Here is a 243,793-nt window from a genome sequence, read left to right as displayed (position 1 = left end):
GCAGAGATGCCTGGGGTGTGTGTGGGGTGTGTGTTTTGTGGGTGGGTGTGTTGTGTACGTGGGTGTCGGGTGTGTGCTGGGTATGCACCATAGACATCTTGTGTGTGTGATGAGCACTGTGTGTGTGTGTGTCCGGGTCTGGACCAGGCACGTGAGTGTGGTATGTACGTGTGTGGGACGTGTGGCGCGAGCGCCGTGTGTCTGTCCTGTGCGTGTGTCATGTGTGTATGCTCTGACACATGATCTCCACTGACCATGAAAACAACCTCATGGGGTAGCTACTCTTATTATTCCCGACTGGACAGGAGGAAACGGAGGGACAGAGAGATGAACAAAGCGATGGGCCTGAAGGCAGGCAGCTCACAAGGACCCGAGTCCACTCAGGTCTACTTAACTCTGTGACTCTCGTCTCTACACCAGTGGCTCTCAGATGAGTGTTTGCATCAGAATTCCCTGGAGGATGCATGCAAACACAGATGCCTGAGCCTCACTCCTGTGGTTTCTGATTCAGTCGGTCTGGGTGGGAGCCAAGAATTTGTTTTCATAGCAAAGAGACGCTGGTGCTGGTGGCCTGGGGACCACACCTGTAAACAAGCCCTGTCATGGCGCTCTCTCGTCCTCAGAAAATCGGGGAGAGGGTTAGGACCAGAGCCAGTGATTTTTTTTTTTTAACTTTTTATTTTATATTGGAGTATAGCCGATTAACAGTGCTGTGATAGTTCAGGTTCACAGCGAAGCGACTCAGCCATACGTACACACGTATCCATTCTCCCCCAGACTCCCCTCCCATCCAGGCTGCCACGTAACATTGAGCAGAGTTCCTTGTGCTGTAAAGCCAGTGGTTTTGGATTCCTACAGATTCCTGCACCTGCTACAAAGTGGACCTAGTACAGTTACCAGCAAAATCAATGTGGAGTTTTAAAACTGATATTTTAAATGTGAGCCTATCGTCCTCATTGAATTAGTGGGTGTTCAGTTATAACGAATCATGTGGTGTTAAAAAGGAAAAAGCAGCTTCTCCACCAAGAAGCTGCGTTTGCATCTACACGTCCCAGGATTCCATACTATTAGTCCTGAACAGTAGCAGGGGAGGGTGCATCTCCCCAGGAGAAAATATTCTGTATGGTATTCTCTATGTATTAAATATTTGTTTCTTCTAAACATTAATTCCTTCCCCCAAACCCGCCCTCCCCCCCAAAAAAATACCACTGTCTCAACCGTTCTGCAAGTAAGGCCTGTTGCTAGAAAACCGAAGCTGTGGGCGCCCGGGTCAGGGTTCTTCCCCGCTCTGTGGCCAGGATGCTCCCCTGTGTAAATCGGGGTTAGTACTACCTGTCTCAGAGAGGTTTCGAGGAGGGTGTGAAATAATGAATGGAAATCCCCCAGACAGTGCTTAGCCGGTGGATGTTGGGGTGTCCTGCTCCTGCTCTCCCTCTGATCTTCCTTAACCTCCCCCCCGGGAGCAGAGATCCTGCAGGGTCCAGGCATTACTGGAACAGATAACCACAAGCAACGTGTCAGACGCCTTTGCCAGCTCTGCAGTGTTTTGAGGATTGAGACTGAGTGGGGTGATGAGAAAGAGGGGAAGACGCAGGGGCTGCTGTTTAACATGATAACAAAGTGAAGCTCGGAGTGGCTGTATTTGCTGGCCCCTCCACTGGGCTTTTACTGGATATGCCTTGAAATTGAAATTGAATGGCAGTTCCGACCTTGACTGGCTCCGATACATTTGGCAGGACCGGGGCGGGGGGCTCCATGGCTCATCCATTAGGGAAATAAGTTTTCAGCACATCCTCTGAGTCTGGCCTTGGCAGGCTCACCAGCTTGAAATTCCATCCTGCAGGATTTATAGAGGTTGGGTCCTAGGATCTGCTGCATTTTAATGCAGTATGCGGAATCCTGCGTCTTCAGAATTGTTGCCCCCAGATGGTCCCCTTGCCGGAGCTGAGACTCTACTAAAGCCTAGTTAATCCCGTGTGCTCTTATTCTTGAGAGCTGGCCGAGCATGGCCCCATTAGCTGCAGTGAGGTTGGGCTCTGAACCCAAGCAATGGTGATCTGGTCCTCGAGGCATCTTGGGGGCAGAAAGAAGAAGGGCTTTGAAAGGAAACTCAGGTGCCAATCACCACTTGCCAGCTAGGAGAGACTAAATCTCCTGTTTCTCCCCTGCCTCTTATTCTCTCCCTTCCCCAAGATCGTGCCAGCTACTACCTATTTAGAACCTTCTAGTTATCCCAGAACCTGCTCAAGTGCAAGGAACTGCAAGTAATTACCTCCCATCTTTCTTCTAGGTAGCTTGTATCGTCCCATTACACATGGGAGTAAACTGAGGCTGCTTACCAAAGTACACACCACTAGAACATTCTAGAGTCACAAAGGGGCTCCAGGCTAGAGACTTTCTGATCCTTTTCCTTGTCTGCCTTGTGGGCCAGAACTTTTATCACAACATGCTTCTTGGACAGAGTCAGACGACTTACATAAAATATGTAGCACCTAGAATATAGTAAATGCTCAGTAAAATTCAGGTGCTTTTCCTTCCTCCAAATCTCTGATGTCTAGATGATTTCAAATCCTCGGAAAACTCAGCCTTCCTTGAGTCTCCTTGTCAGTTCATTTCTCATCCTAGACTGGGAATATTTTAACTTTGTACCTTCTCATCTTTCCTGTCCAACCATCTTATTATTGGCCCAGGGTCTCCTGGCTTGGAAAATTAACAACCTGTCACGTTGGATCCAGTGTCTGCTTGACAGCAGCATCCACTCCCTCTGCTTCCCCTGCTCAGTAGAAAACACATTTGTCCTTGCACTCCAGGCACCTTAGCTCTTTAGAGGCTACATTTATACTAACAGTGACAGAACCATCTTTATTAATTATTATTATTAATCATTATTAATGGTCTCTACCATTTACGAACTGTTTGTTACAAGTTAGGAACTGTGCAAAGTGCTCTATGTGGCAGATTTATTTAATCTCCCCACCATCTATCAGAGTCATATGCTATTACCAGTCCTCCTGTTACAGATGAGGAAGCTGAGGCTGGGAGAGGTTCAGTAACTTGCTCAACGTCACACAGGTAGGACGTAGAGGAAGAGATTCTTGCTCTGTTGGCCCTGAAATGTGCTCGTAGCTGAGATGCTACTGCCTCCAGGTGCTGACAGGTAAGGAAGGGCAGGGGACTAGCCCAGCTTTAGAATTAGGGTATCTGGGTCGAGTCCCAGTTCTTGGAGATGTGGGCTGTGTGACATCGTGTAAGTCACTTCATCTCTCTGTGTCTTTCCTATAAAAGGAACCTGTGCGTGATGACATCCAGTGGACACGTCATGGCCGCATTGATCAGATACTCTTGTCCATCTAAGTAGGTGCTGTTTGGGTTCCAGTAGTAGAAACCCAGGCTCCCTGTGTTTGGCTGATGTGATCTCAAGCTGTTCATTTCCCTTTTGTTTTTTAGGTAATGAACCAAAAAGATCATGTCTGAAGTACAAGGAACGGTTGAGTTTTCTGTGGAGCTACATAAATTTTACAATGTGGATCTCTTTCAGAGCGGGTGAGTATGCTTTCACTTCTTGTATTTGTTTATATGTTTGTTTTGTTTTTTTCTCTGGCAGGAGATGATGGTGGTGAGGACAGGTCGTAGAAAATTTTGGATTAATGAGGAAAGAATTTGTAATATTTTTCCTGCCAAGTGGAAAATCCAAACTTAGTGCATTTGAAAATAAGCCACAAATTGACAAAGGCCAGAAAATGCTAATTTCTCTCTTCCTCCTGCACCTCTTCCTACTCGCTCTTCCCATTAAATCTGTCAGTCAGTGTTAAAGGAAAGTGAATTTATTGGAAATGAAGCTTGCCTGTGTAGCTCTGATAAAAAGGTGTCTGTAGGATCAATATTTGTAGGGGCCATCTCCCCAAACCACATGTCATAAAACCTGTACCCAGATCATTCAAACACTGAGAATTTACAATGTCTTTTTAAAACACGCAATTGACATACAGCTGCTCCTCCTTTTTGAGGCTGTACTCTGAATTTGGCATTTTATGTGCATGATCTCCCTAAGTCCCACACTGGGATGGAATGACCAGTTCCTCAGAGCCACCACTAAGTAGACTGGGACGTGTGAACCTACGTTTGGATTTGTGACCATTATTAATAACGCACCTCATCTGAAGTATATATTGACCTTCAGATATTGACTAAAGCTTGTACGGTGTCATCACCGTTAGCAAGACATTTCAAAACGGCACATCCAGAACACAAAGAGAGCCCTGCACAGGCGGTAGAGGAGGTCAGACATGAAGATGGAAACCATGAGCTACTCAGTAAGCCTGTGGTGCTCTTCTCTGCTTTGCAGATCTTTCCTTTGTGGTTTGGGGAGGCATCATGTTTAGCCGTGTTCACCGCTCAAGTCTGATATTGAATTAGGCTGAATTAAAATCAGAATTTTGAGTCACTGTTCTAGAGATATATATGTATGTATTTTAATATATGTAATATATTGTATATAATGTTTATTATTGTATATAACTGTATATATATTACCAGTGTGTAAATAACATATTATATATATAATTTTATTACTGTGTAGGTGTATATTACAAAAAGTTATGTGTTCCATGAATACATAAAATAATTGTTTTTAAAATGTGAATTTTCATATTTCTTCTCTCCTTTTAAAATACCTTTCCTTATATTTATAATGCATACTGTGTACGTGAAGAACTGTACATGCATATGATTTATAAATGAATGTACATTTATTGGGGTTGCATGCCCAAAAATGTTTTTACTGGTAGATGTGCAGGTCATTAACTGCTGGAGACCACTGGTTTATCTAGCAGAGCCAGGAGGACTCACAACTTTTTTTCTACCTCTTAATGTTTCCATTTCATGGTGTCAAGGAGTGTGGATGTCTAGGCACACACTTTGATACGGATGAGGGTATAACCGTATGATCAGACTTGCTCGAGAGTGGGTCTGCTTTTAGCTACATCCATGAACAGGCCAGGGCATCTTTTGGAAGAAGGCGGTTAGACCTCTTAGTGGGGATTGAGGGAGTGTTAGGACCTCTAAAGACCCATCTGCAATAAAACCTTGACGTGAATGGTCCCTAGACCCCTGGATTCTGCCTATAGGGAGCTGTGGACAGGCCAGGCGTGATGCCAGCCAGGATTCTGCATCTGCCAGGAGGCTTCTGACAGGCGTGATCCCTGAGGCTCAAGGGCTAAGGAATTTTCCACTCTGAATCCCACAGGAGCCATGCGGATGGTGAAATGTAATTACTTTCCCAACAAGCTTTCCATGGGGATGTGATGGCTGCAGTCCAGACCTAGTAGGCAAGGTGGGGGCCTGGTTGAAAGAAAGCTGATGATCTCCTGATGTCATTAAAGAGAAGGAAGGTGGGATTTGGGGCAGCTGGCCCATTTTGGGGGGTGTGAGGCTGTATGATTAAATGTGTGCTCCATACTGTCCTTGGGATGGTACGAGGGTGAGTCAAAAGTTATCTGCACTCTGGCTGTAGAATTTATAGAAGTTTTGATATAATCAGAGTGCAGATAAGTTTTGACTCACCCTCATAGAAATTAGAGCTACGGTCTGCCAAGGAAGGAAAGCGCCCTTCCTTGGATCGCGTTTGACTGTGGTCATCCAAGTTCCACATGGTTTCTCCAGTTAATGAGAAGTGCCCCTCAGGCCCCTATCCAGATGTGGCAGCTCATTTACCCTGTCTGCCCAGATAGACACCCCTTCCTGATGTGTTGTGAGATGCTGTGTTGGAACCACATGGGTACAGAACTGAGAGTATTGAATGAGGATTTGCCCTGATCAGGGAATTACTTGCTTACAGCACATTTATGTTTGTCAATAGTTTTTCTAGTCCCAGAATGCATACTGCTTTTTGGTGATGTTTGCTTTGAACAAACAGTCAACTTGCATTTATCCAAAGTCTATGTTGACTGAGGTGAATTCTCAGATGAAAAGCATCTCCTGAAACCAGTCAAAAGCATCATGAATTGTCACCCCTGTACTTGGCAGTGAGACTGTTCCTGATAAAAAGGCAGGGACAGGGAGGCACTGGGGAGCCTGCTTTGGGGTTAGACCTGACTTTGAAGCCAGCCTCTGCCTCTTATAAGTTCTGAGAACATGAAAATGGCCCTTTAAAATCCGTTATCACTCTAAAATGGTGATGACAACGTCTATCTCGTGGGGTAATCTGAGTGGTTGTGGAACTGATTGCATTAATTAATATGTACAGAGCAGCTAGTAGGGAACCTCGAAGCTAGTAGCTGCTACCCAAATTGTCACTTCTACTAGTAAATCCTGGCCTCCAATCTGCCCTTAACACTGTTAGTGGAGTTATTACCCGAAAGGGTTAATGTGACCATCTTGTTTCCCTCTTTGAAAATCCTCCCGCTTCTCTCTCCTCAGCCCAGTGCTCAGAGCCTGCATGGTTTGACCTTAAACTTCTATCTTATTGTCTGTGCTCAGACCAATCTCGACCCTCCTCCCCCTAATACCTGCCTTGAAAATTCAACCCTCTGCAAGTTCCCACTCAAATATAACCTCCTCTGCAAACCATTTCTGTATATTGATTGATATTCACCTACTGTGCTCAGCCCAGTTTCTATGAATCCCTCATCTCCCTGTTTCTAAAGCGTATATCGTGTTTTATTCTGCCATCCACTGACATGCACATGACCGTAGACACTGTTAAGCCTACATACTGGATTAGGCTTCATAAGGATGAAGATGAAGGATACTCTACCTTCAAAGTGTTTATCAGCTAATGAGGGAGAAGGGTGCACACCTAGACAAGGACCAAGATGTGTGGTACGCTCTGTAACAAAGCTAGATCCGGGGTAATTTGATGTGCATCAGAAGTGGGGAAGCCAGTCTGTGGGCAGAGTCAGAGAAAATGTCTTGGGAGGAGATAAGCTATCATTTGAAAGATGGGTGGGAGTCGGCTGTACAGGGAACCTGGAAGGGCAGGAGCAGAAGGGCTCACCAGTGCCAGGAAGCAGAGCCCACCTGAAAGACCAAAGTGCAGTGAAGAGTGGGAATGGAGAAGTGGATCAGGGTAGGAGGATTATAGAATTTATCCCAGCCTATCTTTTACTGGACTTGTGATTATAGAGAGGTTAATGTCAACTGCCACAAACTTTCTTAGATTGCAGTGATAGGAGAGCTGGGTTGCAAAAGGGAATGATGCTGATGTCACATGAAGCTTTATTTTCTTCTCAAGTGGATTCAAGCTCCTTAAGGCTAAGGACTCCATCTTATGTGACTTCACATGGCCGGTGCCCAGCATAGAGCCTGGTGCATCCTGACAGATCGAGAACAGCTTAGGTATGGGGTTACACGGCTCTTTATTACATGACAGTCATAAAGATAAAACAGTCCCTAATTCCTAGTGTGCTGTTTAAATCTGTGCTACTCAGAGTGTGGCCCACGGACCAGCAGCAGCACGATTACCTGGGGGCAGACTCTCAGGGCCTGTCTCAGACCTGCTGGGTCAGAATCTTTGCTGGTGGAGCTCAGGAAACTATTTTTTAACATGTTCTCTGGGTGATTCTGATTGGAAAGCACAGGAAGCACCATTGAAAACGTTTTTGTGAAAATATCAACCTAGGCTGTGTACTAGGATCATCTGGAGAACTGGAAAGTCCACCCTCCAGACAAATTTATTTAAAAATAAAAAATAAATTGGGGTGGGACCCACACATTGGCATTTTCTAAAGTTCTCCAGGTAACCCCAGGGTTGAGAGTGCCTGGATTAGAACTTAGTGCATATATACATGTGCCAAGTAACCTCAGCCTGTTGTCGATAACCTCTTCATCACTAAGAAAAGGAGACATAAATCTCTTCTATCCTTCTTTTTAAAAATATTTATTTATTTATTATTTATTTATTATTTATTTAGGCTGTGTTGGGTCTTAGTCATGGCATGTGGGATCTTTAGTTGCGGCATTCGGGCTTCTTCGTTGCGGCATGCAGACATCTTAGTCGCAGCATGCAAACTCAGTTGTGGCATGCAGACTTCTTAGCTGCAGCATGCAAACTCTTAGTGGCAGCATGCATGTGGGATCTAGTTCCCCTACCAGGGGTCGAACCTGGGCCCCCTGCATTGGGAACTCGGAGTCTTACCCACTGGGCCACCAGGGAAGTCCCCTTAAATCGCTTCTTTCATAATACGATTGAGACATCTCATCTTCCCCAATAGGAGACTGGATCTTAACCCCTTTGCACACGCCTGCTGCTCAGGAGCCTGTAGAGATGCCATCTTAACTTTTTAGCATGGGTTCTGGGAGTCAGAAAGCAAAGGGGAAAATGCTATTTCATTTACAGTAATTTTCTCATAAGGAAATGCTTAAGTGAACAATTAACTATAAAACCCGTTGCCTGGATATGTGTAAGTGGTTAATATATTAATAACTCATACCTACTTAGGAGAGTGTGAACCTTCATTTCTAATAGTGTGAGCTGGAAGGGAACTAACACTAGGCCTTGAAAGTGAATTCAGATCTCATTTTCAATCTTAATTCAGACCAGTCTCTGAAGCGAGATGATTTTCTTTCTGAGCAAAGGTTTTCATTGTTGATGTTCAGATCCATCTCCTGTCTTTCCTCCACCCCTTCTCTAAAAGGTCATTGAGAAGATTTTTCCTGCCCAGAGGTTTTAGATGATTTTACATATACATTCTGCCCTGCTCACAGAAGAGTTGCACAAAAAAGACCTACAATCAATGTGATCGGATTTGATGTGAAAGGTCCAACGCTCGTAGAAATGTTAGGATTGAAATCCCCTTTGAACAAACTCACCTGCCTTGTCTCTACCGGAGTGAAAATGTTGGCTCTGAAGTCAAGTGATTCCTGAAGGAAAATGCCATCCTGTGTTTATGCCCTGACACCCCACCATGGCCTGATGCCCAGCGACAGCTAAGCTCCCTGTGAAACCAGCCCCGATGTGCCTTAATAGACTCAGAAATACAATTACTTTGCTTGTCAGAGAGCAATTAATTGATTTGCTTGGTTCTGTCCGAAACAATCCTTTCCTTCACTTCTCTTATTAAAATATGTTGTGATCCTTTTCATTCATTCCCACCCTCTTGGGAGGGAGTAGGGATTATACATGGTTTGGTTTGGAACTTTTATCTTCCAGCGCAAAGAGGGTAGACAAGCTCAATGATCTTTAAGAGTCTTTCTGTGAAATTCCATGGTTATTATTTTAATAAAAATTTGATCTCCCTTTTCCCATAAAATGGCATTTTTTATCATTATTCCTATGGAGACTGAGCAGACGTCAGTTACCCAAGGGCTTATGTAGATGGACTTTCTGGGTTATTTTTCTAGCAAATCCATATTCCTGTTAACAACTACCCTGTCCCATTTTTTTTGCTTTTTTTTCCCCTTTGAATCTGTGACTTCATAAGCCTGCTGCTTTAAGCCTTTTATCCTCTTAACCCTTGGCTGAGGACATGCTCAGCAGATCTGTAAAGAAAAGACCCTTCCAGGGGGCTGAAAGTTGGCCTGCAGAGATTAAACTGTCTCTGGTGAGCTCAGAACCACCCACAGGGCCTAATAACCTCCTGAGGGAATAAAAGTGGAACAAAAAGCCACTGGGGAGTGTGGTCCTTTCTAGTTTTGTGCCCACAGTGGTCCTCGCTCAGGCCTCTCAAGGAGAGCAAAAGGGCATGTGGTCATGAACGTGGTGTGGAGGGAAAAGCAGAGACACAGATCTGGTCTAAGAGACAGAGACCTCAGGGTCTGTTTCCATGTCTTCTGTTACTAGCCAGGTACCGGTGGGCGAGTTACCTTCTCCAATCTTGGTTGCTTTTACTTGTTTTGCAGGGTCTTTCTTAGAAGTCCTGAGGTGATGTTTGGAAAGCATCTAGTTAGAGAGCCAGGCGTGGCAGTGACGACAGGATGGGCTAAGCCCGCTCTAGCCTTTCTGTCCTGTTGATTACAACTCACGCTCTGCAGCCGTCTGTCCTCTGCTGGTCAGTGCCGGGGCAGGAGCAGATGGCCGACCCGGTCCGACTCTGGACTGGGTGATCCTTTTTATAGCAGGTATTTTACGCTTATCCTACTAATCTCCCAGGAAGGGGTCTCCTTGCCAGTGGAAAGCCTAATGGACTCCATACTGATTTGTATTGGCCTACCTGGGGGAAATTCTGCTTTTTGTTCTTTACTTCATATTTGGAATCTGCAGAGTAAAAATGCCACATTTCTTTTCTTCTGCCTTTATTGAGATGTAAGTGATGTATAATATTGTGTAAGTTTACTGTGTGTGTGTGGTGATTTCACAAATATATATATATTGTGAAAGGATTACAATACATTTGATTCAGATATCCCTCAGCTCAGGTGGTTACCACTGTGTGTGTGTGTGTGTGTGTGTGGTGAGAGACCATTTAAGATCTACTCTCTTCCTAGCTTTCCAGTATGCAATGCAATACTATAGTCAATAGAGACATGCTGAACTGCAGGATGTTTCTTTTCTAGAAGGGTCTTTTCTAGAAGAGTCTTTGAGTGGATCTTGAGTCAGAGTAGACGATGTAAGAGACTGAGGTCCCTTAACTGCTCTTGTTTTGTTCCTATTGGTTGTCAAATGTTGCTGAAAAGCAGTTTTACATGTATTTCATTGTTTCTCATTTTAAACTTTAGCACACACACACACACACACACAAAGTAGTTTTGCTGAGTAAAAGAATTATGGTGACATTTTCATCCTTGTACTTTTCCTTATTTTTTACAATACACATATCCCTTTTGTAACCAGAACTTTCTCTTTTTCATCACCCTGTATGTCCCACTGTGACATGTGTAATAGCTGCAAAGGATTCCATCATAGGACTCCATCGTGATTAATTTAACCAGTGCTCTATTTTTTGGACGTTTTGCCTCTTTTATTTTTTTTTTACATATTAAAATGCATTTCATTATTTAGATGTCGTCATGACATTTTTGTTCTTCAGTAATTGGGAAACACTTCACTCTTGATGATATAAACTGTACACCCTGAAAATGAAGAACACTTCCCACGTGTCTTGAGTCTAAGTCCCCGGTAATGCTGATGAAGGTGAATGCTCTGTTTGACCAGCCTCTTCTTTCATCCAACAAGGTGAGGGAGGAGGTGATTGTGAGTCTAACAGTCCTCACTTAGTCCCAGACCTCTGTTCCATCTCCTCTTAGACTTCTGTGACATCAAAGCTCAGAGGAATTAAACACTGATTAAGAATCTTCATGGCATCAGGAAGTGAATCTTCACCTTTTGAGTGGAGGAGCCTTTGTCAACAGTGGGAATCTAAAAATCTCCCGTGTTGCTGATGTCTGGGTCTCCATGGCTTCACAGATCCCAGGACTTGACACTCAGGTTACTGCAGTTACTGTTTGGGAAAAGAAAAGACATGCCTAGAAGGCTGGTCCTTTGCTGCTCTTCCTAAAAGTAGGCAGAACTTTTCTTTCATCAGTGTGCTCTGTGTTCCTGGAAAGCGTGAAATTCTGTGCTCTCTTCGAAAAAAATCTCTTCAGTTTCTTGTATGAAACTCTTATGTCTCAACCCACGAGAGTCAACCAGAATTTATTTGGAGTAGAAAGTTATAAAAAAAATTCTCTTTTATTACAGATAGGCTCATGTAACCCCACAGTTCTACAAGGGATGTAGTGTTATCCCTAAATCATAGAGGAAGAACAGGCTGACATGGGTTTCAAGTCTGGCTGTTTTGGACATTGTGCAAGTGGCTAGGTGCAGGGGTTCTTTCAGGGATGCCTGCATCTCAGAGTCCATGCATTTGTTTTCTACTCCACTAGGCATCTTTTGTTTTGCTTGGAGCAGACAAGGGTGTTCAGATGTTACAGTAACCGCTGCCCCCCCCCCCCCCGCCCCCACCACTGACTTCTTTAAACACTTGCACTTCTGCAAACAACACAACTTCAGAGCAGGACTTTCAGGGGGTACTGACTCCTACTCAAACTTTCTTTCCTGGCTGCCTGGCCCCTATCTGGATGTTTTCTTTGAATAATCAGAGGATGATGTACTGGGAATTGAATCCTTCCAGCCAATGACTGACAGACCCCAGAGGCATTTTCTTAACCAAATCTATTCACACTTCTTTGACAAAAGATCTTTCCATAAGTACAATCCTCGGAGATGATCTCTTGCCCCCTTTTTCTACCCATTAAATCTTTCTCTACTGTCATCCTTCTCAAGAAGGAATGTGTGGCATTTTCCCCATGGAACTCCTGTACAAATTGCCCTTTGTAAAACAGACCCAGGGCATCTCCTGTTCTTTTATTTACTTACTCATTGATTTACTCATTCTGGAGACTTTGAGCTTTTGCTCTCGTTGGCTCTGTCCTAGGAACTCTGGACAGAACATTGAGAAAGACAGAGCCATGAACGGAAGTTGTTTCCTTCGTGCTGTGGAGGAAGAGATGTAAGTCCATAAAGTGATGTCAGAAATGGAAGAAAAAAGCATGGACAAGGCATTCAGGTGCTGAGGGAGGACAGGAATGCCTTCCCCTCACCTGGGAGGAATCACCACAGGTTACCTAGGAGAGGGGGGTTCCACTAGTCAGGTGGAGGCTGGAGGGGAGTCTCAGGCATCGAGAGCAACATGTGCAAAGGCCTGGAGGTGACAAAGATCATGGCATCCCCTGGGGAATGCCGCACTGCTCAGGAGTGCTGCCTGGAGGTGGTGTTTTGATAGAGTGGGAGGGGTGGGATTGCATTGTGTAGATCAAGGAGGGCAATGAAACAATTTAAGGGAATTACTTGATCATTTGTGTTGTAGAAATGACACTTTGGAAGCAAAGAGGATGACAAGTGGGGTGGGGAAAATGCTGACGGTGGTGAGGATAGCTCAGAGGGAGAATAGCTGAAAAATCTTGCGGCATTGGAATGGGAAGAACTGGTGCTTTTACGTAACCTTAAGGGGGAGAGAAGTCATAGTGATCGTCAGCTGCCCCCTTGGGTGAATCTGTAGATGAAGCTGAGGGGCAGGAGGACCAGGCAGCCAGAGGAGAGGATGTGAGTCTAGAGGTCCGGAGGCAATGGGGTAACTGAGTCCAGAGGCCAGGTAGAAATCAGGGCTGGGGTTTCTCTGCTCGTGGGCATAATTGAGCCTGGCTGAAACCATTCAGTGACTTGTGATGCCTCGTGAGCTCAGACTGTGTGCCAGGACCTTTACTCTATCAACTCACTTGATGCTGTTGACAGAGCTATGAACTAGGTATCATTAAGTTCATTTTATAGATGGGGAAACTGAAGCCCTACCCCACGGCAGAATCAGGGTTGGAATTCATGGCTATCTGTCTTCAAAGCCAGTATTATCAACATTGTTTTTTTATTCTGTTGGCAAGACCAGACTCCAAGAGAAAAATCACAATTTAAGCACAGCTGAAGGTGAGAAACAGGCAAAAGTGTTGGGACGGTGCCAGAAGCATCAGAAGAGAGAGGAAATCACAGTAAGAGAAGAGATGGGAGCGCCCAAAGGGGGAGCATCCCCAGGGTCAGATGCTGCAGAGAGATCAGAGAGTATGAGGACCCCAAAAGATCTTGGGTTTGGCCTGGGGTGGGCAAGGCTAGCTTTGTCCGAGCTGTTTGTGTGTATGATCAGAACAAGGAGCCAGAGAGCCTTGTATGCGAGTTTGGATGTGAACTGGGCCCGCAGAGGGAAACCTCCCAGGTGCTGGGGAAAGCTGATGCGTAAAGCGGGTTTGCTATTCAATACAATCAAGCCAAAGTTGAGCTGATGGGCACAGTCATCTGCCACTTAATGACCTCTTCGAGCTGATGCTGCTGAGGTAGAGGAGGGATACAGAGAAGCCTCCTGGTGGTGGTGGGGGGGTGGGGGGCGGATGGTAGAAATGCAGACCAAGGCGTTTGAACTTTCTCCACTAGGGATGGTACAGGAGGGGTGAGTATGGAATGTTTTAGGTAGGGGACCGTCAGGTTTGGGTTAGAACACCCTTTGGCTGAACCGTGGAGAACGCAGCCACTGCCTGCCAGATAGTTGGCACTCACACATTTGAATTCCTAGTCCTCGGGTGAGGTTACTCGTCTGAACTGGGTCGTGATGATGAAGGAGACATTTCCTGGGCACTTTGACAAAGACGTTTTTCCTTGCACTCCAAATCCTATTGATTGGGAGTTTCTGAGGTTTGTATAAAACTCAAATCCCACTACTGATGACTTAGTGAGCTCTAGACCCTTAAGAAACTGTAATGAAATGGAACCAATGTCCTTTATTTATAGCTGGGAAAGTTCCTAACACTCTCTTAGGGCAGGGTACTGAGATAACAGATTGAGCAATAAGGATTAGGCATGGATGCCAAAATGGGATTTCTTCCTGTCTCTGTCTACCCCAACGGAGATAAATCTTTAGACTCAAGTGTTTAGCGACAGAGGAGGGAGAGGGAAGCAGAGAAGATGAATGTACCTTGGGCCCAGGAGGGGCCCAGGGTTCATAGGCTGGGCTGTGCTTACTGCATACAAAGAATAAACGGCAGATAGGAGACTGTGCATGGCTCTTGAGATTTCTTGTCTGTTATTAAAATACATCCCTTTCAATGTTTCAGGTTTTAACCAGTCAATTTGGCAGTGCTTTTCTACACTCACTTCCTGGGTCACCTGGTCCCATGGATTTAAACACCCCCTTGTGCCCCTGGCTTCCCAGTTTATGTCATCAATTTCTTCTTTCAAACTTCAGACTTGCCCAGTAGGTGTTCTCCATCCATCCTCACCCTGATGTCTAAAAGCCGTCTTAAACTTGATCTATCCGAACCCAAAACCCAAAAACCTGATCTCCTGCCCTCCCAAACCTCTGCCCTCAAACAACCCATCTCAGTCAACTCCATCCTTCTGGCCATTGAAGCCAACATATTAGAGCAATTCATGACTTCTCTCTCCCTCACACCTCGTGTCCACTTTATCCAGAAGTCCTATTTGCTCTATCTTTAAAATATACCCAGAATATGACATTTCTCACCTCCAATGCTAATACGCCGGTTCCAGCCACCATCATGTCCCATCTGGATCTGCACAATAATCTCCCCCATCTGTTCCCCTGATACCACCTGTACCCACCTCTAGCCCTCTCACCACACAGAAGCCAGATGGTCCTTGCAAAGCATGAGTCAGACCGTGATGCTTCTCTGTTCCAACTCTCCGCTTTCCAATCTACCATGAATAAAGCCAAAGTCCCTACGATGGATGGTTTACTCTTTCCCTCATTTGCCCACCTCCTGCCATAGTAGTCTCTTTGTAGTTTCTTGATGATGCCGGAATTTCCAGCTTTCTTGGAGCCTTTGTGCTGGCTGTTCCCATTGCCTGGAATGCTCTCCCATCAACTCTTTCAAGTTTTCTTACTGTGTGAATAAGGAGACTGGGTGCAGAGAAAGGGTACTTTTGCCTTGCAATAGTGAGACAGCTGGGCAGTGGAGGAATCCTCTCAGGATCTCACTTTTCCTGATTCCTAATCAAGACCTTTTTTCCCCACAACCGAAAAAAGCTCCGCACAATACCAAAGTGTATGCCATGGAAACTTAGTCCCTAGTGGCAGCCTGCCATTGTCCTCTCTTGGGATTTTCCCTGCAACAGTCTTTCTCTGCTCATCCCATCACAGGTGTGGGCACACCTGCACGCACATGTATGTGTGTGCGTGCAGATGTGCACACGTGGAGTGGGCTGTGTGGTGCTAGCGTTCCGAAGAACATGTGTTGGAGATTGCTCTTTCCCCCATGCTGTCATCCGTCAAAAGGGTAGATTTGCAAAATTGTCCACAGTTGGAGTTAATGGGGGGTGGGGGTGAATGGTGCATTGCTTTGTGTCCTTGTTGTCCAAGAGCTTCTTTGGACTAATAAGGAAATAGGATGTTGACATGGGTGAAGGAAACTGGGTAACATTTATTACCATCGATTTATCTCAAGAACATCGTGGGGGATTTTTAGTTTACATCTTTGAGATGTCAGGGGAGTGAGGAAACTTCTTAGATGAGGCCACAGGGAGAGTCACAGGGGCTTGCTCCAGTGGCTGGGATTTGGGCTCTGGTGTCAGAGTGTCTGAGTCTGGGTCCTGATTCCAAGCCGTCAGATCAAAGTGCTCCTGGACAAAGGACTTCATCTCTCCCCCACATCTGAAAAACAGATAATGACGGTATCAACCTCGTATGGTTTTTTGCGAACAAAAAGTTACATGCGTGTGGATTGGTCTCGATGATTTTGAGCTATCTAATTATTACCGGTCATCAGCATCATTGTGGTTATTACACAGTTTGCCGGAGGGAGCCCTACTGCTGGGGAGTGCCAGTCTAGGATTTAAGCCTGCCCTGGCTCTCTGCAAAGCTGGTATATTCTTGTACGTGCTCTGCATTGCTGCCTCCACTTTGCTTATCTCAGCCTGCAGAAGGGGCCACAAAACTACCTCTCTTGAGAATTTGTCCATTCATCTACCAACATAACCATCTGTTCCTTCCCCCATTCATTCTTCCTTTCATCGGGCATATATCAAATAGGTAATAGGTGGCCTAACCTATGCAACTACTGGGGAATTAAACAAACAGAATAAGAAACAAAAAATGAATCAGCCCGAGCTTAGTCCTTGTGGTGTCCTAGGGATTGAGCTAAGCATTTTATCTCCATCATTTCATCTAATTATCCTGGAGAAGCAGATATTATCTTTCCCATTTTACACATGAGCAAACAGCCTTTGACAAACTATAAAACAAAACAACTGAAGCCATGTAGGCTGCTATTGGTTCCATTCCAAGTCTGTCTCACTTCCAATCCCACGCTCTTTCTCCGAAGCCATGCTGCTTCCCTTCCAAAACCTACATCTGGGCCCCTACCTCCAAACATCTTCCTGGGGACTCAAGAGATGAGAAAACTCAGAGACACACCATTCATTTCCTTGGCAGTAATTTCACAAGTGGCATTAGTCCAGAGCAAGCTAGAGAAGGACCTGCCCCACTCAAACATCTTGACTTGCATCGTCCGGTCCTGGTGCCAGAGGCAGGCTGGGCGTTGCTTACTCCTCTCTGCTCTAGTCAGACGGCAGGGACTTTGAATTGCACTCCATGTATCAAATCCAGGACATGTGGCAGCATGTTGACAAACCTGAGTGTTCTAAGCCTGCAAACGAAGCCCCAGCTACACCCAGTAAGGAGTAGGTGAATGAATTGGAAAGGATTCAGAACTGTGTGATCACCGTTTCGGGATCACTAATGGCCTCCCAGGAAAATGAATTAGATCCATCATCAGTTTCTTCAAAGGCCAGAACTAAGACCCCGGGAGTGAAAGGAAGGCATCTTTTAAGCACCTGATGTCAGGAGGTGTTTTCTAATGGAGTGGTCCTCAAGGGGCAGGGTTGCTTTGAGTATCACGAGCGTCCTCCCTCTGCAGAAGATGGGGTTAAGAGGGTTGAGAACCTTGGAAAGCTACATAGTTGGTGAGAAGAAGGTGATGATGTATTCGATAAGAAATCCTCAAACGTTTTTTAAAAGCTTTGACTTCCTTGCCTCAGGGTGAATCTTAAAGGAAAGCCTGCTATATAAAAGGAAAAAGTGGAACTGGTTCGGTTGACATTTCACGGGGTGCAGCCTCCCAGGCTACTCGTCAGAACATGGGGGCATCATTGCATCTGCTTAAAAACCTCTGGAAAAACAACAGCAAATGTAGTCACCACTGTATTGGCCAACATTACTGAACACTGAGCCTGGAACTCTTTTAGGCTTTGTATTTATTATCTCATTCAGCTCTTCAAACAACCCCGTGAAGTCCGTGATTCTGACACTATTATGTAGATGAAAGAACGGAGGATCGCAGGTGATGGGACTCATCTGAGTTGACACTGCTGGGCTCAGGCAGGGCTGGACTGCATGTTATTACTTAGATTGGAGGGTCTCTAAGGTTGTGCCAATTCTTACTAGTCTCTGATTCTCCCAGGACTGGTGTGTCTGGGTCGGGTCCTGGCTAGTCAACCCCTGGAGACATGTAAGCAGAGCAGATGGTGTGTGACTGAGGGCTGCCACCTGGATTATCTAAAAAGCAATTAAAAAACCTCCGGAGACTCTGCAAGAGGGCTGTTCACTGCAGAAGCAGCCAGTTGTCCCTTTCTGCAGGTGCAGTGCTGACTGGGCACCATTCTTTTTTGGCTATTCTTTCTTGGGATCCTTCTGAAGATTGGGTTCCATGCACAATGCACCGGCAGAGATGACCTGTAGGACTTTTAAACCTCGGCGTGCTAGTTCCTGACATTGGTGCACAGGATTCAAGACTTCCTATAAGCGTGGTCACCCCTTTTGTCCTCTGACTTTCAGACTAAGCCAATCGTGGGCTTGCAGATCACTGATGCCACAGGAAGTGATGGTCTGTGTTTTGAAAATCTGAGGCCTGCTTCCACTCTTTTGTCTAGAAAGCACCTGGGTGGATTAGGACACGGCGTTAGTGGAGTCCTGTTCTGAAAAATTCCATCTCCCCAGCGAGCAGCCAGCTCCTCTTGGAGAAGACGTCTTCCATCACCGCCCTTCATCTCTTCTTTCTTTTGCTCGTCTATGTATTCACTGTTCAACCTGTGATCAACACCCGTGTACCAGTCACGGTGCTGGATACTAGGGATGCAGAAGTGATGAACACGAGACTTTTCCCTTGAGCTGCTGACTCCTCGTGGTAGAAACAGACACACGTTCTTGTGCAGTGTGATTGTGATGAGCATTTAGGGGCTCCTGATACCTGCCAGGCCCTCTGCTGAGCACTTTTCATGATCTTTCTTAATCTGCACAGAAACTGAGGCAAGTCCAATCCACACCCATCTTCTCAAATGGGGAAACTGAGGCCGTAGAAGTTGTGCAGTGCAATATGGGAAGTCTTCTGAGGCAGAATCTAGCTTGCCTTGGAGAATTCAGGAAAGCTGAGAGTCAAGGATTGGGGTCCCCTGTCGTTTGGAGGTGTCAGATGTTGTAGTTGATCATTGGGTAGTTTGGGGCAGGGAGGGGCTCCAGATAGGACAGGAAGCTAGGTTAATACCACCAAGTTCTCCAAAGGGGTTTGGAGCAGTACCTTAGGGGCATCACATTGTTCAACCAAGGATTCTCTTGTGATGCTGGCAGCTAACTTGCCTCCCACCCACCCTGTGCATTTAGGGATTAGCTAGGATTTGGTATATTCTGTTGCCTCCAAGCTTTGTACCCACCCCTGCGACTGTGAGGAGCATCCTTTCTGTCTGCAGTGTTCTCCCTGCTAACTCCTGCTCAGGTGTTTTGTCTCTTCTAAGATATCATCTATCTCAGGAGGCTTTCTTATGGCTTAGACTGGTCAGGAGCCTCCTCCAGGCTTTTCTTTCTCCTATCACTAGCACTAACTACCTCTCCATTACCTGCAAGGGCCTGGAATCCCAGTTCCATCCATTCCTGGTTCCCAGGCTTGCCTCTCAGGGCTGGCACAGAGTGGAACTCAATGAAAGCTTGTTGACGAGTGGATGATTTGGGTTGAAATATTTGGACCTTCCCCATCTATGTATTGAAGAATAAAACAGTATTTATTGAGGGTCGATTGTATAGTTGACACAGTTCTGGATGCCATTTTCATGGTTATGACCCAATAAAAACAGTCCCTGTTCTCATAGAACATTGGTCCAGTAGGTAAGACAGTCATTAAATCTAAACTCCCTTTCCTAAGTAGCCAATTCTCTATGAAATACATGCTATGATGTAAAGTGCAGGTGGCCATAGGAAATATGACAGGAGATGCCTCATTTAGATTGAGGACTCAGGGGAGATCTCTTAGAGGAAGGAACATTTAAAAGGAGACTTGAAAGTTAATTTAAAAAAAATAGCTAAGTTTGAGTGGGAAGAAAAAGGCTAAAGAAAGGGCAGGCATGAGGCTTCAGGAAGGAACAGCTTAGTCCAGAGGATAAAGTAAAGCCACTGTGGAAGCTAGAAAGGTGAACTGGTCCCAGATTCTCTTAGGTGTTACTGCTTTTGCTCAGCCTTTCCAATATACATTGGATTGGCCAAAAAGTTCGTTTTTGTTTTGCCGTAAGATCTTAGGGATATACAGATAATAATATATATATATAATTCTTTTTTTATAAATTGATTGATTGATTGATTGCACTGGGTCTTTGTTGCTGGGCTTGGGCTTTCTCTAGTTGCAGCCAGCGGGGGCTATTTTCCTTGTGGTGCACGGCTTCTCATTGCAGTGGCTAGTCTTGTTGTGGAGCACGGGCTCTAGGCCCACAGGCTTCAGCAGTTGTGGCACTCAGGCTCAGTAGTTGTGGCTTGCGGGCTCTAGAGCACAGCCTCAATAGCTGTGGTGCACAGGCCAAGTTACTCCGTGGCATGTGGGATCCTCCTGGACCAGGGATCAAACCTGTGTCAGCAGGCAGATTCTCAACCACTGTGCCACCAGGGAAGCCCCATATATAATTATCAATCACCTGTGTCCTCGAGCAAGTCTGGAATGAATGAAGAATGTATTCCACTGCCTTATTTGAGCGTGTATCGGCAACACTGTTTCATCAACAGAAGAAGCTAAAGCTCTGTGTATAAGTTTTTGTTACTTGTACCCCCTCTGCTGTTCTTCTAAAGCAAAGTATTCATGTGTCAATACTTAAACCATATTCTTTTTGTGTTTGATTTTAAAATATATATGTGAAACAGACTCACAGATATAGAGAACAGACTTGTGGTCACCAAGGGGGAGGGGTGTGAGGGAGGGAAGGATTGGGAGTTTGGGATTAGCAGATGCAAACTATTATATGCAGAATGGATAAACAACAAGGTCCTATTGCATAGCACAAAGAACTATAAGCAATATCCTGTGATAGACCATAGTGAAAACGAATGTGAAAAAGTTATGTATGTATAACTGAATCACTTTGCTGTACAGCAGAAATTAACACAGCACTGAAAATCAATTATACGTCAATCAAAATTTTAAAAAATAAATAAAATAAAGGGAATATAAAGATAAGAACAGGGATTAAAGTCTCTGTCACATAAAAAAATAAAATAAAATAAAATATATATGTGAATTATATTGTTAAAAAAGTACCCAATTCTGCACGGCCTCGGTGCAGCACTGAGGATCTTCCATTGTATCTCCTTGGGCATCCTGCCTTTGAGAATTATAGGCGGCCACACACAATCGAACCTCAGAGTCATTCTTTTGCCTCTGGCAATGCTTTTGACTTTCACTCACCATACCCCAGACCCAACCTATGCCTCTGTCTTCTCTCTCTGGATGCCTTCCACTGCCTCTACCTAGTCTCTGCTTCCTTCCTGTTCCCACTCTTCCCTCTGTTGTCAGCACAGCAACCCAAGGGTCCTTTTAAGATCTAAGCCAGGGAGTGTCCCTTCTCTGCTCAAAGCTAGTGACTTGATGCCCCATTTCACTCAGGACACCAGCCCAAGTTCTCATGATGGTCTATGAGGCCCTTCCTGTCACTCTGGCCACTCTGGTCACCTGTCTGTTCCTCCAGTATCCCCCACTCCTAACCTGGGGCCTTTGGGGCGTCCTCCTTCAGCTGGAACATTCTCCCTAGTATGTCTGCAAAGCACACCCTCTCACCTCCATTAAGTCTTTGCTCATGTCACCTTCTCTAATCACGCTTGAACCCTGCAGCTTCCCCCAGTCGGACCCTCTTTTCCCTCATCATCTTTCAACATACCACGGACATAACTCATCACATTTTTATTTGATTCTCCTGCTGAAATGTAAGCTGCACAGATGCAGGGATTTTTATCTGTTCCTTTCACTGATGAATCTCAGTGCTTAGGCTACTCTCTAACAGTGAATATATACTTCAACTATTCTTCATGGTGCAAACTTTTAAAGGAAGAAAAAATACAGGCATACCTTATAAGAATCAGTGCAGGTCATTGCAGCGCGGAACTTGAGGAAGAAAAGGTTACTGGTCTATGAACATTGCATTTGGTTCTGAATCTTGTGCCTGCAGGTTTGCAGGAATGCTCGGTGTGTGCACCTGTGTTTGTGGACGTATATGGTTGTGATCATGCGTGTTTCCATGTGCACATGCCCGTGGTCATGTGTGCTTACATTTGTGGTCACGCGTGGTTGCACACACATGTCTGTGGCAAGTATCGTTGTGATGCATGGTTGCATGTGTGCATGTTTGTGGGCACACGTGCACACCTGTTTAAATAAATGGACTAGCAGACATTTCTGAACCCTGTCATGCAGGACTGGGGACTCTGGACTTTGGGGAGGGACCCTGGATCTGTCGTTTCTCGTGTCCTTCCCTGGAGTCACTCTTTAATTATCCCCCTCATTGTGCTAAAAGTGACGTCTCTGCTGAGGGTCATAGTCTCCTGCTCAGCCGGCCTCTCAGACGTTCTCTCCTCTCCCAGGGGCCTGCGTGGCTGACTTCTAAGAACAGCGTGATTACCAGCGGCCCTTTAAAGTCACCTGGAGGACCCTTTGTCACAAGCACAGTTCAGAGCACCGTCTCCCTTCTCAGATCTGGAAGGAGGCGGTGCCTTTTGTGACCTTGCAGCTGGCTGCACTCAATAAGAGGTCAGAGCAGGGATGAAGGGTCCTTCTGCCCTGGAGAGGAGGAGCTGCTCTGAGGGGCCCTTCACTCCCCTGTCTCTCCATTTCCCCATCTGTCACTCACGTGTGGACCCGCCCCCTGTGGGTCTGGAAATCAGTCCTGGCTCTGCGTCTCCCCAGCTGGAGAGGGAGTGGTGCCCTCTCTCCGCGCTCAGTCTGTTTTCTCTGTATCATAAGGAGACGCCTTTGCACGGTGTTCTCATGGGAATCACATACGTGAAGACACGTGGAGATCTTAGCACCATGCTTAGCACATCGTGGGCCTTCCTAATGGTAATTAATGGCAGAGTTAAGTGACAGGCAAAGTGCTTTTCACATCTGCTGACTGGAGAACAGTAAGAACATCTTAAATAACTTTGTATGCCTGGCATGTTAAACAGCATATAGTACACAGTAAGGATTTGTTAAAAGTTCACTCTAGGACCTAATAAAAAGGTGCATGGTTAGTGCCTGGGGGCGGTTAATGTCCTCCCTGCTGAGAGAGGGCTTGAATGCTGGACTAAGACATTTACGTTTATGCTTTGGGGGCAGGAAGGGGATGATGGCAGGAGACATGGGCCCGATTTTGTCTGAGGGCAGACATCTTCAGGAGGTTATTGACGTGGCCAAATCTTCATTCACTCATTCAATTTATCAGACACCTTTTTCTCCCATTTTTTAAGTTATGGTAAATACACATGACAAAAATATATCATTGTAGCCATTTTTTAGGTGTACAGTTCTGTGGCTTTAAGTACATTCACATGGTTGTGTCCCCGTCACTGCCACCCATCTCGAGAACTGTCTCATCTCCAACTGAAACTCCTTCCCGTTAAATGCTAATGCCCCATCCCCCTCCTGCACCCCTGGGAAAATGGAGGAGATTCTCCCGTAACGGAGCAGGGAGGGACTGTCCTTAGATTTTTTTAGTGCTGTGACTATAGGAAGCTGCAGCTCTCAGCTGACGGCGTGTTCTCATCATCCTTTAGGCGCAATCCATGCCCCAGTTCTGGCAAAGGTGACTGCCGTTTCTGAGCTCCATGATCTGTTCTGACCACCCTCCCCCAGCCCCCCACCCCCGCCCCCAAGCATGGCAGACACACCAGGTGTCCCTGTTCCTGGGTCTAACCCATTCCTGGTCGGTTGCCCAGCTTCAGGGAGCAAGGAGGTGAATGGCGGGTGGCAGTGGGAGAGGGTCTACCTGGTTTATGTTTAAAATACTGGTTGAGTCAGTTTTTAAACATGATGCAACTGGCTTCTTAAATCTGAATTCACACCACATAGCCAGCTAACAGGTATATGATTGTTTGGGATTTTAAAAGTATGCACAACACCTGACACAACTTTTAAAAATTACATAAAGACAACAGTAGAAAACGGGAGGGGTCCCTGGGGTGAGCCGGCGGAGACGTCATTTACATACTGAGTGTGGCTCCCTCTTCTGTCACCACCAAGATCACAGTGTCCGCACACTGATATGCTTCCTTCCTTAGTGACCCGGATGACATGGGCGCTGTGCTGGGTGAGTGACGCGGGCCCATCTGATGTCAGTGACTTGTAAGGATGGCTCTGTGAGGGGGCATTTTCATCCGGGGAGCCTACGTGCAGATTACAAAACTGGAGCTCAGAAGACCACGCCGGACTGGGGATCCTGTCTAGTGCTTCGTGGGGAACTTCCTGAGGACTCTGTTTTTTCTGAAGCATTTATTCTACTGCACAAAAATACATATTTATTTACACAAATTAGAAAATGCAGAATAACAAAAATTCTATTTCTCGAAATCATTACTAAAATTTTAGAAAATTTGCAGACTTCTCTGCATATATATATTCTCTGCATATATTTATGTGTGTATATAGATATATAGACACACGTGCACACGCACTGACGGAAGCATTTTAAAGAAAAATAAGCTTATATTGTGCACAACGAACAGGTTTTTTCCCGACTGTTTACTTGCAGTTGAATAGATGAATATTTTCTGAGGGGCTCTACAGTCATTTGCTGCAAGTCAAAGGCTGAGCGACACAAAAATGCAAAAGTATTGCCAGAATGAGCTGGAGGTGAGGATGAAGAACTCCGTGGTCGGATTCTGGCCACCAGAGCGGGCTCAGGACTGAGTCACTCACTCATTCCCCCAAACGAAGAGGTTAGAGAAATAGGCTGGAGAAGTCAATAAGACACGTGTTTTTCTAGCAAGGAGTTCACAGTCTGGGTCTTGGGTGAAGCAGAGACAATGCAAGTGTTCATCCTTTCCTAATCCACGCCTTGAGCGGCTGCTGGGTGCCAGGCGCTGTGCTGGGGTTTTGGCCTGACAGGAAGGAGCAAGATCTTCTTGCCCCTCACAGGGCGTGGTCTCGCCAGGGAAAAGCCACCTGGAGAGCCGGCATCGGAGAGGCAATGTCACCAGCCCACCCTCTGGAGCCCCAGGCACGTAGAGAACAGGGGATGGATGAAGGGCGGTGCCCTATTCTGCCAGTGTCGGGGGCGGTGGGGGGAAGACTTTGAGTTGAGTCCTGACACGTGAGGATGATTCGGAGGTGTGTGAGGCTGTCATCCCAAGGAAGGGAGCGATATGTGCAAAGGTGTGGAAGGGTGGAAAGGGAGGAGCCATTCACAAGACAGCAGCACGTTACTCCAGGAGCAGAGGCCGACACCACAGGGATACCAAGCAGGCTCTCAAGCTGGTATCAGGGTAGAGAACAGACTTGTGATTGCCAAGGGGGAGGGGGTGCGGAGGGATGGAGTGGGAGTTCGGGGTAAGCAGATGCAAACTAGTGTATGTAGGATGGATAACAACGAGGTCCTACTGTCGAGCCCAGGGAACTATACTCAATAAGCTGAGATAAATCATAATGGAAAAGAACATGAAAAAGAATGTATATAAATGTATAAGTCAATCACTTTGCTGTACAGTAGAAATGAACACAACATGGTAAACCAACTGTACTTCACTAAAATAAATTAAAAAGAAAGATGACGTCAGGAGAGAGGAAGAGATACCCTGATGCAGGGTAAGGAGTCAGAACTTGGTAAAAGGCAGATTCTGTGCAGAGGGACCTGGTCTCAGGTTCGGGTGTCCCCAGGCAGGGGTTGGAATTGTGTTTCTTCCACAAACTGGTTTTGAGGCTAATTCCAGAAGGTCCCTGACTGTGGGATGTCCCCTTATCTCGTCACAGGTCAGTGAGACTGAGCCCCGTATCTCCTTTGATTCAATGACGTTATTTTCTTCTCAAAGTGTTTTTTAAGGTTTGTTGAAGGACTGTCATTCTAAGATAGAAATAGAAATATATACATATTTTTCCTTTCCAAATTCCAGCTGTAGAGTTATCTGTTATGGAGGGTTGGGAGGTGAGAGTCTCACCTCTCACCCTGTTTTATTTGAGGTCATCTCCCTTCCACCATTTTCCTAAAGAAGCATCACACAGATGTCCAGAAAGCAGTGCCAGCTCTGTTGTTCTGGGGTGGCTCAACAACTTTTAAGGCTTCTCCTGTCTCCTCTGGAGTGTTAGGAGTCCAGTTAAATTGGTTTGGGGTTCAGCGGGCACCTGAGTCCTGTGTGCATTCACTGTACTCAGTGTTCACACTTGTCTCCTCCCCGCCCCCGTAATAGACCACACACACCTTCACCCAGGTCTTCACATGTCAGGGTTCATGGCATCAGGATCCATCCGTTGCCTGAACTCAGGCAGGACATAGTGGGAGAGAGGATGAGTGTGCTCTTTGCAACCAGATCTGGGTCCAGATCCCAGTTCTACCATGTCCGCAGGTGGGCTGGTTTTACCTTGACTTTCAGGTTCATCTCCTGTGAATTTGGATGTGGTACCTCAACAGCATGACTGCCAGGGGTGAATGATGTAATTTATGTGACAGCATCCATCCCGGTGCCCGGCACCTGGTAGGTGCTCTCTGACACCTGGCCATCAACCCTTGGTTCTGCCCCAACACACACCCTCACCACTGCCCTGCTGCACATGTAACAACATAATCTGACCTGGCCAGGCTCATCTAGCCTCCACACCTTTGCTGATCTCTACCTGGGATGAGAGGTAGATCAGCCTCCTTTCTGTCATATGTATGTTTCTTTCGGAACTCCTACTTTCCTTTAAAACTGAATTCAAATATCCCTGGTTCCTTGAGAGGCAGGTTAAAGAAACAGATCACAGCAAATGTGAAACTATTTTTTTTTTTGCGGTCCTGAGAGTGTCCGCATCATGCCAATGCTGGAAGCAGAGAGAATTCTGGGCCATCGAGTTGGGCTCACAGAGAAGCAGGTATCCTCATGAGTCTTCCCACCCAGGCTCTGCAGAAATACAAATGTTTCGTTTCCTTGCAGACCAAGATGGTTACTCTTGGACGGAAGTAGGGGGTCACCTGGGCTGCAGGGGATGTGGCATCCCAAGCCTTGGACTTAGAGCCAGGCAGCCCAGGTGCAAATCCAAGCTTGGATGCTTCCCTCTGAGAATGTCATCAATCAAAAGACCAAGATGACACTCTTTATTTGCATCTGTCCTTTGTACTTTTTCTTGCAAATAAGCAGAGACATGGCTCACAGCACCCACCTGGAAATTGCAGGATTGTGTAGAGCACTGCAAGCGGGTCCTCCAGCAGCTTGGAACAGGATATTAGTTCTGGCTTTCAGACTTTCAATCTCCGCACTGTGAACATCTAGACAGAAAGGCCTGGAGACATTGTGTGACTTGCCTGGGGCCCATGTGAGTCGCTGGCAGCAAGGGTTCTGAGACCTTCTGACTGTTGCATAGGGCTTTCCTTTCTCTGAGGAATAACCCATCCCAACCTAAAGGGGGGCTCTGCATGCTGGTATCCATCTCAGAGTTCCCATAGGGCTTGCCCCAATTCTGTTATATTTCTTTCCTCCAACTTCAACTCAACCTGCTATAAAAGAAATGGAAAAGAAACCAAACCAACGGAACAAACAAAACCCAGGGCTTTGGGAACACAGCAGGTCACTCAAGTGTAAAGCCTTTTTTTTTTTCAAGTTTTCACTCATTCGTCATCAGTATTAGGTCGTTAGGGACTGACTGTGTCACGCTCAACTTTGGAAGACCTTTCTGTAGTGTGGAGTTATGTGGTTCAAAGAATCTGACGAACCTTGGTTTTCAATCCCAGCTCTGCTGCTTCTTTGCTGTGAGGCCTCGGGGAAGTCAGTCAACCTCTGTGAACCTCTTTCCTCATCTGTAATCTCAGATAATGCCTACTTTTATGTTGACTTTTAAAAAGAAATGAAACTATTTTCTGTCATCCTGAAGAGAGTAGGCCCGTTTTATTTCTTGAGAACTTAAATCCTAAGCTATTTGGGGTTTGCACATTGTTGATTAAAATCACCCAAAGACCCTTAATTAGTACCTTGCATACCTCAGTCAAATGACAAAATGCATGGCAAAGGAGGGATGCTGTATATATATATGTATATATGTATTACATATGTATAAATGCATTATATATGTATGTATATATGTATTACATATATATAAATGCATTATATATGTATATATGTATTACATATGTATAAATGCATTATATATGTATATATGTATTACACATGTATAAATGCATTATATATGTATATATGTATTACATATGTATAAATGCATTATATATATGTATAAATACATATATACACAAATTATACATACATTTAAATAATGCATTTATGATTTATGTCATTCATTACTCAGCCCTTTATTTTTTGGGGAACTCTGTGTTAAGTCAGCAAACATTTCCTAGTACCCACGGTGCGTGACACGCCAAGGACACAGGAGTGAAAAATGACAGATTTATTGAGAAGGGCTGACAGCGCACCCTGAAGATGATTGATTGCGTGAAACTTGGGAGCTTTCAGAATATAAGTTTTGCTAAGAAAAAATGGGGTTGGGAGAGAGCATGGGCTTTGAGGATGGACGGAGCTGTGCTCGATCCCCGCTCAGCTCGATGTGAGCAGCAGAGACTTGGGAAACCACTTAGCCTCTGTGAACCTGTTCCCTCGTTAATACAATGAAGATGACCATACTTACGTCGTTCGCCGACACCTAGAGATAAGGTGTCCTCCTGGACTGAGCAGTGGCACACGGCAGCGTCAGGGCTCGGTAGCTAGAAGTCATACTCATGTCATTTGGACAGGGCAGTGCCTTCTAAGCAGGAAAGTGTTGAGGAGACTGGGACCGTGCAGTGAGTTTTCTCCTTTGTGAACTGTGGATTCAGAGGTGCCTGGAGCTTCCCTGCTTCTTCCCTGTAGGCCCTGCCCTTGCAGATGCTCGGTGGGCATTTGCCCTGCCCAGTCCTCAAGGGCAAGGAGGACACCGGAAGTGGTGGATTGCTATCCAAAGGAGACTGACATTGCCCTGAGCTGCATACACCAGCAGCCGGAGCTTTGAACTCAAGGTGCCCTGATTATAAGAAAAGGCAACTGATAGTAAAATTAGCAGGTGACGCTTGGCTGCTGAAATAAGAGCAGATGCTGCAGCTTTTTAGGCAGAGAGGCATGTGTAGGTGGAGGGGTTGAGGGTGGTGGGGGGGAAGAGACAGAGACAAAGAAAGGTGGGGGGTGGGTAGATGGAGAGTTTGCTTAGGGAGAAATTGAGCAAACACAGCCCATCAAAGTCTATCTACCCACCAGGGTGAGGGGCACCCCAGATGGAAGCTAGAATTCCTGGGTTCCGTTCGCCACAGCTTTATTAAGCTGCCTCTGAATTCTGCTCTTAAACACTTGGGACTCTTTTTCCCTTTGGTCCTTCTGTTCAATTCACTTAGTGTTTAGATAGTGTCATCTGTCTGTTAACCTTCCTGCCCCAGGTCTTCTTACACACACTGAGCCCAGGGCTTGTCCGGATGTGCTAATCAAGTTTGCATTCACATTCACAGCTAAGACCAGACAGCAGAGCCTTGGCTGGGCGTGGGTGGGGCTGTCTTCCTCGCACCTACTGCCTCCTCTGAGCCTCGCGGCCAACCCAACAGGCAAACCTCCCGGCCCGCGTCCCCAGGTCCTTCCGACCCCAGTCCTGGCTTTCTACCCCACTCCTCACATCAGCTGGCCGGGAGTTCTCCAATGACAACTGGCCTCATAGAATGATCTTCTGCTTTCACACACCTCCCCACTGTAATTACAGAGCACATCTCTTAGTCAAATGGAGCTTAGGGACATCTTTGTTGTGCTTCTACCTGAACAGTTTTGAAGAAATAAAGACTGATGCATGAAGACATGGCCATCTTTATGCAGACAAGGAAATCCCTTGAAATCTCCAAAATGTCTTCAGACTCCTGTTAGTTTTTATATCAAAAGGCATTTAAGAGACATAGCAGCCGAGGGAAGAAAATTAACCAGGGAGGTGACAGTTTCTTTTCAAAAGAGACACGTTCTGATGGAAAGGGCTGGACACTGGTCAGGGATTCTCGTTCCGAGAGAACGGTTGGCGCGTGTGTTTATTCATCTGTCTCTGTCCATACATCCATCATTTATCGAGCTGTTTTCAATGCAGGTTTAGCACCCACTTACCCGTCGTCATAGCCCAGGCCTGATATATGACTCACACCAGATTACTTGTGTTTTTTCAGAAAGGAAGCAGGGTAGAAGGTGACATCATCCAAAAGGATGTTAGAAGCATCTTGTATTTTCTGAGTGCACTCGGTGTGCAGGCACCTTTCATACGTTATCACATTTATTTCTCCAACAGACCTACCAGAGGGGGCTTGCTATCCCTCTTTGACAAGTGAAGAAACTGAGGCTCAGAGAGGTGAAATGATTTTCCTGATGTCGCACACCTGGCAGGTGGCAGAGCCACGATTCAAACCTAGGTTGGACTCCAAAGGTTGTTCATCCCCAGTGTAGCACAATGCCTTCCACAAAATTATCTTTATTAGAGTAATAATGGTAATAATTACATTAATTCAGCTAGTAATTATTAAAGACATTTTGTGCTGCACTAAACATTTTTATGTCACCCTCAGGCAACACTATGAGTTGGGTCTAATTGTTTATCTACACGTTACAAGGGAGGAAATGGTAGCTCAGGGATGTTAAGTAACTTTCTTAAGGTCACACATCTGGGAGGTGATGAATGTGGGACTTAAACCAAGCTTTGTTCGATTTCAGAGTTGGTACCTTTAACCACGGTGCTTACACCCTCTGGTTGGTGGGGGTGGGTATCTTGGTCCATCTGTCTATATAGTAGCAGATATTAGAGTAAATATTTGGGAAATATCTATTTGTAGTTCCTCCTTCCCAATCCTGCACTCCAGCCTAACTTAGCTTCCACTATGCCTGCACACGCTCTCCAGGGACCACCCCTCTGCATGTCTCCAAGCGTTCTTCCACCTTAAAGTGTCATTCCATCTTCCCAGCATGGCCAAGACCTGCCCATTCTTCAAGGGTGAGCCAAGATGGCGCTAAGCTTCATCAGTACTAACCTATGCTTGTGAAATGGGTCACACCCTGAAGAAGTCAGGTGAACGCGTGCACAGCTATGTGCAACACGAACACAGTTCCATTGCAGAGCACCCCTGTCCACCAGGATCTCAGTCATGCTCCGAGTCGAAGCCTGCAGTCTACTGCCGGAGAAGCATGCTGCGATTCTATGGAACATGGGTCCAACCTTTTTACCCAGAGACCAGCATGATAATGAGGGCCTGCTGAAAATCGGTGATGTTCAAGATACTGCTTTTTTTTTTTTTTTTTTTGCCTGGGCCACAAGGCTTGTGGGATCTTAGTTCTTGACCATGGATTGAACCATGGGCCCATGGTGGTGGAAGTGCTGAGTCCTAACCACTGGACTGCCAGGGAATTCCCAAAGATACTGCTTTTTGTTCCAGCCACTTTGCTGTCTTCACTGGCCTTGAACTCTTGGCTCGAACTCCTGTGTCTTGACATATGTGTTCTCTCCTGTAAACTGTGCTACTTGTAAGGATGAGTTTTAACTCACTTCTGCCTTGGACGGACGCCTGCCTCCTACTGAAGGCAGCCTCTCCCACTCTGAGCTAACCTTGCCCTGTATCTCATCCTCCTGAAAACTCTGAGAACCTCCTTATGCTTAGATTGGTTATTTGGAAAATCGGCTTTCATCTCTGCTGGACTGCAGGTTCCTGGAGGGCGGGGACAGTTTTATTATCCATCTCTGGGTCCTTATCCCCTATCTTGATGCCTTGTACCTGGCACTGGTTAATTTCCATCCAACTGACCATAGCTGAGTATCAAGAACTTGAATAAAGTGGACATAAAGCTTGCTATATATATATTTTTCCATTCTCATCACTGGCATGACTTTTCATGTTTGGACTTTTCATGCTATTATGAGTCAACACTGTACTCTACTTATATTTGCTGGTGACCAGTATATATATGAGTTGACCTTAATTTGAAGGATATATGTATTTTTACCTTTGGAGTTTCATAACCATGAGCTTGCATCCCAATTCTTCTTATGAGCTATAAGTCTATGAGTATATAGTTTTATTTTTTTGAACTTCAATTTCCTCACGGGAAGAGTGGAGGCGATAGTGACCAGCTTTTATGAGTGTTGTCCAGGTAGAATATGACACTGCATGTAGAACACCTGGTATGGTGCCTGGCTAAGGCTGGCTTGTAAGAACGGGTGGCTCCTGTTATTATTACTCTGGCATTGTGGTTGTTACTGTTCATGTTTATGGAGCATCGAAAACAATGATAGGGTAATTTACTCACCTATATGTAGAAGGTCTTATTACTTAGGATCAATATATCCTAGATTTAAATGATATCCAAATATGGTTGGTATGATGGGTTGGAAAATGGGCCAGAGTGAGCAGTCTTGTGTTCTAGCATGGACTCTGCAAACTAGCTTGGTGGCCTTGGGGATCGTCTTCCCTTTTGCTGCGTCTGCTTCCCAATGGCAACATCTAGATGTCACAATTATTTTAATAATTACAATTATAGTTTTAAAAGGAATCGGTGTTTCCCACATGTCATGCGCTGTGACAGGTGCTCTCCCTGAAGGGTCCCCTTTGTTCCTCAAGACTATTGATTTTTTTTTTTTATTGGCTGCATTGGGTCTTTGTTGCTGTGCGTGGGCTTTCTCTAGTTGTGGCGAGTGGGGGCTACTCTTTGATGCAGTGCATGGGCTTCTCATTGTGGTGGCTTCTCTTGTTGTGGAGCACAGGCTCTGAGCACGTGGGCTTCAGTAGTTGTGGCATGTGGGCTCAATAGATGTGGCTTGTGGGCTCTAGAGCACAGCCTCAATAGTTGTGGCGCACGGGCTTAGCTGCTCCGAGGCATGTGGGATCTTCCCCGACCAGGGATCGAACCCGTGTCCCCTGCATTGGCAGGTGGAATCTTAACCACTGTGCCACTAGGGAAGTCCAAGACTATTGATTTTTAAGATGACGAAACCAACGCTCAAAGGAGTCAAGTTAATTGCTCAAGGTCACGCACCTCCTGAGAGGTGAGTCCAGTATTTAGCACCTGGTCTGTGTGAGGTACAAGCCAGAGCTGTGAGGTTCCACCGCGGGTTTGCATTCCATGCCTCTGATTCCCTCTACACAAAAGACCTGTGAGTTGTGTTTGTTCCCAACCCTGCCGCCACTGTCTGAGGGCTTGGACCTCATTGTTGGATCGGGTCTCACCTATTAGAAAAGTTCTCTCTGCAGACACCCTTGCCCCAGTATGACATTGCACAGCAGATTTTCTGGTCTGAGATTTTAAATCACACATGTCACTTCAAGCTGTGTGAGAAGCTTGAAAGGCTGCTTCCACTCAACTTCATTTAATCAAGTGACACAGATGCAAAGAAAATCAGATGCTGCTTCCAATCAAAAAGGAAGAGGACCTATACCTGTTGGGTGAGCACGAGGTGCCAGGCATCTTTGAAGACACCCTGTCCCACATTGGCTCTTGAGAAGGAGGCTTCATTTTACCTGCAAATGGCGCTTTTCTGGGTGACATGGAGGCGGGCACCGGCAGCACTGACACAGGTTGGAACCCCCATCTGGGTTGACTCATTAGGTAGGAACAACAGGTCCAGCAGCCAGTGTGAAGAAAAACAGCAGAGGGAGATGCCAGGGTGGGGAAGTATGTTTGTCTCAGGGTCCCAGCCGCTCTGCAACCTCATTTTTGATAGATCGCATCTCCAAATAGGCTACTTGTCTTGCAGCTTTGAGTTCCTTAAGTGGCCTGCTTTCGTGAACAGGAGCATTTGTTTGTGAACGTACTGAGTTTGACATGTAAAAATAACAATAGCAAAAATCATACCCATAGTTGATTGCTCCAGTGTTGCTCTGCATCTTGGTTTTTATTTCTATCGATATCAAGTCCAGAAGGGAACTGATAGCCTCCTTTGCAAAAGAGAAAACAAGTTCAGAGAGTTTAAATTGTCTTAAGTCACACAAAAACATCACTGTTGTTGTTATGCTGCTGTAGGTTTGTTTTGTTTTTTTATTGTGAATAAGAAGAGGTGAAAATAGGGGAGGAATTATAGATATTTTGTTCAGACTTCCAAGTCTATATTCAAAGGCCACCCGTCTTGTGAAGGTCATTCTTCTTCCAGCTGGTGGGAGAATTATCCCAGGAGCCTAATTGGTATAGCTTTATTCAAAATGAAGTGTCTCTGAGCAGATTTTTCCAGAAGGCTCAGTAGTTTGAGCCCCACCCAGCGATGACTTGCTTGGAATTTTTCCATATTGCTCGCTTATTTACTGTTTGGGTTTTCGGTTCCCTTTGGTTGAAAGAATGGAGTGGCGATGGTACTGAGAGGAGAGGCCAGCAGTGGTGTGCTGATGAATGTTTAAAACTGGCTCCAAAGGAAAAAAAGTGTCATACATTGGTCAGTTTCCATGATGCATATATGCCCATCATGACCAATTTCAAGCTACCACCTTGAAGGCAAAGAACATGAAATTTTGCACTATTGACACACCACTGCCACTTAAAAATGCAATAACTCTGTGAATGGGTTTCTCTAGACAATTTGATTGAACACATGTTTATTAAATGCCTGCAACTCAGTTTTGCCTTTACTGTTTGCGTGCGTGTGTGTGTGAGAGAGAAAGAGAGAGACGGAGGCAGAGACACAGAGAGAGACAGACACCTGCAGTTTCTGCCTTTGACCACTTATTTCCTTGAAGTTCTCAGGAGGGATAACATGCACAGAGAGTTCATCTACAAGCACTGTTCCTGTCACCTGGGGCTTTGGCCCCACACCATGTTGGAGAATGCCAGTGATTCAGGTTCAGCTACACCAAGAGGTCTCTCTTCCTTCATGAAGTAGCTTTAAACTCTGGTGGGCCAAAACTATCTGCTTTGTTTCTGCTAAAAAGTACAACCTGGAATCTTAGATTTTAATGGCTTCATGCAAGGTAAAGCTAAGATCTCCACTGCCAAGAGAAAATTTAGGGAGAAAAGTCAGATTGCTTATGCCATATCTTCTGAGATTTCCCCCACAGAAAGTGTGGGCCCATGAGGGTCTGGAATCAGATTCCATCAGGAAGGATTGTGTTTGGCTTCAGACATGTGACCAGCCCTGACTTAAGTACCACAGGGTGTCATAAGACATCCAGATGCAGACAGCATCACCATGTCACTGATGATACCAGGGACTCAGACTTTTCCTTTCTGATCTACCATCCTTTCCACACAGCTTTCATCCCCACAGCTGTAAGATGGCTGCTTTAACACCCACTATTGTTTTTCATCTGTGCCAAATCAGAAGACAAAGGAAAGGGACACACAGCCCAAGGGTCATGAAACTGAAGTTTCTCCTTCCAAAGCTCTCCTGTTTTCTCCGTCTGACAATGTATGCTTTTCTCTCCATAATCAGGAGAGGATCTTAAGATCTCTCCTAGCTGCAAAGGAGTCTGGAGAGAGGGTATTTTTGGGTAGGCACACTACTTTCCTTGAAAAGTCTGTTTTTTGTCTGTTTTCTTTTCTGTAAGGAAGGAGGGAAGGAGGGAGTTATTGATACTGAGCAGACAGTTCACAGTGTGAGTACCACTGAGACCCTTCTGGGTGAGCAAGGAGGTGGGGATACAGGAATGAGGAGGGTCATGGGTGGAATCCAACTGAATTATAATCACTATGTTTAGACCATGTCAAAGTACTCAGACAAGTCTTGCTTAAATATTAAAGTGGACTTTTCCTGAAAAAAGTATCTCCTCATTTGCTGCTGAGGCCAGTAAATCACGACCAATGGATTGTAGTCCTGTAGTGGTGGGTGGATACTGTCAGAACAGATGACACAGTCTGTGAGTGTGTAGGGTAAGTCTATTGGTCTTTTTCTGGGTCTTTTTTTTATTGTTGTTGTTAATTTTTTGGAACACCAAGCCTCTCTTACTGGCAAGACTTCCCTGGTCTCCCTGCTAGGCCAAGGAAGTTTCACCCCCAAATCAGTGGGTCTTCCACTTTCAGGCTGGGTTACACAGCCAGGAACAGGCAGAGTTTCAGAGTTCACACTCTCAACCACTATGCTTTATTGCCTAGGAGGCTCAAAGGAAGATACTTTCTTCTAGCCATATGGGCAAAGCCGTATCATACTAGAGCATTACGTCTTGTGTCCGTCATTTTGTGTTATCGTGTAGTACATGCCGCAGGCATCTCTGAACCTTGTCCCACCCAGACCCTCACCTTTCCCCCAGCTTCAGCCCAGCTGTGAGGTTGGAGGATAGATTGGAATCCTGTTTGGGGGAGGATTTCTATTTCACACACATCTTAGGTAAGAGTCACACCAGCATTTTATCTTTAATGGAATATGCGGGTTGAGAATCATACCCAGGGCTTTCCACGCACTGCCCTGTTCCCACCTTGTGACAATTCTGTGAGGTCATTATGGGTGTCATCGCCCCTGAGGAAGGAGGCTCAGAGAAGGAAAGTTATTGTCTCAAGTTTTCCTGCTTGGCTCTGGGACCTAGCCCTTCTGACTCCAGAGTCTCAGTGTTGACCTTTCCACAAACACAGCGATTTGTATTTTAGGTCATGTCAGATGTCCCTGGGTCAGAGTGGTGGTTTCATAATATGTCCAGTATGAAAATGGTTATGACGAAATGCCGTAGGTCTCTGTATTTCCATTATAGAATAGTATTGCTAGTTGTATTAATGCTAGAACAGTTGCGTGTGGATTCTGAGTCACTCACACAGTTGTATTGATAGATGTGGGAACGGGATTGTATATCCATGCGGTTTATTGAGGGGATCTTCATTCATTCACTCATACATTCCTCTTAAGGAATGTCAGCACTAAATGAATGTCAGCACCATGTTAGTTGCTGGAAACAGGAGATGAATAGGGTGTGTCTGTTCTCCTGCAGCAGCTGGTGGTAACTGTTATCTCTATAATCAACTGAGGACTAATGTTTACAAGATGCTTTTCTACCCTTCCTACAGTGCTCTTAGTAAGAGCTCTAAGGAACACAGAAGAAGTAAAAGGTAGCCTTCTTATCTTCTCTGTGTTTGTACAAAAACAGAGGGAAATACATTAGTGATCAGCATGAGTGGGGCTGGGCTTCTGGGGATAAAAGGGTGACGGGAAATTGAGGTGAGCTTATGAAGGTTAAAGCACCAGGCTTTGCCTCCCCCCAAATAAGACCTTGATTTTAGTCAAATGGCCCTACATTCTAATCCGTAAACTTCCCATTAACTAGCTTTGTGTCTATAGGAATATTAATTAAGCTTTCTGAGTTACAGTTGGTATGTTGTTAACGTAGGGGTAACTATTGCAGTCGATTTTGTCACGAGGAGGGAATGTGAAAGCCCGTATGCATTAATTTACTATTACTTCTGGAAGGCATTGCCACAAACACAGTGCCTTAACACAATGCAAATTTATTATCTAACAATTCTGGAGGTCAGAGGTCTGAAATGAGTGTCCCTGGGATAAAATGAGAGTGTTGGCAGGACTGTACTCCTTTGTGGTGGCTCTAGGGGAGATTCTGTGTCCTTATCTTTTCCAGCTTCTGTAGGCCACCCACATTCCTCGGCTCGTGGTCCCTTCCCTCTTCCCAGCCAGCAATGGATGCTAGTGTCTTTCTCAGATTGTGTTTCTCTGCCACTCTCTTTTCTGCCTCCCTCTCTCACTTAGAAGAAGCCTGGTGAATACATTGGGCACATCCGGGTAATCCAGAATAATCTGATTTCTTTTTTTTTAATTATTAAAACTTTACTGATCCACTTATTGGCATTATTTTAACTTTTAAACAACATAGCAGGAAAATCAATGATGGTATTCCCATTTAAAAATTTTCAGTTACACGTTTTTCCATTATTAAATATTCTTCAAAATCATAATTTTTATTGGCTATATCATATGTCATCATATGCATGTGCAATAATTTAACCATTTCTTTATTGCTCCAATTTTTTCGTCATTATAAAACCACACATACACACTTTTAAAGTTAGATTCCTAGACTAGAACTATTGAGTCAAGGAAAATAACCATATTTGAGATTCTTGCCAAATTGCTTTCCAGAAAGGCTGTCATAATTTTTCCTTTCTACCAAGAGTCTACAAAAGTACAGCTCTCATTGTGCTTAAAATACTTTAAAATACTTTTCTTGTTGATTATCAACTGCAATTCCATCTGCAACCTTAATTCTTTTTTGTAGGTTCCGAAGATTAGGATGTAGATGTCTTTGGAAGGGACATAATTCTACCTGCCACATTATGTAAAGGGCGTAGTTCAGTATCACTCTTACAGGTGGGAGCCAATAAAGAATGAGTATTTTATTATTTCCCAAAAGTGGTTCTGTGCAAATCTAGACTCTTCAAACATACCAGTGCATTCCTGATCTTAGCTTCTCCGTTCCTTCTGACTGGTACTCATCCCCTACCTTCTCCTACCATTGTTTTTTTTTGTTTTTTCCTACCACTGTTGATACTCCAAGGATTTGAGCCAACTGCTCCCCTCTTCATGGTGTCTTCCTTGAGTCACAGCTGGAAAAAGTTGGCTTTAACATGGTTAAAGCATATCTATTTGAAGCAGTAAGGTCATTCTAGGAGATGTGCTAACATTGTTTACAGAATGTGTGAACTTGGACAAATTCCTTCATCTCATAGGTTTAGTTTTCTAATCTTTAAGATGAAAATCACAGTAAGTGCATTAAAGATTTCTTGAAGGGATCAGTGTCATGTATGTCATATATGACATGGTTTATGAACATATAACCTGGCTGAAACTTCCTGTCAGACAAAAGAGAATTGCTAAAGGTAGTTAAATATTCTGTGTAACCAAGACAGAAGCCAAATGGGCCAATCTAATAAAACTTGGTTCTTTCAACATATGCCTGTAAAGCATCTGAAATTCAAGATAACTGGTTCCTTGACATAAGGTTCAGTTGCATCAGTGCTTTTAAGGAGCAAGAATTCAGACAGTGCTCTGGAGTTGGTTGTAAAAGTTATAATTCATGCAACAAAATATGACTGCCATAAGATGTAACAGGCAAAAACAAATTACTCTTGTTTCTGGAGTTAGAACCTCATTGCCCTTTGCTAGCTTAACAACTTTAGCTATGCAGTTAGATATCCCCATTGACCCAATGTCTTCTTTGGTTGACACTTCAGATGATTTTTTTTTTTTAATGAAAGCTTTATGGAGGATCAAATAACATTGCACACGTGGAAGTTCCTAGAACAGGTCCTAGCACAGAGAGGCTTAATAAATCTTGAGTGTAACTGTAACTGCTCTGAGCACAGTCTGATAGAAAAGGGATACAGAGCCTCTAGCAATGATTGACCTATTTTATGTTTGGAGAGGAAGCCATTAGAATATTTCAACTGCTGGCGGTGGGGTTTGTGTCTCTTCCTTTGATAATGAAATTATTGAAATGCACTGGTCTTTTATTATAGAAACACTAAAAGTGACATTTTGTATTTGAATACATCAGCATTTGCCAATTACTGGCCCATGGAGACTTAGCCTGCAAATGCATTTTATCTTGTCAACGCAGTGTTTTATGTTAGCACTGTGGTCCTGTTTGCTGCTGCTAATTGTTTTTGCTGTTGCTCTTGACATTGTTATTGATTTATGAAGCAACATTTAAAAATTTAAAGATGTTTTGTTAAAAATCCAAATTTCTGTCTTCCCTTGAAAAACAGAGAGGTCTAGTAGCATCACACAACCAACATTTCTGCACAGTGGTAATTACCTACTGCTGCGTAGCAGCTGTGCCCTATAGACAGTGTGGGAACTTTCCACTTTGCCTCAGTCTCCTGCACACAGGTGATGGTGTCCATGGTTATTTGCTATTGCGTTTCCCCTGTGGATTTCATGATGGTAGGAAACTGTCTCTGTATAACGAGACATTGCTCCTAGTAGAAATACAGGGTTATGTTCCTGGGAGCCTCTGGTCACATTTTCATCACTTGATTAATGCATAAGCTTGTTTTAGTTGTGTTTCTGTTTAAAGGCATAGATAGATAGATAGATAGATAGATAGCTAGCTAGCTAGCTGGATATAAATATAGATATATAAGGAAAAGATGGCGGCGAAGTAGAGAGACGTGGAGTGCATCCCTCCCCACAGATGCATTGGGAATGCACGGAAGGACGCAGTAATTCTCACAGAGAACCAGCTGAACACCAGCAGACGGCCTCGGACACCGGATGGGACTGCGGGGAGCCCGACATAGCCGGTAGGGAGACATCTACGAGGGCTCAAAGAGGGTGAAGCGGCGGAGCTGTGGCAGACGGGAGGGAGTGAGAAACATTCGGAGGGTCCGCAGCGCAGCTCAGCGTTCCCGGACCAAGACATCGATCCGCGGCTGAACGGAGGGTCCAGGAGCGGGAGTGTGGGAGCAGGAGAGCTGATTCAGTGTGGGAAACATTGTTGCCGGTAGGGTGACGGACCGAGAGGACAGGAGGGAGGAGGCCCGCGGAGAGGAGTGCCCGTTCCTGAGAGCTGCCCGGCCATGATGGCGGCTGGAGGCTGCAGGCTCACTGACGGCTGGGAGGAGCCACGCACATAGCCTCTCTCTCTCTTTCCGCGCCTCTGCAACAGGCAGTGGAGAGACGCCCTGCGGGCCACCTAAGGGGCTCAGGGATAACAAGTACCCTCAGGCACTCGGGTGGGGCTAGATTAAAACCCCTTGCAACGCCAGCAGCAGGGAGGCTGCCGAGAGGAAAAAAAAAAAAAAAAAGAAAAGAAAAAAACCCCCGAGAGAGGCCCAACTCTAAGACTTTCTGTTTACGCCTGAGCCACCCGCGCCCTCTGCAACAGGCACCTCCAAGCCTGACTGAGACATCAGTGTGCCACTGCTCACTCCCTCCCAGGAGAAGGAGCCACTATTGTACCCTCTCCCTCCCCACACACCGACGCTTACAGACGAACAATAAAGGAACCTCTGCTGGTCACAGAATAACGCAAAAAAACCCAAGGACAAGCAACCCCAAAAGTTTGGACAACCATGAGGAAACAAAGAAACACCATGCAGGCAAAGGAGCAGGAAAAAAACCCACAAGACCAAATAAATGAGGAGGAAATAGGAAAAATGCCTGAAAAGGAATTTAGAGTAATGATAGTAAAAATGATACAAAATCTTGATAACAAAATAGAGAAAGTACAAGAAACAGTTCATAAGAACTCAGAAAAACAAACAGCAATGGATAACAAAATAACTGAAATTAAAAATACTCTAGATGCTATAACCAGCAGAATGACTGAGGCAGAAGAATGAATAAGTGAGTTGGAAGATAGAATGGGGGAAATAACTGCCACAGAGCAGGAAAAAGAAAAAATAATAAAAAGATTAGAAGACAGTCTCAGAGACCTCACTGATAACATTAAGCGTACCAACATTCGAATTATAGGCATCCCAGAAGAAGAAGAAAACAAGAAAGGGTCTGAGAAAATATTTGAAGAGGTTATAGTGGAAAACTTCCCCAACATGGGAAAGGAAATAATTAACCAAGTCCAAGAAGCACAGAGAGTCCCATACAGAATAAACCCAAGGAGAAATACACCGAGACACATATTAATCAAACTAACGACAACTAAACACAAAGAAAAAATATTAAAAGCAGCAAGAGAAAAGCAACAAACAACATATAAGGGAAAACCCATCAGGATAACAGCTGACCTTTCCACAGAAACTCTGCAGGCCAGAAGGGAATGGCAGGATATCCTGAAAGTCCTGAAAGAGAGAAACCTACAGCCAAGAATACTCTACCCAGCAAGAATCTCATTCAGATTTGAGGGAGAAATCAAAAGCTTTCCAGACAAGCAAAAGTTAAGAGAATTCAGCACCACCAAACCAGCCTTACAACAAGTGCTAAAGGAACTTCTCTAAGTAGGAAACACAAGAAAAGGAAAACACCTACAAATACAAACCCAAAACAATTAAGAAAATGGTCATTGGAACACACATGTCAATAATCACCTTAAATGTAAATGGATTAAATGCTCCAACCAAAAGACACAGACTGGCTGAATGGATACAAAAACAAGACCCTTCTATATGCTGCCTACAAGAAACCCACTTCAGACCAAGGGATACATATAGACTGAAAGTGAAGGGATGGAAAAAGATATTCCATGCAAATGGAAGTCAAAAGAAAGCTGGAGTAGCAATACTCATATCAGACAAATTAGACTTGAAAGTAAAGACTATTAAAAGAGACAAGGAAGGACACTACATAATGATCAAGGGATCCATCCAAGAAGAACATATCACAATGGTAAATATCTATGCCCCCAATATAGGAGCACCTCAATACAGAAGGCAAATGCTAACAGCTATAAAAGGGGACATCGACAGGAACACAATAATAGTGGGAGACTTGAACACCCCACTTACATCAATGGACAGATCATCCAAACAGAAAATCAATAAAGACACACAAGCTTTAAATGACACATTAGACCATCTCGACTTCATTGATATTTATAGGACATTCCATCCAAAAACGACAGACTACACTTTCTTCTCAAGTGCACACGGAACATTTTCCAGGATAGATCACATCTTGGGTCACAAATCAAACCTCAGCAAATTCAAGAAAATTGAAATCATATCAAGCATCTTCTCAGACCACAACGCCATGAGACTAGATATCAATTACAGGAAAAAAACTGCAAAAAAGACAAACACATGGAGGCTAAACAATTCACTCCTAAACAACCAAGGAATCACTAAAGAAATCAAAGAGGAAATCAAAAAATATCTAGAAACAAATGACAACGAAAACACAACAACCCAAAACCTATGGGATGCAGCAAAAGCAGTTCTAAGGGGGAAGTTTATAGCAATACAGTCCTACCTTAAGAAACAAGAAAATGATCGAATAAACAACCTAACCTTACACCTCAAACAACTAGAGAAAGAAGAACAACGAAACCCTAAAGTGAGCAGAAGGAAAGAAATCATAAAGATCAGAGCAGAAATAAATGAAAAAGAAAGGAAAGAAACCATAAGAAAAATAAATAAAACTAAAAGCTGGTTCTTTGAGAAGATTAACAAAATTGATAAACCATTAGCCAGACTCATCAAGAAAAAAAGGGAGAAGATGCAAATCAACAGAATTAGAAATGAAAAAGGAGAAGTCACAACGGACACCTCAGAAATACAAAAGATCATGAGAGACTACTACAAGCAACTATATGCCAATCAATTGGATAACCTGGAAGAAATGGATACATTCTTAGAAAAATACAATCTTCCAAGACTGAACCAGGAAGAAATAGAAACCATGAACAGACCAATCACAAGTACAGAAATTGAGACAGTGATTAAAAATCTCCCAACACACAAAAGCCCAGGACCAGATGAGTTCACAGGCAAATTCTATCAAACATTTCGAGAAGAGTTAACACCTATCCTTCTCAAACTCTTCCAAAATATTGCAGAAGGCGGAGCACTCCCAAACTCATTCTACAAGGCTACCATCACCCTGATACCAAAAGCAGGCAAAGATGTCACAAAAAAAGAAAACTATAGACCAATATCACTGATGAATATAGATGCAAAAATCCTCAACAAAATACTAGCTAACAGACTGCAACAGCGCATTAAAAAAATCATACACCATGATCAAGTGGGGTTTATCCCTGGGATGCAAGGATTCTTCAATATACGCAAATCAATCAATGTGATACATCATATCAACAAATTGAAGGATAAAAACCATATGATCATTTCAATAGATGCAGAAAAAGCTTTTGACAAAGTTCAACATCCATGTATGATAAAAGCTCTCCAGAAAATGGGCATAGAAGGAAATTACCTCAACATAATAAAAGCCATATATGCAAAACCAAAAGCCAACATTGTTCTCAATGGAGAAAAACTGGAAGAATTCCCCCTAAAAACAGGAACAAGACAAGGGTGTCCACTCTCACCACTATTATTCAACATAGTTTTGGAAGTTTTAGCCACAGCAATCAGAGAAGAAAAAGAAATAAAAGGAATCCAAATTGGAAAAGAAGTAAAATTGTCACTCTTTGCAGATGACATGATATTATATATAGAAAACCCTAAAGACTCTACCAGAAAACTGCTAGCACTCATTGATGAGTTTAGTAAAGTAGCAGGATACAAAATTAATGCACAGAAATCTCTTGCATTCCTATACACTAACAACGGAAGAGCAGAAAGAGAAATTAAGGAAACTCTCCCATTCACCATTGCAACCAAAAGAATAAAATACCTAGGAATAAACCTGCCTAAGGAGGCAAAAGATCTGTATGCAGAAAACTTTAAGACATTGATGAAAGAAATCAAAGACGACACAAACAGATGGAGGGACCTACCATGTTCCTGGATTGGAAGAATCAACATCATGAAAATGTCTGTACTACCCAAAGCAATTTACAGATTCAATGCAATCCCGATCAAATTACCAATGGCATTTTTCACAGAACTAGAGCAAGAAATCTTACGATTTGTATGGAAACGCAAAAGACCCCGAATAGCCAAAGCAATCTTGAGAAGGAAAAATGGAGTTGGTGGAATCAGGCTTCCTGACTTCAAACTATACTACAAGGCCATAGTGATCAAGACAGTATGGTACTGGCACAAAAATAGAAAGGAAGATCAATGGAATAGAATAGAGAACTCAGAAGTAAGCCCAAACACATATGGGCACCTTATCTTTGACAAAGGAGGCAAGAATATACAATGGAAAAAAGACAGCCTCTTCCATAAGTGGTGCTGGGAGAACTGGGCAGCAACATGCAAAAGAATGAAATTAGAACACTTCCTAACACCATACACAAAAGTAAACTCCAAATGGATTAAAGACCTACATGTAAGGCCAGACACTATCAAACTCCTAGAGGAAAACATAGGCAGAACACTATATGACATCCATCAAAGCACCATCCTTTTTGACCCACCTCCTAGAATCATGGAAATAAAATCAAGAATAAATGAATGGGACCTCATGAAACTTAAAAGCTTTTGCACAGCAAAAGAAACCATAAACAAGACTAAAAGGCAACCCTCAGAGTGGGAAAAAATAATTGCCTATGAAACAACGGACAAAGGATTAACCTCCAAAATATACAAGCAGCTCATGAAGCTTAATACCAAAAAAGCAAATAACCCAATCCACAAATGGGCAGAAGACCTAAATAGACATTTCTCCAAAGAAGACATACAGATGGCCAACAAACACATGAAAAGATGCTCCACATCACTAATCATCAGAGAAATGCAAGTCAAAGCCACAATGAGGTATCACCTCACACCAATCAGAATGGCCATCATCACAAAGTCTGGAAACAACAAATGTTGGAGAGGGTGTGGAGAAAAAGGAACTCTCCTGCACTGTTGGTGGGACTGTAAATTGGTACAGCCACTATGGAAAACAATTTGGAGGTTCCTTAAAAAACTACAAATAGAACTACCATATGATCCAGTAATCCCACTACTGGGCATATACCCAAAGAAAACCATAATCCCAAAAGAAACTTGTACCATAATGTTTATTGCAGCACTATTTACAATAGCCAGGACATGGAAGCAACCTAAATGCCCATCAACAAATGAATGGATACAGAAGATGTGGCATATATATACAATGGAATATTACTCAGCTATAAAAAGGGATGAGATGGAGCTATATGTAATGAGGTGGATAGAACTACAGTCTGTCATACATAGTGAAGTAAGTCAGAAAGAGAAGGACAAATATTGTATGCTAACTCACATATACGGAATCTAAAAATGGTACTGTTGGACTCAGTGACCAGAACAAGGATGCAGATACAGAGAATGGACTGGAGAACTCGAGGTATGGGAGGGGGCGGGGGGTGAAGGGGAAACTGAGACGAAGCGAGAGAGTAACACAGACATATATATACTACCAACTGTAAAATAGTCAGTGGGAAGTTGTTGTATAACAAAGGGAGTCCAACTCGAGGATGGAAGATGCCTTTGAGGACTGGGGCGGGGAGGGTGGGGGGGGCTTGGGGGGGGAGTCAAGGAAGGGAGGGAAGATGGGGATATGTGTATAAAAACGGATGATTGAACCTGGTGTACCCCCCAAAAAAATAAATAAATAAATAAATAAAAAAATATAGATATATATGCATATGTGTATATATATATATTCATCTGGTTCATGGCTGACAGGAGTGTAAAGCATACCTGAATGAAACCTACCTAACACACTATTTTCTTTTTCTTTTTTTCACTTTAAACTTGGAATTGTCCTTTTACAAAATACTATAGATATTTATCTGTTCCTGGGTTATTTTCTTGCATTGCTTGTTGCCGGTTCATTTAGTAAGTCATTCCATAGACTTTCGTTTATCCAAATGTGATATTTTCAAACTTTTATTGGAACTTGCACCCAATTTTGAGTAAACAATGTCATTACCATTGGGAGCATACTGATAGGTGCTTGCCAACTTTTAAGAAAAATGCCCCATCATTAAAGTCAGTAAGAAATAGATGTAAACTTATCACTTCCATTTTTCCTCTACCGTAAATGTCTTGTTTCATTTTTCTGATTATTTTCTGTGTAAGGCACGTCACAGCCTGCTTGCTTTTAGGAACCCTAGACAGCACTTTAGCTCTACACTCAGAGGCCATTTTAAATATCAAGAAAACAAAACAAAACAAAACAAAAAACAAAACCACAAAAAACCTCCAACAAAAAAGCCTGCTTTCTCTAGACAAAGGACCAGGAAAGAAGCAGCCTAACAAGACAGAAAATAGTAGCTCTACCCTAGCCAAGCATCACAGGTAAAATTGTGGCTTCACCTCTACCCATACCAGCAAAAGCCAAGTGGGAGCCTAGATGTCCACTACTGCCAAGCTGTAACAAGCCCCTTCCCCAACCTGGCAAGAGAAGGTCTCGAATAGGGAGCTAGATTTTCACTACTAATGGATGGTGATGAGAACTCCACCTAGCCTGGTTTAAGTGGAGACCCTGTGGGGAACCTAGATCTCCATTCCCACACAGAAGTCACAAGGGCACAGATATGCCCAAGAGATCTTTGACAAAGTTTCAAAAGCGGTTCTATAAAGACTTTCCAATAAATGGTCCTGAAGCAACTAGATATTCATAGGCCAAAACAAAACAAAAACTCAGTTCAAATCTCACTACTCATTAAAATTAACTCAAAGTGGATCATAGACCTAAGTGCAAAATATAAAACTTTTAGGACAGAAGTAGAGGAACGCTTTGGGATCTAGAGCTAATCAGAGAGTTTTAAAACTTGACACTAAAAGCGTAATCCATAAAAATTGATGAACTCAACTTCCTCAAGGTTAAAAACTTTTGTTCTGTAAAATGTGTTACAGAGAAGATTAAAAGATGAACTGCAGGGGGAGGTATATGTGGTAAATGGGGCAAAAAGAAAATTCAGAAAACTCCCCATCACATCTTTCCTTGGACCTTGAGGTCCCTAGACTGTTTGCTTTCTTCTTCACCTTTAAGAATCTTCTTTTGTTTATTTCCTCTATACCGTCTAGAGTTTTTAGTTCTACTTAGTGGGAATAGGGAAAAGTATGTCTACTGCATCTTTCCTGGAATCAGAAGTCATGACAGGTTCCATTTTTCCTTTCTTTCATTTTTTTTTTTAACCCTCATTTTACAGATACAAAAATAAGTTCAAAGAAGTTGCGTGATGTACTCAAAGTCACGTAGCTCTGCAGTGATGTCCCCCAAGCTACATGATTGCAATGCCAGTGCTCTTTGCTCTACATCTCCTTGGTCACTATGTACACATAAACACATCAACAGAAATATTCTCCACGTCTACTCACAGTGCAGCAGAGTCAATAGCAGAATAACTCCCAGCTGTGAGTTCAATGAGCCATGGGAGACTGATGTATTCATGGTCTATTTTACTGTGTTTTATTTACATTCTAATACACAATGGGTTTGAAATCAGTGGAAGGGGAGAACAATTATGAGGCCAGAAATGTCCCCAAGTGCTTGCAAAGAAAAGGATCATTAATTGCAAGGCACGGAACTTCAAAAAGTGCTTCTGCACACGTGGCAAAGAGGACAGATGAGAGGGTTTACTGACAGCGTGAGAACCTGCATGATGTTCTGAAATGACTGAATCTGGAAATGGGGGTGACAATAAAAACAAGGGCACAGAATTACACCTGTAAGAATGTTTATCAATGGCCCCAGGATTAGCAGCTCAGCTGCTGTGTTTCTAAAGGAAGTGTTTGTCTGTGTTGCAATGTGAAAGCAATTCACTTTATGTATGGATTGCTCACCATGCATTAAACATCCTATTTTTCTGTAAAATGGACTTTTTTGACTGAAGAAAAATCATACTGCTAATGTACCTGTTCCATATGACTTATCTTTTCCTTTTTCCTACTGCCATCACTACCAACCTCTTATGTGTTTTATATGATCTCAAGTGAACTCAGCTTCCTGTCTTCAGCTTGGCCCATCCCATCCCTGCCCCACTATGCTGACAAAATAAATCTCTCTTCGATGCTAGATGATCATGCATGCTTGCCATCCAGAAGCTTTCCTGGTTCCCTGCAAACTTTAGAATGAAGTCTAGGTATTTTTAGAAGCAGCCAGCAATAAGAAATATGATATTCAGCAACCTGTCCTCTCTTCTTTTCTTAGGTATTATCAGATCCGAGTGACCTTGAAGGTGTCCTCAAGGATCCCCCACAGACTGAGCGCCTCCATCGTTGGGCAGACAGGTGAGCAGGAGGATGGCAGTGGGGCACTTGTTCCCCACTGGTAAGCCTTCATTTATTACTGTAAGCCAGGGCTGAGCTGAGTGCAAGGTACACAGAGGCACTCAGTAAATCACTGTTGAATGTTGAATGAGTGGATTTTGGAAATGGAGATCCACTGTTGCTTTGGCCATGTGTGTATGTTATTGCAAGGGGGACCTGGCTGGAGACAAAAAAAAACCCTCTCCCAGGAACAGCTGGGATCTAAGGATAAACCTGGATGCAGAGGTTGGGTAAAATCAAGTCAGGGAGGAAGAGGAAGGGAATGGCATCCAGCAGGTAGGTAGGAAGAAGCCTGTGTCAAAGAGAATTTGATAATCAACTAGGTATAGGGGACTGAGTCATCAGGCAGGTGTAGTAGCACTTTCCGTGCACATCAAGGAGTCAAATGCAACACACCTAGGGAAGAAGAATTGCCAAGAACAATCCAGGTTCTAACCTTGGAGAAGCTGGAGTATTAGTAGGTATCCAGGGCTCCCAGTCGGTTCAGTGTAATAGTGTTGAGTCAGAAATATACAACTTATTACATAAGAAATAAGGCTAGGCATCAAGATTGTATTCTAGCAGAAATAGTCACATTAGTAAATTTGGGAGAATGTATAGATCAGCCAGACCTTAAAAAGAAGGAGAAGCACTTTGGGATGGAATAGAGGAACGTAAGGAGATAAAAAGACAGAACTATGTAAAATCTGCTTAACTTTCACTGGACAAGGTGGGAGGAGTTGTGGGAGATTTGGAGCAGGGTAGGCTACTTGGACCAAATAAGGGGCAATCAGGGGAGCCTGATGGTTTATGGGCAATAGGTTGACTCGAGCCTTTGACCCAGAAAGAGAAAGATGTTGGAGACCACTGGCTCCTCCCCTGACTCTGGACAGAGTTAACCATTAAGTAGCTGTCAAGACTCCACATTTCCAAGGAGGTCCTTCTCTTCCACTCTTCACTCTCCTCTCCTCTCTCCAGGGAATAAATCAGGCATCTGATACTGGTGGTCACTCCCCACCCCCTGTGCATTCAGGACACCTGCAATTGCCCACTGTGCTACCACCTGTGTCCTGCCCCTCCCCCACCCTAAATTCTGCCAGAAGAAGGTTCATGTAGTTGATTGAGAAAGTACAAGATTTGAAGCCTGACATTGCAAGGACTAGTCATGTGATCCCAGGCTTTGATGACTTGAGCTTCATTTCCTCACCTGAAACATGAGGATAGATATCCATCCTCTGTAGGGCTTTGTCTAAGACATCATATTTCTTATTTTGTTTATTTGGATCCTCTCTCTTTTCTTCTTGGTGAGCCTGGCTAGAGGTTTGTCAGTTTTGTTTACCCTTTTAAAGAACCAGTTCTTGGTTTTATTGATTTTTTTCTGCTATTTTCTAAAAAATCTCTATTTCCTTTCTGATCTTTATTATTCCCTTCCTTCTGCTGGCTTCGGGTTTTGTTTGTTCTTCTTTTTCTAATTATTTCAGGTGGCGGGTTAGGTTGTTTATTTGAGATTTTTCTTGTTTCTTGAAAAAGGCCTATATTGCTATGAATGTCCCTTTAAGAACTGCTTTTGCTGCATCCCATAGATTTTTGTATGGTTGTATATCTTAGAGATTATAAATGAAAAGTGCATTTTGCATGTTACAGAGATTATTAAGGTAAATGCCCCAGGTCAGAAACTGGCATAAAGTTAAGCGTCCAGTCAGTCTGACCTGTGGTCACTGGATCAGGGGTTTGAGCCTGGGTCCTGTTCTCAGGGCCAAGGCTGGACCTGGAAATCGGGTGAGATTAATGTCCAGCTGACCCAGTGGAAGCCATTCCCGGGACCCTGACAAAGGACTCTGCTTCTTCTCGTGACTCTATACCTCCAGAACTCAGTCCCCATCTCTGGCTGAGCCATCTCTTGGAGCTGTGAGGACTGCTGGGCATCCAACAGCTGGCAGAGCCCAGTGAGCAACTTGGGGAGAGGAGGACTCGTGTTGGTGCTTCACAGACACAAATAGAAGAAAAATGAAATGCAATTTGGGGAAAGAAAAGGCTATTTTCTTCTTTGGTCTAGTTTGACACAGGAATAATTGTGGTCCACTTGGTAGGTCCTTGAGTTAACAGGAGTATGATATTTAGAACAGAAGCTCACATGGAGGTCAGCAGTTATTACAGTAGGGATGGCTCCATGGGTAAGGAATACATAGCATTTATGATTTCTTCCTCAAGGTGAATTTTCCAATTATAGTGTTTTCAGTTAGAGATTACAGCATTGCAAAGCACTCTGAAGCTTAGTGGTTCAAAACAACAATTTATTCTTGATGTTTTGAGTTGGCTGGGCTCAGCCAGGTCACTCATGTGCTGCTTTCAGCTGGGATCTCAATGGAGGACAGATTACCCAAGATCATGACATCAGACATGTCTTCACGCACGTCTGATCCCTCAGTTGAGGTGGCTGAACTGCCTAAGGGAATGGTCCAGCCTTCTCCAGTAGGGTGTCCACTTCTACGGTAGCTCAGGTCACCAAGGGAGAGAAAGTGGAAGATTCCAGGTCTCTTAAGGGCTAGGCTGGGAAATGGCACAGGGTCACTTCCTCCACACTTCATTGGTCAAGGCCAGTTGCAAGGCCAGCCAAGCTTCAAGGCAGGAGTGGAATACACTCCATCCTTTCCCTGTATGTGCAGCAAGGGGAGGATGTTTCAGTAGTCATGTTTGCATCCAGTCACCCAGACACATTTCCCAGTACTTGCATGGAGTTCTGAGTAAAAAAGAAGAAAATATGTATGTTTAGTTTATCGAGTATGATCTATTGAGAAAGCATCACAAAGTCAAAACACTTAGGGGCTAATGATGGCTTTGACAATTATTAGTTGAGTGACCTTGTTGGGACAAATTATTTAATCTGGCTTTTTGGTTGCATTTATCTCTAAAACAGAGATAGGAAAAACTTGTTGTGTCTGGAGAGGCCGAATGCAGGAGTGGTGCAGGCCACACATTCCGAGATTTCCAGGTGCAAATCCTGCTTCTGACACTTCTCAGCCGTGGGGATTTAGAAAAGTTATTTAGCCAATTTGGTTTTTCAGGTCCTTCACCTAGAAAATGGTGCTGGTCGGAGGTCCCTACCTCATAGGTTTGTGTTATGGTTTGAATGAATTATGCAGGGGGATGACTAGAATGGTCCTGGCACGTAGTAAGCTCACAATAACCACGAGCAAGTGTAAGTGTTGCTGTTCTGCATTCAGTAGTTGTTAATTGAACGACTGCCTGGTCCACATGCAGAACACATCCCTGGGGATGAGAAGATGCCTTCCTGCTCTGGAGGCACCCACAGTCTTCATGGGGAGACAGTGTCACATTAATAAATGCAGTAGAGGTGGAAGCTGAGATGAGGTCTCAAATGAGAGCTTGGAAGAGTGAGCAGGCAGAGGAAGGGAAGGATGTTCTGGGCAGAGGTACCAGGTCCTGATATTCCCGGGACCTGAGCAAGGGTGTTCTTGGGATGATGAGAGATCTGGTGCAGTGGGTGATAAGGACGGGGCCAAGACGAGAAGAGAAACATTGTTGGCCAGGTTCCAAGACCACATTGCGCCATATCGAGTTGATTGATTTAGTCTCAAAGGCACAGCCAGATGAGATGGAAGCACTAGGAAGACATAAACCAAATGCTGTTCAAACACAAGATGTTGGCTCATAAATTAAGGGGCAGAATTATACACTCTTGTTCTCTTTTTAAATATATCCATTCTCTGGTAGCCATCGGATATGGAAATGTGCTTCAATTGTGTAGGTGATTTCGTTTCTGCTTCTCTAGATAGGAAATACTTTCTTATTGGGTTTTCCAAGGTAGGTGTTTATGATTTGAGTCTGTGAATAAGATAAAAACAATAACTCCCCATGTGAAATGTAGCCCTAACCTGTACACTATGGTGTTTTCTTTTTTCAGTGCTTTTTAGAAAGGTGAGTTGGGAAAGGTTTTTATGTTAAATGGTGATTCTCTTTTGTCTGGGGTAGCAACATATCTTGGAGGCTAGACTAGGACAGGCTCTGAGCTTGCACCAGGTAAGAGCAATCTCCCCTGGGCATTGCAGAAAGGTCCCCACATTACAGAAGGGACACGTGTGTGAACAGGTGACTACAGCCCAACTGGGACAGTGCCTCATATCTGCTCACAGCACTGGGTGCAGGCATAAAGGAACCTACTTCTCTGTGGATGTAGAAGTGTGGGAGAGTCAGGCCTAGCGGTCAGTAAGACTCTAAAGGCAACGGGGTCTTGGTCATCACTCAAAACAGAAAAGTATAAATTGTAGATGATCCTCTAATTGAATCATTGAGGCCAGGTTATCCCTGGGCTGTTCAAAAACTTTTCAGATTCCGCCTGTAAGCCAAAGTCCTAAGCCTCGAGAGATACGGAGAAGAATGGTGGTCAATGAAAATAGGAGGTTAAGGTTTTCCAGGAAGAGAAACCAGAAGTGAGAAATTTTTTTTACTTTGTGTTTATTTTTTTAATATTTTTTTTTGGCTGGGTCGGGCCTTAGCTGCAGCATGAAGGATCTTTTCTCTAGTTGTGGCGTATGGGATCTTAGTTCCCCAAAGAGGGGTCGAACCAGCATCCCCTGCATTGCAAGATGGATTCTTAACCACTGGACCACCAGGGAAGCCCCAGAATTTTTTTTTTTTAATGAGATTCTTCTTGCTTCAAAGGCTTACATTTTGTGGGTCTCACAGATTTGTTTCCTCTTTTTTTCTGAGTTCAGGTTTACAGGTAATTGGCATGTCTGCATCTGTGAATGAATGTTACGTACACTTAGCCTTGGCTATTTCCTTCCACCCAAATGATGCTATTTAATAGATTTTACAGTCCTTCCTACCTGGAGATGTTAAAAAATATTATTTTCTCTTAGGGAGATGATCAATTAAGTCCCATGTAGGGGAGGGACACTGCTTAAGCTTATTGAGGCTGTGCTAAGTGATTCGGCACAAACAGGCATCTGCTAGTCACTGCTCATCAAAGCAGGAGAAAGGATGAGCAGTCAGTTGTGGAAACGTGTAAAAATTGCCATGATTAGTTTTAGCAATGTTTTGAGAGGTAATTTCCATTTCCATTAAATGGAAGCTTTTAAGAGTTTCACTGGGTAGGGGGTGGGGAGAGACATTTATTCTTCAAATGAATAAAACGAATTTCTTTTCAGGGCCCATTAAAGTGCCCCTAAATATCAATATGCTTGTTTTCATGAAGAATATTAAGCAGGTAAAACACTCCAGCTCCCGGGCTCTGAGTGCCCACGTGGGGCCGGAGGAGAGCACTGCTCAGGCCCGTCAGGTAGGACGTCCCTGGGTGAGCCCAGACGTGAAGGATGCACTCCCCTCTGCTCCTCACAGCAGTCAGCTCATAAACGGTGAAGCCAGGGCCCCTCACCCTGGACTCCCAGTGCAAGCGGGGAATCTGCTCTGCCAGCTGGTCCAGTGACCCAGCTCCCTGGGGGTCCAAGCCAGAATTGTTGCCTATCCTTTGCCTTTGAGATCAAGTCTGATAGTCTGTTTGGCCCCCCAGGGGTCTCCTTTCAGGAACATTCTCCAATCTCTTGTACCGTGGTTCATGCCTCTCTGCCTCTGCTTTGCTGTTCCTTCCACCTTTCATGCCTATCCCTCCCTTCACACCCTTTCACCCTGCTAGTCCGTGACACTGGCAGAGACAATTTATGCCGGTTCCCCAGGGGTGGCCCTCTGCCCCTGTCAGAATTGCTCATTCCCGGTCTAAGAATCCACCTCCTTACCTGTACACACACAGCGCATGCCCCTCCCCTATGTGTGCACTCCCCCTGCCCCTTTGCTCTCAGCACCCGCATCTGGGACTTCGTTTTGGAGGACTACCATCCCCAGGCTCCCGGAAGCACTCTGTCCAAGATCTGAACTTGCCTGGGGGTGTGAAGCCCATCGTCCCCCATCCCCACCCCCAACCCCTGCCACGAACCAATGATAATTAGTGCAGGGATATGGAAGCCCAGCTCCTGTCTCAGGATGGGACAGGCTGAGATGTAGCTCATCCTCCAGAGTCCCCTGAAGGATCAGGCTGGTGCTCCTTTCTCAGGACCTTGGCTGAAATGAGCCCTTGCCTGTCTTCCTCTCTTTCCCTGACCTGTGTCCCCACATCCTATGGGGTCTCACTGGGCACACCTGTGCTAAGTCACCTGCACACAGGTGCTCGTCTCCGGATCTGCTGTTTATCATCTGTATCCAGGAACCGTTAGAAGTCGTACCGCAGTTCGTTATCACATGGAGGTAAGGTGTGAAATTAGCCAGACCTGCATTCACCTGGGTTCCTTGTGACCCTGAGCCAGTAGCCTTTGCCCTCTATAGAAATGACCTTGCAGGGCTGTTTTGGGGATCAAAGTACTGTATATGGGTAGTTAATGGACTTCCTGCGTGTACACCCACACATCAGGGAATAACCTCTTCCATCACCCTTCCTCCGCATTTGTCGCGGAGGATGCCCTAACCCTACCCCACATTTAATGCACTTTCTGTGGAGATGCTTACACAGCATCAAACCCCAGTTCCTGAAGCCGGCTGTGCATGAGGTGCAGTTGACACAGAGCTTGAAGGCTGACCCTGCTTTCCTGGAGCTCAGAGACCGGGGTGGGGAAACGAGGGGTGAGTGACGGTCACGATGAGAAGGATGAGGGCTCAGGAGGAGGGAGGCCTGGGGGCCCAGGGCTCAGGGCAGCCTCCCCAGGAGGGCCTGACTGCTGTCTTCCTGAGCCTGTCTTCTGTGAACACACCTGACTTCCAGGTGTCCCGACTTCAGGCCCCGGTCATCAGTGCAAATCTCTCTGTGTTCAGAAAGTGAGCAGAGTCCTGCCATCAGGTCTTTGCAGCCTCAGCTCCCCTGGCATCCATACACCTGCTCTGGTGCTTCCCTGCATATTGAGCAAGGTTCCTGGGCGCCCTGCCTGCACCTCACTCAGGCAGCAGCACCACCTGCCTGCACCTGCGCGGGGGCAGCTTGTACCTGGGGAGCCCTGTTTCAGGGAAACACACCTAGGGAGAAAGGCAGGGGAGAGTGCAGGGCCCTTGAAGCACAGACTAGAGAAGATACACCCCTATCAGGGCTGCTTCCCTTGCACATGGGAGAGAACAATCTTTATCTCTAGAGCACTTCACACAGGCTCCAGAACCAGGCGGCTGAGTCCCACTCACTCTGGATGACCTTGGACTTGTTTCTGACCTCCCTGTGCCTCATCTTCCTTCTCTGTAATATGGGAATAACAATAATAGTGATAGTAATAATAATACCTTCTTCATTGGGTTGTAAGACTCTAAAACAATACAAATAAGCACTTGGAAGGGAGCCTGACATCTGAAACCCTCAATAAATGATGCTAGTTTTAGTTTTATTACAAAAGCCAGAATCAGCAGACTTGGGTGAAATTTACATGAACTGAAATGTTAGTCCCGATGGGTTCTGCTCATTCAGTACGTGTTTCTCAAGTGCTCCTGTGTGCCAGGCACTGTTTCTGGAGCTCTTCAGCCCCCAGATGCTCAACTGCTGATGTTGTCTTCAGAAACAGTGAACTTCCCATCGCTGGACCTTTATAAGCAGAGGTTTTCACATGGTAGGAGACAGTGGCCAATGAAAAGAACATTGTATAATAGTGTACACATATGCAGAGTCATTCCAGGCTTTCTTTTTTAAATGAAGAGGCATTATTATTATTATTATATACTTAGGGATATTAATGAACCCTCAGTGTGGAAGTTGATGCTTACATTTACACACCAAAGTGCTGGTACCATGTTGTTTTGTTCAGTTCTGGCCCCCTGGTGCCTAGTGGAGTGCCTAGGCACAGCTGGCATCACAAGCATGTCTATTGCCTTAGTGAATACAAGACCAGAGGGCGGAGCTTGGGCCAGATTGAAGGGAAGAGGGAGGCTGAATTCCAGGTTGAATTATTGCTATTAAAAAAAATAGAAAGCTTTTGAAGGCTCAGCGAAACAGGTTGCTTTGGGAGGAAACATTTAAACAGGAAAAGATGCTGTATTGAGTTCTCAATAGTCACACAGTTGTTTTTTTTTGAAAAAAGCTGATGATTATTTACGAAAAAACCAAAGTATCCAAAAGAGGCAAGATGACTTCTTCCTGATTTGGCCAGGTGGTCACTGAGAGTCTAAGAATGGACCACGGTGTGTGGAATTTGGAGTAACAACGTGGAAGATGTCCAGGATGGGGCGGGGAGAGGTTCAGGAGCCCCTCAAACCAGTGGTTTCTCCCAATGCTGTCCAAGGACCTCCCCTCACAGGAGACCCCAGGGACTTGCAGTTTCTTGATCCCTTCTTCCACGCCCCCTAAGTCAGACGTTCAGACTGAGGCGAGGTGATACGTGGATAAAATACTGAAGAGAAAATTCACATGGGGATGCACAAGAGCAGAACCTTGGAATTCTGTAATTGCAGCTAATAAGTTGCTGCTAATGATGGGTAATTGGATGATTTAGTCTTCTCCCCTCAGTGACTTACAGTTACAAGAAGAGATTCTGAAGTCTTAACACCTTGATGTAGAAGACAGGTCCCCGAGGATGGTCCTATGCAGCCGAGGGTCTTTATTCCCAATCTGCTGACAGGTGCATTTTTATCAGGTGCCTCTGGAAAACAGTGCAATCATGAAATGAAAAGAAATCTTTCCTTTTGAGCTGGCTGAGGTTGATACACAAGTGAATAGTAACGGCCATAAATTGCAGAAAGCTTGCTTCTGTTCGGTCCAAACTCTCCTGGGTATTTACCCCAACTCGGGCATAAGCTCTCTTTTCACCATGAGAAGGGTAAAATCTATCTTTTCCAATATTCTCACATGTAAAATGAGGGCATCTACACCCTATTTACACGTGGATTTTTTTAACTCAAGGGAGCACACAGAGGAAGGGTCAGCTGTATCAGAACCTCTGGAACAGAGGGAGGAGGAACATATTTAAGGGTAAAACTCCTGCTGACGGAGATTATGCACTCCCCACACTGGGCCCCAGAGCCATTTCAAAACCCCTATCGAGTCTCACTCTTGCCTTTTACAGGGCGCCTTTGATTCATGGTGGTATTTATATGTGCCCAGTAGAAAATGAGGAAAATGTTACTTGAGGCTTCACTCAGAGCAAAATTCCCCAACAGCTGCCCAATGATTTGAACAAGATCCATTTTAAAGCAGAGTAGGGTTGCCTTGGAGTGTGGGGAGAGTGGATCACACTTTCCCACCAATTAGCTTTCCACGTGTCTGTCAACCCTTTCTAAGGACAGCCCAAGATAAGAGGATGGATTTATCTTAAAACTACTCCTGCTGGAAAATTACAGAAAATGCCTATCTCACCTTTGCATATCTGTGGGTATTTGGACAGGTGCAGAAACAGGGTTTCCCATTTTGTCTTGGTAGCTGACTGTGAAAATCCCAAGGAGAGTCTGCGAGGAACATGTGATCTCTGAAGAGCATGGCTTTTATTCAGAATGGTCTTGAAGGAGAAGCATGAGAATTTTGTTACTCTTTATTCCATTAATTTTTTTTGGTAATAATAGATCCACTTTAAGTAGACAGTGATTTTTTAAAGACTTTACTTAGCTTGACCCAGCACGCACATATTCTCAGGGAAACTTGGAAATCTAGATGCAGAGAGCCATCCAGGCTGAGAATTTTTTTAAAAATTTATTTTACTGAAGTATAGTTGATTTACACAGTTGCTCATTTCTGCTGTTCAGCAGAGTGGTTCACTTATACATGAATATACATTCTTTTTTGTAGTCTTTTACATTGTGGTTTATCACAGGATATTGAATATAGTACCCTGTGCTGTACAGTAGGACCTTGTTGTTTATCCATTCTGAATATAATAGTTTGCATCTGCTCATCCCAAACTCCCACTCCATCTCTTCTGCATCCCTCCTCCCCCTTGGCAACTACTAATCCGTTCCCTATGTCTATGAATCTATTTCATAGTTAAGTTCCTTTGTGTTGTATTTTAGATTCCACATGTAAGTGATACCATAAGGTATTTGTCTCTCTCTGGCTGAGTTACTTCACTTAATATGATCATCTCTAGGTCCATCCATGTTGCTGCAAATCAGCCTGAAAATTTTTCTGTCCAAGTCCAGTGCACTGATCTCTCTCCTTCACTCTCAGGACTCAACTCACTTCAGTTCACCGCTGCCGAGGACTGACCTGCATCACCTTCACACAAAAGCCAGGCTTGTATCTGTCACAGATAATTCGGCCTGTGTTGGGTCCCTACTCAGAGTCTTCTAATGATGGCAGTGATGGTGAGGACGACACAGAAGGCTTCACACGCACTGGGCACGGTCCTGTGTTCTTTGCTCATAAATGTTCTCACTTCTCACACCTCTATAGGGTGGGTGCTATTCTTATCCCCACTTTGTAGATGAAGATACTGATGTGCACACCTGGGAAGAGGTGGGGTCAGAATCCCACCCAGGCAGCCTGACTCCTAACTTCTGCATCACATTGCTTCTCTCAGACCTCGGGACGAAGTACAGAGTTATGAGCAGGTCCTGCTCAGCCCTGTATGGTCTGATCCTTGACGTTCCCCTTAAACTCATCCTCTGCCCTCTTCCCCATCACTCTTATTCTTCCTTGAGTGCACCAAGCTCATTCCCAGCTCTGAGCTTCTGAACTTAGTTGCAGGGGTTGGGGGGGGGGGGGGGGTCCCTCCACCTGGAAGTTGGTTGTTCCTCTCCCAATCTTTGCCTAACTTGCTTTCTCAGTGAATTCAGGTCAGGTCTCTGCACAAATGTCACCTCCTCAGAGAGACTTTTTTGTCAATTTTTTTTTTTTAAAAACAAACTAGATTTCCTGTTGTAACTCAATTTCTTATTCTGCTTTATTTTTCTTCAGACTACTTTAGCTAGTTTTGTTACATATTTATTTATTGTCCGTGTCTCCTCTAAAATTTAATAATAATGCTACTTTCAGTAAATCATTACTGGTGTTTTCTATGTGCCAGGAAATAGAATATTTCAGATACGTTACGTATTTATGTATGGTTTGTACTTTATTATTGCTTCCCTAAGTGATAAGTTACAGGAATAGGTCCTGTTTTACAGAAGAGGAAATTTAGGCATGGGGAGCGCATGGACTTGCTCAAGGCCTCCCAGGTAGCGAGTTTGGAGCCCGGATTAAACCCAGTGAGTTGGGCTCCAGAGTCCGGCAGCTTCTGTGTGTTCCCTACTCCACTCGCCGCGCCGAGGACAGGCCGTGTGCTGAGCATCACCTGCAGGAATAAGTCGGCTGTGTTGATAAATGGCCCTGCTCCCCAGTTGGTCCAGCAGGATGGACCAGAACTACTCCTTGAGCCCCTTCCTCATCCCCACCTCCACATCGCATCAAATTTCAAGTCCTATCAGTTGGGACTTCCTCCTCCTCCTTGGGTCTCTCGGGTCCCCTCCAAGCCCACTGATAGCACTCTGGTCAGACTCAGTCTTCTTCTGGGGGCTCAGCATCCTCCCCAGCCTCGTGTCGTTCATGCTCCAGCCCTCATCACTCCCACAGACACTGTAGTAGCAAAATCAGACTTTCAGGGGCTGCCCCCTCCAGTGTCCCATGGATGTGTGTTTAAGACACTGCACGTCATCCCAATTTTACTGTTTAAATATTTTCAACCTTTTCTTAAAAGAGGCAATGAACCCAATGTTTATGTCATTATTTTAATGAGTATTTACACATGGAAGACGCATTGAAGAGCACAAAATAGCATCTACAGTCTATCTGCGTTCAAACCCTGGTTCCACCTCTTTGAAACAGTGGAACAAGTGCCTGGTGCCTCATTCCCACATACAAAAATGACAGTAAGACCAGAACATCTCTCACAGGGGCCCCTTGAAGATTAGGTTACATGACGCGAGTCCCCTACAAGCAGTAGTAGTGTTCAAATACCAGCTTCTCTCTTCCTCCTCATCCCCATCCTCAACTTGTGCAGGCGTTTCCAAGTTCTCTCTGCCCATATTTCAACTCTGCACCGTTGTGGGACTCATGTAGCAGATGCACCCATCTTTAATCCGGCCTGACAGGCACAGATCTGATCACGTGACACCGTGCCCACAGGCGCCCCCTCGTAGCACTGTTGTGAGGGGCCCGGTTGCCAGGCGTGGCTGCCACCTCGCTCAACACAGGGTTGTGCAATGATGTGAGAGCAGACCGCATCCCGGGTCGTGATAATCTGGTTGTTTCAGGACTTCCTCCAGCTCCCCATGCTTCACGGTTCACTTTAAAATACACGAGGAAGAGCATTTGCTTGATATAATTAGAGACGGAGCTTAGAAACTAAAATCAATCCCAAACTTTTCTTTTAGAATCAATCTTAGAACTCTCGAATAACATCAAGGCCAAGAGTGATCATGGGGGGATTAAAATAAAAACAGAGCCAAAGACAATGTGGGGAGGTAGGAGCAACCAAGTATGTATCACACAAATGCAAACAAATGCTTATTGGAAATGATCAGTAACTTATGCAGTCAGAAAGAAAGCTTATCTAAGGCTTTGTAGCTCTTGTTTCGGTCCTGCATGTCAATCATAGCTTCATGGGTTCATGGATTTTCTTTAGCAAACGTTACACACCGGAAATACATAAAGTGCATTATGTTAACAAAATCATGCCACATATGTTACCAACTTGCCTTCCATATAAGATCGAGTGGAGGGGATTGAGACGGGGGAAGATGGGGCGCCACTGCCTAAACATAACCCAGTGGGATAAAATGCGAACATGGCCCCGCACAGGAGACTCAGCTTGTTCCAGGGGAGGCCTGAGCCCAGTTCATTCATGCAGAGTCACCAGCCAAGGCCCAGAGATCAAATCCAGCCTCGGGGATGAGTTTACCTGTGGAGGTTCTGTGGGCTTTGAAGAGAAGGCAGTCAAGGATGGCTGGGACCACGTGAACACCCGGACTGAGCAGGTGAAAAGAAGCTCATGAAGATGGCTGAGGAGGACAGCCAGAGAACCGAGAGCAAAAACAAGGATGGGGTTGGATTTGAAAGAGGGAGTCTCGGTTCACAGTGCCAAATGTTTAGACAGATGTTTTGTTGTTGTTGTTGTTGTTGTTTAAATTGAAGTGTAGTTGATTTACAATGTTGTGTTAATTTCTGCTGTACATCAAAATGATTCTCTCTCTCTCTCTCACACACTCATATAAAATTGTAGCCCTAAAGATTCAATATCAAAGTCACTGTAAGAACCTGCATGACAGGTTCCTAGACCAATTCCCTTCCTACTAGACTAGGCTTGTTCTTACCTTGGAGCAGAGCCTGAGAAACCCATCCCCTGGGCACCTTTACTGCTTTGGGTGTGGTCTTCCTCGGGCCTGTGCATTTGAGGAGTCTGGGCAAAGGATTTTAACCAAAGGGATGCACCAGCCAGCCTGGGATTTTAGAGTTGCACCGGGAGTTGTGAGGAACTATTATGATCTAAATCTCCTTTCTGCTTAGTTCACTTTCATTGAGAAAAGACTCTGAAGATCATTGCCTTGAAGTTGTTGCAATAGGAACCAGAGAAAATAGACTTAAATGCAAAATACATCAGAGTTTTAGGGCCAAAAGGGACTTGAAAGAGTAAGTGGAAACCTTCCAGACCCAGAGTCATTAAATGAATTGACCAAGGTCACTAGTCAATGGAAAAGCTGCTATTTTAATTCAAGAACTTGAAATCTAATGCACATTTTCACCATAAACAGTTGTTTTTGCTTTGCTGCATTATGAGAAAGGCCCTCCATCTGCAGTTTGAAGAGTGAGAATTCATTTAAAATTCCTTAGTTTTAATTTCCCCTGGGGAAGAAGAGGCCTGGTTTTTGTTGTTTAATCAAACAGCTCAAACAGCACGAAGCTCCTAGCACGTCACAGGGCACTCTTGAAGCAGTTGACTTCTTGGATTCTACACTCCTTTTTTCACCCATAGTGACCTAATTTTCCTTGCGAAGCATCCTTCTTCGTGTTCTCAGTGGTGTGGCCTGCTGATTCCCAGCTCCAGGCCTGGCTCTGATTGGCTCAAGCCAATCAATGTATCCCTGGGTGCTGGTCACGGACCTCCAGGGAGGGACCTGTTTTCTCTCTGTAGCTTCCTGGTTATTGGGGTGCTAGGATGAGAGTTCTGAGACTGCTGTGCCCACGGCCCCATCGTATGAAGGGCCTTGGGATGTCCACTGAACAATCAAAGGGATCTGGAGAAAGAGAAAACAGAGAGGGATTCAAGGTTTTGAGTTTCATCCCTTGGCCAAAGAATCAAGCATATCTGAAGCTAGAGCTTCAGATTAAGGGGTTTTCTTTCTTGTTGAAGACAGTTTGAAATTTCTGTCCCTTGGGACAGCTTTCTCATGAAGACATATGTTTAACAAGAATTTCCTTAACTTCCTCTTAATTTTATTTATTTTTTATTTTTTTATAAATTTATTTATTTATTCATTGGCTGCATTGGGTCTGCATTGCTGCACACGGGCTTTCTCTAGTTGTGGCCAGCAGGGGCTACTCTTCCTTGCATTGCACTGGCTTCTCATTATGGCAGCTTCACTTGTTGTGGAACACGGGCTTCAGTAGTTGCGGCACATGGGCTCAATAGTTGTGGCACACGGGCTCTAGAGTGCAGGCTCAATAGTTGTGGCACATGGGCTTAGTTGCTCCACAGCATGTGGGATCTTCCTGGAGCGGGGATCGAACCCGTGTCTGCTGTATTGGCAGGTGGATTCTTAACCACTTACGTCCCTCTTCTTAATTTTAAAGTACATGTCTTTGAAGACTAGAGTAGGCAGTATGATGTCTCAGAGTTTACTTTACTTTGAGTCACTGATTTAGTTCCGTAAGGACCTGCCAGACACAGGTTTCTCCACGAGCAAGATCAGTTGGGGAGTTGGATGTATGTGTTGGTCACCCATATTCTCTGGCAGCACTCGGCACAAGTAGGCACCCAATAGCAGTGTGTTTAGTGGATGAATGAACAGACGAGTTGTTTCCCACAGAGGGGGACAGAGAATAATAAAGGAATCAGCATTAATTGGCCAGGTCATTAATTTTCTGCACAATTAACACAACTCTATCATTTCAAAAATTTCATTATTTTATCAATGGGATTACATAAGTGATCTATGACTGAATTCTCCTTGACCGTGTTACAAATCAGGCTGCAGACATGTGTGACCACTCTCCAAATGCAAGACCCCACCCGTCCCCAAAGAAACCGTGGCTACCTTGTGGGTACACATTCTCTGCATTTCATTCCCTGGTCTACTCACCAAGAGGTAATGTGTAGATTCTGGTTTTTTGTTACTTTGACAAAGTCTGTTCACACGTGCGGTTGGGGACCAGGGTGCGCTGTGGTCACCTCACACCTGCACCTGAGAGTTGATTGTGTTCATTCCTTCCCCGGCTTGGTGACTTCGCGTGGGTAGCTTGAAACTGGCCATGGAGGGGGTGTTGGACTGTTTGCACCAGGAAATCAGCAAACATTACAAATCAGTTGTTTGGAAGCCAGTGTTTAGATCTGTGCTGCCACGACACTGTTCGGGGGGCATTTGTGCACGATGATGCCTCAGTCAGCATTGCTGTGTGTGCTTCCTTGTGCAAGTGTGTGAGGACCTGCTCTAGATGACAAGAAGCCCTGTTGCTAAAGCATCCATAGGGTGTTCAGATTTAAATGAAAGAAAGCTGCCAGAGGCATTTCCAAGTTCCGGTTCAAACTTCCGCCAGCAGCTCATGAGGATATCTGCCTGCACAAATCTAGTATCTTGTTTTGTTTGCATTTCCCTAATCAGTATCCTTTCATGTGTTTATGAGCTATTCTTATTTCCCTTTTTATGGGTCTCCCATTTACAACCTTTGCTGCTTTTTTTGGATAACTTGCTCCTTGTTGGTGTAATTTTGTCTCCTACCTCCTGCCAAACACAGCTTTGCTCATGATTCCTCGATGTATCGTGTAGAAAATCTCTTCTCCTAGTCTGTAGCTTGTCCTTTATTTGTTCTAGACGCAAAGCCATGTTAACCCTTGGAGTGTGACGTTTCAAAGCTCTTCCTTATTAGTTTGTTTAAGTTGGGCTTTCCTGCCAATCATACAAATAGGGATTTATTCTTCCCAGCAATCTGAGATTGTAACTAACAATATTCACATCTATAGCTGGAGAAACTGAGGCCATGGTGGGATCGGGATTTGTATCTGGGTCTGTTTGGCTTCACCCTCATTTTCACGTGAGCCGGGGCTCCATGTTGCCAGTGGGGTGCAACCTCAGGAGTCCCGTGTCGGCAGCTCCGCACACCTCCCTGCCGGCTCAGCCTGCCCTGGGTCTCCATCTTGTAACTGGACGTGCTTCACACGCATACACGTTCCCTGCTGGGTCTTCTCGTCACGCCACGTGGTTCCCCTGAGCTGGCCTTAAAATGGCTCCCGGTCAGCTCATGTCTGGTCTGTAAAGAATGTCTCTGCCTCTACAAATTCTGAACGTCTAAGCTTATCCCAAGGCATTAACCTCTCTCCTGCTGCATGAAGTGGCATGAACCTTCTGAGGAGTGAAACATGCACTGGTCCTCTGGTCCCCAAACTGGGGGATCTATAGCAAGCTGTTTGAGTAGGCCCTTCGTGCTTGGTTGAAAGGAGGTGACACCGCTTTTCTCTCCTCCATTGGAGGTGGTGTAAATAAAGACTGACTTCATAGCAACAGCGTTCTCCAAACATCTGCATGTATGTTCTCTCCAAAGTCCTTTCTTCCCTCTCCACCCGATGCCATGTTACACCTCTAACCTAACCGAGGAACTTAGAGCGGTGGTTCTCATCCACTCCCCCTGTGAGCTCTGCTTTTGAGTCTAGCCCTTCGCATTGGTTTGTAAGGTTTGCTGTGGCCACTGTCAACGTTCGATTTTAATAACCCATAAGATGCCTCTTTTTACCTTTAGGTCAAGTGCTTCCCCCACCCTAAGTTAAGTGAACTATATTCCCTTCAGTTTCTATTTTTGTAGCATTTATGACATTATAACTGAATGATTGCTTGACCATTTCTTTTTTCCCTGTAACCAAAATGTGAGTCCTAGGAGGACAGAAACTTGCTTACTGTCACGACTCACGTACCTGCTATCACACTCTTGTCACGCGGTACTGATGTGTAGAGCCAATGGACTGATGGGTGGATGAAAGGATGAGTAGACGGATGAGAAGAATTTCACATCAGTTCTAGACCTCATTGAGAGATGCTTTCCCTTTCATCTAAATCTTCTTTGAAAGCTTCACCTGAGCACACGTTCTCCAGTATTGATTGCCTTGGTTTAGAGCAGTTTGGGTCGATATTGTTAAACTTTAAAGTGCGGTAAAAGTCACGACTCCTGAAAATGAACGTTTTTGTTTATCTTCACTGAAGTGACTGCACTTTGCCTCAGCCTTCTGAAATATGTGCCAGTGGGTGACCTGTATTTTCATGGGTTGGTATCAATGGTGCTAATAAATTTCTATTGATTTTGCCAGTGAATACACCAGGCACTGTGCTGGGTGTTTTGCAAATAGTATTTTATCATCCTCATAATAATCTTTGGAGAAAAGTATCTCTGCTTCCATTTTCAAAGGAGGAAACGGTCTCAGAGAGTTTATAAATCAATAGAGTCAAGGAGTTGGGTGTTTCTGAATCATTGCCAGAATCTGAGTGCTAATTTTGTTTCAAGTGGATAACTTCTGTCTATTTTTATGATTTTTTTGGTAATGGTCAAATGAAAAGGAAATGATTTTTTTAAAATATTCAAAAGCCAATAGGTTTATGTCTTTTTCAAACCTAAAAATATACGTTTTGAGATTTCACATTCAACAAACATCTACCAGGCAGATAAGTCTATCTGAGCAAAAAGAGCCCATCTTTCGCAGAAGACTCGGTGCGATGTAGACGATTATTCAAAGACCTAAAGTCACTTTTACACCAACTAATATCACAATACTCAGAGAGATGCATTGTGTTATGAGAGCTTGCAATCACAGATTTGACAATGTTTAGGGTGATTGGAGAACATTTTCTGGAAGGTGAGCCGAAGTCGGTGTGGTCTACAGGGAAGGGAGGTACCCCTTCAGGTGGAAGGAGTAGCATGGGCAAAGGTGATGCGGTGAGAAGGGGGATGGTAGCCCCTGTAGCTGCGCAAGAGTGGACCAGGGAGCCTGGGATGAGATGACGATAAACAGGGACAAATTGGCTTTGAGGACTGTATTGGGGAAAAATTTTTTCCTTTATCCTAAAAGGAGTGAAAGGATACTTAAGGGTTTTGAGTAGAGGGGCAGTTTGATTCTATTTGCATATTGAAAATATGTTTCTTTGGAAATCTGTGTAGAGGCAGACAGAGACACGTTGAGCAGAAGAAAGACCATTGAGCCATCCAGGTGAGAGGCCAGGGGAGCGTGGGCGGGCTGGTTGGTGGTTCGGGTGAAGAGATGAGGGATCACGCTTGGAAGGTGGAGGGAGACAGTGACTCTCAGATTTCTGGTCTACACGACAGGCTGGCCCATAGAGTGGTTTACTCACATAAGGAATGTTGCAAGAGAAGCCAGCATTTCAGCTTTTTTTGGAGAATTTGCTTTTACAGGTGTTAAGTATGTGGTACCTTTGAAAATCCAAACAGAAGATCTCAAACAGGCAACTGGACTTAGAGGTCTTGAACATAGGGGAGAAGTCTGGTTTAGACACCTGGGTTTCATCGGCTGGCTGTGTGCTACATTCGGTTTTTATGTCCAGGACGTGAAGAGTGCATGAAACAGGCAGATGTAGTGCTCTCATAGGGCTTACATTCTGGTTGGAAGAGAAGACAATCAGTATGCCTCCAGCGACAATGTAAACTACGGAGGAAAACAGACCACTGTGAGGAAGGTGGGGAGTGATGCTGAGGGGGACAGAGAGGTGACTCTGATAAGGAGGCAGAGGAAAGCTGCCCGAGAGTCAGGAGGAAACTAGTGGAACCTGATTTCACAGAGGCCACGGGAAGAGGATATTTCTAGGAGGAAGAGTTGACTGACATTGTAGAATGCTTCTGAGAATTCAAGCACAATGTGCGCTGAAACATTCCTGGAAATCTTAGTGACAGGTAGCACGTTCATCACCTTGATAGGAGCTCTTTGGGTGGTGATAAGGGCCCAGAAACTAGATTTTGGGTCATTAAGGCATGAGCAAAGCGATGAAGACATGGGGACAGCCAGTAGAGGCATTCTTTGGGTTAACGCCACTGCCAAGGCAAGGAGGGAGAGAAAGTGGTAGCCAGAAGGGCTGAGAGTTTTGGCTTTTGTGCGTATTTTATTTCTAATGAGAGAAAGTTGACTTTGCTTAAAAGCCATTGGGAAGGATCTAGTTCAGGATCTCTTTAAATATGTAAAATAAAGAAGGGAAAATAATTACAGTCATTAGACGTTTACGTTTTCTCAGTCCCAGTCCTAGGGCTGCTGAGTTGAGGTGCAGCATGAATAACCCCAGGAAACTCATACAGACATTAAATAATTAGGAGATGACGTGTGACTGAGACACGTAGGGCTATGGGGGCCCAGCACTGGGGGGCTGAGTCTGCCGGGATGTCCAGGAGAAGAGCTGCCCCCCTACCTCCTGACCCAAGCTCCCACCAGCTGGGTGATAGTGGCCATGGTGCACATCAGCAAGTTTGCGTGATTACCTCTGCTCCAAGGTGGAGACGGGAAGAGAAATGAGCCTGAGAGAAGAGGCCATCTGGGAACTGAATCTAAAGCTGCAACAATTGATTCTGAGGACATAGTCCTAGGCGTGCATCGATTTTGGAGCAACTGGCCAAGCCTTGGCCGACACCCAGGCAGGTGCTGCTGTGACTTTCAGATGCTGTTTATAGAATTTGCTCAGACACAAAGGCATTGAAACACCCTTGGAAATAGTCCTTCAGTGCTCCAGGGAGCACCAAGGGAGGCGTGGTGGGGCAGGAGGAAGGGCCCTGGACTTGAAGTTGGATTCTGTGTCCCACTGCTAGTTCTGCCCTCAGGCTGGGTTCTCCATCTTCTTGAGCCTCACGTTCCTTATCTGTGAAATGTGTGTAGAGAACTATGTGGTTCCCTTTTATCTCTCAGTCCCCACATTGATGTGTGGGTCCTCAGACTTAGGAGAGTGGCTTAGATGAAAAAGGGAATTTTGCCTTTCTCATTGAGGACCCAATCTGCCTTTGAGGATAACCAGGCAGGTGCTCTACCTATTACTTTGCCAGAGTCTTGTTGAGCACCTAGCTTATTCAAAGCACTCACTTAGGTCACAGGGAAGAGACCCGAATGACCATCCTATTGTCTATGCCTTCAAGTAGCTTATGGAACAGTGGAGAAGAGGAGGGGCGGGGATGTGTGTGAGGATAAGGTGCTTCCAAATTGAATAAAATAAAAGGTGGAATGTACACAACAGAAGTGTGAACATAGAAGGATACAGTGCATTTTTAATAAAAATAATGACACTGGTCACTGTCTTATCTAACTTTCACGATGACCTTTTAGAAGAAGAGGTTGTCACGGTTAGTTTACACATGAAGAACATTAGGCTTAAAAAGCACAAGTAGTTTGCTAGTGGGTATGTATCTGGAAAAATCGACAATACTAATTTGAAAAGACGCACGTACCCCAAAGTTCATAGCAGCACTATTTACGATAGCCAAGATACAGAAGCAACCTAAACCATAGACAGATGAATGGATAAAGAAATATATATAAATATATATTTACATATATATACACAATGGAATATTATTCAGCTGCAAAAAAGAATGCAACTCTGCCTTTTGCAGCGATGTGGATGGACTTAGAAAATATTACGCTTAGTGGAATGAGAGGAAGACAAATGCTAGACGATATCACTTATATGTGGGATCTAAAAAACATGCAAAAAATGTATCTGGCAAAACAGAAACCGATTCACAGATATAGAAAACAAACTAGTCATTACCAGAGGGGAGAGGGAAGGGGCAGGGGCAAGATAGGGTAATGGGATTAACAGATACAAACTACTATACATAAAATAGACAAGTAACAAAACCATACTGTGCAGCACAAAGGAATTTTACCCGTTATCCTGTAATAACCTGTAGTGGAGTATAGACTGTGTACTATACTTCAATAATTTGTTTTAGAAGACTAAATGAAAAGATGTAAAAAAAATTACAAGTGAATGGAGAGTCTGAACTTGAATGCCGTTCTGATTTCAGAGCCTGGGCTGCTTGTAATGACACTGAATGGGAAACTCTCCATGAAGAGGTGACATTTGCAAGGAGACACAGAGTTCTGAGATGAGGATGAGGCTATCAATTTATCACAAAAATATTAATTGTATTCCTTTTACGCCCGGCTCTTTGCTAGAAGCTAAGAGCGCAGTGGTGCGTGATGTATTCCGCAGGCCCAGAGGAGAGTCCCGCAGAACTGTAACTGCACCACAGGTGTTCTGAGTCAGCTGCTGCCAACTGCCCTGGGATCGGAGCAGGGAGCAGTGACCTCCACCTGGGGCGTGGAGAGAACGTGGGAAGGAGGGACAAAATAAGCAGGGTCTTGATGTACGGGAAGAAGAGAGCTTAGTGGGAAAAGGTCATAGGGAAAAGAATATTCAAAAATTATTTGTAGATTACTGACTTTGAGCAAGCACCATGCTAGGGCCTTTGAAAATTATCAGTAAATAACCAGGTCTAATCAGAAATACACCTGTATTTGACATGGTAGAAGTCACTATCAGCCAGTAATCCCCACCTCCCAAAAAAGGTAACTAAGAAAATAATTAGAACATTGAACAGTAGTGTATTTTAGCGAAACGTAGACGTTGGTTCCTATGATCTAATTTGGTACTCTTGACAATACTGTCATTAGAGATTCTAGCTCCATTTTACAGAAAGCAAAGTGATGAAAGGAACATCACATACTTGTGATAAGGGGAAATCGAGACCCTACCCCAGACCTCTTAGCATCCCGCCCCCGCCCCAAGTCCCAGTGGCCTAAAAAGTTCTCTGACATTCTTCATGCCATCTCATCATATTTCTGTAATTGGCCAAACACTCATTGATCACCTCTGATGAGTTATAAGTGTACGATTCAAAAGGTGAAACCGTTGAGGAAATCATGACATTATTCAAGGGAAGAGAGTGATAAAGGGAGCTCCACACATTCCTGGCTTGGGGAGGGGACAGTGGTGGCTTCGACCCTTGGAGAGAGGTGGGGCCTGAGGCCTGGTCGCTCCTGGCTCAACCATGGGCCTGGGGCTGATCTTCTGGAGGGACCTTCCATCTCTGCGGAAGAGAAAGGCAGAGTGATCACCCATTCTTACCTCCTCGGCAGTGCCTCTAGGGACTGCCTGATATTCTCCTAGCAAGTCACAACTGCCCTCTGTGTTCTGTGGTCTCCCATTAGGCCAAGGTCACCTTGGGCTGGAGAAGGGCTCTGTGATCCTTGGAACGTGCTACGCCCATGACTGGGCGGGGATGCTGCAGCCCTTAGAAATATTTGATTAGCTGCAATTGTGCTATAGTTAGTTCTTCTTGGGAAGCATATGGCTGAGGCAGATGGCTTGGGAAAGTCTGAGTCACATAAACAGGGCTCTTTGCCTCCCATTGGCTGGGTCTCCTAATGGCTTTTTAATAGAACAGGTTAGAATTAGAAGATGGAGGCTTGGTTATGCCCGTCTCAGAAAACCCCAGGCTGTATGTTTCAGGCATACTTAGTGTCGGCTGTTTGTAAGGGAACGAGATAGGTGTGGATGCCAGGTCATCGTGAGGACATAGCAGGAAACAGAGCCAGCCTCCGTGAGCAGCGAGCTGCTTGAGCCGAGATTCACTTCGCTCCCACAAATGTTTACTAAATATGCTGCCAAATTCTCAGTGATCAGACCACTTGGAGCCTTGGTCAGTCATGCGCTTTATAAATACTTGCCCGACCTGGACATCATGAAGAGAGCTGGCTCTGTGCTAAACCCTCACCTGGACTACAGCTTCCAAGCTGGTCATTTAGGGCCAATTCAATCATAGTAGATAATTTAGATTTTATTCTAAGTGCAGTGGGGGAGGGGTGATGAAGTCTGGTTTATCTTTTATATTAATAGGCTAAAGAGTAGTAGTAGTAGAAGTAGAAATAAAGTTTTCCATATTCTCTATTGAGAGAAAGATTCATCAGAACCACATTTTGAATGTAAACCCACAGGATTTGTGGAGGATTGGGTGAGAGGGTAAGGGGGAAAGAGGAATCAAAGATGACCAGGAAGTATTTTCCTCTTTGTGGTTAAGAGATTGGGGAAACTGAGACAAAGCGAGAGAGTAGCACAGACATATATATACTACCAACTGTAAAATAGTCAGTGGGAAGTTGTTGTATAACAAAGGGAGTCCAACTCGAGGATGGAAGATGCCTTAGAGGACTGGGGCGGGGAGGGTGGGGGGGACTCGAGGTGGGGGGAGTCAAGGAAGGGAGGGAATATGGGGATATGTGTATAAAAACAGATGATTGAACCTGGTGTACCCCCCAAAAAATAATTAAAAAAAAAAAAAAAGAGATTGGGGGAGGGACACATGGGGGAAACACAGCCAAAGGTTCTACGTTGGATAGGTAAGTTAATGGTGTGGATTTGACATCAAAGGAGTACTGTTGAGTGAGGGAGGGATCAGGCTGGCTCAGGAGAGAGATGGAGCTGAGTCAGGCATTTGAGCATTCTCAGCTTGTAAGTGGCGCCTGACGTCTTGGAGAGAGCGAGACTTGGGTGGAGGTTTACCACACAGAGGCGGGAGGGGCAGGAGGAGCCATCCCATGGAGAGCAGGGAGAGGAGAGGAAAACCTTGAACTTAGCTACTTTCCAGCAGTAGGCAGGTGGGGTAAAATAAGGAGTCCTCTAATTGCCACCCTGTTGAGCCAAACCATTATTGCCATTTTTGTCTGTGAATGAACTAAGGCTGGGAGAGTTAACTTCTCACCCAAAGATTCCCAGCTAGTAGACTGGGAGATTCCTGATGCTCTGTCTTTCCGGGCAGCACCTGCTGCCCTGGTCCAAGCCCGCTCCCTTCGCAGCAATTGAGGATTTCCTTTCCACTTCTTGCTAGTAGCTGCTAGAATTCCATTGGGTATCCAATGGATACTGTTTCCTCGTTACATCAGCTATGCACTCCTCCCATCCAGCAGTATATTCACTGCTGTTTCTCCGAGCACCTGGTAAATGTTAGACTCTGTGCCTGGTACACTCCTAGGTGATCTCATTCAACCCTCTCAGCCCTTGAACTCCCATCCCCAGGGCATGGGGGAAGAAACTGAGGTTCAGACCAGGTAAGTTTCCTTGTTCACAGGTGCGTGGTGTACAAATGGCAGAGCCTGGAGAAAATCCATGTCTTTGAACTCTAATCCATTTCTTGTCCTTACAAAAGCGCGGGGGACAAGGCCATGGACCGGACTCTGTAATTAGAATACAAATGGAAACACCTGAGACTGCACAGCGGTTAGGACCAACCGGCAGGAAGTCCAGCAGGGGAACTGTTGAGGAGATCCTTTTACTTTGGAAATTACATAGCGATGCACATTCTTGGCTAATAAAGTGTTATCAAGTGCTGGCCTTACTGGGCTCATTGTAATAGGTAGGTGACAAGGGTTTATAATTAGGTAATTAAGCCCACTCAGTGCTGATGGGAGGATGCTCACGGCTAAATTACATCAGCAGCCCTTGTTCATTTTTGGGAATTTAAAGGGTATTTTTTTCCAGCATTCTTTTTTTTTTTTTTTTTTTTTTTTTGTCGCTTATTATTTTTTTTTTTTTTTTTTTTTTTTTTTTTTTTTTTAATTTATTTTTTTTTTGGGGGGTACACCAGGTTCAATCAACTGTTTTTATACACATATCCCCATATTCCCTCCCTTTCTTGACGCCCCCCCCTCGAGTCCCCCCCACCCTCCCTGCCCCAGTCCTCTAAGGCATCTTCCATCCTCGAGTTGGACTCCCTTTGTTATACAACAACTTCCCACTGACTATTTTACAGTTGGTAGTATATATATGTCTGTGCTACTCTCTCGCTTCTTCTCAGTTTCCCCTTCACCCCCCGCCCCCTCCCATACCTCGAGTTCTCCAGTCCATTCTCTGTATCTGCTTCCTTGTTCTTGTCACTGAGTTCATCAGTACCATTTTTAGATTCCGTATATGTGAGTTAGCATACAATATTTGTCTTTCTCTTTCTGACTTACTTCACTCTGTATGACAGATTGTAGTTCTATCCACCTCATTACATATAGCTCCATCTCATCCCTTTTTATAGCTGAGTAATATTCCATTGTGTATATATGCCACATCTTCTGTATCCATTCATTTGTTGATGGGCATTTAGGTTGCTTCCATGTCCTGGCTATTGTAAAGAGTGCTGCAATAAACATTATGGTACACGTTTCTTTTGGGATTATGGTTTTCTTTGGGTATATGCCCAGGAGTGGGATGACTGGATCATATGGTAGTTCTATTTGTAGTTTTTTAAGGAACCTCCAAATTTTTTTCCATAGTGGCTGTACCAACTTACAGTCCCACCAACAGTGCAGGAGAGTTCCCTTTTCTCCACACCCTCTCCAACATTTGTTGTTTCCAGACTTTGTGATGATGGCCATTCTGATTGGTGTGAGGTGATACCTCATTGTGGCTTTGACTTGCATTTCTCTGATGATTAGTGATGTTGAGGATCTTTTCATGTGTTTGTTGGCCATCTGTATGTCTTCTTTGGAGAAATGTCTATTTAGGTCTTCTGCCCATTTGTTTTTCCAGCATTCTTTGGCTTAGTTACCCTCCTCCTGCAAGTGTGGATTTCTGCCAGGCCATGGCCTCTGCTTTGTAACTGGAGTTTTCTTGCAGACTTAGGTAGGAGTCAGACATCCTGGGAACTGGAGCTACCCCCAACGTAGGGAACCTTCGGGAAGTCATCCCCCTTCATCCCTGCCCTCATTAATAACTAATTAATTGATCGATTCAGTGCATATTTGAGTGAGTATAATACGCGAGGCCTGCTGTCCCATCATGCTAAGACTTGATTCTTTTTCAGCAAAGCAGAAGTGATGGGGTAATGTGAGTGCAGGGAGTAGAGAAAAAAATTGGGAAACATTGCACTAAACATTGCAGACTAGTCCTTGTTGTGGTACCACCACCAGTGACTGGCATTATGTTTATCATTGCCTGTGGGGTCATTTAGTTAAATGATAAATGAGTAAAACTCAGAGATGAAAGAATGAAAAGAAGCACACGATTTGGAGTCACCATTCTACCATCTACTATTGATACATTTGCTACTGAGGATGTAACCTAACCCGATGATCCTGAGTTCCCTCATGAGGGAAATGAAGACTCTCATAGCCAAGGTCAAGTGAAATAAGGAATATAAAGTGCCTGGAACTCAGACCAACTAATCCTAGGCTAACTTTTGCAGAACAACTTGAAATGAGCAGAACGGTTTTGTGTCTACTGCAACTGACAGAGAAGTGACTTTTGCAAACCATAGAGTTATAAATAACATCTGCGCTCAAACCCAGTGTGTTGTACTTAATTTGCTACCTCACTTAAAATTGTTGAAGTAGCATATATAAGATGTTTCAATAATGCAACGTACCTGGAGAGATGAGAAATTCGTTCAGTCGAGGAGAAGTCTGTGGAGGTAAACGACTAAGGGGCTATTCCTCCTTACTCTGTGGACAGATGTTCCAGACAGGACCACCCCACAAGGAGCCCTATGGTTGTTTTCTGTTTTGTTTTGTTTGGGTTTTAATTTATTTTATTGACGTGTAGTTGATTTACAATGTTGTGTTAATTTCTGCTGGGCAGCAAAGTGATTCAGTTTATGTATGTGTGTGTATATACACATACATATGTACATACGTACACACATACATTCTTTTTCATATTCTTCTCCATCATGGGTTATCACAGTATATTGGAAGTAGTCTCTGTGCTGTACACTAGGATCTTGTTTTGGATCCATTCTATATACCATAGTTTGCATCTGCTCATCCCAAACTCCCACTCCATCCCTCCCCCACGCCCCCTCCCTCTTAGCAACCACGAGTCTGTTCTCTATGAACGAACCCTATGATTGTTAATTACTGAATCTGTTTTTTTTCTTGCCTATGACTTGATGCAGAGCAGGTGATTCATAAGAATTTAATGAATTAATATATTTTACAGCAAAACCCATAGAAACATAGTAATCTGGGGTTATGGATAAGGCATACACTCATCTCCAGGTGCACTTAAACAAAGTATTCACTATTCCACGTACAGAAGAGTAAAGTAGAAAGTAAGAAAAGCATTTGACTTCTTTCAAATGGCAATAAAATTGACAACTAAAGTGAAGCCCTTTATTGATGTGTCATCCATTTGATGCGCTTCAGAACTTGAAGGTGCCAGTGTCTTCACATCTCTTTGGATGTCCCACAAAAGTGCGTGTGTCTTTAAATGCTCTGTTGGCAGAAGTGCCAATGCGCTTCTCCCATCTCATATTGTCCAAGAAGCTCTGAGATTCCACAGTGGACCGGGGTCCTTTTCTGCGTGCCAGGTTAGTAGGAAACTGGGTCGATCAGTCCCTTGCTCTGGGGCTTCTCGTGGCCCCACCGGTGCTCTATTGAAGATGATTCTCTAGAGTTCTAAGAAAGCTCGTCCTCTCAATGTGGACTTGCTTCCCCAGGCATCCCCAGGGGCCTCGGGGGCACAAGCCTTGGAACCCCAGGTTCTTACTCCTCAGGTGAAATTCACACATCCTGACATTGCTCTACAAAGCACAGCCTTTGTGCCAGGTTAGGTGGGTCCACAGAACTTCTCAGCTCACCGGGTAACCAAATCGGCCTTCCACTTATAGACGCTTGGACTGTGGGCAACATCCAGGGTCATCACCTTGGGCCCCAGCTTACTTCAAGGTCCTTCTGTTTCCAGGAACAAGGTTTCCATGTCTGATCCACCCAGTGTGTTAACACTGCCTACACCAGGAAAAGTCTGTCCCAGTGTAACAGGTCTTCCCAACTTCTGAACTCCAGAAAAAGTCAAGACCTTGTTCCCTTTGCTCCCAGAATTTCCTCCTCTCTCGATGCAGACTGTTCCACTTGTACTCCCATGACAGGGTCTCTGGGGAAGGCAGCCACCTTGCTGGAATCACAGAAGGTCACGCCACACCTCTCTGCCCTGGCAGTGAGTATCCAGTGGCCTTACCAGTCAGACAACACTTACTAGGCTGCTGAAGGTCATCTGCTCATTCTCTGGAAAAACAGTGAATATCTGCTTCAGGTGGCTTTTTTTCCTTCTGCCTATTCTTTGAAACAGATAGAAACAATAATAAAGCTTGGCTTCAAGGTGACTCTCTGTCCTTCCTCTTCCTAGAAATAGCCAGAAAATTATCCAGGGTAAAGAGTCATCTTCATCTTCATCTTACCAGGAAATCTGCCTGGATTTTGAGAATTTCACAGTTAAACACACACTTCCTTCATCCTCATCTCATCTGAGCCTGACACTCATCATGTAAAATAAACAGGACATGACTCTTGCCTCATTTAAGCTCCTATTTGGTGTCCTGCCCAAGGCCATGCAGCGAGAGTGGTGGGGCGAGTCTAGGACATCTATGTTTGCTTTTCCGAAGGAGATCCTGTTCTAAACCATGTGAAATCCAAGGTCTTGACCTTGAGTTGCTCATAATCTGACTTGGCTTTTTCAACTTCCATGGACTCCAGTGTTTTGGAAGATTCTCCCATAAGTATGTGGCCTGGGTTCGAAGAAATGCTGTGATAGTTTCTTAGACTCTTTGGTTTCAAACAGCCCAGGCCTCACCCAGCCGTCCTTAGACCTGGAGGGTTGGAAGGGGTCCCTCAGAGTTTTGACTGCTTGGCACAAACCTGCTTCTCTGGGGAGCCCTTGTGTGCAGGCAGAGCCGTGGCCACCTTCTCGGAATGGGAGTGGGATTCAGTCCGCAGGTCAGTGCCCGCGAGTGTGCCCTGGCTCGGACTCTGGGCAGAGGGTCCGTGTCAGATAAGCAGCACCTGTGCTCTGTAGTCTGTGCTCACGGAGGCCTCTGGGGCTGGACGGGGCTCTCAGTAGAGGGAAGGTCGTTGTTTGAGTTGTAAACATTTAGAGGCACATACATATGCAAAGTAGCGCCATCACTCATTTGGGGAGGGGAAGAAACAACAGGACCTAAAAGCTTTTTGCTCTTGCGTTCTGGTTTGCAGTTCCAGATTAAACTGTTTGAAATGTCCTCTTTGGACAGTGGGAGCTATTGAAGAGCTCCTCTCCCTCATCTGCTCTGCTCTCTTTTTCCTACTCCTCCCCTCTTCCTACTATTCCTTTCTCTTGCTCCTCCCACCTTCTTTTCATCAGGCTTGTTTTCCCTCAAAGTTCTAACTCTCCTTTCAGATACTCATCCATGGTATCAACCCTGACACATAAAAAAGAAGACAGATATTTGGGAAGACTCTAATCTATACCTTCTCATTGGACCACTGGTCTGCTCACCAAGCAATAATTGAAAAAAAAGACTAAAGATAATCTCTAGGTCCATGCATGTTGCTGCAAGTGGCATCATTTTGTTCTTTTTTCATGGCTGAGTAATATTTCATTGTATACATATACACCACAACTTCTTTATCCATTCCCCCGTCAATGGACACTTAGGTTGCTTCCATGACTTGGCTCTTGTACAAGGTGAAGTAAGTCAGACAGAGAAAGACAAATATCATATCACTCATATGTGGACTCTAATTAAAAATGATATAAATGAAATTATTTACGAAACAAACAGATTCACAGATTTCAAAAACAAACTACAGCTACCAAAGGGGAAACGTGGTGGGGGGGAGGGGTAAATTAGGAGCTTGGGATTAACATACATACATTACTCTACACAGAATGGATAAGCACGGGGATCTCAATGTTCTGTAATAACCTATATAGGAAAAGATTGAGTACATGTAAATGCATGGCTGAAGCACTTTGCTGTACACCTGAAACGAACACAACATTGTAAGTCAGCGATACTCTGATAACATGAAGAAGCAAAAGAGTCAGAATATTTGAAATAACACTTGGGATATACCCAGACATATTCTTTTACACCAGCGTAAACGTATAAAGGGAGAGAAAAGAAACGAAGATGAGTCTGTAATTTCAACAATAACAACAATAACGGTCAAAAGGGAAAAGTGTCTTTGTACCCCACCGCTAGGAAGGGGCCGCCTCCCAAAGTGTGAGCAGGTCTTTTCGCATAGAGCGTGTGCACAGCCCTCACCTCTGGGTGCCCAGTACCTGGTGCACAAGAGGGTGAGGTGCACAAGGGGTGCGCGAGCGCTCTCTGTCTGCCAAGGAAGGTTCTGCAAGTGAGCAGGAGAGCCAGTCAGAAGGTTCAGCAAGTGGCCTTGCGGAGGAGGAGAAAGAAGAATTTCCTTCAGAATGTCAGGAAGAGGAAGCCAGGATAATGAGGCAGGTGTCCCTGTGGGGGTTGTCACTGTCAGAGAAGGGAGAACCCCAGTGGGGACAGAGCAGGCAGGTGCTGGCCCTGTCCTGGCCACAACCCCAGAGGGTGTCTTGTGATCAGTGCACCATCCTTTGCAAGGAGCCACCTGTTTTCTGCCCCACTTACTAGTGATGAGAAAATGCCACAGAACGTCCCACAGGGCACCACAAATGCCTCATCCTGGGCTTCATGGGACACCTTGGGGTGCTGTGATCTTCTGTAAATACTGCTGAGTCCTGTGGTCTAGTTTGTCAATCTGCTCCAAATCCGGGGAGCTCGATCTCCTGTAGATGTGTAGCCAGTGGAAACGTATTCAACAGAAAGTGTTACGACCTTTCTCGAGACACAATTAAAAAGTCACCCTACTGCATTTTGCATGCCAAGTACGTGCCTAATCTTCAGATCTTGATTTATTTTATTCTCTTCTGTCTACACTGATCCCAGAAGGTCAGTGTGTACAGATGCCCATCTTTCACGTGGAAAGCTGCTGTTACAAGGGGTGATGTCACTTGCCCAAGAAGGCAAGTGATTGAACTGTTTTGCTGCCTGTCCCTCCAGGTACTAGATGGCTCCGTGTTGCTCTGACCTTCAGAGCATTTACACCATCCATCCTCTGCCACGCTGTCGGTCTGGCTTATAGATCAGCCAGGCCTTGACAGTGATAGAGAAAGGGCTGGTACAGCAAGTAAAAACAGAAAGGCATTTGCACACAAGGATCACTTCTGTTTAAAAGCCACATTAGTTTGAATCCAACAGGTCTAAATAGGGCTGCATCAGGCCAGTAATTTTATTTCCTTCATGATGAAGTGCAAATTGGAGCAGGCACATCTGAGCAGCCTTGAAAATGACCTGGGATTTTACATTTCTTTTTCCCCACTCTGGAGCTACAAGGCAGGTGCTAAGTGTCACTGTGCATGGGGAGGTGACAATGACCCTTTGTCCCTGTTTCCGAGGGACTGTTTGAGCCAGCGGGGGACATTGCACAAGGCACTCAAGCTGTTTTCCTTTGCTGGTTGGGATTATTTTTTTTTATTTTCTTTTGCTGGTTGGGCTTATTTTTTTTTATTTTCTTGCTCCCCTTTGCAATCAAACTATTTCAGTTTTCCTGTAGAGCTTTATAGAAGACCTGCCTTTTGCAAGGAAATGGGTGCACTGTATTCATTCACCCGAGGCTCCTTTTCCCAGTTGTTAAGTAGAGAAATGTGAGGATGCATCCACACAGGGCCTCCTCATAGAGCAACTAGCACGACACCTGCCTCCTCTTCTTTAGCCTTGGTCTCTTCATCTGTGGTGAGAATTTACCCTAACAATTTTCTGGAAGGAGTAAGGAAAGAAACACATTTGAAAAGCACCTTGGAAGCTGTGAAATACCACTTGGTTGGCCATTATGATGAATGAGTAATCATTGCTTTACGTTATATAAATATTAACATTATTTGTTTTAGAAGAGTTTTATATTTTTCCAACTGTGCAGTTTGTGCAGATTTGGGGGAATTCACCCATTTTCTCTCCATAGTAACCCTGGTCAGTGGATGGAGAAAGATCTCTTAACCTCATTGGGTAGCTTTATCTTCCTGAAATTCAATTTAACTCTGAGGCCATGTTTAGGATTAGGGTACATTTAGAATGCACTGGAGGACATGGAGTTGGACACGTTCCTTAAAAAGCTGCGTATCTAATATAATTAGAATCAGCACGTTTATCTAAAACTGAAGACAGAGCATCCTTCCTACCTTATGTGATGTGCAAACACTTTCAGGAGAGAGAGCTTCTGTGGGCGCTAGGATGTGCTTGTAGAAGGAAGGCCAATTTCTGTCTCTATCGCTCTGCCTTTCTCCTCATTATTTCCAGGAGAGGGGATTATGGAAGGCTTTCCAGAGGAGGTGGTGCGCGAGCAGGTATTCATTTCCAGCCAAGGGGCACTGCCCACTGCATGGCAAGGGATTTAGCCAAGATCCTAGGACTTATAAAGGATTGAACAAGGTTCTTTCTGAGATGCCGGCCCGATTCAGTGACCATAAATCTTCTGTGATGGAACTGCATTCATCTGTGGCTTTTGGTCTTTGGGGATTAGAATGCAGTTTGGGGCCACTGCTTTCCTTGAGCTGGACTGACCCCCAAGGAGGCTGCAGGTCCCGGGCAGGACAGGAGTTCATGGGCTCCTACTGGTTCTTGTTTTACAGACAGCGGCAGCCAGCACTCAGCTTGTGTCCACGAGAGCACTGTGCACAGCCGGGTCTTCCAGATCTTATACAGGAATGAAGAGGTGCCCATCAACGATGCCATGATCTTCCGAGCTCATTTGCTCTTAGATGGTGAAAGGGTAAGTCCCGGAGTCTTCCACCAGCCACAAATGGCTGGTCCCTCCTATGCCTTTTGCACCCAGTGCTAGGAGAATGGAATGTGAAGGAGACGCTGTAGATTTGCTCTGAAGTCTGACAGATTGGGACTCGTGATTTTAAAGCGTTCCTGCACATCCTGATTTATCCATTTTTGTACTCATGCTTTCGTTCATATATTTGCTCCTTTCATGTTCCAAGCGGGTCCCATTGACTAACTAGACGACTCTCTTTCTCATTCCTCCTTTACCCATTTGCTTGTCTCTCTGGGCCTCTGTCAGCAGGTCAAGCAGCAGGCATCTGCTGAGTATCTGCTTCGTGCAGGGCGGTGGGGCAGGCCCTCAGATGATGGACAAAGCTGAAGAAGGCAGCAGGACTGCTCCCTCAAAGGATGGCTGCTTCCTCAGTTAGACAGACATACAGCCAGGCACTGGTAGCTGAGATGCACTGGGTCAACTGCGGGTGCAAATGAGCACGGGGCCCCAAGGATGGGGATGAAGTCTGTGGGAGGACATCAATGGCTTCACAAAGGAGCTAGTTTTGAGATGCCGGGACTAAGAATTCATCAGACTAAGAGAAAGAGGAAGGGCATCCCATACAGGGGGGAACAGCATGAGTCAAAGCCCAGAAGCCTTGGAGAAAGTTGACTGAAATTCCCTATTTATCAGATTAACATCTGATAGTACCTCTGATATTAACATCAGACGTTTCAGAACTTATGGTTACCGGGGGGGATGGGGAGGGAGGGATAAACTGGGAGATTGGGACTGACACATACACACTACTGTATATAAAGTAGATAACTAATAAGGACCTACTGTATAGCACAGGGAATTCTAGTCAATACTCTGTAATGACCTATAAGGGAAAAAAATCTAAAAAAGAATGGCTATGTGTATATGTATAACTGATTGGCTTTGTTGTACACCTGAAACTAACACAACATTGTAAATCAACTATATTCCAGCAAAAATTTTTAAAAAATTAATAAAAAAAATCACTTGAACCTTGAAAAAAAAATCAGATGTTTCAAAAGAATATCTGAAGTCTAAACCATTTTTCTCACTCTGCCAGTCCCACCTCAAATCTTTGTTCCCACATTCCAGCTGATCATACCTGCTAGAGTATCTTTAAAGATGTGGAAATATGCATACTCCTATTTTAGGAAAGCCTAAACAGAGGCATCCCCCTACAGGCATCCCCCACAGGCATTGTAGTGTGCCTGACGACTCCTACTGGCCGTCTAGCATCTTCCTCCTCTCATATCCTATGGCTTTTTGTCCACATCTTTTACGCTTGTGATAGTGACAAGTTCCCCCGTGTGGCCACACATGAAAAGCTGTCACTCATTCTTTATTCATGAATCCATCCATTCACCAAAGACTTAGTGAGCAGCTACTATGGGCTAGAGATAAAATCATGAACAAGAAAATATCCCTGGTGTCTGAGAGTTTATGTTTTAATGTGAGGTCAAGACATTACCAGGCAATCAAATAAATGCACCCTGTGTGTTCCATCGCTGTACCTTCCCACTGCTCCGTGCTCAGCTCACTCGTCTACGAGATACCCTCACAAAGGTAATAAGAGGGGGGATTTTCGGCCCTGCTGGCGAGCCTGTGAAGCTACAGCTGGGCCCAAAGTGGAAGAGGACTCATGGCAGGCCCACTCTGCAAGACGTGCTGTTGCCTCCTGATACTCAGATTTCCAAACGCTCAGCTTCCACACAACCTTCACAAAAGATGGAGATTACTTCCTGGAGGGGAAGTAGTGGACAGGAGCACCCCCTGAGAAGCCAATACTGAGCTGAGACCGCGTGCTGTGGAGGAGCCAGGCATCCCGGGAGGAGGGCACAGCTGGGACAGAGGCCCTGAGGTGGGAATGAGCAGGTGGTGAGGAGGCCTGCAGTGACTAACCCTAAGGTACCCAACCATCATCATTGGTTGCTTTCCTTAAGTTTTCCCCACACTTCCGTAAATCAACTCTTTTTAATGAACTGAGTGCATCATCTGCTTCTTTCCTGGACTCTGGCAGAGACAGGTAGTTTAGGAAAAGATACTGGAGGTGGTTTTGAGGATTAAGAGACTCCCAGTTAGGCTGCATGCACAAGCTTGGCTTCCCTGAATTCTGCTAAGGGAAGGTCACTTAATTTCTCATGGGCCGTTGTCCTTTGGTGCATTGATCTCGAAGATCTTCCTGGGCAGAATGGCTGTGATTGGAGGCCGGGCCTTGGCCATTACTCAGGTCTCTTGGTCATTATTCCATCTTCATTTCATCAGACTCTCCCTCCTGCCCCTAACAGTTCAAAGCTTTTCAAGGTTCACATTTTCCAACACCCAAGTTTAGCCTCACATGAGGTTGCAACGAGCCATAGTTCAGAGGCTGAACAGGGAGTGTGTTTGCCAGCACGGGTTGGGCCTTGTACATATTTTGTACAAGACGCTGTTCATATTGTACATATTGTTTTCTTCTGCATATAAAATATCTTATGTCTACAAGCTAATAATTTATTATTGTGTTGGAGGTAATCCGTATGGAAGCAATATTATCGTTAATCATTACATCCAAATCAGTGAAATTAAAGTTGATTGGGTAAGTTCATAAAAGCCGTATCTCTGGAATGGATGCATTAGCTGTAGTGAGTATCCCTTTATGGCATCCAAAATACTGCCTATAGCCAGGTGGCCAGAGTTCATGGTCATGCATGCACACAGCCGTCGATGGGAGCAGCGGGCGTATACAGTGGCGACACATCAATACTCTTTCATGTGCTATGAGAAGTGCAGGCACAGAGAAGGTCAGTCCCTGTGGTGAGTGCACAGGCAAATGTAAGAGATGACCATGGACAGAACTAATCACAGCTTAAGGCACAAATGTTTTCATAAAAGTTGCAAAGAATCAGGGAGTGTGGAGTAGGATGCACATATTATTTATATACACTTTGTGTAACCCCACAGAAGATTTGGGAAAGCTGGCAAAATACATAGAATAGTAAAAGGGAAAAAATAGCAATAGCATGAGCCGAAGTAGAGGAAAAACACAAAACAGAACTAAAGCCTGAGTTAAAGGTGACAGACCAAAATGCATGAGCGGAGCTCTGGACGTTTGAGAATGGTGCTCACATGTTTGGTGCTGAGCTTCCCAGCAGAGGAGGCATAGGAGATACGGTAATTAGCAACCAGGTGCTTAAGGTCCTGAAGAGGAAGAGGAACAGGTTACATAAAATCATCTTTGTGGACAAGGTTGCATTTTTAAAATTGAGGTATTGTTGATTTACAATGTTGTGTTAGTTTCTGGTATACAGCAAAGTGATTCAGTTCTCTGTATATATATTCTTTTTCATATTCCTTTCCATTATGATTTATTACAGGTGATTGAATATAGTTCTCTGGACTATACAGTAGGACCTTGTTGTTTATCTATTTTATATGTAGTAGTTTGCATCTGCTAATCCCAAACTCCCAATTTAGCCCTCCTCCACTCCCTCTCCTCTTTGGTAACAGAAAGTTTGTTTCTATGTCTGTGAGTCTGTTTCTGGTTTGTAAGTTCACTTGTGTGGTATTTTAGATTCCACATATAAGTGATATCATACTGTATTTTGTCTTTCTCTGTCTAACTTACTTCACTTAGTGTGATAGTCTCTAGGTCCATTCATGTTGCTGTAAGTGGCAATTTTTCATTCTTTATTATGGCTGAGTAATATTCCATTATATACACCACATCTTTATCCATTCATCTGTTGATGGGCATTTAGGTTGCCTCCATGTGTTGGCTATTGTGAATGGTGCTGCTATGAACATCGGGGTGCATGTAACCACAAAGCCTGTGTTTGTGACTGGTATGCAGGACTGGGGGCAGAGCTAATGGAGGACGGGGTCCTTTAAGTGGCCAGGCCCATAGTAAGTTGGAAATAACTATAATAACGAATATTTGTTGAGAGTGGCCTTTGTTCACACACTGTGTTAACCCCTTTATGTGCATTTTCTTACATAGTCACACAATAGCAGTGATCTAAGGAGTAAGTGTAATCATCTTACCCCCATTTTACAGATGAAAAAAAAAAACCTTAGAGAAGTTGATTGGCCCAAGGTAAACACAAATATTTAATAAATGGTAGAGCCAAGATTTGCACCCATGTAGCTTGACTTCCAGGCCTGCTTTCTTATCCCTCACCCCCAGCTGTGATGCAGCTTCACATGAACTTCAGGAGAGAAGTTCAGAAAGGAGGAGAAGATACAAGAGTTACTATGTTATGAGTAGCCTTGAAATCAGCTAGTCTGAGACTGTACAACCCACAACACAGGTTCGACCATGGGAAAAGGCTGAAGAAGTGAGGAACCCCTGGCTGAATCTGGGGTTTGGACCCAATAACTAGTTAAGGCTTGGAAGTGACTTTCCTACACTGAGTCTCCATTTCTTTATTTGTAAATGGGGACAATGTTTCTTAATTCACACTTTTATCCACATTAAATAAGATAGTGTATGACAGTCGTAGCTGTCCTATGTAGTATCTGCTACATAGTAACTCTCCTGTAAATCCTAGGTGCTGTTATTATTTTCAGTACTATATGAAACTGATGCCTGGTGTTAAAAAATCTCCCACCTGGGAGGTTAGGGTTAGCAGATGTAAGCTATTGTATATAGGATGGATAAACAACAAGGTGTGTAGCACAGGGAACTATATTCAGTAACCTGGGATAAACCATAATGGAAAAGAATATGAAAAAGAATGCATAGAAATGTATAACAATCACTTTCTGTACAGCAGAAATTGATACAATGTTGTACATCAACTATACTTCAATTAAAAAAATCACCTTGAAAGGAAACAATCCTTTTGACCAAAATAAGGGCGGGCAGTGAAGGGCAGGGGTGCACGTGTGTGTGTGCATGTCAGTCTCTGCATGTGTACATGTGGATATGCGGGGGGGTGTGTGATTGTGTGTGTGTGTGTGTTTGGAGGGAGGCACAGGTAGCCAACAGCCAATGAAGAAATGAGTGTTTTCAGGTGTACAGAAAAGTGATTCAGTTATACATATACACGTATCTATACTTTTTCAAATTCTTTACCCCTCTAGGTTTTACATAATATTGAGCAGAGTTGTTAACCAGCACAACATTGTTAATCAACTATACTCCAATAGAAAATAAAAAGTTAAAAAAAAATTAAAAAATAATAAAAACAAAAAAGTCAAACTCATGAAAAAAAAAAAAAAAAAAGAAATGAGTGGTTAGAGAAACCAGTGACTGCACTGTGGAGCATCTTGCAATTAAAGATTTATTGAGACATCAGTGAAGTCATAGCCAGGATTCATCTAGCCACAGCTGATGCTGGGCCTGGATTTCTCTCTCCTTGTTCCAAAGAAATTGCAGCAAGTTTAAAACTGGAGCCCACAGTGAATTTTTGTCAAGTGGGCAAATGCATGCTTGGAGGTGGTTAGGAAGGCTAGCTCTGCCAGCCTCACTTCCCAGGAACTGGTGATAAGAGGCCGTGTTGCTTGGGTTGTGTGTATGAAGCAGGGTTCATGATTATGCAAAACAAAGAGAGGAGAGGAAGTTATTCATAGCACTCAGATTCAGCAAAATGTTAACTTTTAAATGCTTAAAAAAATTTTTTTAACAAATTTTAAAACCCTGGGGAGCTAAAGATAAATTCCAGCCATATGTCTCTGTCTGAGTAATGCTTAACCAGGAACATGTTTCCAAAGAGGGCTTGGGGTAAGAGATTTCCATCCCTACAGAATGAGGATATTCTTGCAAAGAAACAAAAACCAAGAGATGGGGGTGGAGAAGAGCTTTATTTATTCTTCAGGATATATGAATGCTTTCCATGTGGTGGGTGCTATTCCTGGAACTGGGGCTCCAGAAGGGATTAAGACTAGTCTCTCCCTTAATGATACCAGATTACAGGGGATACTAGAAAAGAAAATGGCCAGGGGGGATTTAGCCGCAGGCAGATGGATTTTGTCAGTGAGTCCCCGGAGCCCAATCCAAGTGGAGCTGCTGAATGCCAGCCCAGCATGGCCAGATCCAGGGATTGCTTTTTCAGAAGCCGGAAACCCGCAATGGAAATGTGAAACTGCCTGATTTTTAAATGTTTTCTACTTGTTCAAAACATTGTAAAAAAATATTCTGAGGACTAAACAAAATGTGTCTGCAGCTAATATCTGTCTCTTGGGCTTATAACCCAAAAGTCATAAATCTGAGACAACTTTATAGGAAGCGATGAATGCTGAGATAGAAAAGAAACAGTTTTGTGGGTCACAGAGGATAAGGGATCCATGCAGCCCAGGGGTGGGGAGGAGATGATGCCTTGTCACAGGTGTGCAGTACTTACCTGGGTTTCCTGAGTAGGGACATCAGTGAGATCTGGTATTTAGCAAATGACTCCCCTGAAGGTGGGGGTGACACATTAAGTTCAGGAAAAGAAGAGGCATGGTATACCATCTTTTAGATGTATCTGAGAAGCCAGTGGGTAGACCAAATAGACTCCCGTGTTAATTCATGAAAACTGATATTTTTTTAAAAGCTTAGAATGGAAACAGTCTTGGATAGGACATGAAATGCTAAAGTGTCTAAAAGCATAAATGGTTAAATGTAATGGATCTCAAGACAAAAATGAAGGACACGCCTTCTTGTGAAGCTGAGCTGCCTTGGGAAGTGACTTGACTTTCTGAACAGCAGCTTCCTCCTCTGTGGACCTGAACGATGGTGCCAGCCCCTCGAAGACGCCAGAAGTAATACCACCTCCAACATTTTCCCATCTCTAGCCAAGCAGGGTTTCCTCTACATAAATTCACTGCTCCAACCTTCCCAAAGCAGGTGCCACAGAACACTTCACTCCTGCTCCAGAGGATTCCAGATCAAATCTTTTTGGGAAATAAGGTTCTCAAAAGTCCTGCAGTCTAGAAAACTCACTTAACATTTATTTTCCACAAATTGGTTTTTCCCCGAATTTGACTACATAAATCCCTTCCTTCTATTTTCCACGTAATACAGACGTCCGGTTCAACCAGAATTCTGTAGAACATGCAAAGAAGTTCTGCTTTACACATAAATGACATTTATTTTGCAATGAGCTTCTTTTCCTAAACTTTGGGAAATTGACCAGCTAAATGTTTCGTTTGGACCAAATTTGACTCCTACAATCCTTAAACTTTGTTCCTCTTCTAGGTGGAAGAGGCACTAAGCGAAGTCGATTTCCAACTCAAGGTGGATTTGCACTTTACGGACAGTGAACAACAGTGAGTGTCCTCGGAATCCTTCAATCCTGATAGTACAATTTCCTTCATGCCACCCTTCTCCAGCCCTGGGATATCTTGATGGCCATGAACCTCGGAACACCCCTTAGAAACTTGGTTCCCTATCAGCTGCAGAATCATGGGCAAGGAGTACCTGTGTGGTCATTCCAAACTGCATGCATTTTAGGCAGGGAGCTCAGAGGCTGCATGCTCAGAAAACTCCTCACTTCCTGCTTTATGAAATGGGACCTTCCTATATCCGATACCCACCTCTGTACATTTGCAATGCAGTATTCATTAGGTCTTTAGATTAATGACCCCATGAGGCTGCAAACCTCAAGGCCCCTTCTGAATCAAAGGAGATGCTGCCAGGACCCTCGTCTTTACACTGAATTTCTGCTATTATGTTTCACCTCTCTGAATATCTATTGATATATAACCTGCAGACTCAATAAGCAGGAAGCCACCCTCCTCTTTCTCATAACTGCTCCCTTTAAGCTTTTTCTGTGGCCTCTTCCTCCTATCTGGGGTGAACAGTCATGTCACAGACTATTCTTTCATGTCATAAATAGATAGTCCTTTATTTCAGGTATGAAAAAGTCCAGTCGAATGTGTTACCAAAACTCCAGACTCGCATCCAGTTTATAACTTCTTTTCACTGGCACTGCCCCTTTGCTCCACTGCGCCCCTGCTCCGGGCTTTCCAGGGGTAGGGAATTCCCAGTGCAGCAGTCGGGTATGGTGAGCAGCTTTATACAGCTTCCTGCCTCCTTCCCCTTGGGGTGTGTGGGCCTCACAGGATCAGGCACGAGGAGGAGGGAGGAGATTGCAGGTGGGACAGGGAGTCGTAAGTGATGGGGTCAGTTGTGAACAGGGCTTTTCACAGGCTAGATGCTGAGTCACTGCTTGCTCTGCTCTCGGGGTGCTCTTGTGTGTTCCTTGGAACCTAACCCGTGAAGTGGTTCCCCTCTTCCCCACCCCTTGCAGTCCTTGGCGTAATGATACCTCCCGTGGTTGGGTCATTTACTCCTTGCAGGAAGCTCTTTCGGCAGAGTCTTCTCTGGGAAACGCACATCTGGCTCTCGGATAATGGACACAGCACTTTCATCCTTGTCTCACACGGGTGGGGGCCCCTGCCTCCATGCTCCTCACTCTTCTTTGGCCAATCCAGCCACCCTCAGCTTCTCTCTCAGGTCTGTTGCAGGATAAGTCAGGCACCAGGACCTGTGTTCCCCCAATTCTAGGGGACACAGAGCCTGCTCACGTGAAGACTCCCCTCATTAGGCTTAAGGTGAGAATGGAGGCATTTCTTTTCCATCTGTTCTGTTAGCCGAATCTCAGCACAGTCCGACTGCTTTCTGGAAATTAATCCTCCCTTCCAACCTCTACAACCTCCTCAGCAAATGCTTCACCTTCTCCAGTGGAGCACAGGAGATCAGGTGGCCACGGAGCTGATGCTGGCGGAATGGTTTCTCGACCCCTTCCAATTTCAGAGTCCCTGTGAGAACTTTGGTTCCCTTCTCACGGACAGTCCCATCCCTGACATGTGTCTGATGGTTACGGGAGTTTTCACAACATGGGGCATTGGATCCGAGTGCATCTGAACCACAGACGGACCTTGAGCAAGACGTTAGAAACCTGACTGTGTCTGCGCTTTGAGAGTAGACATCGGCTGATGTGCATGTCCATGGTCACGCCTCATCGCTGGGCTGGCAGCAGGATGTATCTGTAGTCCTGCCACTGTGTCTGGGCCCAACAACACAGATTCCTCACTCTTGTCTTTATCTGGACTCCCAACCCCTCCGGCCACCTGCTGCTCTCATCACTTCTGCTTACCTCGTGGTGGAATGGTGGATGCTTGAGAAATCTTATCTCCCTCACCCCATCTCCAGGACTTGTTGTTCTAGCACCATATTGAACTCAGAAGCCCCATAAGAGGCTGGCCTTCCTTCTCAGCTATAACCTCAGAAATGAAGTCCTTGCCTCTAGCGTTCTCATGTTCCCTCTCAACTATCTAGGATTTCTATCATTCACTCATTTATTAATTTTATTAACACCCCACCCTATCTTCCTCTGCCTACTTCCTTCAGAGCTGTTAATGCGTAGCTCCATGGTAGACATTTCCATTTGGTCACAGAACCCTGCCATCGATCCCAAATCCAGCCTAGAATTCATTCCCCCACCCAGCTCTCCAGGCAGCCTCCATGATAAGTGGACACAACAAATGTGACCTTCTTGCCACTAAACAGTAGTTAATGGAGAGGCTGCGTACAGGAGATTGGCTCAAAGTGTATAGAATTCAGCAACAGGCTCTGTGCTCATAGACTATGAGGCACTGGGTGCATCCCTGCACTTTTCTAAATCTCAGTAGCCTCATTTGTACAATGGACATCGTTATAGATTCTGTACCTCATAGGTCTGTTATGAAGAGTAAGAGAGGTAATATCTAAACCAGGCCAAGTGCACGGATCAATGTCTTCTTCCTCTTTGTGGCTTCTTAGATGCAGGTGGGGCCAGTTTCCATGTGTCACTTCCTGCCTCTAATACAAAGCACTTAATAACAATCAGAGCAGGGCATCTTCATGGAGTATGAGATTAGCTAACAGGAACAGGAAGCCAGAGGCTGCGGAAGAATTGAAAACACCATATTTTTTCATTTTCCTAAATTAGGTTTAAGGATGACAAGGCATCTGTAGCACATCCTGGGGGTAGACTTTAGGCTCTGAAACACGACCCAGCCAGTCAGCTTCTTTGGAAACATTTAGACCTGAGCAGAATCAAAATAGAGAAGTGTGGCATCTAATGTCAGAGGTGGAAGGGCTCTTGACATCCATCCTGTCCTGTGGCCCTCAATGTGGGTGGGACAGTTCCATCCCCTAGGGAAATTTGGCTGTTTCTGGAGACTTTTTGATTGTTACACTGCGGGGTGGGTGCTACTGGCATCTAGTGGGTAGAGTCCAGGGTTGCTGCTAAACATCCCATAATGCATAGGACTGCACCCCCTTCCCCCACAAAGCATTATTCACTCCCCAAGATCAACAGCACTGAGTATGAGAAACCCTGCTCTATTCTAACCTCATATCTGAAACTGCTACCCTGCAAAGACCCATGAGCGTGTGCTTGCACAGAGACAGGAGCTCCCTTCTCCATGCCCCATCCTGCCCCTGGACAGTTCAACCCATCAGGAAGTTCCTCTTTACCTCAAGGGACAAGTCATCCTTGTGGGTCTTCCTTGAGTTGCCCTCAAGTTCAGTCCTTGTATGCACACATCAAAATTCCCAGTCTGGATGGCGGTTCAGATACATAAGACTCTTTAAGTCATCTCTTCTGCTCCAGTTAAACACCAGGGCTCTTTCTCTGTGCTTTGCATTTTTTGTTTGTCCGATATTTTGTTGTTGTTGTTGTTGGTTTCAGTTCCTTTATAAGAGCCCAGGCATTACCCTCTCAGTGTTATCCAGTTTATCTCTATTTTATTTTTCTAATGTGAGACCCTCCCCACCTCCCCCCCCCCCCAAAATAACTGTTTTATCTCCATTAATTAGCTCTATTCATTTCAGGGCACAGGAGAGCTGTCACCTCCCTCATGCTGAATTTTTACTCCTATTAAAGTAGCTTAAATTCTTGTTAACATTTTTTACATCTTTGCTGCCCGGACACGTATTTCACCCCCTGTTGTTCAAGCCCTAAGGATAGTCCTGTGATTCTCAGAAGCCTGTGTCTGAACGGATTCAAAGCAATTACCTGCAGTAACGCAGAACAGGCTGTGGGGTCAGACAGACCTGGCCGCAGCATTTCAGTTTTGCCTTGTGACTTTGAACACGTCAATTAACTCCCGTTGGCCTTCCCTCCTCATCTGTAAATGGAATAACATCCGTTAACACCTCATACGATTGTTGTGCACATTAAGGGAAAAAACATCATGTTCGGTTCACGGCAAGGCTGAAATACCCTGCTGTCAGAGTGAAAGTGAGCATGAATGTTAATGGCTCCTGAGGCTCAGCCGAGACACTCTGTGTCCCCTGCCCTCAGGCTTCTTCCAGATAAGAGAGGAGGCCACCACCTGTGGGCTATTTATGGAGTGACCCTGGGCTCTGCTGATTGAGTCGGCTCTTTTACCTGGCATTCGTTTGCACACACGCTGTAAGTAACAAGGATTTCTAGGAAGCAAAGCCCATTGGGCAGAGTCTTGTGAGGCTGCCCCCCTCACTGTCTTCGCTCTGTGTCTCATTTCCTCACTTGCGGAGGAAGAAGTTTCTCCTCTGGGCATCCTCTGAGCTCTCTGCTCTGCTCACCAAGATGTTCCTTCCAGGGTTTCTCAAGGGCTCTGGTTCAGAGATGCCCAAAAACCTGAGTGAGTGGTGTGCCGAGCAGGAGATGAGCACTGGATGGCTTTCATTGAGAGAAAGATCAGCCCCATTTTTACAACCAAAGACTCTGTTAGGCTTTGCCTGCTGGTTGGTTTCTCTCTTGGGAATCAGACACATCCCAATTACAAACGACTAGAGAATAGGTGGGGGAATCCTGGATGAAATTCATCAGACTCTTTATTCCTCTGTGGGGGTCATTCATTTATTCGTTCAGTCAAATACCCCTTTTAAAAAGCAAATATTTGACCGATTTCTACAATGCTTGGTGTTAGGGATACAAAAATGAATTAGTTATAGTTCTTGCCCTTAAGAGGTAGAAGTCTAGTAGAAAACACAGAGGTGCAAAGGCAGTGCCCTGCTGGGCATCTGAGGGGGAAATATAAGAGCAAGTGGGGAACATGGGTCCAGGAGGGCTTTGCTGTTGAGCCTGGAAAAGTGTCTGGGCATCTTTCCATCACTGACGGATGAGCTCGGTGTTGTAATAGTAGCCTGTGAGCCCAGCTCTGCTGCCTAGCGGCTGTGTGATGTCCTGTGAGTTCTTTTCCCTCTCTGAGCCTCGGTTGCTTCGTTTGCCCACCACAGGACAAACAGTTTCTACCTAGCAGAGTATTTGCAGGGATTGGATAAGCCGACGCGTGCACAGTGCCTGTGTGTGGGCGAGGTTGACGTGTGGACCCACCCGGATGGCAGCAGGGACCACCCACCACCCCTCACGTGAGTCGCTCACTTGCCTTCCAGGCTGAGGGACGTGGCCGGGGTGCCCGTAATCAGCAGCCGTGTGCTGGGCCTGCACTTCCACCCCCGGAGAGGCCTGCACCACCAGGTCCCCGTCATGTTCGACTATTTCCACCTGTCGGTGATTTCGGTGACCGTCCACGCCGCCCTGGTGGCCCTGCAACAGCCCCTGATCAGGTATGAGTGCTCAGCCCTGCGGTGTGGCGGGGGCGGGGGATGGCCGCTTTGGGTTGCTTGTTACACTGGTCTCCTGTGTGGCTGAGATGCTGAGATTTGGCCGGGAGAGATCAGCCCAGACCAGAGGAGCGTTCCCCAGGCTGCAGGTTTAGGCTCTGAGCCTCACTGCAGGGCAGGGGAGAGGTGGGCAGGGGAGAGGTGGGCAGGGGAGAGGTGTGCAGGGATGTTGGGCTTTTTCCTAAGCGTGTCTTATTTGAAGAGTCACCTAACATTCCTGAGACACAGACACACTCATGGGTCCTGTCCATTTAAGGTTTTAGTGATTTTCACGGGAGGGCAGTGCCCGGCACATGGTTTTCTGCCTCGTCCTCCAGTAGCTGTGTGTTCAAGGGTAGGGCCTCCTGCATGGTCCTGTGCTTGCCCTTCAGTGCATTGTCCCAGAGCATCTCCATGGCCCCACAAAGCACTGAGGTCCTGTGAATAACACAAGCAGAGGGACAGAGCTGACAACAGCGAGTACATCGTACCGTGCCTGGGTGTCTTCATCCAAGCACCTGGCAGCACCAGATGTGGACACCAACTCACTTCAAATCTCCCACATGCCTGGGGGCAGGGGTTGCCCACATGTGCAAATGGATATTTGGGGATGGAACCTTGCAGCATGGAGTTTCTGGAAGGGAACTTTCCCAGTGTCCCTTTTCAGGACACCTCTCAGTGCTGGGTGTTGAAACGGGAGACTCCAGTCCCCGCTCATAGTTGGGCAGGGCTCACGGCCCTGATCCCCTGCTGGAGTCAGCGTGTAGGAAATGAGATCTCGGCCGGGCCATGTGACCAGGCCATGCCCATCTGCGGCGCTCCATCCCGGGCTCTGCTTGCTAATGGGGCTATTTCAGATACTCTGTGTAGAAAGTTTAACCTTCTGACAGAAACAGTGCTTTGCAAGTTTTTCTGCAGCCACCTTGACAGAGAGCAGCATGGATAGAAATTCAGCATCAGAGTTTAGGCTTCTCCAGGGATGGGGGGTAAAAATAGAACTGCCTTCTGTTCTCTGGATTCTGCAGGGAGGGTTACTTTGAGTTCGCTCTCGGTGGCTGGGGACACTTTAAGGTTATGGGAAATACCTGTCCAATAGGACAAGCTCCAGTTTTTCCAGAAAAGCGGTTTTAGCAGCAGCTGTGAAATCCACCCAGGAAGAAACAGGTGTGAAATGAAAATTTAGCCTCAAAAGATCCTTCACCTTCCCTGAAACAGACCGAGGTCTGTTTAACCCTGTGTTTAACCCTCAAATGGGTACAGTGGGAATTCACTCGAGGGATTCAGCTACTCAAGGCCACACTGAAGTCAAAGAGCGAGTTATTCTAGTGACTAATTGGCAGTCAGTCTCCTGAATGTGCCACGAGCATCACGGCTCATATATATAGTCTGCGTTTCTTAGGCAATGTTCCTTTTATCCATTTTCCAGCTAAACTGTAGACTTGCTTCGAATCTCAGTTCTAAACAATCAAAGAAATGATTATATTAGATTGTATTTGTGGTATTATCAGTAATAGCTACATAAATATAATGATTATGTTAGATTTTATTATTTTTGTGGCATTATCAACAGTAACTTCTAGAATTTATTGAATCATTACTATTTTCCAGACATTGTACTTAAAGGAGGACTTGGCTAAGCTCATGGAATCCTCAAACAACCCCACTCTCAAGGTGCTGGTATTAATGCTTCTGACTTACAAGGAAACAGGGGCACTGGGAGGTTTAAACCTTTCCCCACGGAGCTGACAGATGCTGCTGCTGGAATTCAAACCCTGGCAGCCCAGCTTTACCAGCTGCCTCTTAACCACTTGGCCATCCATGCTCTCCTTAAGTTATCTCTAACTGTTCATCTCTCCCACCCAGCTCGGTTTATAAACTTCTCTTCTGTTCTCACTGACCTGAGTTTACCCCCATGGTTTATATTACATCTGCCTCCCTCTCTAGACCCAAATGTCTTTACACTGAGGGCCATGGCTTCACTATCTTGCCACCTGAGCACCTCGCACACAGCCTGGCATATGGCATTAGCTCAATAAGTATTTGAAAAAATGAGGTAAACCAAAATAGAATGGTAGCTTTATTTGCCCATTAACCTTCTACTCTGGAATGTGGGTGTCTTGGATTCAATCCTTCCACAAATATTTCTTGAGCACCTAGGATGGAGATAAGACCATATGAGGCTTTTTATTATCAAGATCCTCTTGGCCATTGGAGACTTTGACTCTCCCTGGGAGAATTAGATAGGCCTATAAAAGAATGTTCACAGTATGACAAAATTAACCAGTAGGGTATTTGATAGAAGAGATCTGAAAGAAAGGGGAAAGGAATTCAAGTACACTTTACCAATAGATCAATTGCCGAAAATCAAAAAGGTTAAGAGAGAGAGAGATGGTCATAAACCCAAACAAGATGAATTCAACTCACACAGACTTTTCTAATCTCTTTTGATCCTTCAATTGATGGTTGCAAGCAAACTATTCCAGTTGATCTCGTGATGACCTGCAGAGCTGGGCAGGGTCTGTGTTTTTGTCTGTGGAACAGGTACAGTGTTTCCAACTTGCATCGACACAGTGAGAGCCTCATTGAACATGAAAGTCTTTGACAAACACAATTCTCTTAAACTCCTGCGTGGGTTGTGGAGGTGGATATTGTTTTACGTTCTTCCACAGAAGACCAGAGGTTCAGGGGGGAGACGGGGGTTGACGGATCTCACTCAAGGTTGTACCAATGAAAGGAGTAGGGGCAGGACTCAGACCAGGTCACATGGAAACTCCGCCTTGCCCTCTGGCCAGGACTCCACTCCACCTGCCCCTGTGGTTAAGTAACCTCTGCCTCAGTGAGTCTCAGCAGGCAGGTTGTGGGCATTTGGGGGGCGTTTCTTTGTACACGTAGCAGGATGTGTGTCATTCTTGGCCCCCAAGCTCACATGCCAGTTGCATCCATTTGTCATGATGGCATCCAAAAATGTCCCACCCAAGCATCCCTCGAGGGTGAGTCACTTCTCATAGATGACTTGTTTCATAGAGCCCCCCAATAACAGCGTCAAGGGGGCTGAATCAACGGCACCATCTTTCCTGTACCTCTTTTAACAAAAAGTATATAAAGTTTCAATTCTTTCAATTCCCTTCTTTTCAGTTTTACTCGTCCAGGAAGAGGCTCCTGGCTTGGGAAAGGAGGCCCAGACACAGGACCAGAACAATCTAGCCTTTCCCTGGAAAACCTGGTCTTTGGAGCTGGATATTGCAAGCCGACTTCCTCAGAGGTAATGTCTGCATGGGGGAAGCGGCCCCAAACCTCGCAAACTTCACTTTGCAGGCTACACCTGTTCTATGAGATGTTGTCTCCTTTTAAATGTCCCAGGTAGAGATTCTTTGCCCCCTGTATCCCTTCCTCTCATCGATCCATCCATCCCTTCTTTGGATGGCTGGATTTCATCAAACATATTCCCAATGCCAGGCCCCCGGAATGCCAGGCCCCCGGGTCAATGCAAGGAGTAGCGTCTTCACACGGCACCTCTTCCATATGGTCCCTCAAAGAATATGGTTCCACGGAGGTCATGGGACGTGTTGTGAAGGGCTTCCCCTGGACTGTGTGGAACCTCAAGAGCCGGTTGGCATTGAGCTCATTTCAAAACCTGGCTCTATCCTTTCTTTGCTCACTTCTGTCAGCCTCAGTTTTCCCATCTGTAGAGTGGGGTTGCTAATAGTTAATAACCTCACAGGGTTGTATATGTATTTATTGCTGTAATGGATAAAAAGTGCCTAGACCAGTACTGGGTACTCAGTAGGCACTCAGTAAGTATGCGTACCCTGTCCTTCCCCTTGGTCCTTCTTCCTAAGAAGCATCTGTTATTTCTTTTCTGTAATGCACGGGCTTTGGGCATATACAGCATTATTCTGTCCATATTTCTCTTGAGCTGATACACAATTATTATAATTAGGGGCTTGCTCAAAGATAACCAGACAGTATTTGAGTTCATCGAGAAACAGAATCAATGAGAGATAGATAGATAGATAGATAGATAGATAGATAGATAGATGTTAGATAGATGGATGGATAGGTAGATAGAAGGGTTATATATAAATAACTTTCTCTTTATAATGTCTTTTAAGATAAGTTTAAATGATTTATCTATAATAATATTTGTTACAAGAAATTGGCTTATGCAATGATGGAGGCTGAGAAGTCCCACAGTCTGACATCTGCGCCCTGGAGACTTGGGGGAGACGATGCTGTAAGTTCCACTCTGAGTCTGAGTTTTAAGGCAGGAGAAAACTGATGCTCCAGTGCAAAGACAGGCAGAGAGAGAAAACCCTCTCTCACTCAGCCTTTTTGTTGTACTCAGACTTTCAATGGATTGGATGTGGTCCACCCCCACTGGGGAGGGCAATTTGTTTTACTCGCTCTACTCTTTCAAAGGTTAATCTCATCCAGAGACACCCTCACAGACATGCCCAGAAAAATGTTTAACCAAGTATCTGGGCATCCTGTGCCCTAGTCAAGTTGACACATGCAATTAACCATCATACAGCCCATGTCCTAAGTGGGAAAGTCTGTCCATTCAGCCAGCCCCCAAAAAGAGATGCTCCATCTCCCTGTGCAGCCAAGCCCCGCCCTCAGATGGTCCAGCACGTCAGGTCCTACACTCAGCTTGCTCTCCTGTGACATCATCTTTCCCAGCTCTGAGCCCAGCCAGGAGGTCTGGCTGCAAAAGCTGCCCCATCAAGTCTCTATCTGGTCCAAGTGGCTGTGTCACATGTTCTCAGGGGAGGAGCTTAGAAGATAACTGCCAAGATCCTCCTGAGGGATAGGGGACCTGAAGCCAGAATGCGGCTCTGTGCCCAGGAAGGAACAGACTTTAGAGCCAAAGAGAACTGCTTTGCAGGTGGACTCCTGTAGATGCAGGACCTCGGGCAACTACCGACCCTTGGGAACCTGTGTCCTTAGCGTTGGCAGAGGACCTGGGGCAGCGAGCCAGCCAGCAGGGGTGGGCGTTTCCATATTACCTCGTGTGTATGGATGGCTCCAGGGCTCCAGGATGCGATGGAGGAGGGATCGAAGCCAGGGACTTCCTGCTCCCTCTGTATCCTCAAGGCCAAGCGCAGACTCTTCATCATCCGGGGATGCTGTGTGCCTCCCCGAGGTCACCCCCAACCCCTCCCTCAGCCAAGTCCTGCTTCTCATTCCTCTGTCCCCAAGAGCATCCCCAGTAGATCCACTTGAAAATCTCTAGTTCACACTCTGTTTTCAGGGAACACGGCTCGGAACATCAGGGAACGTGGCTCGGAACATCAGGGAACATTGGGAGTCGTAGATCAGTTCAAAGCATCTTTGACACTTCCATCCCAAGACAAGGGCCTTTGCTGGGGCCACAGGAGCGCATGGGATGGTGGTGATCTGGAGTCTGCCCTGAAGGAATTCTCATGTGTGCCTGTCTGTGTATCCTCTCATGCCTCACTGAGATGCCACCACCTCCGTGAAGCACTCTCTGATTTCCTAGCAAGAAATTCTCTCAAATGCTTTCACCACCACCCTAGGCATCTCTGTTTTTCCTCCATTGGGCTCTGAGCAGCTGGAGACAGAGGCTATTGCCTTCAGATGCACACCCTCAGGGCCCTGCACATAATTAGTGCTCAGGAAATGTGTGCTGGACGGATGATTGATCCAAGTCATGATGGTGTTCATACAGAACTCTGAGCAGTGAGAAGGCTTAGCTGCACGGTGTTCCTTACGTCATGTGGCGGCAGACAGAGCAGAGGGAGAGCAGGACAGTGAGGTATCGCCATGGACATGGTGCCAAGCAGGCTGCCCTTGGAGACTGTTCTGAAACCCTGGACCTGGCGTGGGGTGGCGTAGGGAACATTGTAGACCATTTCAGCCTGTCTGGCCTGGTTACATCTGAAGAGGCCAAGCATCACTGCTGTTATGTGGCAGAGAGAAGATTCTGGTTTCAGATACCTGCTCCGCTCAATGCTTTGTGACGTGGAGGACTCTCCTCACCCTGTCAAAACTCAGGTTCCTCACCTCTAAAATGGGATAGTACCTGTATTTTAGGAGGTATTTTTAGGCATTAATATGTGTAAAAACAGTACAAAAATAGACGCGCAGCAGGCACTGTACCATATAGGTTTTTTTCCCCATTCTTTTCTTGGCTATTTTTGAGGATGTGTGTCAAAGTAGACATGCCTGACTTTTACAGAGTCAGATAAAATAGCTTATCTGTGGGTGCTCAGTGGCGAACTTGCTCACAGCTCAATGGGTTATTTTCAGGACCTGATTCTCTTCCTGTGCGTTTTCCATTTGGGTCCCATCCAATTATGCGGGCTCAGAACCCCGTGCCCATCCTGTGTCTTCCCACCAGGCAAGGGCTGCCAAGCAAAGAATAAAATCCACTCCCCCGCCTCCCTCGGGGGCTGTGCCTCCAAATCCCCAAGAAGCCCAGCGCGCTGGCAAATAACATCAAAATCTGCACAGACTGCAGCATCAGCCCAGGCGATTAGAGAACAGGTGTACCCTTCAAAATAAGCCTTTCTGTGCAGAGACGTGTGCGGAAACTAGAGAGTCCCAGCGAAATGAGCTCATCGGCATGAAAAATCACAGGGAGGTGAGGGTTGCCGTGCACGCCCCTTTCCCTGTGAGCCCAGGTCCCTCTGGTCCTGCAGCCCTGCTCTTTCCTGCAGCGGAGGGTCAGGTTCAGGGTGGGAGCCAGAGTTTGCATCCTCTCCCCCCACCCCGAAAGCCAGCAGCTTTGCCCCAGGGGAATTATTTTCCCTCTCCCACTCAAGGCTTCTCTGTCAAAGAGGATACTAATGCCTGCCTTGCAGGGTTGCTGAGACGATTAAATGAAACAAGCTCATAAAAGCCTGGAGTGGGGAGCTCGGCACAAAAGTGCTGGATAAAATCCTCTGGCTGGTCTTATTTTTCTTTGAGTTTATCCCCATAATTAAATCGATGTTACTCCAAGAGCCTCAGAGTTGTGTTGTGGGAGGGATATGGAATGAAGGGTCTTAGACATTGCCTGTTCTTGGCTTCTGCTCCACCCTGCTGTGTGACCCTGAGCCAGATACCTGCCCTCTCTGGGCCTTAGTTTCTCAATGTCTAGAGAGAGGATTGGATGAGATTATGCTGGAGGCCTCCTTCAGTCCTTGCTATGCTGTTTTTACTGTGATATCCCTGACACTGCCTTCTACAACTGGGGACACGACATACGCTTGATGTATTAGTTCCGATTCTCCAGAGAAACAGGCTCAATAGGATAATAGGATCACACGTGTGCATATACACATGTATAGAGAGACTGACAGGCAGACAGGTTTATTATAAGGAATTGTCTCAAGCAAATGTGGAGGCCGACAAGCCCCAGATCTGCAGGTCAGGCCAGCTGGCTGGAGGCCCAGGGAACAGTTACAGTCTGAGTTACAGTTTGGCCGTCTGCTGACCAAATGACCAACTTCCTTCTTCTTTAGAGTAGGGAGGGCGGGTCATGCATGTGTCCGTCTTTTAATGCCTTCAACTGATTGGACGAGGCCCACCCATGTTGTGGCAGGTAATCTGCTTTACCCAGAGTCTAATGATTTAAAGGTTAATCTCCTCTGAAACATACCTGCACAGAAACGTGTAGACTAATGTCTGACTCCCTCTCTGGGTACCGTGGATGAACCCAACTGACACAAGAACTCAACCATCACCTTTAGTCAGCGCTCAGGGTCTAACAGACTCTCCTTGAAGAAGAGGAATCCAGCGATGCAAAATCAGAAGAATCCCTTTCCTTCTCCCTCAGGGAAGCTGCACACCCTTTCTTCTCACTGAAGTAAGTGGGGTCATTCCACTACCCAGCAGAGGCATGCCCACGTGGTGGAGGGATGCAGACTTTACAGCTCTGCTCATTCTCAGAGCTCTGCCTCCCCGGGCAGGGCCCTCAGTGTGTCTGTTCATTTATCCATCTACCAGTCCCTCATTCAGCCCCTACGCTGTGCTAGCATCTGTGTGCTGCAGGGGCTAAAACAAATAAAACTCCGTCCTTGCCCTCCGTGGGTCATGGGATCTAGTGTGTGAGGCCAAGGAGTAATTAAAATTTTTAAATTCCATGATCGTGTGAAAAGTGTGATGCTGATCATTTGAAATCACATTTTTGAACACCTGCTCTGCTCCAAGATACTCTGTTAAACCGCTGATGCACGTGGACTCTGTCAATTTCCACAAAATCGTTTCCTTTTTCCTTTGTCAGCTGAAGAACCTGAGACACAGAGAGGTTAAGCCACATCGGTAAGGTCACACAGCTGGGCAGGGACCAAGCTGGCATTTAACCTCTGTCAGCCCGATGCCAGCTCCCCACCCGTCATCAGCCCCTAGGTTAATGGAGTGGCTGTTACCTGGAGAAGAGGCTTTGGTTCGTCTGCTCTGCCAGGCAGGTGTATCTCCGCTTTGTTCCCCCGGGCGTGCCTGGTGCAGTGCACATGCTCAGGAAGCCGTTGTTGAAGGAATGAGGGTCTGAGATCGTGGAATCTGAAAACATCAGAATACGGGAGAACGGAAACCCTTGCACGTAGATGGTTAGGCATTTAACTTTCCGACAGATGTTTCCCGCCGGTGCTCTGAGCATCCCTGATCCTGTGCTCACCTGTGCAGATCACAGAAGCTGCGCTACCAGAGCATGTGACTGTGCCTGGGATGAATACGTTGGCCACCACAGTGAAATCCCTCCATCCTCTGCTTCCCTTAGAAGGTGGTTCTCCAGACGGGGGAAAGGGTGTCATTGAGAGGAAAGGCCCGCTCCCTTTTAAGTCAGATTGCTGAGAACTGAAGGATGGCATCTTCCTTGAAGGGAATAATGCTCACAGGGCACATGTGCACACAGTGCTTGGCTTTACAAGTCCCTCTGTGCTGAGCCTTGTAGCGTGACAGCCCCACCCTCGCTGATGCGAGGCGTGTGTCTGGCGGGGGCAAGGATGGGGAGGGAAACTGAGGCACAGACCTGCTGTCCAAGAAGAAATCTCCCCTCTTCCAGGCATGCTTTTCTTCTTTTTCCTTTTGCTCCATATTTTTAATAGATTTTTTAAAAAGTTCTCTTAATTAATTAATTGGCTGTGTTGGGTCTTTGTTGCTGCACACGGGCTTTCTCTACTTGTGCCGAGCGGGGGCTACTCTTCCTTGAGGTGCACGGGCTTCTCATTGCGGTGGCTTCTCTTGTTGCGGAGCACGGGCTCTAGGCACGTGAGGTTCAGCAGTTGTGGCACACGGGCTGTAGAGCACAGGCTCAGTGGCTGTGGCCATGGGCTCAGTTGCCGTGTGGGATCTTCCCAGCCCAGGAATCGAACTCGTGTCCCCTGCACTGGCAAGCAGATTCTTAACCACTGTGCCACCGGGAAGCCCCTCCTTTTGCTCCATTTTTATTGAGTTCTTTGCTCTTCACTCTTTGCTTTAAATATGCCCTTCCTTGTTGTCAACATTTTCAGCTTCATTTCACGAGCATCTGGAGTCATGAAGGTGAGACACAGACATTCCTTATTACTCTTAAGACATCATAGGAAGAGACCTCAGGAGAAGCCACACCTCATCACACCTTGACCTTGGCCTTCCAGCGTCCAGAGCTCTGAGAAAATAAATTTCTGTTGCTTAAGTTCTCCCACCCCCACCAGGAAGTGGGATCTGTTATGGCAGCTGCAAGAAAAGAATCCATAAGCATTATCCTGAACCTCACACTACATAGAAAAAGCTTAAAACAACATTGTTAAAGTCTTACAGGTCAAAAGATAAGAGGAGAACTACAAAGCGAGAATGTTACTTACAGTTCACGGAAGTCTGATGTTCCTAATAAATAATTACTACAAATGTATAATAGTATAAACATTGTGGCAGAAAAATTGGCAAGATACTTTTAAGTAGGAAAATTCAAATAAAAAATACAAATGGTTACTAGAAAATAGGAAAGGAAATCAACCTACCTGTATAAATTGACTGAAATATTTTTTTCTATGAAGAGAAAAGAATCTTTTAATGTAATATCTTACCTGCTAGTAAAGACCAGCTTTCATCCATGAAGAAAAAAAAAAAAGACATTATTAGGTTCCTTCTGGGCGGTTACATCACCGTAAGGAGAGACACTGCATTGGTCTGTTCGCTAATCAGATAATTATCAAGCACCCACCGTGTCTCAGGCTCTGTGCAAGGAGTAAGTGAGGCAGCACTAAAGAAAGTGGCCACCTGGGGGGAACATTATCTCTGTCACCCTTGGTGCCCATCTGTGTGGCTGGCACATCGTAGGTGCTCAGTTAATGTTGGAGACATAGATGAGGTGAGATGAGATGTCATTAGATTCTTGATTCTGTTTGAGAAGTGACCACAGCCGACTTAGCCATTGGGTACAGTAGGCCCAGTGCTGAGGGACCATAATACTTTCGGGGGCCAACAGAAATGTTTTAATTTCATTTAAAATCAGAACCAAAAAATGGATATAATCCAATATGGACTATATTAATCTTTATATCAATGCAATCATACAAATATAATTTTAAATCTATTTTTTAATGGATGAAAGTGCCTGGGGCCCACAAAAGTCGTAATTTGGCTCTGGGAGCAATGATGGTTCCTAGGTTTTTGTTTGGACATACGAAAGCAGAGCCTGGTGAACACAGATAACTTCCCTAAGACGGACAGGTGCAAACCTAGAACTCAGCTCTCTATTTGGCCCCATGCCTTGCCAAAACTCATTCACTAGCGTGATATCTACACATGGAGTGTGCTACACAAATGTTTGTATCTGAATTGAAATCGCAGAGATTTCAGAGAGTGCAGAGAACAGCTGTTTGAAATGTGTGAACACTTTGCTCTAAGGTTAACGCCCTGGGGAAGGATCAGAAGTTACCAGGAAGACAGTCGATATTTAAAGGAAAGCACGTTTTATAGTTTTTACTAAGCATGTTTTATAGCTTTTACTAAGCTTGCTTTATAGTTTTTACAAAACTGTATTGAATGCCTTCTACTGTTTTGAGAAGTAAGATGGCAAACACTGTTATGTTCTCCCTCTCCATTAAAATTAAATAATGTAAATTTCTTACTTAAATGATTTTCTCATTTACTAAAATCCCGTGGAATAAATAGCAGTTTGTTAAGTGGTGCGCAGGCTGTGCTGGGCTTTCCGTATGTGGTATATCGCATCAAACTGTGTGCAGATCCAACGTAATTATACAGGTCATTTCTAAAAGAGGATATAAATCAGTGAAAATGGGCTTTTCATGCAAAAGTCTACAGTATTGCTTATTTATGTACCACCTTTTCATTAGTGGAAAATGGCCTATTTTCCACATTGCCTGCTTTCAGATGCCTTGTCCCGCTCCAAAGAGTCTAGGCGGGATGGGAGACGTCAGGTAGCAAAGATGAGATAGGGGCATCCCTTCCCAGACTGCTCCGTGTTTCCCCACTGCATCTTCAGGGTCCAGTGCAGCATGTGCTCGATAAACACGTAGTGAGTGTGTGAATACAAGACGTGGGCACAGCAGGGCATGCAGGCAAGATGGCCAGCTTTGGAGGAAGAAACCCTGGTAGGGTTAAGGCCAGTTTCTTCCCTGATGAACTGTGAGAGCTTGGACAAGTCATTGCACCATTCTCAGCCTGTTTCTTCTTCCTGTCTTAGTGGGGAGGAAGAAACCTGCTCACTTTATAAACTTTGCCTGGGAGTCAAGATGGGATAGGTGGTTCCCCTCGGAGCATCCCTCTCTCCCGACCATCTTCACTCCCCTCCTGTTCCCCACCCCAGGGAAGGTGTGAGGGTGACACCGCAAATCACAGTTACTTTCTAACACAGTTTTATCAGCTAAATATATTGAATGCTTCCTCATGTTAGGCTCTGTGCTGGGTGTTTTTCATACGCTTTCTCTCAGCACCCTGCGTAGATTCACAGGGTAGAGCTGAGGAAACTAAAGCTCTGGTAACTTCAGCAAGTTGCTCAGCATCAGACGGCCTTTGGGACACGAGCCCAGGAACGGCTGCGTCTGACCCCTGTCTCCTGTTCATTCGGAATCACTTCTCACCTGCTTTCATCCTCCAGTAAGTGCGGGGGCCGTGTCTGCCACATGCAGCACCAAGCGTTCAGCACCCGTATCTCCTGAATCAATGATGATATCAATGTTTGCTCCTTTTTGCAAATAATAATTTTTTGGAGGAGCCCAAGTCTAAGTCATTCCTTATGCGCTTCTTCAGGCAGTGTTTCCAGTTAATGCTCAAGCACGAGGGTGGGGGAAGTCACCATGAACAAAGTACCCTCCTCCTTAGTTTCTTTTTTTTATTTTTTTAGAGCTTTTATTGAGATACAGTTAACAGACAATAAACTGCATATATTTGGAGCGTACAATTTGGTATCCCAATCTCCCAGTTCATTCCCCCCCAACCCTCCCTGCTTTCCCCACTTGGTGTCCATATGTTTGTTTTCTACATCTGTGTCTCTATTTCCACCTTGCAAACCGGTTGATTTGTACCATTTTTCTATGGTCCACATATATGTGTTAATAGATGGTATTTGTTTTTCTTAGAATTTACAATTTTGCCAGAAAAAAATATTGAAAAAGTAATTTCATGCAAGATAAACAAGAAGAAAGAATCATGTACAGTGCTGTAGCTCTCCTGGAACATGTAACAGGGAGTCTCAAGAATATTGGGGTGATGGAGGCAGGCTTTCTGTGGAGGGAATTTAAGTCGATTTTTCAGCTAGTAGGTAACAGGATGCAGGACTGAGTTTAGATCCATCTCTTGCCATGGACTAGTGGCTTCCTAAGTCCTCCGTCCTCCAAAGCTAGACGTCAGTAGGGGCCTTCAAAGTCATTTGACCCATCTTTCTTTTTTGGAGAGAATATCCTTAGCTTGAAGCTTTGATTTATTACTTTATTTAACGTGTTTCTAGAGAGCACCTATTTTCATTGCCCTAGTGATGAATTAGACAAGCACAGTCTAGAGAGAGGTGAGGACCCCACACTACAGGGGGTCGGTCTTTGGTTAGGAGTCTGCTAGTGAGGCCAAAGGACGGTCAGGTTCCCTAGAGTTGGATGCAGTCAGGAAACACTTCTCAGAGTGAAGGATCTCTAATCTGAGTCAAAAGAATGGACTGTCAGTTGTTGAGGGGAGGGGAAGGTGAGGGAGAGTAATAGCAGGGCCAAGGTCAGGGAGTGAAGGGGTGTGGCACGTTTGGGGACTGCAGGGAGGTCAGTGTGGACAGACATGGGGCTGGGAAGGTCACCAGGGGTCTGATCCTTAGGAACCCTGTGAACTAGGTAGCCACAAAAATATTGCAGACAGGGGACTGGCATGATAGGATGGGTTATAATTCCTGCTGCTATATAGAGGACTGATGGAGGGGAAAGTAGGGGTGAGGCCACAGAGGCAAGGTTGGAGGCTGTTGCAGCGGTCCAAGAAAGAGCAGAACAGTTGCCTGGGCAACGCAGAGGTGAGCTGAGCAGAGTAGAAAGATAAATGGATGTCAGAGCTGCAACTGAAGTAGAATGGAGAGACTTGCAAATTAAGTAGATGTACTAGTTGTCTGTCAAGGATCCTAATGGCTTGGCTGTGAGCTACCTTCCTAATAAAGAAAATTGTGTGGATGGCTGAAATAATCCATTTGGGGCGACCCTGATTTAGGCTCTTACATTTAGAAAATGAATGTTTAACTCACAAGAGGGAATATAGGTTATTCTCTCTGCCCAGAATATCCTTCTCTGACTCTCTCCCTTCACTCTTTCCACCCAAAGAACTCCTATTTAGCCTTCAAAACCCAATTCAGTCATTGCCTTTTTTGTAAAGCCTTCTCTGACCACCGCAGATAACCCTAAGCCACTAATCTGTCTGTCTTACGTGTGCACTTTGGGCATACTGCTCTTATTTTGCTTAAATGTAATGACTGTCTCGTGAGTCTCTTTGTCCGCCTTGAAAGCACTCTGTGAAGGCATAGTCTATACTCACAGTTCATCTCAATACTCTCAATTAAATCACTCCAAGGACATTTTACCCTCCTTTCCAAGGCTGAACCTGGGTCACATCCTTGAGGAAACAGACAGATGACAGACTTGGTCAATAATCAGAATTTTAAGCAGAAAAAGAATTAAGGGCCCTAGGAGCGAGCCGACAGTGTCCAGAGCTCTTTGCCACGTGCCTGTTTTTGCCCTCTTTGTGGATGTCACAACAGGCCACGGGGAGTCTACAGCAAGGGAATTAGGGGCCGAAAGACATCGAGGCTTCATACATGGCCTGGCAGGAAAGAGGGAGTTGGGCTCCTGGTCAGGTCCTGTGACATGATGTGTAGCACACCGCCAGCCTGCCAGGCTACTAGTTAAGAGAATCGTCTCTGTCACTCGCTTGCTCAAAAACCAGCAGTGGGATAATATTGCCAAAAGAATGAGGGTGGCAGGGGAGAAAGCCAGACACCTGCACGGGGGCTGGGTGTGCAGACTTGTATTTGATCCTTCATTTTATAAGTATTCAGTGCATATCTTAACATTGTATATATACTGCATGCTTTAGTCGGGAATGTAGGTGGAAGCAAGTTGTGTGTGTTTCCTGTTGTCAGGGAAGAAAGGAGAGAAAAAACACAAATTGTTAATAATATTGTCATGATGTAAAGAATCTGCTATTATGGGGGACCTGACCTGGTCTGAGGCACAGGGCAGCTTCCCTTAGCAAGGAGAATGTAGGCTGTGATGTGAAGGATGAGACATAGCCAGGAGAAGTGAGGTGGGGAGTAGGGCTGCCATGTAGTGGAGCAGGTGAGTTGGGGCTGAAATCCTACCTACTTTCCACTTGCCAAGCTGTGCCTCAGTAGGATTGGGACTCCCCCACGCAATTCATCTATCTAGGAGGGGGATTTCTTTCTGATAGCACAAAGTCAGCCGATGGGCTGACAGTGGCCCTGGAGGAGGAAAAATGTTTGAGCTAAAGGACTGCTGTGGCAGGGGAGTTCCCTGAAGGTCCTGTGGTTAGGATTCTGCACTTTTAGCCTTGGCCCGGGTTCAATCTCTGGTCAGGGAACTGAGATCCCACAATCCGAAAAGGACTGCTATGGCAAAGGCCCTGAGATTAGAAAAAGTGGCTTGATAAAGGATGCTGTGGCCGGTGGGGCTGGGACCTAGAGACCAAGAGGGTGAGGGGGATGAGTGAGGATGCTGGGGGGTGGGGTTGGGATCCTGCGGCTTGTGTACATAGGATAACAGGGCTGACTGCTCAGGGTGACAGCTGATCAAGCGTGGAATGGATCTGAAGTGCCCAGACGGTGCCTGGCAGGGAGCCTGGGCTCCCCGAACTGAAGCCGGTGTTGCTGTCATCACCGCAGTCTGACAGCCCATCTCCAGGACCCACGTCTCCACACGGCTTTGCTGTCTCCAGTCTCCATGTCACATGCAGTCATTCTAGAAAGGTGATTCATTGTTTAAGGAAAATGGCCTCATAAGGAAAGTCAGCTGTGGATGCCTGGAAGCAGGGGAAGCAGGCTGCCTGAGAATACAGTGGTTCTTCCCCAGAACCAGGTGTTTGGGTGATTTAAGACTAGGGTGTAGGATGGATTGTGGCTTTGATCTGCGCTGTGGGTGAGTCCGCCGTGTGTCCTAAGCAGACATGAGGGGAGAGGAAAGAATTTGGGAGGTGCTGTCCCAGATGCTTTGACCACTGCAAATATTGATGACCAAGTTAGAGAGGGGGCAGTTACAGCCACAAAGGCAGTTGGCTGGGTGTTGGTCCTAACTCTGCCAACGCTTCATTGTTGTGTTAACTTGAAAACAAGGTCTGAACATAAAGCGTTTCACTGTTAATGGATTTGTGGGACCAAACTCTCTCAGCTGGTTCTTTTATATTGTGGCTGCATATTCTTTTACTGCTTTTTTATGTGTCAACAATTTGGTAATATTTTTTAGGCTCTTTATTGGAGTATAATTGCTTTGCACTCTTGTGCCAGTTTCTACTGTACAACAAAGTGAATCAGCTGTATTTATACTTATATCCCCATATCCGCTCCCTCCCACGACTCCTTCCCACCCTCCCTATCCCACCCCTCTAAGTCATCACCCATCATCCAGTTGATCTCCCTGTGTTATGGGGCAGCTTCCCACTAGCTATCTATTTTACATTTGGTAGTGTATATATGTTAATGCTATTCTCTCACTTCGTCCCAGCTTCCCTTTCGCCCACCCTCCCACCCCATGTCCTCAAGTCTGTTGTCTACATCTGCATCTTTATTCTTGCCCTGTCACTGGGTTAATCAGTACCATTTTTTTAGATTCCATATATATGCGTTAGCATACGGTATTTGTTTTTCTCTTTCTGGCTCACTTCACTCTGTATGACAGATTCTAGGTCCATCCACATCACTACAGATAACTCAATTTCATTCCTTTTTACGGCTGAGTAATATTCCATTGTATATATATGCCACATGGCGAGAGCCTGTACTTGACTTTGCCCAGAATAATGGTAATTCATTTGGTCCCTTCTTGACATCTAGCTGGCAAATACTTCCCAGTGGAAGTCTTGACATCAGAGAGAAGGCCTTTTCTATTTACTGTGGTCTTAGTGGAAGGGACGCTGCTGTGAGAGCTGGAATTTGGAGATTCTAGAACTGATTTCCCCCAGTGTCTGTGCTGTGTGACCCCAACACAGACCACCCCACACAGATGGGCTAAATCAAGACGTGCAGGACCTTGGTGTTCGGGTGGGGTGGATGCGGAGGAGACTGCAGAAGTGCTCCCCAGTTCCCTTCATTTTTTTAGGCTCCCCTGAAGACTGTTTCCCAGACACACTTGCAATTAGGTTGAGGCCTTGAGACTAGGTTCTGGACAATTAAATGGGAACAGAAGTGATACAGGCCTTTTACCTTCCCTCTTAAAATATCTCACTTGATTCTTTGACCTTTATTTCTTTTCATTGGCGACTCTAGGGGTCATATGTTTAAGATGTCAAGAGCACAAAACAGAAGCAGCTGCATCTAGGGACAGTGTTTGGAGGAGAGCCACACAGGAGAGTCACTGACCTGCATTAGACTTTGGGAAAACAGAAAAAAAAAATGACATTAAGAAACTGAGATGTAGCAGGTGCTGTGACAGCAGTTAGTATTAATTTAGGAAAATGGTTTCTTTCTGTGGGCCAGGCACAGTGCAAACCGAAAATGTGTGGCACTGACCTTAGCAATCAGAATCTAGCAATGGAGACTTTGATGTCAGAAGATGGACACATGAGGATCTGTGTCCCAAGGTGGCAGGACATCTGGTAAACTGTCACCTCTGAGAATGTGGAAGGCAGACCACAGTCCTGCTCAGCCGTGTCTCTAAGGGGAGGGTTCTCAGATTCAGCACTGTTGACATGTTGGGACATTTGGAGACACTGTGGGGTAATTCTTTGCTGCCCTGTGCATTGCAGAGTGTTTAACTATATCCCAGGTCTCTACCCATTAGATGCCAATATCACCTGCTACTCAGTTGTGACAACCCAAAATATCTCCAGACATTGACAAATGTCCCCAGGAGACAAAATCGTCCTTGATTGAGAACCTCTTTTCTGGGGGGAGGAGGTTGAAAATCAGAACATTAGCAATGTATCTACACTAAATGTGGCTGTGTTTGGTGAGCTCAGGAAAGAATTCGCTGTCTTTCAAACAGGCATGGAAAGCAACAGAGAGTCTGTGCAGAAGTTTGGGGAATGGCAAAGTTGGAAAAGCCTGTTTCTTTTTGAACACAAATGTTAAGATCCTATTTTAAAAACCAAAAACAAAACCAAACAGACAAACAAATAAACAAACTTTGAGTGACAGAGCTCAGGAAAGCTTCTTATTTAAGCAAAGTGACAGTGACTTGGGGCAAAAATCAGATGGATGCCCCAAATTTCCTACATATCGACCCAGAAAGCTTCAAGTCAGCTTCCATTCAGTTTCTAGGAGAAACCTGAAGACAGAAAATCAAAGAAATGAGGCAGATTTAAGAGCACATAGAAGAGACTAGAAACAAATACATTGACAACCTCAGTGTTTAAGAAAGTTACATTGTTGAAGAAACCGATGTCTTGGACTACAAGGCTATTTGACTATCCAGAGGTAATCTCAACCCTTGGGCCTCCGATGCTATAAAGCAAGAGATAGACTTTGAATGCTGGGTCAGCCCCCCCCCCCCCACCGCCACCAAAGGATAATGTCCCTCTCTGCCACTTCAGCTCCCCAGAAGGCAGAGTCAGGGGCACTAGTTACATGAATCCAGGGGAATGGACCAAGGAGTTCTAACTGGTGGCAGATTTTGTGCCTCATCAAGAAGGCTTTCCCACACCCAGCCAGAAGGTCTGCCCTTTTTCTGCTTTCCTTTGTCTGCCTGGCAGGATTTCAGGATTGCTGTAGACCTATGCCTGCGTGCATCTCCTGTTCTTCTCATTCCTGGTGGGAGTGTCCATGTCTGCTACCCCCTCCTACTGTGCATCATGAAGGACAGTTAATTTATATTTTTAGCTGTTTAGTTGTTGGACCAAGAAGAGCCTCACTCAGAAGCTCAATGTCACCACCACCTCCCATCACTCAGAAAGCCTACAGGAGGAATATAATGCAGTGGCTGCATGAGATTAGGGTTGTCCTCTCACATGAAGGTGTTCTAGGTGTGGGAAGAATACGAATGACAGTGGTGGTAGAGATGGGCTGTATTGCCACCAATCTCATTTCCCCTTAATGTGCACATTGGAAGATCTCTTTCCAAGCCTCCCTTGCAGTTAGTTTGGGGCCATGTGCCTGGATTCCAGCCAGTGGAATAAGGTGCATGCCTTAAAAATATTTTTCATTGTGCTCCATGCTTTCCATTCATTTTGTGGACTTTTGGAGACTGTGTTTAAAGGTGGGAGTGTAGGAAGATGGAAGGACCCTGGATCCCAAGTCCCTGCTTTTAGGACACCTGCTCACAAAATTCTGCTTATCCACAGTAGCTTTTGCATAAGTCATAACTCAGCTTCAGTAGTGTCACACACTGAGAGTTCAGGGTTATTTGTTACTGCAGCACAGTCTGACCTACCCTGACTGTAACTATGCATTTCTGCGGGAAGGAATCTATCTGTATCAAAGACTAGAATTCTGACATGCAAAACCTATTTAGAGGCTCTATCGTGGTCTTGAGATCTAGGATGCGTGGTGGGGTGTAGGGGAAGATTGGCCAGACCATGAAAGGTCTCCAATGCCAGGACCAGGCATCATTGGCAGTAATAATTTTCAACTCAGTTTCTAGCAGTCCCCATGCCAAGGGTACCGACAAGGAAGACATAACAGATGTGACACTGGGAGAGAGCACATAGGGATGTGAACCCAGTGACCTTCCTTTAAATGGCTTCCTCCAATAATGAAAACACACAGCAGCTGGCTGATTGACTTTTTGGTGACACTGTTGCCTATGTGTGTGTGGTGCATGCACACACGCACACACACGTGAGTGCTTGCATAGGCACATGTGGTTTTGCAGGAAAGATGAAGCAACCCCCACAAAGTAGCTGTGTTCTGGTTTGAACCCAATCAGCAGACTAGCAGGGCAGTGCACACTTATTTTCCTGAAGCCGTTGCTTCTGTCTTCGGTCTAAGATGTCAGCTGGCCCAGAAAGAGCAGATGCTGTAGGCAGATGGCTGGAGAGCATCCTGGGGACCGGAGGGTGATCAAGGACCTCTTGCTGCAGTGCAGGCAGCACTTGCAAGCCTAGCTACCCTCTCCCCTCCTCCCTCTTTTTCCCAAGTCTCACCCTGGACTAAAGCTACACTTGCATTTAAAAGGAAGAAAGGGAAATTCAGATAGGTAACCTAAAGGCTGGCGTATGTGCCCTTCGCCCCAAATAAGTTGGCTCAAGAGAGTCTGTAGTTTAGCTCAGCCTGTCAAACCCACCTTGTCAAAGGCAGGTCTACCACTGCCAACATTTTCCTGTCAAGCTGCATGGCTTCTTAGCTCTCAGTATATTTGTTACCATAGGTGTAGACATCAGAAGTCCAACAAATTTGCACTTCTTAGTAGCTTATTGGCAGGAAACACTCTCAAACATGATACCAGGTCACAGGCAGAGGGAGCCTTTCCCTGGGGCTGCCTGAGCAGTTGGGGATAGTTATTAACCAGGAGTGCATGTCAGAATCTCCTGAGGAGCCTTTCTTTTTGAGATTATGCATAACTGAGCCCTATTACAGAGATTCTGATTCAGTCCAGCTAGAGTGAGCTTTAGAGAGCAGTATTTAAAATATCTCCCCACGTTGTTCCAGTGTAGCCTTGAGTTGAGATCTCCTGGAATGAACCAAAAGGTACAGACTTTGGAGTTGAACTCACTTGGATACAAACCCGGGCTGGGTCACTCTCGTCCTTGAGCTCATCACCTCTCTGATCTTGGGTAACGCACACATACAGGTGCTCAATTTGGAGGCAAAACTCAATAATATCCCTGGCTCAACGGAGGTTTGTTTTGTGTCTGTGAAGAAGGCAGGCCAAGCTTTAACATATATGATGCTGCGTATTCTAATTAGGCTTTGTTGACTGTAGCAGTTTTTCCTCCAGTTCCCACCCTCTCCTCTTACCCCACAGCTTCTCATCACTTCCCATCGTGGTTTTGTGGGTCTGGAATTTGGGCAGGAACCAGCATGTTGCATGGACTGAGTCATTCAGTGCTCAGCTGGTCTGGAGCGTCCTGGTGGGTTTTGCTTGCATGCTTGACCCCTTGATGGAAGGGTTAGGAGGCCCTTTTTGGGCCCCCAAATATCTTCTTATTCATTCTCACCATCACGTACTTTGTATTTCATTGTCCTTGCTTGTATTCTAGCCACTCGCTCACTAGACTTTGAGTTTCTAGATTGCAAATACTGGGGGCAGTAACTACTCCTCACTGTGTAGTTTCAGACCAACAGGTGCCCCCCAGCAAAGGGACCCTAGGTGAATAACCGTTGTCACATGACTCGGTGTTCTCTATGCTTTATCCTATTTAATGCCCACGATAGCTCTCTAAGCTAAACATCACCACCTGTAATTTGGACACAAGGAAACTAAAGCTCAGAGAGGTGGAACGACTTGCCTCAGGTCATACAAGTACAAAGCTGCAGAGGAGAACCCAGTGTGGCAGACTGTGTCTACACCTGTGTGCCTGACCTTGGAAGCTGCCTATGCAGGGACCTGGTCCACAGGGTGTAGAACCTCATGTTCTTGGCATGTACCCACCGACTCTGCCACACGCTGTCCATCTCATTGTTTCGCCTTCACTTGAAGCTTTATAGAATGTTTCTTTCTCCTAAATATAGCAGAAATGCTCCCTGAGCCTGTCTGTACTCATAATTGCCCATCTGAGAAAATAAAAACTATAATTTGAGGATAACTATTCGTCAAAGACTTAAAAACTTGGCAAGAATTACTGAAAAGAATCCTTTTTTTGTTCTGACTCTTAGGCATGGCCTGGACTTGGAGTAAAGGAACCCAGATTTAAATTGGACTCTGCCCTTTACTAGCTTTTATTCTTGAGTAAGTCAGTGAACTTTCTGAGACTCAGAGCCCCGGTCAGTAAAGTAACAGAAATACTTGTTCTTTTTTTTTTTTTATTTATTTTATTCATTGGCTGCATTGGGTCTTCGTTGCTGTGCGCAGGCTTTCTCTAGTTGCAGCGAGTGGGGGCTACTCCTCGTTGTGGTCAGCGGGTCTCTCATTGTAGTGGCTTCTCTTGTTGAGAAGCATAGGCTCTAGGTGTGCCGGCTTCAGTAGTTGTGGCGCATGGGCTCAGTAGTTGTGGCTCACGGGCTTAGTTGCTCCGTGGCATGTGGGATTCTCCTGGACCAGGGCTCGAACTCATGTCCCCTGCATTGGCAGGCAGATTCTTAACCACTGCGCCATCAGGGAAGTCCCAGTAACACTTACTCTTTTTCTTCTTTATTTTTTAAAGCTCTTTATTGGAATATATTTGCTTTACATTCTTGTACCAGTTTTTGAGGTACACCAAAGTGAATCAGCTGTATTTATACAAATATACCCACATCCCCTCCCTCCCGCGACTCCCTCCCACCCTCCCTGTCCTGGCCCTCTAAGGCATCACTCATCATCAAGTTGATGTCCCTTTGTTATACAGCAACTTCCCACTAGCTATCTATTTTACAGTTGTAGTGTATACATGTCTATGCTACTCTCTCACTTCATCCCAGCTTCCCCTTCGTGCCCCACCCCGACCCCTGTGTCCTCAAGTCCATTCTCTACATCTGCATCTTTATTCTTGCCCTGTCACTGGGTTCATCAGTGCCATTTTTTTAGATTCTGTGTATATGAGTTAGCATGCAGTATTTGTTTTTCTTTCTGGCTTACTTTGCTCTGTATGACAGTCTCTAGGTCTACCTACCTCATTACATATAGTTGAATTTCATTCCTTTTTATGGTTGAGTGATATTCCATTGTATATATGTGCCTTTTTCTTTAACATATTCTGTAACTTGACCCCCTTGTTATATTCCTGTATCTGTTCATCTTTGGTGAGAAAGCAGTAAGAGGACCTGTTGTCCTGCTGTCATGGACAAGCGGGATACTGCTGGGGGAATTTATTGGGGGGGTATATATATTAAATAAATAATGATGTCATTAAATCATACATTATAATTGTGATGAGTTAAAGACAAGCAGAGCCGGTAATTGCTCTTCTACGCTGTCTCTCATCACTTATTCGAGCGTATGGAAGGTCGACCTTCCATAAGTTGTGGTACATGTACTAGTTTCTACTAACAGCTTATCACCAGCACATGCATACCTGTGTCTCTGTCCCTGGTAGTTCCTAGAGGGAAGGAGGGAAGCAGGGAAACAGGCAGGGGGGGCCTTGTGGTAATCCAGGAAAGAACCCGCCCCCAGGCCATGACCGCAGGAAGTGGGAGGGGAGGGTGAAGAGTGAGAGGCATTTTGGAAGGAGAATAAATAGGTGTTGGTGGGGGAGAGAAACCTCAAGGACGACTCTGTTTTTTGTTTTTTTTGTTGTTTGTTTTGGTTTTTTGTTTGTTTATTTGTTTTTGGCTAATTGGGAACGGTACGGCCTTCCCATTTATTACCTTAGACTGTTCTTGTGATATTTTCTCAGTCTCCTTCTCAAATGTTTAACCAGACTTGGTGCTCTTTTCTACGTGATTGCTGCGTGCCTTCCCTGAGTATACGGGGCTCTGAGCGTTCACTGGGGTCTGGTGGGCTTTTGTAAGATGACTGGAGGCAGGAAGTCAACCCCGTGATGAAAGCTGCCAGGGGTGGGTTCCAGACTTCACATTTCTAGAAATTATAGGGATGCTGGAAATTGTGATCTCTCCCCCAAAATATCAGCCTGTTCTCCTGATGAGTGTCCCTTTTTCTCATTGAAAAATGAGCAGGACCAATGGACTATTCCAAAGCGCCACACTTTCTATCTCCAATGTTATGCATAATTGAATATGTTTGATAGCTTCTATCATCTTGAAAAATCATTTCTCAAATATTGAAATAATACAAGATCCATCAGAGAACAGTGGTGTGATATTACCTTCTGTTCCCATGGAGACCGAGTCAGTGGTGTTCAGCTCCGTGATTATTAATGGCACCTGTCCACAGAACGCACGCCGAGTTAGCTTGGTAAGTAAGCACGTGATGTTTATCATAGCCTACAATGTGTTCAACTCGTTTCAACTTACATTTGCCATTGGGATTTTACAAATAGTTTTATTTTCTAGTTTGGTTCAATTTAATTTTTTGAAGGGCATATTGCCAGTGTCTGGTAAGAGATTTCTTGGCTGTGTTGCTTAGTCTGATGGGACACACTTTATGTGTGTGTGTGTGTGTGTGTATGTGTGTGTGTATTTGGGGGAAGCAGATCCTTGAACAGGGTTTCTGGAGTGTGGACGCAACAGCTATAGCATGTTTTAGGAGGCAAGAAATCCAGTACCCAGAAAAACTATCGAGTGCTATTTCTTGAGCAAGTACTATGTGTTGTACACAATGTCCAGTTTCGCAAACAGGATCTCTTCTGAGCTTTTTAACATCCATGAACATTTCTTATTATGAAACCCATTCTATAGAGGAAAACGCTAAGGATCTGAGAGGCCAAGCATTTTTCCTAAAAGCACTTATTTGAACCAAAAATCTAACCCACTTCTATACAGTTCTGAAGCGGTAGCTCTCCTTTGTATATTGTACTAAACTAAATTGTGGTTCTGAGCAGAACATAATGCTAGCGCCATGGGTTGTTCTCAGGGTTAATGTATTTAAAGTGATTCGGCACAGGGTCAGTATTGAATAAATGGTAGATCTCTTTTCATTCTGTTATTTTTATTTTTCTCATTATTTTTAGTACAATTACAATTAGAAGGAATAGAAGTTGAATTATTGCTATTTTGCTCATGTGCTCTTGAATTTTATCTCAAGAGCTATACTTACATGGATTCGATTTTTCTTTTTCCCCAGAGTCTCGTTGCTCATGTATTTGAAAGGAATCTGAGTTACCATGTGTCCACCAACACTACATTTGCACCCACTAGAGTCTATCAGTTATACTTTATATAAAGGGCTGGAGGTTAAGTATGTTTTTCATTAATAGTCTGGTTATTATTTGGGAGAGAGAGATCATTTTTGTTACAGAAACAAGAATTCCCTGAACTTGAAAGCCTGTCTAGAAGGAGCCTGAGAGTTTCTCATCTTTACCTGATGGTTATTTCATAGGGACCATCTACTTCCTACGTTTTATTCCCATTCTATCCCCATCACCACAAAAGCTCTGAGGAAGCAACCGTGTCTTTCTTGAACTCTGCTGGATCGAGTGTCTCGTTAACTGTTGCTGTGTAAACAAATGATGAATGAACAGTAAATAACTCATGAGGAAGTCCAGAGGCATGCCTTGTTTCTCATATTTTATAGAGGAAGAGATTGGAGTTCCAAAATCAGTTCTTCCAATGCTGAAGCCACAAGCTCTTTCAACTATCTCATTTGGTTGTCTAGATAGGAGTCTCTGGAGATATACAGATAATTCTAGCCACAGGGACATTTTGAAATTTAGTTGTCCTTTATGTGCACATAAAGTATTGATAACTTTTCTGGACTCACGACCTAAGTGGGCATCTTTGTCCAGTGCTGGATGATGGTGATGCTTTTGATGATGCTGTTGACAGCCAGCACATATATAGATCATCTCATGTAACCCCTACAACAACTGTGAGGCCACTGTTGTTATAATTCTGCTGTGCATCAGGAAACCGAGCCACTGAGAGGTTGCGTTATTTACCCAAGTTCATACAGCTGGGAGGTAAAGAAGCTGGTAGTCTTTATAGCCGAGAGCCTGTGTAAACTTTGCAGCCTACTGGTTACAGGGTCTCATATGCCTCAGCTTCCCCCACTTTATAAAATGGTTAGTATGAAGACAGCTACATTTTCAAGTGGCATTTGTTTGCAAAGATAACAGGGAACTGAGTATTTTTTTTTTCAAATGAGTGAGAAAGGCAATACATCAGATTTTTTTTTTTTTTTTTTAGTTTTGCCCTGGCCCATCTTTCAGGGTCCAGAATGAATGTTACTTGCCCAAGGAGGGTTTGTCTGAGAACCTAGACTGGGGTGAACCTTCAGTGATCCCTTTTTTCCCCTTTGTGCAATGCCCATCTCACTGGAAACAGTTGAGTCTTCCCTACTAGATGGGAAGCCCCGTGGGGGACAGACCACAGCTTCCTTTACCCTGTAGCCCTCATCATCTGGGAGAGCACGTGGCACTCAATAAGTATCATATGCATGAATGTTATTAGAAGTTATTCTGAAAAATCCTACCCCTGAATTTATTACATAACCCCTCTTTTATTTAAGTGACTCCCCCAATAGTTGTAAATAGTTGTAAGTCTTGCTCATGATTTCATAGCAAGTTTTATTAGAGTCGTTTATGTTTTTATAGGCACTCACTCTGGACTTCCTATTCCAGGAGTAGACATGTCAGTGAAACCCTCTTGGGATGAATGATGTCTTTGGATCATCCCAGATGTAGACCAGCTCCTCACCTGCACGCCTGAACTATGTTGACTGTACCTGTCACGTGAACAGAGTCCACTCCACTAATAATTGTTGGGCCTGAATCTCATTCCTCACTGACTTTTGCTATCGTCTCTGCCTTACTGGCTTCTTTCTCTGGGTAGCACAGAGAGGGCTGTTCCGTATTGATCTCATTCTCTTTCCCAAGAGAACTTTCAGTGAAAATGATGCCTGCTTGTGGCTGCCAGAAAGTCTGCTGGGGGCTTCGGGGAGCCCTCTAACCTTCGCTCAGCCTTACCTGTAGGCTCTGAGCCATTCATGGGAGGGGCATAGGCTTGGAGTGTGGAGAGCTCCTGAAAACTTCCTAAGGTGACTTAGTGACACGTTTTTGAGACTTAGCATTGATGTTTCGAGTAATGGTGACGTGATCCCCGAGTTCCATTGTGCATCCTCTGTCCCAAAGCCCTTTCACCCTGTTTTCTTTAACAGCATAACACCCCTATGATTTGCGAACCCCTTTCACAGACGGGAATGCTGAGGCCCTGACAGCGGAAGTGACTTACCTAGGATTGTCCGTATGGTAAACTTCAGATTCCGGATTTAAGACTCTGCGGTCAGTGTTCTGTTTGCTCCCAAGTGGTCCTGGTGATCCTGGCTGTGACTTCATAGAGATAGAAGGGGTGTGGTCCGTGGCTAAGATTCAGATCAGACACCATACTTTCAATGAATTACGAGACTAATATTAACTAAAATGGTCCTTGAGTCCTTACTCTTTTCCAGCCCCTGCCTTAAGCCTTTGCACACATTTTCTGATGTACTCTTCGCTACCACCCCATGAAGAAGCTATTTGTATTTCCCTCGTTTTACAGACAAGGAAACTGAGGCATAGAGAGGTAAGTAACCGGCCCAAGACCAGGTAGACTATGAACGATTATGCTCGGATTTCAACCCAAGCTGGTGGACTCTAGAGATTTAATCTTAACCTATTAATCTATTCAGCTGGCCTCATCTTCCTGGGACCCAAACATTTTTTTGGTGTGTTGCTTATTTGAATGAGTCACCAGAAACCTCAGAATCATCTGTAATCCCTTCTCTCTTAGATCCACATCGGTGACGGATTCCTTCTAACTCTAAGTGTCTTGGGTTTGTGCCACCCGCCCCATCCCTCTTCTACCGCCTAACCAAATGCGCTTTTACCTGGAAAACGCACAGCTTCCCAATTTACCTCTCACCTTCTGACCCTCTTCCCTCCACTCCACCCCACCTGGGCTAATTTGGGATGACGGACCTTACATTTATCATCATGGCACACAAGAGAGGCCTTCATACTGCCTTGTTTTATGCCTCTAACTCATCTTCAACCTTATCCCCACATGTATGCTGTGCTAAAACCACACTCTTTTTCATTTTTCACTCCTGCAAAAGATGTTCCTTTACATGAGGCTTCATCTACATGCCTGGAATTTTCATCCTCCTTAAAAAAATCTGACTGTGTCTTTTAAATGATACGGTCACTTCCTACATGGCATCTTTCTTGACGGACCCAAGAATGATACAGATACTGTGTGCGTGTGTGTATGTGTGTGTTGCAGTAGCATTTGTGTATAAATTTGTCACAGCACTTACCAAGCTACACCAAAACCATTTATCTCTGTGCTGCCTCACACGCTGAACTACGAGGGGCTTGAACCCAGAAATCATGTACCGACAAGCTTTTAAAATTTTCTAACAGCATTCTTCTTAGGGCCTCGTCCAGAAACAACACCCGATAAATGATTCTTGAAGACGTATACCTGATTGACTTGGGCACCATGCTAAACATTTTATGTATGTATATTCTACTTCATTCTATGATGTGGCTGTTTGTAATACTATCAACCATCATTTGGGTCAAAATCACCCCAAACTCTTTTTGAAAGAAGTTTCTCTTGCCTCAGTGTAGAAGTATTACTAAAAGTAATATTTGCATAAAGGAAATGGCAGAGTGGTCCCCAAGGAGAGAAAAACTCTCATTTGCTGGGATCTCTGTTGAGAATCAGCAAGGGTTATGCCCAGGGCATCTGTGACGTGGGTTTGGTAAGGTGAAGGCGTATAGATGCTGGCAGGTGGGGGTGGGAGACTGGTTTCAGTGTCAGAACAGGCTGGTATCTGGGCAAGGAGAAACCACGGGGAGAGGGGCCAGGCTTTGGTCTCTGGATTAGAGTGGCTTTCGTAACAAGCCCATGGGGCCCTCATGTCGAGTTATCTCCAGGGCTTATGAGAAGCTCACGTCCGCCAAGCCCTCCTGCTCTGTGTGGTGCCTGCTTGGTGCAGACGTCTACGTGGGTTCCAGCCCAGTGGAGCTTCTTGCTTTCTCTCTGCTCCTCCTTGAACTCATCGAATCCTCCCTCCTTTGCGCTCCCGTTTCTTTTCACCTCTTGCATCTACCCTTCTCTTGCCTAAATCCACAAACAGCAGTTTGCAAGGGAGATAAACCTCTTCTGTATTTGATCCTGAACAAGCTAAAATCCTATTCCCCAAAGATGTTTCTGCCAGAGCAGAGAGACAAGTCTTAAAGAATCAAAGGCATCAAGTAAAACAAAAACGAATGACATCCAACTGAAAATAACGTACCGAATATAACCGACCTCTCCCATTGCTCCCTCTGGCTGTTTCCTATAACTCTCGAGTGTGATCTGATTAGGAGGAAAAATGAGATGATGTCTTATTAACACTAAATTGTTATTAATAAAAATAATAGAATTAACCATAATGATAAGAATCATCATTATTATTTTATTCACTCTATCTACTATTTATGGAATGGCCATACGAGACACTTAATATCTACCAAGCTTTTGATTTATTACATAACTAAAACCTGTCCTCAATCTTGTATTATAGACGGTATCTCATTCCAAAATTATTCTGAATAGCTAGATAGATTCAGCGATTATTATACACGTGGAGCAGAGCCCTAGAGAGGTTAAAATCCACAAAGCCAGCATTTAAATTCAGGTTGACCCTGACAATGGGGGGCATGCTTATTTCACTCAACATGTGATCTCTCGTGTTTTTGAAACATCACACATAGTGACTGTTGGGAGTTTTTAAAGAACCTTATATGCATCCGATTCAATTGACGGATAGTAATTTAGTTAAGTCAGAGCCTTCCTTCACACTAGACTTTAAAAATAAAGATATTCATCAGAAAGGTGTTTGGGGGTTTATGATGATCTGACAACTAAATTGCTTGTTCAGTTTGAGTTGTGTAATGTTGTTCTCAATTAGATTAAATATTAAGCATTCGGTTTGCCAACTGCTGACAAAATTGCTGAACATTGCACACAGTGTGGGGAATTGCTTTTAATGAAGAACAAATGGAGGTAAAATACTAGAAAATGAAAGTGTCAAAGCTATAAATGTTTTAATGGAGAGATTCAGCATTTTCCAATGTGGGATGTTTCAGTGTTTTCTACATCGTAATGATGTAGTGACTCCAGTCACCTTAATTAAAGAATCTGCTGTCTGCAGAGTCCTCTTTGGTAGACACAGCCTATTCATATCATTGGAAGGCTCTGTCTATAATACTGAAAGTCAAAGTCACCTGTATTTGGAAGACTGCAGGGAGATGGGATTCTGGTTCTCTCTTACCTCCTGTTTCTGGGCCTCCATCTCTTTAGCCCAGAGGAAATGGAGGCAGTGTCTGTACAGTGCGGTTGCCAGAATGATGGGCAACAGCATCACTTACCTGCTGGGTCCTCCCACTTGTCCTCTCTTTGCCTGTTAGAACTCAGTCATCTCTCCTGTAAAGTGGCTTGCACGCCCCTCTTCTGTGTTCCCGTAATACAAATACCGAGTCTCTGTCAGATGTTCATTCTCTGCCAGATACTCTTCTAAGCCTCCTGCTTCCATCTCCTGTCTTAGTTGCTCCCCACCATGTTTCTTGGAGGTCATTGCTCTTATTATTCTTATTTGATGGGTGAGGGGATAATCACACACTTAGGCTGGGCTGTGTGTCATAGAGAAGGTGCCCAGCGTATTCAACAGAGTACTAGAAAATAATAAGCGGCCAATAACTTCAGACCAGCATTATAAACAAGTTAAATGCCCAACCTCTGTTAAGAAGTGTTGCCATGCAGTGTTAATGCTGTTACTTTCGTGGCCTTACATTTAACAGCTTGGACTTGCACCCTGAGGAAAATGCAGCTACTTAAACTGCACAACAGTATTTGATTGCAACGAGGTCATGGACACAATCCAAATTTTACTTAAAATATGTTCATATTATTATTGGTCTATGCATTTTGATAATATTTTATAGAAAACTCTCAATTCCTGACACTTTGAGAGATTCACCACTTTGTCTCTTTATCTATAAAATGAGGATAATAATGACACATGCTTTATAGGCTTGATTTAAAATCTCTAGATACACTATGACTTTTTATGAAAATATTCTTATTTTGGTTTCTACAATTGCTATGATCATTCCAATAAAAGCCAGATGTACACTGAGCTGGTTTCTTATAGAAGTAAACATTCTAATATGACAATACAGTGCAGTGGCCTCCCATTTGCCTTAATAATCTCGCAGAACAGCCTGATCTGTTTTCTGCAGCAGCTGAGAGAGAGCCAGTGCTCACTCCGGGGAGGCAGGAATTGTTGGTGGTTGGGAGTGTGGACTCTGGGGTCAGGCACACCTGATCTAGGTCATACGCATGCCCTGTAACCCACCATCTGACATTGAGACCGTCATCCCCCACTTCACTTAGAAATGACCGAGTGCTCTGTGTGTCTCAGATAAGAAGGTCTATAAGGAGCCACTTGGGGGTTTGTATGTTTGCTATCAGAACATAGAATCTGTTTTCAATGATGCTCTGGTCTGGTCTGCTTTCCAAGTTTCCTATAGAATAAGCTACATAGAACACTCACCAGAAGTAATGGGGGAAAGATAAGGGCCGAATTCACACAAGAGACTTCAGAACTCAAAATAGGGGAGTAATTATAGATGCTGACTCGATGCCTGTCCCAGTGGCAGCTAAGGGAATTTAATATCTTTCATAATTAAAATCACAAAAGCATAAAATTTGTCATCTTTAAGAGACCATAGTGAACCTCTCCAGCATCTACAGTAGAAACATTTACCATGCATATCTCAAGGCACCGAGCCTGACAGCTCACTTATTCTGCAGATACGTCTGAGTTTATGATCTTGGAACTGGCCTCTGGGGATGGCAGTATTAATCGCTTGACCCTTCACACGCTGCATAATTAATCCAGTGTATCTGATGGCCATTTCACCTTACTCCTGCCGTTTTTATTATTCCTATTCTTGCTGTCTTATCCTCAGTTGAGAAGACATTGATTCTGGTGAATTCAGAATAGTAGCCATGGGATAACAGAGCAAGGCTGTGCTGTTTTGGAATCTTAGACTCATCTTTTAGTAATTATAGGACCACTGGCCATTTACTTAACATCTCTGGGACCATTCCACTTTTGCAAATTTATATCATGATTTCAACTTTCCTGCATGTTTGGAGGTCCAGATGCAATGATTAGTGAGAAGCCAGAGTCGTAGAAGAGGGCTCAACACCTGTCTTCGCATCCCCCACTGACGGACGCACTGTCACACATGTTGTCCATTTCCTATGTGTCTCTGGGTGCCTGGGAGTTGATTTGTGATCAACATGAGATGCCCTACCCTCCGTCCAGACTCCAGGCTGTCTATCTAGCATCACCTCCTGCTTTCCTCTCCTGGACTCATTTACCTTAGCAGCACACTACTGATTATATGTCCTGTGCTTTATTAATTTGTTCATTCATTGTCATTGTTTATGACAGTTTCAGTGCCTTCCCTCATCTGTTCTCTACCTGCCTAGTCTTTCAAGATTCAACTACCGCATCAACTCTTCTAGGAAGCCTTCCCTACCTGCACCTTTTCACACACTCATAGCATCCTAAGGTTTCCTCTGTTATGATACCTACCACATTGCACTACAATGTTGCCTTTGTGTCCCTGGTTCCTCTAACTTGAGAATATTGTCTTGCAGGTGAGGGCAGGGTATGTTCATGTCTGGAGCTCAAGTGTTTAGCACAATGACAGGCTCACAGAAAGCACCAAATATAGAGTAATTAGGATCATGAGGATGAATGGAATTGGACTGACCCTATTGACATGCAGAAGACCCCCAATGGGACGCCCGATCATGATACTTCTCATATAAACATACAGTTCTTTAAAGTCAAATGGCTCAATAGCAAAAATATATGCATTCACCCAAATTACATAATAGGCATCAAAGTAACTTAGAAGAAGTAATGAATTATTCAGATTCAATATGTCAACTTGTCTAATTACTAATGAGTTATTACTTTTTAAAGTTTTAAATAGGTCAAAATCTCTTAGTGATATAGGAATTGAACAAATTAAAGAAAATACCATCACTTAAGTACATCAGTGGAAGGATTCATACAGAGTCCTAACTGACAATAAGGCTAATGGACTATGTGTTTGTTGTGTCTTGTGGAAAGCAAAGAACATTTCGCTTTTATTCTTCTCGCCCAATGAGGACAATTAGGCCACTGTCCGAGGTGCTGAAGCTGGTGAGCAGCAAAAGCAGGACTTAACCCCTTGACCCCAGGTCATTCCTGTAATTCCAAGTCCACAGAATTTTAATGGAACTCTGTTGCTTTTCCCCACAAAATGGAAGTTAAAAAAATACCTCGCTGTCATTTTGGAGCAATTCGAATCAAAATTATCTTTTTAAAAACCACTGTTTAAAACAGGCCTATAAACAGAGGAAAGAAAACAATAATTAGGAATCAGGAAGGAAAACAATAAACAACAAGGACTGCTGAGGTCTGATTTTCAGCCACACAATTTGTACTTGTTTTCTGGACCACAATAGGACAGTTGAGCACTCAGGGGCATTCACTTTGTCCAGTAATTTTCAAATTTTATTAATTTTCTTAACCAAGGAGTTCTTTTTCAAATGAATGCCTATGTAGAACCCGTCATAAAACTGCTGTGAACAGAAAAGCTCTGATGAAGTGGGGACTTCACCCACCCTGCCCCTTTCTTGCTGCTTTTGGTACCCCCATGACTTCTCAAATAGTGATTGAAATCCACTGGTCTATCCTGACCCTCCACCCAACACAACCAGTTCTCCTTATTTGTTCCCTCAGTTCCTGAGCACAGCAGGTAGTATGACACAAGGAAGTATTAATGTCAGTGACTTCATCATCAAAGGAGATGAAATCTGCTGGGTGTGAAGGGGAACTGTTATGCAATACCTTCTTCTCCCCAACTGAGTGCTGAACCAATTGGAAAATCAGACAAAATAATAAGGCAAACCAGAATTCAAACTAAGATGTGAGATCATTTGGTTTACATCTTTGATCAAGGGGTTCCCAGACACTGAACTCCAAAATTAACTACTTAATCAGATACAGCTGTGCTAGACAAATGCAGGGCTCCCTTGAAGATCACCTCATCTACCAGGCTGCCCCCAGGGGTGAAGGTGATGGAGATAAATGCCTCCGAGGGAAGACTTGCTACCAAGAGAGGAAGACTCCAGGGAAGAACCTAGTTTCTCATCCCAAGTTCAACTTTTGCCCTATATGTGGGCAGAGAGGAGCTGGGTGTATGATGCTAGTGGATGTCCCTCCACGTTGAAAAAACATCAAGAGTGGAGAAGCAGTGTTCTCATCCACAATATGTGTCTTCCTAGAACTTCCAGCCATTGGCTCTAGCTCCGCTCAGTGGGACGTTGTGCAAGAAACTCCCCCACGATAGCCCTTCACAGAGCAGCTCTTCAGCTTCACTACAACCCTTAGTTTTTTTCTAAATATTGCTTCAGTCGACCATATGGATGGACTTCCCACTATATGAAAGTAGCTGGGAGTAGAAGATGAATAATATTCTGTTCCTGATTTCCAGGAGGGGAGGTGGGGGCACAACAAACTTATAGAAGGAGAGAAACACAAACTCGTCTACTTCTTTTATGGCTGGAGCCACGTAGCTCTCTCTGTGATGGTTCAACAGTTACTTGCACAATGCTTCAATGCTGGAAGCATGTGACGCTGGAGGGCAGGAAGCACATACATGTAGAATGGAGCAAATGCCTGGGTGGAAATGTGACCTAGACCTGGGACTGTCAGTCACCTTCCCCACCCTATGCCAACCCATCTGTCCAAGCCTGACAATTCTCACTCTCTTTTTCTCCCACTTAAGGAACCTCTGTGGGGTGTCAGGAAGAGGGCAATAGGAACAGCTTTGAGTGAAGCCATAGTAACATGAAATCGTTTGTGATTTCTATATTTTAACCATTTTTGGTAAGAAATACTTATAGTTTAACTCACAACTAGTCACCACAATCCAGTATGTTGGGACACAAAAATTGGGAACTGCTAACTAAGACAGCAGCAGTGTGTTGCTGACAATTAAAAGGATAGAAAGTTAAAATTGTTTTCCTGGAATCACAGCTAGTAGTTACAAAGCTAAGGCTAGCACAAAGGGGTTTTGATTCCCTCAGAAGTTTATAGAGCTGGTTTCCTTTTAAAATCTAGGCTTTAACATGGGTTGGAAGCTTAACTCTTCTACCTCCTGGATGTGTGAACACAGGCTGTTTAAACTTTCTGAAGCTCAATTCGAAGATTAAGTTCAGCATTATGACTAGAAGTGGGTGGTTTCCAGCGTCAGACCGTGTCTGCCTTGCTGATGCACCTCTTGCATGCCATGAGCCCTGCAAACAAGTTATTTACCACTCTGGGATTCAGTTTCCCAGTCTATAAGGTAGGGATAAATAATTGTGCTTACTTCATCGGGTTGGCATAAGAATTAAATAATTCATACATATAAAACACTTAAACAATGCCTGGCATTTAATAGAGTCAAATAATAAATGTTAGCTGTTTATAAATGCTGTTGTGGTTATTGTTATTATTTTCTTTTTTTTAAATTTATTTATTTATTTTTAAATTTATTGGCTGCATTGGGTCTTTGTTGCTACGCAAGGGCTTTCTGTAGTTGTGGAGAGTGGGGGCTATTCTTCGTTGCGGTGCACGGGCTTATCAGTGCGGTGGCTTCTCTTGTTGCGGAGCTCTGGCTTTAGGCACTTGGCTTCAGTAGTTACGGTGCATGGGCTCAGTAGTTGTGGCTCACTGGCTTAGTTGCTCCACGACATGTGGGATCTTCCTGAACCAGGGCTCGAACTCATGTCCCCTGCATTGGCAGGTGGATTCTTAACCGCTGTGCCCCCAGGGAAGCCCTTATTATTTTCTTATTGGTTAAAAACAAAAATAATAGTGAAAAGCTTGCTGAATCACCAAGAAGAGGAATTCAGGGACCAAAAAATAGTACCAGGCACACAGCAGGCATACAATGAACAGTAGATACTATTAATAGAATTCTAGATTTTGAGGTCTGATTGAGCTTGCATTCCTTTTTCAAAGAAACATCCAGAATAGTACAAACCAATTCCATTTATGCCTTCTCCCATGACTGCAACACAGAAGATGGCTGGTACTTTTATACAAAGATGTGTTTTGCTTTTATGGGTGTGTCTGAATTATCAACGTTTACCACATGCCAAATAAAAGTCAGATTGTATACATATTTCATATAAAGTGTAAGTAAGCATATTTCTATAGGATATTAGTATATATAGCATGACTATTATAGTGGTCTAGCAAGTCCAAATTCCAAAATTGTGTGAAAGCTCCATGGATCTTGTAGACAGTGGGAAGACTGTAAACCAACTCGCATACGCTAGTGCTGCAGATGAAAGGGAAGAGCCAGGCTGTGAGACCCATGAGAAGGATGTGTTTATAAAGTAAGCAATATCGAAGACTCAAACAAGGGCAGGTATATAAAGGTCTGATTTGATGGCAAGGTATCTCTGTTAGGTGATAAATAAATTAAAAAGCAAAACTTCTATCATTTAACAAGTACTTAATATAAATCAGACACTGTACTAAACACTTTATTTTTTTTAAGCTATTTATTTATTTATTTGGCTGCATTGGGTTTTCGTTGCTGCGTGCGGGCTTTCTCTAGTTGCAGCAAGCGGGGGGCTACTCTTTGTTGCAGTTCGCGGGCTTCTCGTTGCAGTGGCTTCTCTTGTTGCGGGGCATAGGCTCTAGGCTCGTGAGCTTCAGTAGTTGCGGCATGTGGGCTTAATAGTTGTGGCTCATGGGTTCTAGAGCGGAGGCTCAGTAATTGTGGCCCACGGGCTTAGTTGCTCCAAGGCATGTGGGATCTTCCTGGACCAGGGTTCGAACCCGTGTCCCCTGTATTGGCAGGTGGATTCTTAACCTCTGGGCCGCCAGGGAAGTTCCTTTAACTTTATTATTATTCCCACTTTCCAAGTTAGGAAACTGACATTTCAGGTGTTGAGGGACTGACTCAGTCACGCTGAAAGTCCACAAGCAAGGAATAGATCCAATCTGACCCCAGATTCTGTGTTCTAACCAAACCTTATCCCTGCACAGCTTGCAAAAGACTTCCATTAAGTTAAAATCCATTTGTAGGTTTCCATGTGGATGACGGTTGAGGTTTGAGCCCCATAAACCATAGACCTGTTTCCAGAGGCCATCAGTGGGTGTGTTCCAACTTCATACAGTTTCTTTTAGTGCCTCCTGACCTTACCCTGAGGCATCACGTAAGTCTGCGTTTTTACCTGAACGGTCTTGTTTAATCCTTAACAGCAACCCTAAAAGGTCGTATTATGATTATCCCCTTTTCACAGATGTTGCACAGATGATGCTGTGGGTGGGCCCTGGCCAGGAGCCTTCCACTGTGAGTTTGTACACAGCCTAATGTTCTGCTTACCCTGCATGAATCCCGTTGTATTATTCAGGGTTTCCATGCCAGACTGTTTGAAAGGACGGATGCTAAAGTGTTCTTTATTTGTGCTGGGGAGACTGGGCAGGGATTTTCAATCCACTTGATGCAATTCTAGCGGGGACTCCTTGGCTCTTCCACGCTGGCTCCGCAGGCCTGGAGGGCCAGCGAGTGGGATTTTTTCTGTGACAAATCGTTCACTTTCCGAAAGTCATGATGAGTATTTATGGAAAATGGCATTGGTTTTGTTTATGATAATCTCCATCCATAATTTTTTAGGATTTCTCTTTGGGTGAACATTTTGACTTCATATTATCTCAATAATCATATCGAATCAGCCTTATGAAGATTCTCCAACATTTTCCTTGCCTCTCTTGAAGAATCTGTATGATACTGGTGTCTAGTCTTAAAAGTGAAACTTCATAACATGCTTTATAGATCCGTTGCCCTCTTCCATGGGTCCTGGAGCACTGTCGAAAGGAGGCATTGGTGATAAGAAAATGCAGTTGTGAGCAGGTGGCAGGACTAGTAAATAGATGGGTCAGGGGTGTTTGAAGCAAGCAGGCTGGGGACTCAGGGCTAGAGCTGATGCCTTTGTTAATCCTCTATCTGCTTTCATTTCTGCTGAGTCACAGCTCATGGAGGCACTGCAGGACTTGTATTAATGCCTCTGTCAAGGTAAGCAGACCTAGGGGAGCAGCTGTGCTCTGCCAGCCATGGTTTCTAGAGGCACACGTGGCAGATGAGAAAGGACTGCCTTCACCATACACCTGAACTTGAGAATCCTTTCTGCTGCGAGCAAAGCAGAATGACCTTGTACAACTCACTAGATTCCTTGAGCCAGTCTTTGGTCTATGAAATGGGAATTGGAGTTCCTATCACTTATTTGGTCTGATAAGAAAGAACTTTAAGGCATACATGATAAAAATAAATAGGGGAGAAATGTCCAGAGCATTTTCCAATGTGTGTGTCTGTGTGTGTGTTTAGAACATATATACATATAAGTGGACATATATACACATAGGTACGTATGCATATGGAAGAAATGTAGAAGGATGTGTAAGAAAACAATTGGACTGTGAAGAATAGGGAACTTTATGTTGTGTTTCCTTTGGTAATATTGAGATTTTTACCATATCTGTATTCTATTTTGAAAATCAGAATTAGAATAACTGCCTTATAAGGTGCGTATTAAGGATCCAGTGAGATACAGTATGATGGGAATATCTAGATGTTTCACGAACAGTGGATTATTTTTTCCTCTGTGGACCTGAGGAGTCCAGCACAGCCATCCTGCTACATGAACAAGCTTTGCTGTTCTTCTTACAACTGTACTGACTTCTGATCTTAATATAATAGGAAAGATGAGAAATAGAAATATACAAATTTCCCTGATGCCTGGTGACCACAGATGTCCTGACTGAATTTTCTGTTATGAAATGGAAAAATCTTTTGATGCCAAAACTTGCTGAATGTCTCTCTTAAGTTCAAATCAGAAGGGACCTCATAACTCAGAGCCAGGTTTAATTCGAGGTGCTGGGGAGTGACGGATGCTTCTGAGAGTTTCTCTGGGCAATTCTGTGATGCCCAGTTTCCACCCTCAGGCCGGAACCACTCCTTCCTCATTCTGCTGAGGATGATGGTGGCCAACTGTGTATAGCCGAGTCCCTCTCTGGAGGTTGCCCTGTCTGAGAGAGCTGCTGACCAAGGTCACACCTCCTCCCTGGAGTAACCCACACCCAGTAATGGTCAATGCATGGGTACAAAGACCTGGCCCCTGTCTCAAGGGCAGACAGCTCTTCAGGTCCAGAGTTCCCCTCGGCTTGAGTGAGGTGTCTGTGCCTGCATGACCGTGCAGTGTGCCTCCTGCCTCTGCCCCATCCTACTCTCCCAAGGGCACTGCTCCCGAGAGCACATGCCATGACCTTCCTGCAGGCCAGTCTCTGTCTTGCAGTCTTTCTCCCAGGGAACGAATCTAAGACCGTCTCAGAGCAAGGTGACAGGAGACCTGAGACTTCCATCCAGGTCTCCTAATGTGCACCACCTTGCATTCCGTGACCCAGCTATCATGATGCAGTGATGAGAGAAAATATAATTACAGCGTCATTGTCTGCCTTCATGGCACCACTGGGAGCACAGATGGAGTTCAGGTGGCTATTGACCCCATCAGACCGGTCCTGCCCTCCCTGGACCACTCAGCCCTCCTAGATGGCAGCAAGGAAAAAGGAAACAAAGGAGGCAGGAGGCTGCCACACAGACAGCTGTGCAAGTCAACTCACAGAAGCCAAGAGGATGCAGTTCCACCAATACTCCACCTGGGGTTTCTCCCTGCAGGACAGCCTAGGAAGCACTGCATCCTGAGGAGGATGCTTGCTCTTCCCCTCTTAGCCACACGAGCCACAGATCCCTGCATCCGTGGAGTTCTCCAGCTCACGACTCAGTACCTCCCTTTTTCTGCCCAGACCCATCCCTGTGAGATTCCTTTCTCTGTTCTGAAAACAAATCCTACCTGAAATTCACCCCAAGTCATCCTTTTCTAGTGGAGTTGCAAGAAAGTCAGAACTGTCCTGGTCCTTCTTTTTTATCACGTCTGGACTTCCAAGTAAATGGCGGACTTAGGCATCAGGCATGAGACATCAGACAAATGATGTGTGTCATTCTGCTGCAGTAATATGTTCTACAGCTGCAACACAATAGAATGTACAGAGCATTCTCACACTTCATGGTCAGCCACAGCCTCTTACACTTTCACCATTGAGAAATGAAACTCACAACTTCTTCCTACTTTACAACAAGCAGGCTTTCTCCTTCTCAGCACTGTGTGCTATTCATCCATCCAATACAAAGTTCTTTCTAAAAGCCTCACCTCCCTGTGAAAAGGAGCCCACCTCAGTCTGCCCCGTGGCTTCTCCTTACAGTGGCAGGAGAAAGAGGCTTGTAAGTGGGGGACCTTCAGTTGCCCCAAACCTGTGAGGTCTCTATCCTCTTCATGTCCTCCTCATCATCTAATATTCTTATTATTTTAATTTGAATGTGATGAGAGAGAGACTTGGACAACTTCAATGGTTTTCCCACACAGAAGGATAGGGAAGAGATTCCAACTCCTCTGCTGGCATATTGAACCGCTTCCCAGTCTTTCTCAGGACCAGGCCATGTGGAATAGCCCTCAGCCTCTGTTTCTGTTCCCGCTGCAGGGGAGCTTCTACGTGCCCTCTGAGAACTGCATGCAGCACGCTTACAAGTGGCACCGGGGGCTGTGCTTCCTGCTCTTACACGCCTACTGGGGACTCCGTGCCTACTTCCTGACCATCATGAGAGACATCCCGGAGCTGCCACGCGTGGAGTTGGGTAAGGGGCCGGGCACAGGCAAGACTCACCCCAGCAGCTGACCAAACTTCCGCTTTCGGCCTGGGGCTCGAGAAAAGTCAGCATGCTTTGGTAAATGTCACAGTAGCAAGCACCATTTCAGGTAGGTTTTTTGTTTATTTGTTTTTGGTTTTTGTTTTTGTATTCTACGTCATTCTGGCAGGAGAAAATCTTGGACATGCAAATGCAAGAAAAAAAGACACAAGCACCTAGAGTCATATTCATGTACTCATTCATTCGTCCACCAAGCATTTATTAAACCCCTACTACCCACCTGGCGCTATGGATACATAAGATGGAGTTGCTTTCTAAGGGAAAATGCCTGTTTACAGCCTTTTTCTTAATTAGGCTGTAGTTACTGTATTGCAGCTTACAAGAACGTGAAACAATCCTAAGAAATATACATATACTTCATCTGGATGATTACAGCACGCTCTCAGGAGTCATCGTCTTTGGTTTGGGTTTTCCGGGGATGGATTGCCTCTTGTCCATCATCAGACACCATGATCACTGGGCTGTCTCACTCTTGATTGACAGATGGTGGGACTGAAGTTCAGAGAGGTGAAATGACTGCTCAGGGTCACACAGCAATGCATGGCAGAATAAGACAGGAGCACAGAGGTTCTTCAGTGATGCCCGGGGCAGGGTCTTTATATCAGATGATGCTCATTTACAGCAAGTGGTGGGTTGTGGTTCTGCTCAAAGTCCTCTAATGAGGCCCTTTGCCCCTAGAACAGAAGCCAGGGCCTTAGCCTGGTATTCGAGGTCAGTGACAGTCTTGCTGGGAAGGGAGCTCAGCTGCACCCTGAGACCTTCCCTGCAGAGAAGATCAAGCATTGGCGGTATTGATGGCCTTGGGCATTATTACATTGAACACACCACACAACAGTCATTTATTTGCATGTTTCTCTCCCCCGCTAGACACGGGGTCTTTGAGTGCAGCAGCCCCCAATTTCCCTCACACACAGTGCTTGGCGTGCAGGACGAAGGAGAAGGGGCAGCATTGCTGCTGTGGCATTGACTCCTGGTGCCATCTTAGCATCTGGCTTTGTCAGCTCGGACGCCCTCTTTGAAGCACGTGACCTATTTATTTATTTATTTGGCTGCATTGGGTCTTCATTGCTGCTTGTGGGCTTTCTCTAGTTGCAGCAAGTGGGGGCTACTCTTCATTGTGGTGTGTGGGCTTCTCATTGCGGTGGCTTCTCTTATTAAGGAGCGCAGGATCTCGGTGCACAGGCTTCAGTAGTTGTGGCACAGGGGCTCAGTAGTTGTGGCGCGTGGGCTTAGTTGCTCCGTGGCATGTGGAGTCTTCCCGGACCAGGGATCGAACCCGTGTCCCCTGCATTGGCAGGCGGATTCTTAACCACTGTGAAGCACGTGATCTTGAAATTTTTCAGGTCAAAGGTTGTGCACTCAGAGGAGACCCGCACAGTTCAAAACCAGCTTAGCTCAGAGGGAGAGTGGAGACAGTGTCCTGGCAGTTGGCTTCTTGCTTCTACTTGTTTTCCTACCCAAAAGGAACTGAATTTATTTGTTCATTCACTCACTCACCATACTTTTATCGAACGTTGACTGTGCCCCAGGCATTGTGCCAAATCCCAAGAGCACAGCCGTGATCAGTGACCAAAGTCCACGATGCCTCGTGGGGCTGCCAGACCTGAGGACAGCTGCCAGGCGGGCAGTGTGTGCGCATCTGTGAGGACTGCAAGGAGCTGAAGGTTTGCTCGCACGCACCTTGGCGACGATGCTTTAGTTAAAACCCACTCTGCAGCCACGCGCAAGGTCTGATCACAGCCTTATGGAACGAGGGGGGAGTTCAAACACGGGCAAATCTGCTCACGTGAAACCACAAGTGGTCAGGGTCCGCCCAGTTCCAGCTGATAAGATGGTGGGGTTGCAGACTCCTCTGTTGCCCGTGTGGAAGGTTGTGATGAGTTGGTGGCCCTGATCAGTAGGCTTAGCTCTGCTCCCCGGCTTCCCTGGACTTCTGCACATCCACCTGTGTGAAGGAGATACAGGTCCAGGTCCCAGGTGTGCGCACAGATGTGTGTGCGCACATACTCGCAAAAGCAAAACCGGATGCGGAATCGCTTTGGAACACGCACAGTGGGCACGGGGAGCCTCTGCTTCTTAGAAATGCATCCGTGGAACAATGTTGACCTTTAGCTAGTGTGAGGTCACATGGCTCCAAATTGCCCTTTTTATAAACAGGACCCTTTAGACAGAATAGACAAGGAGAGTCCCCAGAAGCTGTGTTTTGTTTTGTTTTTTTCTGTGACTTCAGTGCCGACTTGAAATCTATGCTCCTTTCATTCCATTGGCAACTGCTGCATTTCCGTGTGTGTCCATTTAATTGCGATTTTTGTTTTCTTTTTTCTTCCTAGAGTCACTTGCTGTTGAAGAAACGCTCTCTCAGCTGTGCTCAGAGCTACAGGTAATTAGGGAACTGACTCCTTGGTTCTGAACGGCGGTAGTTACATGGGGCAGACATAGTTGTTTGCTTGGGATGAAAAGACACGAGCGGTTACCTCACGTTAGATCTTAAACTGAGGAAATTCTCTTCCATCCACTGTCCTAAATCACTGTGTCTCTTAGACACCTATTGTGTGCCTGGCTGTGTGCTAGATATATTGAAAAACACCACACATGTTAACAGGTCTTGGTTTCCCTGACATTTACACTTTTTATTTGTCTATTACGCATCCCTTTAACACACATTTGTTGACTACGAGCTTTGTGCTTCTCATGAAGGGCAGTAGAAACCTTGCGCCTGTGCTCAGACAGCTCACACATGGCAAGAGGCTAGTTTCCATGATGATGGTGATGTTGAAACAGTGCTGTGCGTTTACCAGGAGCTCATCAAGCATGTATTAAGAGTATGCGCTTAACAGGTCCCTGGCCAATGCACGCCGTTGTTATTTATAATCCCCGGAGCACTCTCACTTCCCATCGTATTGGATGGTCTGGGCGAGCACTGCTATCTTCATGTAAGGAGGGTCAGATAAGATGGAAGGGAGAGTGTAGCTCAGGGTTGGTTTCACAGCTAACCCATGCTCAGAGCAGGACGTGTGAGACTGTCTCATTGCAAACCAATGTTTCTGTCTTTTAAACCAGTGTGTCTCAACCTGGCCCCTCAGTAGAAACACATTTAGACTTTAGACGCACCTTGGCCTGAGTCCCATCTACACTGGTTGAAACAGAGTAGATGGGAGTAGAGCTCAGAGATTTGCATTTGCATGAAGAGTTCTCCAGATGAATCAAACCCACAATGAGATAGCATCTCACACCTGTTAGAATAGCTCCCACCAAAAAAGACAGGGGGTAAGGGCTGGGGAGAATGCGGAGAAAAGGGGACCCTCGTGCACTGTTGGTGGGAATGTAAATTGGTGCAGCCACTGTGGAAAACAGTGTGGAGGTTCCTCAAAAAATTAGAAATAGAACTACCATACGATCCAGCAATCCCAGTTCTGGGTATTTATTTGAAGGAAATGAAATCACTATTTTGAAGAGGTATCTGCACCCCCATGTCCATTGTAGCATTATGTATAATAGCCAAGACATGGAAAAAACCTGAGTGTCCACCCGAATGGGTAAAGAAAGTGCAGTGTGTCCATAGGCAGTGAAATAGTATACAGCCATGAAGAGAAGGAAATCTTGCCATTGGTGACAACATAGATGAAGCTTGAGGGCATGCTGCTAAGTGAAATACGGCATTCAGAGAAAGACACATACTGTATTATCTCACTCATATGTGGAATCTAAAAAAAAAGCTCATAGAAACGGAGACCACATTGGCAGTGGCCGGGGGGGGGTTGGGGTGGAGGTGTGGGAAATGGGTGCAGGTGGTCAACAGGTATAAACCTGCCGTTATAAATAAGTTCTGGGGATGTAATATAGGGTATGGTGCTTACAGTTAAGAATACTGTATTATATATTTTAAATTTACCAAGAGAGTAGGTCTTAAAGGTTCTCATCACAAGAAAAAAAGATTGTAATTACGTGAGGTGATGGCTGTATTAAGTAACCTTATCATGGTAGTCGTGTCACGGTACGTACATGCGTCATTGTGCTGTACGCCTGGAACGTACAGATGCGCCAGGTGCGGCCCTCCCAGCAGCCCCGGGAGGGCAGGGGGAGACACGGATGTGTCTTCATTCATTTTGCCACAAGTGACACAGGGGAGCATGATTTCCTTAGGTCCCTGGACCGCTAAGCAGTGGGCCTGAGGCCCTCTGAGAGCCACTGCAGTACTGATGCCTCTGGTCCCTACAGTGGTTCAGGCCACAACTCAGGCTGCCAATGACTCTCAGATATATTTCATGAAAAACCGGCAGGTTGGCACCGGGCCCCCAAACTGCGGGGAAATGGCCCCTGGTTTTGAGTGACAGTGTTGCCTCGGGCTTTATTTGGTACAAAGCAACCAAATTAGCTGAGGGCTGTAGGGATGCAGCTGGGTGACAGAGAGGGAAAGGGGGGTTGCGGGGAGCACCAGCCAGCCCTGTGGTTTGCTAAAGGGCTGGCCCGGTGCTGGGAGTGAACGGAACAAAGCTTCCTCCCCAGCAGCCCCCCAGAAGGCACATTCACAGCCCAGTGCAGGTCAGAGGAAGGACATCGCCACCTAGTGGTCAACCAAGCACATGGTCAAAAAAGCATCCCTCTCAAGGATGGATTGGACGGTGGAAATGGTTTCAGGTGATTTAGGACAATTTGAAAACAAAGAGCTCTACAGTCATGGAGCAATTCATCTGCACCCTTACTCCATGTGACTCTTATACACATTTCTTAAGTACCTGCTATGTGCCAGCTACTCCACTATTTGTTGGAAATACAACAAATACAAAGGTGGCAGTGAGCTCCCCAGGACTAACAGCCTAGGATGAAAGAGATGTGTCCACACACGAGGCGGGAGTTGTCAACAGCATCAGTGCTGGACCAGGGAGTAAGATGAGGGGCCCGTGGGAGCACAGGAGGCTCTAGGTGACGTTAGGAGAGAGGCAGGGAGGGACAACCTAGCAAAGCCAGGGCGAGACTCGTCCTGACGGAAGCACCATGGTTGCTCGGGCCCCCGGACGTCTGCAGAGAGAGCCTTTGAAGCTGGTTGTGGGGGGCGGGGCTGGAAAGGGAAGTTGGAGCAGAAGATCAGGATCCCTGCTGTGTAGCCTGATTAGAAAAGGGATGAGTTGTGCTCTCCGTAATGGATGGAAAAGTTCTCATGAAACTCAGCCGCGTCCTTTGGTACAGCAAGCAGGTTCAAGTCATGCTGAGTGTCTACCAGACAGCAATGTAAAGATCCTGGTGTCTGGGTCCTACCCTCAGAGATGGGCCCAAACCTGTTATAGTCTCGCAGTGATTCAGTGTGCAGCCAGGATGGAGGCCCATGGTGAGAGAACACAGCTAGTTCAGGGGATATAAAGCAGGCTTTTCTCCAGCTGACACCTGCTTACCTTGAAGGTGCAATGCGGGCATCACCTCCTCTAGGAAGCCTTCCGTGACCCTTTTACAGCACTCAGCATCTCTTTCATAGCATTTGGTAGGTATCACTACCGAAATAAATAGCTGTAACTGGACCGCGTGCCTTTCCCAGGACTGGATGTGTTTATCTTTGGCTCCCTGCAGTTTGGCATACTCCAAGCTCAGACACCAGTAAACAGAGCAACGGGGTGAGGGGGTGGGCAGGTGAGCGAAGGAGCGTGGCTAGACCCAGGCGAAAAGCGTGGGTGGAGTGGCGAGGCAGAGTGGCTCTATGTTTCTCAGGAGCTTCACCTGAAATGGCACTGGGTCCAAATTGCCTCCTTGTGAGCATGAAGGGCTTCTCCCTGTCTTGCCAGAGAGACCCTTCCACGCCCATCATCTGTAATTGAACAAGCCCAGGCATCCATGAGAATAGGCAAGTCCTCTTGTGGCTTAATTAGAAGCTTCCCTAATCTTATCTGGAACCATGTCTATCATCAACCAGAGGAAAAAATAATTCTCCCAAAGATGCATGTAATGAATGGCTTTTCCCTTCCTCTCTGGTGGCTGAGCTCAGAATTCATGCTGCGTTTGCCAGTGTTGCCGGAGTGGAGGGTGGGGAGAGCCGTGGGTGTCAGGGTAAGAAACTCAGTAAAGGAAGTTCAGTTCCTGAGACACGGGTGCCTCTCACTGATGCATAGTCACCAATTTACTCAAAAAAGAGTTACTGAGTCCCCACCATCCATCAACCATGGTGTAGGTACCGAGAGTATTGAGAAGGCTAAAGCTTGCAGCGCAGGCAAAGGAGGGCACCCAGGAACACCTGGTGAGTGGTGGCATGAGGGTAGCCTGTGCAAGGTCAAGTAGACTGCAAGGAGAGGGAGGCTAGGCTTACACATGGGACAGGAGAAGTTTTGAAAAAATCATCAGGAACAAGGGAGACTGCACTGGCCCCTGACATAGTTACCTGTCGGAGAACAGGCAAGTCCAAAGTGGAGAAGACATACCAAGGAGAACAGGTAGCCCGATCAAGGGCCTGGTGCTTGGGAAGAGCTGTGTGTTCAGGTTGGCATGGCTGGAGCCCTGGGCAGCACTGGGCAGAGGAAATGTAGCCAGAAGTAAGGCCAGGAACGTTGTCAGGGGCAGAAAGGTGTCCAGTGCTGATGCAGGAGCTTGGTGTCTGTTAGTGCGGGGAACAGGTTGGAGAATTTCAACATAAGGCACTAATAGTCCATCTAAAAGCCTTACTCTCTAGCCTGGAGGTTTTCCAGAGGCCAACCATGTCCCCCACTCTCCCCAACCCAATCCATCCTTTTCTATCTCTTACCACTTTGGGCCATGGATTAGGGGACTGAATCAAGAGTGGACGTCCCCTGTTTGGTCCCTGCCTCCCAACAGAGCCAGTGATGGAAACAACAATTTCATCAGAAGAAAGTAAGGGCCATTCTCTAGTTTTGCAGTTTTGGAGCTTGTGTTGTCCTCAAAGACCGATCTTTCCTCTTGGAAGAAGCAGCTTAGAGATGCTATAGTCGAATGATGCCTTATATCTGGAAGCTAGTCATTAATCACAAGTCTGCAATACTCAACAATTAAAGAACCCTACATACAGAGTGTCAAATTCCTCCTTCTCTGTTTTTCTTACTCTCAGATGCTTTGCTCCACCTGACATGCCTTATAGTAGCCTCAGCCTTTTGTCCAAGATGAGTGAAGGGAACTTTCAGCATTTCAAGCTAGGCTTTGAACTTAGTCTCCCCATACATTGTTACATCCAATAAACAGTTATTTGCTTTGCACACTCCTTTTGCAGATGAAGAAACTGAGGTACACGGCAAAGAAGGAACTCAGGGACGGGTTTGAAATGCAATGGTTATGTGTCCTGCAACATTTTTCCAAGACAGACACATCCCCATCACTCTTCTTTTTTCAGTGTTCTTAAGTTTATTTTTAAACATATCTTGAGGATAGGGATAGTATAAACATATTTTTACTGAAGTATAGTTGATGTATAATATTATATTAGTTTCAATTGCACAACATAGTCTTTGATATTTTTATAGATTATACTAAATTTTTAAAGTTATAAAATATTGGCTCTACTCTCCATGGTTAACCCACCTACCTACCTCCTCCACGGAATGAGGTTCTCTGTACACAGAGACACTCTCTTATTCATCTTTGTGCTTCCGTGTATTCTAAACATGTGCCTGCAACATGGGAGGTGCACATTAAATTCTTGGTGGATAAATGATGAAACCTAGAATTCAGTGTTAGGCTTGGACCGCTGGTTCTCTGGCTGTCCTCAGAGACGTGATCGCTCTTCTTACCTCTCCAGAATGAAAGTTACCCCCAAGCAGGTGGCTCTCCTGCTTCTAAACTGAAGCTAGCCAAAGGTTTCCCCAAGAGCTCTGGACCCTCTCTAGGCTGGGTCCTTCAAACTTACATTAAGGCAACCTAGGATTCTCCTTAAGAAATTTGGACTGACGGGGGGAAGATGACTGTGGGTCTATTGAGCATGGCCATGTGGAAATCACCTAGTGAGTTAGATGCCATGAGGTTGTAAAGACTTTATCATTTCCTGGCAGATATTTTAAAACACCTACTCTGTAAAGGCAGCATAGTACCATGGCTTTGTGGTGAGGTGGTCTGATGGTTGAATCTCAGCTTTGTGTGACATTGGGTGTGCTATTTAATCCTCTCTCATTTTATTTTTGTGTAAAATGATGGTTGCAATAATTCTACCAAAGGTTAATTGCAAGGATTAAATAGGAAAGTGCATATGAAAAAAGAGCTTCATGTCCTACTTACCAACTAGCAGATATTAATAGGTGGAAACGATCGTGACTGCCGAGTGCTGAGTTCACAATGTGAAAGGATACAGAGGAGAGTCCAGAGAAAGGAGAGGAATTCATTAAAAGCAGAGAAGCCGGTAAAGACTTTAGGAGAAAAACAGTGGTAGCTTCATGGAGCAGAGGTCCTTTACTGCCACCCTCTCGCCTCCCCAGATGTTGAATAATCCAGAGAAGATAGCTGAGCAGATAAGTAAGGATCTCGCCTGGCTGGCCTCCCACCTGATGGCTCTATGGGCCCAATTCCTGGACACGGTGACCCTGCGCTCTCAAGTGACCACTTATCTCACCCAGGAGCATCACACCTTGCGGGTAAGGGATTAAATGATATAAAGTCTCTAACCAGTGATCTCTCAAGGAAGCTTTACAACAGTTGGTTCATTGAGCAGAATAAAAGTCAGGATTGACTTCTGTAGACCCAAGTGCTAGTCCTGCTCCACCAGGAACTTGCAGTGAGACTTCATGAACTTCCTTCAGCTCTCAAACCTTTGCTCTACTATTCAAAAAATACCTGTCTTGGCTACCGAGTGATAGCAAGCCAATCTCAAGGGATATGACAAAGTGCTTTGAAAGCGTTTCAAAGGAGTGTTTTCAAATGTAATCCATTGTTCTTAGTGCATTTTTTGCCACCAGCTTGAGTGCCCAGGGGTGGGTACCCATGCAGAGTAAAAGATGTTGGTCTTCTCATTTCCAGCAAGAGGACCAAATAGCTGAGCCTACAAAGCACTTAGTGGACGCACTTACAAGACTAGCTTCGCACATTCTATTTCATCTGCATTTATTTATGGCCTCTGTGTTCAAGTGTCTTATATTCTAGTAAAAGAAATAAGACCTAAATATAAAAATGACAGAAGGCAAGGCAAGAGCAGATTCATAAACATGCATTTGATTTTGTCCATAAATCAGGTTTGTGCTAAGAACCAGAAATAGAGAGGGCAGCTGGGGGAGGGTAGAAAGGCGGATGTTTCAGAACCTCTGGGTGTGGGCTCAGTTCTCCTTGTTTTTTTTTTCTAATTTTTGGCCTTGTGGCATGCCAGATCTTAGTTCCCCAACCAGGGATGGAACCCGTGCCCCCTGAAAGTGGAAGCGTGGTCTCTTAATCACTGGACCACCAGGAAAGTCCCTCTCCTCCTTTTAACATGTGTCATTTCCCTCCTTGAGCCTCTATTTCCTTTTAAAAAGTCAAGGCCTTACCCACCGCATGAATTCAGTTATTTACACTGTTTTATTCCTCAGGTCCGAAGGTTTTCTGAGGCCTTCTTTTATATGGAGCACCAAAAACTTGCAGTACTGACCTTTCAGGAAAATCTGTAAGTAACCAGCTGCATGCTGACATCACACCCTAAGCACCAAGGACATCCTTGTTCAAAGTTATTTCTTCCCTTCATCTCCAATCGTGAAGGAGCGACGTCTGCCCACCTCTGCACATTGAGGTGCATTTTCTCTGAAGGCAGAAGAGTCAGCCAGATTGCAGAGGCAGGAGCTGGCAGGTGGCAGAGAAGGTCAATAGCCAAAGTTTTTTGTTGTTTTTGGGTATGACTATGGTTCTACAGACAGAATCAAGACTTCCTAGGTCCCTGAAGACATCTGTGCTGAGTCCTCTTTGCAAAATGAATTAGAAGCAGGTGGTGTGGCCACAAGCTATGTCAGGAAAAAAAAATAATGAGAATTCACCTGAGACTTTGTAGCAGCTATGAAATGCATTTAGCATAAGAATTAAGGCTGAACTACCTAATTAGGAGGACAGATGAATATCTAAGTTTGACTTCCTCCAGAAAAAAATGTAGAAATATTCAGAAAAGCCAAAGGGTTGACAAAAGATGAGGTCACTGTCTCTCAGTGTAGATTTCCCTGGTGGGCAGAATCAGTGCGTCCTCTGAGATGTGTGGCCGTGGCTACACAAGTCCGAGAGCTTCTTTCGGTTTCTGGATAGTAGGTTCGCCTCCAGAATAAATGTGGATGGAATATGTTTGAGATGCCACGGTAAATCCAGCAGGAGAAACACTTGAAATTCATCCATCACTTAGGACAGACCGGAAGGTCTTTTCACCCTCATCTTTATAACCTTATTTCTCCCCACAATTCATTCTATTTGGAAAGTACAGCAACATTTAAAGTTTGCCTCCTGGATTCTGAGATTGAGAGGGGCACCAAGGAAAACATACCTGCATGTTAAAATGGTTTTTCTAGAAATATCTAGAGTCATTCATTCATTCAGTCCAGCCCCCTGCTAGAACTGACAGTATTTTTTAAAATTAAAATTGGGAGAGTTGATTTGGCAAATATAAACATCACTTTGAGGACCACTGAGCAAAGTACTGCAAATCAGGCCTACTGCAGCAAACCTAATTCCAGATCGTCACAGCAATAGGTAAACCTCAGACTGCTGGGCCCTGGCTGTGTTCCCAAGGAGTGTGAACACGTATGGAGGTCATAGACATATAGGCATCTTGTGTCCTGGAAGAACTTTGTTGGAATGACAACCACTTGTACAAAGGACAGATGATACAGAATTTGATGAACCTGGGTTCAAAATCCTGTTCATCAACTAACTTGTTTCAGATCCTTGAGAAAGTTGGTTTTCTGTTTGTTTGTTTTTTCCCTTAACATTAGCTAGTCTTAGTTTCCTTAAGATGAGCAGGATAACAGTTGTGAGGACCACATTCAAAAGGCCCACACTGGGCAAACCCGCAGACTCTGCTCAGAAAGTTAGGTGATGCCAGATGGCACACAAATGTTTACTGTTCACATAGACACGGGATACAGCAGGGGACAGAATGAAGATGCTCTCCCCATGGGTCACTCACTGTAGTGGAGAAACAGGTAAGTGCGTGATATCATTTCAGATAGTTATCAGTAATGAAAAACAAATCGAGGTAAGGACATAGAACATTATGAGAAGGGGTATGGCCAGTGTTGTCACAAATGTTTAACAACTAGCTCTCAGGAAAGCAAAAACAAACAAAAACCTCTAGTCTGTAGTGTTTGCCGATTTGCATGTGTCAGTGCTCCCACTGTGGTCAGTTTCAAGCTATGAATATGTTATCACTGAATTTGGATTCAGGAAGAGGTGTGTACAGCTGGCTCTTGCAAGCCAATATGAACTGGCTCCAACACAGCACTGGGTGTGGGGAGAAAGAAATGTTTTAACTGAAGTGATAAAATAAAGTCTTTCTGAGGATGTGGCATTTGAGCAGAGACTGGGGTTTTAGCAAGCCGTACACTGATATGGGAGAAGACTCTTTAGTCAGAGGGAGTAGCTGGTGTGAAGGTTCTTGTATGGGAACACAAAGTATTTGAAAGCATCAAGAAGCAAGTGTAGCTAGATTGGGGTGAGCAAGTAGGAGAAGGGGAGGAGGAGGGTAGGATGAGTGAGGACCAGGATAAAGAGTTCAGACTTTGTGCTATGATGGTTACAAAGAAAGCCTTGAAAAACTGGCAAGTGACTATGGTGGAAAGACTTTAGATTTCAAATCTCACATACATGTTTTGAAATCTTGACCCTGTAACTTATACTACTTGTGACATTACACTAGTTACTGAACCTCTCTCAGCTTGTGCTTAGATGTAAAAGGGAGATTCCTTCACTCAACAAGTGTCTATTTAGTGTTGACTGTGTGCCAGACACTATCTTAGGTATTGGATGCCCAGCAGTGAACAAAACAGACATATTTCCTATGTCATGGAAATTTCCATATTTTAGTGATGGAAAGCATATACATAAATAAATAAATATGACATGCCAAATGTAATAAGTGCTATGGAGAACTGTATCAGCATGACAGGCACAGAGGTGCTATCTCATAGAATTGTCAGAGAGGGGCTCCCTAAGGACACTCCTTAGCAGAGCTCTAAAGCAGGGGGAGGGGTTGGGCCCTGCAGATACCTAGGAGATTATAACATTTGCCCCACAGTGTAACTTCAGAGATTAGAGAAATATGCTACCATTGAATTAATAGTAGATATAACCTATAATAGAAAGCATACACTAGGATAGCAATGATGTTTTTTAGGAGGAAGTAAACTTCTAATTAGGTCATTAAGAATAAGAACTATAGACTTGAGAGGGAAATTTTATTTCAGATTGAGAAAATTACTAGAGGACAGGTCCTAAGTGCTGTGAACAGAATTAAATCTTAGGTTGAGATAGTGAACAGATGCTCTGTAGTGCTGGCAACTGTGCGTGGACACAGGTGTACCCATCTGTGCTGGAGTCCAGCTCTGGCGGGTCCAGGAGTACCCAAAGGATGAGTGGTGTCGGCGCAAGGAAGAGACGAGGAGGCCTGTGTCAGCTATGCAGGATCTCTCTTTATTGCTAGAGCTTTGTGTGTTTATATAGTAAGCATATCTCAGAAAAAATCTTTTATGACAGAGCATATCTTCCCTCAGCATCTACCAGTTTCTTTCTTTCATCAGGTTTGGCTTGCAAACCTTGTGACTCTGAGGTAAGCATATGTAAATAACTTCTTAATCTTATATCTAAGCAAACTATAGCCCTTAGCACCCATACCTATGCCTAATGTCTATGTCTATACTTATGCCTTGCTGCAATCATGAGCATTCCTGAGTTTAAAGTATATACAAAAAGAGCCACCCCTCCCTTTTCTCCAGCATTTAGTAGCCTGAGGTGCCTGCCTTTTCCACCAAGGAGTGGTGGGAGGGGACTCGGTGGGGCAGACGCGGAGAAGGAATGTGTCAAACCCTGGTTCTTTCCTGGGGACATAGAAACAGGGACGGGAAGTGGGTGGTAAGCATAGTATTACAAAGAAACAAAGAACAGAATGTAAAATGGGTGGAGATGGTCTGGGGCCTGTCCTTGCAGAGTGGTCGCCTTGCGATCCTCCTGCTCCCAAATGCCCTTCCAAGGAGTTCTCGCCTTGCGGTCCTCCTTGGAGCTTGGTGACCTTGTCACAGCATTGGCTTGTCCAGACAGCTCCCAACACATCCGGTAGTCAGAGCGGAAGGAGAGGGCTCTGCTGCAGGGTGGTCATGCTGTTTCCATAGGAGACAGAACCATCCTCCCAAATCAGGATGGACAAGTGAAACTCAGCTGTCAAGACCCATCTTGTTCAATCACAAACCAGATGGTGTTTCTCAAATAATAGGTCACAGTCATTTAGTGGACAGTGAAGTTACCTTAGTGAATTTGGAACAGCACTTTTTAAATGAAATAGGATAGGATAGGATAAGATAGGCAGTAATAGTAAGAAGTGTTTCTGAAACTTTTGTTTCAGCGTGTGTGTTTCTGGGAGTGTGTGTGATTGTACTGGGTGGCTATGTAAAATGAAGACCACTTCTTGCCATGGGGTGCATTATTTAAAAAGTGTTTAAAAATGATTTAGAACTGGTTAGTAGCAAGGGTGTGTTTTATTGTCCCTCTTTCTGTGTTTACCAATGCCAGCCAGTGATTTTCACACAGGAAGGAGGTGTTCAACGAAAGTTTATTGAATGAATGCATGTGAAAATGTTGATGCGTATGAAGACCTATAGTGATGACTTAATTTCTGTAAAATGATAATTGAGATATCACACTTTTATGTTTTCTGTAGTGATAATTGTAACACTGTCTCCTTTTTAAAGATCATTTATTCTACAAGATGCTATGTAAATAAATAAAGGTGAACGCAATAGGCACTTTACCTGCCTTCCTGGTGCTAATAGGTCTATTGAGATGCTTCTGGTAAGAAGCTGTGCTAAGTGCTTTACGTGCCTTAGCTCCTTTAATGTTCACTCTAACCCCATGAGCAAGGGATTACAGAAGAAACTGGAGAAACCTGGACTCAAAGAGGTTAAGTAACTTGGACCGCACAGCAAGCAAGTGATGCAAACATGGGTCTGCCACAAGCCCACACCCAGCCTCCTTGCCATGGCTACTCTACAGAGTGTTGAACCGTTATCCTAAAGAATGCACCAGAAAAATAGAACCTGTAAAATAGAAGCATCTGTATACTGTTGGGCTGTACTCCTGGAGTCAGGATAAACCTGACATTGAAATAAAAATGAAAGGAAAGGCCCTGCATGCGCTACACAGCAGATCTCTAGAACTTACTCCTCTTACCTCCTGGACACTTTATGCCACTGATTAGCAATTCTCCATGATCCCCTCTCCCAACCCCTGGCAACCACCACTCCCTTCTTTGATTCCATGAATCTGACTATTTTAGATGCTTCACGTATAGCAGGATCATGCAGTGTTTGTCCTTCGGTGACTGGCTTATTTCATTTAGCATAATGTCCTCATGGGTCAACCATGTGGTCCCATAGAGCAGAACCTCCTTTTGTCAGGCTGAATAACATTCCATTGTCACACACTTTCTTTATCCATCTGGTTGAGCTTGTTTTCATATCTTGGTTGTTATGAATAGTGCTACTGTGTGCATGGGACTGCTAGTATCTCTTAAATATAGTGATTCCAGTTAGTTTGGATAAATACTCAGAAGTGGGATTGCCAGATCATGGTGTTTCTATTTTGAAGTTTTTTGAGGAATCTCCATACTGTTTTCTACAGCAGCTGTACAATTTTGCCTTCCCACCAGCAGTATATAAGGGTTTCAACTTCTCCACATCCTCACCAATACTTGTTTGTTTTAATAATAGCCATCCTAACAGATGTAAGGTGATATCTCATAGTGTATATGCCCTGGAATTTTTAGTTATTTTTAACGCATGATACGCATTGTTTTACCCATGTGATCACATTCACAATGTCTGTATGCTACATGCCAGCAGGAGAGAATGCCCTGCAAAAAATAACTTAGATCTGACTCTCCAACACCTACCCTGTTGTATTTATAATTATCTAATTAATCACCTAATTTATTCATGACTCTATAAGTTCTTTAGGCCCAGAATCAAGTTTCAATCCTCTAGGTTTACTCCCTACCTTGTCTACACAGTCCTTTTCCCTGTGTTCAATCAATACACTTGGTTAATAAGCTGAAAACTGGACCAAAAATTCCAGGTTCAGATGATAGCTGAGAAGTGCAGACTCGATTGCAACAAAATTCCTTTTAAATATTCAGACAGAGGTTCCAAGAATGATGAATTTGCAGCAGGCTTCATGGCTTTGAGGGAGAGAATAAATTGCTTCTTTTTTTCTTGCATAGGTTAAATCCAGTAGAGAAATAAGAAGACAATAAAATATGCACATTTAATATTTGTTAAACATATATAAAATAGCATATATTCATTTATGTCCATCTTCATCATATTTGTTACTGAGGATGCTGGGTTACAGAAGTTGCTTTGGCCTGTGCAGAGTTCCCCAGCCACAGAACTGTTCTTCAGGGACAGATGATCTAAAGGGTGGAGAGTGAGGTGGAGGCTTCCACAGTCAGGCTGCTCTAAAAGTAGCTGCAGTTGGACAGAGAGACAGAAAGGCAGACAGACAGAAAGTAGCTATGCATGCTCAGTTCGTCTCCCAAACTCACCAATCCAATAAAAGCATCATCTTCCCTTGGGCAAGAGTGGTTGAGCTGGCATGGATAAAAATGATGGAATGTTAATAATTTTCCCTTCCTGGGGGAGAAATAAACTCTTGCCTTTTTGCAGGGACTTGAGAAGGGAGTAAAGGTTTTCCACCAGCCCAGGCTTTGAATTAGGAATACTTATTTCAAACTCTGGAATCACATCCCTACCCGTGGAGTGATATTTGGGTCATGGAAAAAGTATATGGGGCATTTTTTTAATCCTATTTGGAGGAACCAAAAAAATATGGCTCCTGAACTAGGGGAACTTATACCCTAATCAAGGATGCTGGTATCCACACAACAAGCGATAAAAAAGCAGTTGTAGATGGTTCCGAGTTCAAATGCCGCCAAATATGACTCAGACCCTAAGTGCTATAGGTGGATAGAGAAATAGGAGTAAAGTATACATAGATTGAAGTTTTTCCTCCAAAATACTAATTTACGATTCCTAGCCATTTAGAAACTCAATAAATACTACTAGAATGGTATTTATTGCATTCTACTACATGGTATGTGATAAATGCCCTGGTGTTTTGCCTAATCACACAATCCGTGTCCTGGTGAGCACCCAGACCAGTTCTGATTCAAAACAGACTAGGGCTTTGGGGATTGGGAAGGTAGCAGGTAAGAAAGAATGGTGGCCAGACAGATGGCAATCGCTATAGTTCACTGGACATTTCTGAGTGCTGTCTTGGGATAAGAGGGATGGGGCAGCAAGTTGAAAGCCTTTCCATCTTCCTTGGATGTTCACTGGGTCCATGTTCCCCAGGACCCAGACTCACAGCCAGCTGTCTCTGGATGTCCGGAATTCGGAGTACCTCACCACCATGCCCCCGCTGCCCGCAGAATGTCTGGACATTGATGGAGACTGGAACACCCTGCCCGTTATCTTCGAGGACAGATATGTGGACTGCCCTGCCACAGGTGTGTCTTTTTTTGGTTTGTTTTAGAAAAACTCAGGAGTAGGGCTTACCCCTGGGTTCACATCAGTTGCTCTCTTTATATCCCCAGTGGCAGTGGGAACAAATCATTGAGGTATTTTGTCAGTTCTTAGAGGAGAAGCAAGAACTAACGTTAAGTAGTTATTGGAAATGACTTCATTGCCGTGAATGGACAAACGGATGGAACCAAAGGACACTTATAGTAAAGACTCCCTTGGGGACTCCTCGGGTGGAATTGTATTTCGTGCTTCCCACCTGTAAAATGGGAACCAAATTCTCCCCCTCACCAGAGTTCCCTGAGAGGCAGAGAACTTTTATCTTAAATGTACAGTTCAAATATAAATTCATTTCTGGTTGAACCTAAATGGCTTGACATTCCTATGCAGTGCCTGCTTCATGGAACCACCAGTTAAAGTATGTGAGAAAGTGGGCTGCGTAACTGTGCAGATTAATGGGTGAACAGCTCCCTGCAGGGGGAAGAGGTAACGTGTGCGTGGGCGCGCCCACACAGATTGCAGTCTGTTTTGTTGGGGCTGCACAGAGTCTATTAATGAACTAATCCATCCACTGGAAAGAGCCTTGTGCAAACTGTAGAGTCAATGTCCGTTCCCTGTCCCCTGCACAGCCCTGCTCGTGGAAACACACCAAGCTCTTACAGATGGCAGAGCTGAAAGAGACCCATGATCCCCTAAAGGACCCCAAAATACCAGTTCCTATGCTGAAGCTTTTATGTGCTTTTTCTCTTTAATCCTGTAAACAACCTCAGAAGCCCTGTTTAACAGAGAAAAATGGAGGCACAAAGAGGATAAGTATTAACCAAAGATGACACAGCTTGTAAATGCCAGCATTCAAAGCCAATTCCCTCCAACACCAAAGCCCACGTCTGCTCGTCATCTCTTGGCCTAGTGTTTTTTAAACCATGCTATTGGGATGCCCATAATTTAAAGGATGGGCTGCTTAAATTTCAGAGTTTCTGCAACCTGAGATTTGTAAGATGTTTTAAAAGTCTGGGTGACTTCCAAGGACAGTGCAACATTGCAAGGATGTTATTTGGTTTTCAGTTGTACCCTGACATCTAGTGTCTGCGCTGTGTATTACGGCTTGACTGTGCAAGCTCCAGAGATGGCAGCCACCAGCTGCTCAAAACAAGCTCAATACTGTGTAATAGCCTATATAAGAAAAAAGTCTAAAAAATGAGAGTGGCTATATGTATATGTGTAACTGATTCACTTTGCTGTACACCTGAAACTAACACAACATTGTATGACCGCGTAAATCAACTATACTCCAATAAAAGTAAAAAATAAGTAAATAAATTTGGCACCCATCTCTCTCTCTCTCTCCATATATATATGTACGTATATATATATATGTATGTATATATATATATACACACACATACATATACTGAAAGAAAGAAAAAATAAGCTCAAAACACTGGATTGAGGCTGTGTGTGTGTATGTGTGTATGTACATAAATATGTTGATTTTCATTATAGTTATATGACTGAACTACAGAAAATCTGAACAGTTAGAGAAGATATTTAAAATAAGCACCCATTATCAGGCCTCCTAATATTATCATTATTAGTCTTCGTTTCAGATCACCTTCCAGTCTTTCTTTTGCATACATATTAATAGATACGCTAGTGGGGGTAAATCTCAGTCCCCTAACTTATAGATGCTATGCAATTGCATATTTTTATTTTTTATAAATCCACCTCATTTCAGCTGAGCCCCATCCCTCCTGCAGCATTCACTGAGAAGTCAATCTCAGGCTTTCTGGGGATCCCCTGACAACCCTCTTTACTGCCCACCACGTCACTGCCCTAGAGTGTCACACAAGAGCAAGACATGGTTAGGGGAGGTCTTTCTAGGCCATCTGCCCACGCAGGTCCCTGGAAGCCATGCATTGTCTACATCTACAGAGTATTTTAGGACTGACATCACTTTGCAACTTGTTATGTGCCTGGGGACGTGGGACTCAGCTGAGGCTGGGACCCCAGCGTTTATGGTCACATCTCCCTGGAAGAACCCCAAGGCAGTTGCTCTCAGAGACCCGGATATTTCCCCAAGGCTTCCCTCACAACCTCTCACCTGATCTACCCCATCCCTAAAACTACTTTTACAGAGTCACCTATGTCCTTGCTCAAACCCCAAAGCTATTCTTTTTTTAAAAAAAGTATTGAAATGTTGTTGGTTTACAATGTTGTGTTAGTTTCAGGTGTACAGCAAAGTGATTCAGTTATACATACACACATGTATAGATATATACAGTCTTTTTTTACATTCTCTTCCATTGTAGGTTTGTACAAGATACTGAGTAGAGTTCCCTGTGCTGTACAGTAGGTCCTTGCTGGCTATCTATTTTATATATAGTAGTGTGTATATTTTAATCCCAAACTCCTAATTTCTCCCTACTCCTTTCCCCTTTGGTAGCCATAAGTTTGTTTTCTATGTCTGTGAGTCTATTTCCCAAAACCATTCTTGACCTCCTTGCTCTTTTACAGTGTACTTCAGTGACTCTTTAATCCCAGAGCAAAAGCATTAGCGAGTAAAGAACTATTTTCTTATTCCTCAAGGGCTGTGTGGCCTTAATTTTTATAATTTGCAATGAGGTTATCAGATTTGTATTCCATTCTTTTAGTGTAGTGGAAAAAGTGAGATAAAAGGATTCTGTTTCCATATTAGAATAGTAATATTTGTTCATGGTCTGCTACAGTATTGTGGCTAGAATACCTACTTGTACCAGAACTTGCAAATTCTGTCTATATGATCTGTAATCCCTTCTCTCACCCACCCCCTCGCTCTCCTGTCCCAAGGCAATTGGGGGGTTCTCCTGAGGTCTTAACAGTTGGCCAGATTGCCTGGATTTGAATCTTTTTTTTTTTTTGCCAGCAGTTAGTAACTGTGTGAAATTGGACCATAGGCATTGTGGTTTTTATTCCATAGGGTATTGGGAGCAGTGGATAGTTTTGTCCACCAGCAAAAAGGACGTTATAAATGCATGTCAACTAATGCCATTAGTATCTGAGTCTAAATCCATCCTTCCTGAATTACATCTTTCGCTACCCTCATTTTCCCATAGTTGTAGTAGTGAAACTAAAATTGCTATTTTGACAACCTACTTCCTCACCGGGCTTCCTATGTCCTGTCTTAACTGTCTGTGATAATCTGATAAATCTGTTATTTTTCTTTCAAGAACCCACCAATCCACTTGTTACCTGTAATAGGAGGACCAGACCCCTTATTCCTACGGGGCACTGGAGTTCATCCACTTTGTGGGTTTTCTCTTCCTGTCTAACCTCAAGCCCTCCCCCACTTCCTCTCTTCACTCTTGCTCCACCCACATGGGATCCAACCAACGCCTGACCAGACTGTGCCCCCCAGACCTCTAGGGCTTCTCCCACGCTATCCTACCTTCTTAGATTGACCCAGTATCTGCTTTTATGAAGAAGCTCAATTCATGTTCTCTAGGTACAACCCACATGTTTTGGTAGGAGAGCCAGCGGTCCTGTGCCATGTTTGTTTCCCAATGTTTTGAAAATCCCAGAAAGGCAAAGACTGGCTCACTATTATCACTGATCCCCACTTTCCCCCTCTCTAAACCATGGCCCAGGATACGGCTTTGCCTATAGGATATGTCAGTTTACCATTTGTGGGATTAAATGATGTTGAAATTGTGTTTGTTCAAACCAGTACAAACAGTTGATGAGAATGATAGGCTTTGTTCTGCTGCATTTCTGATCTATTCTCAACTCCCTTCATGAACACAATTCATTGACTGTGCCGTAGCCAGGATGTCAGCCTTGAGGACACAGATACTCATAAAACACAAACTCTTCTCACCAGTGGGAACAGGCATGCGCACATGGATCATAGAATGATGGTAGATGTGTTACACTACATGTGTGTAGAGGGGACACTGGGAATTTGCAACAGAGAACATCTATCTTGCTGTAGGATATGAGACAGTTCCCCGGGGGAAGGGAAATGTGCTCAGTGTCTCAAGATGGAAGGAAGAGATTCATTCTCCACAGTCTTTGTTCTAATCCTTGACCCAATCATAAATTTCACTCAGAGGTATGAGATGATGATGTCTAAAAGCTCCATGCAGTGAGAAAAAGAAGCAGAGAGAGAGAGAGAGAGAGAAAATAAAGAAAAGAAGGAGGAGGAGGAGGGGAGGGGAATGAAATAGAAGAGAAAAGAGACTAGGGGGGAGAATGACAGACATAATAGTTTACCCTAAAGAAAAGGAAGAAAAAGAAGGTCACACTTTGGAGCCCCGCCATCCTGGTATGGAGATCAAAGCAATCTGGGAGCCTCTTGCGGTCCAAGTGCCGTGTGGGATAATTGCCCTGGTTACAGAGCTTAAGCTTGGCAGTGTTTCCCTTCAGAAGGCAGAAATCTGTCTTCTCCATGTGTCTATTTCATATCAGAAGTCTACTCTGAGTTATGGCTGTGAGGCCTGCTGGTTACCATGAGAAGAAAGTGTATCCAACTAGGAAAAAGTTTATTTTTTTTTCCTAACTGTCCAAGGTCTCACAGCTGGTAAATATCAATGTTGGGATTGGAAAACAGGGGCTCCTGACTCCAAAGCATTCTCTATACTCTGTAAATACAGTAAACAAGATAAGTAAACGTTTCAATGTTTGTAAGTGGTAATTATTCACAATGTTTTGCTAAGTAAAAGGTAGGTCAGGAATTATAATACCTGGCAGCTTTGCATCGGTGTAATGCATTTCTGACACTAATTACCCAGTATTAGGTCAAACTTCACAGGTTAAGGGCACTGTCTCTGATACGATTTTCCTTCCTTCACATGCCAGCCGCAAGCTCGGGGCTTCTCAGTCCTCTCAGACTTCTAACCAACTGACCACCAATCCAGGGATTCCCACAACCCCCTCAGATTTGATAATTTGCTGGAACAATTCACAGAACTCAGGAAAGGGCTATAGTTATTATAGTTTTATTATAAAGGATACAAATAAAGGCCAGGCAAAAGAATAGACTCATAGGGCAAGGTTGGCAAGGGTCCCAAACATGAAGCTTTTTTACCCCCAGGACTGGTATTCCCGGTATATCCATGTGCATTGCCCACCAGGGAAGCTTACTCAGTCCTCCGTGTCTTTAATTCTTGTTGGGTTTCATAATGTCGGTGTGATTGATTGAGTCATGGGCCATGTGATGGAACTCAATCCCCAGCCTCTCTCTCATGTACTTTGTTCTGCTGGTTGTACTGATGTCAGCTGGTTCAAAGCCTCACTCACCTAATCACATGGATGGTCTTTCTGGCTTGGCCAGTCCCTCGTCCGGAGTCACCTCCTCAGCACAGACTATCAAAGGACTCACCAGGAGTCAGCTTGTTAGCATTAGCTATCAGGACCCACCATGAGTAATTGACACTCCTATAATTTGGGAAATTCCAAGAATTTAGAGGTGATCTCCCAGGAAGCAGGAACAAAGTCCAGACAAACTGTTTATTATACAATCGCGCATTTGGATAATTTGCAAACATGGATTCTTAAGCTGTAACACATTTCCTTTCTTTTTTCTTTTTGTAGGGCATAATTTGAGTGGTTACCCTAATTTTGATGTTCCAGTCACAAGTCCCACAATAATGAACCTAAGTGACAGAGAGGAGAACCACAATGTAAATAGAAAATCATCTTTGAGGGAAGACCTTGTCCTGCCCACCATGAAACCACCCCAGATGGACTCTGATGACGAGGTTATTAGGTGTACAGGGCCAGACGAGAATGTCACCACACTGAGTCATAGGGACGTGTGCTCGGAATCTCAGGTGTATCTGACAATTGGTGAATTCCAGAACAAAGCAGGCTTGCCTGCAGGTGAACGTCAGACTGGCCGAAGGTCTGATGTTGCAACGCATCTGCCTCCAGGTGAGGACCTGGCCAGGAGGAGGAGTCCTGGTCCAGGGGACGGCCAGGCCCCAGCACTGACCTACATTGATGTGAAGTTTAGCAATAAGAACCCCTGCAGAGCTGAACCCGCAGTGGTCACCAGTGCCCAGCATGAGAGCGGGTGCTTTCGAGATAGCGATGAATTAGACAGAACCGGGCGAAGCAAAGGAGTAGCAGATAGAAGTCATCACAATAGCATCTCTTCAGAGAAGACCATACTCCATGAGCTAAGTACTCTCGGAAAGGGAGCAGACCAGGGAGGCAAGATGGTGCCACTGAGTCTGAAGCCCCTTCCCTCAGAGCCCTGTGATCCACTGAACTCTTCCTTGAGGGATCCCTTGGAGGTGAAGGCTTCCCCAAAGGACCCTCACACAGAGGAGCAGGAGGAAGTGTCCATACTATCTGCGGTCATCAAGAGGTCCTCTTCCATCATCTCTGATTCAGGCATTGAGAGTGACCCAAGCTCTGTCGCCTGGTCCGAGGCTCGAAGCAGAGCCCTGGAGTTACCTAGTGACCGGGACGTCTTGCACCAGCTGGTTCGAAGACACGCCCTGCACAGGAACTCGTTAGAGGGTGGACACACAGAGAGCAATACGAGTTTGCCAAGTGGGATCCAGGCCTCTCTCACCTCCATTAGCTCTTTGCCTTTTGAGGAGGAGGAGCGGGAACTGGCGCTCACTAAGTTGACCAAGTCTGTATCTGCGCCCCAAATCAGCAGCCCCGAGGAGTCTGCTGAGGATGCAGATTCCCTAGGGCCAGGGGGAGGTCTTTGTGAAACTTCGGCTGTGCACATCACGAGCACGGATCCCTCAGGACACCACCTTCTACAGGATGCTGGGGTTGACTATTCCCTTGCGGAGGTAGTTTCAGATGCTGACAGCCAGCAGGGCCCTGGTTACATAGACATCCCCAAAGGTAAAGAGAATCCGTTTGATCCTCAAGGACCCTGTTGTCTTGATGGCAGGACCGATAACCCTCCAGGTGTTGAAACCAAAGTTCTCAGTTTAAAAATACCACGCATCTTAGCACTTGAAACCCCTAGGCACAGAGCTTTTCCTGGAGAACTCATGGAGACCCCAAAGGGCATGCCTAAAGACTCTAATGTGGGGGAGAGAGCTCTTTCCAACAGCAGCATCTCGGATGCTGAGCGTTACACCCACCATAAGGTGCCTGACGTGAGCTGTACATCAGCTGCTAGAACTATCGACCCGGATTCAACAGGTGAGCAAAGCAGCTCACCCGGCAGCATTGATGAAACAGTGCTTCGTAGAGGAGCCAAGGCCCTCCCAGAGGATGGACCTGCAGCGGACACTGTGTGCTCCACTGTGACTCACTCCATTCACTCCCAAGTTACGGGAAACCAAGAGCCAAGGGCAGGCCCCTCCAGCATGGCATCCCACCTGACCTCTGCAGAGACCTTCTCTCTGGACAGCCTGAAAGCTGTTGAGGTCGTCAACTTGTCTGTGTCTTGCACTGCCACCTGTCTCCCTTTCTCGTCTGTGCCCAAGGAGACCCCCGCCAGGGCTGGATTCTCTTCCAAACAGACCCCATTTCCCATCACCCATCAACCTTTGGGTTCCTTTGGAGTAGTTCCTAACCATTCTAGCAAGTCGGAGGAGGAAATCAGTGAAAGGATGTTCAGGTAGGTTTGCTGATGGCTAACCTATCCCAGCACCATGTTTTAGATTTTTCCACGTATTTCTCAATTTCATGCATACTATTTCAAAATTGTGATATCAGTTATTTTCTGATTTACACAAAGTAATTATATTCCTATCATACCAGTCAGGAATGTAGAGCAGTGTAAAGAAGTAAAAAATATCAATAAGCCCATCTCTCAAATACAGCCCCTGTGTAAGTTCTCCTATACTTTTTCCTATGTGCATCTCTATGTATATATTATTAATTTGCAAAAGTAAGATAATTCTTTACAAACTCTAAGTTTTTCCAACTTAATATATTGGAAACATCTTCCTATGTTCATAAATCTATTTTTGCATTACCACTTTAATGTTTCAATACTATTCTGTTGTATAAATGTACCATGATTTATTAACAAAATCCTTTAGAGATAAAACTTAAATGCTTTTTTTTTCAGTTTTTCTTACGATGAACATCTATCTTATGAGTGTCATTGTACCTCTGTCTTTGTACACTTCTTTAAGAGCCTTTTGGGAATAAGACTACTAAAGATTTTCTTCCTAAGCCCCTTTTGTCTGGTTCTTAAGTTTATCGTTCTTTTTGAAACGTCAGGATACATCCCTTTATCCTTGTATTGGGTTTGTATTCATACTACTCCCTCACCTACAGACTAAGTATTTGGTTACGTATACTATAGCATCATTTAAACAAAGTATCCCATCTCATTCACTTGTTCAAAAGATGCTAAACTGTTACCCATTAATGACATCCCCAGAAGAAATTGCACAGGCAGGTAGACTTTGGATCCCATGTTTTACAAAGACTGTTAAGTACCTGTTATATGCCTATGTCATCAGTTTAAGCAGTGCATAGCAGGCACTGTCCCATGCCTGGCCAGTGTTGTCCTGGTTGTAACTGTGCTCTCAGTCTAACAAGGAGATGGGGAGATGGCAGAAGCAAATGAGGGCAGTTGAGTAAATGGGATGGTTCCTGTGAGAAAGAGAAGGACCTCATTTGGCTGTGGGGCAGTGGTGATGGCCAGGAGAGGCTTTTTAGAGATGACACCTAAGCTAAGGAGAAAATATAAGACATCATGTTGATGATACTGGTGGTAATGAAGATACGGCTGGTAATAGATCACATCTTTTTTTTTTTTTTTTCACTATTTAATCTGTTTCAAGTACTGTTGTAAGCATCTTGCATAGATTATATCACTTAATACACAAAATAAAGACAACTTTATGAATTCAATAAGGGTGTTATTCCCCTTTTTCAAATGAGGAAACTGGAATGCAGGGAGGTTAAGTAGTTGGCCCACAGATAGAAAGTGTCAAAGCTCAGATTCTGACCTTGGAGGTCTGACTCCTGAGTCCATGCTCTTAATTACCACCTTGTCAGGTAACCAGGCAAAGAACATGATAACCATGTGGAAAAGGTGTTTCAGATAGATAGACCGAAATGCACAAAGGCATGGAAGTGAAGACAAGAGACCTAACGCATGCAGGGAATTATGAGAAATGTGTTCTTTTTGGAGGCTGGGAGATGATGCTGGAGAAGTAGATGTGGGCCAGGTTAATAAATTTCACTCCCGGAAGATCCCTTAAAGATTGTGTGGATCCTTGGAGCTGGTTGGAGTCTTAGAGGTTCTGTTCAATGCAGGAACCACATCTGCAGAACCCAAGTCAATACAGCCGTTGGGTTTCCTGGGTTGCTTTCCTGCCTCCTTGTTCGGAACAAAGCTTCCCTCACTAGCCCCTCTCATGAGGTCCCACGTTCAGCCTTGGCAGCTTGGCAGATGCTTCTTTGTAGACGTTCATCACTCCTGCATCCCAGCTCAACTCATCTCCTGTTCAACATGGAACACAGAGCTCGGCTTACAATTAATTAGTGTATTCTCCAGTTTTTATCAGGCCAAAGAAAGATTTAAAAAAGAGCTGAAGATTGATGGATTTCTGTACAGTGACTTATCTGTACTAGCTTCTGACATGCCGTATTTCCCACCAGAGGAAGAGGAAGAAAATTTGGAAGATGGGATTCACCTGGTAGTCTGTGTCCACGGCCTGGATGGTGAGTTCTAGTTTCCTCAACATTTTGTGCTATAGACAAATGATCATATTTATGAATTAGTTTAGATAAGGGCTTATTCAACAAATGTTCAATTAGCAAATGTGGACTGATAGTAAGTATGCTGGATATAGGAAAATGGCATGGCCTTGCTCCCAAGAAAAAGATCTCTCTGGCAAAAACCAAAAAAATATATTGAGTTAATGAAATACACAAATACATGAATTAATGCAATAGAGGAATGAATGGAATGAATAAATCACATCCACTTTATATGGACTCTAATGTGTAACTAAGGGTCTGAGACATGAAAGGGCTTCTCTAGGGCTTCAATGGAGATGAGTAGCAAAATCTGTGGTCACATTCTCCTTGTGCTGATCTTGTTACTATCCGTAATGTTCCTCACTGCTGGTGCTAACGCATTTCATTGTCTGCATCAACTCCTGGCTGTATGCGTTGCATCCCAGGACTCTAAGTCAACAGGTCTGTTTAGTGACGTGTCAAAGAATCCAGTGGTAAATCACCCATTGTAGATGGTGATGATGGTGATGATGATGATGATGGTAATAATGGTGATGATGATGGTGATGGTGATGGTGGTGGTGATGGTGGTGGTGATGGTGGTGATGGTGATGCTGGTGGTGATGGTGATGATGATGGTGATGGTGATGATGGTGGTGATGGTGGTGATGGTGATGCTGGTGGTGATAGTGATGATGGTGGTGATGGTGGTGATGGTGATGGTGATGATGGTGATGGTGATGGTGGTGATGGTGATGATGCTGGTGATGGTGATGGTGGTGATGGTGTTGGTGGTGATGGTAATGATGGTGGTGATAGTGGTGATGGTGATGATGGTGGTGATGGTGATGGTGGTGATGGTGTTGGTGGTGATGGTAATGATGGTGGTGATAGTGGTGATGGTGATGATGGTGGTGATGGTGGTGATGGTGGTGATGGTGGTGATGGTGCTGGTGTGATGGTGATGATGGTGATGATGGTGGTGCTGGTGGTGATGGTGATGGTGATGATGGTGATGGTGATGGTGATGGTGGTGATAGTGATGGTGATGGTGGTGATGGTGATGATGCTGGTGATGGTGATGGTGGTGATGGTGTTGGTGGTGATGGTAATGATGGTGGTGATAGTGGTGATGGTGATGATGGTGGTGATGGTGGTGATGGTGGTGATGGTGGTGATGGTGCTGGTGTGATGGTGGTGGTGGTGATGATGGTGGTGATGGTGGTGATGGTGATGGTGATGATGGTGGTGATAGTGGTGATGGTGATGATGGTGATGATGGTGGTGATGGTGGTGATGGTGGTGATGGTGATGGTGATGGTGATGGTTGTGATGGTGATGATGCTGGTGATGGTGATGGTGGTGATGGTGTTGGTGGTGATGGTAATGATGGTGGTGATAGTGGTAATGGTGATGATGGTGGTGATGGTGGTGATGGTGGTGATGGTGATGGTGTAATGGTGGTGATGGTGGTGATGGTGGTGGTGATGGTGGTGATGATGATGGTGGTGGTGGTGATGATGGTGGTGATGGTGATGATGGTGGTGATGGTGATGATGGTGATGATGGTGGTGATGGTGATGCTGGTGGTGATAGTGATGATGGTGGTGATGGTGGTGATGGTGATGGTGATGATGATGGTGATGATGGTGATGGTGATGGTGGTGATAGTGATGGTGATGGTGGTGATGGTGATGATGGTGGTGATGATGGTGATGATGGAGGTGATGGTGATGGTGGTGGTGGTGATGATGGTGATGATGGTGATGATGGAGGTGATGGTGATGGTGGTGGTGGTGATGATGGTGGTGGTGATGGTGATGGTGATGATGGTGGTGATGATGGTGATGATGGAGGTGATGGTGATGGTGGTGGTGGTGATGATGGTGGTGGTGATGGTGACGATGGTGGTGATGGTGATGATGGCCAGAATATATACATCACCCACCAGAGGCCAAGAACCATTCTAGTTGCTTACTGTATATTAACGTGGTTGACCCTAACAACAGCCGTGCAGAGTAGCTACTATTATTACCCCCATTTATAAATGGGGTAACTGAGCAAGAGAGCAGCTAAGTAACTCATATAATGTCCCACAGCTAATGTGATTGAGTCAGGATTAAAACCCAGCTGTCAGGTTCCTGAGTCCATGGTTTCATTTTACCTTTTAACAACAAGCTCATCTCTACCCCCACCCAAACTTCCATCCACATCCTTGAGTCATCTTAAAATCTTACTAGGTCCAGTCATGCCATTCCATTACTGAAAACCCCCCCTTTTTTTTAGTAGCTCTCAGAGAATAAAATAAAATAAACTCCTATTTTAGAAAGCTTAGAAAACTCCCAGCATAAAATGTTCTTTATGTCTGACCCTCCCCATTCTCATTTCCTGCCCTTTCTGCTCTTCCCTCTTCCAGTTGCGCGAGTTTACTCCCATCTCCAGGGACAGGGACCAATTCACACCACTGTATCTTTCTCACGCTGGACTTTTTTTCCAGCGAGCTTTCCTCTCTCTGCACTGACATCAGTGCTTCACAAAGTTCAGCTGTTCACACATTCCCTTCCCCATATTTACTCTATCCACATACCTTGTACTGTAATTTTAAAATTTATATTGGAATGGGCATACATTTTGAATATATTTATTTAAAAATTAAACTTCAAATCACACCACAAATTAAATACTAGACTCATGTGCCACATACAGAGAGTAATACTAAAAATAATTAATATAAAGAAAATAAGTTTGCTGAAGTTTGACTTGGGCCATTGTTAGAAGACTCTAAGCTTGAGATTCACTTTCTCTTTTGAAAAGTATTAAGTTGTTGAAGACATGTTTGCTTTTAACTGGGACTTGCAATTGGAAGGATCTCAAGAAAGACAAAGGATAACCTTCTCACACATCCTGTGTATTTTTAACACAGGCCCTGTGGTCTGGCATGACTAGTATGCATTTCTTACTTATCTGATATGAAATACAATGAGATAAGCCTCTCAATCTCTTTGTGAAAATAAGAAATCTGGTCAGGTCGCAGACTTTTATTTTTTCCATCCTACAAGTGGGAGAAGAGGAATATTACAAAGATAGAGCGGCTTCATTGATATTTGTGCCATGTCAGAAAACTGAGCTGTCAATCACAGAGTTGTCACTTGGGGATGAAGTCATCAAAAAGACAACCAATAACAAAGCACACGTTTCTTTTGAAGGTGACTTCTCTAGTTCAAGGTCCATATGTCTAAACTTTACAGAGTTTTACAGGGTCCATTTGTTCAAATTCCACTTCCAAGGATATATTGATATTAACAGAGAACTGCAGAAATTGGTAATGGTTATGGCTATTTTCCCAACTTTTCATGTTGTGCCCAAAGCCCAAGATTTATATTCTTGTAAATGGCCTCAATGGAACATATTATCAAATCTTATTTTCTGAAAAAAGTTTTAAGTTGCAGGAAGTTCTTTGTTGCTCATTATCTGAAGGAGAGGGACCAATTGTCATCCCTTACATAGACCTCTTATGCGTAATATAAACACACACACACACACACACACACACACACACACACACGTATTTGAGGCCAGGTCCTAGAATGTCATTAGGTAGTTTTAAATAAGAACAACAGGACCAAAGAGACTACTTTTATTGTCAGAAGTGAAAGGAATGAATAAAATTTAACTTAATAAAAATGGAAACATTTTCTAAAAGAATGTGAGTATTTTATAACTATAGTCCTGCAAGTACGGGCATGTGCTCTGACGAGCCCTCATCGTGGGTGGTGTTGATTTTTATTGGGTCATCCTTGAAGATTAGGGAGATTCTTTCAAATATCTTCAGTTCTCCCATATTCTGTGTGGCACCTGCACCAGCCTTTGAATCACTTGGTAGTTTCATAAAGGAGGATATAAAATTGGTAGTCAACTATATCACTTCTAGTTTCCAAACTGCTTTGAAACGATGGTTACATGGTAAAGTAGGTCACTATATAGGCACATAAACAGCTTCTGACTTTCAACCCTATAGGGATCCCTTTGAGGAATAGATTAAAAAATTCATTAAGCTACAACTGAGCCCCATGGCCTGCATGAAATTTACCCCTAACCATACTTGAGTATGAAGCTTATTCTGTTATATCAAATCCATTTTCCACATGATTTTTATTTCGGAGATGCATTCTTTGTGCCTCTGCTGTTGGCAGCAGCCTTAAGTCCTTAAGCTCTTCTTCCTCTGCCCACCATGGTCACTCTGGCAGGAGGTACCCACGGAGCTTGCACTTTCCTGACTCTGGTTCCCAAGGGCAGTCTTTATGCTACTGTAGATAACTATGCTCTGACAGGCCTGTTTGAGGGACTTCCTTGCTGACAACCTATATGTGGCAGAACTAGTCTTTGTATTAAGGATGCGATTTGAGAGGGGACTTGTAGATGTCACATCGTGGCACATCACTGTGTCATCTTTAAGTGACACCACTTGCAGAATGTCCTGAGTAAACAGAATTGGCTGTGGAAGAAGGGGGAGGGGGAGTGTCTCCAACCGTTCCTGTGTACAGAATGTTCACAAGCCACATATTTACAGATCAGGGAAGAATCCCACGGAGGGAGGATGAGCAGACAGGCCATGACCCTGGTGGATGGGAGGAGGGGGCACATGGGAACTGGTGGGTTGGACAGGTTTTAGTTGCTTTTATTATTGATTTAATGAAATGATGGGAAATGGGGAGGATGGGAGAGGAGTGAGAAGTAAATCTATGTGTGTCAGCTTTTATATGATTCATTGTGGGTCTGTGGTGGGGTTATCTGTGGTTTTTAGGGAACAGTGCGGACCTCCGGCTGGTAAAGACTTTCATAGAACTGGGGCTCCCTGGAGGAAAACTGGACTTCCTCATGTCTGAAAAGAATCAGGTATGACAACATAAGCATCAGAACTGAAAGAATCCCTGACTCAAGTCTTGGGCTTCCTAAAGTCACCGTGATGGTTTATGGCCACACAGATGGGAGGGGACTTTGCCAAGGAACACTGGCCAGGACCTTGGAAGGTCTGGAGAGCTCATTTTATATGGGTAGCAGGAAACGGCAAGAAGGGGGAACATGTGAGTCTGGTGACTGGGCCTTTGGACGTCACAGGTCGTAGGTTGGTGACAGCTCGGCGCATAAATGACTGTGCGTCCGTGGGTCTACACTGGGAGAAGAGGGTTGTCACTGGCATCTGTGTAACCAGTGGGCTGGATTATGGCCTTTTCATAGTCAGAGGTAAACTGTGGGGCCTTTGCCATTTCCGGTCTCGAGCCTTAATGGGGTGTCAAGGTAGATGAGAACTGGAAGATTCCATGACCCAGAGGTGGGGCTGGGTGGAATGTTGTCACTGAGTCCCACCTCACGGGACTTGAGATGGGTGAGGCTAAGCGTTCTTTGGAGGCAAAGCACTGCTTATAACTAAAGGGCCCCGTGACCACGGAAAGGGAGAGTCGTACAGAGAACAGTCAACAGGCAAACACTGGAAGGTACGGTCTCATTCCTCCTCTCTTCGTGGTCGGTCCTGTTGCCTGTTCTTTGACACTTGGTCTGTACCAGGCCGTGCACTCTGCAGGGTGAAGGGGTATAAATGTGAGGAGGAGGAAGGAGAATCATTTTGAGCTTCTACGATGTGCTGAGCACTTGGCACCTGCTTCGTATTTAATCTTCACAACCGTTCTGTGAAGTGTTGACACCATTGTCTCCCCATGGAGTCTGACTGGAGAGCCCCAAATCGGGGGCTCCTTTCTTGCTGTTAAATCCCAATGTGCAGCCCTAATGTCAGGCATGGGCACACTCCCAGGAGGCGCCGTGATGGTTCATGGAGAGAGAAGGGCTTGTGCACAGAGCCTGGCCTCGCACGACGCTCCCCCCACCCCCAGCACCCCACTTCCTCTCTCTCCTTCCAGATGGACACATTTGCAGATTTCGATACCATGACTGATCGGTTACTGGATGAAATCATTCAGCACATCCAGCTGTACAACCTCTCCATATCGCGAATTAGGTAAAAGGAAACCACAGGTAGTTAAAGCTGGGGGGATGGGTACCATTTTTAAGCGTTTGCTGTGTACAAGCTCAGCATGATGCCTTCTGTATACCAGTCTGGGATAAGTTAACTTGGGACTTTTAAGGGAGTAGATTACTTTCAGAGCGGAAGTGGGGACCGGGGCTGCTTGACTCATCCATCTCTGTCATAGCAGGTGTGTAGGAGAAAAAACAGCGTGTAGCTCAGTAGAAAGAGAACTGGACTTAAACAAATATCCTAGGTTTTAAATTCTCATTCTTCTAACACTCACAAGTTTGTGTCCTGATTCTACCATATAACCTTTCTACATCTCTGCGCCTCCGTTTCCCCATCTATTAAGTGGAACCAGCCCTGAGAGGATGCAGTCGCCTGCCCAATAAAAGGGTTTCCATCAGTGCTAAGCGCGTCCTTGCGCTGTAAAAGACAACTTGACCTAAATGTTGAAACAATTAAGGTGATGGCCCATAGCTTGTGTCTCTCGGGCACTTGCAGATGTGGACACAGTGGTGATTCCTCAACACCCATGAGACATTCAAGCCTCTAAAATAAACTATCACTTCTTCATTTCACAGACGACGATTCAGAGGTTAGGTAAAAATGAAAGGATCCACGTGAGAAGAGCTAGGGAACTCAGCCTCTCATATAATAGGGTTTTGATAAGCAATTATTTAAGTTGAAAGTGATGATGTGTTGGGTCCATAGATCTTCGAGCAGCAGTACAGCTGGAGCCGAGCATGTGCGGGGGAGCTGAGTACTGGGTGAACGAGGCATCAGTAAAACTGGAGAAGCAGGCAGAAGTGGGGGCACACGTGGCCTTGTAAGCCTGGCTGAGGAGCTGGGTTTTTACCCTGTGAATGACGAGTAGGGTTCATTGCTCAGATGTGAATTTCAGAAAGGATCCGCAGGTGCACAGAGACCAGAGGGAGGCATAGAGACCAGAACTGGGGGGAGGAGGCTGCTCTGATAGCACAGAGTGGGGAAGATGCCCTCCCTTCTCTTTTGACCACACTGGGCTCAGAGCTTCCCTCATGAAGGCCCTATTTGGGACCTCATGTGGCCAGCGTTTGGAAACCCGACGGGGATGCATTGTGGCCCCTACTTCTCCCTGCTGGTTCCCCTAAATGCCGGGGAGGTGGAGGGTGGCTCACCTACGGGTGCTCCTGGTGCAGCACTTTCCTGGCAGCCGGCCTCCCGCTGTCCCTCACGTGGACCCCTCTGTCTCTCAACAGCTTCATTGGCCATTCTCTCGGCAACATCATCATCCGGTCGGTCCTAACGCGGCCCCGGTTCCGGTATTACCTCAACAAACTCCACACCTTCCTGTCGCTGTCCGGGCCTCACCTGGGGACCCTGTACAACAACAGCACCCTGGTCAGTACAGGTAAGACTCTCCCCAGCCTCATCATCCCTCCAAGTTCATTCAGGGCCCAGGGAGGGGGAATCAGAGATGGATGCTCTTCCTGGGGGAGCCTTGGGGCTTTGGAGCCCCTTCACAGCACGAGATAGTGGAAGGAGACCCGGGCGCAGAAAGATGGTATTTTATTTGTGGGCTGAGGGATTAGATGAGATGTTTCCCAAGGACTCTTCTGCTTCAGTTTTCTGTGAATAAAAGATTGAGGAGATATAAGGGTGTGGAGGAGAGAGCATGGGTGTCTCCATCCGTTCAAGCTGCCGTAGCAAATTGCCGTAGACCTGGGGTGGAGGGTTGGCTTATAAACAACAGATATTTATTTGTCACATTTCTGGAGGCTGAAAGCCCAAGATCGAAGCATTGGCAGATTAGGTGTCCGGTGAGACCCCACTTCCTGGTTCATAGATGGCCGTCGTCACACGGTGTCCTCGCGTGGAGGGAGGGTCAAGGGCACTCTGCAGTCTCTTTCTTAAGGGTGCTAATCCCGTTCATGAGGGCTCCTCCCTCATGACCTAATCACCTCCCAAAGGCCACACCTTCAAATGCCATCACATGGAGGGGTTTAGCTTTCAACATGTGGATTTTTGGGGAAACATTCAATCTCTAGCAGTGGGCTTCGAATCATGTCACTTCCATGACAAGCCGACGTTTACATTCTAACCCAGACGCTCGAGGAAGACTCTGACCAGGACATTTAAGCTCTATGCTACTTATTTCCTTATTTGTAAAATGAAGCAAATGTGTGTATGCATTATGTTTGTGTATACGTATGGATACATGTGTGGTAAACACACGTGTGTGTGTATGCCTATCTGTAAAAGTGTATGCTTATTTATGTATATATACTTGTGTGTACATATGTGTGTATATATATACGTCTATAAACATGTATATTATATTATATTATATTGGGTGTGCAGGTGTGAATGTGTGTATCATAGAATTGCTGAGGATTAAACAGGAGAGGGAAAAAAGAAGGTAACATGTATGGAAGGTGACCTATAGCTGGATTCTGAGCGTCTCGTTGGGACAACCACACAGCCGCAGCTCCAAGGCTCTCACGGTTTCCTCTGTGTTGTGAGAGAGGCACATCATGAAGGGTAAAGCAGTGAGACTCTGTGAATCTTCGAAGATGAGCAGATTTTCCAAGACAGCGAATGCTAGGATGAGTTTTCTGCACAGAAGAAATAGTGTATTTAATAACCTGGAGCTCAAGGTAATCAGCCAACCGCAGGTGGCTCTCTGTGACAGAAATGCAAGGTGCCCTGGAGGTGCAGGGTGGCCCCAGCACTCTCAGCAAGAGCCCGATGAGGAGGAGTCTCGTATGACGTGAAGGGGTTAGAGTTGCCCCGTGGACCGTGTAGATACTGCTAACGGGGGTGGCGACTGTGGAAGTGACACGCTTTGGTGTAGGCAGCCCCAGGAGGTCATTGGCGCTTGTATGATAATAAATCGTTTATTAAATCATATTCTTAACAAGGAGTTCAGCAGTTCCCAGTGGCCCCAATCCATTTCGTGTTATCCAGGGTCACCCCAATAAGCCCCCCAGCCCTGCCTATCTCCTAGCTCCCCTATACCTGCCCTGCACTCAGGGCAGCCTGGGCTGCTTCCTGTCCTCACAGGAGGGGTCGGATTTGTTTGCTTCTGTGTTATTGTAGGACATCACTTGGGAACCTGAGTGATTTGACACACTGATACGTGACACATGAAAGTCTTTTCCTCTGTCACGCTGTCTTACCCCGCAAACCAAGGAAGCCATTTTTGAACAGAAGCAAATTATTTAATCCACATTTTTTCACAATAATGAAGTAATTTTGCAACACTATAAAGAGCTGAAAGATGAGGCATTACCAATAACCCTTCCCGTCTAGCATACCGAGGGTGATTTCGTGTGGTTCACTCCCCTTAGCTTTGCAGGCATGCACATTTACACGGCAGTACTCGTAATATATATACAACCTGTGTCTTGTTTATTTCCTTGCACTTTTATCAAATTCATTTCTTTGTGCCTGTGACATAACATTCATACTCATCCGTGCTAATGTCAGCGTAACCGTAGTAAATGGACAGACTTCAAGATGAAAGGTTGGTTTTAGCATTTCCATATCCTAAATGAGTCTGTAAGGAGCATTCTTATATACTTTTTTTTTTTTTGTATTTAAAGCCTGTTTCCTTAGACTAGATTTATGGAAGGGGATTGAGAAATCAAAGAGTTTGGATAGTTTCATGACTCCTGAGGCCTGTCTCATAAGATTTTATATCTCTGCTACCAGTACATAAGGATACAAATGTCCCTCTAGGGGACTTCCCTGGTAGTCCAGTGGTTAAGACTTCACCTTCCAATACAGGGGATGTGGGTTCGATCCCTGGTCGGGGAGCTATGATTCCACATGCCTCGGGGCTGAAAAACTAAAATATAAAACAGAAGCAATATTGTAACAAATCCAATAAAGATTTTTTATTTTTTTTAAAAAAGATCCCTCTAACTTCCCAAGGATTTGCTAAATCGCGCACTCTCATTTTCAAGTTCACTAAAAACCAGAGTTTAGTGGTCATCTTTCCCCAATTATGTTCTGTTTTCTTTTTGTTGGATGTGTTTGACGTGGGGTGGGTTTGGTTGTCATCTTCCTAGGCTTGTGGCTCATGCAGAAGCTGAAGAAATCCGGGTCCCTTTTGCAGCTGACCTTCAGGGACAACACTGACCTGCGCAAATGCTTCCTCTACCAACTAAGCCAAAAAACAGGTGGGTGGGTCCCCTGCAGTGCCCGGGCAGCGATGAGTGGGGGCTGGAGAGCCAACCCCCCAGACCCAAATTAGAGGCAAGGCTACATTAATTCGCTCATAGAAGGATGTCAGCAGGAGGTACAGTGTTATGCAGCCTCCTCAACTCAAAGAGGCCAACAGCTACCCGAGAACCCAGCCGTGCCTGGACCACCTCCGCCATGGCCTGGAGATGGTATCACGGGTGACAGCCAGGTGTGTGCGATGTCATCTCTACAGTAGAGCAGTAGCCTCCACTGCCCACCAAGCTTTTAATGTCCTAACTGAACAGGCTCCAAGGTCTGTGTGCCAACTCACAGCTCCTTCCCCCGGGTGCAGATCCACCTACCAAATGGGCAGGTGGACGCTGTCCATTTCTGTTGACAGTGCAGGGGGAGATGGAGGTCCTTCTCGGCAGGCCTGAGATCACATCTTCACCCACGCTCCATAATGAGGAAGCACACACAGGTGTCGAAGACACTACCTGTCACGGGAGTGAGCAGGACACAGCAGTGACCTCGTGTCCACGGAGGAAGAGGAGACGCCGCCCCACTGTCCTGATCAGTCCTGCTGAGCAAGCGGGCCTGGCCCAGGGTCTGTCTCATGGTCCACAGTCTTCCATTAATTTATAAACACTGACTCTGATGGTATCTCTACCTTGTTGAGTGTGAGCCCGGCGTAGCCCTGGACTGATGACAACCTTGGTCAAGTTCCTTACCCACGTGTGTCTCTGTGTGCTCTGCTGAGCATGCAGGGTTATCCTCCCATGGGGAAGTGAGGGAAGAGGCTTGGGTAGGGGGGCAGTTGAACCACAATGTGGTTGCCCCAGAGATCTCAGTGGGCCCCACCCACTAGGAGCTTGGGAGCTGGGCTGGCCCTACAGAGTTATCCTGATGGAGGGCAGAGGGCTGGTCTTTATACCCCTTGCCCTGTGTCTGCTGGTCACTGAGTCCAGCCTGTCCCAGTGGTCAGGTCTTCAGCTGTGATCTGAGATGAGGAGACCCACTTCAGTGGGGGCGTCCCCTGTAGGGTCCTGGGCTGAGAGCTGTCGGGTGGAGGACCTGGGCGGAGCACTGCAGCACCTGGAGACCTCTGATGGGCTCTGGGGACTGAAAACACAGGCTGTGATGCTTCATTTGGAAGATCCCTCTGCCTCAGTGCAGGAGACTCATTCCAGAGAGGCGAAGCTACCTGCAGGGAGATGAGGTCAGAGGCTGTTTTCCTCAAGCAGATGGCATGACAGGGCCGGAACGAAGGGAGCCGTGATGTTGAGGGAGGAGGTGCAGAATACTAGGTTCACTTCCTTATGAACTCCTTAACTCTTCCCAGCCCAGAAAGGCATTTTTGTCACTTACGTGTTATCTCCCACTGTTCAGGGTAGCGAGCTCTGTGTCTCCTTAGCTTCCGCAGCTGATGGGGACAAGGTCATCACCTTCCCTCTAACATGCAAATCTTTTTTCAACCTCCCAGACCAGGAGGTCCTTATGCAGTGACTCAGCCAGTGTGTCTGGTGTCTTCTCCCTTTTCCTCTCTCCGGGGCAAGTTTGTAAAATGTATGCAAAGCAGAGACTGTAAGTTGAAACTACCTGGGTAAAAAGCACCCACCTGCCTTATTGCAGGTCTGCAGTATTTTAAAAACGTCGTGCTGGTTGCTTCTCCCCAAGACCGCTATGTGCCATTTCATTCAGCCCGGATCGAAATGTGTAAAACTGCCCTCAAAGACAGACACGCAGGTGAGCCACATTTCTTTTTCTCCTTTCCTTTCCTTTCCTTGTTTCCTTTCCTTTCCTTGTTTCCTTTCCTTTCCTTGTTTCCTTTCCATCCCTTCCCTTCCCTTCCTTTCCCTGCCCTTCTCTTCCTTCCCGCCCTTCCTCCTCCCTCCCCTCCCCCTCTTCCTCCTCCTCCTTCCTTTTCCTCTTCTTCTCCTTCTCCTTCTTTCTCCTTCTCCCTCTTCTCCTCCTTCTCTATTTTAGTGACTTTCTGATTTAAAAGCCAAAGGAGATCATGAAGGTGACCATACCTACTAGGGCACATCAGCTGTTCTGCCCAGGACCAGGAGCCCAACACACACCCAGTAGTTTTCTCTAGATTCCATTGCTGAATTCTGCCCCCACCTCCTGTCCATCTTCCTTCCTTGCAGGACCCGTTTACGTGGAGATGATCAACAACCTTCTCCGCCCTCTGGTGGACGCCAAGGACTGCACTCTGATTCGACACAACGTGTTCCATGCCTTGCCCAACACTGCCAACACCCTGATTGGCCGAGCAGCTCACATCGCCGTGCTGGACTCCGAGCTCTTCCTAGAGAAGTTCTTCTTGGTGGCGGGACTCAACTACTTCAAGTAGTGGCTTTGAGGGAGCGGGCCTTGGGGAGTTCGCCAGAAACGTTTAAGATCCCTGAGAGCTCTGGCTGAGACATCCTTTTATAGACCTCTGTCATTCCAGGGTGGAGCTCAGAGAGGAAGGCTCTGAGGGATGGAGGGTGGGGTGGGACCGGACCTTTGAGGTGCTTCCATTTTGGAGATCTGGGAAAGCTGAACCAATAGTGTAAGAGACAACAGACTTTGCCTGAACCTGTCTAGCCACCTGGAGTCTCATTCAAGATGCTTTCTAGGAAAATTCTGAGAAATAAAGAAACAGAATACTTGGAGTTGGTGAGCCCACCTTCTTAACTACCACTGGCTCACAGAGAGTTTGCTCCAACTTAACTAAATTTGCTTGGTATGTGACTAGTTCATAGCTTTATCATTTTTGATGCACACAGCATTTCAGAACTCAGGTTACCCTCTGTGCAGAAGTGGAACATATTCGTGTAAATATAATCCTTAATAGATTCAAATGTGCCACTCGTTCAAGACCATGTGATGCCCGTATTCTCATTCTCTCCTCCTGTTTTCTCAACAAGGGACAAAGGAATGCTTTATAACCTCCAATTTTATTTCATAACAGCAGCAGGTGGGTTGATGTGAGGTACGGAGATGCAGGTGACACTATTGATAAACACAAGTTTGTTGCAGAGAAAAAATAACTGGTGAACTGGCTGCTCTACCTGCTTCTCCAGACTTTTTCTATGCATAGCCCTGGTTCACACATTATTTTTGTGATTACTGAAATCTCTGTGTGTAGTAGGGACAATTGACTGAGACTAAACCTAGCCAAAGGGGGCACGAAGATGAATGCGTGTGAAGCTCCTGCTGATACAATTCCAAAGAAATGCTGGGTCAGCATTTGATGCACTTGCAAAAAATTAAAACCATCCGCATGGCCAGCTGCATCTCCTCTCCGTGGAAGGGGAAAGACCTCTACGTGGAGGAGTGGTGGATTTCAAACCTCAGGGGAGCTCTAAGAAGGGTGCTGGTTATCTTTCACTAGAAATGTCTTCTTGCCTTAGGAAAATAAAGGGCTAGGAAAAATCACCACCGATAAAAACCAAGAGACAACAGGGACACACGTGAGATCAGAGAGGAGAGCAACAGCAGACCGAGGACTCCACTTAAATTGTAAGTGACTTAAAGGGAAGTGTGGAAAATTACCAGGGTGTTTAATATGGTCCCAAAGACTGAGTACGCTCTATGAGAAAGCCTAGAAAATCATTTAGTTGTACTGAAGGAACACATGCACCAGAACCGTAGGGATAACTAACATGGGAGACCCATCTTCTGGAGGCAAGAGCTCCTGCTTCTGCAAAATTTGCTTCTAAAAATGTGGAAACTCATCTGGGACCAGATTCCTGGTCCCAGCACCTGGACCAGAACCTTGGTGATGACCATCGATGCCATGGTGATAAGCCAAGTGATTCTAGACTCATCTGAGAATTTTAGTTCCTCACATATTAACAGTGTGACTTTGGAAAACAAAGTAGACCATGGGAATCAAGTCCAAGCAGACAACCTTGCAGGAGAGCAGACTTATGCATTTCTTAAGAAAGGAAGAGCTGGGGAGGGAGTTGAAAGACAGACTCCCACACAACAGATTTAGGCTTTCTGTGGGTCTTCTTTGAACTTTCACTGCAGCCTAGTCTTAACACGTATGGGATCAGTAAGTCTCCTGGTCTGTCTCCCACTGGGTATTTTTCCACTTTCCTGATGGGCATAGAGTCTGGTTCCTTATGAACAAGACCAGTTTGCTGTGTAACCCGGAGGGAATTTGGTCCCTGCAGTGCAGCCCGTGATGTTGTGTTTCTTGGTCCAGATAAGTGCCCGTGCTCAGTGCAGGGACCATAGTTTGTAGCAGCTTCTCCTTTTTGGCCAAGTGAGGAGCCCTGCCCCTCTGACGAGCATTCCGTTTTTGTGTTGCCAATGCCCATCAGCAAAGTGTGTCATTCCCTGGTCATTTGAAAGACCGTGCAGCCAGCAGTTCTGGAGCCAGGGTGAATCAGCCATCATTGTCTTTTCCAATAACCAGATGCCATTTTTAACTTCAATGTGCTGTCTGGACATAGAACTCATGGCAATAAACGTCCAGCTGCGTGGCGCACCTCTTTTTTATAGGGGTGCTCTGCTGTCTTTGTAAACCCTCTCTGGCCTCTGAGCATCTATTATAATCATGTAGAAAGTACGTCTCTATATTGTAAATAAGAATGTCCAGTGTTGCGTGTCCTGCCTCATTTGAAAAGGCTTTTTTATGTCTCTTTCTATTGAAGTATAGATATATAATATAAATATACATTACATATATATGTATAAAAATGTAAAACAGGGACATTCTATTATTGACTATAAAATTATAACAAAATGCCTGCCATGATAATAATAGTATGTCTTTATTCTCAGCAGAATTTTTTGTTTTTATGATTTGTTAAGTTTCTCAGAACTAGTTAGAAGTAAAAATGACTAATACTGCGATGAATTGGAATTTGTTGTTGATGAGCCAGATACACCCAGAGAAGCAGATATGAATCTAAAATCACCTTGGGGCAAAATAAATACCTCCACGGCAGGTTGAAATCAGCTCGAGTGCCGTGCACCTGGGGAGAAGGTGGAGAAAGAATAGATTCCTGTTAGTTTCTAGGATCCACAGATATTTACTGAGCAACTTCCGTCTGTGCCAGATGGGAGCACAGGGGTAAGATGCAGAGCCCCTGCTCTCAAAGAATGCGAGGAAGATCCAGCCTTGTTAGTGCAACACGGTATAAGGAGGGCTTTGATGAGCCACCGGCAGGGTCGAGGTGATTCTAGAAGTCCAGTCCTCATTGCCTGGAGAAAACTGGGAATGCGGCTTTGAAAGAGAGACCTGCAAAATGAGATACTTAACATGCACAGCCTGTTACCACCAAGTGCACATGTCCATCAATCCATTTATTTTCTCATTCAACAAATACATATCAAGGGCTTACTGTGTGCCAGGAGTGTATTGGTGAGATTCAGTAGTTCATAGTTTAGCAAGAAATACAGCCAATAAAATGGGCAGTTAGAGCAGGTGGGCACTGTGGAGGTGGCAGGGGTGTGATGGGGGCCCAGAGGAGGGACATCCAACCGATACTGCAGATGTGGCGTGGCGTGTGCTCAGGAAGGGCCTCATGGAAGACAATGTCTAAACCCAGACACAAGGCGGAAGAAGAGTTGGCTGGGTGGAAGGTGGGTTGTGGGGACCCTCAGGGAGGGAACAGAGTGAGTAAAGGCTTTAAGATGAGAGAGATCTGAGAGCATCTGGTGCACTGGACAGGCAGATGGAGAATCAGTTTGGGTACAAGAGTGACAAAAAGGTGTGAGAAGTCAGCCGTCATGCAGGAGTTGCTTCTTACATCAGGAGGAAATTTCCATTGTTAACACTATTAGGAAAATGTCTACTCAGTAATGAGGGTCCTGTGAGAAACCAAGGTTCACCCCTGTCATCACATTTCTCCCCAGGGTTATTTTCATTTTTTATTTCTTGGCTGCACCTCACAGCATGCAGGATGTCAGTTCCCCGACCAGGGGTTGAACCTGTTCCCCCCGTGGTAGAAGCCCGGAGTCTTACCCGCTGGACCGCCAGGGAAGCCTCTCTCCAGGGTTATTGAACTGAAAGCATTATCTTAGGTATTTACAAGCTCCCAAACATAACTGACAATTTTTTGCCATGCTGTTTGCTTTGATTTCACAGAGTTTACTTCTCAGCATTGGCAATAGCCAGGGCTGCCATGTACATTTGCACAGGTTGTATGAAAACGATGAGTGGTTATGGCAATGAACACATAGAATAATGGTGCTTTCTTATGCCATTCTCACAAGGTGTCTGTCCCAATATCCTTATAAAGGATGGATGTCATTCTTTAATTTATAGAGCCAAGCACTGTGTGCTAACATCTGGATCAGTTTTTTTCTCCTATTTTTTTATTCACTTTTCTTTCCACATTTTATTGAAAATCTATTTTGTGTTACGTATTGTTCTAGGCTATAGAGATATTAAGATACATCATATAATTCTAAACACTAAAAGGATCTGGGACAAACATAAAATTTAGTGTTTTATTTTTAGCAGTTAGTTTTTAAATTAAAACTATGAAATATCAGAATTGGAAGAGGAACGATGGATTGTTTCACCTGGACTCTATCTAATATTTAGCATCCTGAGCTATGTTCTTCCAGCTTCCACTGACCATGTGGGTCTTCATCTGTGTATGACAAAGTAAGAGTGCACTGTGGTGACATTATAGCTAATAGTACACGCGTGAATGCATCTTTCCTCTTTTAGATAAAGAGCTGCCCCGATGAAGATTTTTCTAAACCTTCAAGGTGCCTTCTTGAGTCTTTCTGTGTCCCTCACTCTTTTGCCTATTTTTTTATAAAGCTTTATTTTCCATTATACCTCTTTACCGTTACACATAATACTAGAGATGCCCCAATAGAAAACACTATGGAAAATCTAGAAAAGAAAAGCTGAACTCCCCCCAGAGCTTCTTCTCATGTTGAATGGTAATAATGCACCTTACTATTCAGTGGGTCAAGTTCTAAAAACCAGCTTTGATTTTAGGGAAAAGGGCCCCAGTGCCTTCTGTCACACAAAGGAATGTCCTTACTGTGTAGAACTGGGCTTCTAGAACAGAGGTAAACTTATGGATGTGTGGGTCATGGTCTGTTTATATCTAAACCAGGTTATTTCCCTAAAGTTGATCTTTTCACAACTAAATTATAAAGTGGAGAATGTGTGTCTTCATTTCATGGTTGTGATTATGATTACATGGCTGTAAGACATAATCCTCAAACCCCAAACTTCATGACTCAACAGAGATTCAGAGAGTTTTGGCGGTAAAACAAACCTGGGTTCTCATTTATCTTATTTTTAACAAGTGCAGGAGCAAAGGAATGGAAATAACATAGAATGCTCAACTTTGGTTTGCTAGGTCTTCTGCATATATGATTTCATTTCACCTCTAAGACTCACCATATACAGATGATGTTGGCAGAAGTCAAGTGACGTGACCAATGTCACACAGCTTAGCCATGGTAGAGTCAAGATTGGAGCCCTGAGCCTCCATTTTATCCTTCCTGCTACAATTCCGCCAACCCAGGGAAGCTGTTAAATTGCAGAGTCACACGTCTGCTAAAATCAGTGACCGGGTTCAAGCCTTCATCTCCTAAACCATACTCTTATGAACTTCCTCTCGTAACATAGTCCTGTACAAGGCACCTACATAAGCTGATAAATTAGACGGCAAAGGAAAACATAATTCAGTGGTAAAGGTGGTTTTATAGAGCACTGTCCATACGCATAATGGGGTTCTGGGATGGCCCGTTGGCTCCTGGTTCATCGTCTGCGTCTTCCAATCACTGTGTCTCAAGGTTCTCTTTCTCCTACTAGCCCAAAGCTGCTTTTCCCTGGACCACAATGCCTGTCCTTCCATAGCTGCCCCAGACTGCGCCTTCCATCTATACCTCCTGTCTCTTTCTGCTTTTCCCACATTGGAATGGCTGGTCATAATCATCTGGGAATCAATTCCTTGCACTGATGGTTGTGAACCTGCACTCAGTGGCTCAGGGGTTGAAGAGTCCTGCATCGGGATGAATCTGAGCTCCATGTCTTGCCCTCGGAGCTCACTTTTCTCATGGTTCCCTGAACCCACGCCTATCTCATTCCTGTGTTCTGGCGAGTCTCCCACATATGCACTCCTTAGAGCAGGAACCATGTCTAATCTATCAGTGTGTCCCGTTGCCTGGCTCAGAGTTAGGCTTCAGTAAGTAAGTACTGAAGAGGGCCCTTCTTTGGAAACTTGTGTTTTTTTTTTTTTCTCTAGAGCCTCCTCCGTTACACAGTCACTGATTTCCATAAAGAAAGGGTTTGGCATTGGCTCATGTTTACCCTCTAAGCTTCTGAATTTGCAAGAGCAAAGTAGTTTCATGAGAGAAGACATTGTCATGGCAGTTTTTTGGAATGGGAAGAACCAGTATGTCTCTGGGGCATGCTTTCAAGCCAGGGGGCTAGGGTCAAGTTTCTTCATCTATCAAACAGGTTTTAAAATGTCTACTTTGAAAAGTAGTTAGAGGGGTCTGGATGAGAAAGAGGGAAGCAGGGTGTCTGGAACAGTGCCTGTGCATAGAACGCATTTTAAAATTGGGGGGGGGGGGCGGGGAGTGGATAGCCCAGAAATATTTTAGAGCAAAAGTTAGTTATAAGAAATTTTCTTTGTAATGACTCAATACATTTTTCCATTCATGCATTATGGCTTGAGGGAGATTATCATGTTTGAAACTTTAGGCTTAACCTTTCAGAAGGATTCCAGGAGCCTCCAAACTGGAGTTTTCCAGCTCAGTTCTGTGCATGACTGGATGATCTATGTAGTAAAATTATTTTCCTGCTCAGGGTATAATGCAAGCCATTGAGAGGAAGGGCTGAAACCTGACACACAATTAAGAACAATATTACATCAATTTAAGGTGTTTGGAAGTGTTAATTCTGTAAATGTCACTCAGCATCTTTCTATTACATCAGATTTGTAAAGACTTAGCGCTTGGGCTGAAGTATCTTTCAGTCCAAGGTTGAATTTATTGCAGATGGCAAAATATCCTGCTTCACCCTTCTTGCTCCAAGGAAGTTGAATAATTATCCAGGTACGTCTGATAACCTATGCATATATCTTTTGCTTGTTTTTTTTTAAATTATTTTTCTTAAAAGAGAACACCACACTCTGTCCCACATACTGTCTTGCTTGTACGTAACAATATGAAAGTCTGTGATTTTACCTTCACCCACAGTTTTCCCATAACTTACACTTGAATGCATTTCTTTCTAAAGAGTGTGTATTTAGTCTGTGCTGAGTTCTTTGCTAAGCACTGGTGGCTATAGAAGTTCATCAAACGAGACCCTGCCATACAAGAATTTATAATCTGGGGGGGGCGGGGACACCCACATAAATAGAAGAATGTCCACACAGATGAAGTAAGGCAAGAGAGCAGGGGGGAATCATTGAGAATATTATCACCCTGGCTCCTCTTAGAACATATCAAACTCCTGATATTGGGGTTCCAACATCTCATCAGTTTCTGGAAGGAGGAAACCAGCCCAGATGAGATGCCGGAGTGATCTCAGCCATGCCACTCAAGCAGGACTTCATAGCGTCCTTGGTGACACTGATGCCATCCCCAGGTCAGTGTCAAGTGAGGAAATTTGCAAAAGGAGAAGCTCAGTGGTGCATATTACAGCTCAATCTGTCAAGAAGCACCACCCCCCGAATGGTATGTTATCTGTAGTACAAAGTCTTTGGATGCTCTGTGGCTAATCTTTCTACTTATTTTCAAATTAGTAGATAAAAATAGATTATCAAGCACATAAATGGTTTACCAATTGTGTCCATAACCACAATCACATTCAGGCTCGACCAAGAGAACTAACCTGTGGCTTTTGTTTATCCGTCATACAATGCAGGGCTCTGGAGCTTATTTTGTTTTATTCTGTCTTAGTTTAGTTTTCAAATGAGACCTTCTACCTTGTAGAAGATAAAGAGAGGAAGGGTCTTCAGCATCGTCCCTTTTCTCTGAAAAAGAACCTGAATGTATAGCTTGATGCCACTGTGAATTCCTAATTCATATTTATTCTGGTGACAATGTCTGTATACAATAATTACAATCTCCCACACACACATGGAAATTGTCTGTAACATTACGACGACGGGAATAACGAAGTCATCAGAACCAATATAATTCTACTATTTTTCTACATTTGCTTTTCGGTCGGCATTTTGTGTAGCTCGTGATGTGTATCAATGATAAACAACAACAGTAATAATAAAAAAATCCTTTGCCTTTCTTTTGCCAGGACTTTGTGTTTATGGGATGTACAGCAGCCCCTCTTTAGGAATGCATTTAGGGCTGAAGGGGTTATTTCTACATTTGGTTGGAGGACATCTGGCATTTGATGGTTATTTCCGGAATGCACACCAGAGGAAGGGTCCAGGGCATCTTGGGGTGGTTGAACAGAGCAGTGACGAAACTCCAAACTGGACCTTAGGAGGATCAGGTCAGGAACGGGAGTGTCGGTCAATGAACGGGAGATACCCAAGTCTTCATCCCTACGTTCAGTGTACCCTGATTACTCGGACATTTTAACAGTCAGAGTTGCTCATTTAAAATGTCTCTGGAGGGCTGAGTTCTTGGTCTCTGGATGGTGGCTTGGCCGAGTGTGTCTGGAGGATCAGAAGCAGCGCGCTGTAGGAAAAAGAGCCCGTTGTTTCCTGCTACACCGAAAGGTCCTTCATGATGAGTCCGTGCCCACTGCCCACTTCCGGTAGAAATGGCCCATAAGTATGGCTCCTGCTGCGAAGAGGAGCCCCCACGCAGCTCTGCAGTCTGTGTGGTGTCTACACCGCCTGATCCTATTCCCACTGGCCACAGCTCATTGGACCAGGGACGAACCCCTGAGCCAAGGACACAGCTTCTGTAGAATGGTCAGTGACCTGTAGCAGACAGACAGGCAGAACAGGGGTGGGGAAAATTAGCCAAACCAGTAAGGAGATCTCTGTATCTCTAGAACCTAAAATGGAATAAGTCAGAAAGAGAAAAACAAATATCGCTTATATGTGGACTCTAGAAAAATGGTACAGATGAACTTATTTGCAAAGCAGAAATAGAGACACAGATGTAGAGAATGGACACATGGGTTGACATATGTACACTACTATGTATACAATAGATAACTAATGAGAACCTGCTGTATAACACAGGGAACTCTACTTAGCGCTCTGTGGTGACCTAAATGGGAAGGAAATTTTAAAAGCTGGGATATATGTGGATACGTGTAACCAATTCACTTTGCTATACAGCGGAAACTAACACAACATTGCAAATCAACTACACTCTCATAAAAATTAATGAAAAGAAAAATACACTGGAGAATGTGGTGGGGGCCAGGCTTTTGTACTAGGAGGGGCAGACAGACAGGGAAGCAGCCTGAGCAAATGGCACTGGTGAGGGGGGCTCTGATCACAGAGGTGACAACGAGGTGGATTCTTATGTCCGGGATCCGCGGGTTCATGGGAAACCGCAGTCCGGGGTCTCCCATCAAAGATTCTGCATCTGAGGGATGTTCAGTTTCCCCAAACAAGGAGAGTTCAACGTTATACAAATTGGAGTAAGAAGTGTTAGTTTAGCTTCAACTGCCAGCTTAAACACATTCTTCCCAGTCTCATAGTCTATTTTTTTGAAAGACCCTTAATATTCATTCTCAGTCAAGTCTGTGAAACAAGAAAAGCAGGAAATATTATTTACCTCAACTTAGATGGAAAGAAACTGAGACTCTAAGAGGCTTAAGGAATTAACCATCTATTTCCAAGATAACTCGTGACAAAATCAAGACAAATCCAGCTCTAATTTTATGCAAACATTTTAAGGGGCTCTGAAGCTGGTAATCGTCGTATGAAGTGCAGGTAAAGATACCTGGCAGTTATCACAGATTACAAATGGCACTCACGTCCCTTATCCTATTGGACCCTTGCCCAGCTCTATAAGACAGGACCATCTGATGGGGGAGGAATCCAAGGTGCAGACAGTTTAAGTGTTTGAACAAAATCACATCTCCAATAAGTGAAAAAAAAAAAGCATTCCATCCCCAGTTTTCCCTTCTGGGTCTGATTGTACTTTCCGCTAAAATGTTAATGGAGGTGCAGTTGAAGGTACTCTTACGATAACTGATGTCCGGGAGCTGTCCCGGGGAGAGACGGTAACCTTGTTGGGGAAGCAGCAGGTGACCCAGGCACAGAATAAATGGGGGGCAGCAGTGCAGGATGATTTGAACCAATTTCACCATTCGCCTCGGGCTTCTGTCTCAGAGGTCCTGAGTCCCTGAGCAAACGAGGAACACGCACGGGTCCCAGCGTTCACGGGACACCCCCCCCCCAGCCCCCGCCTCCTGCAGTGTCAGACAGTGGGCCAGGCACTCTCTTTTCTTTTTGTTTTTTAAATAAATTTATTTATTTTTTTGGCTGTGTTGGATCTTTGTTGCTGCGTGCAGACCTTCTCTAGTTGTGACAAGTGGGGGGCTAGTCTTCATTGCGGTGTGTGGGCTCCTCATTGTGGTGGCTTCTCTTGTTGCAGAACACGGGCTCTAGGTGCATGGGCTTCAGTAGTTGTGGCTCGCAGGCTCTAGAGCTCAGGCTCAGTAGTTGTGGCGCACGGGCTTAGTTGCTCCACGGCATGGGGGATCTTCCCAAACCAGGGCTCAAATTAGTGTCCCCTGTATTGGCAGGCGAATTCTTAACCACTGCGCTCCCAGGGAAGTCCAGGCACTTTCTTATTCCTGCAAGGTAGCATTATCATCCATATCTTATGGCTTAGAAGACAGTGTTCTGAGCTCACCCTGAAGCTTGCATTGGTCTCTGAGGCTCTATCTCCTCCTTATAAGAACCTATAAGACCTTGCTTCATCTGGCCCTTGTCACTTCTCCTGCCTAGTCTGCTTCTCTCCCCTGTACACCCCCCCTCCCCTCCGCGTTGTCTCCTGCCCAGACACATGGCTGCCTTGCTGTTCCTTAAACATACGGCGCACCACTGCCCGTGCACTGGCTCTTCCCCTTCCGGATGCCCTTCCTCCAGTAGGCGCGAGCCTGCTCCTCCTCCTTCCCCTCCTTCTGCTCTTTATCTCAGAGTCGCCCTCTTAGCGAGGCTTTCCCTGGATGCTTGGGGTAAAACCTCCCTGCTCTCCCTCTCCCTGCTCCTCAGAAACTTCGAAGCCCTCTTCCTGCCTCCTATTTTCTCCTCAGCACTTAAACCACCTGACCTACTACCTATTTGCTTCTTTACCTTGTCTAGTGTCTTTTCTCACTAGGATAGCAGCTTCACGAAAACAGGAAATTTTGTTTTTTGCCTTGCTTTCCATTTTGCTTTCTAGTGTCCTGGCACATGGTAGGCCTTTAATAAACATGTGATGAGCGAGTGAATGAATGAATGAATGGGTGTTTGACTCACAGGAGGTGCTAAATGAATATTGACTAACAAATGCCTAAGCTGGAGCCCTTCCTACTACAGGACGCTGCCTCCTTGGGGCATTGCTGGCTCTGTCCAAGCACAAGGGAACCCTCCAGGGTCCTATTACCACCTCCCCCATGGGGAAACGGGGCATGCAGCCTTTGGCTGCAAGAACACAGCTGTGGGGAGACCGCTCCCTGGGTGGCACACCTGGGGCAGAGCCGGTGGCAGAGACAGACTCATGCGGCCAGCAGAGGGCACCCGATGCCCGGCAAACAGGGAGCCGGCTGAAGCTCAAGAGGTTCCTGCTGCCAAAAGCTGCTCGGAATCTGAGCAAGAAAAAGAAACGATGGGATTTGAAATGAGAGAGGAGCCCAGAAGTCAAGAAGCTGGGATTGGGGCAGTGTGAATGTGTAGGAGTTTTAGCCAGGAAAAACCTGATGAGTGAATTTATCCCAATTCCATCCGCAAGCCCTGGCAGACGTGCCCTGTGCTGCCACGGTGCTGGGGACATCCGTGCAATAGGCTGCTCTCTTAAATGGAGTCCGCCTTTAGCATCAGTGATCAGCTCAAAAGTTGCCTTCCCGGAAAGGGGTGCTCAGATTCCCCTCTGCAAGAGGACATTTACTAGTTTCACTTAAAAGGAACTTCCTGGCTGGCTGTAGCGCAGAGGGAGCCCTTTGGAGACTGGGGAACCACTCATTCATTCATTTCACAAGTATTTATTGAGGAGCAGTAAGGGTCCAGCCTCTCTCTTAAACACTCGGGATAATCATTTGCCAATACTGGCAAGATCCCTGCTTTACTGAAGCTTACATCCTAGTGAGGTTAGTTATACAATGACCACAAGTGTAATAAATGAGCAAAGATGGTGATTTTTTTAAATTAATTAATTTGTTTATTGGCTGTGCTGGGTCTTCATTGCTGCATGAGGGCTTCCTCTAGTTGGGGTGAGTGGGGGCTCCTCTTCATTGTGGTGCACGGGCTTCTCATTGCAGTGGCTTCTCTTGTTGCGGAGAACAGGCTCTAGGCACGTGGGCTTCAGTAGTTGTGGCATGAGGGCTCAATCGTTGTGGTTCGAAGGCTCTAGAGTGCAGGCTCGGTAGTTGTGACGCTTGGGCTTAGTTGCTCTGAGGCATGTGGGATCTTCCCAGACCAGGGATCGAACCTGTGTCCCCTCCATTGGCAGGCGGATTCTTAACCACTGCACCACCAGGGAAGTCCCAAAGATGGTGTTTTTATATCTCTACCTCCTTCAGAAAGTTTTTCCTGTTTCCAAGAGCTGGAATCATTTTTTCCTCTCTTTTCCTTATATTGTTTGAGTCCACATCATCCTATAAAATAATATTATTATTGACTATTGATATCCCTATGGCTAATAATTACTAATAATATTATTGATGCCTGCTTCTATTACCGAGGGTTTGATTTTTTTTCCCTGTCAGATTGTATTCTTCTCGGAGGAATGATCATTGGGTATGTAAATAAGAATAAAACATGGATTGACCTTTCTAGATTTCCAGTTCCTCATTTGTGAAACAGGAGCCATGACCCTGTACCTGCTATATGCTTGACAAGGTTGCAGGAAACCCCATCACCACTTCTTAGCCCCATGACCTTGGTTCTCCTTGTCCTTCCTTTTTCCCTCTGGGGCCTCTGCTGATCTGGGCCAGGAGACCCCAGATAAGATGCTAAGTCAGCCCAGCCCTGTTGTTCCCCAGGTGAAAGAGCAGGTGCGGGGCAGCAGGAGGCAGGCTTCTGCCCAAACGCTCAGCCAAGCTCCGGGGGCAAACGCCTTGCACAAACCAGCTCCCTCATGGCTCCTTCTCATGGCTCCTACAAGCAACTTGCAAATAAGGAAGAGAAAAAAATTTTTCATAGGAAAAGTCAATTACTTTAATGCAAATGTGTCCTCCTAAATCTCCCCGTTTATGCCTCTTACTTTTTCCCCATTAGAAATATTAGACAAAGCATCATTTAACCCTCAGAAATAATTATGAGTCGACCTAGCAAAACAACGGCCAGGCAAGATCCTTGGCCCAGTGTTCTATTCCGCTGAGGCAGAAGGAGAACCAGCTTGATGCTTGTATAATATGTTGTAAGAGAAAGACACACTGTAATCATTTCCTCCACTCTGCACTCCTGGCTCTCACCCCAAAGAGATTGGAGTCTTCATTCGCAAGGCCAAAACTGCTGTGCCTTAGAAGGACAATTTCCAGGCCCCCTCCAACTGCCATCCCGTACTAGTGTGCATTTCTAAAATCTTTGCACGTGTAAAGTATTGCCGACATTCTTGTCTCTTGAAGGACCCTGTACATATGAGCGTTTCCTCCTGACTGTCCCATGATTCTTCTAGAGGGATACACTTGGAACCAAAGATAATATGAGGCAAAGCAAGGTGCAAGGGACACAGAGGAATAAGAGATCAGTGATTCTAAGGGAGATCATTGACGCTAAGGGCAGGGGGGGTAGGAGGGTATGTAATGGGGTGAAGTTTTCCTGGACTGTGGACAAAGACCCAGAGGTTTCCAGATGGAGGATGTGGAGGAAGGGTGTGCAATCTGAGAAAAGCAAAGATGCAGGTGTGTGGGGATTCATGTTTGGAGATTGATGAAGGCTGTCATGTGACCAGGAAGAGGGGAGGGTTGGGGTGGGTGCTGGCTGGAGGCGAAACTGTAAAAGCTTCCATGACATAACATTCTGAACTGAAAAGGGGGAATTCCTGGATGCAGTGCCCAACACCAGATCCATGTCAGGCAGAGCTGGTGAGATAAAAATGCTTCATATGCAATGAAACTCTAAATAGCACAGCTAAGAGAAGAAAACATTTAAGACAAGTGCTCACCAGATAGGATGTATCCATCAAGCTGACAGTTGCTGGGTCAATGCTAACGGCTCTTGGAACAGTTGGGCCATCAGGAGACTTGGTGTAACTCTAAGAACAACTAGTCTCGTTTGTAGTATTTTTCTTATATGGTATTTTAAGTGATAGTCTTTATATTAACATATCATCATGTACCAGGAATTCTTCCAAATACTTTGCATGTGATGCAGTGTGGTACATCTTGCCTGCTGGCGATGGTGCTGGGCTGACAGAGCACTGTAGAAGCCCATCTCTTGCCAGGCAAAGCCAGTTGGATGCCACAATCCCAAGAGGGGTCCCTGTGCATGTAATTGCTGGTCCAGTGCCTTTCAACAAATCAGCCCAGCTGTTGCTAGCCAACTAGTAGCGCTAAGAGATTTTGCTTGACTAAAGTCAAAGACAATGTATGGGGTTTTTGGTTTTAAAGGATGAAACCCTTCTCCTCCCACTGACCCTCAACCCCCAGAAATTTGATTCTGCACCTGATGGGGCTCCCTTTGGGCAGTAAAACTTTCTATCGATACGCGCATTATGCCATCGGATACCCCAAACTCCATGAAATATGCATAAACATCATTCCCCCTTTTTTGATAAGGAAACTGAAACTCAGAGAGTAACTTGCCAAAACACACAGCTGTAGAGAAGGAAACTGGGATCCCAGGCATTCACGTGGGGGAGTTTGGGTCCAGAGTTTCTGCTCTTAAAACCTGCAACAGGGTACCACACTGCCAGCACCATTTCCCCTCTCTTCCCTTTTTCTTGTCCTTTTTAATTTATTTTTATGTTAAATGAACCCACTTATTTCAAGAGTTTATGAAAGGCGCTGACACTTGCCAGATAGTGTGTAGACATTTGTCAGATGGTGTGTAGGGAGGAGAATGGGCTGGCTGCAGACCAAAGTAGCTGCTGCCCTGGGTTTCCAAAAGTGAAAAGAATTGGCTAAGCTTCCTCTGGGACTCAGTGGCTCTTGGCCACACTGAAACCAGTCCCTTCTTTACTTACAATAGAGATGCATTGTCATTTTTAGAATAGGGATGTCCCCTTAAAATTATGGGTTCAACCATCTGTTTTACAAATGAGAAAACTGAGACTCAGAAAGGACAGCTCATTTGCTCCAGGACACAGTTTGTCCTTTTGCTGGCTGCTAGGACACCTGACCCATGGCCCCGTGCAGGCCCCACTGCAACCTGTGTTCCTTTGTTTATGTAAGGGGTTTACTGCCACCGTCTAAGCCTGGAGTTCTTCCTGTTACAGCTGCTTCTCCATCAGGGGGTCGTCCCATAGTGGGGTCTGGGGCTGCTTTTATAAAGCTTTCTGTCCCAAGTTTCCTTTTCTCTATTCTGTCCTTTAAAAAAATGTACTTCTGGCTGAAAGACAGAGAGTGGCGTTTACTCACACATTAATCACGAGGGCCCTCTAAGCCCTTTTAATGGGAGACCAGATGTTGGACGAGTTCTCATTAAGTCTTGGGCTTGTAGGTTGAACATTCATATTTGCTTTTGGGTTTCACATCATTATTAATCCTGCCAATAATATGTTTTCCAATAAATTAAATGAAATTTTCCAATACAATAAATGGAGAAGACTTTGGCCATGTTTTCCTTTTTGCATGCTCCTTCCACAGTCACTCTCCCAACAGGGCTCATGGTGACCTATTCTCTTGTCTCGAGGATGAAAATGAGAAATGAGTCAGTATAATTAATGGACGTTGGGCTCAGAATATCATAGAGGGGAAATTCAGTCCTTATATTTGTAAAAACCTCATTTCACAAATTCATCTTTAAAATGCAAATGTAACATATTGCCCCCTGTTGGAAACCCTTAAGTGAGTCCCCTTGCTCTTAAGACAAAAATTAAATTTCTTATGAGACCTGATCCAGCCACATATAAGCTCTCTCTCTTGCTTATAATTACATCTCTAGAACCTAGCACAGAGCACAGATCATGGGGCTTGGTAACTTTTCCCTGTTATCCAGTTACCCACTGTTTACTATGAACAAACCTTGTAATCAGTCTCAGGGATCCATATGGGACTAAAGAAACCTGCCTCAGTCTAGGTGAAACATTTTGCACAAGGCGTCAAGACTTTCTGAACAGTGGGCCCTTTCCCCAGCACAACCACAAATTTAACTGGTAGAAATTATAGAGAAAGCAATTATTCAATGTGTCAAAGCAAAAACTGCACTGGACCAAGTTAAACAAGGCAAAGAAGACTTTATTCAAGGCTCTTGCAATAGGGGAGAGAAACCAGAACTCAGCATCAGAGGAAAGTCATGGGCCATCTGTGTTTTTATCCAAAGGACAAGTAAGATTTATTCTATGTTATGACAGGAGGGAGTTTTAAAACTTGGAGCAAGGCACCCACTGAAGCTGGGCTCCTAAAATTTTCACAGACGGGGAGAAATTGACACTGTCTTCCATGATGATTGAATTTCAAAGGGAAGTTTCTGGGGTCCTTGAGAAAAACTCCCCTGGGTTATGAAACTGGCAAAAGGTTTTTAAGATTTACATCTCAAAGGAGCAGAGAAAGAATTTATAATTGCAAGTTTTTCAAACTTGCTGTATGAAAAGAGAGATCAGAGGGCCAGAAGAAGTCTACCTAAAGTTCAGTCAGGCTGAGGGCAACGTGAAGGCTTTCTTGGTCAAAAGATTTGAGAAATTGTCCTAAGGGCATACAGAAATGGACATGCACCCACTCAAGAATACTTACTATATCTCAGTAAGAACAGTGGAACTTTGCAGCATTTGAGCCACAGCCTGGTTTGCTGTCCCTATGCCAGCTCCTGTCACAGAAGCTCTGTCCTAGGCACATGCAGCCCAGAAGATGGGGGCTCCCTCTCCCCCACAGCTCCCAGTCTGGGGCTGTGGCTTTGCCCTGGGAGGGGAAGGCTACTAGTGGTTCTCATCTTTATCCCCCCTGGCCCTGAGACACAGAGACTCTCCTCCAGGCAGGCACAGCTGAGAGGACCGGGTCTTTCTTCCTCCATCCAGCCCCTACCTGTAGTGTGGAAGGTCTACCCCGAGCACAGATGCCCGAGAATACTGAGGCCAATTGGATCCCTTCACAGCTCACTCGCAGTGTGAAGGCTGCTTGCCTGAAAGGGCAAGGTAAGAAGACCAGGGCTACCATTACCCCTGCCTTTCACCACCAGACACCCACACTGCCCACCCAGTTCCCACACCTACAACAGGATTGTCACTCCAGGAAAAACGTGCCCTTGTCCCCATGTCTGGGGCTCTGGCTCAGGGGTTCAGCCCAGGGGAATATCAGGTCATAAGGAAGAATTGCTCTGCAGCTCTGCCTGAATGACTTTGTTTGAAACAATGAGCAAAGATCTCCACATCTAAGGATATTGTTGAACGCAATGGAGACCTTGCGGATCTTGGTAGGAGCTGAGAGTGGCCCCCCGTTGATGACCGTCATGAAAACAGGGATCTCAGTCCAGCAACCACAAGGAACTGAATTCTGCCACTAACATGTGAGCCTCAAAAAGGACTACGAGCTTCAGAGGGAAACACAGACCACCCAACACCACGACTGCAGCCTTGGGAGATCCTGAGCAGATGCGCTTGTGAAACGATGCCTGACTCCTGACCCATGGAAACCATTAAATCATAAAGGTGTGGTGTTTTAAGTCCCTATGTGTGTGGTAACTTGTCATGCAGCGTAGAAAACCAACACACACAATGGACATTGATAATGTTCTGCCACATGTTATACTGTGTCCTCGTTGATGTCCATTTTAGAGATGAAGAATCTGCAGTTCAGAGAGGGAACTGGCCAAAAGTCACACAGCTTACCACAGGGCCACCATGTTGGAAGGCTGAGTGTTCTTTTTCCTCTGATGTAGGGATTTCCTGGTACACCAAGCTGTCTCACAACTGTGAGATTTCTTCCAATACTTATAGAAATGTCATATTGTGGCAAAGGAGAGGTGGGAACTCCCATTGAATAGCTGGAGGAAATAAGATTCAGAGAGGTTTGGGGACTTGCCTGAGAAAACACAGCTACATTCAACATCATCACCCACAACGGTTTTTGGTCTGCCACAATCGTTTTGTTGGAATTAGAGGAGGAGGGCTTGCTTGAGCAGTGAAGAAACAGTCTTGGAAATCGATAAAAGACATCTTGACTTTCTAGAAGCAGTGGGCATCTCCGCTGCAGAGGATGACAGCTCAAACCATATCCATTTTTGGATGAGAAGATAATACATTTCCACATCTGGAAGACTGAGAAACAAAATCCCCCTTAATCTGTTGCACAAATCCCATCAACAGCTCCTTTGTTACCATTATAAAAGAAGCTGAAGAAGGAAAATAAAACCTCTCCATAGTACACGTACTTAATTTAGATTTTACGAGCTGCTGGTTTAGTCTGCTTATAGTCGGAGCAATGATGAGGTTTTCTGTCGTTCCTCCCGGTGCCTTTGGTAAAATGAATTTGAAAAGACATAACAGATCTGGCACCTAATTGAATAAATGCCTTTGCAGAGTTCGAGCTGATAGAGTTTATTACAAGTTCCTGGTCCCGAGGACAAAAAGAGTGAGGATCCCTGTGTAAGGTCTGCATGGTCCCTCCCGGATGCCCCACCAGGGTGAAGCATCCCAGCTCTGTAAGAAGACAGATCAGCGGAGAACACAGACTCTGTTCGGGATGACTAACGGTAGTGACCTTGGTTGAAAACAAGTGTGAACATTGACTCAAGCATCTGGAGAAAGATGTACATGAAATGCTACTCAGTAAAGTGTTGTTTGGCTGAACTGGAAATATGTATTTATCTAGCACAATGTTTACCAGGATGATAGTTCTTGTTAGTATTAATTTTGCTTCTTCTGCACATTCCTCTGTCCAGGATACCTACTTCGATCTATCAAATCAGAATTTTGTGGTTCTCCTTCCTCTAACTTGCTCCTTGCCCAGGGTTCACCATTGCAGTACATGAAACCTCCATGGAATTAGGTGCTCAAGTCCAAATCCAGGAATTACCCTCTGCATCTCTCTCTTCCTCACTGCCTCATAGTCATCACTTTATTAAGTCCTGCTGACCTTTCATTGTAACACATCCCCAATTTGATGACTTCTCGCCATTTTCATGGCTTCACCCTACTTCAAGCTACCATCATCATTGGCTTGGACCACTGCTAATTCTCCTGTTCTCATGACCTCCTTCTCTTGAGCTCCTATCACCTATTCTCCCAAAGCAAATTCACGTCATGCCACCCCCTCCTTAAGACTCAAATGGCTTTACATTGTAGCCATGTGGAATAAAGCCCCCCACTTTGGCATTGTGGGTCCTCCACGTCCTGGTCCATGTCCAGCACTTTGAGCCCTTCTGCCCTCTTTCCTCACTTTCTCTCTGCTATAACCATGCAGCACACACCCCAAACCATCCCCACTTTGAGGCCTTTCTCTAGAAGGCAGGGTCTTTGCACAGCGGGCTCCTCTTCGCCAACCAGATTCCAGCTAAGCTTTCTTTCCATCTTCTCAGAGAAGCCTCCCTTGAGCACCTATCCCAATGTCACTCTCTGTCTCCCCGTGATTCTTCTCTGCCGGCACTGGTAATCATATGGATTTCTTTTTAGCTTTATTGAGGTATACTTGACAAATAAAATTGTAAGATGCTTGAAGTAGGCAACATGATGCTTTGACATACAAATGCACTGTGAAAGGATCTCCCCTCCTAATCTGGTTAATTAGCATCCATCACCTCACGTATTTATCTTTTTTCTTCTTAGGGTGAGAACATTTAAGTTCCACTCTCCAAGCAAATTGCAATTAGACCATACAGTGTCATCGACTGTAGTAACATGTTTTACATTAGATCTGCAAACTCTATCATTACTATAACTGCAAGTTTGTACCCCTTTACCAAACTCTTCCTATTTTCCCCACCCCTCAACGCCTGGTAACCACTTTTCTACTCCCCGTTTCTATGAATGCAACATTTTTTAAAAAAGATTCCACATATAACTGATAGCATGAATGATTTTTTTTTCCTGTCTGGCATTTCATCTAGCATAATCCTCACCAGTTTCATCCATGTTGTTAAAAATGTCAGGATTCCCTTTTTCATAAGGTTGAGAAATGAGCATTTAACATGTATATTATCTATCCATCCGTTAAGGGACACTGAGGTAGTTTTCATGTCTTCACTATTGTGAATAACATTGCAATGAACGTGGCAGGATAGACATTGCTTTGGGATATTTTGGGGGGATATATACCCAGACATGTGAATTAATGGATCACATGGCAGTTCTATTTTTAATTTTTGAGGAAGCTCTACACTGTTTTCCCAAGTGGTTTCACCTGTTTACATTCCCACCAACAGTGCACGAGGGTTCCCTGTTCTCCACATCCTCACCAACACTTGCTATCTCCTGTTCTGAGAGCAGTCGTTCTAACCAGCCTCAGGAGATATCTCATTGCGGTTTTGATTGGCGTTCCCCTGATGCCTAGTGATGTAGAACACTTTATCGTGTATCTGTGGGCCTGTATCTTCCATGGAAAAGAATGTTTATTCAGGTCTTGGCCCATTTTTAAATATGGGTATTTTAAAATTGGTATTTTAAAATTGTTCACTGTTCTCTTCGACTAGAATATACATTTCATGAAAGCCAGGACCTTGTCTGTTTTGTCCATCTCTAGTCAAGGCATTTAGGACAGTACACAGCATAAAGCAGACCCACAACAGTCCCGCTAAGATGCCTGAGGTAAGGCTAAGCCCCCGCCTTGTTTTCTCATTGAATGCGGTGGCCCTAGCCAAGGCCAATCCCGGAGATGTCATGACGTGCGGCTGGGTCTCTGCATCTAGACTTTGCTCCACTAGAGGGCAGAGTTGGCCGCTTCTCTACAAAGCCCCGACCAGGATAAGGGCAGCCTTTGGTCTTCATAGGGGGTAATGCATAAGGGGTTCTCAACACCCACAGAATAAATGGCCTAATATAATTCGACACCATCCCTGCCAAAGTTAGACGTGAATACAAACAACATTCAAAGCAGAAACCCAAGATTTCTCTGTCAAACGATTTTCTTCTTGCAAAACGCTGCTACAGCAAAAAAAATGTTCAAACCAAAGAAACACATTGATGCGCCCACATTTTGCATTAATAGCAAATCAGTCACTCCAAGACTCTGTGAAATAAATGGTAAACAAATATGTGAAGACTGTCAGTTTGAAGAGCATCAAATTACTGGTCTCTCCGGGGCATCCACTTTACTCCATCCAGCGGGTCCCCTCTTGCCCATCGCTAAGTGGGGACCATGGGGTTGCAAAATCAGGCCTATTGCCACCTGCCAGGCCTAATCCTCATCCTTGGGCAGGAGATACTTAATCAGCTGCCTCACTTGTACTACAGTGGTGCTCAAACTTGCTGGATGGTAAGAATCACCCGGTGTGGTTGTTAAAAATATACATCCTTGGCCTCCATTAATATCCAGTATAAGGGATCGCTTTACCTCCTTCATCCTGTAACTAGGCCCAGTGAAAAACGTCCTTTTCCCTAACCAAGAGGTTCTTGCGTCTGAGTAAAAGTGACTCTCATCTTGGAGCTTTTAAAAAAATCCTAATGCTCACTCTTCACCCCAATTCAACCAGAGTCTCTGGGGGTGGCGCCCATGTCATATGTGGTTTTAAATCTCCATAGTCGTTCCAGCAGGCAGCGTGGGTTAAGAATCACTGTGTCTGACTCTGATGTGAGACTCTGATAACTGCGGTTTTCATATAGTCATTCACTCCGCCATGGATACATTCATTCATGCAATTATCTGTTCATCTAAAGTGCTTTGGAGTCAGATAGACAGTTTTCAAACTCCAACTGTGAGATCTCAAACAAATGATTTGACCCTCTAAGCTTCAGGTGTCTCTTATCTACTTTGGGGACTAGACAGCCACCGACATCACTAGATCGTTGTGGCAGTTAGTTGAGATAATATATGAAACTATATGAAAAGCAGTTGGTAAGTAACGTGTTCAATAAACAGTGCGTATTAAGTGATTCAGTTATTTTATAAAACATGCTGTCAGCACTGTGCTAGATTCTGTGGTTTGGCAGCCCTGACATACACAGGGAGGAGTTCCTACCGTCTTTGGCATCTCTTAATTGCAAATATCGAGGTGCCATGTTGTGTACCCCACAAAATATTGTAAAGTACAGCTGATAAAGAGTGCTCTATTTGAACTCTCTGATGACCCTATTAATTAAGGGTTAAGGTAATAATCAAACCCATTGGTGTCTGGAGATCCTTCTGGATGGGCAGGAGCTGTGACACAGGGTCTGTGAGCGGGGACCACGTTTGAGCTTCACTGGACCAAGGGACCATTGGAAGAGTGTGACATGCGGAAGCAAAGTAATCATTGGGGAGAATTGGGTAAAGATAGGTCAGCCGGAGTCCTCAAGATGCCCCCAAAAATTCATAATGGAAAAGAATCTAAAACAGAACATATATACATATATATGTATGTGTATATATATATATTTATGTATATATCTATAATTGAATCACTTTGCAGTACACCTGTGTAAATCAACTATATTTCAAAAATTTTTTTTAAATTAAGACATATACATACATCCACACTTTTTTTTTTTTTAGATTCTTTTTCCGTATAGGCCATTACAGAATATTGAGTCGAGTTCCCTGTGCTGTACCGTAGGTCCTTATTAGTTATCTATTTTATATATAGTAGTGTGTATATGTCAGTCTCAATCTCCCATTTATCCCTTCCCTCCTTTTCCCCTGGTAACCGTGCTTGTTTTCTACATCCAAGACTCCATTTCTGCATGTATATGTATAACTCAATCACTTTGCTGTACACCTGAAACTAACACTACATTGTAAATCAACTATACCCCAATGAAAATTTTTAAAAGATTAAGGCAAAACGGGGATCAGGAGGGAGGGGGGCAATTCCAGCCAATGACACTATGAGGAAAAGAAGGTCCAGTGTGGCCAGATCTTCAGGGTTTGTGTTTTTTTTTTTCATGAAGGGATAAATATGAATCTTTATGTGAAATCTTTCATTTCTCAACTGTTGATACAGATTTTTAAATCAAATATACCATGGCAGAAATACTTTGGGCAATTAAGGCCAGTGGATGACCGTTTTGTATTTCTTTGACCTGTGGAAAGGTAATTCTATCAAGGACTCTGCTAATTTGGAAAATTCAAATAAATGTTGCTCCTAAATGAACCAAAAAACAACATTTCATCTCCATAAAAATTGCCAAAACTGGTTTGGCTTAAAACACTGTCCTTCGAAGTGAGACAGTAGCATTGACATATATACACTACCAAATGTAAAATAGATAGCTAGTAGGAAGTTGCTGCATAACACAGGGAGATCAACTCGATGATGGGTGATGACTTAGAGGGCCAGGATAGGGAGGGTGGGAGGGAGTCGTGGGAGGGCGGGGATATGGGGATATATGTATAAATCCAGATGATTCACTGTGTTGTACAGCAGAAACTGGCACAGGAGTGTAAAGCAATTATATTCCAACAAAGAGCTTAAAAACCAAACCAAACCAAACAAAAACACTGTCCTTGTTGAGCTCCTTAGGCTCAAAGGAAAGTGCTCACAGAACAGCATGGACAATTGCATAGAGCTCTAAGAGAAGTGTCTTCCGCCTCTTGGTCCATGGGAATGTTTGTGCAGCTTCCTGACTTCCTCACAAATCTCTCTCTTTAGAGAATTAAGGGCCCTTTGCACATGGCTGCCCCACCTCACAAGTTAATCACTTTGTGGATTTTGTCTCAAATGTTTCTCAGTTGAGGGGTGATTTTTCTCTCTGCCTGCCATAATTACCTGAACAGTTTCACAAGCTGTATCCGTGGATTTATTCAAGAAGACAACTCAGACTGCCAAGTTTGTTTAGCAATTATTTAACAGTTTTCTATAATAACTTTCTTGGGTCCCTCTCTTTCTCTTTTTCTCTAGACCTGTGCCAGGACTAAATCTGTTTTTCCTTATTCTGGGCGTGAATGAACAGGAGAAAGACACCTGCTTGGGACAACGAATTGTACTTGATTTCCCTGCAAAGTCACCCTAAATTCCGAGGGCTTAGCACAGTTGCCACTCCCACCAGACTCAACCCTGGGAGAATTTTCCAGTGTTAAAGGTGTACCCTCTCACTGGGCTAATTCCCTGCCCTGACTTCTCTCTCCTTTTCGCAATCTCTGCCACCTTGACCCCCAGCTCACCTGGCCCTATGTGGAGTACCACCTTCATTGTACCCAAGTGCAGAGAGGCAGTGTGACCGCCTGACCCCTCATCTACTCCACCAGTCCTCTGAGTGTCTGCCTCAACGCTAAAAACATCAATCTCTCTCCACTTTCTTTGTGAAAAGTGTGACATTTCCTCCATGAAAAGTGAGGAAATTACCCCAAATGGTCCAACTTATACTTTGCACCTGTCTTAATATATGCTCTCTATTTCTCCTATTCTTATAAATCTGTACAATGCACTGCCTCTATTCTCACAAACCTCAACTTATGTCCACAATAACTGCTAGCAAACAGTCGGTGCCCTGCGCAAGAGCCCTGCATCCTCTTTGGTGACAAAGAGAAACATGAAGACACATTGAGAAGAGGCGCTGAGTGGTACCCTCTGCTGCCTAATTAGATGAAGTGACTCCCACATTCCAGCTTCACACTTACCACTGTGCCTGCCACACGTCTAGCCATAGCCTGTTCACTCATTCATTCAAAACATCTTTATTAAGAATCTCTTCAGCATCAGGTACTGTGAACAGCGCTGGGGATATTCAAATAAATAAGACAGGAGCCCTGCCTCGAAGGCACTTGGAATCATGCAGAAGAGAGGAATATGGGGGAAGATAAATTACAGAGCGGTGTGACAAAACCGATAGAGGGATGTCAAAGGTGCAAGCAGCCCAGCGGAGGAGGTAGGACACTTGGTCTAGAACAAGGAGGGACATCTCAAAGAGGCGTTGCTTAGATGTTGAATGATAATGAGGGTTTTGTTAGCTTAACAAGGAGAAAAGAAGACACTCTAGGAAGAGGGGAGAGTTTGTGCAAACCTGGGGGCTTGCACTGCCTTTAATGTTCACTGACTTATTCAACAGTTATTTATTGAGCAGCTGGACACAGCGGTGAAAAAAAAAAACAGAAAAAATCCCCTGTCGTCATGGAATTCACACATTCCTAATGTTTCAGACATTAGACCAAGAGGATGGAAGGACAACATATGAAAGGACCAAGGTATAGGATGGGGATGGCGTATCAAACGCCGGATCACAGAAGGGTCTGAAGGACAAGCTAAGGATCTGGACACCATTCTGTATAGGGGGTGGGGTTTCCAGCCTCAGCGCTATTGGCGTGTTCGCCTGGGAAATTCCTCATCGTCAGAGCTGACACGTGAACTGTGGGGTGTAGCAGCATCCCTGGCCACTACCCTCTAGAGGCCAGTAACACCGTTTCCCTCAGTTGTAACGACCAAAAACATCCTCCGACTTCACTAAATGTCATCTGGGGAACACAACGGCCCCCAGCAGATAACAACTGCTGTATAGTATATCTGGGAGGAGTCTTAATAAGTGAAGGAGCAATTATATTCACGCATGTGGGCTTACGGAATAGCACTCCAGGCACACACCAGTGCACTTATTTGGAAATGAATGTGTGACACAGATAATTCCAAACTTTCCATGTTTACCTTTGAGGGGGAGTCACCTTCATGCTTTTATTTCCGCATTTGCCACAGCAAAAAGACCAGCCTCTCATAGGCAAGTGTCTTTGGGCCGTATATTTGCTCTTTTTTTTTTTTTGAAAGTAATATCATTTGTTGAGAGAGAGGATGTAAGAACCTCAGACAAAAACCACATCCCCTGCCAAAGAACAGGTGAAAGATGCAAGTTCTGGGTGTGAAATCAGGGAGTGCTGTTCCTCGTTGCTTTTTTGTTTGTTTTTTTTGTTTTGTTTTGTTTTTTAATTTTTAAATTTTTTTCATCTTTATTGGAGTATAATTGCTTTACAGTATTGTGTTAGTTTCTGCTGTACAACAAAGTGAATCAGCTATATGCATACATATATCCCCCATATCCCCTCCCTCTTGAGCCTTCCTCCCACCCTCCGTATCCCACCCCTTTAGGTTGTCACAAAGCATCGAGCTGATCTCCCTGTGTTATGCAGCAGCTTCCCACTAGCTATCTATTGTACATTTGGTAGTGTGTATATATGTCAGTGCTACTGTCTCACTATGTCCCAGCTTCCCCTCCCCTCTCTGTGTCCTCAAGTCTGTTCTCTACGTCTGCATCTCTGATGCTGCCCTGCCACTAGGTTCATCAGTACCATTTTTCTAGATTCCATACATGTGCGTTAGCATACAAAATTTGTTTTTCTCTTTCTGACTTACTTCGCTCTCTATGACAGATTCTAGGTCCATCCACCTTCCTCATTGCTTTTGCATGGTGTTTCACAGGTGAAGCAGAAAACATAAGAGCAAAATGCAAACAGAAACGCTTGACAAACAGTTTCATGGGGCTTTCAAAGCCTAAGCTCCCTCAGGATGCTTTCAAAGGTCTATAAAAGCCACAGCAATCACTCATCACTAGGACTTTCTCTTTACAAAAGGGCAAAATATAACAACAGTCTGAAGGGCTAAGAGGTAGATGTTTAAATGGTGCAAAATCACCCATGGCTTTCATGTCCCCTTAAAGATATGATTTGGGATTGATGGGTCTTTCCATGGGGATTCTTTTTCTCTCTGATAGCAGTGAATGCCAATCAGCTCAATAGTTCCAGTTAACATCACATAACTTTCCATTGGTAGCCCACAGACTGTGCATCTCCTTAGTAAACTGGGCAGGTGAATCTGGTTGGAAAATAGGCAACTCAAGCTCACCCATTACCACCAAGACTTTGGTTATACTCGCTGAGACCTCCTTCTCTCCTCTGTGAACTCACTACCCATGGTTGAGAAGGATGCTTGGGGAAACCACTCTGGTAAGGGCAGACAGCAGGGAAGTCTCTAAATCTCAGACACGTTTAGGCAGGGTTTCTCAACTTGTGCACTATTGCCACTTTGGGCTAGATCATTCTTTGCTGTGGGGACTGCCCTATCCCTTATAGGATGTTCAACAGAAGCTCTGGCCTCTACACACAAGATACTATGCTCCAGTTGTGACAATCAAAAATGTCTGCAGACATTGCTGAATGTCCCTGAAGCAGAAGTGGGGGATCACCTCACACTGAGAACCCCTGGATTCCAATGAGGTTAATTTTAATTGGGTTAAAAGATAGACTTGGACTTGACCTAGAAAGCAGTGTTTTATTCCCATGGGCACATCTGGAAGGGAAGAGCACATCTGGGAGGGATCATTTGCTGAACAAAGGCCTGGAGGAGAGACTGGAAGGTGTATATTGGGAAATATCCCGCAGTCTGGTATGGACGGAAGAAGGTAACGCTATAGCTGAGGAAATCCCCTGGGGCCAAATATGAATAGGTAGAATGGCAAAGCTGATAGCTTTAGATCGCATTCAATCCTCAACACTGGCCAGATAATGATTTTTACTTTCCCATTTTCCAGAAAGGTAAACCGAGGTATGTAGAGGTTAAGTGGCTGTGCCAAGGCCACGTGGGTAGTCGTGGGGTTGTCCTCTGTCTCTTCTGTCCAGGAGTAAAGTGACTGCATTTCACCAGAGCGTTTGAGCTCTTGGATCACTTGGGTATCCGGTCCGCTTACAGGAAAGTGCAGGGACTCCACAAGCGCTAAGTAACCCATGGAGTGATAAGATGGCAAACGTTTCCCATGTTTTTTGCTCACATGTAAACTGAGAGAAAGAAATTGTGTGGGATGACTCAGATGCATGATGGCCATGTCCCAAAGTGCTCTCTGGTGTCCCCTAGCATCTGCAGAACAGAGTGGAAAAGGTTTGGGAGGGTGAAAGAGGACCCCCTTCTCACAAATCTTATTTTCCAAATGTCTCTGTAGGACGCACGTGCTGCTAACTATCTAATGAGGCACAGATTGAAAATGGCTAAACCCTCTTGTAGTGAAACCAGGGTGATGGGACCCAGAGGCACCGTGAAGAAATTCCTCTAATTGCAATTTTTAGTTATTATCAACATGGTCCCCATACTTCAGGGATAACTACCAGGGAGGTACTTTCATTTTTGCTCTACAAACTCCAGGTCTTTTAGAAAACCAGGAGATTTGGAGTGAGCACCTATTTCAGGACCAAGAACAAGTCTGCTTGTCTTTAGAATTTTAGTGTTACTCCGGAACATTCATGCACAATCTTTTTTAGAGAGTGAATAATAAGTGCTAGGCATTGGGTGAAAATTATTTCCACGTTAGCTTTGTAGATATTAATATAACGATTGCTGTTAACATTGCTTACCACCAGCCAAATACTGTCATGACTGTGTAACATGCATTGACTCATATTTCTGGGGTATTTAGGGGGTCAGGCACTGTGTTAAGTGCTATGTACCTTAAATATACTACTTAACCCTTATAATGATTCTTTAATCCGAATTATTGTCAAACTCTGTATACAGATGAAATACAGGTTTGGAGATATGAAATGTCTTGCCAAAAGCCACAATGAGAAAAAGTAGGAATTCAAGGTCTGATCCATTTGACTCCAAACTCTGCCTTGCTAACCCTAGAAAGCTGCTTGAGGGTGACTCTGCTGTATAGTTTATACTTGTACCAACACCGTAACGTTATAAAGGCTACTACAGTTGCTTTATAATGTCTTATCATCTGCTAATAAATTATCTAGCTTTTTCCCTAAGTTTATCTAAGCTGTTAGTTGTCACTTTGAAAATCCATGTACATTTAGAATCACCTTATCAATTTCCATGTAAAAAATGTTTGGTATTTTGTTCAAATCACCATAAAACTATGGTTCAATTTGAGGACAACTGAAATATTTACAATAGTGGTTCTTCCAATTTATTATCAGGATATATCTCTCCTTTCATGTAGGTTTTATTTAATTGTTCTCCTTTGTGTTTTGCATTAGCACTGTGAATATAGGTCTTGTACGTCACTTACTAGATTTACTGTTAGATATTTGACATTTTAATGATGTTTAAAATGGCAGTTTAAAAATGCATATTTAAATTTTTGATAAAATATAGAAATGCAATTGAGTTTTGTATATTGATGTGCACCCAACAATTTTTCTAAATTCATTTTTTAATTCTAAAGGGTGACTGGTCAACTTTGTTACATATTCTACTTTTGCAATTATATTATCTATAGATAATATTGCTTTTTTCTTCCTTTCTGATCCATATATCTTATTTACTTTCATCTCTTTGTACTGGCTACAGAATTATTTGTGGATAATACCTATTAAGGAAGTTTACTTCTAGTCTTTGCTGAGTGTTTCCTTTTTATTGTGAAGTGATGTTGACATTTATAAGATGATTTTCTTCCTTCTACTGCAATGATCACAGGAGAGCTCTCCTTCATTCTGTTAATAATGTACATTATATTGATTAATTTGCAGTTATTAAGCCACCTTTGCATTTATGAAATAAACACAACTTGATTGAAAAGTATTTTATGCCCATTTTATTATGTCTGGTACATATCCATTAACATTTTACTGATGATGTTTTCATTTTCTGTCTATGAGAGAGATTGACTAGTACTTTTCAGTTTTGTTGTTCCTTTTTCTAGTTTCCATGCTAAAGTTATGTCTAGGCTTCATCAAACAAGTCAGAGAATTTTCTCTATTCTCCCATTTTCTGAGGAGGGAAAAAGAAGCATGTTGCTAGTATGATTTTTCTTTCAAATGGCCTAGAAGAGTTTATTGGTCTAGACATCTTTTCCTGAAGATATTTTCATGTACATCTTTGAAGTATTTAATATGATTATTCAGATTTTATTACACTTTGTTTCAGTTTGGGGAAAAATTTGTTTTCATAGGAATTTGTCCTTTTTATCTGCATTTTCAAATGCAGATGTTACTCATTTATTTATTATATATTTTAATGTCATTAAGGTTTAGAATACTGTTCCCTTTGATCATTCAGGATATTTCCTTGTATCATCTCTGACTCTCACATTATTTTTGCTAGGGGTCTTCAATTCTGTTGGTCTCTTCAAAGAACCAACTGTGTTTTTTGTTGATTTTTATCTATGGAAAGTATTTTTTTCAGTTTTATTAAATTGTATTTTTGTATTAATCCTTCCTTTTGATAATTTATCTTTGGGTTTAATCTGCTGTTCTTTTTCTAAATTCTTCAAACAGATATTTAGAGGGTCAATTTTTAATATTTTTTTTTTCTTTTCTGTAGACACACTTAACTATGAATTCAATTATTTAATTGATAAAGGGCTATCCAGTAATCTATGTCTTTTTGATTGAGATTTTACTTTTATTTTTATGTATTTTAAGAAGTTTGTCTCTTTCACCTCCTAGATTGTTTAATGTACAGGTATAACTTTATTCCTAATATTTCTTCTTATCCTGTCAATGTCTGAAGGATTGATCTATGGTGAAGTCCCTTCTTTCAGTCCTGACTTTAGCAACTTGTGTCTTCTCTCCATTATCCTTATTCAATCTGGATAGTGGTTTATCATATTTATTGATCTTTTCAAAGAACTTTTTTTTTCCCCATTGATTTTCTATTTTTTTTTCTCTTTGCAATTATGTTTTTTTTTTGTTTTGTTTTGGTATTTTTGGCTCATTTTTTCCTTTCTTTTACTTGATTTGTTTCATTTTTTTTTTCTAGTTTTTAAGGTAAAAGCTCAGATCACTGGTATGAGAAATTACCTCCTTTCTAATATAAACATTTAACTTATATTTAACTTGTAGCTGTAACCACATGCTTTACTATGCCAGTTTTTCATTTCATTTCATTTAGTGTCTGTTAATCCTGAACTCCATTCAATTGAAAATGTTTTCTGATTTTCCATCTGGTTCTCTATTTGATCTTTGAATTATTTATGTGTTCTTCAATTTCCAAATATTTGACTGTTTTTCTCTCAGATACCTTTATGTTATCAGTTTCTTATTTAAATCCATGTGACCAAAGAATATACAGTTTATCCCACCCGCAAGCTCCCATTCCCCTCAGAATATGGTCTATGCTGGGGAATGATCCCTGGACACTAGGAAAAAACATTCTGTTGTTGCTGGATGTTCTATGAAAATCAAATACATAAGTTGTTTGACAATGTGTTATGTTCTATTATATCCTTACTGATTTTCTGTTTTGTTCTGATTACTGAGAGAGGAATATTGAAATCTCTAATGATAATTGTGGATTTGTCTATTTTTAATTCTAGAGCTACTGGTTTTGCTTCATGTATTTTGAAGCTGTGTTGGTAGATGGATATAAAATTAGGTTTGTTATGTCTTCTTGGAAAATAACTCCTTTATCATTTTGTATTGTCTTTATCCTGAGTAAAATGTCTGGTACTCAAGCCATCTATGTATGACACCAATGCTGCTGTACCAGTTTGCCTCTTTTAGTGAGTTCTGGCAATGTGCATCTTCTTCCATGCTTTACCCGTAACCTGTATACAGTTATATTTAATGTGTTTTTTTGTAGACAGCATATAGTTTGGCCTTTCTTTGTGCTTTCCAAACTGATACTATGTGCCTTTTAATTGTTGTGTTTGACATACTCACATTTAATATAATTATTTATACTTTTTGGTTTAAATATACCATCTTGGTAGTTGTTTTTCATTTGCTTCATCTGTCCTTTGTTCTTTTTTGCCTGTTTTTGGATTAATTGGATATTTTTATGGTTTTATTTTATCCCCATTGTTGGCATATTCTATATCTCTTTCTAAGTTTTTAATGGTTACCCTCCAGTTTCAGCATACACCTATAATTTGTCACAGTCCACGTTTAATAATATATATACTGCTTCATGTAAATTGTTAAAACTTCATAGCCTTAGAACAATGTCAGTTAAGTCACCCTCTTATTTTTTTAAACTTCTGCCATTTAAAAAATTTTTTTTATTAAAGTATAGTTGATGCACAATACTGTGTTAGTTTCATGTATGTGGCATAGTGATTTATTTTTGTTTTTGATTTTTGGAAGATTATATTCTATTACAGGCTATTATAAGATATTGGGTATAACTCCTTGTTCTAGGCAGTACATCCTTGTTTCTTATCTACTGTATATACAGTAGTTTATATCTGTTAATGCCATACTCCTAACTTGCCCCTCCCCCCTCCTCGTTGGGAATCAGAAGTTTGTTTGCTGTATCTGTGAGTCTGTTTCTGTTTTATATGGATTCATATGTATTATGTTTTAGATTCCACATAAAAGTGATGTCATAGAGTGTTTGTCTTTGTCTGACTTCTTTTACTAAGGATAATATTCTCTATGTCCACCCATGTTGCTGCGAATGGCAATATTTCATTCTTCTTTGTGGCTGAGTAATATTCATATATATGTATGAACATATTTGAATATATCACATCTTCTTAAGGCATTTCCTGTTGATGAACATTTGAGTTGCTTTCAGGGCTTGGCTGTTGTCAATAGTGCTGCTATGAACACTGGGGTGCATGTATCTTTTCAAATTACAGTTTTTGTTTTTTCTGGATATATTACCCAGGAGTGAGATTGCTGGATCATATGGTAGCTCAAGTTTTAGTTTTTTAAGGAATCTCCATACTGTTATCTATAGTGGCTGCACCATTTTATGTTCCCTCCAACAGTGTAGGAGGGTTCCCTCTTCTCCACACCTTCGTTAGCACTTATTATCTATAGACTTTTTGATAATGGCCATTCTGACCCATGTGAGTTGTTACCTCATTGTGGTTTTGATTTGCATTTCTCTAATAATTAGTGATGCTGAACAACTTTCCAGGTACCTGTTGTCCACCTGTATATTTTCTTTGGAAAAATGTCAATTTAGGTATTTTGCCCTCATTGGGTTATTTATTTATTTTTAGTATTAAGTCGTTTGAGCTGTTTGTATATTTTGGATACTAACCCCTTGTGCTCACATTGTTTGCAAATATTTTCTCCCATTCCATAGGTCGTCTTTTCATTTTGTTGATGGTTTCCTTTTCTGTGCAAAAGTTTTTATGTTTGATTAAGTTCCATTTGTTTATTTTCACTTTTATTTCTTTTATCTTGGGAGACTGATCTAAGAAAATGCTGCTATGATTTATGTCAAAGAATGTTTTGTCTATATTCTCTTCTAGGAGTTTTATTGTGTCATATCTTCTTACATTTAGGTCTTTAAACCATTTTGAATTTATTTTTGTATATGATGTGAAGGAAGGTTCTGATTTCATTGATTTACATGCAGCTGTCCAGCTTTCCCAACACCACTTGCTGATGAGACTGTCTTTTCTTTATTGTATGAATATATGCCATCTTTGTCATAGATTAATTGACCCTGGGTGTGTGGGTTTATTTCTGGGCCCTCTATTCTGTTCCACTAATATGTAGGTCTGTTTTTGTGCCAACATCTTGATGTTTTGATTACTGTAGCTTTGTACTATAGTCTAAAGTCTTTTTTTCTCAGGATTGCTTTGACAATTCTGGATCTTTTGTGGTTCCATACAAAAATCACCCTCTTTTTTTGTTATTTTTTGTCATGCATTTTGCTTTACATGTGTTTTAAAGCTATACACACTATTTTTGCTTTAGACAATTCTCATTTAGAACCTCTTTCTAAGGATAAATGCATTTATATATTTCTATGTACCTTATTTCTAGATCTTTTAACTGCTTTTGCAAAAATCCACATTTTAACCTTGTGTTATATTGTTTTTGCTTGACAAAACAATTTGTATTTGTTAAGGCAGGGAAGTCTAGCCAAATAAATGGAATCCAACATTTCAATTGTTTCACATAATATTGTTCCTTGTGTAACTGTACTGGGCAGGGGGTTTATATTGGCAAAGAAGATCATCCTCTATTAGTCATTCGAGTACCTAGGATAGTGGCATCTTTTCCATCTTCAGTGCTTGACTTCTGACATTGACCAACATAATAACAGGCAGCTGGGAGGAAAACAGAGCATGGAGAATGTGAGCAACTTTTATGTACAAGGAAGGCCTGTAAGTAGCACACACTGCTTCTGCCAATGCTCCAACAGCTAGACCTCAGACTCACGGTGATACCTAACTATGAGGGAGCCTGAGAAATGAAACATAGCTGTGTGTCCAGAAAGAAAAGGAAATGGTCTTAGATGAAAAGCTACTAGTCTCTCTAAGAGATGTTCTCATGTGTTTGTTGGCCATCTGTATGTCTTCTTTGGAGACATGAAAGGATGCTCAACATCACTAATCATCAGAGAAATGCAAGTCAAAGCCACAATGAGGTATTACCTCACATCAATCAGAATGGCCATCATCACAAAATCCAGAAACAACAAATGTTGGAGAGGGTGTGGAGAAAAGGGAACTCTCCTGCCCTGTTGGTGGGAATGTAAGCTGGTACAGCCACTATGGAGAACAGTATGGAGGTTCCTTAAAAAACTAAAAATAGAACTACCATATGATCTAGTAATCCCACTACTGGGCATATACCCAGAGAAAACCATAATCCAAAAAGAAACATGTACCGTAATGTTTATTGCAGTACTACTGACAATAGCCATAACATGGAAGCAACCTAAATGCCCATCAACAAATGAATGGATAAAGAAGATGTGGCATATATATACAATGGAATATTACTCAGCCATAAAGAGGAATGAAATGGAGCTATCTGTAATGATGTGGATAGAACTGGAGTCTGTCATACAGAGTGAAGTAAGCTAGAAAGAGAAAAACAAATATTGTATGCTAACTCATATATACGGAATCTAAAAAAAAAAATGGTACCGATAAACCCAGTGACAAGACAAGAATAAGGATGCAGATGCAGAGAATGGACTGGAGGACACGAGGTTGGGGGGCAGGGGTGAAGGGGAAGCTGGGATGAAGTGAGAGAGTAGCAGAGACATATTTACACTACCAAATGTAAAATAGATAGCTAGTGGAAAGTTGCTGTATAACAAAGGGAGATCAACTCGATGATGGGTGATGCCTTAGAGGGTTGGGACGGGGAGGGTGGGGGGAGTCGCGGGAGGGAGGGAATATGGGGATATGTGTATAAATACAGCTGATTGACTTTCGTGTACCTCAAAAACTGGTACAAGAGTGTAAAGCAATTATATTCCAATAAAGAGCTTAAAAAAAAGGAGAGATGTTCTCTAAGCATATTTTAAACCCTCGCAATATATTATCCCACTTTGTCCTCCAACAATCCTGCAAGAAATGTTATCATGAAGATGGAGATAAAGTTTCAGAATCCAGATAAGCCAGGTGTTTACCTGTCCTTATCGATAAACATGTGCTTGGAACTGGACCAAGAAAAATTTCAAGAACCAGGCAATCCTGGAGAGAGTGTGAAGAATAGAACAAGACAGGCTTGGATTAAAAGCATATTGCTTGAAACAAGGCTGAAATTCTTTCTGTTGGAGGATGATTAAGAGGCAAGTAATAATTTGGCTTAGGAAAATTCACATAATCTGTTTTGAGAGAAAATTATAAATGGAAAACATCCAGAGAGTAGATAAGTAGGGGTTTCTGGATATATTGCCACTTAGGAAACTCCTAAAGGAATTGTATAAGTTCTATAAAAAGAATGACGAATTTTAATGGCAAAATAGACCATTTTCAATTTTTTGAACAGCTCTCACATGAAAGAACATTTTGATTTGATTTCACTGAAAAAAAGTGTTCAAAATAAATCTCTCCTAATGCATTTTATTATCTTTGCTAAAAGTACAATAAGCACCATGGAAACCTACAGGAGGCTACCAAGTGCTCCTTGCAGTGGTGCCTGGTACTCCTGCCTGCTGCTCTTTACTGCATCCACCTGTAAGAGCCACATCCTCTCCCCATGAAAAATGGTGCTATGGCCTCAATGCTTGTGCCAGCCCCCCACCACCAAAAAAAAAAAGATCCTATGTTGAAAGCCTAATGGTTCAGGTGATAGTATAAGGATGTGGGACCTTGGGAGGTGATGAGGGCACGAGGGTGGAGCCTTCACAAATGGGACGAGTGACTTTATAAAAGAGGCTCTGGGGAGCTCCCTCATTCCTTCCACCATGTGAGGACACAGCAAGAGGTCTATAGCCTGGAAGAGGGCCGTCGCCTGACCATGCCGGCACCCTGATCTCAGACTTCCAGGCTCCAGAATTGGGAGAAATAAATTTCTGTTGTTTTTTTAGCCACCCAGATTGTGGTATTTTGTTACAACAGCTCAAATGGACTAAGGCAATGGATAAAGCTCCAACAAATCGGCAACTGGCTTGATGCTGAAAGTTAATGCATTTGGCAAACATCTGCAAGACTCTGTAATGAATGGAGACAGTTGAGATTTTGTGACCTAAACATGGAATTTATTTTCCACCAAAGTGGAAACTTGTATGCTGCCTTGTAGGTGTTATTAGGAGGGCAGCAGTGTAACATCCATCCAGTACCTAACAGGGGCTGGGAATTTTACAGATGGCTCATTGTATCCTTTATCATTGCAAATCATGATGCTGCTGGAGATTAGAAGCAAACACATTCCCCACCAAGATTATTTGGTTTTGTCAAATGCTGTAGTAGGAAGGGGCTGTCATAAGGTAGGTATCACTGCTCCCCAAAAGAACTGACTGTTCTATTTATTAAAAATATTCAGAACTCTACTGTGTAGGGAAAAAAGATCAAACAATGGATTTCAAAATGCAGAAAGCAAAATCCAGTTCTTGGTTCCTAAGGGATTTTTGTTCAGGTGCTCTCTGTTTTCTTGATATACAAAGAGGAGCCCAGATTTTGTGTGAAGTATAGAACCAAGGGGAGAAACTCTGCTTGGGGCCATCAAGTATTGTAGCATTATGGTAATGAGTGATTAACTACAGAAGGCATAATTCTCAATATAAACACCCAAATGAATTAGTGAGATGAGACTCAAAGATCACCAATTAAAATTTTTAAAAGGAGCATTATTCTTTATCTGAATCTATCCCTTCCTCCTCCCAGAACATAAATTAGAATATTGAAAAATGGAATTGGTCCAATACAAATTGCCTTGAATTTTTATTCCTAACTCAGCTTTTTTTTTTTTTTTAATGGCTGTTTCAGAGGGACTGTGTGATGAAGTGACAAGTGCTTGTTTTTACACTGATCTGAGTTTTGATCTGCTGTCTACCACTTAGGAGTCTGAGACTTTTGTCAATTTTATTAGGCTTTTGGAGCCCCGGTTTCCTTATCTTTAAAACATAGATCATGATTCCAATTTCAGTTTCTTTTTGCAAAAATTGAATGAAATCATGAATGTAGGGTGTTCAGCAGAATGCTTGGCGTATATTGTTAGTAAATGGCCATCTCTTATACACTACCTTCCCTCAGGCAGAGTCCTCTAAAATGCAGAATGTCATCTTTAAAAATGTGGCTGGTAATAACACAGTTAGGATTTTACATATTTGTAATGGGTGCCACAGAAATTACCCTCTTTCCTAGCCCAGTGGGTGGAGGGTAATGTTAGTAGAGGTGCCCAGCAATGGCTAGAGCTGCAGGCACAACCTCCAGACTTGACAACATCAAGAGATCAGATGACATCCAGAGGAAGAAGCAAAACAAATCCCTGCACAGTTACCTTGTTCCTTGTAGGATAGGGAGCATTCTAATGGGACATGCTTGCAGGGTGAGACTGTTCCTTAAAGGCAGAAAGAACTGGGTAAGTCGAGGCAGGTGGCAGTGCCCATGTCATAACGTTGTAATTCAGGGGCAAGACTCCAGGGCTAAGCAGGAGAAGAAAATGAGGGATGAGGTCCAGAGAGATATGTTTATTAGACAGACTACCCAGATGGGTGCTCTTGCACAAGAAACAAGGGGAGGCTTGGAAGTCTGTAACGGTAGTAAAGATAAGGGGATCACTTAGGGCTGGAGCACAAGCTGAGGGCTGGAGGAGCAGCCAAGGGTACAGGAGGCTGAATCCCAGGGGGAAAAAAGCAAAACAAAACTGATAGGACCTCTCTTAGTATAAGCTGCATGGATCCGAATACGTGGGGCTAGGTATTCGGTCTGACACAAGATGCTTCTTCTGACTCAATAAAAATAAAAAGCTGGTGGGTGAATATTCACTCGACCCTGTTTTTATAGAATGTGTAAGGTATTTCTCATTTTACTTAAATTTATATTTGGATTCAAAAGACCTAATTTAAACTACCGATCCCTCTATTTTTAAGCACGTCAATCAACGTGTGAAGCACTCCATGCTAATTCTAACTATTGAGTTGGGGAAATCCACTGTGGCAATTGGCATAAAAAGAGAGAGTGATCGCTATTTGTTTTTGCTATAAATCTGCCCTATCAAATACAGTAACAACATGCGATGATCAAACAATTGAAACGTGCCTTGTTCTCACTGAAGTGCTGTGTCAATGGATGTCAAAGCTGTAGTACAAAAGCTGAAGAATACCTTGTCAATTGTTTTAGCATTATTACATGTCACAGTTTGGGAAATGCTGAGTTAAATCAAATATATTGTTGAAATTTATTCTACTTGTTTCTTTTTAGTTTTTTAATGTGGCTGCTACAACATTTAAAATTACCTGTATCACTCATATATGGAATCTAACTTTAAAAAATGATACAGATGAACTTATTTACAAAACCGAAACAGTCTTACAGATATTGAAAACAAACTTACAGTTACCAAAGGGGAAACAGGGAGGGGAGGGATAAATCAGGAGCTTGGGATGAACATATTCACACTATTATATATAAGATAGATAACCAATGAGGACATGCTGTATAGCACAGGGAACTCTACTCAATAATGAAAACCTATAAGAGAAAAGAATCTGAAAAAGATTAAATATATGTATATGTATAACTGGATCACTTTGTTGTACAGCTGAAACTTACACAATGTTGTAAATCAACTATATGCCAATAAAACTAAAATTAAAAAACAAACACAAAAAATTACCTATGTGACTCATTATATTTCCTTTGGAAGGTGCTGCTCTAAAACATCATTCTCCTTCTTCAGGCTCTGTCACTGATTGTCATTTGTGCATTGTCCTCAGCCCTAATGGTGGGACGCGTGGCCAAATGCATCACGTTTACCTTGATTGATACAAGAGTGAGCCTTGACTTAATCTACCTCCCAGATAGGAAACAATGACAATGGCAAGGTAGAAACTAACCTTAAAACTCTATTTTGACAATGTAGAGTCTAAACTGCAGACATCATAGGTCAGAACCTGAGAATAAATGCAACCAGAGGAAGCAGAACCAAGAGCTAGATCCAGATAAATGCTCAAGTTAGATCATTTCTGTAGCCATATCTACTCCTTGGGCTTTCCATTTACGTGAGTCAAATCACCTTCTAATTGAAAACAGTTTAAATTTGTCTTTTATTTAAGTTTTTTTGACATGCACTTTTTTTTTAAAGTCTTCATTAGGACTTCCCTGGTGGCCCAGTGATTAGGAATCCACCTGCCAACGCAAGTTAGAGCCCTGGTCTGGGAAGATCCCACAAGCTGTGGAGCAACTAAGCCCATGCGCCAAAACTATTAAGCCTGCACTCTAGAGCCCTTGGGCCATAACTATTGAGCCTGCATACCGCGACTACTGAAACCCATGCACCTAGAGCCTGTGCTCTGCAGCAAGAGAAGCCACCACACTGAGAAGCCCGAGCACCGCAACAGGTAGCCCATGCTCGCTGCAACTAGAGAAAGCCCGTGTAGCAGTGAAGACCCAACACAGCCAATAAATAAATAAATAATTTTTTAAAAAGTCTTTATTGAATTTGTTACAATATTGCTTCTGTTTTATGTTTTGGTTTTTTGGCCATGAGGCATGTGGGATCTTAACTTCCCAACTAGGGATAGAATTTGCACCCCCTGCATTGGAAGGCAAAGTCTTAACCACTGGACTGCCAGGGAAGTTCCTGTTTTTGCTTTCTGTATTCCGAATCCCAGCTCTTCCCAGGGACTTTCAACTGTAAATGACCCTTCAAATACACATGGCCTGTTCTGACCATTTCTGCTGGGGATGAAAAAGCCCAAGAACATTCAGTGACTTGCCCAAGACCACAATGTAAGGAAGTACAGGTTCAGAGCTGGCAAACCAGTCTCCTGACTCCCAGCGTCATACAAGTGGCACTGCCACACCCTTGGTAAGAGCAAGAATACGTGACATATAACAGAGCACAGCCTCTGTTTGGTCCAGAGTCGTGTCCCTCCTGCCCTCCCAGCCCTCTATAGTGGAGGGCCAGCCAACGCTCCGTCCCGTACCAGTCCCGGTGAGGACTCAGAATGTGTTAGAACCTTTCAACCATCCGTCAGGGAGTCTTGAAATTAGTTTTATTGCCCTAAATCTAAAATCAACTGTATGTTGAACAAGCCCTGGGCACCTGCTTAACTACTGTGTACAAACTTCTCTTAAAATTTAGATTGAGACCTAAGGGTTGCATTTTTCTATGTCCTAATTATTGGCGTCACCAATGATTGGTGATAAAATTACCAATTTTGCATTGATTCTAGGATAGGAGAGTAGGAGATGAGGAGGGGCTGTTACATTAATAAGACCCTAGTCTGGGAAGATCCCAGGAATAAAGTTTTTCCCCATGAACAAGGAGCTCATAGAAGAAGAAATAACCCAGCCATTCAGGAAAACATGTTCTTCTTCATCTTCTTCTTTTTTTTTAATAAATTTATTTATTTACTTATTTACTTGGCTGCCTTGGGTCTTTGTCTCTGTTCACGGGCTTTCTCTAGTTGCAGCCAGTGGGGGCTACTCTTTGCTGTGGTGCTTGGGCTTCTCAGTGCGGTGGCTTCTCTTGTTATGGAGCACAGGCTCTAGGCACGTGGGCTTCAGTAGTTGTGGTACACATGCTCAGTAGCTGTGGCTTGAGGGCTTAGATGCTTCGCAGCATGTGGGATCTTCCCAGACTAGAGCTTTCACCCACGTCCCTGGCATTGGCAGGCAGGTTCTTAACCACTGCGCCACCAGGGAAGTCCCAGGAGTACGTGTTCTTCCGATAGACCACACCCATTGGTTTAGCTGGTAGCGTAACTTCAACACCAAGCTCACAATTCTCTCCTTGGACTGCAGTGGCCTTTTCTAAATCATTCCCGAGAACAATGTTGTTGCTGTTATTTCTTTATAGTTTTGTATCCCCGAATTGTCACAATCTTCCTGAACGAGGACACCTTGTAAGTACCCAGAGAAATCCAGACATCACTTTTGTGTGAGCCCACTTAATATATCAGGCAGGGGGGGCATGACAATGTCGGTGAGAAGCACACTCTCTTACTACACAGGAGAGAAAAGTAAGTGGTATGACTAGATGCTGCTGGTACACTTGTAAAAAAAAAGAATCATAACCATATGAGATATTGCAGAAGGCCTAAGAATGTGTACTTTTAAAACTATAATTAAAAATCATGCATAATGACCATCTTGGAGCCACTGAACCTGATGCAGGAGTTCTGAATGGCGACGAAACATCTGTTTCTAAACATCAGCCTCCCCTTGTCTTCTCGGCAGGTATCTGTGAAGAGTTTGGAATGAGGTGTGTTCAAATAAACCCAGAGAGAGTGGAGAGAGGGCCAGCCTCTACATGATCTCTTTTAGACTTTCTCCAATAGCTCACTGCGCCAATTACTTTTGCACTTGGCCTGTGTACATGTAGCATAAAATGCTGTTGCCGTTTTCTGAGATTACCATAAATAAGCCCCTTTGTAGACTGATGACTTTTTCATTTCTTTATTATTTATACATTAGGACAGGTTTTGAATGTTGCATTATAAAATTTTAAAAGGGGGGAAAAAAGGAAAAATATAAATCATGGATTCTCAACTCTTTTTTTTTTTTTTTTTTTTTTTTTGAGAACTAGTTGAGGCAAAACCTGAAAGCTACTTGTAGTAAACGCTGTGGATTGGATCAGCTGATATCCACTCCAAACTCCGTGTGCGTTCCTGTCCTTCAGGGATTAGAAATCTCAGTATCCACCAGTTTTCCTCAGCTCTGCTTGTCACTAGGGTTTCAGATGAGATTTAGAGCATCCAATTAAACCCATTCACCTGAATTCAGGGCAGAGTTAAGGAAAAAGGCATCTGCTTAGTTGATGCTGATTATGGGCTGGTTCTGGGCCCCATGGTAGTACGTGGCTTCCTGGATTGGCATGCAATACTCTTATTCCAAAGCCTTCAGGTCCTGCAAAGCCCAGCTGCACCAATGAGCTAGCTCTACAGTGAGTTCTGGAAGCTCAGTCTAGTAGATTCTGTTTCTTCAGCTCGCCCAACAGTTTTATTACCTCCTTAATACTCTGTAATAAATCCCCTGAAACCTGCTAGAAGAGACTCTGTTCTCTGTCAATGAGCCCTGATCAATACAGCATTCAATATATACGCTTAAAAATAGTAAAAAATTGGACTCTTCTGCTGGATCCAAGGATATGCAATGCTCACTGTAAGACTAACCTGTCTTCCAGCAATGTTTTTTACTTGATACCCCAAGTAGATGTTCCAATCAAAATAATGTGAGAAAGGAAGGCCAGCTCCCAAGCTTGCCGGCAGATGCTATTTTAATTCATAATACAGCTGAACTCTTGTCCATCGTAATCTATGATAGGAGTCTTAGAGTCTGCTTTAAAAAGCAGAAGCAACGGGAATATGTGTAAAGGCCATGCTTGCACATTTTCTGAGAGTAAATTCAGTTTGAACAAAATGTTTAAACAGGCAAAATTTGCATTTGTCTATTGTTTACCCAATAGAAAAATGTCACCTCAGAAACAGTATGATGTGTGGTATGATGTGTGTGTGTGTAGGGGGTGATACAACGCAGCCCCCCACCCTGATCTGCTTCCTCTTCCACATCGTTGCAAGTTTTCTCCCTGTGACCACAGGGAAAAATCCTCTTCTCACCCCCACCTCTAGTATTCACAGCCAGAATGCTCAAAGCTTCCCAGAAAGGAAGCAGACTCGCTGGCAAGACCGCTGGCATTAGAGCCAAGACTTGGACCACCTCGCAGAGGACCATGGTTTTCCAAGGGTGAGCTCTGGCAGCTCTGATGGTGTCTAAGAAGAAACGACCTTTTCAAAAACCTCACACGGGGAGGACTCTTAGTATGCAACTCACTCTCCTCATCTGGAAAGAAAATATTTCAATTATTAGCATCCTTTTCATAAAGTACAAGGTTGTTTAATGAACCCATCTGCCCGCTCGGTCTCTGGTGCTCCTCTCTTTTCAGTTTGCACCCCCACATTATGCAAACTTCCTCTTGTGGTTCTGGATTTCAGCTCCTTTGTCTTTCCCTTCTGGCAAATCAGCCATGACACTGCTTTTTGTTTTCCCACTGGAAGGTGGTTGTTCTTTGTTTGTTTGTTTTCCTATTAATTGCATAACAGATATGGCTTCTGGAAATTCAAGTGGATATGCTGTGAATAAAAATGAAAAGAAGCTGGTAAATATAGTACTGAAAGTGGGAGCTTTGCAGATGGAGAGACCTGACTTCAAATTCTGTCTCTACCACTTCCTGCTGTGACAAACTACATGAAGAACATCTCTGAACCTAGTCTCCTCCTCCATGAAATGGGATGTGGGGCGGGGGGAGGAGGTGATGAACTTGTCCTTCTCCTGCTCTTCATTTTCCTTCTCAGAGACTTTGGATAGTCTGTTGTAACCATTGTGATGATTTTGTAGGACACTGGGTCTTGAGAATAAGAAGTGATTCTGTAGCTCTTCCATCTTCTGTCTTATCTCCTCTCTCAATACAATTTATTCTTTTCTTCTTCCTTTTGCCATTTTCTTTAATTATTACTTTACCATCACTCTCCGCATTTCCCTCAAGACTTCTTCCTGTTTTCCTCTTCTATTCCCCTTACTGTCTCCCTCCTCCCTCCCTCCCTTCCTCTGTCCCTTCCTCCCTCCCTTCCCTCTCTTCCTTCCTTCCTTTTACTTCTCCTTTTCTTCCTTCTTCCTCCTTTCTCCTTCTGCTCCTTTTCCTTCCCTGCCTCCTGCCTTTCCACCCTTCCCAATCCTCAACCTCTAGCAGTATTGACTGTTCACTGTGACTGTTTCTATCATTTGAGATAGAATAAAATTATCAGTACAGACTTATTTCCAGGTGCCTTATTCCAAGGGGGAGAAAATGCTTATTAATCTAAAGTATTTCCCAAGAAGTAAGAAGGCACATCCAATGACCTTCTTCCAGATTTATTTTCATTACATTCTTAAGTAGGGCCATAAAGAACAATTGGCTGAGACTATTCTTAGCCAGATTCTGTGCTTCATTTGGTGATGACATGGTCATAAAACATGTGGCATCAATCAATAGGACAGATAAAGCTAGACAGAGACAGTGGTCACTCTAGATAAAATAATAAATTGGCTTCCCTGAAAAGCACTTATCCTGTAATTTTATTTGAAGTAGAAGCTGAGGACTTTGTGGGAGAATTAAAAAGAAGGATCTCTGGTGCCAGTGCTATTCTGGGGTAGGGGAGGCATTACTTTCAAATCTGTTGAGAAAATGCTGTGTTAAATAATTTAAATCATATTTGTTTATTTATTTTTCAGCACTTACTTATTAAATATCTTGTATGTCTCTGGTGTACTTCTAGGTGCTGGGATGTGGTTGTTAATACAAATAAATTCCTTGCCCTTATGGAGCTTACATTCTAGTTGGGAAGATATAGCAAACAAAAATTGGGCATAGAATAGAGAAATAACAATATAAGGTAGTGATAAATCCCAAGGAAAGGAAAATTAAGCAGCGAAAGAGAGTAAAGAGTGAGGAAAAATGCAATTCTAGACAGGCTGGGTGGGAAAATTGGTGAATAAGAAAGCACTGAATAATGAGGGGGATGTGAAACAAAAATAGAAGGAAAAAAGCATCACAGACACACAATAAAGCAGAAAGAAAATCCCTGGTATAGAAGAACAATTGGCATGTATGAAAAAGAGAAAGGAGGAACAGTTGAAGGAAAAAAAATAGTAGGAGATCAAGTGAGAAAGGTAACTAGAGTCCAATGATATTGGCCCTTGAAATCTATTGTAACATTTTGGAATTTCATTCCAAATATAAAAAGAAGCCAGTGGAAGATTTTGATCAGAGGAGGAGGCGTGGTCTGACTTACCTTGTAAAGGACTCTACTCTGAGTCCCACTTAGGGCACATATAGACGTGACTCGATTGTGGAAGTAAGGGGACCATTTAGAAGTTATTGTGCTAATGCAGGCTGGAAATGATGGTGGTTCGGACTAGTCCAGATGGGGAGGGTTGCGCATTTATTTTGAATGTATGAAATGGCAGAAATTGTTGATTTCTTGAGTTTATATCTCAGAAAGAAGTGAGTCAAAAATAAAACTAAAGATTTTAGCCTAAGCACCTGGAAAATGGTGTTGCCAGTTAGGAAGAATTCAGGAGAAGATTGAGTATTGGGGAAAGAAGACTCAAAAGGTATGTTTTGTTCACTTTAAAGTTGAGATACTTATTTATATATATTCAGATAGTGAATTCAAGTTAGATATAGAATCAAGAATTTAAAGAAGATACATATATACATATATTATATATGCATAGAATTTTATTATATACATAGTTTATTAAAAGCTCTACATATATAATGAATTACATATGTACTATATGTAGTGTATATTATATAAACTCTATATGTATATTGATAATAAACTACATATAGTAAACTATGTATGTAGCTTATTAAAAACTCCCTATATAAACTATACATATGTAGCTTATTAATTGTAGTTTATTAAATGCTCCAAGAAGTTCTGCAGTAAGGAAGCTGCTTTATCATTATTTGGTCTGGAGTTTCCCAAAGCAATTTGGCTAAGAAACCTTTTGTCTTATGACACATAGATAGATAGGTATAGATACAGATATAGATGTAGATGTAGATGTAGATAGGTACCAGGGAACTAGTGTGCCACAGAACACGTTTTGAGATATGCTGGCAGAAAGCATAGACTGGAGACTGAATAATAATGTCTTGAAAATTCACTGCTGAACTAAAAAAGAAGAGGAAGAAAACTGTCCTTGTTCATTCAGAGAGTAAAATCAGTGCTTAACCGATGTGTCTCCTCATTGTGTTGGTCACGTTGAAATGAGAGAAAAGTCATTGTTGGAGGGAAAAGATGCTTAAATCCAGTGGAGGCTAGATAACACTATTTCTCCTGCCACCTCGTAAATATGCCCAAACTCTCAAGAGCTGAAGCCATTGATTCTGAAAGTGGGGTGGAGCTGGAAGGGAACTACTGGCAGTTGTGTTCAGTCTCTCTTGCTGACGTAGGTTCATAAAGCATTTGGCAGGATTTTTTTCAAACAATAAGTAGAAATTCGTTTGTGTTTAGTGTGCAGTGAAAGGTGTTTAGATTTGAAATACTATTGTTAATTTAACACACTGGAATGATGTGACATAGAAAGAAACGGAGAGGAATGGATTGAAATGAGAGTAAACAATATCAGGGTACACGCCAGTTAGGAAGGTTAAATGTTGTTTTCTAAGTCTTTGTTTCAAATCTGTGTATGCGTGCGTGTGTGTGTGCATGCATAAACTCAGAGATTTTTGGACCAGATTGTACTGATTTCCTATATTCTTACAAAGAGCCGTGACCAATATATTTGAAAAGTAAGATATAGATGGATGCCTTCATCCATGACTTAAAAGATGGAAAAGATAAAAAGATATAAGAAATCCAAATCCAAGATCCTGTCAGTAGTGTTTGCCTCAGGAGCTCAGATTCAGTTACTAAACAATTTCTGCCATTCTTCCCCTAGTCTTAGCCATTGCCTAGTCTAAGCATCATAGTTGTTTAAAATGCGGTATCATGGTAGCTAATTGGTATTTCTTCTGTTCTTGCATCTTTCAGTTCATTCTCTAATTAGCTTTAAAAATATAAATATGAACTCTGTTTCTCTGTCTCTGTCCCTCTCTGTCTCTGTCTCTCTCTCTCTCTCTCTCTCTCTCTCTCTCTCACACACACACACACACTAACACCTTGATGAGCTACACATCATCTTTAGAATAAAGTTCAAAATACATAAGCTAACAAAAATCCCTAGCTTCTGCCTCTTGTTTGGATTCATTTATCTCCACCATCTTTCTGCTCTTTCAAATTTATCAGTACAGTACATCTTATAAGTCATCAAAGGTTCCATGATTTTTCTTGCCTCTAAACTTTTCTGTTCTGTTTAATTCTGTCAATCTCTGACTTTCAATTTGTGTATTTAGATCTTTTAATTTCAAGGTAATTATTGAGAGGCCAGCTTTGAATCTGCCATTTTATAATATGTTTTGGGTTTGTTGTCTTTCTTTCTGATTCCTTTCTTGCCTTTCTGTGGGTCATTCTTTTTTTTTTTTTTTTTGAATTACATCTTGACTTATTTATAATGTTTTCCCACTTTGTGAAAAACTTACTCTCATTTAGAATCTTTTCTCTCTGAAACTTAGAATATAATCATGTTAAGTGTTTCCTCTAGATATCTTGAACACCATGTCAACTGGTGTTTTAATTTTTGTTTTAACCAACAAATATGGTTTAAGAAGCTTACAAGGAAGATGGTCAATTATATTTATGTGTATTTTTACTCATTCTGATGTTTTCTCCTTTATTTCCAACCTTCTTCTCTTAACATTTCCTTTCCATTTAGAGAACATTCTTTAAGGATATGCTTGTTAACAAATAATTCCCTTAGCTTACCTTCATTTGAGAATGTTTATATTCTCTTTTTTATTCCTGAATCATTTTAACAATAGGGAACCATTGTACCACTTCTTTCTTGCATCCATGGTTTCACATAAAAAATCTGCTGTACATAATTTACCATTTCTCCCTGGCTGCTTTCAAAATTTTTATTATGTTTAATTTTCAGAAGTTTAATTATAATATATGTTGGCATGGGTTTCTTTATGTTTGTCAAATTTAGGATTTTCTAAGATCCTTGAAGCTGCAGGTTTCTTTTGCCACATTGAGAAGGGTGCAGCCATTATTTGAATAACTTTTCCTCCTCCTCTCTCTCTCCTCTTCTTATGACACTCTAATAATGTGGATGTGAGACTCCTTTGTTATTGTTCCAAAGGTCCATGAAATTCTGTTCATTTGTTTTTCCAGTGTATTTTCTCTCCATTGTTCAGACTGAATTCTATTGATCTGTCCTTAAATTCATTTCAACTGGTGTGTGTAGAGTTTACCAACATTTAAGTACCTTTCCCCACCAAATTTTATGATATACTTATCTTAAATATTACCTCTGTTACATTTAAGTAATATTTGCTTGGTACTTATTCTGTGTTTGGATAGTGCTACATGTTTCACTCAAATATTCTTACATCCATTTCATAAAAATGTTGTAAATACCATTATGCTACTTTTGTAGGTGACTATTAACACTCTTTTTAACATTTTTATAAATGCAGAAACTCAGATTTAGAGACTCTAAATGTTTTATCTAAAATTACACTGTTGAATGATCGAGTCAGTTTGTCCTTCAGGTGCCACATGGGTTCAAAGTATAGAACTTAATTCTGCATTATATCCTTTTCAGGATGGGACTGTTCAAGTATGCCACCGAAACTGGGAAGTTGAAAATGCCACTGGGTCAAGAGATAGGTGGCTTGGGTTCCAGCCTGACTGCCACAGTAGCTGTGAATGTGCGCAAGTCCTTGCACCAACCAGGAGCTCATATCTTATCTGCAAAAGCAAGTGTTTACATCCAACCATTTCCACCATACTTTGCATCTCAGGCCTGATGAACTAAATACTGGCCAGTACGTTTACTAATGACTATTTTAGTTTTAATATTAGATAAAGACATTTGTGTCACTGATAAAATCTAGTCCTTTCCCTTAGTTCAGGGAACTAATTGTCAGTGAGTTTCAGAAAAAAGTAACCCCAAAGATGCTTTATATAGGATTGAAAGTCCTAGTCAGTGCATTTGGGAAGAAAACACCCTTCATTGCCCTTTGGAGAATCAAAATGTGCCTTAATCCACAGCATTCTGGAAATAATAATCTTCTTTAATTTACACTTATGCAGCATTTTTCCAAACTGGAGTCCATTTTCACAACATATCCTCTTCAGCTACTTTGGGAAAACGGGTATTGGATTTATCCAGCTCTTTGTGAAATCTTCACCAGGAGGGGCTTCATTTTGTTTCGATTTAGGAGAACCTGCTCTGTGTACCTACTGTGTGCAGGGCTCTCTGCTAGTAAGAGAGTGAAAGTGAAGACAATACATATATGAATTTGTTAAATCATTACAGTCAATTGGCTTTCTTTCCATCCTCAGAACCAGCAACTTTTGCTACCTATATTCAAGGAACTAATTAGGAGCTTTCATGTTTGGAAAAGTCTGATGTATTCATTCAAACTAATAGCTATTGTCTGCAGCTCTGAGTCATTGATATGGTTTGTAAGGACACTAATATCTAGGACAAATGTTCATCTCTTCAAGTTCCTGCCCGTTTGCAAAAAATAATGTCTCTTTTCTAGTGGTCTCTGTTTCATGCTTAAAAATACTTGGAAATGATATACAGGGTAGAGAAGCAGTTTTAAGAATATCTTCAATTTCCTGACAACAGGGCTGTGTGTAGGATGTGTGGCTGAGACTGAAAGAATTTTCATCATGTCAGTGGCAGTGACAACCTGCCTCTGTGTGCCTTTGAGCTGACCACTGTCTAGGGCAGCATTTGAAGTATTCCAGCCCCAGGGAAACACTCATACTTAACTGGAAAGTCCACGTCAGGGGACTTGCTCACCCTTCTACGATCATGTTTCATCCCTGCTTTTGTGCATAATGTACCACCAGCAAAGAATGTTTTTTCTTCTATTTACAAATATTTATATCCTGTCCATTGTTCCAAACCTCCCGTGGACATCTCCTCCTCTCTAAAGCATCCCAGACCACTCTGGTTAGGGTCTCATCTTCCTCAGCCCTCTCAAAGCACAGGATATGAGCATTGTTTATGTCTGCATGACTTCGTTTCCACACTGTGGTCGCTTTTTTTGTAAGAGCATCTTCTCTGCCCTCCTAGACTGTGAGGCCACCATAACCTGGTCCCATAGTAGAGACAAGCAAAACTCCTTGCCATGGCCTTGTAGGCAGTGGGCATGATAGAACTGTGCACATCTACCTGGCTGGCACCTTGGACAGAGGTGACAGTTCTCCTTGAGGCATTCCCAGGGGAGAGACCCTTGATCTGGAATCATGGTAGGAAGTGTGCCAGATTCCTACTAATGGCAAAGGCACTCTAGGGGGAAAGACAGTGGAGTATTGGGAAACTTAGAAGTCAGTGCGGGGACTAGACGGGTAAAGGACAGGTAGTGATAAAGGAAGGTGGAAGGTTTGGCAGAAGCCAAACCACACAGAACCTTCCTACAGCCCATGGCCAAGTGCATGACAGGTACTTATTCAGCAGTATTATGGGCTGTACACCATCCCAGGCTTTGCAGATACAGCAGGGAAGAGGAAAGCCCCTGCTCTCTGGAGCTTATATTCTCATTGGTATGAGAGACAAGTAAACTAAACAATGCAAAAGCATTTTCAGAAATGATGAGCGCTATAAAATATGTAAAGCAGGGTAGGATGAGAGTGAATGAAGGGTGGTAACAGGCGGCCTTAGGTTGAATATTGAGGAGAAGCCTTACAGAATTGAAACCTGAACACTAAGCAAAATACTAAGACAAGAGGATCCCTGGGGAGAGCGTTCTGAAGGGAGGGAACAGCCAAGGCTGAGGCCAAGGGAAGCATGGAGCTTGGCAAAATAGCCAGTATCTCCAGGGTGGCTGTAGCAGAGTCAGTAGAGGGAAGGGGACACAGGCAGGGAGCCCCTGGAGGGTTTGAAGTAGGGGAGGGCAATTCTACACGCAAACGTTCACCATGGCCGTGGAAGGAGAGTGGGGTGTGAGGGGTCATGGAAGCAGAGAGACGACAGTGGTTTGGAATAGGCGCTAATGGAGATGGTGTGGGGAGAATGACTGTGACAGCTTCTTACTGCCTGCAGCCAAATCATCTTGTCCCAGCCCCCACCGTCTGTCGCTGAGATGGTTGAGTTTAGCCTCTTAACCAGTCTCCTGTCTCATTTCTTTGATGTCTCTTACCTGTACAGGACCCACAGGAATATTTCCTTTTAAACTTTGTATTAGCATATAATATAATACAGAAAAGTGCATGTACAATAAGCCTACAGCTTGATGAATTTTTACAAATCGAATGCCTCTTATAACCAGCATCCAGATGAAGAATGAGAACCTGCCCATTGACCCTCAAGCTGCCTCCTGCTCACTGCCAGGCACCAGCTGCTCCCTGCAGCTACCACCGTCCTGATGGCATAGAAGGGTTGTGGCCAGTTTGCCACTTTGTATAAAGAAATCTAGCATGTATTCTTTGGCACTGTGGCTTTCTTCCCTGTACAATGTATTTGTGAGATTTGTGCATATTGTTGTACCTGAAATCTTTAATTTTTTTCCAGATCTTTATTGGAGTATAATTGCTTTATGCTGTTGTGCTAGTTTCTGCTGTACAACAGTGACTCAGCTGCATTTATACATATATCCCCATATCCCCTCCCTCTTGAGCCTCCCTCCCACCCACCCTATCCCAGTCCTCTATGTCATCACCAAGCATCAAGTTGATCTCCCTGTGTTATGTAGCAGCTTCCCAGTAGCCATTTATTTTACATTTGGTAGTGTATATATGCCAATGCTACTCTCTCACTTTGTCCCAGCTTCTCCTTCTCCCCTCCCCTCTTGTCCTTACGTCTGTTCTCTACATCTGCATCTTTTAAAAACATAAATGTACCATGCCAGTTTCCTGCCCCAAACCCTCTGATGCTTTTCGATCACAGCAGAATGAAAACCTTACGTTAGGGCACAGATAGCCACCTGTTCCGGCTCCCTTTCCCTTCCCACCTTGCCCTGCCTTTTCATCTACCACCTCCTCCTTGCTGCTGTCCCTGCAACTCACCGAGATGGTCCCCACATCAGAAGCTATTGTCTGAGGTTGGGATCATGGCCTCCAGTTGACAAGTGCCTGGTTTATCTTAGGTCACAGAACTCAGTGCGTGAAGAGCCGATATGCAAGCTTGAATCTGCTCCTCAGTCTAGAGTGCCCTCCCTTCCCCGTTTAGCCTGACAAGACTCTGCAAAACATGCCTCCCAATCCCCCACTGCATCTTTCTCCATGGGACCCAGTGGCACAGTCATCCTTCCATCTGCAGCCACCCTTTCCCTCAATCACTCTTTACTTCTACAGCCTTTCTTTGCACAGATGACTCCCTTCATCTAGAAAGTTCCCTCGCTCCCATCCCAGTCTCACCACCTCACCCACCCGTCACTATAACTTGTGTTTTAAAGATCCTGTCCTTTGGCCATGGCTGGGTTGAACGAAGGTGGTTTCTTTCATATGGAATCATGGAATTTGGAGTCAAGGAATTTGGATTTTAGCCCAGCTCAGTTTCTATCTTTGTTTTGAAATGCACACTGCTATGCAGCTGGTAGGAACTAGTATTTATTGCTGAGTGGTTAGAACTGGACTTCGGAAATCAGGCCACCCGGATCTGAAGACCAGCTTTCCTTAGGTGCTCACTGAGTTTTTGTGAAGATGGAATGAGTTAGTGCACACGAAGCGCTTTAGAAAAAATGCTGAGCCTGAGCAGTGCTCAATGCACTCACTTGTCATTCTTGTGATCTGCCACCTCCTCTAGGAAGCTTCCAACCACTCCTCTAAACACCTTTTCCCCAGTGCATTGGAAATACTTTCCTGGAAGCTTGCCTGACAGGCTACATGGGCTTCTCCTTCTCTTTCAGCAAGTCGGGACACGTACATCTCTCCAGGAGGGATTTTACTTCTTGAGGTCAGGGAGAGTGTTTTTTGGTTTTTATATCCTCTGTGTCTGGCAGAGATGAAGCTTTTACCTTTCAGATATTCTAGTCTGAAAAAAGAAAAGGAAAGTCCACAGATGCCCAGGAGATGGAGCTGTGAGTCCACAGTGGTGATGAACAGGGATTTCAGGAAAAGAAGTGCCAGACTAAGACCCCACACAAACCAGCACCAAGCCCACCTCTTGGGAGCTGGGGCAACCGATCATTGGAATTTACACAGCACATACATAAGCCATTTCTCATACAACATGAGTTTTATCAGGCGTTCTTTCAAGACGTTAGGGAAAAATTCAAAAAGAGCCGGGTGAGAAACTCTTCTTTATTGAACAACGACTGTATGACATTTGTGTATTGATGTAATTTCATTTCATGGTCACTGAATGAATAAATCCTTACAATCACTTTGCAGAGCCTGCACTATTATCCCTGTTTTATTGTGAGCACACTGAAGATTCCAGAGGTCCAGTTCCTGGCCCAGACTCGCCTACAACACTCTTTAGCTGCCAAGTCAAGATCTGAATGCTGCTCCTTCCAAACTTCAAGCCTGTGTTCTTTTCAGCTCCAGTGCCCTGCAATTGCAGAGGATGATGGCACGAACTTGGATGGGTACCTGTCATGGGTGTAGCTGTCCTCTCTGTAGAAGTGGATCCTGCTCCCATGGGGACTTGGGGGTGAATTGGCCGCCCATGACCTTGTCTAAAGCTTCTGCAAACGGTCATATACTACTTTCATTACATAGAGTGCTGTGTTGAAATTACTAGTTTATGCTCTAAATGATCTCCTGTGCAATGTATAGTAGTGGGTCTGTCTAATGGATTTTCTGGTTTTTACTGCAGGCTGGTAAAATGCAGACATTAGAGGGTCAAGAGATTATGTCCCTGGGCTCTTATTCTCCCTAATTTACTAGATGACCCCAGGGCAAATCACTTACTGTCTCAGAATTTCAATTTGTTAACTTCTGAGATGAGTTAGGCTGGTGAGAAAGCCTCTCTTTTTGTGGCTGTGACCATGCTTTGATTCTTCATAAAAAAACAGAACAAATTTCAGGACCTCAGACAACAGAGATCCGTCCAAGAGTTTTATGTTCCTCTTATTATAGGTCAACTGCCCAAATAGCTTTTATTCTTTGAAAAACATTTCTCTGTGCCCACTGGCAATAAACCAGGCAGTAGAGATAGAGAGGTGAGTGCGGTCCCTGCTCCACGTGGCTTAATTAGAGAGCCCCACCCTGTGCATAGCCTTCTGCCTGAAAATGAGAGTCTGGACACAGTGAAATGGACCTCAGCCCAAGCTTAGTGATCAGAGGCAGTTGACAGATGAGGCCTTGTCCTCAGCCTAACAGCCCAGAAACCAAACAATCAGTCTACTTTGTCCTTCCAGCATTGAGAAGGACTTCCTTGTCTCTCTCTCTTTCTGTCCTTTATAAAAAATTTACTTTTTTTAATTGAAGTATAGTTGATTTACAAAGTTGTATTAGTTTCTGGTGTACAGCAAAGTGATTTATATATAAAATCTACTCTTTTTCAGATTCTTTTCCATTATAGGTTATTATAAGATATTGAATATAGTTCCCTGTGCTGTACAGAAGTTCCTTGTTGTTTATTTATTTTATATATAGCAGTGTGTATATATTAATCCCAAACTCTCAATTTATCACTCCCCCCAATTTTGGTAGCTATAGTTTGTTTGTTTTCTATGTCTGTGAGTCTGTTTCTGTTGAAGAGCATTCTTAACAAAATGACCAGAAAATCACCCTCCTGAGATCCATTCATATCTCATTCACCCAGAGTTAATTCCGTGACTGTATATAGCTGCAAGGGAAGCAGAAAAAAATATTTTCTCTGGCTAACCATGAATCCAGGTTATATGCAGTTCTATGTCTCTTTTTGTTACTTTCCTGTATTAAGTTTTCTATATTCTGCTGTAACCAATTACCACAAACTTAGTGGTTTGAAATGGCACAAATATATTATCTGACAGTGGTTTAGGTTAGGAGTCTGATGTGGGTCTCACTGTGACACGGTGTCAGCAAGACTGTATTCCTTGCTGGTGGCTCCAGGGGAAGATGCATTTCTTTGCCTTTGGGGGATTTTAGAGGCCACCTGCCTCCCATCATTCATGTCCCCTTCTTTCATCTTCAAAGCCAGCAATACTGCATCTCTCTGACTGTTACTTTGTGGTCACATCTGCCTCTGACCACATCCAGAAAAGATTCTCAGCTCTTAAGGAACATTGTGAATACATCTGGCCCATCTGGAGAATCCAGGATAATCTCTCCATCTCAAGGTCCTTCAGTTTAATCACATCTACAGTGTCTCTATTGTATGTAAAGTAACATATTCACAGGTTCTAGGGATTAGAACAAGGATACCCTTGGGGCATCCAAATTCTACCTGCAACACCATCTCAAGGTGGAAATTGTGAATTCATGAAAAAATCCATGTCCTACTTCTTTTTGCCTCATTTGGAATCAAAGGGACACATTTCTTCTTAAACTATATGAAAATATGTACTTTAAACAAATTAACTGAAGAATGAGAGCAATATTTAGTTTTCCTTCATTCAGATATGCAAGTATTTTACCGGAAAGGTCATTGTGAATTTGGTCTGCCTTGCTTAAGAATAGTGATCTTCGTGTACTAATATCCTCTCTTCCCACAAAAAGGAGAAAAAAAAGTCACATGATGGAAGTCAAGGCCTTTGGGGCACATTTGGAAAAAAGCCATCAAAATGGTTAGATATTTTCTTAGATGGCTTCTGATTTCCAATAAATATCTCTCTGCTCCTATGTCCTCAGGCAAAATGTATATAGGAAATAATAATAAAGGTCCTAGTGAAATATAAGGTTTTAACTAGGGAGGTCTGGACAATTGCTGGGATGCATTCTTCTATGTGGGGTCTTAGGAAATTAGAGTCCTCTTAGAGAAAAGGAGAGAGACAGACGGACAGAGAGACAGACAGACAGAGACAGAGAGGGAACAAAAGTCTCATTTATTATTTCTTCATTCATTCAACAAATAGTCGTGTGTCTTCATCAGACAAAAATGTGTTAGGTGTGAAGGATATAGAGGAAAATAATAGACAATCTTTCTATTCTTCAAGAACTTGCAGTCTAGCACAGAAGAAGGGAAGCTGAAGGTATAATTAGACCTTCCGACAGAGAGGTTCACTTAGGAGGTTGATTAGAGAAGTTCAGGGAGCCATGGAGAGGGTTGGTTTCCAGAGGCCTGAGTGAGTGTTGGGCAGTAGAATGGGCGCTGCAGACCCTGTGGGCTGAGACCCAGCTCAGAATCCACCACCGATAGGCTGAGCCCATTAATCGTAATAGATATCTTCAGTTTGAAGTCACTTCAGGATGGTCCTCTCCCCTGGCTGGGGCACCACCTCTGTTCCTGAGGGGGTTCCATTACATGAATTTGAAGTCTTCTTCTAGACATAGAAGTGGGGGTTCCTAAGTAGGGAGAAAAGGAGGTGGCTGAGTGGGCTCAGTGAATGCAACTCTCTTTGGAAACAGGCATCTCTCAGCCAGTGAGGGCAAATGCTGCCTCAGAGTCTACCTGCTGGACATGATGAAACTAGTTTCTGTGAAAAATATGTGACTCATTTTTCTCTACTCATGTAATCATATCATGATTCATTCTGAGTTTCATGGCTAAAGGGGAAAAAAAGAAAGAGAGAAAGAGCAACTGTGTTCCCCCTTCTCGCTTACCATCCTTAACCTGAAGATGGGGGCTCTCAAGCAGTGGTTCCAAAATGCGTCATCTGAGAAATGGATGTCACGGAAAAATTGACTTGGAGAAATAAGGTCCTCGTAAGAGAATCACCGATGATATATTTTGTCTAGAAAAAAATGTGTCCCTCTCTCCATGAAAACCTATAAAAAACCATAGACCAGAACATCAACATCTAAAAACATTCCACAAGGAGGTATGGAAACTAGATGATAGAAATTATTCCAGAAGAGAGGGTTACAGAGATGGGTGAGGCATGGTCTCTGCCCTCAAACAGCATATGATCTAGCTAGAGAAGTAGACAGGAGAGTGAAAAAGGAAGGCATTTACTTACTGCGATGGGGAATAAGAAGGGAATATGGAACATGCCATTTGAACCAAAGAAATCACTGATTATCTTGCTGCTGAGATGAGGGGCGGTTATGCTGATGTTTGAAATTATGCAGGACATAATTGTTATGTTTGAAATTGCAGGACAAGTAGCCTGACTTCACATGGAGTCATACAGTCCAGGTGCTGAGAAGAGCACAAGAAGATGAGAACCTAAAGAATGCTACAAGTGGGACTTCCCTAGTGGCACAGTGGTTAAGAATCTGCCTGCCAATGCAGGGGACACGGGTTCAGTCTCTGCCCCAGGAAGATCCCACATGCCGTGGAGCGACTAAGCCCATGAGCCACAGCTATTGAAGCCTATGCGCCTAGATCCTGTGCCCCACAACAAGAGAGGCCACCACAATGAGGAGCCCGTGCACCACAATGAAGAGTAGTCCCTGCTCACCACAGTTAGAGAAAGCCACTGTGCAGCAACAAAGACCCAACACAACCAATAAAAAAAAAAGAATGCTACAAGTGAACATATATTTACAAAGTAGAATCAGACTCACAGACTTAGAAAACGAACTTATGGTTACCAAAGGGGAAAGGCAGTGGGGAGGGATAAATTAGGAGGTTGGGATTAACATATACACACTAATATATGTAAAATAGGTGATCAACGAGGACCTACCGTATAGCACAGGGAACTCCACTCAATATTCTGTAATAACCTATATGGAAAAAAAATCTGAAAAAGAGTAGATATATGAATATGTATAACTGAATCACTTTGCTGTACACCTGAAACTAACATGACATTGTAAATCAACTCTACTCCAATATAAAATAAATAATCTTTTAAAAAAGGGGAATTCCCTAAAAGCTCAAACAGATAATTTTCACTTTTTCTTTTTTCCTATAGGCCATGCCCATCTGCAAGGGAGAAACAGTTTAAAATTTGGGTAAATCGACACTTGGAATAAAATAAGGATTCTATTGTGAGTAAAAGGGGGGTGGGTACTGAGGGGATAGTCAACCATTTCTGCCACACGGACTTTGGCAAATAGATGACATCTAAAGCAATGCGAGTAGATAAAATTATATCAAGCAAAGAGGGCTGGAGGATCTAGGCTGAGCCTTGGAGAGGCTGAAAGGTGGGGGTAGCCCAGCCAGTGGAATGCAAGTTGAATGTGACAGAATCCTGATCACAAGGAACTCTACTAGGTGAATGTGGAGAAATCAACAATCTACTTACATTGATGTCAACACCATGACAGGAAAAATATACTTAAGGGAAGGTATGAGGATTTGGAGGAATTCTACCTGGGCTTCATGTAGACTTCCAGAGCAATTTTTTACCGAGAAAGACTCAGCCATGGAAAATAGACATTAACGATACTTTCTAAGGTCCTTTTTTAGTAACCACTTATGGTTTGTAAGGATAAGGAAAAGAAAGGAGACATTTCAAAAGCATCTACTATGCGTCCAAAAATTTTATGTGTATAAGTTCATGTAATATTTGTAACAACGACACTATCTCCATTTGTCCATGTATAGAAAGTGAGGCTCTAGAAAGAGAAATCACATTGTCAAGATCATAACAGCAACTAAGTGGTAGCTCTGAGAGGTAATCCAGGTGTGCCTTGCCCCAGAGTTGTCCTTCTTCCAGGTCTCACTTTCATTGTAGGACAAGTTACTCAACCTCAGTGCTGACATGTGAGTTGGTGCTGGATGGTTCTTTGTCATGCAATGTAAGGTGTTGTGAATCATCTTTGTCTTCTTCCTACCACATGCCAGGAGCATCCTTCCAAACAAAAGTTCTCCAGACATTGTCAAACGTCCCCCGGGGGCAAAAATTCTCCTTGTTGAGAGCTGAGAACATTTTCCTAGAGTGAATGTCAATCAATCTCTCTCTCTCTCTTTCTCTTTCTCACACACACACACACACACACACACACACACACACACACACACAATCTTTCAGTCTGTTAGTTCTCCAGACACTCATTATCTTCCCCTCTTGTATAATACATTTTGCACAATACTATTATCCATCCATCACTCAACATGGAACCTTGGGAGTCCTCCTAGGCTCCTCCTTTTCTACTTTTCTCTCCATTATAGATCAGTCTCCTGCTTCTGAAACAGCTCTTGGGTTGATCTTCCCTGAAGTCCTATTACTACCACCCCAATCTAGGCCTCATTCGTACTTTCCTTGCAACTTGGCGGCAGGTCAGTCCCTAATAGGTCTCCCTGCTCCATCTTCTCTTCCCTTATAACCACCTGCCACACTGCTGACATACCAAAGTTTCTGAAATGCAAATATAATGCTTGGAAACTGGCCCTTGTAATCAAATCTTCTAGCATAACAGAGACTCTTCAAACCCAATCCCTGGTGGTATTTCCAGCCCTAACACTTACAATTTCCATGCCTGGGCCACAATAGACTCCAGCCTTTCCCTGATCAAACTTGCCTTTTTAGCACATTAGAATTGTATTCTGGGTGCTATTTCTGCCTTTAGTACCATTTTATTTCAACTCCGCATGTCAAAATTCTAAGAAATCGTCAAGGCTCAGCTTAAATGATGTATTTCTTTGAAAATTGTCTCAGTACCTTCTCCATGCCTCCTGTTTCCTCTGAAGAATCAATCTGTTCCCACTTCAATTGTATATCCATTTATGATTATGTTTGTCATATTAAGTGTTCAATAAATACTTGAGTTGAATAGTTTGGTGATTGTGATTTAAACGGTATACCTCCTAGATGTGTACTGATTGCTTAAATATCCCATTCGTGTGGCAAAATAAAACCAATGGATGACCGATAATGTTTGCTTGCTAGAAGAAAATTTAGGACTTGATAGATGAGAATTGTGTCGATAGGGAAATCTTTGAACAATCTGATGCTATGGTAAGAGCCTGTGTCCCAGCATCAAACAGATTTGGGTTTCATTTGTAACCCTCAATGGTTTATGTGATGTTGGGTAAGTCCTGTCATCTCTAATGTGCAAAATAGGAAATATAATGCCCACCTAGAAATGTCAAATCTGTGTGTGTGTGTGTGTGTGTGTGTGTGTATAAATATATAAATCACGACACTGACCATTTTGTGGACCATGAGAAGCTAATGATTTGCTTTATAGCACTGGAATGTGAATATGGAATGATGGAGTAGAATGGGTTAGGAGTAGAAATAGGCCTTAAGTGACTATCAGCCAAGAGGGAGCTGATGTAGGGTGAAGAGGGAAGGGATGTTCTCTTGGGGGATAGGTGGTAGGTTTAGCCTTGAACGTAGCAGAAAAAACATGACCAGAGCATATCCACATGCAGATGTCCAGATCTCAAATGGTATTTAAGCTTTGATGGAATAAAGTTAACAATGGCAGTAAACTCAGAACCTGATGGACCTGGAGCTCAGGGTTTGGACCAAGGCCTCCTCTGTTTTATAGCCCTTCTCTCGCACTGGATGAGTAACCCTATTCAGGCGCTGAACTCAAAGAAGGTAAAATTCACCATTCTCATACCGCCCTCAAGTGCCTGGAAATGTGCCCCCGAGTTCACCACATAGGCACTGTGTTTTTAATTCTGAAATGGCACTCAGAGAGAGGCTGTTCTTCAAATTAATTTGATTCAATCAATATTTACCAAAGGTCAGCCAGGTTAATGCAGTTAATATACTAGATTCCACAAAGAAGAATCCTGAAAATGAAAGGTTAAGCTTTCTGGCTTTTAATAGTTTACAATATAACTGGAGCCAAAAAATAGAGACGACACAAAATAGTATCTTTTAGTAGAATGCATCGTCTGTCTATGAGACATATTTAAAAGAACACTAAGCTTTATTTTATGAATTTAAAAGGTCCTAGAAAATTTCTATAAAGTGGATCAGAATTAAGTAGGGGTTTCCATTACAAAATGACAGACATGTACCATTTGGGGATGGGTCCTTGCTGGACTGAGTTAAAAATCTTCAGGAAGATGGAAGTGGAGAGGCTGTTGATTACTGCATCCTTCTGGAGGTAGCTATCTTCTCTAACAGTTCATCCCTACACCTCCTCCAGGGAACCTCCCAGGCTCTGATGGATTTCACCACGTGCAGTGCTCCTCTGTGGGCTGCAGAAGTTTGAGATGTAGTCACTGAGAGTCAGGCACGAGCAGGTTACTAATCACATGTACTCACAGCCCAAAAGAGGAGAACGCGTGCCACTCAGGGCACACCCCGTGCCACGGAGATTACATTTGAGAACAGAACAAACATCCCTGGGCTGTAGGAGGGAGGCTTTGTACTTTCAAGAGGGTAAGGTGTCCCCTTCTTCCCATGGGAGGATGTGATTGGCTTGTTTGAATAATTCCACAGGCTGGCAGGGAACCAAAACCTGTTCCCCAGGTGTAAGCAGGAGCTGTGCCTGGTCCCTTTGATACAGAGGGCTGTTTGGCTATGAGACTTTACCCACGGGAGCAGAGTGGGGAGTGGCACTTGCAATTAGGTCATTGGAGCTCTCCTGGTTTCACTAGATGTCACGACCTTACATAATATTGAGACTTAATTTTAGATCTTACAACAACAATAGAGATTTTGGCTATCCATGTCCTCTCTGCTGATGACATTTTTCTCCCATTGATAAATGGCAGCTACTTTTTCAAAACACCCAAAGCCTGTTGTTGTTGTTTTTTTTTTTTTTTTTTTGTATCTATTCTTGAACCAAATTTCATTTCTTACAGGAACCTCCACTTTAGTAGCTTTTATTAAAGGCTTGTAAAGATCAGCCTCCTTATCTCTTACAAAATCAACAAGCCTAGACCTATGGTCTCCCATCTGGTTTTGTGTAAGTACTTGCTGATTGACCTGGGTATGGACTGGCGATCCCATCTACCTCCTTTAGAGAGCTCTCAGTCCCGCAAAACAGTGGCATTGTTATCAACCTCGTTAACAATATCTATTGTCTGTAATCCCATCAGGAAAGGGGAATATCGTAGTACTTTATCAGGGAATGAACTGGAATCTGGAAGAGGTTCATTGACTTGCCCGAGGCCACATTGCTGGTGAGAGTCGGAACCAGGGTTTCAGGTTATACCTGTGATTGATAACATAGACCGCAGTGTATTGATTGCTTCCATGCTGTCTCCCTCACTTGTAGCATGTTTCCTGGTGACAGAGACAATTTCATAACCCTTCTTTGCATCTATTGCAGTAGCTTCACGGTCAGGGCAAAAACAAATGTCTGATGAAAAGACATCGTATTTTGTTGTAGTACGAATGGAAAGGGGAGGATTTTAAGGAGGAGTGAAGAAAGGCTGACAGTTATAGACAGGTGAAGCTAGTGGGACCGTGAGCATCTGAGGGGGTCCCTTTGGGCAGGTTAGCTGCCTTATCTGTCCCATCCTTCTTATGGAGGCGTTGCAGGTTTGGTGGTGTTCAGTGGTTCAGTCTCCTTCTATCCCACAAGGCTTAACCAGTTGTGGGCTGACTCGGGAGTCAGATCAGAATAGAAATTGAGCCAGTGAAGTCTGTATTGGGATCTGAAATGAAATCTCCTATGACTTTCAGTGAACCTAGACTTTGGAACACACTTGTGGAGAGACTTGGGTACATCTTCAGAAACATAGCCACAGCAGGGAAGACAGCTACCTGCCTCACAACTTGGCCACTAAAAGAACAGAGAGCAATAGAAGTGGAATTCAAGGCTGTACTTCTTTCTGATTTAGGGGAAACATGGAGCAGGGACCACCCCAGTGCCTGATGCAAATCATCCCATTACATCTTCAGAAGGGCTCTCTAAGGAAACCACTGTCCTTCTCTTCAGTTTATAGTCCACTGGCCAGTCACATATGAATTTGGTGGCTAAACTAGGGAAGGACTGGAGCCCTTGTCTTAAGGCAATACCTTTAATAAGGAGCCTGCTGAGAACTAAATAGATATTCACTGGGCATCACCTGATGTGAGATAAGGATGCAGCATTTAGCTGATAAAGCCCCTTTTCAGGCTACAGAATCTGATATTAGGGCTGAGCATCCTCTCCCACTTTCCTTACATCTACTCCCCAAGGCCATGAGCACGTGGAGATGCCAAATGCTGGCTTGTCAAGGGATCATCCACTGGAAGACATTTGTCAGACGTCTCTCCCTCTGACAATTTAATTTGGGCAAATTTTGGAATTTTCAGAAAGATTATTGAAGAGGTTTTAAATGTCTCATAGAAGAGCCTGTAATAGCTCTCTCAAATGGCAGGCAAATGAGCAAGCACGGTGGTCTTTCCACAGGTGACTTATTCAGAACTCCTTCCTCCCCACCCCCACCCTCTGCTTTTTAACACAAATGACAGACTTCGGCTTCAAAATGAGACATTAAAACACAGCCTGCTCTAGAGATGATGAGTCCCAAATTCTCTCACTGGAAGAAACTTTCCATCCTAGCTTTAATCCCTCCTATTGTTTCATGTTTGAGGCTCACGGTTTATTCCATTGTTGAAAGTTACATTATGCCCACAGTAACAGACTGTTTGCTTGGCTGTGTCAAGGAAGAAGAGTGACAAACGGAATTTCCCTTTTAGACCAGAGAGCAGTGGAAAAACCTATGCGCTGGAGTGAGGAAGTATCTTTCTTCATCTGGCACTTCCCTGAGGAGAAGACAAATTAATTCCCCCTTTACCCATCCCCCAAGAAAAAAGGCAGTTATTTTAAGCTCTTCCCCAATTGAGAACATTGATTGGAGTTAATTCAAAAGATTCTTTTGATCAGGATGGGAATGGAAAATTCAGAAATTCCAGGGACAGAAACTGATCAAAGCAATTCATCCTCTGGAAAGTGTAATGTCAGAGAGGATACCAACCTATTCCCATCTCTCACCTCGCCGACATCCACCCTGGGTGGCAGGCAGCTCTGTGCCAAAGCTCGGACCCTTTGTCACACATACATCCTTGAGTTCCAGACACTGTCTGCTTCCTCAGAGACTGGGGGTGAAGGAGAGAGAGTGGTACCCAAGTTCAATGTCGAATTTCCACAGGTTCCAGTAGGTGCACCTTTCAGTAAGCAGAGAGTGATTCTGACTCTTCGAATTCCTTTCATGGGTCAAAAATCATGACTGTGCTGATTTCCACTTGGAGCTCTCCCATGTCGTCCTTGTGATCTGTCTTTCTCTAATCTATCCAGGGGACACACACATCCACAAATTCAAACAGGTAGAATTTCATCATTAAAAAATAAACAGTGCATGGTTATTAGGAAGGAGGGATGATAGCTATAGCAGGACATTTAGAGATGGTGTACATTCTATTTTTACACAAGAGACATAGGGGCTGTGCCCACCTGACTGAGGTGCCATGGGTCCAGTATTAAATCCCATCAATTCCTATGAAAAATGGAAAATGTCATTCTTTGGCTAAACTAGGTTGCATTGGGGGATTTTCCAAGGCTACTCAAAATAATAAGAGATTGTTTTTAAAATGGATATTGCCGTATAATGGCTTGAATTGTTTACCTCTCTTCTGAGAGATGGACAAATTATCTACACATTTCAGTAGATTCGTATTTCTAAGACAATGACTGGTCTCATCTGTTGCACAGCTGGCAGGGAGTCAGTGCAAGGACCAGGGGAAATTCAGTGCCTCCCCTGAATCAGCTAAGTCTCTGCCCGTTGTTTTCATCATTTATCAGTTTCTGTCTTGAAATATGCTTGGGAACCTCTGAGGACACCTATACATTAAAATCCATTTTTAAGAAGTCCTCAGTTCTTGTTTCCATTTTAAGCTCGAAATTGGAATGGCTTTGTCCAGCCAGGAGGTAGGCAGGGTCAGAAAGCAAACCTGGTGGTGTTGGTGGTGATTCTGAAGAAAGCCAGAATGTTGATGGAGGATGCAACATTGTCTGTCAAATGTAGCTCATGGTCATTTCGAGCACTAAATTCTTAATTCTCATTTTCCCAGTGAAGAACCTTAAGCTCTGTGAGTTGGTGGGCTTGGGAGGACAGCTGGAAAGAGAAAAGCCAGGTGAGTACAAGGCCCCCTGACCCTAGGCACAATCCCTGCCCAGTATAGACCAGAGTCACAATAGAGAAGCATTGGTTTTTTGATGGGTTTACCCACAAGATTCTCAGTGGCAAGGACTGACTTCTTTCCTTGAAATCTACATTCTAGGTAGTAAAGATGGGGCTGCAGAAGGAGGTGTAACTCACTGCATTGAAAAGTTACCAGGACTTCCCTGGTGGTCCAGTGGTTAAGAGGCCACACTTTCAGTGGAGAGGATGCGGGTTCGATCCCTAGTCAGGGAAATAAGAATCCATATGCCAAGTGGTGTGGCCAAAAAAAAAAGTTACCATGTCCAGGAGCCATGTAGTATGGTGTACTTTCCATTACTGTGGAGTCACAGAGCTGCTGAATGAACAGCCTCACTCTTCTTCTCCAGGAAGATGCACCTGGATTCTGAAGTGCTTAGTACTTATTTGTCAAGCGGACACCATGTTATTGATGAAGAAACTGAGGGCCAGAGAAGTAGAACAACTTGATCATAATCATACAGCCGGGTATGGAGAGAGCCAGGACAGTGTCTTTTGATGCCTGTGCTCTTTTTTTGTTTGTTTTTTGGTTTTTGCTTTTTTGGGTTTTTTTTTTCTTTAAGATTTATTTTTTTATATATTTTATTTTATTTTTGGCTGTGTTGGGTCTTTGTTGCTGTGCACGGGCTTTCTCTAGTTGTGGTGCACAGGCCAACTTTTTGGGGTGACATTTGTGACAGTCACTTAGCCAGTCACGCCTGGGGGTGTGGATCTGACAAGACAGACACACTGCAAGTGGTGACCAGCACGGCAGGCGGCTGCTGTCATTTATATTCATGCAGTTGTGTTTGCAGGTGGGTTCTTAGAGTAGAAGCTAATGGCTTCACTAGCCCCTCTCTGGAGTGATGCAAAAGAAACTAGCCAATGGATTGTCTCAAAAAGAAGAAACACATATACCGGGTGGGTGAGATTTACTTTTCACTGTATCTTTCTTATTGAATTCAGTTTTCTGGTATATCTACCATTATCTGTTATAAATGAATAATATATACAAATACTAAATTCATATAAGTTGTTTTGAGAGAAATTGGCAAATATACATGAAAGCAGCTACAAAGTTCTTTACACGTAAGTGCTCAGTGTTGATTAATAACCACTCTCTAAGGTGGCCCCAGGAATTCCATGTGTGAGGTCTGCCTACACGTTTAGAGATCTAGATTTTATCAAGGAGCCTCACTTGCTGGGTTTTTGCTCATATAGTATTTTGCAGACCACTCTGGCCACGTTGATGCAATTCTCTGGTCGCCAACCACGCATTGATATATCCCCCTGCACTCTAGCCGGCAGGTACAGACTTCCTGTGTGTGTGTTATCTATTGCCATGGTAATGCTGTGTAACAAACAACTTCTTATCCTCAAGGGCATAGAGTGATAGACATTTTTGCTCATGTGTCTGGGATCAGCTGGGCTTGCCTGGGTGACTCCGTTGATTTTGACGGTGCTTACTTACCTGTGCAGGGCTGTCCTCTGAGCTCAGCTGCCTTGCCCGGGGCAGCTGGCCCGACTCAATCTGCCCCTTTTTCTCACTCATCCTCCATCAAACTACTCCAGCATGTCCTCATGACAATGGCGATAACAATGACCGCACACGGCCACGCCCATTTTTTCAAGCACCCTTCTTGACTTTGCTTGTATCACGCCTATGAACATCCCTTTGGCCAAAGCTAATCACATGGTCCAACCCAGGGGTCAGGATTACACTCTGCAAAGATTTGCCCAAGTCTGATATTTGAAAGGATTCACCAGGCTCCACAGGGTGTATTCACGTGAGACTTTTATTTAAAGGCAAAGGAGATGGTGCAGTGAGATGAAGACGATGCAGGGGAGCACCAGGCGTCAGGGTCATCGCTTGCACCATCCGTGGGTCTGGGGAGGGACCTCTGTTCTGCAAGCCCCCAGGTATGCCAATGCTGCTGGTACAAGGAGCTCTGAGTTGCAGGTTAATTGATGGTTTGATGGAATGGGAATGTCAGTTCCAAAGGGTCCTAAGACACGTGATGAGAACACAAATCAGGGTAGTGTGAGAACATTGTAAGAATCACTAGTGCCTGATTATTATAAGGTTGAGAGTGTTTCTTCACTATTTGGGATCACAGGCTTCTTTAAAAAAGTTATGAAAGCTTTGAACTTCTTTCCCCCTCAAAAATGTATATCTTTACACAAACACATAATGTTGAATGCAATTTGTTTTTAATGTCTGATGTCTTGATGCCAGTCTAGAGACTCCCTGGGAGATCCATGCATCTCAAGTTAAGAATTGCTGATGGGGGGCCTCCTAGGTGGCGCAGTGGTTGAGAATCCGCCTGCCAATGCAGGGGACACGGGTTCGATCCCTGCTCCAGGAAGATCCCACATGCCGCAGAGCAACTAAGCCCGTGTGCCACAACTATTGAGCCTGCGCTTCAGAGCCCATGAGCCACAACTATTGAGCCCATGTGCTGCAACTACTGAAGCCCACGCGCCTAGAGCCCGTGCTCCGCAACAAGAGAAGCCAGGGCAATCAGGAGCCGGCGCACCACAATGAAGAGTAGCCCCCACTCACCGCAACTAAAAAGAAAGCCCGCACACAGCAAAAAAGACCCAACACAGCCAATAAAAAAAAAAAAAAAAAGAATTGCTGATGGGGACTATAGTTCAGAAAACTGGGAGACGGAGGCATCATTGACTGACACAGGAAGTCAATTTCAAGTGGTTTTCTTTAGATTATAATCAAGACACATGCCTTTCCCCCTTCTTCTTCTGATGCTGCAAACCCTACCGGAAGACATTGGAAAAACCATATATAATATCGGAGGGTTCAAACCATTGGTTTATTTCTGTTTTTCTCACCAAACATGAGAGCACGAGCATCTCTTTTATTCCTGAACAAATTTGCCGCTGCTATTCTTTCCCTCTGTATCTCTTACAGGAGTAAGAATGGGCTTTGTTTTCACTTTCCATCTGATACGTAAAGGAAAAAAAAAAATCCTTTTTCACCTCACAGTGTGAGCTCCACATGGTGATGGTCACCAGCCAGACCCTTGCGCCTCTGTGCTGACTTCCGCGAGTCCCACCGTACCAGGCTTACACATCTCCTGCGGCATCTCACGGAAACCACTCAGTTCTCCTTTGTTCTTCTCACGCACTGTCACACGGTGCATTCCATCCTTGGAATCTGCAAGGGTCCACAGAAATAAGCACAAAAACTTTGTTGTCTGGCTAAGGCACAGAAGATTTCTGTTGTTACTGGTCATGGGTGATACAATAGTACCTGTTCTCAGTAAAGAAAGGTGGCCAGCAAACTTCATTCTGAGGCTCAGGAAATTAGTTAAACTGCTTATAAAATGGACTTTGCTCTATGATGTCTGAGGATGAAGCTGCTGGCTTTATTTGCCTTGTAGTATCTAATTGTTGTTGGTACTCATACTTCACCCTAACACTCTGCCTTTCAACGAGCTTGCTGTAGCTATTGGCTTCTTATCCACTAGAGCAGTCAGCGCCCCAATAATGTTCCTGATAATTGTCCAGGGGTCCCTGTTCCTCCTTCTCTTCTAAGTGTTTTTCTGGGTCCTGATCTTTGGCTGTTTGTGCCTGTCACAACTCTGCACCTGTTCTTAGGTTTCACTGTCCCCAAGCCTTCTCTCTCCCCTGCTTGAAACTTGGTTTCCTCCTTGAGTATTTGGATAAAAGGAGTCATATTCATCTCGGATGAACACAACGTATGGGAAGTGGACCCCAGGTCATGCTGAATTTTGTTCTCCTTCCAAAGAGAATGGGCATTTAATCCAAACAGATGTGGATTGAATCTCACCTTTGCTATTAGTTTACCATTTGCATTTGGACAAGTTAAATAACCTCTCTGAGCTCAGTTTTCCTGTCTATAAATGTCACTTATTAAGTCTCTGACCTTGAGCAAATTATGCCACTTCTGTGAGCATCAGTTTCTTCCTGTGTAAAATGGAGATCCTAACAGTGCTGAGTGTGAGATTTGATGAGAAGATTAAATAAATTCACACGTGCAAAGCACTTAGCATTCTTTCCAGGATGACAAACGCTCAAGTTAGCTATGATTATTATTAAGCTCACACCTGAGGCTTTTTCACTTACTCCTCCGAGCCAACTAAAAATCAGGTGACACTTATCCTTTAAACAATATTTTAAGAAAAGGCTTAGAGATTTTAATAAAAGGGGAAAGTGAATGTAGAGTATTCCAAAGACCTGGAAAATTTAGCCAATTGAGGGCAATTTCATCTGTGATTAAGCTGCCCATTGGGGCTTGCTAGGATCTGGGAGGCAGGGGCTCAGAGAATGTCCCTCCCTGCTGTCCTCTGAGTGGCTAAAGTATGCTCTTACAGTTTGTCTCCTGACCTCCTGGCTTTAAGTTGCTCCACTTAAATGGACCCTTTCAAAAGAAGGTGGGGACATGGCCTCAGAGCAGTTGCTTTGGTGGCACCTGGATTCCGGACAGCGCAGGAAGGAACTGGCATCCAGAGTGCTGAAAGGAATTTGGAGTGTAATCGTCTGCTCCAAAGGAGATGGTCGTCTTCAGAGCAAGAGAAGCTCAGTGCTGGCAGCAGCAGCTCTGAAGGAGCCTTGGAAGAGATGGGGGCTCTGGTCTTCCTTCTACCACTTTTTGTCTGTGTGACCTTGGGGTGAAAAATTACCATTTCACGGCTTTAAACTTCAGTTTTACCACAATAAGCCACATTGCTTTTAGGCCCCCTCGGGTTTCACAGTTTCTCCTTTGAGGCACATGCTATAGTGAGAAGAGCATCAACTTTACAATCTGGGTTCACAAATCTGAGTTCACATTTCATCAATACCATTACTAACTTTGAGATTTTCTGCAAGTTTCTCGATGTCTCTACACATGTCCCCTCATTTGTAAAATGGGGATAATTAGTATTTCACAGTAATTCTGATGATTAAATGAGTTAGAGTGGGGACACTGCAGACCTCTGAGATCCACAGGAAGTGCTAGATTAGCTGTCTTCCTGCGTGTTGCTTACAGCTCTAGGTGATGAATTGGCAGCATTATGAACATTTAATTACATTAGTCTTCTTTTTTATGCATGGCCTAACCACAGGTGCACACAGAGAAGGGGATAAAAACAAGCTATATAGTAATATAAGTACCAGAAAACTCCAGTTCCTTAGCCCCAACTATTTCCACCAGCTCAGTATACAAATGATTGAAATTCCACCATTAGAGACAGGGACCTCAGCTCTGCAGGAATCCTCTTAAATGCAAATATTTTGGAGAGGATTTTGTAAAGGAAGCAGAAATGGCAAGCTTGGGCCCCTTCTCAGGAGCTGGTCTGGATGTTGAGTAGAGGCAGCCCTTGACAGAAGCATCTCAGTTAGGTTCCTAGCTCTGGAGCTGATGAGTTGGGCAGCTGGGTTTTCTGTAGACCCCAGAGTTGGATTTTTTTTTAAAGCTCTTATTGGAACATAATTGTTTTACACTGTTGTGTCAGTTTTTGAGGTACACCAAAGTGCATCAGCTGTATTGATACATATATCCCCATATCCCCTCCCTCCTGCGACTCCCTCCTACCCTCCCTATCCCCGCCCTCTAAGGCATCACCCATCATCGAGTTGATCTCCCTATGTTATGCAGCAGCTTCCCACTAGCTATCTATTTTACATTTGGTAGTGTATCTATGCCAGAGCTGGATTTTAAGACATGAAAAGACCTCTTCAGTTCTGATTTTCTATGCCATGGTGGACTCCAGATCTCTGGAAACTGTAGGTCAGCAAGAAGAAACAAAGGAGGAAGGATTCTGTAGAAGGGGAGGGATTCAATAAGGGTATAAGAAAGCACACGGTGGTCACAAATTGCATCAGAGAAGGGCTCAGAGACTGTTAAAACATGCAAATTTACTCTCTTCCCTGGGAGAGAAAGTCAAAGTGTCCTCATGGAATAAAGCAAAGAGCTTTATCACAGAAGAGGAGAGAAGAGAGTG

At 44.1% G+C, this 243,793-nt stretch overlaps 1 protein-coding gene across 1 annotated transcript; it reads left to right on the top strand.

Annotated features, from left to right (window-relative positions):
- The first annotated feature begins 3,466 nt into the window (after nucleotides 1-3,466).
- FAM135B (family with sequence similarity 135 member B) lies at nucleotides 3,467-173,004 on the top strand. Its single transcript, XM_057735971.1, has 19 exons — nucleotides 3,467-3,543; nucleotides 48,553-48,632; nucleotides 81,261-81,400; nucleotides 88,587-88,657; nucleotides 93,759-93,932; nucleotides 97,104-97,230; nucleotides 133,925-134,078; nucleotides 136,481-136,530; nucleotides 142,550-142,705; nucleotides 143,630-143,703; nucleotides 150,632-150,786; nucleotides 156,368-158,369; nucleotides 160,269-160,435; nucleotides 165,258-165,349; nucleotides 166,369-166,466; nucleotides 167,717-167,868; nucleotides 170,531-170,641; nucleotides 172,278-172,391; nucleotides 172,799-173,004. The coding sequence occupies exons 1-19, from the start codon at nucleotides 3,467-3,469 to the stop codon at nucleotides 173,002-173,004; spliced, it is 4,200 nt and encodes a 1,399-aa protein (XP_057591954.1).
- The last annotated feature ends 70,789 nt before the right edge of the window (nucleotides 173,005-243,793 follow it).

The sequence above is a fragment of the Hippopotamus amphibius genome, chromosome 5, assembly GCF_030028045.1.
Source record: "Hippopotamus amphibius kiboko isolate mHipAmp2 chromosome 5, mHipAmp2.hap2, whole genome shotgun sequence".
NCBI classification, from domain to species: domain Eukaryota; kingdom Metazoa; phylum Chordata; class Mammalia; order Artiodactyla; family Hippopotamidae; genus Hippopotamus; species Hippopotamus amphibius.
The sequence above is the reverse complement of the archived record's forward strand: the minus strand, read 5'-3'. Positions and strand labels throughout refer to the sequence as shown.

Bases quoted from the DNA above. Each gene is read 5' to 3' on its own strand.
- FAM135B (XM_057735971.1), top strand. From the start codon at position 3,467: ATGTCTGAAGTACAAGGAACGGTTGAGTTTTCTGTGGAGCTACATAAA. The intron at 81,401-88,586 runs GTAAGTCCCGGA...TTCCTCTTCTAG, and splicing joins TGCTCTTAGATGGTGAAAGG to GTGGAAGAGGCACTAAGCGA. The intron at 93,933-97,103 runs GTATGAGTGCTC...CCTTCTTTTCAG, and splicing joins CTGCAACAGCCCCTGATCAG to TTTTACTCGTCCAGGAAGAG.